This window comes from Daldinia decipiens (genome assembly GCF_022478715.1).
Source record: "Daldinia decipiens strain CBS 113046 unplaced genomic scaffold F4813scaffold_22, whole genome shotgun sequence".
Taxonomy (NCBI): Eukaryota; Fungi; Ascomycota; class Sordariomycetes; order Xylariales; family Hypoxylaceae; genus Daldinia; species Daldinia decipiens.
This window is the reverse complement of record NW_026054565.1, coordinates 27,863-264,907: the sequence shown is the minus strand read 5'-3', so window position 1 is coordinate 264,907 and position 237,045 is coordinate 27,863. Positions and strand designations below refer to the sequence as shown.

The 237,045-nt window shown below is 47.2% G+C and overlaps 63 protein-coding genes across 63 annotated transcripts; 33 read left to right on the top strand and 30 right to left on the bottom strand.

Moving 5' to 3' along the window:
* Positions 1 to 20,189: 20,189 nt before the first annotated feature.
* Positions 20,190 to 22,357, bottom strand: F4813DRAFT_381402 (intermembrane space AAA protease IAP-1; the record flags this gene model as incomplete). The annotated part of the gene is made up of 2 exons (XM_049245671.1): positions 20,190 to 20,669; positions 20,738 to 22,357. 2 exons carry the CDS (start codon positions 22,355 to 22,357, stop codon positions 20,190 to 20,192), a joined length of 2,100 nt encoding a protein of 699 aa, XP_049098500.1.
* Positions 22,358 to 23,154: 797 nt separating this feature from the next.
* On the bottom strand, positions 23,155 to 27,734 carry F4813DRAFT_127953 (glycerophosphodiester phosphodiesterase GDE1). Its single transcript, XM_049238681.1, has 5 exons — positions 27,533 to 27,734; positions 27,282 to 27,466; positions 27,092 to 27,210; positions 23,819 to 27,030; positions 23,155 to 23,757 (listed from the first exon to the last, which is right to left on the bottom strand). The coding sequence occupies exons 2-5, from the start codon at positions 27,296 to 27,298 to the stop codon at positions 23,677 to 23,679; spliced, it is 3,429 nt and encodes a 1,142-aa protein (XP_049098499.1). The 5' UTR covers positions 27,299 to 27,466; positions 27,533 to 27,734; the 3' UTR covers positions 23,155 to 23,676.
* Positions 27,735 to 28,517: 783 nt separating this feature from the next.
* On the bottom strand, positions 28,518 to 32,043 carry F4813DRAFT_363530 (uncharacterized protein). The gene is made up of 2 exons (XM_049243710.1): positions 32,005 to 32,043; positions 28,518 to 31,954 (listed from the first exon to the last, which is right to left on the bottom strand). The coding sequence occupies exon 2, from the start codon at positions 31,803 to 31,805 to the stop codon at positions 29,238 to 29,240; it is 2,568 nt and encodes an 855-aa protein (XP_049098498.1). The 5' UTR covers positions 31,806 to 31,954; positions 32,005 to 32,043; the 3' UTR covers positions 28,518 to 29,237.
* A 301-nt stretch (positions 32,044 to 32,344) lies between these two features.
* F4813DRAFT_363529 (V0/A0 complex, 116-kDa subunit of ATPase) lies at positions 32,345 to 35,556 on the top strand. Its single transcript, XM_049243709.1, has 5 exons — positions 32,345 to 32,650; positions 32,730 to 32,808; positions 32,876 to 34,918; positions 34,975 to 35,195; positions 35,263 to 35,556. Exons 1-5 carry the CDS (start codon positions 32,522 to 32,524, stop codon positions 35,392 to 35,394), a joined length of 2,604 nt encoding a protein of 867 aa, XP_049098497.1. The 5' UTR covers positions 32,345 to 32,521; the 3' UTR covers positions 35,395 to 35,556.
* A 2,995-nt stretch (positions 35,557 to 38,551) lies between these two features.
* On the bottom strand, positions 38,552 to 42,742 carry F4813DRAFT_127887 (Sodium/calcium exchanger protein-domain-containing protein). Its single transcript, XM_049238680.1, has 3 exons — positions 42,478 to 42,742; positions 39,525 to 42,367; positions 38,552 to 39,463 (listed from the first exon to the last, which is right to left on the bottom strand). The coding sequence occupies exons 1-3, from the start codon at positions 42,632 to 42,634 to the stop codon at positions 39,011 to 39,013; spliced, it is 3,453 nt and encodes a 1,150-aa protein (XP_049098496.1). The 5' UTR covers positions 42,635 to 42,742; the 3' UTR covers positions 38,552 to 39,010.
* Positions 42,743 to 43,978: 1,236 nt separating this feature from the next.
* F4813DRAFT_363526 (26S proteasome subunit P45 family protein) lies at positions 43,979 to 45,685 on the top strand. The gene is made up of 2 exons (XM_049243708.1): positions 43,979 to 44,446; positions 44,498 to 45,685. Exons 1-2 carry the CDS (start codon positions 44,212 to 44,214, stop codon positions 45,430 to 45,432), a joined length of 1,170 nt encoding a protein of 389 aa, XP_049098495.1. The 5' UTR covers positions 43,979 to 44,211; the 3' UTR covers positions 45,433 to 45,685.
* Positions 45,686 to 46,424: 739 nt separating this feature from the next.
* F4813DRAFT_381396 (uncharacterized protein) lies at positions 46,425 to 49,285 on the bottom strand (the record flags this gene model as incomplete). The annotated part of the gene is made up of 2 exons (XM_049245670.1): positions 46,425 to 47,423; positions 47,489 to 49,285. 2 exons carry the CDS (start codon positions 49,283 to 49,285, stop codon positions 46,425 to 46,427), a joined length of 2,796 nt encoding a protein of 931 aa, XP_049098494.1.
* Positions 49,286 to 54,813: 5,528 nt separating this feature from the next.
* On the bottom strand, positions 54,814 to 58,748 carry F4813DRAFT_363516 (uncharacterized protein). The gene has a single exon (XM_049243707.1). It carries the CDS (start codon positions 58,500 to 58,502, stop codon positions 55,179 to 55,181), a length of 3,324 nt encoding a protein of 1,107 aa, XP_049098493.1. The 5' UTR covers positions 58,503 to 58,748; the 3' UTR covers positions 54,814 to 55,178.
* A 369-nt stretch (positions 58,749 to 59,117) lies between these two features.
* F4813DRAFT_127771 (uncharacterized protein) lies at positions 59,118 to 65,279 on the top strand. The gene has a single exon (XM_049238678.1). The coding sequence runs from the start codon at positions 59,498 to 59,500 to the stop codon at positions 64,946 to 64,948; it is 5,451 nt and encodes a 1,816-aa protein (XP_049098492.1). The 5' UTR covers positions 59,118 to 59,497; the 3' UTR covers positions 64,949 to 65,279.
* A 727-nt stretch (positions 65,280 to 66,006) lies between these two features.
* Positions 66,007 to 68,065, bottom strand: F4813DRAFT_127817 (uncharacterized protein). The gene has a single exon (XM_049238679.1). It carries the CDS (start codon positions 67,644 to 67,646, stop codon positions 66,186 to 66,188), a length of 1,461 nt encoding a protein of 486 aa, XP_049098491.1. The 5' UTR covers positions 67,647 to 68,065; the 3' UTR covers positions 66,007 to 66,185.
* Positions 68,066 to 71,291: 3,226 nt separating this feature from the next.
* On the top strand, positions 71,292 to 72,261 carry F4813DRAFT_390564 (uncharacterized protein; the record flags this gene model as incomplete). Its single annotated transcript, XM_049247039.1, has 3 exons — positions 71,292 to 71,559; positions 71,619 to 71,689; positions 71,752 to 72,261. The coding sequence occupies 3 exons, from the start codon at positions 71,292 to 71,294 to the stop codon at positions 72,259 to 72,261; spliced, it is 849 nt and encodes a 282-aa protein (XP_049098490.1).
* Positions 72,262 to 73,725: 1,464 nt separating this feature from the next.
* Positions 73,726 to 74,841, bottom strand: F4813DRAFT_397407 (uncharacterized protein). Its single transcript, XM_049247942.1, has 2 exons — positions 74,592 to 74,841; positions 73,726 to 74,495 (listed from the first exon to the last, which is right to left on the bottom strand). Exons 1-2 carry the CDS (start codon positions 74,760 to 74,762, stop codon positions 73,866 to 73,868), a joined length of 801 nt encoding a protein of 266 aa, XP_049098489.1. The 5' UTR covers positions 74,763 to 74,841; the 3' UTR covers positions 73,726 to 73,865.
* A 1,054-nt stretch (positions 74,842 to 75,895) lies between these two features.
* Positions 75,896 to 77,990, bottom strand: F4813DRAFT_127691 (PAPA-1-like conserved region-domain-containing protein). The gene is made up of 4 exons (XM_049238676.1): positions 76,759 to 77,990; positions 76,604 to 76,710; positions 76,151 to 76,525; positions 75,896 to 76,101 (listed from the first exon to the last, which is right to left on the bottom strand). The coding sequence occupies exons 1-3, from the start codon at positions 77,708 to 77,710 to the stop codon at positions 76,283 to 76,285; spliced, it is 1,302 nt and encodes a 433-aa protein (XP_049098488.1). The 5' UTR covers positions 77,711 to 77,990; the 3' UTR covers positions 75,896 to 76,101; positions 76,151 to 76,282.
* Positions 77,991 to 79,437: 1,447 nt separating this feature from the next.
* F4813DRAFT_363500 (peroxisomal membrane anchor protein conserved region-domain-containing protein) lies at positions 79,438 to 81,444 on the top strand. The gene has a single exon (XM_049243706.1). The coding sequence runs from the start codon at positions 79,691 to 79,693 to the stop codon at positions 80,792 to 80,794; it is 1,104 nt and encodes a 367-aa protein (XP_049098487.1). The 5' UTR covers positions 79,438 to 79,690; the 3' UTR covers positions 80,795 to 81,444.
* F4813DRAFT_127732 (uncharacterized protein) lies at positions 81,417 to 81,949 on the bottom strand. Its single transcript, XM_049238677.1, has one exon. It carries the CDS (start codon positions 81,813 to 81,815, stop codon positions 81,543 to 81,545), a length of 273 nt encoding a protein of 90 aa, XP_049098486.1. The 5' UTR covers positions 81,816 to 81,949; the 3' UTR covers positions 81,417 to 81,542.
* Positions 81,933 to 85,052, bottom strand: F4813DRAFT_127645 (uncharacterized protein). Its single transcript, XM_049238675.1, has one exon. It carries the CDS (start codon positions 84,452 to 84,454, stop codon positions 82,049 to 82,051), a length of 2,406 nt encoding a protein of 801 aa, XP_049098485.1. The 5' UTR covers positions 84,455 to 85,052; the 3' UTR covers positions 81,933 to 82,048.
* A 1,791-nt stretch (positions 85,053 to 86,843) lies between these two features.
* Positions 86,844 to 89,619, bottom strand: F4813DRAFT_381390 (uncharacterized protein; the record flags this gene model as incomplete). Its single annotated transcript, XM_049245669.1, has 8 exons — positions 86,844 to 87,900; positions 87,958 to 87,995; positions 88,065 to 88,128; positions 88,162 to 88,349; positions 88,472 to 88,586; positions 88,653 to 89,048; positions 89,100 to 89,475; positions 89,538 to 89,619. 8 exons carry the CDS (start codon positions 89,617 to 89,619, stop codon positions 86,844 to 86,846), a joined length of 2,316 nt encoding a protein of 771 aa, XP_049098484.1.
* Positions 89,620 to 90,879: 1,260 nt separating this feature from the next.
* On the bottom strand, positions 90,880 to 91,818 carry F4813DRAFT_390557 (uncharacterized protein; the record flags this gene model as incomplete). Its single annotated transcript, XM_049247038.1, has 2 exons — positions 90,880 to 91,338; positions 91,393 to 91,818. The coding sequence occupies 2 exons, from the start codon at positions 91,816 to 91,818 to the stop codon at positions 90,880 to 90,882; spliced, it is 885 nt and encodes a 294-aa protein (XP_049098483.1).
* A 489-nt stretch (positions 91,819 to 92,307) lies between these two features.
* On the top strand, positions 92,308 to 94,126 carry F4813DRAFT_397401 (uncharacterized protein). The gene is made up of 2 exons (XM_049247941.1): positions 92,308 to 92,632; positions 92,724 to 94,126. The coding sequence occupies exons 1-2, from the start codon at positions 92,510 to 92,512 to the stop codon at positions 93,864 to 93,866; spliced, it is 1,266 nt and encodes a 421-aa protein (XP_049098482.1). The 5' UTR covers positions 92,308 to 92,509; the 3' UTR covers positions 93,867 to 94,126.
* Positions 94,127 to 94,728: 602 nt separating this feature from the next.
* On the top strand, positions 94,729 to 97,012 carry F4813DRAFT_127434 (eukaryotic type KH-domain (KH-domain type I)). The gene is made up of 4 exons (XM_049238674.1): positions 94,729 to 95,054; positions 95,155 to 96,539; positions 96,596 to 96,770; positions 96,828 to 97,012. The coding sequence occupies exons 1-4, from the start codon at positions 95,006 to 95,008 to the stop codon at positions 96,929 to 96,931; spliced, it is 1,713 nt and encodes a 570-aa protein (XP_049098481.1). The 5' UTR covers positions 94,729 to 95,005; the 3' UTR covers positions 96,932 to 97,012.
* Positions 97,013 to 98,090: 1,078 nt separating this feature from the next.
* On the bottom strand, positions 98,091 to 99,227 carry F4813DRAFT_390554 (UROD/MetE-like protein; the record flags this gene model as incomplete). Its single annotated transcript, XM_049247037.1, has 1 exon — positions 98,091 to 99,227. The coding sequence occupies one exon, from the start codon at positions 99,225 to 99,227 to the stop codon at positions 98,091 to 98,093; it is 1,137 nt and encodes a 378-aa protein (XP_049098480.1).
* A 1,566-nt stretch (positions 99,228 to 100,793) lies between these two features.
* Positions 100,794 to 101,779, top strand: F4813DRAFT_390553 (uncharacterized protein; the record flags this gene model as incomplete). Its single annotated transcript, XM_049247036.1, has 2 exons — positions 100,794 to 100,990; positions 101,095 to 101,779. 2 exons carry the CDS (start codon positions 100,794 to 100,796, stop codon positions 101,777 to 101,779), a joined length of 882 nt encoding a protein of 293 aa, XP_049098479.1.
* Positions 101,780 to 101,812: 33 nt separating this feature from the next.
* Positions 101,813 to 103,326, bottom strand: F4813DRAFT_363489 (uncharacterized protein). The gene is made up of 2 exons (XM_049243705.1): positions 102,795 to 103,326; positions 101,813 to 102,684 (listed from the first exon to the last, which is right to left on the bottom strand). The coding sequence occupies exons 1-2, from the start codon at positions 102,907 to 102,909 to the stop codon at positions 102,455 to 102,457; spliced, it is 345 nt and encodes a 114-aa protein (XP_049098478.1). The 5' UTR covers positions 102,910 to 103,326; the 3' UTR covers positions 101,813 to 102,454.
* A 3,336-nt stretch (positions 103,327 to 106,662) lies between these two features.
* Positions 106,663 to 107,908, bottom strand: F4813DRAFT_127204 (uncharacterized protein). The gene is made up of 2 exons (XM_049238673.1): positions 107,204 to 107,908; positions 106,663 to 107,092 (listed from the first exon to the last, which is right to left on the bottom strand). Exons 1-2 carry the CDS (start codon positions 107,465 to 107,467, stop codon positions 106,793 to 106,795), a joined length of 564 nt encoding a protein of 187 aa, XP_049098477.1. The 5' UTR covers positions 107,468 to 107,908; the 3' UTR covers positions 106,663 to 106,792.
* Positions 107,909 to 112,488: 4,580 nt separating this feature from the next.
* F4813DRAFT_127149 (cyclin-like protein) lies at positions 112,489 to 113,723 on the bottom strand. The gene is made up of 3 exons (XM_049238672.1): positions 113,451 to 113,723; positions 113,180 to 113,389; positions 112,489 to 113,116 (listed from the first exon to the last, which is right to left on the bottom strand). The coding sequence occupies exons 1-3, from the start codon at positions 113,608 to 113,610 to the stop codon at positions 112,557 to 112,559; spliced, it is 930 nt and encodes a 309-aa protein (XP_049098476.1). The 5' UTR covers positions 113,611 to 113,723; the 3' UTR covers positions 112,489 to 112,556.
* Positions 113,724 to 114,328: 605 nt separating this feature from the next.
* On the top strand, positions 114,329 to 116,832 carry F4813DRAFT_381386 (mitochondrial carrier; the record flags this gene model as incomplete). The annotated part of the gene is made up of 8 exons (XM_049245668.1): positions 114,329 to 114,491; positions 114,563 to 114,643; positions 114,716 to 114,923; positions 115,192 to 115,895; positions 115,960 to 116,006; positions 116,060 to 116,178; positions 116,230 to 116,265; positions 116,316 to 116,832. 8 exons carry the CDS (start codon positions 114,329 to 114,331, stop codon positions 116,830 to 116,832), a joined length of 1,875 nt encoding a protein of 624 aa, XP_049098475.1.
* A 1,595-nt stretch (positions 116,833 to 118,427) lies between these two features.
* Positions 118,428 to 120,683, bottom strand: F4813DRAFT_390548 (cysteine proteinase; the record flags this gene model as incomplete). Its single annotated transcript, XM_049247035.1, has 2 exons — positions 118,428 to 120,212; positions 120,318 to 120,683. The coding sequence occupies 2 exons, from the start codon at positions 120,681 to 120,683 to the stop codon at positions 118,428 to 118,430; spliced, it is 2,151 nt and encodes a 716-aa protein (XP_049098474.1).
* Positions 120,684 to 122,452: 1,769 nt separating this feature from the next.
* On the top strand, positions 122,453 to 125,589 carry F4813DRAFT_363439 (FAD binding domain-containing protein). Its single transcript, XM_049243704.1, has 4 exons — positions 122,453 to 123,229; positions 123,277 to 123,899; positions 123,948 to 124,241; positions 124,290 to 125,589. The coding sequence occupies exons 1-4, from the start codon at positions 123,181 to 123,183 to the stop codon at positions 125,244 to 125,246; spliced, it is 1,923 nt and encodes a 640-aa protein (XP_049098473.1). The 5' UTR covers positions 122,453 to 123,180; the 3' UTR covers positions 125,247 to 125,589.
* Positions 125,590 to 125,957: 368 nt separating this feature from the next.
* On the top strand, positions 125,958 to 128,016 carry F4813DRAFT_390546 (uncharacterized protein; the record flags this gene model as incomplete). The annotated part of the gene is made up of 5 exons (XM_049247034.1): positions 125,958 to 126,138; positions 126,191 to 126,264; positions 126,319 to 126,468; positions 126,525 to 127,762; positions 127,815 to 128,016. The coding sequence occupies 5 exons, from the start codon at positions 125,958 to 125,960 to the stop codon at positions 128,014 to 128,016; spliced, it is 1,845 nt and encodes a 614-aa protein (XP_049098472.1).
* A 337-nt stretch (positions 128,017 to 128,353) lies between these two features.
* On the top strand, positions 128,354 to 131,101 carry F4813DRAFT_390545 (uncharacterized protein; the record flags this gene model as incomplete). The annotated part of the gene is made up of 6 exons (XM_049247033.1): positions 128,354 to 128,417; positions 128,485 to 128,595; positions 128,665 to 128,763; positions 128,902 to 129,199; positions 129,272 to 130,292; positions 130,346 to 131,101. 6 exons carry the CDS (start codon positions 128,354 to 128,356, stop codon positions 131,099 to 131,101), a joined length of 2,349 nt encoding a protein of 782 aa, XP_049098471.1.
* A 154-nt stretch (positions 131,102 to 131,255) lies between these two features.
* Positions 131,256 to 131,787, top strand: F4813DRAFT_126977 (uncharacterized protein). Its single transcript, XM_049238671.1, has one exon. It carries the CDS (start codon positions 131,410 to 131,412, stop codon positions 131,686 to 131,688), a length of 279 nt encoding a protein of 92 aa, XP_049098470.1. The 5' UTR covers positions 131,256 to 131,409; the 3' UTR covers positions 131,689 to 131,787.
* A 912-nt stretch (positions 131,788 to 132,699) lies between these two features.
* On the top strand, positions 132,700 to 134,535 carry F4813DRAFT_363433 (uncharacterized protein). Its single transcript, XM_049243703.1, has one exon. The coding sequence runs from the start codon at positions 133,213 to 133,215 to the stop codon at positions 134,098 to 134,100; it is 888 nt and encodes a 295-aa protein (XP_049098469.1). The 5' UTR covers positions 132,700 to 133,212; the 3' UTR covers positions 134,101 to 134,535.
* Positions 134,536 to 134,918: 383 nt separating this feature from the next.
* Positions 134,919 to 139,179, top strand: F4813DRAFT_126967 (uncharacterized protein). The gene is made up of 2 exons (XM_049238670.1): positions 134,919 to 137,056; positions 137,127 to 139,179. Exons 1-2 carry the CDS (start codon positions 135,007 to 135,009, stop codon positions 139,019 to 139,021), a joined length of 3,945 nt encoding a protein of 1,314 aa, XP_049098468.1. The 5' UTR covers positions 134,919 to 135,006; the 3' UTR covers positions 139,022 to 139,179.
* A 353-nt stretch (positions 139,180 to 139,532) lies between these two features.
* Positions 139,533 to 142,060, bottom strand: F4813DRAFT_363430 (uncharacterized protein). The gene is made up of 4 exons (XM_049243702.1): positions 141,131 to 142,060; positions 140,860 to 141,066; positions 140,511 to 140,788; positions 139,533 to 140,452 (listed from the first exon to the last, which is right to left on the bottom strand). Exons 1-4 carry the CDS (start codon positions 141,913 to 141,915, stop codon positions 139,806 to 139,808), a joined length of 1,917 nt encoding a protein of 638 aa, XP_049098467.1. The 5' UTR covers positions 141,916 to 142,060; the 3' UTR covers positions 139,533 to 139,805.
* A 637-nt stretch (positions 142,061 to 142,697) lies between these two features.
* F4813DRAFT_126894 (NAD(P)-binding protein) lies at positions 142,698 to 144,278 on the top strand. Its single transcript, XM_049238669.1, has 2 exons — positions 142,698 to 143,785; positions 143,832 to 144,278. Exons 1-2 carry the CDS (start codon positions 142,939 to 142,941, stop codon positions 143,963 to 143,965), a joined length of 981 nt encoding a protein of 326 aa, XP_049098466.1. The 5' UTR covers positions 142,698 to 142,938; the 3' UTR covers positions 143,966 to 144,278.
* Positions 144,279 to 145,032: 754 nt separating this feature from the next.
* On the top strand, positions 145,033 to 146,171 carry F4813DRAFT_390540 (zinc-binding dehydrogenase; the record flags this gene model as incomplete). The annotated part of the gene is made up of 3 exons (XM_049247032.1): positions 145,033 to 145,402; positions 145,465 to 146,061; positions 146,119 to 146,171. The coding sequence occupies 3 exons, from the start codon at positions 145,033 to 145,035 to the stop codon at positions 146,169 to 146,171; spliced, it is 1,020 nt and encodes a 339-aa protein (XP_049098465.1).
* Positions 146,172 to 146,676: 505 nt separating this feature from the next.
* F4813DRAFT_363423 (ras family protein) lies at positions 146,677 to 148,749 on the top strand. Its single transcript, XM_049243701.1, has 6 exons — positions 146,677 to 147,107; positions 147,156 to 147,407; positions 147,489 to 147,501; positions 147,568 to 147,957; positions 148,015 to 148,095; positions 148,177 to 148,749. The coding sequence occupies exons 2-6, from the start codon at positions 147,387 to 147,389 to the stop codon at positions 148,305 to 148,307; spliced, it is 636 nt and encodes a 211-aa protein (XP_049098464.1). The 5' UTR covers positions 146,677 to 147,107; positions 147,156 to 147,386; the 3' UTR covers positions 148,308 to 148,749.
* On the top strand, positions 148,750 to 150,474 carry F4813DRAFT_363419 (Brix-domain-containing protein). Its single transcript, XM_049243700.1, has 3 exons — positions 148,750 to 149,225; positions 149,293 to 149,525; positions 149,604 to 150,474. Exons 1-3 carry the CDS (start codon positions 149,101 to 149,103, stop codon positions 150,170 to 150,172), a joined length of 927 nt encoding a protein of 308 aa, XP_049098463.1. The 5' UTR covers positions 148,750 to 149,100; the 3' UTR covers positions 150,173 to 150,474.
* Positions 150,475 to 152,055: 1,581 nt separating this feature from the next.
* On the top strand, positions 152,056 to 153,306 carry F4813DRAFT_390537 (uncharacterized protein; the record flags this gene model as incomplete). The annotated part of the gene is made up of 2 exons (XM_049247031.1): positions 152,056 to 152,799; positions 152,857 to 153,306. The coding sequence occupies 2 exons, from the start codon at positions 152,056 to 152,058 to the stop codon at positions 153,304 to 153,306; spliced, it is 1,194 nt and encodes a 397-aa protein (XP_049098462.1).
* A 109-nt stretch (positions 153,307 to 153,415) lies between these two features.
* Positions 153,416 to 153,870, top strand: F4813DRAFT_126803 (uncharacterized protein). The gene has a single exon (XM_049238668.1). It carries the CDS (start codon positions 153,524 to 153,526, stop codon positions 153,767 to 153,769), a length of 246 nt encoding a protein of 81 aa, XP_049098461.1. The 5' UTR covers positions 153,416 to 153,523; the 3' UTR covers positions 153,770 to 153,870.
* A 1,343-nt stretch (positions 153,871 to 155,213) lies between these two features.
* Positions 155,214 to 157,571, top strand: F4813DRAFT_390536 (putative histone deacetylase A; the record flags this gene model as incomplete). The annotated part of the gene is made up of 4 exons (XM_049247030.1): positions 155,214 to 156,772; positions 156,823 to 156,886; positions 156,936 to 157,200; positions 157,258 to 157,571. The coding sequence occupies 4 exons, from the start codon at positions 155,214 to 155,216 to the stop codon at positions 157,569 to 157,571; spliced, it is 2,202 nt and encodes a 733-aa protein (XP_049098460.1).
* Positions 157,572 to 157,864: 293 nt separating this feature from the next.
* F4813DRAFT_126766 (uncharacterized protein) lies at positions 157,865 to 160,778 on the top strand. Its single transcript, XM_049238666.1, has 4 exons — positions 157,865 to 158,174; positions 158,225 to 158,662; positions 158,788 to 159,180; positions 159,244 to 160,778. The coding sequence occupies exons 2-4, from the start codon at positions 158,313 to 158,315 to the stop codon at positions 160,346 to 160,348; spliced, it is 1,848 nt and encodes a 615-aa protein (XP_049098459.1). The 5' UTR covers positions 157,865 to 158,174; positions 158,225 to 158,312; the 3' UTR covers positions 160,349 to 160,778.
* A 157-nt stretch (positions 160,779 to 160,935) lies between these two features.
* Positions 160,936 to 163,417, bottom strand: F4813DRAFT_126762 (uncharacterized protein). Its single transcript, XM_049238665.1, has 2 exons — positions 163,155 to 163,417; positions 160,936 to 163,093 (listed from the first exon to the last, which is right to left on the bottom strand). Exons 1-2 carry the CDS (start codon positions 163,282 to 163,284, stop codon positions 161,016 to 161,018), a joined length of 2,208 nt encoding a protein of 735 aa, XP_049098458.1. The 5' UTR covers positions 163,285 to 163,417; the 3' UTR covers positions 160,936 to 161,015.
* Positions 163,418 to 163,715: 298 nt separating this feature from the next.
* On the top strand, positions 163,716 to 164,812 carry F4813DRAFT_126686 (mitochondrial carrier). The gene has a single exon (XM_049238664.1). The coding sequence runs from the start codon at positions 163,816 to 163,818 to the stop codon at positions 164,692 to 164,694; it is 879 nt and encodes a 292-aa protein (XP_049098457.1). The 5' UTR covers positions 163,716 to 163,815; the 3' UTR covers positions 164,695 to 164,812.
* A 118-nt stretch (positions 164,813 to 164,930) lies between these two features.
* On the bottom strand, positions 164,931 to 168,452 carry F4813DRAFT_381373 (WD40 repeat-like protein; the record flags this gene model as incomplete). The annotated part of the gene is made up of 7 exons (XM_049245667.1): positions 164,931 to 165,122; positions 165,176 to 165,409; positions 165,470 to 166,410; positions 166,460 to 166,670; positions 166,717 to 168,004; positions 168,067 to 168,148; positions 168,419 to 168,452. 7 exons carry the CDS (start codon positions 168,450 to 168,452, stop codon positions 164,931 to 164,933), a joined length of 2,982 nt encoding a protein of 993 aa, XP_049098456.1.
* A 937-nt stretch (positions 168,453 to 169,389) lies between these two features.
* Positions 169,390 to 170,160, bottom strand: F4813DRAFT_126681 (uncharacterized protein). Its single transcript, XM_049238663.1, has 2 exons — positions 169,697 to 170,160; positions 169,390 to 169,611 (listed from the first exon to the last, which is right to left on the bottom strand). Exons 1-2 carry the CDS (start codon positions 169,998 to 170,000, stop codon positions 169,517 to 169,519), a joined length of 399 nt encoding a protein of 132 aa, XP_049098455.1. The 5' UTR covers positions 170,001 to 170,160; the 3' UTR covers positions 169,390 to 169,516.
* Positions 170,161 to 172,103: 1,943 nt separating this feature from the next.
* F4813DRAFT_363399 (uncharacterized protein) lies at positions 172,104 to 175,013 on the bottom strand. Its single transcript, XM_049243699.1, has 2 exons — positions 173,803 to 175,013; positions 172,104 to 173,731 (listed from the first exon to the last, which is right to left on the bottom strand). The coding sequence occupies exons 1-2, from the start codon at positions 174,580 to 174,582 to the stop codon at positions 172,346 to 172,348; spliced, it is 2,166 nt and encodes a 721-aa protein (XP_049098454.1). The 5' UTR covers positions 174,583 to 175,013; the 3' UTR covers positions 172,104 to 172,345.
* An 11,190-nt stretch (positions 175,014 to 186,203) lies between these two features.
* On the top strand, positions 186,204 to 187,088 carry F4813DRAFT_381371 (regulator of G protein signaling superfamily; the record flags this gene model as incomplete). Its single annotated transcript, XM_049245666.1, has 1 exon — positions 186,204 to 187,088. One exon carries the CDS (start codon positions 186,204 to 186,206, stop codon positions 187,086 to 187,088), a length of 885 nt encoding a protein of 294 aa, XP_049098453.1.
* Positions 187,089 to 187,172: 84 nt separating this feature from the next.
* On the top strand, positions 187,173 to 187,975 carry F4813DRAFT_397393 (uncharacterized protein; the record flags this gene model as incomplete). Its single annotated transcript, XM_049247940.1, has 1 exon — positions 187,173 to 187,975. One exon carries the CDS (start codon positions 187,173 to 187,175, stop codon positions 187,887 to 187,889), a length of 717 nt encoding a protein of 238 aa, XP_049098452.1. The 3' UTR covers positions 187,890 to 187,975.
* Positions 187,976 to 189,123: 1,148 nt separating this feature from the next.
* Positions 189,124 to 191,232, bottom strand: F4813DRAFT_390525 (DAO-domain-containing protein; the record flags this gene model as incomplete). The annotated part of the gene is made up of 2 exons (XM_049247029.1): positions 189,124 to 189,272; positions 189,345 to 191,232. 2 exons carry the CDS (start codon positions 191,230 to 191,232, stop codon positions 189,124 to 189,126), a joined length of 2,037 nt encoding a protein of 678 aa, XP_049098451.1.
* Positions 191,233 to 192,637: 1,405 nt separating this feature from the next.
* Positions 192,638 to 195,258, bottom strand: F4813DRAFT_390524 (uncharacterized protein; the record flags this gene model as incomplete). Its single annotated transcript, XM_049247028.1, has 4 exons — positions 192,638 to 193,593; positions 193,739 to 193,949; positions 194,035 to 194,985; positions 195,040 to 195,258. The coding sequence occupies 4 exons, from the start codon at positions 195,256 to 195,258 to the stop codon at positions 192,638 to 192,640; spliced, it is 2,337 nt and encodes a 778-aa protein (XP_049098450.1).
* A 2,443-nt stretch (positions 195,259 to 197,701) lies between these two features.
* F4813DRAFT_126493 (WD40 repeat-like protein) lies at positions 197,702 to 199,351 on the top strand. Its single transcript, XM_049238661.1, has one exon. It carries the CDS (start codon positions 197,812 to 197,814, stop codon positions 199,129 to 199,131), a length of 1,320 nt encoding a protein of 439 aa, XP_049098449.1. The 5' UTR covers positions 197,702 to 197,811; the 3' UTR covers positions 199,132 to 199,351.
* On the bottom strand, positions 199,352 to 201,270 carry F4813DRAFT_126498 (uncharacterized protein). Its single transcript, XM_049238662.1, has one exon. It carries the CDS (start codon positions 200,769 to 200,771, stop codon positions 199,572 to 199,574), a length of 1,200 nt encoding a protein of 399 aa, XP_049098448.1. The 5' UTR covers positions 200,772 to 201,270; the 3' UTR covers positions 199,352 to 199,571.
* A 36-nt stretch (positions 201,271 to 201,306) lies between these two features.
* On the bottom strand, positions 201,307 to 203,863 carry F4813DRAFT_363382 (uncharacterized protein). The gene is made up of 2 exons (XM_049243698.1): positions 203,320 to 203,863; positions 201,307 to 203,265 (listed from the first exon to the last, which is right to left on the bottom strand). Exons 1-2 carry the CDS (start codon positions 203,462 to 203,464, stop codon positions 201,461 to 201,463), a joined length of 1,950 nt encoding a protein of 649 aa, XP_049098447.1. The 5' UTR covers positions 203,465 to 203,863; the 3' UTR covers positions 201,307 to 201,460.
* Positions 203,864 to 204,910: 1,047 nt separating this feature from the next.
* Positions 204,911 to 208,698, top strand: F4813DRAFT_363381 (2-oxoglutarate dehydrogenase-like protein). Its single transcript, XM_049243697.1, has 2 exons — positions 204,911 to 207,754; positions 207,809 to 208,698. The coding sequence occupies exons 1-2, from the start codon at positions 205,177 to 205,179 to the stop codon at positions 208,351 to 208,353; spliced, it is 3,123 nt and encodes a 1,040-aa protein (XP_049098446.1). The 5' UTR covers positions 204,911 to 205,176; the 3' UTR covers positions 208,354 to 208,698.
* Positions 208,427 to 208,952, top strand: F4813DRAFT_126379 (uncharacterized protein). Its single transcript, XM_049238659.1, has one exon. The coding sequence runs from the start codon at positions 208,515 to 208,517 to the stop codon at positions 208,833 to 208,835; it is 321 nt and encodes a 106-aa protein (XP_049098445.1). The 5' UTR covers positions 208,427 to 208,514; the 3' UTR covers positions 208,836 to 208,952.
* F4813DRAFT_126380 (uracil permease) lies at positions 208,953 to 211,174 on the top strand. The gene is made up of 4 exons (XM_049238660.1): positions 208,953 to 209,204; positions 209,319 to 209,485; positions 209,601 to 210,083; positions 210,158 to 211,174. The coding sequence occupies exons 1-4, from the start codon at positions 209,069 to 209,071 to the stop codon at positions 211,052 to 211,054; spliced, it is 1,683 nt and encodes a 560-aa protein (XP_049098444.1). The 5' UTR covers positions 208,953 to 209,068; the 3' UTR covers positions 211,055 to 211,174.
* Positions 210,998 to 211,986, bottom strand: F4813DRAFT_397389 (cytidine deaminase-like protein; the record flags this gene model as incomplete). Its single annotated transcript, XM_049247939.1, has 3 exons — positions 210,998 to 211,707; positions 211,778 to 211,844; positions 211,924 to 211,986. The coding sequence occupies 3 exons, from the start codon at positions 211,984 to 211,986 to the stop codon at positions 211,295 to 211,297; spliced, it is 543 nt and encodes a 180-aa protein (XP_049098443.1). The 3' UTR covers positions 210,998 to 211,294.
* A 211-nt stretch (positions 211,987 to 212,197) lies between these two features.
* On the top strand, positions 212,198 to 213,578 carry F4813DRAFT_381365 (Clavaminate synthase-like protein; the record flags this gene model as incomplete). Its single annotated transcript, XM_049245665.1, has 5 exons — positions 212,198 to 212,270; positions 212,321 to 212,502; positions 212,561 to 212,980; positions 213,044 to 213,164; positions 213,235 to 213,578. 5 exons carry the CDS (start codon positions 212,198 to 212,200, stop codon positions 213,576 to 213,578), a joined length of 1,140 nt encoding a protein of 379 aa, XP_049098442.1.
* Positions 213,579 to 213,903: 325 nt separating this feature from the next.
* Positions 213,904 to 217,405, bottom strand: F4813DRAFT_381364 (LCM-domain-containing protein; the record flags this gene model as incomplete). Its single annotated transcript, XM_049245664.1, has 7 exons — positions 213,904 to 214,026; positions 214,120 to 214,446; positions 214,500 to 214,790; positions 214,842 to 216,577; positions 216,630 to 216,991; positions 217,043 to 217,263; positions 217,322 to 217,405. 7 exons carry the CDS (start codon positions 217,403 to 217,405, stop codon positions 213,904 to 213,906), a joined length of 3,144 nt encoding a protein of 1,047 aa, XP_049098441.1.
* A 545-nt stretch (positions 217,406 to 217,950) lies between these two features.
* F4813DRAFT_363371 (WD40 repeat-like protein) lies at positions 217,951 to 220,449 on the top strand. The gene is made up of 3 exons (XM_049243696.1): positions 217,951 to 218,525; positions 218,611 to 219,850; positions 219,921 to 220,449. The coding sequence occupies exons 1-3, from the start codon at positions 218,465 to 218,467 to the stop codon at positions 219,967 to 219,969; spliced, it is 1,350 nt and encodes a 449-aa protein (XP_049098440.1). The 5' UTR covers positions 217,951 to 218,464; the 3' UTR covers positions 219,970 to 220,449.
* Positions 220,450 to 221,124: 675 nt separating this feature from the next.
* On the bottom strand, positions 221,125 to 224,162 carry F4813DRAFT_126263 (uncharacterized protein). The gene is made up of 2 exons (XM_049238658.1): positions 221,700 to 224,162; positions 221,125 to 221,538 (listed from the first exon to the last, which is right to left on the bottom strand). The coding sequence occupies exons 1-2, from the start codon at positions 223,498 to 223,500 to the stop codon at positions 221,210 to 221,212; spliced, it is 2,130 nt and encodes a 709-aa protein (XP_049098439.1). The 5' UTR covers positions 223,501 to 224,162; the 3' UTR covers positions 221,125 to 221,209.
* Positions 224,163 to 227,383: 3,221 nt separating this feature from the next.
* On the top strand, positions 227,384 to 230,491 carry F4813DRAFT_381361 (DDHD domain-containing protein; the record flags this gene model as incomplete). The annotated part of the gene is made up of 2 exons (XM_049245663.1): positions 227,384 to 228,573; positions 228,625 to 230,491. 2 exons carry the CDS (start codon positions 227,384 to 227,386, stop codon positions 230,489 to 230,491), a joined length of 3,057 nt encoding a protein of 1,018 aa, XP_049098438.1.
* Positions 230,492 to 237,045: the final 6,554 nt, after the last annotated feature.

Here is a 237,045-nt window from a genome sequence, read left to right as displayed (position 1 = left end):
TACAAGTAATATATGGGAAATAAGCTTGGGCGGATAAAATCATAAAACAAACTAAGTGTAAGACTTGGGAAACAAACCAGCAATGTTAGCAAAAGTACTGAGATCAGCTAAGGATGAAGCTAGATATCATCCAACAGGATACCTCGGTATGAAGGAAGAAAGAAAGAAGACTAGGCCGTTGTTTAGGAAATGGAGATCGCTAACTTACGAATGAACCAAGAGCCCCTGTGCGTACACATCTAAGCCTCAGGATTCAGACTTCAGACTTCAAAACGAGGAGAGAATTTAGCGACGAGCGAACTAGATCATCTGTCAGTCCGTGTGACCAAGCAGAACACGCCCCCAACAAAACCAGCTAAGGATTGAATTTGCTAACCAGAGAAGTATTCACTCGGTAGACTAAGTTAAGGTTCAGTTCGTCAAAATCATATTCGGCGTTAGTCGATAGTCTCCTTCAAGATCCGAGCAGTTGAGGCCAAACCCAGCCCTTTGGGAGGCCTTACTGCCACTGTCTCGTTGCCGACGAAAAATGGCCGTGAGCCGTATTACTTTTCTCTCCCAGGACGCGGTCCACTTCGTAGCACGAAGAGTCGGGAACCAGACTGCCTGTTGTTGACGGCGGCCTGAAAATATTCGTCGGAAATCGAGGCTGCTACGGATATAGCGGAAACCAGTTCCAACCCTATTGTCAAGAGATGATAGTAATCAAAACTAACGTGAAGGTAGGTAGGGCTAATCTACAAAAGCTTGGGAGAATGCAGCAATATAGCCCGAGCACCCAGGACCAAAACCTCCAGGGCGGCTGACTATGCTAACCGGGTTATAGCCGAGGGTTTAAGTGAAGTCTATCGTATAAGTAGGCTGGAGAATACTGTCCCCCGTGGACTAAGGTATTATCGAGGTTTGATTACTGCGCCCTGAAGTAATAGGAAAGCTATATGACAATGGGCTGCCTTCCTTTCCTGGTTATGCAGTCCTAGGTGATTATCGCAAAAGGGAAAGGAGAAGGCTCGAGCACATCCCAAATTGGAGCGACAGGTATATGTCATACAAATTGACAAAATCGCAGGGGGAAGAACAGGCCGGCGATCTCTTCAAGCCCGAAAGCTCTAGATTTGGGAATACTCGAAAAAAGCCTAGTGGCAGTATATAATAAGAGGAAGTAAGATGTGAGGGTTGTTGCAGTGATACCTTCAGTACCTGTTTCGTCCGTTACTTGCGAACTGCGCTGTCAGGATAAGTCCGTGTTGATCAAAGTCCGTGGGCAATCGGTATGTACAAGTGTGTGCTGTGCGTATGTGCGGAATCTGCTGGCGTGGGATTCTGAGGACTAGCTAGGCGAGTCTTTCAGGCCAACGACCATAAAACCAGCCTGCTATAATATAAACGTTAGGTCGCGTTAATAAGTTGTCTCGGGTGTCTCTACCGAACAGGCCGACAGTTGCGACGTCAAGTACAGAATAAGAAGTTATGTATCAGAGCGTCGCTTAAAATAGTATTGGGATGTGACTTAATGCCTGGTAGACTAGTAGAAGGCTGTCCCTATTGGAGAATGTATAACAGATGGTGGTGGGAGAAGTTATGTACCCAGTAACATTGATAATAGAGAAAACAATATCGACGGCGAGGATGCTGGATAAGCTTCTCTTTTCGCTTTCAACTTGTTTAGGTACTCACAACCCGCCAGCTTCCCCTGCACATATCGTTAGGAGACCTAGCCTACATGTAGATAGTTACGATAGGCTTGTCATCAACAAGTCCCCGGCTACCGGCCAAGATACCGCTGGCTCCCTAAATGCGCATGCAGCTGGCAGCTACTACACAACCTGACTACATAGGGGGAGGGATACGCCAAAAGAGAACAGACTGGGTTTAGCTTCAGGGATCAGGGATCATGGGTTATACGTATGTAATAGTAGAAGAGAAAGGGCATTGCCAGGTTCCGGGGTTTAAAATAATAATGCATTAGCAGCGTCGCTGACAATTGAGCAACATGGAACTACCTTAGGTAAAGACTTTCGGTAAACATAAAGTTATGAATTAGAATTCATATTTTATCCGAGCTTTAGATTTGTACCTGAGAAGTTATGTAGTCATTTTCCAAATACCTCTAAGGCCTATTAAAATTGATAGGTAAATAGGTATATACACGTACCTGACGGTATGTACCTAACGGTATGTACCTAACCTACCTAAGTACTCAAGGTATTTATTGCATGCATGCCTTTTCAATGTCCATTTATACAGATAACCATAAAATTTTAGTAGGCGCCTAGGTTAGGTACCTATGTATTAACGATACCTTGGAATTGAATCTTTTTAAGTGTATATGAAGATGCGAAAGTTGGGTGGCCGCGGGGAGAAGAGGGGTAAGTATCCTGGACGAGAACCAGCACGACATGGTCTACTTCTACATAGTATGGATCGGTATGATCTAAATGGCGTGGTGTGGTATTACATAGATGGGACAGTGGTGTGTAAACCTCTTAACGTTTCATCACATCTACATAATTACCTAGGTACCTAACTTAAGTCATGAAACCAGAAGACCCTCCTAGCTTAATAGTAGTAGTAGAAATTCTAGCAGCAACAATCTCAACATATGGCAATAAGTCAACCGGTTTTGCAGAGAGATATTTTGCAGAGAGATATTTTGCAACGCCATTATAGAAAGATAATACGTACGCCTAGGTCAAACAATGGATGTTTATTAATAAACCAGTTTTAACGAATTTGGTATGCGTACCTGGTTTAAACACTAGGTTAGAGGTTATACTTAGCGTACCAAATCTTTTAAACGCCAATAAAAGAGCTTAATTGGACTTAAAAGCTTAAACCGGATCGCGGCTTAGGTAAAGTGAAGTTTCAATAAATAAATAAGAATGGTGGCGACAGCGGTGGATAGAAATGTAAACCGGCAAATGTTTCAAACGAGAATTTAACCTTTCGGTGACTATTTTCTTTTACGGGGTTTTAAAAGTAACTTGAAGCTCATTTGGTCTTCTTGGCTTGGCCGTAAACAAATTACAATGAATCATGCTACAGGATAATCGGCGATGACGGTGTATCTATTATATGCATTATATACTTATTGCACGCTGTTAACATGAAGGTCTTGTTTGAAAATGAGACCGATAGTGACGGTGATGGTGATAGATCAACTTAATCTCAATTGATAAATAACAACTCCTCCACGTTTTTTCTACGTGGCAGGCCTCTTAACAGCTTCTTAATATTTGTGTATCGATGTACCGTAGCATCAGATAGTCCCCCAGAAAGGACCGGGACTCTGTTCCGAAGTCGTGGTATCACACGAAGTGACCTCGATCCAGACAGTTTCAGGGGAAATCGTCGAAACTCAACCTCAAATCGCAAGTCTCTTGACGATTTTGAAGTAACAATCAGCCCCATTGTTTCAGATGCCTGGTTCATTTAGACTGGCAACCTTTCCCTATTTACTTGGTAGCCTTGCTGAGGTGAGGGCTAGATCGATAAGTCGATACAAGTAAGGTATCTGAATAATTCTACCAGAGAAAGCCTATCACATTCGTTAAATGATAGCGAAAAGTACCACCACACTCTTAATTGCATGCGTACAACGTACAATACAACCAATATTATCGTTGTTATTATTATTCTGGAGCTATGTAGGAGCTGGCATATTATTATTAAAATTTCTCGAGATGATTATTAAATGCCGGTACCTCGGAGATACCGTACATATGCTCGGCCCAACGGGCCAGTCGATTAATTATACGATTAAATTTAAAAAAAGGAAAAAAAAAAAAATACAAGCAAAGCAATTGCTCAACGTCCGAAAAGCTTCAAGGATTGATACCTCTTAGGGAGCTAGGTAGGTATTGTAAACAGCAGTGATTGTCTTCGCCGCAGCGCAATTTCAAGTACCTAGGTATTGTACCAACCCCATTTCAGCTAGGTTAGGTACCTAAGTACTAGGTAAGTCACGATCCACTGATACAATCAGAAAGGTTTAAGCCTCCTCACCGGTGAGGTGCGTATTCCTTGCCATTATGACACTGATATCTAATAACAGCTTTCCCAGATTTGATCTGCTAGGAGGACCAGGAAAGACAACTGGGACTGGAGAGCTCCCGGGACGATGACCCAATAAACTATCCAATGAACCCCTTTGTTTCGAAACATGTCAACTATACGTCTCAACGGCGACTAATAAGAAAAGCGCATACGCGTTAGCCCGTAGCCCGTAGCCCGTAGTTATGCATGCGAATAGTAGCCCACTAGCACCTGCAGCTTGCAGCTGACTCTGCCGGACGAACACCTGCATTGCAGTACTGCAGCGCAGCTTAAGAGGGACACTTAAGCGTAAATCACACTGCTCCCGCGGTGGGAACTTGCAGGATAAGACAAGCTTGCAGATGCCAGACGATAACAGTTTGCTATTCGCATCATTTCCTATGTAGGTACCTTAGGTAGGTAGCCAAGTTTTTCTGCAGTATATAGTTGATCACACATGTTAAAAGATACACGAAGCGGTAACCGTCTCATATTTGTTTATTGTTATTAACTAATTCTTTATTACTACCTATATACCTATTAGTAGGTACCTAATATGTGTGAGGATTCCCCAAAGAGAACCTTTCCCTAAATAGGATATCGTGGGTCTACGCTAGAAGCCCGGAAACCTTTGGGTGCATGGCCCGTAATCGATTACCTTGCTAGCTCTTCTTTTCAACATAAGCTATGCAGCTACATACGTACATAATGTACCTAACCTAGCAGGTACCCACCTTTCTAGGAGACGTCAAAATTTCGAAATGCAAGCAATCATTTATGTACCTACATACCTACCTTACCTATGTACAAACCTAGCATCATATCCCGTCTTTAGCTTCCAGAGAAACGCATGTCGCGCTTGTCGCTGTCGTGATTATCCCGCGTGGTAGTTAAGGTTGGCGGCAGGGATCTCCTTACCCACCAAACAATTTTGAAGGTATAAGCGCGCTATTCAATTTTTTCTTTTTCTTTCTTCTTCAGCCAGGTGACCGGGCAATATGCAGCTTCCTAATGATTTTACTTGGGTGTCGGTCGTTTTGGCGACGGCAAGTTCCATATTACCATGGTGCAACAACCCAAGCAGCCTAAGGCCAAGAAGTAAGGCTATTAGCGCAGCGAATTCTAGCCATCCGATTAGCTCAATTAGAAATGTTACTAGAAGTGTTACTAGAAATGTCACTAGGGTTTGCACTCCTTCATCAATATATCGCTATCAGCAGCCTTCATCTAGCCAGAACGGTTGTTGCTCCCGAGGCCACAATGTGACCTTCTCTATTCGCAACATGGGATAGGGTTGATAGTGAAAGGAATATTTTGAGCATCAGGAGCTGAGTAACATGCAGCAAGGAAAGAGGTCATCGTACATGCAGCAACATTATTTATTTTCCCCGCAGACAATTGCGGCAAAGGCAAACAGAGTCGAGTCGCCGGTCCGAGAAATCTCCCGGCAGCCGCCGTTCATGTGATGTAAATGTCATGCTGGTAGACGGGTTCCTTGTCATGCTATAAAGTAGGTAAAGGGAAGTTGAGGGGAAACAAGGGAAAACAAGAGAAATCCCACGCTGGTAGCGTCCCTAGATTGTATCTATATTGGATCATAACGGTAAATCTGCCCTATGTTACGAATGCCCTTGCAATAGCCACGTCGAGAACTTGGTGGGTACTAGTAACGGGTTCCAAGACGAGAGAGAAAATAAAACGTAGACCTGGTACTGCTCTTATTTCACCAAGCAGACAGCAGAGAAGGGGGGGGGGTTCATTGTTACAAACCCATAGGGCGGGGCAGCTCTCCGATAAGCTTCCATATACATACCGTTGAATTCGGTGTGGTGAAACACCGGCTTAGTTGAGTTACTAGTTGAGTTACTAATTGAGTTACTGGTTAACTACTCTAGCCACAGGTTGCAACGTCTTCGCGGAGGTAAGTCATACTAAGAAAGTAGATCAATGTCTGTGCGTAGAGATTACCCGTCCACTCCACACGTAAGATCATAGGTAGATTTTGAAATCTACATAGCCACCCGAAACACGAGCGAAAGAGTTTACGATCGGTAAGAGCGTATAGGCAAAGCACAGGGCTCCTCGACAAAATTATAATTTTTCAGTAATTAGCAAGTTTAAAACAACACGCCACTCACGCCACTGAGATGATTCATATTCCTACGTTAGAGTGTTTGAAGTAGTAGAATCCGAGAAGGGAGGGGGCTCCGGCACATATTCCGAACCAATTTCAGATACCTTAGTTTATCATGAGGAGCGATCGCGAGAACTAGGGGCACTTAGGGTGGCTGGGTCTGTATGGTCTGTATTTCCCTCAACTACCATTAAACCAGGTACAGAATCGAAGGGAAATTTGAAGATGGAAATGTTGTAATCCTCAACCAGAGTCTATCAGAGACAGAGACAAATGTATTCCCCGCATTCTCCTAAGGTCCGTGCTCTCCACATTATTCTCCTGCGCCGCTAAGATTAGGAGGGGACCTATGCTCTGTATGACTTAGATGAGTCCCCCTCTTGATATCACTTGCAGATAATACTATAAACTACCGACACTACGACTCTACAGGTACGTATTACGATGCAATACGCATATCCATAACCGGAAAATGCATAACGCGTCGCAAATAGAGTCATTTACATATGTATGCCTCCGGACAGATGATCCGGAGTTTCGCAGGATTCCACGAATGAATGGAGAGAATATGCACGGCACTGACGCCTTGTTCCTTAGCTTAGGATAGAGCCTTCCACATTCGTGACGTTCTGCATACAACAACAGGTTAGCTACTACGCATGTAGAAGAACGGGCCCACGACGGCCCTGAGGAGCCAGTTGAAGATTAGATTGTGTATGTCAGGCTCCCTCTCCACAACTATCATGAACGATGCGACGTCAAGGGAGTAGCTAATGTATGTATATTTGGTACGGAACTCTCCAGTAAGGTGTCTTTGGGTCAGCCAATAGGAGATTTAATAGATACTGGACTAAGGCCATAAGGTGAACTAGGCTCGGTAGTTTAAGATAAAGGGTAGTATTGTATGCCAAAACGAGAATAGACAAATGCAACGGCACTTACCGTGCGAAATTATAGCTTGTAACTTATTTACCTAGTGTACATTAAAATCGTCTCAGATGAGATGTTTGGATGTTCCCGTGATATTTGACGTTGTCAGAAATACAACAACGGGCACCTAGGTAGGTTTCCATTTGGATTAGGTATTTGATGGATGGTCTGAGGCCCCACGTGAACCCTCTCCTAAACGACGATCCCCCACTACAATGGAAATATGTAGTGTATATGTAGTGTATATGGTTACTGACATTAGCTCGATATAGTTGATGCATACAGGTTTTTAGGTGGAGTACCTCGGTGCTGTCACCTCAATGATGATATGTAGGTATGTAGGTATGTAGGTACCTAGGTAGGTAGGATTTTAAACATCTCAGCTATCGCGAGGATTCTACCCAAACAAGGCTATAATACTGTAGTTATTCATAACAAGCACCTCACCTAGTTGTCATAATTACTTAAACTAGGTCCGAAAAAAGCAGACCAAAATGTTCTTGACGGGTTCTAGCTAACCCTCGGAGCTAACCCTCGGAGCTATAAACGGCCTAATATAATAATTTCGGACGTTAATTCGTAGTTCGTTAGTAATACACTTAGTAATACACTTTCGGAGAAATTACCCATCGGGCATCCAACTTCTACATGGCAATATGTACGAAAAACCAGTTTAGGGAAAAGACCGGTTAGCAACGTGTGTCAATCTAGTTTTGACTATTTGTATCCCTTCAATCTTCAATGCAGTCCTTTTAATTCCGGTGTCTCCACCCGATTCGCGTCTAGTGGATCGTATTAATATGATACCGTTCAGACACCCTACATTCTAGGTTAGGGAGCTTTATTGCGATTAAAACTTCGGCACCGTGTGATGCCCGGTTCTTGGCATAAACCGGAAGTCAAAATGCCTCGAGTTCCGGTTGCCGGCAGCTCCGGCCGCATGACTTCGTTTCATGATGCTACTATCTATCGTATGTTAGGTATATTCATGGTGGGTAACGATGTTGATATTGCTATATAGTCGAGGTAGTACAAATTCTTCAGCCGCAACCGTGGTCCCTTCGTTACACTGCAGACTTGTAACCCGCTGCAGCAAAAGTGGGATGAATGGGCCTGTTTAGGTAGTTTTCCTTTACGCCGACAGATAGACCTAGGTTAACAGATGACCATGCATGTTTTTTTTTACTCAAAGTTCGATCTCGCCCAAAGTTGTCTCAATACAGGAAATGTCTACTATGTAGTATTGAAGCCCCACTGTCACTCGCAAGCCTCCACTACCAAATATCAGCTCAAGTATGTAATAATTTCAGACCCATGGGTGGTCTATAACCAAATGTCCAAATGTAGGAATGATGTATGTCTTCGGACGCTTCCCCATCCAATTGATAGCCCCTCCAAAAAAAAACTTCAGCCGCACACCACTACCCTTAACTTATCCTCTCCTCATCCCCGCGATTTTGTCTACCTGCTACTAGCGCTATGTTACACCAATCCAATTAGACAATATCCTCTCGTTGGCGAGAAATGCAAGCCCTAAATCCTAATGGATCTAAATGGGAAGAAAGTACAAGAGTTAGTTCTTCTTAGCCGCATATATGCCAGCGTCTTAATTCTAACCGACAGCCCTAATCCACGTGCTGTTTCACGTTATTAACTATTAAAATCGTATTTCTTATCACTAAGGATGGAGCGTGGCTTTTAGTCTAGAATTCCCACGTTGCAAACCCACACAGACACCTGAGACTAAATACTATTATGGCCATAATTCGTTAGCTAACATTGGTATTAGCAATCTGACCAGCTGAAAGCATTGTAATAGATGCGGGTAGGTTGTGGGACTGCCGCGTAAAATAGCTACTCCTGTAACTTGTCTTAGCTTGTTATTTCCACCCTGAACCTCTCGCAAAGGAACCCGGTTAGAATTTAGAAACCTTATCATGGGAACCCCATACGTGCGCTGCGTGCTGCGCGCTGCGGACCGTCGAGGGAGGGTCCTGGTCTGATCTCAACAACACGGATCGCCAAAGTGTCGAACCACTCAATGACCAATAATGCTATACAATGGTTTTATCAGACTTATGTTGGGAGTATGCCAAGAACATAAAAATATTTGAATGCATAGCCCTTTTACCCTCCATGCTTAGTATACATAGTATACATAGTATACATAGTATACATAGGTAGTATACTGCTCTCTCTACACTATGCCGGTATGTAGAAAGTTGGTTAGGGTCGGTCTTATTTCCAAGTGGAGTGTTAATGAAAGAGCTTAACGAATGTGGCTAACACGACGAAGTTGTTACCTTATCTGTTACGAAATTCCCGCTAATTGCAGGTAACCTACGTACGCCGCTACTGCAACCTGCAACTACTGCAACTACTGCAACTATTGCAACTAAGTTAGGTAAACTCGAGGTACAATACACTAGGCTACCCAAACTGGTGTACTGCAGATGCAAGGGCAGAGAATCCACGCTATTTTAGATGCATGTTAGCAAGGGGCACCCATGGATTGCCAGCAGGGGCTTTTCTTGGGCTGACATGCCAGACATGTCATACCTCCACACTGTACGCTAGGGGACTCCCCCAAAAGAATATTGTAATCTTTTCTAGTTACCTAACCTAGTCTGAGAGGTCCTTTCTTTTCTACATAGTAGTTAGCTAGCTTTTTAGCAGTGCAAGTTTAACAGGCTATTTCTGATAATGTATGGGTGGCTTAAGATATTACCTGTATTACTTGTTCTCGAACTTCTATTTTAACACATTATAGTGTAAATCTTTGCTCGCCAAGGTTCCTAACCAAGCAAATACCTGATAATGGTGAATAGATACTAGAGAAGGATGATCGTATGCTTATTAGAGTCGGCCTTACATTTCGATTATGTATCCTAAAATTGTCGTTATCAAAAGGACCCCGACGTCATGGTCTGTCAGTTTGTAATGTTTACATACTACAAGTATCTACAGAGCAACGCTTATTAGGTAGACCGGGATAGGAATTTGCGACGTGTTTTGCCCTTGTAGTAGATCCATCGATCCACGTGTTCGCCCGCAATGTCATTTTCTCAACCGAAATCATAAGAAAATGAAAAATATAAACCATCAGCATCACTATCATATCATCATCCCCGTTCGGGTTTAAGTTCCCGTCCATAAAATGAAACAATTTTTCTATTCTCTAATATCGTAAGATCGGCCAGCATAGCGTCAGATATACAAGGTCCTGGATCTACGCATGTACCTTGATTATAGCTATGTATGTAGTTTCGCCCGTAGAGGTTTAATCTGCTTCCTGTCTATCCATTTCACGATGTAACGCTAGAGCGGGTGCAATTTACCAGGATAGTGATTGTAGTGTATGGACAGGGCTTATAGCAAGGCTCATGGCAGGGCTCATAGCAGGGCTCGTACACAAGGTATAATATGCAAATACACTGGATACGTAATCTCGCCATATGTATACATAGATAAAGAGACTACCTAGCATACTGCATGTAGCTACCTCATATGTAGTTACTTTATATGTAGTCAGGATAGGATGAGAGAGAAGATATTCGTGCATCAGCTAAACCAGTTGTATTCGAATTTAGGAATTTAGTCAAAACAATTATCCGCCCTTAGGATATCTGAAACATTCCTAAATCAATTTCACTACCTAGTTACAAAGACTAAAGGATTCCGAAGTTTTCGGTTATTTCGGGTTATCCCTGGCATCATTTACCCATTCCCATATCCTGGGGACCGTGTATTTACGCCTCAACTCACCGAATTACACTCCGCAGATCCAAGTACCGCAAGTACCGCAAGTACCGCAAGACAACTTCCGAATTGCGATCTAAGCGAGCCTTCAATATCCGTCTTGCAACGATCTGCCGACCCCAACTTTCTTTGCTGGGCGTTTTCTGTAGGGTTCTGGGTTCTGTAATGTGATGTAGCACCCAACTGCTAATAAATATTACGCTATCACCGATATGTATAGACATGGTCGAAGACCTGCCAAATATGCACGAACTTGTATCATCGCGGCCAACATCCGCCGTGCCGTCGCTAGTTGCACTGCCTGCCAGCCGGGGAAGTGCAGCAGCAGCAGCTTAACTCAACGAGGTTGCTACAAAAACCTTTCGATGAGGGGTTTACAGCTAGTTACAGCTAGTTACAGCAGTCCCCCATGGTGTCAGTAGCAGATTTATCCGTCGATCTACCCCAAATATGGTTCTTATGTGGGTTCTCACCCCATAATGTCGATTGGACAACAAGGTGAGAGAGGCTGATGAGATGGTCCAGACCGTGCTGGACTGATTTATCCTGATATAGGTAAAGATTCTCTCAGCTCCGGTGGCTCTTTACGATTCTACTCCATGCATAGCTTGAAAAGAGCCCACTGAGATGGCAAGTTCATGCAGAGACGCATGAAAGATCAATCACGGGACAGAGTCTAAATGTGCATCTGGATACCTGACGGATACCTGACGGGTTCGTATGTACTATGAGCCGACCCGCTATCTCGGCGATCACGTACATCTCTAACCCATCCCATACGCTACGATAAAACCGACGATAAGAGGTATATGTCGTAAGCACCCGTTGCACGTCAAGCTACTATTAGTGCAGTTACCCAGGGTAACCCTGCATATATTATTATATTTAAATTCCTGTTATTAACTACCTATCAACAAATATAACATCGGTCGTAATCGAGAGCTACCGATATGAAAAAAGGGAAAGGAAAGAAGAAGAAAAGAGTCTAGGTCGACAGGAGAAAGACTACACGTCTCAAATGTACGTAACAAGATAAAAGTATGTTTTTAGATGCATCCTTTGTTGTAGGGGGATGATACATATATATTTTACAATTTAATTGAGTGGGGGACACCTTTTTTTTCCGGGGAGAGGTTCCGAGACGGCGTCCAGGAAACCCCCTTGACTCTTTTTCCTTGAAGCCTTTCCAAGTTCGTCTATCTTAGACTTCCAAGAGTGGGATTTTAAGCCTGTCCAGCCTGTCCAGCCTGTCCAGCCCCTCGGAATCTTTCACCATTTTCAAATACCACCAACCTAACTTAGGATTACCTACGTAGTCTCTTCCTTACGAAGAGGATATAGTATGTAGTCCAGACCTGCGTACCGTCCTTCCCGTGTAATTCGGTGCTTACAAGCTTTGTGATGCAACGCGATCCTTCACGAGCTATAGTGTATATCTAAACGCACCTATCTACGGACCAGCTAATCGGAGTTTTTCTTTATTTTTTCTAGCGAAACGAGACGACATGGAAGATGACAAACCCTTAATAACCATAATAACCATATAATAACCATATAATAACCATATAATAACCATATAATAACTATATAATAATCATATACATATAGCGTACTACTGCAAGGTGAATCGCCTATCCCTTTTCTGTCACCTTTCACCGAAGCAATTTTCCATCCCATCTACCCCTTTCATCGTGAAACGATAAAATCTTTCTGGGCATCGCGAGAGTCAAGATTTTCTCTCCACTATAGTGCATTCGGAGAAATACCATCGCGTGTTCCTGTACATCCCACCGCATTCTGAACTATGACGAAGCACTGTGACGGAGGGCTTTCGTGCAAGAAATTGAAAGCACCTCATGGTCATAAGCTGATCACCAAGTTCACATACGTACAGCCTTTTCCTACTGCCGACTACCGGCAGACTTTCCGTTTGATTTCAATCGGGATATTTCGTTCCAATTGCAACGGTCTAATATCATATTATAGGGAAGGCTTTGCTAATAAATTGCGATTGTCAGCTCAGAACATACAATACCTAACATATCCATTTCTGTTAAGATCTGTTAAGAAAATAGAATATGGAAAAAGAGGTCCGGCTTCGCTCATCTTTCCATGCCACATTACGTAGAAATGGAGAGAGAGGAAAAGCACATGGGGCCCCGGTGAAAACCCGACGTTGGATTGCATTATGCAGGTCCAGACGTATGTAGTCAGGGGAAAATGATATATCGTATCACTCTTTTAAGACTTTCTCCCCACTCTCTACCCAACCTCCAACCTCCAACCTCGGGGGGGCGTCCAAAATCATATGTAAAAATGTGACAAAAAACTTCCGGGCTGCATTGCGCCATCAGAAGGAGTTTAGTCCAGTGACAGTGACGAAAGAGGACTTGCGCCATAGGTAGACTTGGAGTTGAAGTTAGACCCAAGTTCAACGCAACGCAACGCAACGCAACGCAACATAAAACGAATGATAAGAGTCGCTACACGCGGCAAGAAGAAACGAGCTGCATATTGACTGCCGCCGTCGCTGCCGCCGTCGCTATCTTCTTGCAGATGCGCACGCGCGGGTTCCTCAGAATCAACTTGTTTAAACGTCTGATCGCCAACCTATTGCAAAATGTCCAACTTCCGCATTCACTCTGTGCATATGACGCCGCCTAAGCAAGAGTAATGGCGAGTTTCGATTAAACCCTAAACCTACACCGCCCTTTTAAATCGCTGAGATTCAAATTCTGCAGGTCACGTCCGGATATGTAAGTCAACACCCAGGGGTTCCCGCGAACAGACGTCTCTGGGCGGTGACGGGTAGACCTATGAAACAAATCTAGCTACCCACTAGAAAGTTAATAACATTTCATGGTCAATGATGAGCTTTTTGGGAGGAGATTTCTGATATATCTCGAATTAGTTATATATGTATTAGTTATCATGACTTTACTATGTAGGTATGTACATACCAGCCACCGAATTGGCGTAGGGGCTGGGGCAAACGGATGTGCTCGGACGTAGGAGTAAGACGATCTAAATTTTTATCGTCCCTTAAGATTTAGTGCTTCTAGAGTCCTAGGTTAAGTGTTTAAGGTGCCAAAATGTCTTCCTCTCGTCGAATTTACGTGAATGAACAGCGTGATGCGTATATGGCTACGTTCTAACGCAACGGAGAATCAAATCGTAGTTGATGCACCTGAGAAGCTATGAGATCCGTCTATGAATTGCTCCCTACTTTGAGCTCCTCCCAGAAGGGACCGTTCGGATATCTGTCATCATCGGTGTTATAAGTGTGTTAAATGCCATCTCCCGAGTCGCTCACTGAACACGCCAGCTGACCTTGTAGAAACTCAGCAGATGGGGCCACGAAAGTATCCAATGTATTCACGAGGAAGAGGCAGACTTGCTATACCGAACCTCAACGCCAGGAGACGCCCAAGCCCCTTCGACAAACCCTTAGTGTTACCCGGTCGGACCTTGAAGAACGAGCGTACGAAGTAGCCTGCTTATAATCCCATCTGAAGATGCCAACATGTGCTATACAATATAATCATAAGAGAGTCGGGTTGTAGTGACACCCTGATATATATAATATCATATTCTTTCGAGTGCCCCCAAGGCGAGGACCTAGCCACCTCCCCCGTTTTGATGGCATAGAATATTAACATGTAGATAAAATACTAACGTCCCCGACAACCTGTTTATCTTGGTATAACCCTCACCGGCTTTGTTACTTGAAAGTCAACTAGTGACCAAGCACAGGTAACCTACTGACAAAATCATATCATCGAAGACCCTATTTCACCGTTCATGATAGGAGGCTTTCAGGATCCTCGACAGCCACTATACCGTCAACGAACCGCCTTATCTCTCGGGCCCGATATTATTCTATTCTCCATTCACACGACTTTGTTGAATGTAGGACAAGCCACCGGTGAGGCACTTGCTCGAATTATCGTACCATACTCTGTGATCGATCCGACAGCAAGACATAAAACCCCCCACGGGAAGACCATGTACCGAAATGTCGTGTTACTGCCCAGGTGCTGTAAGCAAGCCACATTATGACAGATACCTCTAGTCCGCATACAAGGCTTGGAAGTATGCAGAGGATATCACATACAAATATGATATTCCTTGTCGACTTGAAGTAGTAGCGAGTAGTAGGAAGGCAAACAATGATGATTCCATAGTGATGCTAGGTGACTAGATATTCTCATCTTATTGTTATAAGTCGATATAGTTTCAAAACCCGACAACTCCCTGCCACCGTAACATAAAGTATCCTATCGCTACATAGCATATTAGCTTTACGGATTCCCCACGTGTAGCCTTCTTTAGATGTACATACATATCAGCGCCCTTAAGACACAAAGACACCTGCATACGCGGGTATTTTTTAACATACAACCAATGTACCCAAGTAGTAATATAGAACACAACTCGGAATATTCTATATTGATAGGCTCTCCTTCCGCTATATTGACAAATGTTAATATAGATTGTTTACTAGTATAAACCTTTGGTAACCTTGGGTGTCATACCCCAGCACAAATGTTTATCGAGGCGTATGAACAGAAACGTCACACGATATGCTTAGGTCCTTGAGCCTCTTGACCTATTATTCTGTAGAGATATGCTAGGCACATTAGAAAAGCACGTTGTCCATTGTTTGTCATATCCCATATTCTTACAGGGTACTTAGGTAGGTGTAATATGATAACAATGCGTGTTAAGGTCGGGAAGATAAGTATACTCGTGTGTACATCCACCTTTTTTCGGCATAGCAGCATGCCGGCATCGTGTAAAACTGCTTCGTTTTGTTCTTTTCTTATTTATACCTCGATTCTGGTGGCTAGGTAAGCAGCGGAAGCGTAAAGGACTGGTATTCATCTAGGTTAGGTACTTTTCTGGGTGTTCCCCTTGTTCAACCCGGGAGTCCGGGACTGGGGCCGTCGTATCTAAAACGTGGGAGCTCGGAGCTGACGTTATAAGATGCCCTTGTATCTACGGCTAAGACGGTTGACGACATATCACATACCACGTCCAAGGACTCGGGATACGCGGTAGTAGATAGAACGGATTAAACCGACTATCAGGCATGTAAAGTATGGTACAGGCTAATCTAATATGGTAGGTCTCATTGAATAAGTGGATAGCTGAGGGCCTTCAGCCGCCCTATTTTGTCAAGGTATTTTAAGTTCTTCAACGTCAATAATACTAGAAGCTAGTAGAAATTGCATCTATTATGCACATCCTAGGTCGAGTGGGCCTTTTACAAGGAAGAAGATAGCCTAGTGGATGATATAGTATAGTAGGTAGTTAATAAATCTAGAAGCCTCAGTAGACACACCGCTAAGTCCAAGAGTGTTGCATAGGGCAACGGTACTTCACTAGGTCCAACCCTTATTAGTGTTTAGCAATGCCACATATAGAGGGATAGATCACAATTTTTATGTTTTTATGTACGGTTAGATACCCAGGTAAACATCGTCGTGAGACATGGCATGGTCCACCGTCGGAAAGAACGCTATCCATTTTGACCGCTAGGCTGCCTTTTCGTTTTCATACAATGGCCTTGTGATAGCCAGGTGTCAAATTTCGCACTGACCGTACGCCCAGCATCCTCGGGTGCCCACGTTGAGCACTTGATGCCCGAAATCCGTCCATACATTCCATAGTAGGCCTTGTACACCCTGTTCTCCTCCACCGGTTGAGCGTTTACAGCCGTATAAGCGGCCCAAGCACACTCCTGGAATGTTTTGATATCGCTTACATATTATCTAGGAATACTTCGTAAAATCTCCGCCAAGAGGGGCGCTCGGAATAGGTAAGAGGATGACTACTTTGGGTAGTCAACTAACTGACCGGGGGCACCTTTTCGGTATGAAAGTTCGCATTAAGGTAGACAGAGGAAAAGGAGATAAGTGGAACTTGGGTAAGGCTTGAATATTGTCATTTCCATTCCCCTATGCCACCTACGAATCCAGCCAACCATCCAGGGAAACCTCAAAGGTGAATACGCGGTGAACATAGGAGTCACTCACACTATTCCCCCTCGCACTTACACCTGGCAACTTAACTGAGCCTGCTATGCCGAGTCGGCATATGAGCTACCCCTATCTCCTGACGGCAATGCTCACCTACCTACTTACTCGCGACACGTACATGGACGGGGATCGACTGAATCAAATTGCTTGCTGATATGGCTTTTACCGCAAGGATACGTCTGGGACTTTGAATTGCTGTCCAACTCTCTATCTAACAATACGAAAATACGGTCAGTATCAGACAGATTTGTACTAGAGGCATTAACTACGTTACCTATAGACGAGTGGCTAGCTCTTCTTTGTGTCATATCTCGATTTGGTTTCCATACACAACAATGAGTGTGTCAGGATTCTAGATGAGACATCTAGAACAAAGACCGTGTTCAGTATGTGTAGACACAGATCCTCGTAGATAGATCAGAGCTCCTCGCGGAACAACGAAGTTGTTTCCCTACTGTTTGGTTCCACCTCGTGGCAAAGTGTTGTTGTGACTACCTAGAGATACGGACGGCTCGGTTGGACCGGCTATTTGGTTTGTTCGGTTGGGTGAGAAACGAGGAAGTTGAACCAGTAGCCAAATTACCTAGAGGACGCCTACTTGACGTTGCGTAGGAAATAAATGAAGTCTATTGCACTCTAGGCTCATGACAATGGCGCTCGTGACATTTATATATTATATAGTACATGTATCCCTTTCGATTTAGTAGAGGCCATCTGTGTCTTTAGCAAATATTATATCGAACTCCCATGGATGCTCCCTTTTCCTATATCACGGTCTTTCTATAAATGATACGCATCCTCTGTATTTAGAAACGAAGCCCTTCCGTCTTACTACTGGTAGCCATACTACCACTCGCTCCAGATAAGCTGCGAGACCCTAAAAGTTTGGACTGACGGAAACTTACGTTTCACCCCTAAACGTGCCTCGAATCATAAATACTATCTTATATTAATTTTAATTAGTAAACAGGAGACAAACTGCCATCGATGAATCATAGGTAATATCAACACGAAGCAACTATAGCCATCAGGATATCGGGTAGTTATTCGTGTAGCTATCTAGGTTAGGTACCTAACCTTTCATCACCGTTAAAAGCCCTTTGAACCTACTTGTTGAGACTTCTGTAGAAGTATGCCACTATTAATATATTCATATATATACCTACCTACTCAACCACAGTGGCGGCTAATTACCTCAGACGTGAGCTCGTTTTCATTAACATTACTACATATTGTGCGGAGAAGATATATTTTTCAACATGTTTGTAAAAGACGGGAACAATTACGAATCCTCACCAAATGAATTAATTTTACGTTGCTATATCTACCTGTGTCATCAAGCCATTATTATGTACCACTTGAAGCATGAGGATCTTGGGCTTTCCAGTTTGGTGTCTTCATTGGGTGTTCGCTTCGTACTGGTTACGATTCTGAATAGCTATGAAGAGTACCTACCTCAATAGGGCTTCAACTCAGAATCCTTTGCGTTGCTAGTGTTATACATTCGTAATCATATCTCTTTAAGCACATTGTTCTTACATACGCATTGATCTCGGAGTGTAAGCAGTGTTGTGAGTGACCTACGAATACGGTACTTGAATATTCTCTGAGTCCTACGAGCTCCGGCAACTCCCCATCACCGGCTACGTATCGTCTATTTTGTCACTGAGTTATATAGGCACTTCTGGTTGCCTAGTGCTACGCTGTTGTTGATGTCCCGGCCGAATTTACTGCGAACTTCGGCTGCGAGGACCGCGCATATAGAGGGATTGTCTGAGAGATAGCTTCGGCCTATAGCTCTGGTGTAATATGCCGCCTGTCACTTAACTTTTTTATTAGCCTAGTGAAACCTGGGTGCCAATACGTCGATCTGCATTATTAATGCGTACACAGTAACTATATTACTTCGTTGTGCAGTATGGTGTCGATGCTATAAGGCTGCGAGCAGGATGTGGCTGTTACTCAGATGGTAGTGGACGAACCAATATAAGGCACAGGAATGAACTGCATGCGAGAGACCATTAACGCCAATAGGAACCGAACCTAAACTCACTCAACATGCTCGCCAGTTTGATAACTCTAAATTGAATCAACTAATTTGGTCACTGCAGTAGCGCGTATGATGACATGTCTGGTGTAGCGTAAGGGGCTTCATATAATTATAGGTTTGGGGGAGGAAAATGCTATCCTACTCCTAAAGGCAACTACCTACGTTAGAGCTGTAGAAATGGAAGATAGCAGCAGCGGTGCTCAAGGGCTTTTATCCTAAGAGAAGATAAACCACTCTCGTGTAAGTAGACAGACGGATAGAGATGGACTGACTTACAGATATACGTAGGGCAACCAGGCAAATAATATAAACCCCAGCAGCACAACAAGACGTCACATCACGTACGACCATAAGATCTGGAAAATTCGGGATCCCGTCCGTTCTCCCCCCTAGACAAGCCAGATACTGTCGGATTGGTAGTTGGGTCGGTGATGCCCAGCGAATCCCTGGTGTTGTACGTTTTATACTTTTTTGTTCCTTTTTTTCTCGGCTGTTTTTTCCTTGATATTGGAATAGTTGTATTACATGTTACCTGTTGATGAGGTCGAAACTTCTACCCCTATATTCCCAGTGTAGCAAACAGCCAACCATCTTGATAAATAATCTCGTATGAAGACCACGAACGTGACAATTCGAGGATAATGTATTCATTCACTGACTAGTGCATACTGAATTATCTCAGTGAGCAAGCAATCAAATGCATACAATGTTCCTTCGGCGTAAGGTAATAATTTCCTACGATATTTCTCTCTGGGGAAACAACAAAAACTGAGCCTTCTTCCCTATCAGTTACATTTGTTTACATGTATGATCTTATTTCTATTTTCATGAGGTGACATAATACACATACGCAAGAAAACTATCGACTCAACTGTTAACTGCCTCCTTTGATTATTCACAATAACGGCAGGCAATAATGCAGTGGTGATACCCTATAGGACGCGCTAATACAAACACCCGACCGCCTCTGCGGACCTCAATCATCTTGCATGAATGGGCTATAGGCTATAGCTAACGCTTCAAGTGGTGTTCCCCTTCTTTCTCGCTTCCTCTGCGCTTGTCATCAACCGCGCTGTGCACAGATAGTGCTTACGTGGCAATGCCGCCTAACACAATCCTAAGCTCGGTAAACTCGCCACTATGCATGGCTATAACTAGCTGCCGGTTTCCCCATCTCATCTTCGACGGAAGTTGGGCATCGAGGTATAATAATATAGATAAACCACTAATAGTCACTAGATTAGCTATCCCGTTCCTCGCTTGAACCATCCTGAGGGAGAGTTTTTGGGGCGAGTCCGCCCGGTGCTGGCGGAACTGGCGGCGGGGGTGGGCCGTCATCCCCTCCCGGAGCAGGGGGTGCCAGTTCGCCTGGGGCTGGAGGCTTGGCGGACGACGGGATGGTCATAGGGCCTTTCGGAACGGCTATACGGTTAGGTAACCGTTCACCACGGATAACTTTCTCAACTTCCTCTTTGCTCAGCGTCTCGTACTCGACTAACGCCTTGGCTAGGAGGTCAAGCTCCTTACGATGATCCATTAGAAGTTTCCGGGCTCGCTCATAAGCTTCGTTCAGTGTGCGTTGGACTTCGGACTCGACTTGGGCCCTGGTTTCGCTGCTCAGGGAGTCGTATCGGCTCCTGTACTCCATATTTCCGAGTTTGGCAGACATGCCCAAGCTGGCAACCATATCGAATGCAACAGCGGTTGCTGCTTGGAGATCCTGAGTGTATATTATCAGCTCAAATTCATACTCAAATACGAATAAGTAAGTGCAGGGTGCACTCTTACCGATGATGCGCCACTGGTAACTTGGTTAACTCCGTAGACAATCTCTTCAGCAAGTTTACCTCCTAGACACATCTCTATCCGAGCCAAATAATTGCTTATAGTGTAGGAATATTTGTCCATTTCTGGCAGAGAGGCTGTGTGACCTAGTGAGTGTGCGCGAGGCAGGACGGTGACCTTGTACAAGCTTGAGCCAGAACCCTTGGTCAATAGGTTGACAAGCGCGTGGCCAGCCTCGTGATAAGCTGTCATTTCTTTCTCTTCGGCGCTTATAACCATTGTCTTTCGTTCGGCACCCATGATGACTCTGTCCTTGGCCCAATCAAAATCTTCTTTCCTGACCGAGGCCGCCTTCGCCTTGCTCGCGTGAACGGCGGCTTGATTAACAATATTTTCGAGCTCGGCACCAGAAAGTCCGGAAGTACCTAAAGCGATAGCTTGGAGATCGACATCCTTGGCAGCCTTGATTTTCTGGGCGTGGTACTTAAGGATGGCAAGACGACCACGGACATCAGGCAGGTCAACAACGACGTGACGGTCAAAACGACCTGGTCGCGTAAGGGCCTTGTCGAGTAACTCTGGGAAATTAGTAGCACCGATGATAATAACACCGCTGGTCTGATCGAATCCATCAAGTTCAGTAAGAAGTTGGTTCAGAGTCTGCTTCACGTATGCGGCGTCGCGCGCATTTCGACGACCTCCTATAGCATCAAGCTCGTCAATGAAGACTATAGCAGGCGACTTAGATTTGGCAGCGGCAAAGAGATCCCGGACTCTCTTCGCACCAACGCCGACATAAACCTCATCGAATTCGCTACCAGACATGTAGAAGAACGGGACACCGGCCTCGCCAGCGACAGCTCTTGCGAGAAGCGTTTTTCCAGTACCAGGAGGGCCTACCAGCAGAATACCTTTGGGGAGTTTACCGCCTAGTTGGGAGAACTTGTCGGGGTTGCGCAGAAAGTCGACCATCTCCTGTAATTCCTCCTTGGCTTCGTCAGCACCGTGCACATCTGAGAATCGAGTCTTCTGATGTTCCGCTTTGACCTCACTTTCGACTTTGCCACCAGGTCGCTTGAAAATACTCAAGGCATCGATAAGCATAGTTACAACGACTAAACTGAGATAGGTGAAGAGACAGAACCAGAGAAGAAATTTAACCCAGCGAAAGATACTGCCACCAAGGGTCTCATCGACGACAACGTGAAGCGGGCCATCCTTGCCACCCGTCGCCTGGCCGCCTTTAGAGACTGCTAGGTTGCTACCGCGGGATCGAGCAGCTAGAGCCTGAGTGACAGCTTGGACTTGCGTGGGGGTTAGGTCTCCAGGTAGATTCTTAACAGTTTGGCTGATTTCTTCGTCTTGAATTCCCTGGCCACCATTCGGAGTTAACATGTTCAAGGCTTTATGGTACGCTTCAGTTGCAGCACCGTTCGTTGCAAAGCGTCCAGACTGATATCTCTCAATGATGATAGCGGGCATATTAGCTTTCAAGAGGGCCTGATAGAATGCGTTTTGAGCGGTGGCACTAGTTGGGTTCCTATTGGCAGACTCTTCCATATGGGCAAGCAAGTTCCTAGACAGACCACCGGCCTGAAAAGATCGTCGTTGGGGCAGATTCATCTTCGTTAACTGGTTCGGGAATATACGTGGAGCAGTGGACGTCGACATAGAGCGGACCGATAGATATTGTGGGTATAGACGATGCACCACCGGATTCGCTGCAATGAGCGCGGTACGCTGCATACTCGAAATCGAGGAGCGAATATCGAAGGGAGCCGGAATATTCTTTACAGAGGCGGTGGGCATGAGACGGGCATCGTGTTGGGCATTTCGAAGAAACTCGGGAAGCTCAAACTTGGGAATAACTGGAGAGGGCTTAGGCTGGGCATGCGCCCGTTGATGATTCGATTCGACTTTGAGGGTTCGAGGTAGTTTCGGATTCAAAGGCGGCAGCGTAGGCGCTCGGAATGATACCATCAACGTGTTCAATAGTGAGGGCCATAAATCCGTCGTCGCCGCCGCGATGCTCGGCAGAGCTGACGTTTGAAACGCCATGGCGACTTGGCTCAAGTATCCGCTTAGTCAGTCAGTGTTGGCTATTCGATACTTGCTCGCATTGAAGAATTCGAAGGATAGACGTGATATGCGCAAAGAGTGGCGGCGAGGCAAAAAAAAAAAAAGAAATAAAAAGATGACCAATTCAAAGCGTAAATTCACCTGATTTAGTAGATAGAAATGAATCTAAAGAAAGAGAAGAGCGATCAGCTTCTGATTGGTGATTGGGAAGGAGGCCGCATTCTCCTCGAACGGGAATTGCAAAGCCTTGGTGGTAGTCACTAGAATCAGAAACTCAAGGAAAATTGCGGCGAATCTCTTGCAAGTTTGGTTTGCGTTGGTGATGTGATCACCGGCAGGTTGCTAGGTGCTGTCCTTACCAATACGGCCGGTCTTCGGCGAAAGTTTAGAACCGGGTGCGCTTAAGTGCATATCTTGGTTGAACAATTTTGCTCAGCTGTGGATAGAAGGCTATCGCTATTGCTATGTATTACTCTTATCTGCCCCGGGCTCTTACCTAACCCAACCTAAGGTACCTATGTATGTCTTTGGATGTGTCGTCACAGTTGGATCACCCACGTGGATAACGTCAAAATCAACTTTGCTCCATACTCGCAATTAGCTTCGACGATACATGTAGTGGATACACCACTCATTATATTATTCCACTTATGAATAGCGACTTAACGTACCTAACTCAACGCACCGTGAAAGCTATTGATATCTAGCAGAGTTATCGCTAAACTGCCTGAGATAGGTTAATAGGTACCTAAAGGCTAAATAATTCTAATCTATCTCTCTTAGATTAGGCACTCATTTTTAATAGGTCCAATGAGTCTAGCTCTCTGTCTTTCTCCCCCTTTCCCTTTCTCTATACATAATGCTCAGTCATCATTCGTCAATCCCCGACGAATCGCAAGGACATTATCCACGATCACCGCATCAATACCTTCCTTAACCTGGCGCTATATAGTGAGATGATCGTTAGCCTCTTAACTCGTTTTAATTCTACGTACAGTAACTTACCTGGACCAATATAGGATCATTGTTCTGAACTCCGTAGCTGACGCAGATCAACCCAGTCTGCTTCACTACTTTGACCAGCCGAGGACTGTTCACGAACGACTCCGCGTTACTCACAATCCCCAGCAGATTCCAGCGGCTCGCGAACCGGATAGCCTCCTGAAGACTGCTAGCCCTGATGTCGCTGACCTCTTCGTTCCCCGCATCTGTTAAAAACAAAATCGGAATGCTCGGTTGCTTAAAGCTGAGGCAGAGGCAGATGTCGGGGTTGAAACTGCTGAAGATAATATGACGATTCTTAGTCAAGTCGTACACCTTATTCAAGACAGTGTCGCAGAACGAATTGAGCTCAATCGCATACGTATCCATATCCTCTTTCTCGCTCTCGAGTAGCATGGGGTACTTCATCTCAATATTGAACCCGACATTTTCTGGTACTTTCTTGAAGAGCTCCTCAAGAGTGGCAAACGGCGCCTGAACAAAATTTCCCCGGGTGTTTGCCTTGTAGCCCTTCTTTTTGAAGTTAAGTGTGTATTTCATACGCTCGTCAAGATTGCTCTTCACACCTTTAGCCAAGTCCACAGAAAGAGATCTTTGCCTCGGTCCCGGCTCTTTTACACCGTTTCCATTAGTATTATCTCCTTTTTTCTCGGGAGATTCATTTCCAGGTCTTGGCTGAGACTCATTGTTGATATGGAGAAATTGCTCCAAGGTCAATGTATGAACCGGCGCATCTATACCGGTCTCGCTCACTAAGAAATCGTGATATATGACAGGTACGTGGTCTTTAGTGAGCTGGACGTCGAATTCAACATAGTGAGCCCCCAAGTTAGCCGCAGCGATGAATGACGAAACCGTGTTCTCGCCCAACTGGAGCGATTTGTTCTCGAGGAAATTCTTGCCAAGACCACGATGACCGAAGACCATAGTAGAAGACAACTTCTTCCAGTACGTCTGGTGAGAGTTGATTTCCATGTTTGGATGCGAGAATGGCGTGATGATGAGGAAGTTGAAGTTAACAGCACCAATAACTTCTAAGTTTGCGCCCAGGATTGGTACACATACATCTCCCTGAAGGTTCATTCGCTTCGTCCCAAGTGACGGACGGACAGATGATAGCAACGCTACCGCACGGCCAACCTTGTTTTTCTCATTGCCAGAGTAGGTAGGCACGATGTCGAAGAGTAATCTGACATTTGAGGCATCCGAGGTAGTAAACAAGATCGGCTCGGTAGATATGTTCTCGTGTACTGGCAGATCAATGATAGTTGGCTCCCCCTGCGCCCCCTGAGCTGAAACCACAACGGATAGGGCCGTGTCAAGCTGATTGGTATGCGCTTCCGTTAAAGGAACGCGGTCGAGTTTGACAGCTTCGATATTCTTCCGCATATCCATGGACCCTAAGCTCACCATCACAAGGCTGTTATCTTTTAGGTAACGGTGACCGAAAGATTTGATTGGCTCCGTGATCCGGGTGCTCCCGTCTGACCTTCGGTCTTCAAGAGATAACGTTTCTGGAGGTGAGGACGAAACCAAATGCGGCGCTTGAGTATCCTCCGCGCCATTCGCAGATAATGAGCTAACTTCATGCTCCGCGAGTAGCTTCGCTATGTTCAGATGTCCTCGCAAAGCTGCGTGTTCTTTGGCGGTCCACCCGAAAGAATCCGTTTTCCCAACATCTGCCCCCGCTTCTATTAGTAGTTGCGCCACGGGAAGATGTCCATCAACGGCTGATATGTGTAGAGGAGTCCATGCGAACGATTTCTCCGGCAATTCCAGCTTCACTTTTTGCTCGGGTGACCCCTCAAGCAGGATCTTAGCACACTCGACGTGTCCAAATCTAGCAGCAATATGCAACGCAGTCTCTCCTGTCTCGTCTTGCCAGTTTATATCTATACCGGCCTCCACGAGCATCCGCACAATGTATACGAAATTCGATTTCGTAGCCAATGCCAATACGGCGCTGGATTTAGACACAGATTTCCTAGCAACACCTTCTTTATGAGTTGGGCCCTGCCAGTTCTCTCCCTGCAAAAGACACTTCGTAGTCAATGGGTGACCACCGATGACTGCAAGATGAAGTGGCGCATTGCCTTCTGTATCCTGCCACTCAGGGGCATCAATTCCATCTTCGACATTGAACTGTCCCCATTCCTGCATCTTCGCCATGACAACCTGGCAGAGAACGACAATGCCGAATTGCGCCGCATAATGGAGAGGCATGCGGCCTAACGTGTCTCTAGCCAACAACGCACGGCGCTGCTCTCCTTGAAGGGAGTCGAGAAGATAGCACAGGAGCTGTACTGTTTCATCTTCCTTGCTTAATAGCTGCGTCACAGGGCCGTTTCCATTTGCCGATCGTGTCGCCGTCGAACCATTAGTTTGGGGTGGCGCAACATAGTGACTGTTAAAGTGAGACTTTATTGGAAGAGAAACCGCGTTGGGTTCCAGATCGCCAACTTGTGATGATTTACTCCGTCCAATATGGATGACTAGACGGTGAACGCAATTGCGCTCATTTATGTCTCCCGGTTCGTCTAACGTCTTAATTTGCCCTACCAAATGTGTGATGCAGGCCCTTGACCGAGCGGAAATAGAACGCTGTAGGAGGTTGAGCAGCATCTCCTGCGAAGCCTGTTCGGGTGTCACCAGCTTCTCGCTTTCTAGGATACTCTGTAGTGTTGCAATGTCATCCTTACGAATTGCGACATCAAGCTGGTCTAGAACGGGTTGCGAGACGTTCAACATGACCTTCGCGGTCACTCTTCCAAGAGAACGCACTGAACGCGTAGACTTATCTGACTTGGCATCGTCGAAATTCTGCGCATCTCCAAGCGCGGAGAGCCACTTGTTAATCTCGTTGATCAGCCGTACAACAGTGGTATCCTTGGCGAAAGGCTTAGGGTCGACCTTGGTCGTAATATATCGTTGCTGAGTGGTCGTGTTCGGTACTTTCTTATCCAGCTTCTTTGTGATCTTCACGAAACCTCTGCGATTAATTTCGCCAAACCATTGTAGGTTGCGCAGCTGATTTCGAAGCTCAAGCAGAGCTCCCATAAGCTCTTCGCTCTCCTGGTCATCCAATTCTGCAACGACCTCCGGACTCCTACCATATCTATCCTCGAGTAACTTGATACGGCGATGGGCCTCGGCAAACTTCTTGTTGTAGAAGGAATCGACATCTTCGAGGTTACGGTCCAGAGCGAAGAAAAACTCTGTGTGTATCAGGTTAGGGGGTGCAACGGGTTTCGACGTAGCGTCGAGAAATTAGCCCACCTGCTAGATCAACGTCCTCTCCTGCATTTACAGCATTCGTAGCTGCCTTGATCAACTTCTTTAGACCTTTGTAATCGATGTACGAAGATGCCCACTCGGGGACTTGGTTACGAGGTAAACTATATAAAAAAGGTGTCAGCTCTTGGACGTAGAATTGCGGGATGCTCTCAGATATGTTGGTGATCCTTACTTTCTTCCGAACTTCATCTTGCGCCTGTCTTTTCCTAGTCGGTAGATGGTGTACAATGAAGAAGAAGGTTTAACCCGGTATAATAAAGATGGGAAATCGAGTTAAATAGAAATGGACACTGGCCAAGTAGCGAAAAAGAATATGATTAACTCGGGGTAGTGACTAATGTCAAACAAGGTGCCTATCTAGGTAATCAATTAGCTGGACATTATTCCATCATGGTCAATGCTCCAAAGAAGTGCCTGACTTACACCAACTCGGGATTCCGAGTTAGATAGGTAGACTATGAATAACAGCTGCAAGAAGAATAGCCGCTGGCTACTCGATATCAGACGAATGATGCTGCGTGGCTCGGTTGTTATTATGAATAACCTGTCGACTGAATCTCTTGCTGTCGAAGGCAGGTATTCAGAGCCATTGACGTTTACCAAACTTCAATATTGACAATCGAGAATGATAATTTCTCTTATGTAGGGAAAGTGGCGAACATAGAAACAACAGAAACAAAGATCTAGGTCAAGCACCGGACCTTATGTAGGGAAGTGAAGGCAAGGTAAAGATCAGTGTTACTTAACCTAGTAAACTTTTACACCGCAAAGCGTCCTGACGTTGATGTGTATGCAGTACATGTACCTATTTATGGTAGAGTCTGGGGAGAAGCTTGGAGGTAGGGGGGAAGAAGAGAATACAGCCGGACCCTTAAACCCTTCGAACCTGTCATCTACAATCGACCAACTAAACAGCTTCGTTGTACATCCGTCCTGTCTCTAGTGATGCAGTAAGCTTTAGATCGATCCATTAAAAACTACCAAAGCTCCGCTTTTTTACATTCCCGGGCGGTGAGGCAGTGAGGCAGTGAGGTTAAATGGTTTAAGTTTCGTTTCTTGTTGGCTCGTAGAGTTGTGGGATCTCAAGGGGCCAGTAGACCCTTGCCGTGGAGAGACGTGATGTAGATGGAGATATCTAATTGGCCAACCGGAAAGACTTATAAGGACACCCACCAGTTTACATGTGCGCATCGATACCGTATACTAGTGCTTTTCAGGTACCGTACCTATAAAGTATAGGTAGGTATGTTCGCATTTACAGCCCCCGCTTATACTTGTAAGTACTTGCTAACGGCGCCTTCACGGCACGGTGAATAGGTACATAAGGTACCATGTAGTGTAGTACAGAAGCTCCGCCATATACTTTATTGAATTGATCCGACTCCATCCTTTTTCCTCCATACCTTTTTTTTTTTTTTTTTTTCCATTCGCATCATGATGCAAGCATGTACTATAGTATAAACAGGTACATTATCAATCTTGACCTTACATTTCAGTACCTACCTATGTAGATACCTCCATACAGCTATACGCATCGACCCAAGAAAGACAAACCTATGAATAATAATCCGCAGGGTCTAGGCAATGTAACGCTACCGCACCACTTTTCAACTTATCGTGTAGGACAACCCTTTACACACTTACGGGTATTCGATAAGATGTTTATGCCGCATTCCATATTTCGGTGTTAGTACTTAGGTACCTGGGTTAGATATCTTCTAGAGGATAATCCCTCAGACCTACACACCTTATTTACGCACCTAAGCACAGCATCTATCCCAATCGGTTCTGATGGATAGCAGATACACATATCGCACGACAGGAAGACACGTATGTGCCGAAATCGAGACAAAACTAGACCTCGAATGGTTTACTAATTATTCTTATTTAACATCCGGTATCGGGACCGGGACCGGAACTGTGGCCGTTTCTAGGTACAATATGCCGCAACTCAGCGAGCATAATATCAGTCCACGACTAAATTATACAGACCTAGGTACCTAGGTATAGCTGTTTTATATACGAGGGGATGGGGATAGAGGTTTAGCTCAAGATTCTCTTGACTCTGTGCCAAGCTTCCCCAGTATCCAATTGAACCCTCTCCTTCGCTGGCACTCACCCTCGCCCCTCATCCTAACACGGACAAGGGGAGAGCGGCGTCAGCATCGCACAACTCAGATGAACCCGCCGAGTGAAGCTTTGTGCTAGAGCGGTCTAAATGTAACCCCTCTTCGATGCTTATATGTATATCTCTCGGTATCCCTAATGGCCCCTCGCTGGCTCTGGTTGCCGGTTTTATTTGGTCGGGTGGTTTCATACCGCCGGACTGCTGCTCATCTATGGCAGAGACCTTCTTGAAGATGCTTCTCCGCAATTGGTACTTGTAGAGTTTCTTGAAAGGCATCTTGTAGAAGTCTGGATACTGGAACCTAAGCTTCCTCTGAGTATCGCCGCTGAGGTGAGCGAATAGTATAGCTCTGATCGTGTTTTCAATGTCAACAAATTCTTGCTCGAGCTGGCTTATAAGCCTACTACAAAAGACATCTACATCTTGGTGCTTGTTGGTGTGTGACATGTCTGATGCATAAAAGCTCGTCAGTGCTCTTATGCCTAGGTTCTCTGGATGCCCAGAATTCCCTAGCCTTCTCGACAGAATAGGGTCGGGTAGGCGTCGAAGAAGTTGCGACCTTATATCCTCTATTGTCATCGGACCCAAGCTGATTTGAATGTTTTGCAGAGCATTGACGAGGGAGTCGTGGCGATGCCGCTGGTACCAAAAGAAATACTCTCGCCGATACCAGATCGGAGATTCTTGCTTCGAAGTGAGAATTGCGGATGGGTCAAACTCATATCCCGTCTTGATTTTAAGAATGGTAGCCGTCGTTAAAGCCGTCGTGGATTTGATTCTTGTCTCCAGGTCGCGGCACCTCCTTTCAATAGAAAGGAGTTCTGCCAGCCTACCGAAATGAGCGAGCGACCTTGCAGTCTTTTGCCTGCTGAGCTGAGCTGAGTCAAGCATGGCAAGGGCCTTATCAAGCCGGGTTACCAATGATCCACTCGAAGTCAATTCCTCGAACGTGGCCACGCATAAATTCGCCGTTTCTTCTATCTCTAGTTCGAGCCGGGTAAGATTGATTAGAGATCTGAGCTTCTGCAATGTCTGGATGTAGGATTCGGAGACAGGTGCGAAATTAAAAGGAAGCCGACAAATGTCAACTAGATTTAAGAGGCTCATAATAAGTTGACGCGACGTATTTACTGATTCTTGATGAACAGTACAATCGATCCAAGTCGCAAAGCTGCGTATGTTCTTAGCCAACCCCGTCACCAATCGCCGCGCTGCGGTATAATCAACTGTTGATAGACACGCCGTAAAGAGTTCCTGGAGCGTTTGAATGGTGATCGAACCTCCATAACGCACGCATGTCACAAAGGCCGCGCCGGCATTGCCGAGTTCTCCACAGTATAACCAGCCTTTTATAATACTAGTGAATACAGCATCCGTTCGCCGCATTCGTTCCACATAGGCATACTTGCGCGAGGCGCAGTTCTCGATAGCCCATGCTAACCAGTCTCGCGTATATATAGCTTTCTTGTCGATAATTCGGAAGTGTAAACCATCACCTCTGACACCCCTCATTCGTTGGATGATATCTCGTATGCCTTCTTCCTTATTTATCCCTCGGTAGTGATTGATCAGACATACGGCGGTCTGCTCGGTGGCAGGCCAGGTTGTTCTGTGGATGTAGGAATCGACAACTGTCTGCGCGAGATCGGGACATTGAATCCGGTTGAAACCTGCAATTAACGTATTATAAGTGTGGATACTCGGAGGCACACCGACTGTCAAGAGATTATAACATATCTTGGTTATAATCTCTCTAGTATTTGTGGCGTGATTGAAGATACGCCGTATGGATTCCCCAAGGAGGAACCGAATCCTCGCGGCTTCACCAGGGTCCTCGGTAGGTTGGTTATAACTTGGATAGTGGAAAGTCTGCAATATATCCTTCAGCTCCTTGTAATCGGCACTGTCTAGGCTATTTTCCTGCTCCTTGGCATCTACGTCTTGGCTCCGAGTGCTCTTATAAGTATGACTTTGATATATGAGTTGATTTACCAACTCTACGACTGTCGCCGTTGTCCTTCGCAGTTGCTGAGCAGATTTTGGCTCTCTCAGTAGAGATCCGGAGTCTTGCTCTTCCGCAACGATGGCGGCCTCAACGTGTGCCCATTCTAACTGTGTTTGTATCCATGATAGACGCGATACTGGACGACGAGTAATTTCGTATAGAACTCCTAACTCTTGCAGTAGACTGTTGGCAGCAACCTGTTCCTTTCTTCTAGGCCCATCGTCGGAACTGCGCGAAATAATCACAGTGCCGGAGTCGGGACTGTCGACCCCTTCACTTTGTTGGCTGGACGAGTCGTGGACACCCAAGTTGCCCAATGCGGCTCTGGCCTTCTCTAGTTTCTCGTCGAGTTCCTTCTTCCTCACTTCCTTCCTCCGGGCATCTATAACAGTTGCAGTGCCAAGTATAGTCGTATAACAGGCAGTGAAGAAATCAGCAGCTAGTACTTTTCGCCTGGAGGCTACTTTCGTGAAATGCCGTACAATCGAACTCCCGGAGTGAAGGCAGAGTCGGCACCGACACGAAGACTGCGCCCGGACAGCCCTCGATAACAGCCAATGCATACCTAAGGCATATCGACTGTGTTCATGCGAGCTCAATTGGCGATAGTAGCGGTACAGCGGTACGGTTGGTACTGTCCGCGTTCAAAAAAAAAATTTCGACGATTAATTTGATATCGGGATGGTTCGATGTTGTGAATGGAATTTAGAAACTAATATGTAATAAGCCATCAGGTACATGTAGTTAGAGTAAAATCCATACGGGTGGATAGGTTAGGTACTTAGGTACTTAACCCCACTCTCCGATCTTATTGTTATAGGTACCTAGGTACCTAACTTGGTACATGTGAAGAGGCACCCAAATGACATAAAATAATAAAAATAATAATACATTGCACGATATTGGGTATAGGTGCTCGAAATAGAATATAGAAAATTTGCAAATAATTTAAAAAAATCTTGATATATTTCTTTTCCCCTCCAGCCTAATTACTTGTATAGGATTGCTTCAAGAATTTCCATATTCTTAACAGACATAGTTGAGGATATAATTAAGTTCTACGTCATATGCCCAGGTTCCAAAAGTTCTGGCTAAAGAATGCATACGCCACAAGTACGCCTCGTGACTTCAAGCCACAAACCAACCGGCCTCCTAAATTAGAAGCGCGGTCCCCTGCAAAGGTTACGACGTTTAATTCAAGCTTACCTTCTTGCAGTTCGCATTCCGTCGTTACTATTGAGAACCATCAGCCTGACTTTTGGAGCGCAGTCCATCAACCATGGCTCCTTCAAAGCAGTCCATGTTCCGCTCTGCGGACATGAGCATGGTGCAACTATACATATCCAACGAAATCAGCCGAGAATGTGTTAACGCGTTGGGAGAACTTGGACTGGTCCAATTTCGAGATGTATGCTGCCATCCCCTGCCATCCCCTGCCAATCCCAACGTCAATTCGTACGCATCGAGCAATACTAACAGCCATCTAGCTCAACAGTGATATCAGTGCATTCCAGCGGACCTTTACTCAAGAGATCAGAAGGCTTGACAATGTTGAGCGCCAACTTCGTAAGCCTTGAAAAGCCACGATCGCAGCGAGTCGCGAGTCGCGTTATCCTGTCTAACATACTCCCAGGTTACTTCCATTCCCAAATGGAAAAGGCGAGCATTCCTCTACGAAGGTTAGATCTTGATGTCGAAACGCTCGCTCCTCCCACTACTTCCGAGATCGATGAACTCTCCGAGCGGACTCAAAGCCTTGAGCAGCGCATCTTCCAATTGAACGACAGCTACGAGACACTAAAGAAGCGCGAGGTCGAGCTGACCGAATGGCGATGGGTTCTTCGCGAGGCTGGCGGCTTTTTTGACCGGGCTCATGGAAACGTCGAGGAGATTCGAGCTTCGACCGAGGATGACGATGCTCCTTTACTCCAAGACGTGGAGCAGCACAATGGGAGTGGCGACGTTGAACGTTCCTTCTCTGGTATGAATATTGGCTTCGTCGCTGGTGTTATAAACCGTGACCGGGTAGCTGCTTTCGAGCGCATTCTCTGGAGAACGCTTCGCGGCAACTTGTATATGAACCAATCCGAGATTCCCGAACCCCTTGTTGATCCGAGTAATAACGAGTCTATTAACAAGAATGTCTTCGTTATCTTTGCTCATGGCAAGGAAATCCTGGCCAAGATCCGCAAAATTTCGGAATCTATGGGCGCTGATATCTATAGCGTCGATGAAAACGCAGACCTTCGTCGCGACCAGATGCATGAGGTTAATGCCCGTCTCAACGATGTTCGAAACGTCTTGCACAATACGCAGCAGACTCTCGAAGCCGAGCTCACACAAATTGCTCAGTCTCTTGCAGCTTGGATGATTTTGATCACGAAGGAGAAGGCCACCTACCAAACGCTCAATCTCTTCTTATTCGACCGACAGAGACGGACTCTCATTGCGGAAGGCTGGTGTCCTACGAATGATTTGCCTCTCATTCGTACCACGCTTCAAGATGTGACCAACCGAGCAGGCCTGTCTGTTCCGTCCATTATCAATGAGATCAAGACAAACAAGACCCCTCCGACTTACTTGAAGACCAACAAATTCACTGAAGCATTCCAGACTATCATTAATGCATACGGTACGGCGACCTACCAAGAGGTCAACCCTGCCCTACCTGCTATCGTTACCTTCCCTTTCCTGTTTGCCGTCATGTTCGGAGATTTCGGTCACGCCACCATCATGTTTTCTGCTTCCTTAGCTATGATATATTGGGAGAAGCCCCTGAAGAAAGTCACATTCGAACTCTTCGCTATGATTTACTACGGTCGATACATTGCCTTGGTCATGGCTGTGTTCTCCTTATTCACAGGTCTCATCTATAACGATGTGTTTTCCAAGACTTTCACTTTCTTCGACAGCGCCTGGGAATGGGACGTTCCTGAGGGATGGCAAGAGGGCCAGCCTCTTGTGGCTAAGCTCAAGGGCGACTACCGATATCCGTTTGGTCTCGACTGGTTTTGGCATGGTACCGAGAATGACTTGTTGTTTAGCAACAGTTACAAGATGAAGATGTCTATCATTCTTGGATGGGCGCACATGACATACTCCCTCTGCCTATCCTACTTCAATGCGAGACACTTCAAGAGGCCAATTGACATCTGGGGTAACTTTTTACCGGGGATGATCTTCTTCCAAGCCATCTTCGGTTACCTCGTCATTTGCATTGTTTACAAGTGGTCTGTGGACTGGCTCGCGATCGGAGAACAGCCCCCCGGACTTCTGAACATGCTGATTTACATGTTCCTGCAGCCCGGCACATTGGATATTCAACTATATCCAGGACAAAAGGGTGTACAAGTTACGCTGTTACTCCTTGCCTTTGCCCAGGTTCCTATCCTGTTGCTCCTGAAGCCACTATACTTGCGATGGGAGCACAACCGTGCTCGTGCCCAGGGCTATCGTGGCATAGGCGAACCCTCTAGAGTCTCGGCGCTTGATGAGGACGAAAGCGATGGGCACTTCCAGGTCAACGGCAACGGCAACGGCAACGGCAACGGCCGTCCCAGTATGGACACCGATGATGGTGAGGGCGTTGCTATGATCGCGCACGGTGACGACGACGAGGGCCATGAAGAGTTTGAATTCAGTGAGATCATGATCCATCAGGTCATCCACACAATTGGTAAGTTATAATTACTAGGATCGATGTCGCAAGCACTTACTAATTTATACGTATAGAATTCTGCCTTAACTGTGTTTCTCACACTGCTTCTTACCTGCGTCTCTGGGCGTTGTCACTCGCTCACCAGCAGCTAAGTGTTGTGCTTTGGGACATGACTCTCGGCCCATCACTCTCCAAGCCGGGCATCCTTGGTGTTTTCATGATCGTTGTTGCTTTCTATTTGTGGTTTTTCCTTTCTTGTGCCATTCTCATTTGTATGGAAGGTTGTAGCGCTATGGTAAGTTTCTCCCCCTGGCTACTTTTTACATGGTACAAATCAAATGTCGACTAACTTTATCCTTTAGTTGCACTCTCTCCGTCTGCAATGGGTTGAGGCGCAATCGAAATACGCTGAGTTCGCGGGTCACATGTTCACTCCCTTTTCTTTTATAACGTTATTGGAGGAGGACGACGGGTTAGTTGAATTCAGAGGTTAATCAGCATAGGGGTCGAAAGTGTGAGAGTGGTTGGGGTGTATGAGTAAACTTGTATTATGCGAATCCGTAGCTGTAGATCTATTAACAATCGATACTATTGTAGCCTTTACACAGGTATAAATTTTGGCAGCGTATTATTATAATGCTCTATTCTATAAAAAGTGACCAAGTTAATATCATGCGTTGGGGTTTTCACATAGAATAGATGGTGTCCTTCTCGAATAGAACGTGGGCTATTGGCTTCCTCTGAACTTCATCTATTAGGAGAGCCAGTGGAACGTCATTTTAGCCTTGCATAGAAATTTATACGATTATTTTAGCTAAACATTGGAGTGAATATGTACTCATTCTGCTACCATAGCTATCTAATTGCGCTACTTGTGAAAGCCGTAGTGTTTCCAATATATCTATTATCAACCGAGCAATACTAAGCCGTTCGCTTTACGAATTCAAGAATTAGGGATTGCTAAAATGTCGTAAATGCCCTAACCTATGCTGACACCAAGTTGTAAACAGTCGGGGATACAGCGTCTACTAAGCCTCTGGGTGTTCGCAAAGGATGTTGGACAAGATTATGTAGCAATCATGTAGATAGCTATCGTCCGTACGGCCCCGATAGCAGGCATCAAAGCATTGTTTATAATTACATAATTCAACCACACTTCTTAAATTCAGATATCCGGTGGGAAACGGCTAGGTCCACTACTTCTAAGACGTGCGGGATAGAATAATACTATAAGGACAAAATACCAGATACAAAAAGATATTAGGATGCAAATTCATATTACCAAATTCGGGTTCTTCCTCACATCCTCAGGCAAGCCAAGGGATGTAATGAAAAAAAAAAAAACGAATGTTCGCGTCACCTGAAGGCAGTGTAATACCAGGGACACAGTGAGTGCGATCATGGGCAAGCCCAGAGGATACGCTCCCTCGGAACAAAAATAAGAATAATCACGATTGAGTCCAAGTAGGACTCTTTCAGAGATTAAACTGAAAAGAACAGATACTACACTTGATCTAAGCCAAAAGGCAAAGAGAGCTAAAGAAGAAAAGGAAAAGAAGTGTTCTAGAATTGGGGGAGAGGAGCCAGATATTTATATTTCTGGAGCGGGCGGTGAGGCTGGGCATAATCAGCAACCGCACCTGGCAGAAAACCTAACTATTCCCAAAAAGGTCGCGCAATGCAACACCACGTCGGAGTTTAATTGGCTAGATTAGATTTGACAAACAAGGCAACCCCACTCCACCTAAGCAATGTTCAGACATGGCAATCACTGCCTTTGAACCTCGCTGAAAGGTACATACCTACATACTGTTCTATGTCAATTTGATTCAGGAATTTACCTAAAAACAATGCATAGCAATGACTTTGAACGATTTTTCTATTGGATGCAGACAATGTAATTTTTCCTTACAATCACAGTAATTCATGCACATGTAAAATTTGCAAGATACCATTTTATACGTACCTTGCCTAAGCAACCTAAAGTTGCTTAGCATCAATTCCATGCAGGCAGCTACAAGTTATTTCATTACATTTTGGTGACTCACTATGTACATGTATACTGTACTAATAAAATTTTCTGCCTAGGTAGGTAGGTACCTACCTAAGTTTCTCTTTTAGCCAATAATATTGATTCTAGCGTAGAAAACTTTTTTTCCTGGTGGTTGGGACTCAGGTACATAGTCACGTAGCAGTTGCTGTGGGGTTTAATGATTGGTTAATATGGCAGTAGCTTCTTACATCTGTGGGTACGTATCGGCAAGTGCGTTAGATCTGCCCCACCGAAAAAAAACCTGCAGGCAACAGCTGATTGTGCCGACCGGTGAACCTGCTCCCAATGCATATAAATATCTGGCCACCCTCCCCTCCCTTCGATTTTTTTTTTCCCTTTCTTCTTCATGTCGACAAGTCAGTCTCACCCCTCCCCCCATATTACCAACCTGAGCAATTGAACTAACCTGTCTTCCAATGCAGTACTTCAGAGAATCATTTCTATAGTATTCGTCCTTCTCTGTGTTCCCTACAGGAGCCACAGATCCCACCCTGGTTGATGAATGATATCCCCGTTGCCCTAGAGTGAAAATCTTTTTACGGGAGCACCAAGGCCTTGTGTCTTCTTGCTCCTTACTTTCGATCTACCCGCAAGGGTGGCGGCCTTCGCAAGAGGTGCTGTATAGAGAGTGGTAATGATCTCAACCCCGATTTGTCACGGTCTTGCCTTCGGGCGCGTGGCCGGGGTGGGCGATGGCGGACGTCTGACAGGCTTATTTTTCATTGCTTTCATGCGCTTGTCGCGTGTAGTGGAGAAGAATCAATATTTTAGTCCTATGTGACGAAAACCATGTTTTATTGTATGCCGTGCTACACGTTTGGTTCGAACAGAACATTTTAGCGCATTGTCCCTCGGATCTGTAGTATGTTCAATGTTTATTGGGCCGTTTCAATCAAAATTTTATTCCTAGTGTCGGAATCGCTTTTTTATTTATTTATTTATTTATTTAATGCGGTTCATCGCCATATCGTAATATTGATGAGAGATAATCGCCCTTTTCGTGAATCGGTACGCATTACTAGAGTTAGCAATGGCTCTAGAGTTGTTATCCTAGTGTTTCTTATGGCATCATTGAGAGCATTGCTAGATGTTCACATGTCTATGATCTCTAAACCTCTGTACATATACGGGGCACTTAGCGGAACAGACCTCGTGCTTTTCAATTGGGGCTTGAAACAGGTCAGTTATATAACTAATGAGGATCTCATTAATAATTGGTAAAGTATTAAATTCGTCTGGAATAGTACCGTCAAAATTCTCGGGCGTATTGTATGAGCAGTTCTCAGTTGTAGGCTTCTTTTAATGGCCCCAGGCTAGTTTCTAGACTTTCATCTTCGAGCACCAATACCTGCTTCTAGCCTTACATTTTATATTGGTCTTGTCGTCTCGGTCGATTCTTCCTGGTCGATATAATCTGTTATCCTCGGCAATGGAGGGAAATTCTATTCTGATACTCCAAAGTCTTTTAGTATTCCTAACGACTTGGCAGGCTTCCTTTACCCGTAAATACTACGAAGGATATATCATGCTCTGCTATGGCATAGGGTATAATGCCATTGCACTGAAGTAACGACACGCTGATATCGCTACCGACGTCTCAAAATGTCCCCTAGGAACGGTTGGATGTATTACCCCCTAAACCAATGAATATAATTTATAAGTTACTTGTTTTCGCACCTTCATGCTTTAATTCGCATCCGCATTACACACACAAACACCCATCCACGCAAATATCTAAGGAATCTAATAAAGTCTTCATATAGGTTCTATTAAGGATGTCTGTGTAATCCGCATCGTCATGCCTTAGTGCCCAGGAAACAATTGAAACGCACTCCCCCCAATGGAAAGTTTATAAGATCTGTCCGAGTCTAAAGGCTAGCAATAGTAGCCATATTCCAACAATGACCTGACCATGCACCATCGCCAATCGTACAGAGGGAAGGAAAGAAAAGTAGTAGGGATATCATAATTAATCAGCAGCCGCAGGCGTCATTCGACATTTGAACATGATAAAGAACACTTCATCAGCCCAAGCGTGACGCGTATATGCTGAATTCTCAAAAATCAACTCCCGCCTCATATGCCCGTCCACCGGTCCCCCGTCCAATCGTCTTATAGCTCTGCCAAACGCCATCCGAACTAAGAGTGTCAAATCGGCTCGCGCCCATATGGCCCATCTGACTATCCACAAACCCGGAGAAGTAGAATCCGATCACAACCACCAAATACGTCAGGATCAAGATGCTGCCCTTGAAGTAGTTGCTCTTGCCCTCGCCGTACATGTAACTCAAAAGGAACACGCACAGAATGACCGTCACCATATCCCACTGTGGGAACAGAAGACTGAATGTCCAGTGCGTAGGATCTTGGTTGCCGGCCGGTTGGAGCGGGTAAACCGCAGAAAATAAAACTAGGGCAGGGATTTGAAGAAGGCAGACCTGTAGGGCGTACGCAGAACCGATTTCCATGGATAACGCAATATTTCCATTCATAGCGAATGAAATGGCATTCTAAACGAAACAGTACCGGTCAGCTTAAAACATGTAACGGACTCGAAGGGGTAGTACTCACCAAAAATTCAGTGGTATTAGGTACCAGAGCGAATAGAGTGATACCTAGAAATTTTGGATCGATCGCGTAGTTATCTAACACCACGTCTACCGTGTCGACTAGAATCTCGGCAACGATTGCATAGAGAACAGTGGCACCCATTAGGATAACTGCACTTTTTGTCCGGCTCCAGTTCGGAGCATCGTGACCTCCATGGGAAGCCTGGGCATTCTCACCAGCCTCATCGGGTTCAGCAAAGGTAGCGGAGCGAATGGGTGTAGGACGTGTTGCCGGGGTACTAGCTCCAGCATTTGACGGTTGTGCAGAAAGACGACGTGGCCCCCGAGCGTCACGGGCTGCGATAGCAGCTGCTGTTGCCGCTACTTCTGTGACACTGCGGACTAGATCGCTGTTCTCTGCATCAGAAAAGCCGGGAATGTGGACATTCGAACGGATGCTATCCATGACATCATTACTGCCTCTTGGTGGGACCATATGCGGTGTCTGGACACCTCCATTGAGCGGGAATCCCTCTGATGTGTGACGCAAATGGCGGCCATCTTCTCCGCTTGACAAACCGACTTGCTTCAACGACTGGCCTAGGATACGCTTATACAGGTTGCTGTCTCGGATATCTGCGCCAGTTAAATCGGCGATATGACGTGCTTCAGAGAGACGAGCTGCGTGTTGCTGAAGTTCTTCATGCTTCTTCTCGTCGATTTCGCTATTCCAAATGACGGCGGCATGAGTCCTAAGAGTGAACCAGAGACCGATGACATACGCTAAGAAAAGACATATGGCGGCCAAGTAGCAAAAGGGACGCACAGCTTCGATATAAAACCGGTCATCAAGCGCTGGCACTTGTGAGTAGTAGCACCGACGGCAATCGCGTTCTTTGGACCCTATAAAATCAGTGCAGCTCTGGCATCGGAGTTCGTGCGTGCCGTAGATTTGGTAAAAGAGGGTTGGCCCAAATGCAGCAACGGTAGCAAAAATTAGCATAGTAGATGTGACACCGGCAGACCTGGCATTGAATCGTTGGGTCTTACGCTTGATAGCACCGAAGCACATCGACAACCCGGGCAAAAAGAGAATGCCGGCAAATATACTCCCAATGATGCTACCCTCGACTAACTGGCCTTTGCCATCCTTAAGCGCGACGCAGTAGAGGAAGACTTCCACAATTGTTGAAAAGAAGGCATTGATTGCAGCACCAAGGCCCATAGAAGATTGAGCTGAGATGGACGCAACAGCCTGGCCTATGAAGTATGCTAGAGGGATGATGGAGAACAAGCCGGCTACGAATAAAAAGCCCGGAGATGTCAGGAAATTGTCAATATGAAGGATTGTATCTAATACGAGCCAGTCGAAGATGACAAAAATGACAACCGCCATGAGGTTGATAAGAAATATGTTGGTGCCATCGACGGTGTATTTCCAATACTTCGAACCTACAACTCGATACGTGCAAAGCAGGATGGAGGAGTGCGGGCCATCAGACGTCCTGGCGGTACTGATATCGGACTCGAAAGATAGAGCCAGCGGATGTCTTCTAAGGTGGTCGAAGAGAAGGTTTGTAACTTTACCCATCGGAATCCAGAAGACCAGAAACCAACAGATGGCAGAGACAATAAGCAGAGAAGGCGTGATGAGACCCCAAAAGAAAATGAAGAAGATGACACGGCCGATATTCCATTGTCCACGGCCGAATAACCGCCTCTTCAGTCGCCGTCCCGGGTCACTCGAATGATCGTGGTGCCCCGAGCGAGGAAGGAGGCTATCTGTCTCGCTAGGTTCAGAGTCGATGCTCCTTCTTGACCGACCTATGATAGAGCGATTTCGTTCAGGACCAAAGAACAACCGACCATATTCCAGGTCGCCACTTTGCCATTGCTCATATTCGCTGATGCTTCGACCCTCACCTTCGTCTTCATCTAGATATGCTTCGTCCTGTTCGAGTCGCACGAATTTCCCAAAGGGATAGAAAAGATAGCCGGCCAGACCCCATAGCACGCGGCCATATTCCCTGCCGCTAGGAGCTGCCGCAAAAATAAAACAGGCTATAGCGCCCAGCGCAGAAAACAGAGCCATCCACCAGCCGAAGGCCAAGGTCCAGATGAGGTTGAAGAACAGTAACCAAGTACTGACCCGACCGCCAGGAGAAGAATGAATGTCACCCTCGGCAGTCTTTTGCACTGATCGATCTTTCTTGTATAATGCAGGCTTCCAAATCCTGATACCGAAAGGATGTGTCTCGTTGATAGCCTGTTGGCGGTCCTTCAATGTGAAGCTTTCAGCATCACTGAGGTCGTCGTCATCGTCATCGTCGTCGTCGTCGTCGTTGTTGTTGCCGCCGCCGTCGTCATTAAGAACGCCCGAATCCGGAGGCGCATCTTGCAATACACTCTCCTCGCGTGGTTGCGACGTCAAGTGCTCCTCCTCGTCTTCTTCTTCTAACAGTTCATCAATTCCTTCCTCTTCAGGACCGGCGCTGCGACTCGAGTGTACTCGGGAAAGGGTCGGTGGGGCCATACTCCGTCGCCGCAGTGTAGATGGCCTTGCCTGTTCATTATTATAAGCCGGAAGAGGGGAGAAAGTCTGCTGTCGCCCAACAGCGTCGTTCTCCACCTCGTTGACGTCATCATCCGTAGAGAAGACCTCGCCGCGATGGGGAGCTAATGTGTTGGAAGAGGCCCTGCGAGGCATAGCAGGCTTTCTAGGACGCTGCCGGCCACGGTCTGAGCCAAGTAAGGGTGAACGAGGTTGCTGAGGTGCAGCTCTCGAGTGTGCTCGTTCGTGGGCAGTGGATTCTCCCAAAAATTGTGTACCACCGCTCGTAGGCGGCGGCGGTGTTTGAACCGTACCTAGATCAGGAAGTCGGGTCAGCTTAGTTTATTTACGATGTAGAATTGACGGGACAGGCGAGGAACACCCCGCTAGATTCAGAATTAAGTAGAGGTAGGCTACGACATACCATAAGATTGGTCTATTCTCCTTCGCACGGTTTCGGTGGACTGATAACCTTCGGGGTGCGTAGTCTCTCTGGCATCGCGTCGAACGGACTGCTGTCGCGAATCTGTAGGCGAGGGCGGAGCAGCAGAGCTACTGTCGTCCTGCGAATGGGGATCCATCGCGGATAGATAGTATTCGAGATCTTCGCCGCCAACGAAGAGGGCTCTTTATTAAACTACCTAGCTAATGAGCATATAGGATAATTCTCAAGGCTCCAAGACAAAAATAGCTGGGGTTAGGGAGGAAATAGTATGCGAGCTATTAGTTTTAATTTGACAAGAGGCCAAGGATGAGGAACGGTAGGACCCGAATAATATCTGTGGAACCCGGAGGGAATGTATTGTATGTATCGTATGTATTGTATGACTTTGGCTTGCAGGTCTAGCGTGCTGTATGTTGCTGCAGCATGTCTTGCGGACGAATCCAAGATGCGGAGATGTTCAAGTGATAAACAACAAGTTGGATTAGATGAAACGCTTGAAGCGGCTTTAGGATAATTCTAGGATACTAACCTAGGTTAAAAGAGACAAAGGAATAAAATAGAAGACGTAGGTAAGATGAAATTGAAAGGCAGCTTACGACTACTCAGTCCTCGCAATTGTTAGTCAGACCTTGTGCGACACATAAAGCATAGCTATCTGGCTATCGCGAACATAGCACATGGCTGAAAGGTAGTGGATGTGCAATAGGATGGAGCGAAGTCCAATCCAGTCGCAAGTCATGATTGTGCCTCGTGATTATTTACAGTGTGAGTGGACAATGTTTAGCGTACCCTTGTCGAAGTCGTCCCGCCTGGAAGGTGTTGATTACCTTAGGTACATGCCTGTATAGTACAGACGACATAGTGCAGTAGGAGTTATGGCCCGATGTATGCACAAGGTACCTAAGAAAGTTTACATGATCCTTGTTTTGTACCTAGTGTATGGTACATACCTACCAATGTACCTACCTTCTCGATAACAGATCTTGGCAGCCGCGCCTGCAGGACACATCACATCCATACAATTTACCATTGCTTTATCAACAGCCCACTGGATGCCACCAAGAAAATGATAAGTCTTGAATTCTCAAACATACGGAAAATAGTTCAACGCTCAGTACCTAAAGGAGAGCAATAGTTGCTATATTACAAGATCACTTAGGTATAATGCCTTGAAATGATTATGATCTAATACATACATAGGTCCTGTGTAAATGCCTGCCGTGAAAAGGTTCTGGAAGATCTTCGAAGTACATCTACGTAATTGATGCATGTGAACCTGCCAGGCTTCGAAAATCAATGCATATATGCTTTGCACCTGCTACATTACACAGGTGTGCCGTATCCGAACTCATTTACGTTATGTAATTAGATAGTTAAGTAGAAGGTACATGTAATAAGTTGCCCGTTGCAACGTCCGGATTTTAGATTCGCCGTAGTTCCGGAACGCGTTGCTGCAACTGCCTGCTTAGGTCGGATCTAAGCTTTAGGTACTTGACCCTGGTCCAGGCCATCATTGGTAGCCGCCTTAGCCTCACTATTCCAACTCTATCGCTACATTCGACTTTATCATCATCATCAACATCAACATCTTCACCACCACACACTAATCTTCCTCAGGCAGCGCAACTTACTGTACAAACGTTCTATAATCTCCTTAGAACTTGACCTACGACACACAAGACTTTAGTTCTCCTCGAAGGAGCCCTAGCAATCATGGCGCTCGACAATTACTACCACAACAAGATCGAGGCGATGAAGCTTGAGATTCTTAAGGGCCAAGCTGTTCTTCGACGTCTCGAAGCCCAGCGAAACGATTATAACTCGAGAGTGCGATTACTAAGAGAAGAACTGGGTCTTCTGCAGCAGCCCGGGTCGTACGTTGGCGAAGTGGTCAAGGTGATGGGAACGAAGAAAGTATTAGTCAAGGTGCACCCAGAAGGCAAATATGGTATGGAATACAAGCTTGTTTGAGCTATGTGCTATAGCTAACAATTTGTAGTCGTCGACGTTGCCGATTCTGTAGATGTTGCGAAGCTCACAGTGGGCAAGCGAGTAACGCTATTATCCGATTCCTACAAGCTCGAGAAGATCCTCCCGTCCTCCGTTGACCCTCTCGTCTCTCTCATGATGGTGGAGAAGGTGCCCGACAGCACGTACGATATGATTGGTGGCCTAGACCAACAAATCAAAGAAATCAAGGAAGTCATTGAGCTGGGTTTAAAGCATCCCGAACTGTTCGAATCCCTCGGTATCGCACAACCGAAGGGGGTGCTTCTATATGGACCTCCTGGTACGGGAAAGACGCTGTTAGCTCGAGCTGTTGCGCACCACACAGACTGCAAATTCATTCGAGTCTCCGGTTCGGAACTCGTGCAAAAGTACATTGGTGAGGGTTCTCGTATGGTTCGTGAACTATTCGTAATGGCCCGAGAGCACGCACCCTCGATTATATTCATGGACGAAATCGACTCTATCGGTTCGTCACGAGTCGAGGGTTCATCGGGCGGTGACTCGGAAGTGCAACGAACCATGTTGGAACTTCTCAACCAGCTAGACGGTTTCGAGCCGACCAAAAATATCAAAGTCATCATGGCGACAAACCGACTGGACATTCTAGACCCTGCTCTACTTCGTCCCGGTCGTATTGACCGCAAGATTGAGTTCCCACCGCCATCAGTCGAGGCTCGAGCCGATATTCTGCGCATCCACAGCCGCAAGATGAACCTAACGAGAGGCATTAACTTAACCAAGATCGCTGAGAAGATGAACGGCTGTTCTGGCGCCGAGTTGAAGGGTGTCTGTACGGAAGCCGGCATGTACGCTCTGCGTGAACGAAGAGTTCACGTCACGCAGGAGGATTTCGAACTGGCCACAGCCAAGATTCTCAACAAGCACGACGACAAGGAGGTTTCACTTCAGAAATTCTGGAAATAAGCTCGGCATGTCTGCTGCACGGTGTCCTTATGCGAACTTGCTACGAACCTTGGTATGGCACTGGGGATGAAACCGACGATGACTTGGGCGGAGTCAAAGATACTACTTTTGTAAAGTGTACAATAATCCTAGAGACAAAGCAAGATAGGCGAGACCCGTCCATTGGGGCCTCGCTATTTCAAGATGATATGCAGGCGTTACGTAGTTGCAACTGCTCTCCGTGCTTAGTGAATCTAGTTTACTCTCGACCCCGTATATCCTAATCTAATTGTGTAAATATGTAAAAGCATAGTACTCAGAAGACCAATCACACACCCAGCCTAATAATGTACCAAGAGCTTCAGGTATCCCATCCCCCTAGGTCAATGTTATGTCGAGCAAACACAGAGGCACGATGCCGCAGGGTTAGTAGGAATCACTTATCACGTAAAGGAGGTATAGAGAAACTTCTGCTGCAGAGTATCGATGTATTTCTATCTGTTCTGCTTCATATTACCAAGTATGTGTACGTGGCTATATACTCGCTACTATAAGTTGCGGTATCGTCTAGAACCAGGGCCATCGTCGTCACCACCTCCTCCGTATATCCCCATTCTTATTGTACAAATCCCATCGTCGACGTAGCTGCTGGTGATAGGAACTCCTGTAAGTCCTTCTGCCTCTTTATTTCTTGACTGCTTGTTTTCTTTCTTCCTGGTCCCTGCTGCAGGTCCCGCATGTGCAATGCTTTCATCTCGCTAGTAAATAAATAAAAACAAGTTTAATATGCCATGCCGTAGACCTGGAAACGCCTATAGAAGCACTAAATCCTTCCCTGAACTCCGTATACCCCTTGCCTGGCTAAACCATCTAGCCGATGGTATGTACCTCCCGACCGTATTAGAATGCCGTAGTGATGCAAATGCGAACTTATGCAATATATCTTGGGCCTACCCCTATTCCCTGTCAATTTTATAACTCTTGTCGAGACATGCTCCAATTTGCCGGTCTCTTCATCTTCTAGCATCCATAGTCTCACTCCGTGGCCGACCCCTACCGCCAGCCATACTATTGCTCTTTTCATGAACTCTCGAGACCCATTCTACCACAGTCTCATAGCAGAGGACAAACTGCCGTAAGCTTTGAACCATGCTCAGTCGTTGCCTTCGGAAATCTTCCACTGTAGCTTCAACCAGATCAAGGCTTGGATCTTCAAGCCAACTGGTTTCCAGCTCTTTATTGCCATTCGCCATTGGTCTAGGCTTAAGGCCATTGGTGGTTGAAGTCCGACGATGGATAGGTGAGCTTTCGTTCATGTTCACGTCTCCATCTCCGTCTACGCGGTTGGTTATGGCTTGACGTTGCCGCTTTAACATATCGATGACGGTATCAACAGTACAGAAGGTTCCAGTGCGACCACAGCCGGCAGAGCAGTGCACAAGCATTGGCCTAGCATTCGCATCAGATTCCGGTTCGTCGAGCCGGGCCATGGCTACCGGAGTCTCGGTAGGGACTGACGCCGCAATTGAACTTGCGTCCACGGGCAACGCTGCACGCTGCATCATGTTGGCCAATTCAACAACAGCTAGTAGATGGGACGGCTGCGCTGGGGCACCAAAGTCAGGCCATAAGAGATATTGAAGTTGGGTAATTTCGCGTATGGGAGAAAACGGATGAGCAGCGTGTGACAACGCGAATTTTCGAACAATAACGTAGGGGGTCTCGGGTTGTGTCTGGGCGGGCTGCGTGTTCTGGGCGGATTCAAACACCGTCGTAGTGGCAGCACGGCGTCGTCCATAGTCTGACGCGCTGCTTGTGGACGTGGTCCCAGAATTTGACCGATGCTTATCCATATCAAGCGATACTTTCTTCTCGGATATCGACTTGAGTTTAATAGGTCCAAATTCCTTATCATGCCAATACGGATGACATTTAAGTTGACCCCCTTCCGATTCTGCGGTTAACATGACGATAACACGAACATCCTGGTCCCATATCACGGACCAAAAATCCTAGAAAAAAATTAGCTGCGAGTTTCAAAGATTACCAGTTGGAATATTACAATAGATAGACTTACATCAAAGGTGGCTGGCAGGGGGCCCTGAGAAGCAATATAACGCTTATAACTACGCGAGGCTTGAACATGGCTAGCATTAATATAATCACAAGCACCTTGGGCTCGATCGGCCAAACGGACGCGAGCGTGCTCGAAAGGAAGTATGTCCTTGTAACGGTTTTTAACACCCTGCTCTACTCCCGAAAGGCAGATTCGTCCAGAATTTTGACTTGGAGGCGCAGACGCATTGAAAGATGCATAGGCTTCCTTCATACGAGATTGCTCACTGCGCTCGATATTCAGGAATCTCTCAGACGCTTTCTTGCCATGATCTGATGATCGAGTTATATCTTGAAGCCAAGGAGGGAGTGTATTCGAATCCAAATTAGATGGCACAGAGATATCCATCTGTCCGACACCATCTGCTAGATCCATATTTTGCCGAATGTTGCTAAAGAATGGATTAGGATTATTAGCATTTGATGGGAGCATCACACCGCCGATAACAGGCGCGAAGCTCGGTCGTTTGCCCTCCAGTGAAGTAACTGCAGTGCCCGCCCGTTCTGAAGCTGATTGATGATCAATGAGCGCAGGATATTCAGTAGAAAAGCCATGAAACCCCCCTCTCAAAAGATATGAATTCCCGGAAAAGCCCTCATTCGAAAACTTCTTGAACATATTCATAGCTGAGGTTGCATCCCGTTTTTCTGTTGAAGAGGCATCGTATACAATGAGATACTTAGCATTGGACCACAGTGCAAACTTCTGCTGATCTTCTTCGGTCTGGAGGGTCTGCTGTAGCTTATGCAAATTGAATGTAGCGCGCTTCAGAAGAGTCGTTGGTATGCAAAGATTCAGAGCACCGCGAATGCGCGACTGAGCGTAATGTGTAGATACACGGACATCCAGCAAAAGATACTCATTTTCGGGCATATTCGAAAGCATATCTTTAAGTTGCCTTGGCAGAATGAGCCCGGGTCCATTTTCAAGCGTCGTCGGTAGCGTCTCAGCACGAGCTTTTATGGGTTCCATTGTCTGTTCTAATTTCTCAATAGACAACGATAGTCGCGGGTGCCGATCTTCAGGTTTAGGCAACGCCATTCTACGTAAGGGCTCAAAAGGAGAGTCAGCACGAGCGGGCGACTCAAACCGAGGCATGTTGCTAAATGAAGGAGGATTCAGCGACACCTCCGAATTCCTCTTCGAATCTGATGATACATACGCAGAGTCGTGTAGACTGTCCGTATCAACATCCATTCGGCCGCCAACACCATCGACAACCTTGCTGTTTAAAGATCGGGTACTAGACATATCCGAGGCGGCATCGCTGTGATTGGTTGATAAACGCGGAGGCCTAGGTCTTACGAACTTAGGTGACGGGGATGGCGCAAAATAAGTGTTCCCTAGATTGAATCCCCTGGAACGATTCGCATCGACTTGACGTCTGAAAGCCTCAAACTCCGGGTTGGCATCAAGAGGAACTTGTTTCGGTATCGCGGCACCAAACGACTTGACAGACGAGCTCGGGGGACTCCAGTGATCGGGAGGAGCAACATCCGAGTTACCAACGTTAGTAGCCGAATGGTCAACGTTGAGACCGAAATAATTGGGACTTGGCGGCCGGACATCTGTAACAATAGGGGGTAATTTGGCACTAGGCGGATAGGGTTGGCCGACGGAATGAGGCATGCGAGGCGACGCCAGGGGAGTCGTAGACTTATTAGCGCGGAAGGATTGCAGATTGGTTTGAGGATGGCGGGAGTGGTGAGAGTGATGAGAGTGAGACGAGGCAAGAGATGGTCTCGTAGAGGTCTTCATGGTGTAATGATGAGTGGTTGCGGTAGTAATGCTAGCTGCTAAACGGTCGTTGCTTTTCGTCGAGTCTGGGGCCATCTTCGTTCTCATCTTACGTATGACGTCGTGTCTCTGAGCGGACCAGCCTCTTCTTCTTCCCATTTCAGTATTTGTAATGTCTTATAATTTGGACATGACGAGCGACAGCTTGTTCAAAAATGCATATACGGTTTCTTTTTTTTCCCTTTCTCCAGTGATTCTGGATTTGTAGAATAATGTTGTTGTTCTAGCGGCACGTATAGCTCTCGCTTTCTCCTTACGTCGTGGCTGAAACGTGGGAAAAGGAAGCTGGGTTAAGAGTGAGACAAGCAAAGAATATGTTCGAAGACAATAGTAACAGCCTCAACCACAAGCGTAGCATGCACAGATAATACGAGGAGACGATGGACAGAAGAGAGTCCAGCTCTTTCGAATGTGACGATAGTAATAGAAACACCGAAAGATGGTGGGTGGGGGGAGAAGACGGTTAGAAAAAGAGTCCTTTCTTGCCCACTCTTTCAGGCTTTAGGAACTCTTTTGCTTTTTTAATGTGTGGCCCAGTCGATACGGTGGTGGTGGTGTGCGCGTGTGTGTGTGGAATGGACAATGAGGCCTGGACCACGGCGATCTCTACTTGGTCGCACGGGAAATAGAACGAGAGTCTGCCCTGACTTGATAGATGTACGTAGATGGGGGCGGTCTCGGGTTGCCTGACTGGAGCGAGGCGACTGACCTGGGTTATTTAGTTGGTGTCTCGTGCAGGTACTTAAGAAGAACCAAGGTACAGACTGGTAAGACTGCCCGGTAAGACTGGTAAACTTGGGTGTTATAGAGGGTCGACACTACGGGAGTTTCTGGATCCTATTAGGGCAAGAGAATATGTCGCCTGAGGTAATGATCTGCGATTCAATGGCGCTACTTTGCGACGGCGGCAAGGGTCGAAGGGGTAAGAGACACGGCGCCTCGAAAGCGTGGAGACGGACAATAGACACTACCTTATTAGGTAGGCAATCCATAAGCCGCTTGTTCCTATTCTATTTTTTCAGGGACTAGGTATGTATTGGAATGCCCGTTCCCACTTATTCAATGCTAGACAAGAATCTAAATGGGACTCATTTTCCTGTTCTCGTTCAAGTTAGAGGGTTGAAGGGTTTGTTACGCATGAATGCTTTCTAGTCAAATAACAATAAAGTGTATTATGAGTATATTATGAGGTAAGGAAGCAATCTTATTCAGAATACCTACAGATTCGATTGACACGTAACATAAGATTGGAGAAAAAGTGAATAAAATGAAAAGAAAGGTACATACCTGTTAAAAAACAATAAAAAAAAAGGGTTCCCGCCTCGATGACGAAATGGCAAAAGTTGACGGGGGGGTGAAAGAACAAGCAGGAGGACCCTTGAAATCGACGACTCGGTAAAACCTTGCTCTTTTTTCTTCTTTCTTTCTTTTGACATAATACCTATCATGATATGACATGAGACAAGTGTCATAAAGTACCTAACTTAGTGTAAATAGATAAGAGAGCTCTTTCCTTCCCTTCCATTCTTCACCCCTACCTTTTCCACTCGCAATACTTGAAATACTTTACACAAGCTATCAGACTCTCATCTCACATCTGATGTTTGCAAGGTTGTTTGGTTCAACCGCGCTTAAGGCAGATTTGGTAGGTACCTATGAGAATACATACCTACCTACCTACATCCGAAATGGCATCGTACAATTAGGTACATAAAAATAGACCATACCTAGGGTGGTACAGGACTTGCGCGGTACTAATAAAGTACATACATGTGTACATACATGTGTACCTTCATATGCACATTGACGCGGACCCGAGGTGGCGCATCATGAAGACGTCATAGTTAGTACCTAGATACAACGTACCTACCTGTAGGACAAGCATGAGCACAGGCCACGTGCGACCCCCTTTTCTGGAAATGATGACATGCCAGCCGCTAGTCCTTTCGCAGACAAGTTATAGAACAAGCTGCTGCTTGTGTTCTGGACCCTTTTCCCCTCATCCAGAATCGACAAAGATCATCCCACTTCACTCCGTACCACCGCGAAAATCGCATTTGGTAAATGTCCTTCGTCGATCTTTTAATTGCTCGAAGATTCTGGACCGGTCACCCGGTGCGTAATCTGCTTATTGAGTCCATTAGCCGGCCAAAGGGGCCGTATGCGTATGCGTCTGCGCCCGCCGTTGCATTTCAAAACGCAGTGAGGCTGAGATTGGTGTTCGATGGTTTCGAGTCTCTCAAGGGTTTATCCCAGTAGGTTCTTGCTCGGATAATCAAACATGCGATTCGGCATATCCATTTCCGTCAAGGCATACATATCCATATCCTGCCAACAAACCCGTCTGCATACCTCAGAGGTACCTAAGTACAATTAGGTGTGATGTAGTTGTATGAGGTATGTATGTAATACCTAAGGTAAGTGAATGTCTATTTTCTGAGAAATATGCATGCAGTACTTTCATTTTCCGAGTACGAATATCTCGACTTCGCGGACAATCATGGCCGAAATCAGGAAATATGTTTAGTTTATCGACCATGGTTTCTTGACAAATTCCTACCCTCCGACCTAACATCTCTAGGTTATGTACATACACTACCTACATAGCGATACCACAGCTACCTATGTATGCGTGCTAGCCCCTGGCAGGGCCCACGCGACTTTATGTATGTATATACAATACATAGCTGTATGTAGGGTACCTATTACCTACATAGTTCACCAGATCGGTATTAAACAACTATCTACATATCTGCGATGTTCAAAGATCATCGTCTGCCCAAGCCCATGGGTCTAGGTGATAGTACGATGCCGAATATAGAATAGCAATACCTAGTGTACATATCCTACGGCTATTTCAACAAGTTCGTACATACCTAGAATCACCTAGAAGCCGTACACGGTGGGAGGGTTGCGATAGCCCACACTAAAAATGACATAAGATCGTCCAGCTGCCAACATATCTACCTATGTAAGGCGCATTAGCTGGGTTACAGGACCGACCTACAGGCTACAGGCTACAGGCTACAAGCTATGATGTATGTACAGGCCACAGGTGTTTTCGACCGGGCCGCTTTTTTCCAGATACTCTTCGCTTCGCGTCAAAGTCGGCAATGTTATAATGACATGTGTCTAATTTTGACAACTCAGACCATAAGTCTCCTGATCTTGTCATTCAGTGGTGACAGGCACACGACGTATACTTCAACTGTCGCGTCGCAACGGTGCAGTAAAGGGTGTCGTTTAAGTCTATGTATATCGAAGCTGCGTCCCTTGGCACTCTTTATAATTCCTTTTATCACACCATTTCTACGTCATTATGCTTTGCCATATGTCGTCCTACATACCGAGTTCCCATGAGATCCAAGTCGTCTGCTCGAATGACTATACATTCTGGTGTCATTTTCTATAATTGTGTTTCTCGTTAAACTTTTACGGAGCGAATTCCTTCAACAACGGCTTTGTTAATTCAATGTAACTTCACAGGCGGGAGTTAAAATGTCGCGATACAATGTATCCGGGCAAGCCAAGGTAGATCCGTACATAGTATACGTGCCCTAGTGCCGTGGAATGCAGATCAGCATTGCACCACCTCTCCGCATCAAAATTAGAGCTGCACCTCGAGGGCCTGGAACCTGGGGACAAAGGGGGAGAGTGTATCAGGACGAATAGCGTTGAGGCTACTAGAAACCTGCCTGCCTGTTTCAGCACTTCCTAGCTGATATCCTAGATATCCCAGTTTTCCAAATCCGACTCTGGCGGCCGATCCCAAGCTCTAGACATGGGGGGTAATGCGGTATCCCATATTGCGTTATCATCCCGTTCCGCTTACTTTGATTTCTCACCGCCGTTGTACGGTGTACATACAATACAGTACAATACAATACAATCCTACAGGATCATGGTAAAAGTCACCATGTATGTACATACATATTGATTAGTGGGGGATTTTCTCCGTCCTAGATTTGCTATGTATGTATGTATGTATGTATGTATGTATGTATGTGTGTCCAACGAAGCACCACTGCGCCGATCAGACCATCAATCTTCCGTAGGGCTTTACATATGTATATAACTAGCTGTTTAGTGACATCTATGTATTAAGACGCGCACCCTTTCTGCCAGGCCCGAGCCTAGCAATAGCCGCGCCACGTGTAGTCAGTTAACTTTGTTAAGACCTCGGAGGCAAATGTCGTGTCTAAATACACTACCGCTATAGCACCGCCTATAGTGTAGAAGACGGAGTCATGCTAGCGGGTTAGACAGTCCGTCAGGACGATAGTACGAGGTACCCAATTGCTATTTATCCATAAGCCCCGGCCGAGAGCCTACGGGCCAAGACAACCACGCCGCACCAATAAACTAGTGTATTTACTCGCTTCAGGAAAGAATCTAGGTTAGGCCAGTGGCAGGCCGGCACTAGTAGATAAATGGGATATAGGTACATAATGACATACTATGTAATGACATAAGCACGGTGTGAGGATACCAGATACCGAATACCAGATACCGGATACCGGACAATTATGAGTTAACTTATTCGCCGACGCAGCTTGCATGCAGGAGGCAAAAGTTGGGCAATTGCTTTTTGGAATCGGATCATGAGAGAATACATAGACTCGCATAAGTCTATGAGACAAAAATTGCGGATCCTGTTTTACAATTTGCATTGTTGTTCATGATTGTTTCGGAGGATTTGCAAATAGCTATATGAAATATATCGAGTTTGTTAACAACTGCATACTTTAGTTAGGTACTTTCTTAAAAAGCAAAACTCCATCCAATGCTGGCTGGGCTGGCTAATCATTATCCCCTATCGCCGCTCCTATATCTAATGTAGGGAGATTCGCCTTGAATTCCGTCCCCGTGCATATGCCGTCGGCGGATCGGTGAAAATTGAGGGAGACGCGGATGGATGAATACACTCCCTGGTAACCATGCTCCTTTCCCTTCTTGCCTTCAAGACTCTTATATATTGGAACCCTCTTACGCAAGCCTTCATAACGTAGCTGTATCCATGCTACATACTCAATACCTTAACAGCCTTTCCTATTCCTCCTCAATAGTCTTTGAGTTCTACGATATAAGTTCGTGGCAGCCTAATACTTCTTGAAGAACGGCATAAAACATTGTACGCGTGAGACAAGTATATTATATAAGAGAGGTTAGGTAGGTAGTCTGCAAAGTATAAACTTGTGTATATATCTAGCATGGAATCAGCTTACGTGAAGTTTACTGTTCAGAGAGTTCTTGTTAGTGAGGATAAGTAATAGAGCTATACTGTACTATAATAAATGAAGAAAAAAAAGCTTTAATACACAGGCCCCATGGATTGCCACTAGCTTGGAAATTGACTACCAGCCACCATTTCATAAGCATACTATGGATAGGACTGATAACCCCGAGCTAACTGTATTTTGTATCTATAGTTAAAGAAGGGGGCTAGGCCCTTACCAAAGTAAGGTGAGATGCCAATGATAGGTACTGCTGTAGCTATATCTTAAGTCATCTTATCGAAAAGCCCTTAAACGTGACCAAGCTGCTTACAATGTAATAAGTATTAGTGTCTCCTGTATTAGCGATGCTTATAGTTAAATGAAATCCTAGGAGACACTAGACATAAACTTAGTCTTATATTATGAATGGACATTGTATTGCCCTTGTAAGGTAAGCAAAGCCTCACGACAAAATGCAGCCCTCAATTACTCCAAAACCATGCTATTTGTCATATCGTGACTGACCAAACTCCTAGCCATACTGGACAGCAACGTGCACCTGAGGGTGTCAACATGATTTCCTTGCACTTAATCCCATGTTATCATTATACATCCATGTCATGCAGCCATATCTGTCCTCACCAGAAGGCTTCCCCATCCAGGCTGTCTCTGCCCCTCTCCTGTCTCGCCTTCTGAAGTTCGACGTTCACGTCCCAAGCATTGATAAATTCATCCAGGTTCTCCATAACGTCTGCAACGTGATCTATACCCTGGCTCTCTTTTCGCCATGGTGATTGCTCTATATCAGCCATATCCTCAACTATATTCTCAGCAACATCTTCAGTACAGCCCTCCTCGTTCTTTACTAAATCCTCACGTGCATAGGCTGAGTATGCGTCTGCCTCCCGAAAGGCTTCGGCCATCGCGCCAATATGTGGGCTCGTAAGCTTTTGCTGGGAGGGGCTCGGGAGTAGCCGTGACTGCAGTCGAAGTCGGACATTCCTATCATTGGCGCGTCGCTTCATGGCATCAAAATGTCCCTGGAATTGGTTATCTATATCCTCGTCTCCAGTATTGACGGGTATCTGTGGCGGGGGTGATGTGGCTCTCGTGGTGTTGAATACTGGCGGAGTGTCGGCATTATCTTCGTCTGGTAACAGAGCGAATGACACTCGCCGCGTCGACTTCTCGCTACTCCGTGGGTTTAAATGTGTGGCATTTAATAGAATCCCAACGGTACGGTTGGTAGATGAATATTGCTTAGAGTTTCGCCGTTGGCGCTTCGGCGATGGGGTATTGAATAAGGAGAATGGCTTGATCGACCTTTCAAGGTCAGGGGTACGCATGTGAAGCACAGACATTCGAGGAGGTGTAGTAGGAGGACTAGCTCTATGTTCTGAGAACCGAATGTCTGATTCATGAGTTACTATGGGGGATTGAGGGGGTGGAAATAATGAATCTTTATCAGAAGTTGCCGGTGTAGGCGAAATAGGTGGGCATTCAGAACGGGGCACCATGTCTAATTCTGTTGTAGGTGAGGGACTCCGACGTTTCTTAGATGTTGTTGTACTAAGTAATGCGTTTGCGTGTGTCGTCTCTCCAACCGTAGTAGAATACCAGTCTCGCCTATCTGGTTTTGCGGATTCCAAGATCTCATTTTCCCAGGGGCTCTGTTGTGATGGCCCAATCTTAGGTACTTCATGACCGCCTGTTTGGGAACCTGGCAACATTGTCTGGGACAGATAAGGACAACGTGAGGATTCATATTCAATAGGCTCCAACTTTATGTGCTCGGTTGTTAGATTCGCCCCTGGAAGATAATCAGAGACCCATGGACTTTCTCGTGTAAAAGATTCTGGAGGATCTAATAGAGAGGCCTTGGTCAAGGTGTCCTCAGGAGCCTCTTCATCGTTGGCAACTACGATCTTCAGTTTATCTTCGCCAATGTCCCATTCTAATTGTGACAATGGTACTATGACTGGATCGGATTCGGTATCCGATTCTAGCTCTCGTGTTATTCTTACTAAATTTCTTATTGGATCGTGTGCTTCGGCCTTTATATCTGCGTTGTTAGATACGTGGTTAAGTGTAAGCAAACCATTGGCCTCAATTGGCGAGGCCCGATTAAAATTCATTGGATCACCGATCAAGGTAGACCCCTCATCTACTAATAGTCCGAATTTGGTTGGATGTGTTTCGAGCGTCGCGGGGCCTTCTAGGGTATTGGTGTTTCTCGTTGTTTCAACATTAAGTACTATATGCGATATCTGCGAGTTGTTGGTTACCACGTCTGGAATGTCGTTCTCCGTAGCCCTATTCTCTGTGTGAAGGGCGTTGGCAGTCTCCGCCAAAATTGAAATGCCAGTTGTATCGACTTGTGCTGGATAAGGGTTCTCATTATATGTTTTTTGATTACTAGAAAGCCCAGTTTCTATTACGGTTGTACAACCAATGGTCTCGTTGCACTTGTATTGTTCATCGCTATTACCGTTGATTATCCGGTCTTCATTTAGTGCTGACGGTGCTGGCTGGCACATACCGCTTTGAATGTCATCATTTTTCCCTCGGCTACACATGGATTCTAGTAGATCCACGGATGCTTGAGCTATAGCTACTGATTCCATGTTGACATACTGTTCTAACATTGTAATATTCTCCAGAGGGCACCGATTCTCGGGGATGGCGGTAGCTACTGCATCTTCGCCGCCCGGAGACTCAGGCATTCCAGTCTGAGTCAGCTTAGAATGAACGCTCATAGCTGAGACATTCGGTCCAGTTACGGGGGAGGCCTGGATCGGGAGCCGCGCTCGATAGTGAAAGCTTTGGTCGATATAACTCTCGAAGGCTGGTTCCTCTTCTGCTTCTTGGCCCACCTGAGCCTCTTGACTGATCGGACTTTTAAAGGACTCGTTTGAATGGTTACCTCTTTCGGGATCCAAAACTGGTTTGCATTCTTTGTTCTCTAAGAGGAACTGATCGTGTGTGGAGTTAACTGCTGTGCTCGTAGGCCACACTATCGTGTCCTTGACATCTAGTTGAATGCCATTGGATAATTCGTCTGGTGATGGCATCATCTTACCCTGCGTGGGAACTTTAACCTCTCTTTCGTACTTAACTTCCCGATGGCTCGGGCTAAGAGTAGACGATGGAGTAGCGAATTCGAAGCTCTGGCTGACCTTAAGCTTTGTGTAACCCGACTTTTCGAGATAGCGTGCATTTATAGGCACCGATGTACTTCGGACTGGTGGTTGTGTCGGCAGTAGCGGCGTGGGAGTAGACCCTCTGTGTGTGCTTTGTGGACTGCTCAGTCTTTTCCGCTTTGATGTTTTCTTTAACCATTCTTTCCCTGCAGGTCGCTTCTTTCTAGGCTCATCATTGTCTTCGTGGAGTACTTCGGGTGCCCAGAAAGCATCTCTCTCTAATATGGCACCTTTTGATACCTCCTTTGCCCAAGCCTGTATTCGACTATGCTTCTCTGTCTCCGACGTATTGCTAGAGAATTGTAACTCTCGGTTACTTTCAGGACTGGGTAAATGGCAACGCGCAGAGCTGGCGGTGCCAGGCGTACTACCATATTGCTGCCCTAATCGTTGGGAAACTTTGTGGATGTGATCCCTGAACGGCGGGATGGGTTTGGTCGGATATTGGGATGATTTGAGAACGGATTTCTTGGTTGTGGGTTGTTTCGGGAGCCAAGGATTCTTCCAGCCTGAGGCTTTGTCGAAGGGTCCATGTAGAGATGCGGATAGGACTCGCACCGGCTTACCCTGTAGATATCGCAGTGCCTGTGCCTCATATCTTAGCCTCCTTGCAAGCTTTTCGTCGTCATCGAGTTCTTCGTCTGAACCTAGGCAGATAATGTCGTCCGGGGTCAACGGAGTCGGTGCGGCGCAGTAAATCGGTTCGTCTCCGAGGCGAGTTTGCCTCCACGGCTCGACACCGTTAGTAGTACCTTTATCCATCGCTTCAATACCGGGTACGATGGGTTGTTAATCTGACATCATGTTCTGAATTCCAAGTAGAATTAATAGAGCAATTTCAACTTAAACTCAGATGAGGGTTTGGAAATAGATTGTCATAGGTAGAAAGCAGGCGGGGCTTAGTTTTAGACATGGATTTTAAAAGTTTGATAATTCGGCCTGTGTTAGTCAAGTGTACCTAACCTAAGAATGTTACAACTCCCTTTGTGGTTGCTACATGTATGTGCTTTAGATAACTTTATTAGGAGGTAACTACATAATTTAATGTAACTACCTACTTTAGTAACTTCCTAACCTACCTAGTAGGGGGACCTAAGGGATCGCGAAAGACGCGACTAAGCGCGTTAATTGAAATTAGTGGATGTGGCTAGAAACGGTTAGACGATTAGATAATTAGGTATGTACTTCGTAGATGGGGCTGAATAAATGAGGCGCCGTTGCTACAGAAACCGGTAAATGCAAGGCCAGTTGTCGTCGGGTGCTTTGACCAACAAACGGTAAAATCGGGTAAGGAATGAGAAGAGTGACGGTATGAACGGTATGTATACCGGTACACCGCCTGCACAACACGCCCGCCACTTATTACGTATGTTGCTATCTACATACCTTAGAACCTAACCTTCGCGCCTTACGAACCTAATTTAGATGCGATAACGGACTGGGAGTTGTTCTTCTGATGAAATACCCTGGTAAATGTTGCGATAATTAAACTCAATTCCTCTCGACACATTTCTTATCGCAATCATATTTCCAGACGCGCCTACACTTAGGTTAGGTACTTTTACACGCATCATTGTCAACACAACACATACACATACACCACTTATACAGTCACAAATCATACGTTAGGTAGATACGCGACTATTATTAAAAAGCTTCAAACCAGCACCGGAACTTGATATAGCTACTTCATGGACAATCGCCAGTGTTGCTGATCACTACTCGTCGCGTCAATACCCTGACCATATTTGCCCGCCATGGCCCAGGCCTGGCTCGACTCACTTTCCGAGGACTGGGTATCTCAGCCTAGGTCCGATACTTCGCAGGCGCAATTACCCAGTTTTTCGAGCTCCAGGGCCAGCACGAGTCGCAGAAGTTTACACGAACCCGCTAGTCGCATACCGAGATTCAACCCTGCAAATGCTACAGGAAGAAAGTCGCAACAATCGGCGCACGATAGTAGCGCTTTTAATATACTAAGTGAACGAAGCATAAACGGTGTTAATAGCCGAGGAGCGCAACATACCCCTTCAAAGCCTCCTCAAGCAGTTGAGACTTCCCGAGGGGGACGCTATCTTCGTCGGTCGACATCCGCTTCTAGTGCTGCGTCTGTCGTTCATAATACCGTTCAGCATAACAAGTCACAGAGTTCTTCCCCGTCTAAATCTAAGGATAATGTGCCCGAATGGAGAAGACGACTGGTTTATGGGGAGTTAAATTACGGAGAGTCGAAGGACCTTTTTAGTTCCGCCGGGACAGGATTGGAAAACATCTTTCGACCACCTGTGGCCCAGGAATCCACAGGGGACGAATCCGCCGGGAACGAAGAAGATACCGCTAATGAATCGACCCTACCTTCGAGTCCTCCGCCCTATTCGAGACATCAGACTTGTGACGAGCGAAGCTTCGAACAATTCGCTAACGAATCTCTGGTCCGGCAACCTCGTCCACACCGCAAGCAGATAAAATTTCGAATGACGGAAGAGATGGTTGGCGAACCGAGCGGAGATGATGTAACAGACGACGAGCACCATGGCAGCCAAGAGGGAAGAAGCGAACGTAGGGAGCAACCTAACATCTCTTACAGTCTTAACGACGACTGTGATGCATCACGTAAGGTTAGCGGGCAAAGTGTTATTAGAAATGAGGATCTAAGCCCGATTTTATTATCACGCCATGACTCTGGAGACGGACAGGTGAACTTCGCTCCCGTGGAACTTCCGGCAGAACAGCTACGTAAGCGCCTCGACAAACTCAGGAGAAACCAAATGTTATTAGACTTCGAGCCTGATGGTCACTCAGAACAGAGACCGGCCCCTGTTGCTGACGACACCCAGAAGATTGACACAACTGACGATTTTATAAAAAATGGAGGCTTTTTGAATGTTCAGCGAGGTGGGCGCTCGAAAGACGGATCTTTCCGTCAACGCCCTCTTAGCCCGCCACTAAATCTTGATACTTCGGAAATGCTTCCAGAATCGTCACTCCAGGCCAGTACACCAAAGCAGTTTCCAACTGTTAGAATAGATCGCGTTGCGTCGGATGAACGAAAAGACGAACTGAAGTTTGCCCTTAGTCCTATCTTACCTCCCGTGCCGTACCCAAGTCCCGAGAAACGATCTCAACCGTCTTCGGGCCAGAGCGGTAGTCCCCTGAAGCTATTTGGTCCATATGATACCTTCACGAATCAGACTCTTCTCCGACGCATAAGCCAGTTTGAGGACCAAATGATAGAGCCTATCTCACGCACAATGGCGAACGAGACTGATGCTCTGTCGATGCAAGAATCACCCTCAAGAATTAGCGGAAGTAAGGGGTTCAGGACTGAGTCTGGCCCGAGAAGGGCTCCACAGGCTAGCTTTGACTATCACGAAAATCTGGACGTTAGCACTTTTGGAGCTGGAGAGCTAGATGGCTACGAATTCACCGAAGACATCACTCAGAATTCGATTGATTACTCACAATTGACAAACAAAGAGAATATGGCACCTGCAGACGACTCGCTCCCGCCAAGTCAATTTTTGAAGTTTCAATTTCCCCAGGACTTGTCTTTAAGTGGAAGATCCCTCGCCATACAGCGCCGGCGCCATAGACCACTTAGCAGTTCCTTCTCTCCCCGACGCAGCATCACTATGTCTAGGATTGCCAATTATTTAAAGCCACAAAGCTCTTCATATCCGCCTGGGCCCTTTGGAGGTATTCACGCAACGCCGCAGAGGGATAGTTCGGATGGAAAGAGGCCACGGACTTCACCATCTAAAGATCCCACCCCGAAAAGGAGGAGAACACTTCACCGATCGGACATTGCGTACGGGCTAGAAGACCAACACACGGCGGTAGGGTCTGTGCAATCTTCACATAGAACCATGCAATCGATTATGGAGGGGAGGAGACAACATTCTGGCCAAAGTGCACCACAGCAATCTGATAGTCCAACCCGTTTACCGATGTACCAGATGTTCCGACCAAGGTCACCAACTCCTGGGCAACGACCGTCAACATCACATGGGCGACAACCACTTGCCAGTCTTACCTTCAACCCGGATCATCAGAATGATGTACCAGATGTATCGATCCAGGATTTTGCTGTTAATGGATCCGCAAGGACGTCTATGAAAACCCAAGATTTTTTCGATGCTGCAGAGGAGATAATGGCAATGATCCGAAATAAGGCTCGACCGAAGAACGACCTTAGTAGCGTGGAGGAATCTGAGGCTGAGATTACTGAACAGCACGACGTAACTGTTGCGGCTGGGGATGAGAGTTCAGTACAGGAATCCACGCAGGAACCGTTTTTGCGACCCCCGAGCCGAGAAGGACCTCCTCTAACCAGAGTGCCAACCCATCAAGAGGATCCGACGCTTGCTGATCGGCTGAAGCAATACGAGGAAGCCAGTGATTTGGGAGAAATCATAACGAATTCAATGCATTCGATGGGCCGAATCAGAGAAGCTATTAATGAAGCTAATAGCCTTAGCGAGTCTATTAGACAAAGCTTTATCTCTGAAAATGGATGGGATAGTCCACCTGACGATCAAGATGGAATCGGCGACCTTTCCAACATCAGGATTTCGCGTAACCCAGATTTCCCGGAACCTAGTGAGAACACCATCGAGTTCCCTACGAACGGGACACGATCTTCTGGTGCTTCCACTGGGCGCTCCATCCATACCAATTCCTCACACGCATCAGATTCAAAGAGACTCATTGCGCCAGATGTCGTCACACCCCTCATCGGTAACCAAGTGGGCAATATGGTATTTGATAAAGAAAGGAACGTATGGTATAAAGTCAAACAGCCACGTCCTAGTTTGGATGGTAGAAATATTCTTCCGTCCGAAGACAGCGAGGATCCTTTCGCTAGTATCCCGGATCTTTCAGTCGATACAATTAAGGAGACGGAGCATCTCGAATCACCCACAGAACATAATCCAGAAGGCAATGACCTATCCCTACAAGAAGAGTCTTCTATGATGCCTTCCCCTGATAAGTCGTCTATCGTAATACCCGACTCCTTTAATGACGAAAGTATTTTGAGCCATACAAACGAGGTGTTCACGGGAATGAAACAACCGTTAGTAGAGACAGCAGTCGAAGACGATAAGGAGATTGAACACGAGATAACAATACACGAAGACCGGATGCAAAGATCGAGTTCGTCGCGACGAAGAAATCTCACAATTTCGTTTTCATCACCAATTGCTTCCATCATACAAGATGTCGCCCATCTTTCTGATGATGACAATGCGGGTCAGGAATTGGGTCTTTTAGACGATCTACCTGAATACGTGGCAATTAATTCACTTAAACGCGGAGGTCGTTCCAAGGCACCTAAACCCGTCAGTAGTTCGACTACCGGGTCGAGGTCACGAAGTCGTTCTGCAAGGAATTTGTCGGTTAAAGGGCGGGAATTCGTCCCACGACCCGTTTCACGAATTGACGAGCGGGACGAAGATGCGAGCGGAGAGCAAACAGAATCCGATGAGCGTCAGATCAGTATTCGCGAAGACGATAGTATTGCTTATCCAGAAAATAACCATCAGGGGAACACTAGTGTAAGCGTCGTGGTAACGCCAGCTCCAAAAACTTCGCAGGGCTCTGCGACGCCAATCATCGGGCAGTATGTCGGCACTTTCTCACTGAGTCCTCTGTCCGATTTCACTATGCACCAGGCGGATCAGTCCTGCGGATTAGAAGTCAGCTATGTTGTAGGAGACCGTTATCTTGCTACTGGAGATGGCTCCAAGAAGATCATGTCCAAAGCCATCCAAAACCTGGTCGAGAAGATCACCGAGGTCGAACCATTCGAGCCTGATTGGGAGTCTATGCACGAGTTGGATATCAATAACAAACAATTGAAGACACTTCACATGCTGGACGAATTTTGCACCAACGTTGTCACCCTTAACGCATCAAACAACGCCATCGAGCACCTAGACGGCATGCCTGCAAGCGTTCGAAACTTGCGCATCACCCATAATCATCTTTCCGAGTTGACGGCATGGGGCCACTTAATGAACTTACAGTATGTGGATGTGTCGAACAATCAGATCAGCAGTCTACATGCTTTTAGGGATCTTGTCCACTTGCGAAACCTTCGCGCCGACAACAACCAGATCACTGATCTGGATGGTATCAAGATGCATGATAGCTTGCAAATCCTCCGAGCTAGAGGCAATCTTCTCAGCGAGGTAAACTTGGATGGCACAAGGCTGCAGCGCTTAACCGAGCTCGACTTGGAGAACAACCAGATCAGCTCGATTCAGGGCATCGAACAGCTCACGAGTCTCGCTTCTATCAACTTACAGTACAACAACCTATCGTCCTTTGGCCCGAGCACGGATGTCTCAGTTCCCAATCTCAAATACGTAACCCTCTCTAATAACGACCTTACGGCTCTCGACTTGGCACCATTCTCTTCGCTGCGTCTCCTACACGCAGACCGGAACCAACTGACCACCATTACGGGCTTCTCCCGATGCCGTCGTCTCGACAGCCTTTCTCTCCGTGAGCAACAAGGCGATGTGCCTTTGGACGCATCATCTCTAAACGCTGCCTACGAAATCCGCAAACTCTTTCTCTCCGGCAACTTTCTCACGTCGTTCAACCCATCCGTAGACTTCCTCAACCTACAGTACCTCGAGCTAGCAAACTGCGGTCTCCAACGCCTGCCGCCGGATCTCGGACAGTTAATGCCGAACCTGCGGGTGCTCAACCTCAACATGAACGCGATCGAAGACCTCATGCCCCTGCGCTTCATCCCACGGCTAAAGAAACTCCTCGTCGCGGGGAACAGGCTCGTAGACCCCGCGCAAGTCGCCGACGTGCTAGCTGGATTCCCACATCTATCGCGTCTAGACCTTCGGAACAATCCCGCGACACTTGGCTTCTACGGCCCGATCCAGGCCCTCGTGCCTGCGGAAGGGCCCAAGGGCTTCGATCCGTTTACGCTGCCGGACGCGGACGTGGCGAGAGACGAGAAGTTTGCGAGCCGCTCGGATATGGGCACGCGCATGCGGCGAAGGCTGTACGAATTGGTCGTGCTGGATCGGTGTCGTCGGCTTAGGATGTTAGATGGCTTGCCGGTCGACGCGTCGGCTGCGGGGCTCAAAAAGAGGAAGAGCGATAAGGTGTGGGATGCGTTGGTGCGCAGCGGTGTCGTGCAGGATGATAGGGTTACAGATGAGTCTATGTCTGTCCTGAAGTAGGGCTGCGAGGACAGCTTTGGTTGATTCTGCTCTTGTCATATCATATTGGATCGGAGCAAAGCTTGTGTCAGGAGTTTTTCAGTTCTTGCCGCGGGCAACGTGTGTTATTCCTACCTACATTTACCCTAGGGTTTCTTCGACGGCTTTTTCTGGTTTTTATTAACAGGCGGGCGCGCAGGCTACTTACTTAGGGATAAGGTGGCTCCTTTTCGGTCGGGTCCAATGTCGATGGGGCGGGTCATCGTCTTTGAGAAATAATTTAGGCCGGGGAAATGGATAGGGGGAAGGGAAGAGCTGGGGAAAAGGCAACTATCAACTGGCGTTTTTTTGGAGATGAACCATTTTTTATTTTTATTTTTTATTTATCTTCTTTTCTCGCCTTGGTGTGTGGTGTGTAGGATTAGAAAAGCCTACGCGGATGGGCATCACATGGTTACGCTAGTAATGAGAGATGAAAGTCTAAGTCTTCCGGTTACGGTTATAGTTACAGTTTCGGCGTTTGACGTGTTGTGTGCTTAAGACAGGTACCTAACTTAACCTACCTAATATATGTTAGGCTCGAGTCTTTGTAACGAAGGTTGACTTATGCTTACCGAACATCAGCGTCTTGTAAGTTGAGAGAGAAACCGGGTTCCGGCCTATAGCCCAGCAAACTGGCAAAGATGACCGTTGCAGTTTATTTATCCTTCGAACTAATACACATATATCCTGTGCATCCGAGTACGAAGCTAAATAGGCCGTCTTTGATAGTCACTTTCAAGTTGAGGTTAATTCGTAATTTACCTTACCTACAATTATGGTTCTCTATTACCTATGTTCATTACCACTCATTAATTGCATGGCGTTTCGTTCTCCGGCTCAAAGACAAGATAGTATAACCTTCTCATAGCCGCTATCCAAGCCACACTGCCGATTTCCATAGAACAATGCACAAGAGAACCGTGATCGACGTACGTAGTGGTAAGAGAAAACCGGCGAATGCCTGCTACTTTCATTCTGGAATGAGCATATCAAGGTATCAAAAGTGCTATGTGTACGCCAAAAGGGCGGAGTGTTGAAGTAAAATAAGTAAACGCCGAAAGCGATGCTGGGTATATTGCCAAGATGCCGAGAACGCGTTTCCTCCTAACAGCCCTAGCGGATATGTCGCCATTGTCCAATACTCCTTTGTCCCTCCCCTAACCTTCTGCGACATCGACTTCTTGGGTATTAATTCGTTCCCATTAATCCACGTCCATCACATAGCAATACCCGCTTGATTACCCGTGCTGCCCAACGTTCCCCCGTGTCCAAGGCCTAACACGCGCTGTAACCCTTTCCTAAAAACCTTGCCAGTTGTATGGCTAGCATCTTCTTTCTCTGGATGCGATGTACTTTCTGCTAGGTTGTTTTGGTCCCCACCTACGCTCTGTCTTCGCCCTAGAAAACTAAAGCTCATCCTCTTAGACGCGTTGCTTTTCGGTGCGTTATTTCTGCCTCCCGCGCTGCTGTCCTTCTTCCTACGAATTGCTACGACGGGTGGAGGATCGGTACCTCGAGGGGGCCACTCGCCATCTCGTTTCCAACCGGCCACGCAGGAACGTACTACGTCTCCTAGGTTAACAGGACACGAGGGTGTTGCAGATTGAACTACGATCTTATCGTAAATAGTAGGATACGCAGCCACGGTGATAGAGGCACGCATAGGAGTGGCAGGAGGCAAAAGAGGTTGGGGTATGGGAACCAGGGTCTCTACCGGATAAGTAGATGAGTCACATCTGGTCCTTGTCTCTCTGAATTCCGCATCCGACGAGGACACCGCAGTAGTGTCGCCAGATGTACGCGTCGCACTAGGGCTAAGCGTTGTGCCGGCACCAATCGATTCCGTAGGCGACGAGGGCGACGGTGAAGTCGAGATATGCCACCAAGAAAGACGCTTTGCGGTAGGGGAGCTAACCGCTGGGGAAGTCGCCTTTGGACGGATTCGAGCTGCTTTTGCACCCGTCCAAGCGTCTCGCCGAGCATTGAAGCAAGCAAGCCCATCATTCCATTCCATTTCAGAACGCACGGCCCTCCTCCGCCTGGCGCTCTTAGCGAGGGCTGCTACCTTCACCGAAGTGCCAACCGCATCTGGAGTATCAAAACGATATGCGGATGGTGATACAGGGATGTCGTCGTCGTCGTCATCGGGCATATCCGATAGCCACTCAGACCTAGGGCGAAAATGAGTAAGATCCTCCGAAACGGTGCTATACACCGAAGCAGTATCGTCTCCCGAATCGATATCTTCTACGACAATACCGTCATCGTGCCCGTCAGGTGCCGTTTCTGTTTCAGCATGTCCCGGGTCTGGATTGACAGCTGCAGGCGGCCATTCGAAGTGCCAATCATTACGTATCTTAGCCGCGAGGACGCGCTTAATAGCTTCTTTTTGCTTGGCTTTATCTCGACTCACGAGATCGGGATCATAATCCAGAGCCGCAGGGGCCGGATGTGAGTGATGCCGTAACCTCGAGAGGGGGGATTTAGTCGACTTATACAAATCTGAGAACAACATCTTGGGTGAAGAGGCAGAGAGTCTTCTAACTGGGCCGGCCCCAGTTGATGATATAGTCTGGTCAATCTGAGTTTCCGCTTGTGTGGGGTGCGGGGAATGAGGGTGGGAGTCAAGGTGACTGGTGGTGCCATGAAAGATTGGCACATTCGCTAAGAACCGCATCAGTCAAACCATGCCCATTAAGTAACAGTAACCCCTTAGACCGTGTGGTGCCGCGTGTATTGGCTTCTTAAGAGCTTGGCCGAAAATACATGTGAATGCGGGATTGTGCGATGGCAAATTGATAAATAGATGATGTTTAATATGTCTTAAGTGGCTTGACTAAGTTCCTTGACACGAGGGTAGGACTAGGGAAGTGAATACAATACTATGTAGAAGGATACGTCCGATCATTGCCATCTCGAGAACCACCGACGGTTGTCCGAAGGAAGGCAAATCTCCCGTAATATCATGGTGATATCATGGTAATATCATGGTAATATCATGATAAACAGGATTGGGAGAGAGTAGAAGAAAAGTATAGAATGGAAGATGGGAAAATGGGAAAATAGAAAAGTCAAATTGACTTACACTTGCATTTGCATTCATTATTGGAAGTATTGATAGAACCCGAGGGCTGACTGTCAGGGCCAGGATCAGGGCCAAGACTAGGCCCAGTTGGGATATGGGCGTCGACTGACGGGGAGTCCGCCGGTGCTGACGGATTTCCTTCTGAGACCTGCATCCTGAAGGAAGAATGGAAGAAGAAGAAGAACAGAAAGAAACAAAAAAGCCTCGTCTGATTACAGCTGATCAGAGGCTTTGAAGATAGTAGGTTCGGGGACTAAGCGGCCAACCTGTAATCTTAATCTAAATTCATGAACCTAAGTTTATGCATCAGACGACCTAGGTACCTATACACAATTCGCTGTTGTTGTGTCAGCCGAGGATCGTGGTGTTGTGCGTGTCGTGTGACCAAATGTGCAAAATACTGTAAATAGTGTAGGTATGATATGCTGTTATGTTGTTATGTTGTTATGTTGTATGCAGAATATGCACCAAATCTCGCTATCGTTCCTGTTTTTTTTACATAGTTACTTTTTTAGGGTTCCACCAAACTTATCGAGTCCATCGCGCAGAGTCCCGAAGGTCAGTAGTGATACAATGCATCTCGTGTATGCCGGTAGTAGGCGATATATGTAGTATTGAAGAAGAGAGAAGGTTTTTTTTTCTGGTCAACTGCCTAGGTTAGGTTACTAGGTAATTAACAAGTATTATGTATTCCATATTATTAACATTACCTAAGGTTAGGTAGGTAGCTGATGCGCTATCGAAGGCTAGCTGCAGGTCTAAGATGCAGTTCGACCGGGGGGATCCACGATGAAGTTTCGCTGAGGAAATCAGGGAAACAGCCAAGGTCGTTACTTACCTATGTACATACCTTAGGTACCTACCTACATATGCCGAAAGAATGTAAGACCTAACCAACCACCTTGCCAATTACCGCGAAACTTTGGATAATACCTAATAGCAAAGACAGAGCAAAGACATGGTAAAGTAATAACATGCGTCATCGATAAAAGTTATTAAATTCCAAGGTTACATTGGCATCATGATGAGATAGTTTTGCTGTCAAGCACCGTCAGACCGTTAAGAATACCCAGTCAAAGTAATCAGTTAATACATAAGAAGCCAAAGGTATCACAGATCTTCAGCGGTTTCTTGCCGTTTCTTCCTCCACCAGTCCACTAACCTAAAAATAAAAAGCTCTCTGTCGATCACCGCCCGCGGCACCTGACCCTGTTAGTTCCCCGCATCCATTGGCTCGCTTACTTGGACGAAAAGGGCATGTAAACTTTGGTACCCACCCGTAAGTCTGGAGTGCAGGGAATCGTGGCCAAGATTGGCCTGTGCTTGCGTGGCCACTTGGGGCTAATCTATGGTTATTCAGGTACGACGGATACATATGTACAGTTGAAAATTGTCTCATCTCAATACTAAACACTAGTCACTAGTGTACATGACTGCAAATGACTAAGTAGATTGATTTATGTCTCTTCTAATAAAACAGTCACCAAGAATATATCGACAAGTTGAAAATGAAAAGATATTGATTCAAGAAAAAAGAAAAAGAAAAAGAAAAAGCCTGAAACCTGAAACCTGAAACCTATCTGGATCCTACACATATCCGGTATAACGAGCAGTGGCTCATTCTCGTAATACCCGAAGTAAGAAATAGTGGCCGTAGGAATATCCGATACAGAAGTAAGTTGGACAAGTAGGATGAGGCTTAGTTGATGACCCGACAGTGTTATGAGCTCATCGACTCTAATGAGTACCCAGTTATAATGTAAGCACGATTTGCATAGAGTCCAGTATCGCGCATTTATATACCTCAAGAGTGGAAAATATTGAGGGAAGTTCGCAGTGGGGATCGCGTAGAGGCAACCAAGTGCGAGGAATGATTCCAAGATAAACGCGGTCACTTAGGAACTGAGAATCGTCGGTATCCAGAAGAGCGAGCGGTGCGGAAACAATTATGCTAGTGAGGTGATATAATATCGGAAGCAATTGACATTATGAAGTGACTTGGATGGGGTGTAGGATAGTTGATTGATATAACATCATCTATAACACTAGGTTAAGCTACTTGTTATGTTACAAGTTATAAGTTATAAGTTGAAAATTCAGTTGTTTTTTAGTATTGGTAATATATTAGCTGGAAGAGAATGATACACCGCAAAGTAACGTTATAATCATGAGGATCATTAAATCGGGTATCATTTAATATATGATCAGTCAACTAGATAACTATCTAACCCAACCACGAGAGTCTACGTCTATATATAATACCTCTGAACATATTCTTTGTTCTAGATTCTGACGTTATATATATATATATATATTGATAGGCCAGGGACAGCATAGAGTAATATTATACGTCTCGATCAAGTGTACAGCAGACAAATGTTCTCCCGGCCTAGCACACAGCAAGCCCCTTAAGTTCCTAACACTTTTCTTAAAGATAGAGCGAGGGCCTAATGATATGCCTGTAGCCTGGGAAGGTATTTATATCACGCTTAGCAAGGAAGACCTAAGCTTTGAACATAGTGGCGCCTGGCAGTACGAAGCAGCCGGCGGAGAAATGTCGAGTGCGGATAATGGAAAGACTTGGAACTTCACCACCATTTATATACCTGATACACCAATTACGGGTTAATGGAATGCTTACCCTCGTGGGTTAGGGTGAAGCTGGGATTAGGCCCGAGGCATCGACAGGTTCGGGCTTCATTCCCAAACTAAATCTAATGTGTTGGCACTTTTAGGAATCTTATATCCTGTTAGGTACTCAGCGATGATATCTTTTCTGACATTACCCTGCGTGGTTTTGCTTTATGCTAAGCTTTCAATTTCGCCAAGGATTGTCTACGTGGGTAGGATAGGGGTTTTCGAAGTCGATCGCCGTATAGATTTAATGTAGCAATAACTTCTGTTCTCTAACTTTATATACTTGGCTCGCAATGTCAACCTTACTAAATGATCTAGTTCAGGCCTTTCTCGTTGTTTAATACATGTAACCTTGTTAGCAATGATGGCAAATGTTTAAAATAAGATTCCTTTCAAGACCGTCAGAACTTCAAATCTAATATCGTTGAGCTATAATAAATGAAATTCAGAAACGAACTTTAGATAACAACATATTATAATTTAACCCTAATATTTTGGGGCTCAGTATTATAAAAGGACATTTGTGCCCTTAGCTACTCGTGTTAACAGACATAACCTGACCATCTTCCTAGACTATTTCATTATTACACCGAGTGAAAAATGGCAAAACTACCAACTATGACGAAGTCAGCAGCGATATTATTCTTAACCCTATACGCCAATCATGCAGCGGCATTGCCTATTCCAGGGACACACCAGATAGCCTCTCGGGATATCGTTAAGCCTCTCCCTGAAAGGGCGACAGAAGACGACAAGAAATGGCAACCTGTTGCAGATTTTGATACGGACAGCTGTTATAACACGGCGGTCATTAGTCCCAATGGACAGATCAACCCCGGGATGGATCATAACTATTCAGGACCCTCAGGTATGTAGATAAGTTCGTACATGTGCGCATTATACTCTCAGACTAACCCGTTTTCGCAGAACATTGCCGTGATTCTGCGCGTCTTGATAACAATAACGTCTATTCGCGTAAGCGTTGTAACAACGGATGGGTAACAGACTTCCAGAGATATCTAATTACGACCACGATGACAACTAATCATGTTATTTCTAGTGCGCCTTTATTTACGACTACTACTTCGAGAAGGACGTCGCGGTCCCTTATGTTGCCGACGTCGGTGGTCATCGCAACGAGTGGGAGCATGTCATCGTCTTCGTCAAAGATGGAAAAGCAGAATACGTGGCAGCCGGGAGTCACGGAGATTTCGACACGCGGAAGGCGGAAGATGTCAGATGGGAAGACGAAACCCACCCGAAGGTTGTGTACCACAAGCAAGGAGGGAGCACCCATGGGTGGCGCTTTGCCAGGGAAGACGACGATAGAATCGAGAACGAGAGGGGAGTTTGGTTCAAAGGCCCCCTGGTTTCTTATAACGGCTTCCCCAGCAAGGAACTTCGCGACAAGTTAATGAGCCACGACTTTGACAGAGAGAGGTCTACGGCTAAGCCACGTATGGCTATTAGCGACCGCTATTTCAAAAGAAATTTGGACTTGGCAAGGGACAACGTAATACCGGGATTTGATTCCGGAGTTGACGATGCCCAGTCGCCCGGAATCCCATGATCTTGGGGGAATTGGTAGGGATCACGTAGCTGAGAGGATTACCATGCAGAAATGTGCAGTAGAAGGTCTACGCGCTGACTACTCAAGTTAATTACTATTATAGCTATATTTTCTAGCATATGCTTGATAGAAAGTCTAGAGTATACGTGGCCGATTCCACGGCACTCTATATGTTAACTACTTCATAAATAGTCTATGTGGCGAGTCTAGGGTGCCCGTGAGCCGAAGTTACAAAAGCGCATCAAGCCAGCCACCATACGTTGTATACAGTTGAAAAAGATTAGTAGGTCTATAAAACCAAAAATAAAATAAAAAAATCCTTAAGAGCTTATTGAATAGTTTTGCCGCTTTGAAACACGAATCAAAACGAGGCAAAACTTCTTTAAGTTGAATTTAGTACATAGCGTAAAGGGATCAAACCCCCAAACTAAAAAAATCCTCTGAGATATAACTACGCTTATTTATCTTATTAACCTAGTTGTATTTACCCGTGCTATATAGGTAAATAGAGTTAAAGGTATAACATTACATAGAGGTATACTGTCCAACTCTAATACACAATAACCCCATCTCGCAATAACCCCTATTTTACCTCCTTTTCAAGCGAAGCATAGGAGCAGCCTCCCCCGCAGAGGCCACCAGAACCATAAAAAAGAAAGACTACCAAACGATTATTACATTATGCTCTAAATCTAAAACCCAAACTATCTGCTTTGGTTCTTGGTGAATTTAATTGCGAAGTTTCGCTATGGCAGATGTATAATATGTGAGACACGATAGACTTGGTTTAAGCGATTCTATCGTACATTATAGACTTAACTACTTGTCATGGGTAGCTAGTAAACGATTATCCTCTCGTGCGCATTGAAGTTTAGATGGATAACACGGTTGGCCCTGGGACTTGGCTTGGTAGAGTTAGGATACACGGGAAACTTTAGGTGGTTATGCATCGGTAGGAGCGCGTCAGGGAATATGTGGATTAGGGGTAGATTCAGGGGTATATTTATTAGGATTAGGTATATGAGAGGCCTGTAGCGCCCTCGGAAGACGATAGAGGGGCCATGTATTAATAGTTCAATATGACATCAATCAAGGGTTCTTTCTGATAGAGCGGCAACTTTTTTATAAAGATGGAAGACTACGAATACCTCAATACCTACAAATTCGCCACTGCTTTGACGACTGCACCAACATATCACTAAATTCAAAATTTCACTTGTAACCAATTTCATGTTAAGTTTATTTTGTATTTATAGGTGATTATATAGCTTGACGACCAACTCACGCGCATCAATACGCAGGAGGCAGACATTTCCCCTCTCGCATCAGCCGCCAAAAGCCTACAACCAATCTCAACGCAAACATGCGTATATTATATCCTTCCGACGCATAATCCAGTCTGAGTCGCATGTAGTAGTAATACCAAGACCCAAGGTTCTTAAAAAAACAAATAATGGGTATCTTCGATGATGTAATGAAATGCAATCTATGCCCTTGAATGTAAAGTCTTGTCTCTTCGTCACTGGCCTGTGCCTTACTGGCTCGTGCTTGTTTTCCGATGCTGTGAATGGGATGAACGTCAAAGTGGGAAACGGAAATGCCTCCTAATAGGCAAATTGGTAGATGTAGTCTAGCATGGCGAACAGCTCTTCTCGCTCTTGAGCTTCCGCCACGGCGGGGTCTTCCTCGGGTTCCTGGACAACAGGCTTCTGCTTAGGCTTCTTCTGCACCGGTTTCTTCGCCGGTTTCTTCTGTTTCTGCTGTTCAGGCTTCTCCTCATTGTCCGTCTTGGGTGGAGTCGGGAGGGCTGGCTTCTTCGAGTCTGTGATGTTTTTGGTAGGCGTATCCTCTTTAGACGGGATGTTGACAGGGCTAGGTTCTCTGGAGGAAATAACGATAGGGGACTCCGAGGAGCCGCTACCAGACCTAGACTTGAGCATCTGGTCCTCGGCCAATTCCTTCTCCATAGCTGCCACTATCTCGTCGGACTCTTCGTCGTCAGCCAGTGCCTTTTCCATTTCCGCCAGCTCTTCGTCGAAGTCCTCGGGTGCGTCTCCAGACGCGTTCTCAATGCTCGGCTGTATAGGGCCGTCATTGGCAACTGTAGGAGGGGCAGTGGTGTAGGCAGTGGTGTATGACTCGGGGCTTCCCGGGCAGTCCGCAAGCCCTTTTTCTTCTTCTTTTCCCTTAGTCTTGTAGACGGGAGGTTCAGGCTTCTGAAGAGTACCGGTCTCCTGTAGGAACTAGTCAGCACTACGCAACCTTGAAGATAACATATTGCTATAACTAGACTTGATAGAGATTTTGCAAAAGATTGGGAACGATCTTACCCGGTTCATCCAGGTGTATTTCTTCCCAACGCTGGCTTTGCTCAACGCCATGTTGATAGCCTTATTTATTTTGTCGTCGCTCGCGTCAGGGGCCGATTTGGTGCGAGTGCGAATGCGTTTGTGGCCAGCGCGGTCTCCCTCTTCGGAAGAGAATGCTCGCTTTTTAGCCATCGTGACGGTTTGCTTGTTGAAGCGTAGTGTAGAGAGGAGAGAAATGATAGAATCCAAGTGATGATGGGTAGAAAGCGGCCGGTTGTACCTTGGGAAGTAGATGAAAAGTGTTGAGGTGATTGATAAATTTGGTTTAACTTGAGACTCTTGTGTATAATTTCCGGGAGAAGCAGACTGGTAAAAGTCGAGAGAGGGAATTGGATAATGGGGTGTAAGGTTGAGAATGAAGACGTCCAAGGTTCAAATCCAGCAGCCCAAGAATCGAGTTATTCAATAAACATCTATTCACAAGCGAATGGTTTGTGGCTTGAGGTAGGCCAACTTAGTGGTATGACTACCACCTATGACCGCCTATGTATGTGTAAGGTGACGATATTCGGTGCTGTTTGTGGTTCCTGCGAATATCGTACAGCTGGCAGGTAGTGAGTCAAGCATGAAGCACCAGCTGTAGAATTTGTTGACAAGAGGTGGAACAAGTTTTAATTCGAATGATCTAAACTCCCACAAAATAATTGAGGCCCTTGGAAGGAACAGACCGCGGGGAATAAATGCACCTAATCTAAGTTACTACGCGAGAGACGGCAAGTGGGCGCTTTTTTCGAGGACACGGACACAGACACAGACACAGACACAGACACACCTGGCAGGTTGTGACTTCAGTCTCTTGATAATATTTTTAGCCACTCACTACGCCGAAATTTTCACGAGGGCACGTTTAAATACTCTCAGGTCATCGGCCCTAGGAGGGAAGTACAATGGCAGTGTGCGCGGCAAATGTACGAGGATACAATACATTGTTTAAAAAGGTAGTCTTTGTGAAAGCTGATAGGCGCTGTCCACGTGGACTAATGCTAATGAAGTTGTATTAAATTCGAGGCCAGGTAGATACAGTATCGTGCGTATGAGCAAGCAAGCATTACTTAAAACTATCGTATCGACTTTAACTAGAGAGTGTGCCGATACGGGTGTAGGTATACGTTTAAGTACAGTCCAATGCTATATACATACTTTTAATATTCTAAACTAAGCGCCTGACTTTACAAAGAACATGTTCACCAACAAATAGTTGATACGGAGTCCCATGTTTTAATACCTTAGTCAGTAGGTATTCTCTAATATTTGTGACTGATACATATCAATCTAATAGAATAATTCTATTAAGTTGGGCACCTAACCCGGGCAGGTATAAAAAACAGAGATAATCTACTAGTAACTATATAGGGAAAATGAGGTCCGAGACACAATACTGCCGTCAAAGCACCGTTCTATTAAATCACCGCCGTTGCTATTTTTTAAGCTCTTAATAAGCTCTAACCCTGATACAATATAACATGCCGCCCTAATTTCCTTAGTACTGAAGAAATATGACGAGCCTATAATACACACACTCATTAATGTAATCTAGGAGATATTATCGACGAAGCATTTATGACGTCTGTCGATTTGGAGGAAATAACCGGAAACCCGAGAATAGTTATTTCGGTCCGGGATTAAGAATCAAGATCGTGATCCTCTTCGTTCTACGAGACTTCCTCTACCATCTTCCCACGTCCAAGGCCACCTGGAACGAAAACTCTACCGGATGATCCAGAAAGCATCTCACCAGGAACACCGACTCGAATACCATCTTTGCTGCTAACCCATCTGACAAACACCGGATTAGGCTTCCGAGACTCGTCATCAGGAGTCAGCTCTCCAGCAAGCTGAGACTTGCGGTTAGTCTTGGGGGCCTGCTTTTTAAGCAGTTTGTTTATAGTCTCCATCTATAGTTCGATTTATTAGCTGACATACTCTCATGGCCTTAATATACTTTTTTTTGTTGAAAAGCACCACTGGCTTACCTTGACTTCCTCGTTTCGCTTTTCACTCAAATTACGACGTCGACGAGCCATCTCGGCACGGCGCATAGAGAGTTCCTCGGCTGTGAAATGCTTCTTTGCTTGTACCTCTGTAATTGTGTTAGTATAGACCCCGGCGATGAATGTGGGTTACTTGCCGTCAGAGAGCTTCATCAGTGAATCTCCATTTTCCTCAAAGCGGGCACGCTGCCGTTTGGTCATTCGTGTGAGATCGGGAGTTTCGGCGCCGCCGTCACTATCAGCGTCGTCGTCTTCGTCATCCTCGGCGATATTAGTTGCCTCAATTTCCTCATCCTCCCCTTCGGCATCTTCTTCGTCACCACCTCCGACTTTAACAGTATCCTGAATTTCGTCGGCATCGCTTTCAAGTTCGCTAAGTTCCTCATCTTCGTCGCTGTCCTTCGCTTGAGAAGTGGCAGCCTTCAAATTAGATTTACCAGGGGCCTTTGACTTGCCGGTAGGGGTGCTCTTAGCTTGGGGCTTTGAGACTTTGATTACAGGTGCTGGAGGGGGGATGGAGTCTACATCCATGTCGTCGTCTTCGCCCTCGGCATCTTCTTCGCCGAGATCATCGTCGTCTCCTTCGGCATCGATGTCCATAGTGTCGTCGACAACGATTTCGCCTTCGGCGTCTTCATCCGCCATGTCGTCATCTTCTCCCTCAGCATCGTCGTCGTCGTCGTCATCGTCATCGTCATCGTCGTCATCCTCTTCAACTTGAACTTCGTCTTCTGCCTCGTCTTCGTCTTCTTCATCACTAGAATCGACAACGTAGCTCTTCTTCTGAGAACGATTCCGCTTTCCATCCCCGGCTCTAGGGGTTGATGGCTGCTGGCGGCTAGAAGTGGCCTGGCGAAGCTTGCTTGCTGGAAGCTTAACTGTAAAATGGATATGCTGGTTAGAATCTGAGGGATCGGAAGGAGGACCGCGCAAGTCAGATGCTACGGCACTCTTACCCTCAGATCGGCGAGAAGTCCTGGAGGACATTGTTCTGCCCGTACGACTATTGATATGGTTGTCGCTATCGACCATGTCAGTTATAGCCGTGTTTGCCCTCTGGGCCGCTGCACGACGTGGACGAGATGTCATTTTTGGGGTAAGTGATCGGAGCTGATAGGTTGGGGTATGTTTTAAGGATAGGTAAGGGAGGAGATGAGATGTTATTTTAAGTAAGGGTGAATGAGGGGGAATAAGTGAAGTTTTATGATTGAATGACGAATGACGAAATTGGTGTTTGAAATGAAAGAAGGTCAAGTAGGTTTTTATTTTATTTTTTGGGGGAGTGGCGCGTAAAGGCGTAAAGGCGCAAAGGCGTAAGGGGCCGTTTCTCTTTTTATTTTTGGTTTTGTCGAGGTTGAAATAAGCTTGGGGCGTCAGATGCCGTGACACAGCTGTTGCCTGATGGTGGCCTTTGGTGCATTTGGTGCCTTTGGTGCCTTTGGTGCCTGCGGTACGCAAACAAGTCCGCGTTGGGTACGTGTAGAAAAAGCAGGTTGCCGCCGCTTGGATACTTTGGATCGGAGGATATGTGATTGCGATTGGTCATTGGTCATTGGCCATTGGATCGAAGCTTCAACCAGTTGAATTTGTTCAACGAAATATTTGAGGCAACACACCAAGACCCTTTCCCCTTCTTTTCCATGTAGTCGATGCAGGATGCAGCATTTAGATCAATGCAGCCAACCCCCGGCAACAAAGATTTTCTTTTATACCTCGTACACGTCCCAGGAAAACCAAGCCTTAGACCTGCGTTATGCATCGCATCGGCATCGAGTTGCATCATTCCCATCATTCCCATCACTCCCATCACTCCCATCATCTTCATTCCCCTCTTTAATCCATCTTCTCCTACTTCTCCTATCATCACCTATTCGCTTGAACATCCGTATGTCATTTCCCATCACGCGGACAATTCACGATATACTTCCCCTCATACCTACCCCCCTTTACTCCTAATAGACATTGGTAGAGGCATTGATGAATTCGGGACAGGGAAGTTGACATATGCTGACGAGAGAAAGAAGGGCTCATTATTAGGATTTGCATCTAAGACTTACATGATGAATTGAGAACCCCAAGGATCCTCGTATATCTCCAGCCGTGGCTGACAGACTAGGCTAATGATAGGCGACTCTCTTCAATTGGATACCTTTCGATTTCCAGCTGGGCACCTCGTCAAAGCTTGGCGACTTTTTGGACGACTGGCTTGCGGTTCGGGAAGTCTTCTGGTTTTTAATCTTCCAAGTAACCGAGCTTCGAGGTGTGACAACCAAGGGGGGGCGACGCTCGACAGCAAAGGGAAGCGCTCACTTCCACTGAAATCGAATAGGGAATCGAATGGCCTTTTCTCTTGATCGTCGGTAGTGATGCGGGTGGGTACCAATGTTTTCAACCTGTGATAATGAGATGGAGGCACGTCTCGGAGTATTCAATATATACGACCCGAAGAATGATTAAAAGGTGGCGATATGAGATGGAGCAAAATAGGGAGTCTTAAACAAGTGAAATCGAAATCTTGCCTGGGATTGAGATGATCCTCGCCGCTGAATCTTCTATCCCTTCTCCAACCGAAAGAATCGTATTGACGATGAAATGATTCGAGTTGAAGGGCGCGATTGAGGATTGTGTCACGTGTAGAACTCGCGCATGTACATAAGATATGTACGTGAGGTATGCACATACACGTAAGTAAGGTCGGTACGGAATAAAGGCTTAAGTGATGGGTTGTTCAAGTTGTTCAAGTTATAAATTGTTAGACAACCCTGCTAAATTCATTTGTGGTCCTATCTTTCCCCATCAACACGTACCTAAGTACTCCCTAGTTAGCTAAAAGCTACCTAGGTATGTACCTACCTAGGTCGGTTCCAACTTAGCGCTCGGAGAATGTACCGAGGCTGACAAAGATAAGATTGGTACCCGTGGACCTCGCGTTGCCGTGTCCATGTTTCCATGTTATTACTAAGTTACCTGGTTACCAAACTGCTACCAAACCCAATCGTTTCCCGCTTGATATTTTAATTAGTTATAGTTTATATACTTCACTAGGTTACATAGGTAGAAGAGTGCGATATGGCCGATCCCAAACTGTCAAAGATACCGGCCTGGCAGCATGCACAGTACGAGAAGGAAAAGAGTGCGCCGGAAAATAGCAACTCTCAGGATGTCGATACGGCAGAAGTCACCCTCGACCAAGCCCGAAAGTTTCTGAAGGACGAGACGGTTCAGAACTCAAGCATAGACAAGAAAAGGGAATTCCTCAAGGGCAAGGGACTTGACGACGCTCAAATCCAACAATTGCTAGATGAAGTTGAGCAGGAGGCACAGGCTCCGAGTCCACCCACGACTAACGAATCCAACGCCGAGGCAAATGGGAAACAGGCCGCGGAGGAAAGTAGAGATGTCGAGAAGTTTACCCAGGCAGCTTCATCGTCAACGAGCAACCTAACACCAATCATAACCTATCCCGAATTCCTAACCACCGCGCCTAAACCCGAACCTCTCATCACACCCTCTCGTCTCGCCAACATCCTCACCGTCTCCGGCAGCATATGGGCGCTACTCTACGGCACCGCACGCTTCGCCATCAACCCCATGATCGGCAACCTGAACGATGCGCGGGCCGACTACTACGCGCACGTAAGCGAGAAGCTAGGGCAGCTGGTGGAGAAGCTCGAGGACACCGTCAGCGAAGTCCCGTACCACAACGGCAAGCTGTTGAAGTCGAGGCTGGACGAGGGCACATACGCAGACGACGAGAGCACCTTCAGCGACCCCACCGAGCTCTTCCACCGCGACATCGGCACGCAGACGTCGCCGGTCATGATGAACCGGGAGTTCGGGTCCAGCACCAACAGCCTCGCCGACAAGCCCATCGACTCCCAGGCCCGCCGCCTGACCGCCCTCCGCGCCTCTCTGCGCGAGATAAGCGACATGCACGTGCGCCACGCCGAAGGCGCCGCCGACCTCAACTCCCTCCTGCGCGAAGTCCGCGACGAAGTCGACAAGATAGGCCTTCCGCCCATGATGGACTTCTCCTCGATCCACGGCGGCCTGGGCTACGGCCGCAGCACGGAGCCCCCCGACGAGGTGAAGAAGACCAAGGATGCGATCCGCAGCGTCAAGGGCATGTTCCTGAGCTCGAGAAGCTTCCCTACCACCACCTCGACGCGATAGGAGAAGAGAGCCGCCGTCTTAGATTTGTGCGATGGTCTGGCTGCGCTCAAGCTGTATCTCTCAAAGTAGATACTCGCAGCCGGACTCTGCTACAAGATATCAAAACCCTAGAAGTTGGTGATGACGATGATGAGGTACGCGTCCGGATTGTCGGCGCCAGTTGCCGTGCCTCCGAGTGAAACGCATCATAGTAGAATCATATTCCTCGAACACTGCTCAAGTAGCCCCTATTTAGAGCTGGGGCTATGGGCACACGGTACTAGAGGAACGAAATGCCATGTCTAGTTCGGCGAGGTCGTGGTCGTGACCTTGGCGGATTGCGATGGCGATATAATATATAATGAGAATGTGGAGTCAATTGTTATGATGGTGAACTTACTTTGGGGATTGGTGTTGAATACCGTTAGGGTATGGTTGCATGGGAATGGTTCTCTACTTCTTGGCCTGTATGCAGTATGGATAGGGAGTAGAGTGCCTTAGTTCTATTAAAAATAAGTAATGAATTACCAATCTATGCCCCCAGTGCTATTTCGATATCACGCTACCTGTCAGTGAAAAAAGGGGCTACGTCTTCACTTGCTAGTAGTACTCTTCGTGGGTTTGGCAAAGCATACACAATAATATCAATAGGGGAGAAGCATTTATAGAAGTTAATATAAAAATATTCATTTTTGGTCGCTATTGCTGAACTGATATGCAATCAACCATCCAGTATTATCGTACAGTCCTCCCTTTCCAGACCGTCGAATTACCTCGCGTAACGCCGTAGATGCAATGTCCAACGGCCAATCCCTAATAAACCATGAGTCCACTCCAGGGACGCGGGACCTCTGACTAAAAAAATAAGACAAAGAATAATTATGCTAGTGGCGTAAGCCGAGATACCGGATCTCTCTTTTCTCTCCCTTCCTTTTTCTCTGGCTCGTCTGATGAGTATGACAAATGAATGAATGACGCTGATGCAATACCGTGCTGTGCTATGCCGTGCCGTACCAATGCCGATGCAGGAGTGATGCCTCATCTATCCATTCCGCGTCCAAGTACCCTAGAGATATCCGCAAGGAGATGCAGGATGCGTTGATATTAATGAGAGAAAGGGTGTGTGTGTGTGTGTGTATGTGTGTGTGTTTGGGTATATGTATGTATGCACGCTGTAAAAATAATCGCTGATGAATAAAAGACAATAACTGAGAAGAGTGCCTATGCTGACTGCGCATGGTTACCCGAGTAATAAAAGAAATCTAACAATGCTGATTAACCGTGCTTCGGGTCTCGAAAGGGGTCCTCAGTTAGAGCTCGTCCACCATTGTAATTGGGCGGCAACGGATCGTGTTCCATGCGCTTTGTGTCGCCGTACTGGACGTAGCTGCTATGGCGGGTGTAAGGGGGAGCCTCCTCGGTCGTGACGGGCCCGCCGTGCACGGTTCCGCGACTGAAGGCATCGTCCCGGGCAAATGGCGAGGTTTGATGATCGGGGTGAGCACTAGCATCTCCAGCGCCGCTAAACTGCGGCATCTGCATAGGTGGGTTGCCTCCTGCCGGCTGGGAAGGATCAAAGTTTTGTATTCGCCTCCTGCGAGCATCTCCTTCGACGTCGCTGTGACCGACGAGAGTACGAACGACGCCTATAAGGATGATGATCACGTAAACTAAGAGCAGACCAGTCGCAACCAACGCATCCTGGATGATGTTGCTACGCAGCCAATCCGTGACGTGGATGACTGAAGCAGTTATCTCGTCGGTCGTGCCGCTGCTAGGAGAGGCTAGGAAAGACGTAAGGTCCGAATCACCAGAGATAGATTTAGCTGCGCCAACAGAGAAGACGTCGTTGGGGAACATGGGGAAGTTGATATGAGCATGATCATGCACCCAAGTGAGACCCTTTTGGACCGATTCGACCTTCAGCCCGATTAGGCATCGGACCGTGTTCGCAGCAAGGTCCTTAAACATTGTATGACCAAAGACTGTGTTTAAGCCCTTGTCAATCTCCGACATGAAGGTGTTAAGGGTATCGTTGATGGCAGCAGTACCATTCGTCACCTTTCCAAGGATGTCGTCGTTGATCTCAGTGCTGAAGGATGTAATGACACCATTTGCATCGTCCGCCCACTTCTGTGAGACGCCGTCCAGAGTACCCACTACCTGGTTGGCGAAGTCTCCGACTTGGTTTGAAAGCTCTGGAATCTCCTTCTGGATTGTGTTCAAGAGGATCCACTGACAGAAGCAGGAGAAAAAGCCGGCCAACGCGAGGGAAAGGACGAAGAGGGCCGGGAGGGATGTAGCATATGCGATACACCATCGTACCAGAACCCTTCGCTTCTCGCCGAACTTCGAAGCAATCCAGTAACCAACCCGAGCCGTGGAAGGACGCGAGGACATATATACGAGATCCATGTCGTCGTAAGCATCCGAAGCACTGATCTGAGAACGGCGCCATCGGCGTATCTCTATGTAGGCCATCGGAATACAGGCGGCAAGCGCAAGGATAATCAATACCACGATTGCTACAATCTTTGCGATATGGGCGATCTCGTACAATCCGTCGAAGAAGTCGTTGATGGCCGTGTTGTCGGAGCAGAAGGAAAGAGCCTCTTTCTTAGCTACGGGGAATACACTGTCATTAAACTCCCAGTTGCCGTAGGCTTTGGTGAGCTGCTCTCGGATAAGATTGAACGGGAATGATACGGCCATAGCGGTGAGGTTCTTGATATCATCAAAATCCGGGAGCTCTTGGTTGAGGGCATCCAGATCTGACACGAAACCGGTGGTATTGATATTGACGTTCGAGAGCTTGGCGGCAATTGCTTTGATGTCACCTGCAACCTCTGGCTTGGGTGGAAGGTCAACACGTTTGAAGATAGCACCAGTGATCTCCGGTGGAGGTGGAATATTAGCACGCTTGTTGAAGATATCGCCGATGCCACCAATAGCAGTCTCGATAGCACCTCCAACCGCTGCTGTCGCTGTGTCAACAGCTCCTCCAATAGCGCTTGTAGCTTGTTCGCCTGCGTTGAGTGCACCATTTACGATCGAGTACATGGCATCCACGGGCTTTTGGAGGTCGTCGGCTGTGCCGTTGATTGCCTTGGCAACTCCATCGATAGCGTCATTCATGGCCTCAGTGGTCTTAGTAATAGCAAGCGATGATGCATTCAGTCCTCCGTGGACCACCATGGTAATCAGGCAGACGTAGGTGTCTGTCATCATACCGATAACGAAGAGGATCAGCTGCTCAATACCAGTAAGGATCATGTCGAGGATGGTCATCAAGGCGTGTACGGATTCCGTGATACCGGATGCAGTGAAGCGGTTGACTCCGACGGATAAGTAGTGAGGCATCGAAGCCATAGCACTACCAACATCCTCAACTTTTGTACACGCTGATAGGGCCTTCGCCTTGGCATCGTCGAGGTTTCCATTCAGAGAACCTATAGTTAAAAGGAAGTTGACCAGGACCAGGAGTAGTAGGACAGTCCATCGGTTGAACCAGATCTGAGAGAGTCGCGAACCGAGTCCCAGGTAGGGAGTAGCACCTTTGGCCGAGCTCTGAGATAGCAGCTCGCGAATCTTCATGTTTCGTACGTCCTTGGTTTCGTATGCATCGTGTCTTAGTGAAGGAGGTACTTGAGGGAATCCCTCCTGTTCGCGGAATATAGCCATAGGTTTGAGTTTCTTGAGTTTATCCAGGTGCTTTGGATGCTTTGGCTGTCGTAAATAGGTATAACTGAAATATCGAAGAAAAGAAAAGAAAAAAAAAAAGAAGAAAAAACAGGATTGAATTTCCTGATGGGGTGTTTCGTCTTCCCAGAAGCCGTACCAGATGGGCTTGTCGAGAGGTTTTTGTGCGATGTAATATTGGTAAGATGGAACAAAAGGGTATGGCCAAAGAAATTATAAATAAAGAGAAGTGCGGCGGAAGGATAACAGAAATGAAAAGGAAATATCGTGATTCATTCAACGATGTATTGTGATCCGTAACTGCATTAACGTCAGAAGGTGACAGAGAATTGAAAAAAGAAATTGGTTGTAATCGACAAGTAAGAAGTGATTGTAGTCGGACAATGAATGGAGGGGGAAACTGTTGAATGATAAAGAAGTCGTGTAATGTCAAACCGAGCTCAACCCACTTTGCCGGCCACGACGACGACCTGATGACCAGTCAAGAGCAACTCAAGGGCCGAATGATCAAGATGGGTCTTGTTTCAGAATAAAATGTATAGATATCTTTGTTTCGCTTATCCGCCACGCTTAATTAGAATCTTCTTTGTCAGTTCGGTTTGTTCGTGAAGGTTACGCGCGGTGTAGAAAGGTGGTTAAGCGCCAGCGATCATTCTCAGCCAGTCGATTTCCTTGTCCGCGCGCCCTCACTAGCCGATTTCCTTGGCTCATCTACCTGACTAGGATGCCCATCTCAAGGTCAAATTCGAATCAGGTGCCAGTAATAATTGGGCTCACTACTTATTGCCGGAGTTTTATACCGTGATTCTTGCATCCAGTTATGCCTCTTTCCATTACACCGAGGTCCGAATGTACACTCGTATCAGGTGAATATGTACTGATGCAGACATATGTACTCGATTATCTGACAAGCGTCTACCAAATTCTCGCAGGCATATAAGGTCCATCTGTTCTCCTATATTCTAAGCATTGCGAGGCGAGCATTTGGACTGAGTGGTATCCTATTCACCGTCACCAATCTTGCTGTGACGATGTACGGTGAGCTACGTAATCTGAAGTTAAGGGTCAAGTTTGAATTGCTAGATAGCTAAGGTTAGGTGACATTAGACAGAGCAGACTGCATATAACAAATTAAGCTCCCGTTGCAGAGTCGTATAAGACATACCTACGCCTCTTGTATGCAGGAATTTTGTATGCAGGAAGGGTTCCTGCCGACAAGTTGCGTCATGAGGCGCACGAAATGGCCGATACAGCAAATATGTGCCATTTGGATAGAGGAAGCAGACCCCAAGAAATACGTGTATTCAAGAGTTATGTACGTGTCTAAGATAGTTTGTTTAATTTACTCGAGAACAATGACTGAATATCCTAGGTTAGAGGAGTTGTTAGAGGAAAGAATCGGAGAAAACTGGGTTGAATAACTTTATCAGGTACACAGATCTGATGAGTAAGATATTTCAGCCAATCAAGTACGTATGTCATATAGCTGCCCCACGTTATTGTTGTTAGGTGGGGAAGCTTTATTGCGCTTTCAATCAATCCACTAGGTTAGGTTAGAAAGGAAGATAACTGCATGCAAGATAACAATCCTGAAATTAATATACGTAGGGTTAGTGCAAGAACAACTGCCAGAGCGCCTTTATATTAAGGTCGTCGAGAATCGGGGTGTTAACAAGAGAAAGAAAAACTATGTCATATTATTACAAATATTGGTCTCTTTCTTCTGTCCTCGAGTTATGGAAATTTGCAGTACCCAGCTTGCCACCTCCCGCCATAGGCTAAAACGCAATCTCAGATCAGCGGCAGCGGTGTAAGACGATTGGTAGAAAAGTCGCGGGCGGCTGCATCAGACTAAGCTAGCCGAGCCCCTTGTCTGGTCGGAAAACCATAGGTACACTGCATACGTTTAGAGCCTCAGACAAACAGAACCGTGCCACTCATGTGCGGCGGGAAGGAAAATGGCAGACCAGGTCTCTCTAGCTACAAATTGGGAATACCGAGTATCTTTTGCATCTTGACCCCGTAGCTGATCTCCGTACAACAAACAAGATTTCGGGATATACGGTGGGCCGGTATTAAGCGCCGGGCACCACCAGCCAATAAAGCAGTGGGCGCTAATAACACCCCAGACACCTCGGATAGAACTACATCATATCTTAAATAGACCTCAGCCACGCCCACATCAGCGGGTCTTCTTTTCTGGAGGTCTCCTACCAGCATCTGACAGCATATGTCTTTCGTGGGTTGGTTCGTATGGCTGCTGGTCGAGAAGTATGAAAACATGCTCACTTGATTGTTCCTATGTAATGGAACCGTGATCCTATCGTCAACCCAATAGGGTCAATACAGTAAACCAACTCCGCACACGACATCACGCAACTACACAGTCCCTCCAAGATCTCTTTTTCCAGAGAACTTCCCTCACAGGATAGCCCGGTGTATGATGTTCCCATGAATCAGTCCTCCCGATGAAAACGTCCCAGTCTTCTTTGCACATCAAGTCCATCACGTCGCTCCTCAGCCAGAAGGTAGCCGTGGCAGTAGCTGTGACATATTTGATTGTGCTCACGATGTTGACCCCATCTGCCCTAATCTCCCGAGCTGAAGCCGTCATATCTCCTCTTTCGTCGTCAAGAAGTAGCTTGTATAGATCCCGCTCTAACAAGTCATATTCTCGACAGAAGATCAATATGAATTCAGGACGTTCAAATGGTGTATCCGGAGTATGTGGGATCTTGACCGAATACTCGAAGATGGTCTCTGGTGGAGGTAGGATCCCGCTTGGTACCACGATGGTAAACGGGAGGAGTCCTCGCCATTGAGCTACAATCGTAGTGAATTCTGCCGACCAAGGCTTAACACAAATAGTGCGAGATGGATATACTTTATCCACATCAGTAGTGTCGAGGATCTTGTCCCGAGGTGCCCGTGCTGTGGTGGTGATTGTACCACAACTAAGAGATGTGATAATATGTGATAGCCAATGGCCGGGATAGCCTAGCTCACTCATCTGAACAAGGAGTCTTAGAAATGCCGTCATGTTGAGAGGGGCAATGAAACCGAGTATATCTGGGTTGCGGGGGAATGGTATGCATATCTTGAGGTAGTGAGCAAATAACCATTTCGAGAAGCTTGCTCGCGGCATCAGCCGTTCCAAAGAGAGCCGCTTGCTCTCGCATCTCTCCCAGCGATGATAGAATTGCATCACGGGTGTTTCCGATCTTGAAGGTTCCTTAGAAAGCTTGACTTGGAAATGCTCCTCGATCAATCTTCGATCATGCATTAATAAGTACTCCGAGTTAACATGATTGATGCTATTCCACGAGTGCGTATGTCGCAGGCAACATGAGGTTAAGCCTGTGCCAACCCCTGTCTTTAGTACCGGGGGTCCGTAGAGAAAGCTCGTCAAAGGCCCTCCCACATAATCTCTAATGATTCATCAGCTTTCAAAGTGGTATTCCTAGTTAAATGAAAGATTGACTTACGGAATGTTGTTCATATGAATTAGATGGTATTTCAAAGGCTAGTCGATAGTTGTGCCTTCCCCTTATTCGGGACGATCCAAGATGCCGTAACGAATCCTCTCCAATACTTCGGCCATATCCCCAGCAATCGCTTCCATTATCAGCCTACCACGTAACTTAAGGAAACCTAGGCTTACCTTTTCAAAAAAAAAATCCATCATATACTTCAAGCAACATATCGATTCATCACGTGCCCGCAGTCCAGACAGCTGCGTCACCGTTGATGCAATCATGCTGAATGGGTGGTTCTCCATTACAGATAAAACATATTCTCCATGTCTTATATGCATGATCGGATCGAGAAGTGTGACATTTACTTTCCAGTGTCGATCTAGATAGTCAGAAACACGCTTCTAGGCTCCCTGCTTTCTCGCCTGGTAATCTGTATAGAGAGTGGATAATTCCGGCTCGAGGATCGGCAGCATAATTTGGGGGGGATCAGGATAGAGAAGTCATCGAAAGCCCGTCGGTCTACTTTGAACTCGGAGAACATAAACATCACCTCCGGTATTACCCTGGTAGGACTTTCAGCCACACGGCGACGTACTGAGGTAGAGGTTTCATACACCGCCGCAAGCCACTTCCAACTCCTTAAGAAGCGCATGACCATGACCATCTGTTGGGTCCGAAGATACACAAATTCGAGAGGTTGTTACTTCTTCTCGAGTCTATTCAGTAGCCTATTTATGGTCTCTTGCAGGTTAGCCCACGCGAATGGTGGGATGATTTGAGCGCAGTACACGTAACTCAGATTCAGCAGCGTCGCGTCTTTTGACTCTTGGCTAACAGCCGCTTCATGTAGCATGCTGGCAAATACCAAAATGCGAGCCAGAACAATTGGCTTGTGATCCACCATTGTGATGTGCAACTTCTGGGGTCCCTTTTTCTTTGAAGAGTACTCCGAAACGGTGTGGAAGACGTGACGAGCGTCCGAAACGCCACAGAACATAATGGACAAGACCGGATCCTTGCCAGCAGATTTCTCGAGCTCAGCCGTATATTGCGATTCAGCTGTATCGTCACCGAAACCGTAATAATGCGGTTCGTGCTGACTTCGAAATATTAACCCAATAATTCATTTCCGACGCTTTCATGCAACTCACATGTTTGGTTTCAGTCGTGGTAGTTGTACTGATCTCTCACGTAGTAATCCTTGCTGCGGGGAGAACTTCTCAAATGTTCTTAACTTGCCAATCGAATCACGGATATCATTAACCTCCTCTCCTGGCTTCAGTTGATTTGAAACCTCTTCGGCCTTGTTCGGACTTGAGAGCTGAAGATAGGCTTTGGCTTGCCTGGCTAGCAATTTCTGCTTCAGAGTGTCATCTCCTGGGTTAGTCATGAGAAGGCTCAAGGCCTTTTCCGCGAAGTCAACGCATTCTGCGTATTTGCCAGTTTCAAAGCTGACAGCCGAAAGGTTTGACAATGGAGAGGGATCTGAAGGGGCCAGAGTAGCAGCCTTCTGATATTCCTTTGACGCTATATCATACTTGTGAGCATATAATCTGGATAAACACCTATATATCATAGGTAATTCTCACCTTCACTGAACCGGCCTTTCCGGTACAAGACGTTACCTTGCTCCCGAGCTTTTGCATAATTTCGGGTGCTCTTGGTAGCCATCGTGGACAGCACTGATGGGGTTCTGGCTATCGGCGTTTTCGAGATTTTATAGAATGAGATTAAGGTAGGGTGGGAAGATAAATTTAACGGGTATTGGGGTTATTTTGGCGAGGACGTTTTTTCTGAGTGCTCCGTTTGAACGTTTGCAACAAACGCTGAAAAAATAACTCCGAAGCAGCGGATAGGTACCTTTAAGTGTCCTTCATTTATTAGCGGTTTTATTTCTGACCAGTCACACTTTGGTAATTTGGAAGCCTTCTTAATAGCAGGCACTGACACGGTGAAAACCTCAGGTAATGACCTTGTGTCACTTACAATAGTTATGGTCGCCACGTCCGTAGCAACTGTTAGAAGGTTGTCAGCACGATATTGAGGTCCTGAGCTAGCAATTCCCTCAGGAATCACAGACTGTCGCTACACCGATAAGGCTTTTGGATCACTATCATAGATTTCACGCTTTGCACGGGGTAGCCGTTTCCTTTGGTCTCCAACTCAGAATAAATCAATACACATACTTACTAGTACAACATTGCCTTGACTAAAGTGATCGGAACGTCGAAATAACCTGGAATAAATGAAAAGACAATAAGAGGTAATACCTTATTTGAAACAGGGCGCAGCTAATATGCACCATCCCGAAATACCCTTCATTCCGAGAGTGAATTATATATTAGGTACTTACCCACCTACGTACCTATTTCTATAAAATTTATCAAGATTTTAGACGAGACATCTAGAAAAAATGTTATTTTCAGTGTGTATAGCCATAAGCTCCCGTAGTTACCTACTTAGCAGCGGGGGAGGAGGGGGGGTGCATCAGGGTTATAGAATATTGTTATCGACGCTTTAAGAGGGCATAGTTGTCGGGAGATGAAAACTTAATCAGAATATCTATTTGGAATACCGGACTATGCTATGAACGAGGACAGATTGCCAAGTTCCTTGTTATGAACGTAGTTTATACAGACCTTCCCCCTTTTCTAAGCAAACTTCATGTACCCTTAAACTCCCTAGTTTACTAAGGACTATATGGCGGCGTTATGAAAGCAGCCTATAATTTTGGTAGGATTGAAGAGGACTATATTAACCTAAAGTCTGTCAGACTCTTATTATAACGACATATCCGTGTAACTTACCAGCTGATCCACAATCCAAACTCGATATCTGCGATGGAAGAGAAAAGAATGACAAGGTTAACCCGAGAATCTTCCTTACTGCGAAGTCTTGTTTCTGGAGCGAGGGCTCGGTCCGAGATTTAGACTAAGAGCTAGACTGGAGGCGAGCACGAAGCTCGGCGTTTTCTTGGATCGCCAGGTCGAGCTCCTGGCGTAGTTCATTAGTTACGCGAACTTGATGGTGGAGGAGTTCGAAGCAGAAGTCAATGGTGTTATCAATGTAAAGCCTCTCTTCGGGTTGAAGCTCATCCAGAGACTGACTATGGGTTGCAACAGGAATTGTTACCGAGTTGCGGGCTGTGCGTCGCCTGCGCTCTTCGTTTGCTTTCATAGACTGTAGGATCTTATCACCACCTGGGATGTTGACGACGCTCTGTTTGAATGAATTCTCGAGGCAGGTATATTGCTGCACCAAGCTGGAGAATTCTCTCTTCAATGCCTCGAATTTGGCAAGTGTCTCGACGTTGCGCTGTCCGACAAATTCAACAGTGTGTCTCAGAACATCAACCTCCTCGGTGAGAGTTCTCACAGTGGCATGATTACCCTATACAACTAGATCAGGAAGTTGACTTATTTATTGAGATGGTTCGAGACTTACATCGGTGAGGGTCTGACTGCTAGATCCGGGACTGGGTTGGGAACTAGACTCATGACTAGATTCGTGGTTTAAGTGCTGAACTGGCTGCTGAATCGGCTGTTGAACCGGCTGCTGGATCGGCTGCTGGATCGGCTGCTGGATCGGCTGCTGGATCGGCTGCTGGAATGACGGATATTCCTGGTAGTAATCCTGATGGTAATCTTGATGGTGGTCTTGCTGGTGGTCTTGCTGGAGAGTTGGTTGATTGCCTTGTTGATTGCCTTGCTGATTACCTTTCCGGGGAGCTTGCTGATTGTCTTGCTGATTGTCTTGCTGGCGGCCTTGCTTACGACCTTGTTGCGAGGAATCTGGTTTCTTTCGCCAGGATCCCGAGCCTTGGTGTCGACCGCGACGACCATCACGCTTTTGAGATCCTTTACCATCCATTTTGATGTTTAGGCAAATGCTTGGCGATCATGGATTTGACAGTATTTGTTGATAGTAAGACTCAAGGGTGATAATATAAAAAGTTGAACGGAAGTTTTTAATAAGCAGATGAATTTGCTACGGCTGGTTTAGCCTAGGTACTGCGTGACTAAGTGTTGACTTTAAGTGTTGTTATAAACAACAGTGGGGACAACAGCGTGGATGACGATGCATCACCATGGAGATACAAGACTACATACCTACGCATACGTTGTTAGACTTGTTGCTAGTGGTAGGCGGCCACCTGTATTTTGCATCTGTATCCTGTATCTTAGGTACACGAGGTGTAACCTTATCTCTAAGGTGCGGAAGGTACAGGTCGTTGGATAGATACTGGGTACCTACGTATCTTTACCCCTGACTGAAGGCAGCAACGAAATGTTCTTTCCTTAGGTAGGTACATACATGTATTTACCTTTGACTCTATCTACACATGTTCCTTCCATCTCAAGTTTTCAGCTTTTATCTAGTTTAGGTAGGTACCTAAGGTATTTATGTGTAAGGTAGGTATATCTACGCTTCACCTTATCCTGTATATTCTCATCCGCATTCGCCTCCGCTCCCCTCGTGTCTAACCTGCTTTGATCATCCCCATAACTATCTTATTCCTACTTGAAAGACACACTGAATTTACCTCCTATTCAACTTAGAGATGACTCTGAAAGTGACAAGCGCTGAGCGATCTTGGCAAGTTCTTCGGGCCGGCGCTCGTAATCTCCCAAAGCGTCCTAACATCGGACAACCAGAACACTACGATTCTCACGGAAATATTCAGGTACGATAAAAGGGTTTCTTCTCTAGGCTAAATGGCCTTCATTTTGCTAGTCAATATCTCTTTAGATACTATGTTCCTAATACAATACTAGTCCGCTGAGCTTGGATCTACTTCGTCGATGGAGGTGGGCGAATCCCGACTATCTGCACCTCGGACCTCACCGCGCTCTATCGCGGGTTCGACTGCTTGGGTTCCTCTCCCAGTCGGATTACCGGGTCTTCAGTATGCAGACCGTGCTGACAACCTGGGTGCATTCCTTCCGCTCAAAGCAGAGAGCCGGACTTTAGAACCCAGCGAGATGTTAGCACTGCAACAGGCGACTACGAGCACAGATCGCTCAACAGAACAAACCGAGGATACTGCCCTCAGACTAGGTACAATGGAGCAAGATGCTGCTATCTCCGGTTCTAAGATGAAAAATAAACCGAAAGCCAGTCTACAATCGCTACCGGGATCCCTTTATCGGACCGCCGAAATCGCCAAGCAAAAATGGAAGCCTACCAAGATGAACGCAACCAGAAGAGACGCAGCAGAGTCAGCCTTGGGGATCATCCCATGTGGAAACCGCGAAGGGTCTAGAGGTGCTCCCCTATTAGATGGGATTCGAGGTCTTTCCAACAGTACGGCACATGGGAAAATTGAGAATGACGAGAATTCGAAAGGTCACATGGCAGAGCAGCAACCGGAGTCCAAAGATAAGAAGTCAGGAAATCATACTGGGTTATCCAACAAGCATATGTCAAACATGAAATCCGGCTCAAGCATCCCATCGATCCCGTTTGCCTCGCTAACGAAAGAGCAACTCGAGTCGCAGTGCTTGGAACTCCGCGTTGAGGTCTTAGGGCTTAAAATGCAGCTGCTTGAAAAGGCTGAGATGGAACTTGCGAGCCATAATGCTGTATCAGAGGCTCATGTGAGCGAGCTCGGAAAGAATCTTCAAACTCAGGATTGGATGATAAAGGGAAAACGGAGAAAGCACAAGATGGTCCACGACGCCGCTGAGCAACACCAAGCAAAGTTAGATGATGTGCGTTATCGACCTCTTCGAGAGAGCAAGATAAAACAGGCCAAGAAGGCGAAAGAAGAGAAAAGCAGCAAGAAGCATCAGAAGGAAACCATCACCATTACGGGTAAAGACACTGCCTTGAGAATGTTTTTCTACACAGTGGTATTCATGGCTATGGGCATCATCATGTTTCCGATCGTCATGCTGCTCATGCTCTTTACAAACTGACCATATGCCTGTACATAGCAAACCAAAGATAGCTTCATACCAAATGTGAATTTCTACATAAGCAACTGCTCAGGCAAGTTCATCTGACTTAAAACCGTGATGTGGATGTTTAATGCTGCCAACAAATGTAATGACCTACAATAAATATAGGTAGCAATCACTAATTAGGTACGTATAAAGCAGTACGTACTGTACATGTGATCATATTATTGACAAAGTCTAAATGACTAAGGCTAGTGGGGCCGTCCCGAGCCAGTCAAAGAACAATAACCGAGAACAAACAGCTGTCTCGAAGCCACCGAAAATGGTTAGCGCCTTCCCAAGAAAACAGTTTGTATTAGGCTACATGTACGTACCCAGTACCGCACTTAAGGTACCATACCATGTACCTTATGGATTTTGTTAGCACATATTTTGATTTCTTAGGTACATCCATCCATCCATCCACCTTCCCATCAGCATTTAACATTTGTCCCGTCCTCTCTTCCCTATAAAAAATCCTCCTCCTTCAAACACACCAGACCTTTTGTCCAAAGGATCTCTTTCTCCTTTCTTCTTTCATTCAATCATCTAGTGGATCGGTAAGGAAGACACACTCTCACCATTTAAGATAGGGAAACATTCCAATACACATTCACATTCAGTGAATCAATCCGGATCACATTCTCACCCTCTTCGTCTCCATATTCCATACTCAACCCCCTTACCTGCACACCTCCACAGTACTTCCCCTACTGTATCACACCTAGGTCAGACGCAGATTGACAGAACAAAATTCAACTATTGATTCGACTTACTTTTTGATCGGACTTTGCACTTTGCATCTCACCATCGACATAATTGATCTGACCAAGCCAACTTCTAGTCAACTTTTAGTCAACTTCTAGTCGAGGGATCATCTGAAGCATTGATTGATTGATTGACTGAACGTATACATTGAACACTTGTCTGTCGTCACAAAAGTGCATTTGCATTTGCATGCCTCGCGCCTCGCGACTCGCCACTTCGTCTTTTGGGCCAAAGATTTATCGCCGACCTTGATACTTAGACTTCTGTTCTTTGATCTTGCTATAAAAACTTGTCATCTAAGACATTTCTACTACAAGTGGAATCGCCAACTAGACTGCATTGTCAGCGCAATGGCAGAAGCACAGCCGAATGTTCAGGCGATCCTCGCCGCTCTAGCAGGTACGAGTTTTGACCATGTTTTCTTTTCCTTTTTCTCAGGCCGAAGCCTTTTTCTGATAAACCCTCATGAACCAAATCTGACCATGCTTTCGTACTACAGCGGCGCAAACTGGAACTCCCACTCAAGGTCAAACACCCTATGTCATGCCGAGTTACCAACAAGGACCACCTCCTAATGCGTATGCGACATTGCCACCCACCACCCAGCCTTCACCGTATGCAACCGGGGCGTATCCTCCCGTACAACAGTCCTCAGCACCTGGAGGCTTTGATTTAAGTGCCATTAGACCAATTACGTCGGGTACTGTCAATCTTGGTGACGCGATTGCCAAAGCTAAAAATTATGCAACTGAACAGGGCTTGACCCCGTATGAACGACCGACTGTTGGTGCTTATCAGGGGCATGATGCTCGTACTGTGGATGCAAGACACTATAGATCGAGATCTCGTTCTCCGCCTACGCGTCGTGAAAATTTTCGTGATAACGTCAACCCGTACCGGGATGAACGACGTAATGATCGTGGTGGTGCTCTTACTCGTGATTACGGTCGTGGTCGTGACCGTTCTCTATCGCCTGGCCCTAGTCGTGGTCGCGTTTCTAGCGGACTATTCTCGCCTAGAGATGATGATGATTCGGAAGTAATCAGCATTGAGTCGAGCCTAGTGGGCCTCATCATTGGAAGACAAGGAGAGAATCTTCGGCGAGTTGAGTCGGAAACATCATGCAGAGTGCAATTTTTGTCGCCCACTGGTGAACCTGGCCCGTACCGCCAGTGTAAGATCACGGGTCCTCGTGCTAATCGTGCGGAAGCCAAGGCGTCAATCAATAGAATCATTGAAGATAGTGGCATGGGTGCCCTTGCACGAGCCGGCCTTGATAAGCCTCAACATGCTCGTCGCGATAACACTACCCCTGGCCCAGCTACATTGAGAGATGGTGAAGACTGCATGCAGATTATGGTCCCAGATCGCACGGTTGGCCTCATTATTGGCCGTGGTGGTGAAACTATTAGGGATTTGCAAGAGCGAAGTGGCTGTCACATTAACATTGTCGGCGAGGACCAGAGTGTAGACGGTCTGCGCCCTGTGAACCTCATTGGCCCCCCTAATGCTGCTAGCCAAGCCAAGGAACTGATTCTCGAGATTGTTGCAAGTGATAGCCGCAACGTCAACAACAACAATAACGCCAGCAACGCCAGCAACGATGCTAGTAAGGGACGCCCCCAAAGAACTGACCAAGTTCGTGATAACAGCCAAGGTGCTGGTGATAAGATCAATGACTCTATCTTCGTGCCTGGTGATGCTGTTGGTATGATCATAGGCAGAGGTGGCGAGACCATTCGAGAGATGCAGAACACTACCGGATGTAAGATTAACGTTACTGCATCTGTTCCTGGTCAATCCGAGCGTGAGATCGGCCTAATTGGATCTCACGACGCCATCAACCGAGCCAAGCGTGCTATCGAAGACAAAGTTGATGCAGTAGTAAGTCCTTATCATTTCATGATGCCAACTTAGACATATTACTTACATTTTCCCAGCGCCAGAAGAATAATGGTGCCAGCCAAAGTCGCCCTCCTCGCAACCAACACCGCCGAGATTGGGACAATCCTAATCCTAATCCCAACCCCAATCCCAACTATGGTCAGCAGCAACAGAGCAGCCAGGCAGCAGAGCCTGCAGGTGCTAACCCTGCTAGCGACCCGTATGCTGCGTGTAAGTCCAGAACAATATCACCCTCTGTTTTATGAACCGTGCTAATTTTGAGTGAAGATGGTGGATACCAGCAATACCTTGCGCTCTGGTACCAAGCTTATGCCCAGCAGCAACCTGGCAGCCAGCCCCAGGGTGAGGCCCCTCCCCCTCCCGGAGCTTAAACGTCGATTTTCTTCTCGCTCTCTTATTGCGAAGAGTTTTATCTTGATCAGACCAGCTGTTCGGACGGATTAATACGGATTTTCTTTCTTATGACATCTCCGGCTTTTTAATCCCCGTCGCTCGGTGGCAACAGAAATGTATTCGGCGTTTCGGGTCAGAAAATGCCTCGACTTTTTTCGATGTGCTGGTCTCTTGGAACAAACGTCGTCGTTCAGGAGGCCAATTACGAGATTCTCAATATTCTCAGCCTCTATGAGATGAGCTCAGCTTTGATTTGTCTTGATTGGCGCAATTTCTATGCATTTCCGAATGAGCTTATGCCTTTGTTCTCATGTTCTCATGTTTTCATGTCTTCATGTCTCTTTTATATTATACGCCCAGTACCCCCTGGCCCAGAGGCGGAAAATTCCCCCAGAGAGCCGCGAGCGAACAAGAAGGAGAAGGAGAACGTATCTTGCCTGTGTTTATAGAGGATTTGGCAGGTAGGCTTGGAAGGATAGCGGCTGCAGACTAAAGGGTTACAAGAGCATCTCTTGGGGGAAAGGATTAAACTAATACTACAATACTACACAGAGGGGTGGTGATAGGTGGGTGGTATATTACTGTTTGATTGGCAACTCTGGCGCAAGAAAATCATAAACTCCCCGGTGTGCATTAGGGAAGAGGGCGGGCAAAGGGGGAGGCGGGGGTCTGCTATACTGTACAAATAAGATTTCTCCTGGAGTTTACAGGGTTTTTCGTTAGATATGCCATGTTAATATGCTGGCGTCGTTGTTTTCCTATTTACATTACAGCAGTGTTCTGTCTTACAATATGTGCTATGGATGGCTTCTGGGTACACAGTTATAGTGCGTATGACAACTACTGCTGGCAGTATTATATTTTCTAACTTTCCTATTTTAGAGTACAACTAATGCGGGCTTCGTACTTTGTGCTATGTTGAATCACACCTACCACTCTTAACGCCAACGCAAACACACCTGTTTGTCGGCTTTCCAACTCCGTTGCCACTGAAAATGCATACACCAGCTTCATTGCCATGTGGCCATACGTATACCTACCCACGTGGCGCGTACGAAACTTTGGACTATACTCCAGAGCCCCCTGAGACCATGTCACGTAACCTAAGGTAATAATACCCCTATTGTACGTATCTGTTTAGATGGACAGATCATCCCCCCAAACTTCCTTAGCAATCTCCACCTCTAGCTTGACCTTGGCCCATTGTTCTTCCTCGGTGAGGTCATTACCTTCAGACGTCGAGCTAAAGCCGCACTGGTGGCTGAGGCAGAGTTGCTTTAGGCCCTTGGGGCAAAACGAAGCAGCTTCTTTAAGGCGCTTAATGATCTCGGCCTTGTCTTCGAGAGCGGCTTTTTTGCTTGTCATAACACCAAGGACGACGATCTTGTTCTCGGGTAGGTGGCGGAGCGGCGAAAAATCGCCCGATCGCGCGTCGTCGTACTCGAGGAAGTAGGCATCCACGTTCAGGTCCTTAAATAGAACTTCGGCTACGGGTTCGTATCCGCCCTGCGCGAACCATTGCGAGCGGTGGTTACCGCGGCATAAATGTATTCCAATAGTCAAATCGGCGGGACGCTTCGAGATAGCCGCATTAATAAGCGCGGCGTATTGACGAGCAAGAAGGTTGGCATCGCCATGTCGCTCCTCGGCCTCAGCACGCATCTTAGGATCGCAAAGATAGGCTAAGTTGGTGTCGTCGAGCTGTACGAAGCGAGCACCGGCTTTATAGAGGTCATCCAACTCTTCCTGATATACACGCGCGAGATCCTCGAAGAAGGGCTCCAGCGTCGGGTAAGCCTTCTCATCAATAGTCTCGCGGCTATTGCGGAAGTGAATCATGGTCGGCGACGGGATGCAGACCTTCGGTGTGGCCTTGGCACCAGCTGCCGCGATCCGAGACTCGAGGTACCTATAATCGTCGACTTGAATTGGCTTCGGATGGCCGATCTTGTCAACAACGACGAGTCGTGGAGGCATGGTACCTCCTACGCTAACATTGGTAGACTGTAGAGCACCACGAAACTCTACGCCGCTAAGATTTTTCAAGAAATCAACGTGAAACCATTGTCGTCTGAACTCTCCATCTGTGATGGCCCGTAGTCCAGCAGTAAGCTGTTTGTCGACGACATCGGCCACGTATTTGTCTTCTAGCTCTCTCAGCTGTTCGACCTTCAGCTTGCCGTCAGCAGCCTGTTCGCGTGCCTCGAGAAGCGCTTTTGGTCGCAGAAAAGAGCCGACCTGATCGGCGCGGTACACGCCATTAGGGAGAGACATGATGTCGTGCAACGTGGGATTCGGTTACGACAGATGGGTATAAGAAGCTGAACTATGAGAGATGGACAAGTAGTTGTAGTGAGAAGACCTAGTTCCGCCAACCAAGTACACTAAACTACCTAAGACAGAGGTAACAATGGTAACAATAAGTAGAAGACGAGAAAAGATTCACTAGAAATCTAAAATGAAATAAAATAAGATAAAATAAAATAGCATATCATATAACTACGGAAAAAACTTCAACCTAACTTTAAACAACCAAGATGATAGTCGAACTTGTATCAGTGAGGGGCAAGACCATTACTATCTCGTTTAGTGTCATAATAGGACCCTTGAAATGATATCGTAGCGCGACTAGTAGTAACAGGTAACCCCACACGATTTACTTGCCGGATTGTTGCCAAGCGGCGTAAAGGTGCGGGCAGTTCGGGCCAAAGTTATCTCATCCTAGTAACAAGTCCGTAACTAACCAAATAGGAGAAGGTAGTAGGGCTCCGGTGGATTGTACATTTTCGGGAGACGTCGTACCTTAGGCTAGGAAATGGCATAAATCCTACCTCAGCTGCTCATCGGACACCGGTTTCGAAGGTCCCCCAAAGATTGCCTCATCGTGGAACCCATCTCGGACCCCACGACGGTGGACGAGTCAGAGCTCCTTCAGTCGCAGATGTGAGGCACATAAGCCAGCACATAAGCAATAGGATTTAGGTCAGCACCTCGGTAGTTGAAGAGCTTGTTCAAACTGGGACGTAAGGTCAGCAGAGAGCTCGGTCATTAGATGCTCAAATACCTCAATCTTCAAATGGAAGACATGAGTAAGAGGTAGGAGGTAAGAGGGGATAAGCTCGGCAAAGCAGAACAGAACAAGACTAGACCAACAGCCAGCCCCTAGTCCGTGGTCTGATTCGTTACCAGCATTCCGTACCGTAGCCGGTCATCTTAAGTTACCTAACCTAGGTATGTAACTTGAGTTGACTGGTGGGTTCGTTTATACCGACGCCGGCCGGAGAGAACGACTACACAGTATGGGGATATGGTAATGCGGATCATAGTTGGAGGATGTTAAAGAAACAAAAGAAGATTGAGAGAAGAAAAGAAAGTGGTCATGATTACATAAGGTTAAGGTTAGGCGGGTAGGCGGTTAGGCGGTTAGGTACCTCCTAAAGTAACGAATCGAGATGCGGAGAATGGAAATATATGGTTCCCGATTATGCATATATGCACATATGCACAATGTATGTAATAAATGTTAAGGCTAGGTGATTGATAGGTCTTATTCGCATGTCGCATCTGCGTGTAATGTAGATTACTGTACAATACAATATGTACTCTTACCGTACTACTGGTACCTACATGTATTATTAGCTATCTCCTGCTACAAAGTTACAACTTACAGCCATCGAGAACCACCCAACTGACAATTGACAATTTGGCCTCAGACACATTAGGACACACACATTCAACACATCTGCTATTCCGCATCCCCCGGTTGGTTCGGCTCGTCACGCTACATATCTTTCCCCATCCCAGATTCCCAGGCGCTAGTCTGACGAACGACGGGTCGCCATGTCGAACCCGAACCAACTATACCTCCTGGCCGACCATATCAAGCTTTCCCTGCTGGAACGGCAGCGGGCGCAGAGCCTCAATCTCGATGGCGATTCGAAGGACGGACACATATCTAGATCTCTAGAGCAGTTCAAGGATGGATTAGAAGCGCTAGGGAAGGAGCAGAAAAGGCTCGAGGAAGCTGGCGATGAAGAGTATGCGATGGCATCTTAGGCGATCGGGTTTACGATATACCATCTATACCTACCTGAGAACTATCATCTTTAATATATCCCTTATTATACTAACACATCTACAGTGGCTCCCTCACCATCTCCGATGTCCTTCCCAGCCTACAGAAGCAATACGACGACTTGACATCCCAATTCCACGGCTTTTCCTCTCCATCCAGCGAATCCACCCTCACACATCCGAACGACCCGACCCTGCGCTCGGACTTCGAACACGCCACCACCTCGCCCCGCAACAGCGTCTCCAACCCTCCCCAAGCCTCCTCGTCCTCGAATCTCCGGCCCAAAGGCACCCGCACCGCCTCCAAAACCGTGCGCTTCACCGACAACCCCGCGAGCCCCTCCGCGACCACAGACCCGGACCTAGAGGCGCAGCTGTTCGGGGCGAGCCGGTACCGCGACAACCCCGGCGACGACAGCCTGGGGTACCGGGACGAGGCGGCGGGCATGGACAACGTGCAGATCCACGCGTACCACCAGCGGATTCTAGACCAGCAGGACGAGCAGCTGGACGCGTTGGGCGCTAGCATCGCGCGCCAGCGGGAGCTCAGCATGCAGATCGGCGACGAGCTCGACGAGCACGTGGCCATGCTGGATGATGTCGATAGCGCGGTAGACCGGCACCAGGGGCGGCTGGATCGCGCGAAGCGCCAGGTCGGCAAGATTACGAGGGCGGCGGGGGATAGTAAGCAGATGATCGCTATAATCATCTTGATTATCGTGTTGGTGTTGCTTATTGCGATTCTGAAATAAAGGGGGGGGAGAAGAAAAAAGAGCACGAGGGAGGGGGGGCTGGCTAGGCACCTAAGGGGGGATTAGAAAAGAGGCGGGATGTGGTAATTGCGCAGGACAGGGCTGGATTGGACTGATATACTCGAGTCCTCGTTGCATTTTGCATGGCGTCGGCATGGCGTTTAACAGGGAGACTTACATTGATTATATATATATCATTGTTTATATTATACACTCATACGTGGACGGGCGCCACGGACTTACACATCGTATATTCTCTCGTTGGGTATTTGATATAAATCGACTTGCGAACCATAAACGGTCCAAGTTCACTTACTGGAAGAATAATGCATACATAGGTACCTAGTTATAATAATTGAGCCATGAATATATCTCAGCCGTAGAAGAAGATTTATAGACTACACGTTAGCGAGGAACGATAGTCGAGCATGTAGATGTAGATAGATACTCCAGTTAGCCATTAGATCCCGAGTCCATTGTCATTTCCTACTCGTACAATACATATTGAGTAAACCCGCAACGAAACCGCCTACCATAACGTCCGAACAACGCCCATCATTTTCATCTTGATCCATCCCTGTCCATCAAGTCGACTCTGAAATAGCCAGTCAGCCCAACGTCTGTATAGTTGCTTATAATAATAATAATAATAATAACTAATAAAACGTCCTGACCTTACAACCCATCACGCATGCTAGTGCCGGCTTTGCTGGTCTCTTCGGCAGCCCGCTTGGTGCGCTCCTGCAGAGCCGCGATGTCCTCCTTGCCGTCGCCGCCGTGCCGGTCTGCCTTGATGGCTTCCTCGCTATCGGATGCCAGCTCGGGCTTCCAGTGGCCCTTGCCTTCCTTGTGCTTCGCTAGCAGGTCCTGCTTGTGCTTCTCCGGGTCGTGTGTTTCGGATCCGTCTGCGTGGGAGGCTTTATGTTAGCCAATGGGTGGTTCTTCTTTTAATTATGTTTTCTTGGTTTACATAGATGCGTATAATCCTTCTCTTGGGGGAAGCGGTGTCACTTACGGTTGCTCTCCTTGTAGGATAGGTTTGCGGAGCTGGTGGTGAAGGTCCGTTGTGCCGCTGCTTGTCTGCCTGTAGCAATGGTAGCAGCTGATCTGAATAGCATTCTGGAGGCCATTATGTTTATGTGTGTTTGATATAGTTCTCGAGATGGTATATAAGATCTCTAGGTAAACGGCAGTAGTCGTAGCTGTAGTTGTAGTTGTATAAGTGAGTATGTAGGTAGTATGTTGTAGACAGTGGGTAGCTTGAAGCTTAGAAAAATTGCATATAAACAATGTATTCGAGTCGGGGTAAGCTTATTAGTTCAATTGAACTTATCCCAAAGAGCTTTGAGGTAATTGTCTCGTAGTCATGGAACATGGCGCTGCTCTCAATGGCCGGAGACCAAGGAATTTACTTAATATTATGACGTCAAGAGCTTGTAAGAGGGAACCTTGGGTGGGTTATGCAAATCTGATGAGAAATGAGAGAAATGATTGGTCAGTAATAACTAGCGCACGGTTCATTCCACGGCTTAGTCCGCTTTCTTTCTTCGGAGACGACATCACTTCTCCACCTAACCGTTGCACCTTATTATTAACTTAATCTTTCTTTTCTGAATAACTACCTATCAAATACGACCAATGTGACATTCACCTAAAGAAATACACTGTGTCCAAACCTCAGATCTCACTATAGAAATTAGTAGCACGCCATCTTTAATAACGCCTCGGAAAGTATCGTGAACTGTCCCGATAGTTATTCAAAACCGCTAAGCCAGTAACTTATTCCCTAATATCCCGACACCATATCCGAATGATAGACGTCAGAGTTAGTAAGCAGAAGCCAAAGGTAAATAGATACGTATTCATGCATGTAATAACTCCTATTCCGGTGTAAGGTCACAACCGGTGGTCTTCTTTATTCGAGTCGGTTTAGGTAGTTTGCAGGTAAGCGCATGTAGGGAGTTTTAATATACTTTATCACGTTGCGGGTTCCTGTAGTTTATCTCGAAGTAACTATATGTATATTGGTATGAAAGGCTTCGTGCCATAATGATAAGTCTACCTTTAGAGTCATGGGTCAAGTAGACTTAAGCCATTTCCCTAGGCAAAAGTGACATCTGTTTCCTGCCATATCAACTCTATTCTTTATTCTTTGTGGTCAACACTAAGGGGGACTTCGTGGTATAAGTAAAGAGCTATATCTAACCTGTAGCAACCGTGGCTTATATTTGACTTGTATACCCACGGTACACTTAGATTAGACATCTCTTTAAGTTAGCTGTAGATATTATATGCGAGGCTGCCATTACACGGCCTTATACCTAGAACATATCAAGCCTCTGTAGTTTTGACCTTATATATATAATTCCATCAAATAAGAAGCTGACATTTTAAATCTCAACATCATAAGCCAAGCATGAAATATAATATTGTTGGGAACAAGCACCAATATCAAACCCTCTAACTAACCTCAAGCAGTTCCGTCCGTCCGTATTACGCCCTCCAGCGCTCAATGGAGTTCCATCAAATGGACAGCCACATTTTAACAATCTGATATCTGACAGTACTGCATTTACCCGCATGAAGTCTCGAGCAACACATACATGGTAGATATTACTCGCAGCGGCCTCCGTCTCACCTCATGCCGGATCTATCTAATTGGCCTGGGCTTCGACAAGACTCCGTTATCGACCGCTCGTGAAACCGATCCAATTCGCCAATGACAGAAGCGCGCGAATATGTCTCAGAATCACAACATGGTAACAGAGGGTGAATATCTCGCCGTCATGCATTTTGGGAGTTAGTTACACGCCTAACTACCTAACCTAACTTACGAAATAAACTTACTTAGTTATATCTTCTAACTATTAGCTATAGCTACAACTACATATTCGTACTAACAACAATCTTACATTAGTCTCCCGCCTCGCCCACCAAGCACGCAACACAACACAACACAACACCGCATCTCCTACCCATCACCTGACCGGGCCGACGAACGGACAACCTGCAGCCGAGTCAGGAACACAACATACATACACCCAGACACAGTCAAGTCAATCAGCAGATCTCCTTCCTTCCCTGCCTCCCTTACCTTACCTTACCTTACCTTACCTTACCTACCTCAAGTACCTCCTATCTTTGCCTACACAGTACATACCTAACTAGGTATGTACCCAACCCGTCCCATCTGCCCATAATACTAGAAGCTGGTACGAGGTGCGGGGCGTCCGCATATGCAGCAGAGCAGACCCGACGGACCACTAACTCAAACGAGCAAGACAGGCCTTTGTCATGCAGCAAGCCCGACGGGGAGACCACGGGGAAAGGGGCGGCGCGCATACATGATATGCCTACCTACCTATACATAGGTATGTATGAGGTATGTGTGTATGTATGTACAGCCCGATATAAAATATATAATATATAATATATAATATATAATATATAATATATAATATAATATGCATACGCGATACACACATGCACAGGTAGGCGTAGCAAATAACATTAGTTAGTTGCCCAGCCGGCTAGTCGACCGAGAAACAATATATACCCAAAGATAGATCTCTGCATAGCGTACACAGCGTTTATCGGATGATAGTCCGACCTGCACGACTCGTCTTTAGACTGTCATAACCGCCGCTAGACCGATCCGAAGATGGACGAGACGGCAACAGTTGGGATACCAAACCTCAGTCTGACTTCCATATCCCTCAATAAGCATACCAATAGTTACAGCATCGCTACGATCGCTAGTCACACCATCACAAATGCAGGAACACAGTAGAGGTTTAGAAGTGAGAGGCACATATTTCGCCCATTTCAATTGAACACATCGAATGTACGGTAGAAGACACCCAACAAGAGGCGTTCTCTTTTATCTTCACACACAAACACCAAAATAGGTAAACGCCACACAGCCGTTAGGGAACCAGTTGGCGTGTACCCATTTCTGCGCCGCCTGCGCTTGTCCGCCCGAATATGATTTCCTATACACAAAGATTCCATCCTCCCCCAAATCGCCCCGAGAGAAGAAACCTGGTGATGCACTTGACCCAATTGGTAGAACCTTTGCCCGGGGGAATAATACGAAAGAAACGGACTGGTATCCTCTCATCCTTAGACCGTAATACAAGGACAGTAAAAATAAAAAGGGAAACAAAAGACAATGATGATGATGACATGAATATGAGCCCTGTATTTGCAGCCCCAAAGCACCGCGCAACCAACTCCCATCTCGTGCCGTGAGCTTAGAAAAATAAAAATCAAGACACCCCGAGTGCCTACCCAATCCCGTTACTTTGTGTTGAGATTCTCTTTGACCCGGATATTTCCCATGTAAAAAAGACCTTGCCGAGTAGCACAACTCCGCCCCGATGGAAGAACCACCTGCCTGCTTAAACAAAATAGAAACCAACCCCTCGTCGCCAAACACTTGTTCTATATGTGTAGTGGTATTCTTTTTTTGCTCAAAATGTCATAACCCGTGATGACGCTTTATCGTGCCGCTCCCAGATTGAACCCGATGACTCCGTTGTGTCGTGAACACCGATGCAATTACGAAATGCAAAACCGCCGTAACTTAAAACGCCCATTTGCGAACCCAAACAGCCCCCATCTTTCGAGGTCAGAACACCGGGATTATCGGGATTTTCCCTTTTTCTCAAACCAAACAAAAATCAGGTGGTATCGATTATCTTCAATGCCAATTCGCGCCCATCGTGAAGATCCGGAGAAAGTTTTACGATGAACACTAGTTATATGTCGAATAAGGATGTTTTATACAGGGAGAAAGTGGAGTAGAGGTGGAGTCCGCAGTCGAGCCCTAAAATGACCTGAAGATGTGTCGTTGATGCCTGATGTCCGTGCCGGTGCCCGCCAAGATGAACAGCTGCTATTGGAGCAAATGTCTTCTAAACGGAAAGTAGAAGATGTTCAGAACAACTGCAAACGAGTGGTTAGATGATGAGTCATCTCAACATCTAAAGAGGAAGCGAGGCGACAGGCCATCTACCATCGTCTGCCGATGTGCTGCATTCGGGCAGGCGAAACGGACTGCGGCGGGCTGGACATCGTTAGGCCATTGGCGGGGTTGATGATAGGGATGGCATTGCGCGCCCGGGTGGCAGCGGGTGCATGCAACTTTAGACTCGACTGCTGAGTTTGGAAACTAGGAGGAATAAAAGCTGGAGAGGTAGAGTTGAGAGAGAAACTAGAAGCAACTTGTTGCGGGTGCTGCGTGGGTGAAGCATTAGGCGAGTTGCTGGACAGTGAAGATCGGTCGGAAGAAGCACTGCTAATCGACACCAGCTATAGACGAACAGGTTAGTACTATGTTGGTACATGAACGAGTTATCGATACGACCATGTAGAATAGGCGACGTATTAGACAACAATATCATCAGTGTTGGCCTGACTCACATCAATCTCCGTCAACAGCTTGGGGCAAAACTCCATATCATCCTCGAGATCGAAAGAACGGCTCGCTTCGAATTGTGATCGGAAAGCATTCACGGAAACAGATTCACTTAGCTCCTTCATGCTCCTCACACCACGAAACTGCTTCTGAGAGTTTTGAGATACAGAGAGCCTCGGTGCTCTTCGGTTTCGACCGCCATGGTGGTTGTGCGAAACCGAAGGAGCGGGTGCTGTTGGTTGATGATGGTTATAGCTGTAATAAGACATTATGATATTGTTCTTCCCTTAGGGTCATGCGTAAAAAAGTATGCTTTTTCTTTTTCAAAGTAGCTGTCGTAGATTACAGAAAGTGGTTGGACAGAGGAGAGACGTTGGGTGGCGGTGTGTGTGTGTGTGTGTGTGTGTGTGTGCGGGCGGTCCTGTGCGTTGTTGGATTGGGTTGGGGGTGCTTTAAAGTTGCCGACCGTTGCGCTATTAAAATTTGGCTAGGATAGACAACAATGAGAAACTCGTCTAGGCAATTTGAGAGAAGAGAGAATAAGCTTTTCGAAAGTTTGTTGTTAAGAGGTGGTAAAATTGGTTATAGATTTTGGTTATAGATTTTGGTTATGTGCGTTTCTGGGGTAAGGCTTGGAAAGTTTAAGGGACGGGTGAGTGTGGTAGGATCGATAAGAGTAAGAGAAAAGAAGGCGGGAGAGGAGAAGGGCAAGCTGTGATTCGGAGAAGGCGAAGGATTTTGTTGGATGGACAAGAAGCAGCAGAACAGCAGAAGGCGGCAAAGAAGGGTGGGTCAAGGCCGGGGGGGAACTCGTAGGACGCTTGGGTCGCTTGCTGGCTCAAGACCTGGAGCTAGTCTATACAAGGCCTAGTGGGAGGACAACATTGAATAGCGGAAGCTGCAAAGACATGTAAGATCTGCAAGAACCTGCAAGGCCTGCGCAACGCACTGTTCTTATGGACCCACAAGCCTCAAGGGTTTCCTTCATTGATGGCGGGTGGGGAATTGAGCTGGCGAATGAAACTGGAGTCGCCACCTGAGATCATTGGATAGCATATCCTAATATCCTAACGCTAAGACAAACGAGGACTAGCTCTGGAGCCCGGTTCGATGGGCGCTGTTGTTCCTTATGTTGTTCCTATGTACCTAACATTAGTTGTTTCCCCATTGCTCGCAGGAATACCACAGTGCCAGTCGGCTTGTTCTGCAAAACGCCTCTCTTTGGCCGCCTGTTCCCCCTAACAAACCATATACATTGCAATGCTTGCAATGCTTGTAATGCTTGTAATGCTGGCCGTCCCTTGACCAGTCACCCATCACCAGATGTCCGCTGCAATGCGATCGCTAGCGGGTAGCTTGCCGACTTAATTTACCGTAGCGAGTCCGCGTGCTGTGGTCTGGGACAAAGGAATAATAGCCTGCAAGCTGCGCCATCTGGTTACTGGACGAGGCTGGTCAAGAGTACCAGCCGGCACCAGTCGAGGGGGGAAGCCAATTTGGTTCCCTTTGGAAGCCCTATCCAATCCAACCTATCTCATTTGCATATTACAATGTACATATTGTACATAGTAGCAACTAGCAACTATTATGTTAGGTACACTATACTAGTCAGCGCATATCAGGAGACTCGACGAAGGCGTTATGTATGTATTGACTGGGTGGGCTGGTGGGTCGATTGAGGGAGGGTTGAACATGGCTTCAATCTACCAAATCGGTGAATCGTTCGACATCGTCTTAATGCGAATAGCTTCATCTCGATGATCGTTCCTAATTTTTATCGCCACTCGACGTTGATGAACCCACCATCGTCAGATCAATTAGATAGGTACGTAACCCCCCAACATTTTCAACAACGCATTCCCGAGCCTCGCATGGATGATCGTTTCTCCATTTTGCGACTATACATACCTACGTAACCTAGTAGGATGCTTTCTCTACATAACCTTCGACGGTCCAGCCTTGTTACCTACCTATATACGTAGTTAACGTAACCTAGGTAAATTGATAACCTGAATAACTTCCCCTACCTGCTTTGCCTTGCGTTCAGGGGCAACTCCTGCATAGACGGGTTTGTCCCTAAAGGGGAACTCGCTAGACTTTAAATGGGGTTAATTGGTAATTGTCTAATCCAATTTTTAAATTCGCTTTTACCCATAGCGTAATGAATATAATGACACATCTACCAAGAGTTTAAAGGGATGACGGTCTATATTCGATTGATCTCATGGTTCACATCCCGACTTTGTCGAAACTGACGAGTAACTATGGTATTTAGTCCTTAAGGTAATTCCCAGTATCCCTTTGACAACAACGTAGTAAATACAACACCTGCCTTGCAGCGGCGGCTTGGCCTATGTAGGTAATTTCTTGCGTCGGTACCAATTAGGCCAATTAGAGGCAGTTCGGTCCTTTGGCTTGCGTGGGATTGCAGCCTTGCCAGTCGCTCTGTCACTGTGACCACTCACACATACTGTGATATAGTATTCCGGGTCTGGGCGTTAGAAACCCTTGTTGCGCGGTGGAGCAGATGATGGGTGTTGAACTGGAGCTTTACCCTAAACGTATAATCGTTAGGATTGCACATACCAGTCCTGCAAGCCACCATACCGGTGCAAGTGGGTACGGACCAGGTCTCGTGCAGCATGAGACTGCTTGGGGTTTGGGACGACGGGGGTAATGCTGGTCTATTCCCTTTTATTAGGCAGCTTAGCAGACGACTTGTACCGTAGGGAAGATGGCAAGAGAGAAGGTTCTGACCGCCCACAACCGCCTCGACGAGGTAAGAAGGTACTTTGCAAGGGAACGGGTGAATTTCCCGCGCTCCTAAGAGCTGACAGCATTCCTGCCTTTGTCCTGCAGTTTCATTTCTCGAACTCGACCACTCGATATGCTTGCTGGAATATGTGTGAGAAAGTTATGATTCAGGCGCTTGCTCACCTGAAGTTAAACGTAATATGCGCTGCTGATCTATATTCTATTCAAATCTGTACGGTTGTGAGACCAAAACACCGATCAGTTAACCAACCTATCACGACCTGTGATGGGTTGGCATCTGGTTGCTTGTCTGCACCTGTGTAAGATAAGAGCATGGGTCGTCGGAGGCAAATTCGCGATTGAGTGGCTAGTGACCGCCCAACGGAAGACGCAAGTTGCCGCCATGTGTAATGAAATTTGCCTCTGGTCCCTGGAACTTTGGAGCCTAGAACTCATAGACCCTGAATGGTGTAGACCTACATATTGTATGTACGTATGTATGTACACTAGTAGGAGAGAGGCTTGCACGATTTTGCCCGATAATGCATTCGAAGAGTTCCCTCGCAGTTGTAGAAAAGTCTTCTGCGAGTGATGAAGAGTTGAATTGCGCCGACTGGGACGTTGACGATTGTGGCCCTGCTACCCGCTTTGTTCGATTACAACAGTCTTACTTACATACCTACAGCCGCTTGTGACGAAAGCGGCAAATTGAACCCCATACGTACTACCCGTATACATAGATGTGTAGGTTAGTTAGATACGAATGGGTAATCATTCACCCCAATCCTTTATGGCCGTTTACCTGTTCATTGATCTTGCTATGGCCAAATTGGGTTATGTACGTATGCGGATCTTTTCCCACAACTCGTTTTAGTCCAGCGATGGCCTTGTTCTCGAAGGTCTTTGGGTGGCATCCATCTAATATTCCTAGACCGAAGTCAGGCAGTCGGTCAGGGCAGCGATTGCTACTATTTTAGTGCCCCGGCTCGGGGAGAACAATCGAGAAATTCTGGGTAATGAATTCCGAATGTGGTAGATCTACCGATATAGGAGAATCCCGGTTCTAGTTCCGATCAAATATGCGGCTTGTTGTATCAGGTGCTTGTTAGCTTCCATTTGCTGTTTCTCTTTTGGGGGATCGAGAAAGAGGCTTAATTTTTAGGCTTTCCATTAGTATCTCATGATGAAAGGTAGTGTATGTAGTATGAGGTTCTTAGTGGGTATACTCATCCATACATCTTGTGCTGGAACATACTCCTGTTAGAAGTTGACAATATGTGGATGTTGTGGATGTGGTGGTTGTAGATGTGGTGGTTGTACACTACATATGTACTATGTACCTAGAGAGCGAGTCTGACTAAGGGCTAGGCAAGTCTTTCCAAGCCGTGTTACCCAACGTTACCCAATGCACTTGCTGTAAGCTTAGGTACATGCACACGCCAAGGTGGAGAAGTACCGAGCTCGGACCATATACGAATGTAAGTTTAGCTAAGGCGGAGGCTGAGCGGCACAGCCGTTTCTTGTAACTGACCGTTTTTAAACAAGACCATTGCTCCATTGGCCTTCCGTTTTACACCAGTTTCACTTAATATTGAATGTTATGTACTATGTACATTAGGTATATTCATTTACTTATAGGTACCTATACTGTCTATATATGAGACACACACGTTCTCGAGGATCTCAACAATACATATGACGAATTATTATCTTATATAAAAATCTGTATGGCATTTGACTTCATGGAGCTTGCCGGCCGGTTACATAGAATTGCTTCGCTTACGGCGGCACCGACCAACTGTTCGACGTAACGTGTAACATCTTGACGTGATTTATTATATCGGATTCGATCCCGTCTTGCGGGGAACCTTACATGGTATTACATGGTATGGTACGTTCTTATCATCAGCGTAACCCTTTCCACCCTTCCACCCTTCTACCCTTCCACACTTTCTGCATGTGAAGGTTTATGGGTCTTGGACAATGCCTAGATGAGATTATGATTTCGTATCGAGCACCCTTCGATCTGCATTCTGCATACACTAGGTTAAAGCCTCGAAGTCCCCAACTTCTAAAGAGTTAAAAGCCTAACCACGTGCATTGAAAAAATTGGCTCCCGAAACAGCGGAAGTGTTCCAATATTCCAATAATAAATATTACCTGCCTTAGCTAGGAAACACACACAGCATTCCCGTAATTGGTATATTCACTCCAGATGGGTATCATGCCTTACACAAACTCCAACCTCTCGGTCCCCCGCATGTTGATATCATCACATAATATTCACTATGTATATGCATACGGGGGGGTCGGAATTTATCCCTGTAGCAACTCGTCAATACCTCCGTTCTAATTCAATATCTCTTAGTCGGAGCGCGTGTGATTTGAAAGTTGGATACGTGGATTCCGGGTCAAACCTCATATTTTACCATTTCGTAGATATATTAGGTAGTATCAATCGCTGTTGACATGTAGTCATCTTGTTATATGAACATTTTGCGACGTCTCTCAAACATCCCAGTGCCTTTTACGAGCACCAAAGACCGCCACCCACCTCTCTTTCGGTTCATGTAACACGCCATCTAACCTTTGGTGACGACGAATCTAGTGCTTGTCTAATCCTCTGGCCTTGACGAATCTGTTAACTTGCTCGCGCATTATCTTATCATTATACTGCTCGTGGCATTCGTAGAACGAAATCAGTTCTTGTGTGCAGTCTATCATACCCTCAATATCCACGGTGCTCTCAGCAAGGAAAGCAGCGAAACGCTGTATCTTGCCCATTCGCACATCTTGTTGCTTATCTTTCTCGGTGGCTCCAGGTGTATTTTGGCCGGTACCGGTGCTAGATCGACTTTGTTGGGCTTGCGTCAACGCCGCCGTTACTGCAGCCATATTGGCATTATTATTCGGACGGGGAATTAGGGAAAGAAGAATGGCCGTGAGCGCAATGATGTGTGGCGCATATAAGAGCGGTAGGTCTGTCATGTAGTGATCGTTAATTACCGATAGTGCTAGGTTGATCTCGTCTGGAGTAAGGAAAAAATCGGATTGAAGGCTCGTTAACGTTCGGTAAGGTTGGTGGACTATTAGTTGGGAGTTCATCTCGGATATAAGGAAGAACTCGCATTCGCCAACGCGCGAAACGTCAGCATGAAGTAAGTCTAGGAATATACTCTAGTTAGCTGAAAAGCCTAGTTTAACGCCAGAGTATAGATTGAACGCACCTGGCCATAGAGATCGTGCCTCCGTCACAAACATTCTGATATGTTGCGGGCATTCCTCCATCTTGCAAGCCAGATATAGTGCCGTGGTGAGAACGAGATAGGGGTTCGTCCGACGAATTTCGACCTTGCAATAGAATCGCTTTATATATAGCTGAGCCGTAGCAACGGCTTGTTGTTTGATGTTGAGTCTCTTCCCTAAACGACCGATTTCTAGCCAACAACTAGCATTAGCACGCGGCCTTGCATTATGAGATAAGATCTGCCATCTTACGTTGATTAAAGTATATATTTAGATGCGTTCTCCGTGGCAAGGGGAACATTTGTACCAGGGCCTGGTCGCTTTTCTCTAGCTCGTCGCGCATCTGAGCAAGTTCATCTTTCGAGAACTGCCAGAAGCGCCTCTGGGTTGACTCCCAGTAATTGGCCGCCATTAGTCTATAGGATGACGCTGCCTAGGGTATTTACCCAGGTAGTCGAAGAAAATACAAGATAAGTAAGCTTAGATAAACCCAGCATTGGGGAACATGATGGGGGTTGATGGGGGTTTTGGAAACCCCAGCCCTGTGAGGCTGAAAGGAGATGGCTTAGACAAGCCAAGGCTGAGAAAGATGAAGATTGGACAGACGAGCAGCAGAACAAGTTGCGTATTATTAAGATCTAGGTTAGGTACATAGCTGGAGATATCGGACAAAGTGGGGTGGGGGGAGTTGCATTGACTAGCGCATTGATTAGCATATGTCTGTATGACATAATTTGCACTGTGGTTGCTCCCTTTATTTGATAGGTCGCACACAGTCCATTCCCCTTAGTCCGCACGGGAGCATCGTCATCCGGTAGGTTGATCCAGTAGGCATTATTCCTTATCGGCTTATCGGGGCTGTCAAATTGGGTTCGACATGGATTCCTTGTTCCCCGAGGTTCCTTTTGCGGGACGGTCGTCATTTTCGCGCGCCCCGTTCAAGTCTTGGAACTTGTCGACAAAACAACCGACTTTCAACTATCGACTTGTTTGAGGGAATGATCTCAGACAAGTCGCGACAACGACCCCCGACATAGCGTCCAATGATGCCCTATCCGTAGCATTCAATGGTCAGCTTTGCGATAGCCTCTTCCTCGTTCTTTCCGTTGCGCCTGTCATGATCGCCGAGTATGGACATTCCCAAGTTGATCACTAAGTTGGAGATGGAGATGGAGGAGTCGCAGAACCAGCGCGACGTACGCGTTGAGCAGCTTTGGAGAAAACTGGACTACCAAGGCACAGGCGAGCTGGATTGGAAGGGGTTGCAAAAAGGCCTCAAGAGGATTGATCATCGTTAGCAACTAATCCCCTCTGCCTTAGTCGTCTTAGACCTTGGAGATTTTGTTGCTGACTTGGTACGGTAGCAATGAAAAATGCCGATGACTTGCTGAAGACTATAATAAAAGTAGTGGATTCGAACGGCGACGGCAAGATTCAATACGAGGGTCTGTAGAGCCTGCTTTAGATTTCCACCATGCTGTCGTCTGTCCAACTAATCATGATTGGAATGGATATAGAATTTCGAGTCTTCGTCGAAGCTGCTGAGCGTCAGCTCTACGTTCTTTTTAAATCTATCGATCGAGACCAGAATGGGAAGCTTGATAAGGAAGAGCTTCACCATGCTGTGCAACGTGCTGGTCTTGCGGTCCCCCTACGCCGGTTGGATGCATTTTTCGAGCATATCGATCACAATCGTGATGGGTTTATTACTTATGAAGAATGGCGGTTAGTTTGCCTTCCATTTCGTATTGCGTATTGCGTATTGCGTATTTCGTATCTCCCCCGCCTCTCGTGATTCCGAGGGATTAAACCCGGGTGGACATAAAGTCGTTTGTGGTTGTATTGTAATGTTAGCACAGGTCTATACTTGCATGGTAATTGCATGGTAATTGTTTGGATGAGAGTTAAGAAGTTAAAGGCTTGTGGGACAGCGCATCTACACGCGTCACCGTGTTCAATTTTGTAAAACAATACTGACATCTGACAACCCTAGAAATTTCCTCCTCTTCATGCCTAACACTGATTCTACCACCACACTGCGGGCAGTCTTCACCTTCTACTCAGACATCCTCACTCTCAATTCCGAAGGTGACTCGGTAGTCAGCGAGGAAACTCTTCATGGCTTAGGTACGAATATTCTCTCCACCCTTTTTGGTTCAATCTTCAGAATCGCCTGCCCACCGGATGAGGAGTATATTCCTCCATCTTCGAATTCAAACGAGGAGGAACGCGAACAAAGAACAACAGTGACACATAATTCTCCAACAGCCAACGGTACGACCAACATGACCATGGCTGCAGCACAGCCATATGTTGACGATACCTCCGATACCACTACTTCTACCGATGATCTCTTCGGCACTAAGCAGGAGAAGCTTCCCGCAGCAGAAGGCACTGTGATTGAACCGGGATTGAGTGAAACAAGCAAAAGATCTATGCTGATTAAATACCTCCCCGATCCAGGCTATTTCATTGCTGGTGCTGTGGCGGGAGGCATCTCTCGTACTGCTACTGCCCCGCTCGATCGATTGAAGGTCTACCTTCTCGTGAAAACAACCGCAACCGCAACCGCCAATGCCGCCGTCGACGCCGCCAAGAAGGGCCAAGCCATCCGTGCCTTGAAACATGCGGGCGGGCCCTTGGTCACAGCTATCACCGACATATACAAAGTTGGAGGTGTTCGTGGATTCTTTGCTGGTAATTATCTCCCTTGGACAAGACTACTCCAAATCACCTCGAAGCTCACCCTTTCATCAACCAGGCAATGGACTCAATGTGGTTAAGATCATGCCAGAGACAGCAATTAGGGTACATCTTTCAAGGTGTTGTGTCTGATTAAAATCATGCTGACCGCATACCAGTTTGGAGCATATGAAGCTGCTAAGAAGACCCTTGCAAGCCTCGAAGGGCATAATGATATGCATCAGATCAACCCGTATTCTAGATTTGTAGCAGGCGGTGTAGCAGGCATGACTGCACAGTATGTCTACCTATTCGTCCTTTTATATGGTGGTAGTTAATGAGTATATAGGTTTTGTGTCTATCCCCTGGATACCCTCAAGTTCCGGTAAGCCTCACATTGCATTTGCATATAGCTTTGACTTATACAATTGTTAGCTTGCAGTCGGAATACGTTTCTGGCGGCCCACGTGGCAATGCCCTTCTCTTGCAAACTGCCCAGAAGATGTGGGCAGAAGGCGGCGTCCGGGCTACCTACAGGGGTGTGACTATGGGCCTTATCGGCATGTTTCCGTATTCCGCCATCGATATGGGTACATTCGAGCTACTCAAGACGAGCTACATATCATACAAAGCCAAGGCTGACGGTATTCACGAGGAGGACGCCCACCCAAGCACTTTCGTGACGGGAATCATGGGAGCGACATCAGGTGCTTTTGGCGCCTCGGTAGTCTACCCTCTGAATGTGCTCCGCACGAGGCTACAGACTCAGGGCACTATAATGCACCCTGCCCACTATACCGGCATATGGGATGTAGCGCAAAAGACCATTCGGAACGAAGGAGTCAGGGGTCTGTACAAGGGCCTGATGCCGAATCTGCTCAAGGTTGCTCCTGCGCTTAGCATTACGTGGATGGTTTACGAAAATACGAAGAGACTCCTTCACTTGAACTAGACTATTCCTAGGCGAGAGTTTATATCAAAGCTAGAATAGAAGTTTCCAACTAGGTAGGGGCATAATCTATCACCGAAAGCCCACGATAGGGCCATACAGCAAGAGGATAAACAAGCCATAAGAAACAACATGGCCACATTTCAGACGACTCGAAGGTGTCCATTCAGGTTGAGTTAGTCCCTCGAGCGAAGTTCCAACAAGAGGAAAATATCCAGGTGCGCAGGCGGCCGACGAAAAAAAACAGAATGGGAGGATTTTAGATGGATGGATAGATCTCGAAGAGGGCGGAGGGAGAGAGGCGATATATCCAACTTGCATTAGCAGGCGTTCAATAAGAGGGGCGGGTAGGGTTGTTTCGAGGCGTAGGACGTCGTGTGCGTTGGAGATCAATCAATCAACAATTTCGGGGTATTCTTGCCCCTATGTGCCTGGGTAGATAGCGAGCGAGCAAGCTTGCTTCGTCTTTCTGGTTGCAGACAGGTTATGTGTATGTTAGTTAATCTACTGCAGCTAGGTCTTCCCGTAATTTAAACCCGCGAGGATACCAATTTACTCTGGCATTGCTCGCTGTCTTAGTTTATTGTTCGTCCAGTTGCGTAGTACATACCCCTTGAGATAATAATGTTATTTAGCGGACCCCTGACTACTTCACTGAGATCCTAACTTAGTAGTTCCTAAGAAAATGATATTTTAATGTTTTAGTCAACTCCATTTAAGAAGCGTGATTGTATGTAAGAATAACAAGCTTTACTTCATGATACATATAAGAAACACTTTTGAGAGTGACATACAACCTTAACTTCTTAACACAATACTATGTGAGAGGAATCCCCCTAATTAGGACAATCTACAATATTTTCTACGCACCAGAAGTCTGAAGAGAATTTATGATGAGAGGTAGTTACTTTGATCGTTCTCGTCGATTTCTATTCTATCGACACTGTATTTACCCACGACAGGGTCTTACATCACAGCTCTGGGAATTACCCTCCAGAGCGCCAAATCGCATCTATCTATCCAATGATGCTCCTTTTCCAAACATTCCAAAAAACAAACACCTAAACTCCCCGCTCCTTTCGGCGGCCTTCCGCTTGAAGGAGCCGCCAGTCGCGTCCTTCAATAGACTTTTCACTCAACTCCGTTCCTGTCATGCTTCGAGGATATCTTAAAAATGCCAACCAGAGCTCAACACGACAAAATTCGAGTCGCATAGGACATGCCGCCTGCTTGCCCTTCCTTTCCAAACATGATATGCTATGCAGTTTAAACTGCGTACAAAGTTGTTACCACCAACTCCAATAAACACCGGCTCAATGCAATCCCGGTCCATACAGGACATTATATAATAGTAACGTGTTGACGTACGTTGTTATGTATTTTTGCGAGTTTAATGGGTAATGAAGTAGTGGTGTAAGGATATAAAGGTATAGAGGAGTTACGATAATGTAGAGGTATCGTGGTGTAATGGTATAGTAGTGTAGAGTATTTGTGTAGTATTTATTTCGAGGTGATTATTATTAGTAGGTTAGGCGGAATTAAGGGTAGGTAGAGTTGAGGGTTAGGTTAGGTAGTTGCGGTTAGGTATAATTATTTAATTAGAGGTGTGATAAGTCGAACGGGCCGGTAAACCCCCCGTTCAGGAGCATCGCGGCGATTCTCCGTCTCTGGAGAGGCATTTCGCCCTCCGAGTAGCCGCTGGGGTCTATACCCAGCGACAGGTAAATAGAGTTTGTAATTACAAACATACCGCAGTCGTATCCATTCGTCTGCGTGGGCACACTGTAATACTCTGTGCGCCACTCATCGGCAACATATTTGTCGCCCAGAAAGTATCTCATCCAGGTATGGACGTCATGTATGTGATCTGCCCCCGCTGTTTGGAACGAGTCAACATAAGAGACTGTCCGACGTGATGGTCGGACGACAAGGACGGTCCAGTGGTTATTCTTATTGACTGGGATGAGCACCGTATTAATATCGAGGAAGTTGGTTGGTTTCATGCCCCAATTTCGGTCCAACCCTCGGGCGTAGACATTATTTTTAGGTTCGCGTAAGAAATTAGACCAGTATTGAGAAGAAAGCGCGACACATTTTGGCGTGGTTTGCTTAGGAATAATGCCAGCTGCATCATTGACGTAAGTGGCGAGATGGACTAAAGTTGATTGGATGGCGTTATCATTTAACCATGATCCTGTGGGCACTAGCTTCGCGAAGTCTCGTGGCGAGAGTTCTACGCCGTCTCGATGGCGTGCACCTCTCCATTTGTTCTGTTCTGCCTTGCCGTTATCCGGCGCATCTCTAGCTTTCTGGTCCCACTCGTCGCTGAGAGGAGTAATGAGAGGTGCCTTCGGTCTCCGTAACCCGAGCGGGCGCAGTGCCTCATTTAAGCGTTCTTCTTCGATACGAAGTTGTTCCTGACGTTCTTTCTCAGCATTCTCCTTCTCAATGCGCAGTCGATCTTCGCGCTGTGAATCTAATTCATATATCTTGGTATCATTCGGCGTGAGCCGCAAGCGTTCTAAGCCAGGCAGGCATATCTCGTCATCGTGTGCAAAGAACTCCTGGATGCTCGCATATTTTGGAGGAGGCAAAGGTCCCCAAGTCCGTTCGGGTACTTCCTCTTGTTGGACTGGCTTCTTTTCTCGACGCGAAGGTGGTGGAGTTACCACATTAGTCTGGTCACTGGGTGAGCCATTCGGTGAGTCACTCGATAAGCCGAGGCTCTTTCTATAAGGAAATAGTCGCGTAGCTCTTCTAGCAGAGGCTATAGCGGCTGCAGAGTTCGGCGAAATTATGGGAGAGATAGATGGTGATGTTTCTAGTTCGCTCGTCGATGAACCGGTGGGTACGGTAGCAACAGGATGATCGATGTCCATGCGATCATCTACAAATTCAGTAGGGGTAAATGGACCATTCTCTTCGCGGTCAAGTCGACGGCGCTTTGGAGTCCGTCTACCATCTTCGGAAGGAGCTGGTGTCGGAATTGAGGGGCTTTGATGCGGGCGGAAGATTCTGTTGCTCAAGGTTGTGTAGAGACTACGAGATGAGTCTCGCAGATAAGTAAAGGCATTGCGAACATTGGTCGCGAATGGGGCGGGAGTAGGTGTCGTAGGTAGGGTCATGTTATGATATACTGGCACTTCCGCACTGTCTATCTCGACCAGCTCGGATGGCCAAGCTCCAGGCATTACACGCTTGGGAGCAGCGACGCGGAATCTTGCGCGCACATTCACAGCGGAACTAGGCCGTTGTAGGTATCTTCGAGTCTCGGGACTCAGTGGTGGAATTTGTCGGGGAGAGTGGAAGGGGGGGGGTTCGGTCCTTGTTGAAGGGTATTGTTGTTCAGTAGCTAAGCCTTGCGAAGTATGTCGGGCAGGTTCCTAACGAGGCCGAGATCTTGGGCTCTTGATTAAATTAATGTTAGCGCCAAATCATAGTGACAAGCCTGCTTAGGCTGAAAGTATATTGACAAGGTATAAACTCACTACTTGTGATGCGACTGGCCGAGCTGCTGACGCTTCAAGTTCACTAGGCTCTCCCCAACGAGGGCGGATTCGCTTTCTCGATCTGGGAAGGGTCGATTTGTCGTCAGGCGCAACAGGGTATTCTAGGTTCGGAAGTTGGATAGTCACGGATAGCTTTGATCGTGGAATCTTAATAACTCGAGCTCGATGTAGAGGTGCGGGACGTGGCGAGTTACCGACTTCCCGGGCGTGGACTTGTGCATTCAGGTGCGCCTGGTCATGGGCTTCTCGGTTGATAGTTGCGCGAATTTCGCGGCAGTGAGAGCAAAAAATGCAATGGACGGGAATGCGCCAGTCGTGCAGCGGTGAGTGCTGTGATGAGTCCATGGTCAATAATGGTTGCTACCCGTAAAGGTTGTATGTGGAAGTGTGGATGGAGATGTGGAAATGAGGAAGTTAAGGCTACAGAGGTATATCCTTGCTGTAGGTGCGATAGGTCAAGTTCAGATAAACTGAATTTAGAAAGTGATTGGATGTTGGAAAAAGGTAGGCAATGTATGATCAGATGAAGTGTGCAGGAACTGTCAACAGGCTGCTGTTGTATTGTTGTAATCGTTGCGAAGTGGAGTGTGAGTTAGGAAGAAAGGAAAGTTGGATGGGAGTGGAAGTGCGAAAATTTAAGGCAATCGAATCTGCTGTCCGGGAAACCAGGTATCGAAAATAAGGTTTATGTTTACGAGCTATCATACGTACATGCAGGTGCGCATCGAAGTTTGCAACTGATTTGGGCAGTGACGTTCTGCGATTAGGTTCGATGTAGGAAGGAAGGTGCATCTAGATAGATAAAAAAGTTGAGGTTGCGCAGTTCCATAGGGAAAGAACGAAAGCGCGTTAGTAATGCACAGACCACATATTATCATATCTATCTTCGCCGCATCCAGCCTTGTCGATCACCTACACCCCTGTAATTACAAGCCACTAAACCGTATAAGGGCCATTTGACATCATGTAGGTCCCTACCTAGGTACGAAGTACATTATGTACGCACTGACCACAGCATATTGGAAAGACCTGATAATACATATGATAATAGTTCTTTCCATTTATGTAGCTGCTTTACAGCTTCCTCGTTATGACTGCTTATTGCAGATTAGATAAGTACATATGTATCTGTCTAACCTAAGGAGGTACTTACACGTAACTTTAGTTGAATTGATTTTTTTAGGCACATAAGCTTCTATAATATTGCTAATTCGTTATCGGATGGTTCTTCTTCAGATGTGGGACGTATGCTAATTCAAATGCAGCGTTTGACTTTAGAGTTGATCCGATGTCTAAAAATAATACACCAGGTACCTAAATCATCAAATTCAAAGCTGAGAGGTACCTGGTAGAACAATCCCTGATTTAGGTCTTGGTTCAGCCTCACCTGCAAGATCCCGATATGTTGCAATGTCCAACCCCAATATAAAGTAGGTTTGTAGGTATTATTCACCAATCAGCATTTGTAGTATACATATTGAATTATGACATACCATCGCCGGGGCGGGGGGGGTCAACAGAGAAAGGTGCTTAATTTCTTCTTTTTTCTCCGACGTGCAAATTCTCATCTTAAACAACGACTCTTAAGGAAAATCTCTACTTAACCACGAGCTTTAAATATTGTAAGTTGGCCTTTTACACCTCATACCTCAACATCTTATGTAGCATCTTACTCTGGTTTATATGCGAGGGAAGGGGAATGATTGAACATATCAATTGATATACATATATATGATTAAGCGCCGTGTAGGTAGGCCGTAAGTAGGCCAAATTTTTCATATTCGACCTATTAACCTAGCCCTTTTCATGCTTCATGCATATCTAGGTAGAAAGTAGTTCCATGTCTTAAAAGCTTGCATAAGGCGTCTAGTAGAAAACTGCTCAAAGAAAGTCTCTAGAGAAATAGAGCATCTTTTGAAAGTCCACCATTAAGTGTATGTGGGACTAAGAACTTAATATTTAAGGTTCAATATTTCCGAAAGCTTAATAATAGCTGACGCCGACGGAAGTTAAGGAAGTTAGGAAGTTAGGAAGTTAAATGGAACTTACTTGTAGAGATGAGCTAAAAGGTATGTATACCTCCCCTGTTCCACTAAGGGAACCTCGGCAGGCTCGGTCGTCTCATTTTCATTCCCGCTCCCTTCAGCCGCGACTAACCCCCCCCCACTACGGCCCCACCTTTTATTGCCGTGTTGACATCCCGGGTTACTTATGATACAAGGCGAGCCAGCAGCCATATTTCGCTGATCGTGGCCGACGGAAGCGGACCCGAGGGGGGGCTCTCCTCATCTTATTGATGAGACGAGGCAACCAAGGATCAGTATTGTCTAAGTCACCTACCCTGGGGCCTGCCCTGTACTCATGCTATTCTGGTCCCTCAATCTGATTTCTATCGGCGTCCACCGATCTTTCAAAGCCAATGACAAGCCAAGAGGTTGCCCACTCTCTAGCCTCTGCGCCTTTAAGGGAAATGTAAATGATGACAGCTTTAATAAAGTTGCACTTCCCGATGTTCCTGCCGTTGGATGCTACTAGCGCGGCCCTGGTGTCTTACTGTTCCAGCTATCTCTCCCTCGGTATTATTATATATATTCTAAACGAGTTAAATTAATACTTAATACCCAACCTACTTAGCACTGGACACGAACATTCCCTTATTCTAGCCTCACGTATCACCCATGTTTGAGAAAGTTTACCTATCAACACATATGTAAATACTCGGGTTGTGACACTAATTTTAATCGTTGACTCTTATTCAATACGGCGTTAGTTGTTTCTACTATCTATACATCATCGATTTTCACTTCCTTCTATCTGGATCTTCAGTCGATTATCAGGAGCGATGGATAATCAGACTTCAAAGAAGTCTACTTCGCCGCATTATGATATTGGTAAGTGAGTTGGCATCGATCGCCGTATAACACTAACGTATATTCAGTGATTATTGGGGCTGGTCCCGTAGGGCTCATGCTTTCGACGTGCCTCGCGAGATGGGGTTATAAAATCAAACACATTGACAATCGAGCCGAGCCTACACCCACGGGTCGCGCAGATGGCATCCAGCCTCGATCCCTAGACCTCCTTCGCAATATGGGCCTAAAGTCTGCCATCATGGCTCATAAGCCCGCGCGCGTTTTTGAAGTAGCCTTTTGGGACCCACCCAAAAACGGCAAAGGCATCGTTAGAACAGGCACTTGGGCCAGCTGTCCTAGTTTTATTGATGCGAGATATCCTTTCACCACACTGGTACATCAGGGTCGAATAGAACGTGTATTCATCTCAGATCTAGAAAAGAACGGCGTTCAGATCCAAAGGCCATGGACTATTAAGGGGTTTAAGTCGGATGGCAAAGTAGATCCGGAGTATCCCGTTGAAGTACATTTGGAACATGTCGACGGACATCATCGAGAATCGGTTCGAGCTAAATACTTGTTTAGCGGCGAAGGCGCTAGATCATTTGTCAGAGACCAATTGGGAATCAAGATCACGCATAAGGATCCCATTACGCATGTTTGGGGTGTTATTGATGGCGTTGTTAAGACCGATTTCCCAGACATCAAGGTAAGTCCCATTGTATAACTTCGGCTGGCTTCAAACTGACGATTTTAGATGAAATGTACTATACACTCCGGACATGGCTCGATAATGGTTATTCCTCGCGAAGATAACATGGTCCGGCTATACATACAGATCGCATCATCTACGGATGCAGACTGGAGTCCGCGTAAGACAGCTACTGCGGAACAAGTTCAGGCCTCCGCGAAGAAGATTCTCCATCCATACCTCATCGAATGGGAACATGTGGAATGGTACTCGGTATATCCTATCGGACAAGGCATTTCAGATAAATACACAATTGATCACCGTGTGTTCCTGGGCGGCGATGCTTGTCATACTCATAGTGTAAGTCTCATACATCATTCTTAGACAGCGTTATTGACTCCTCGGTAGCCAAAAGCTGGTCAAGGAATGAACACAGCATTTCTCGATGCCCTCAATCTCGCCTGGAAAATCCACGCCGTCGAAGCTGGATTCGCTGATCGAGCCATCTTAACAACGTACGAAACTGAACGCAAGGACGTTGCAGAAACTCTGCTCTCATTTGACAACAAATATGCCAAACTATTCTCGCAACGGCCGCCTGCTGCAAAAGAGGTACAGGCCGCCTCGGAGCAGACGGATGCGCAGGCCGAAGATAATGCCTTCGTTAGGACCTTCAAGGAGTCTTGCGAATTTACTAGTGGATATGGTGTGGCCTACAAACCCAATGCGCTAAACTGGTCTCCAGATCACACAGCCAAGTCCTCTTTAATCAATCCTCGAGGAAGCAAACTACGAACGGGTCGGATTATGATCAACGCCAACGTCACGAGGGTTGTCGACGCAAATGTTGTGCATTTAGAACAAGAAGTTCCTCTCAACGGCGCGTTCCGTATCTACATCTTCGCCGGGGAGCCTGCGGTAACCTCTAGGGCATTGGAGGACTTTGCCCTTCGCCTCAGCAACAAGGGTTCATTTTACAGTTCCTATCTTCGACCGGACATTGACTCGGTCTCGCACCACGAGACGCACAACCCTCACAGCCTCTTCTTTACTATATGTACCGTTTTTGCTGCCCAACGGAGTCAGATCGAGATCACACGGGACGTACCGAACCTCCTTTCTCGTTACCGCGACCACATATATGCTGATGACAGATGGGACCGCCGCGTACCTGATGCAAAGGCCACCGCCCACGCCAAGATGGGATTTGACGAGAAAAGAGGCGGGGTCGTCGTCGTTCGACCCGATGGCTACGTGGGTATCGTAACGAGCTTAGTTGAAGGCTCTGGGACCGTGGACGCATTAAACGAGTATTTCGGTACTTTTTGCACAAACAAGTTGGGTGAGAAGATGGCCCAGCTATAAAACATTGTGTTACCCCTTCAGTAGAGGTCTCGGCATTTCGATATAAGCCTATAAGTGCAAAGATGGTTCTTTATTACCCTTATATATTTTAGACATACATTAGGTACCCAAGCATGTATGTAGGTATTAGCAATACCCCGTAAGATTGCTAAATAGTTATGAATTTATACTACACTGATTTACAGAAATACCACAGAGCATCATTTACAGAGTCAATGCATGGCCCAGGGGGCTACATGTAAACATCCTCATATAATGTCAATCGGATGGAAGGAGCACGTATGTATCCTTCAAAAGCTGGGGAGAGCATTAGGCATCTATGGGGTACATAGGTATATAGGTATTACCCAAATAGACTTTGATTCTAATTGGCGTCGTTGCATTATGTACCTACATGTATGTTACATATCGGTACTTATATGCTCGTCTCATAAAGGGAAAGAACATAGCAATACTGAGGGCACGTGTGGGAACAACTATGTAAGCTTTCACCGTTGTGTCAGGAAGTCTCGATCACAACGTTCCTTTTCCCCCTTTCCTACGTGAAATGTTTAACTTCAGGGTCACTAACAAATCTATAGCCTTAATAATAATTTACAGCGCCAGTCCTGTCGAACCCCTTAGCCTAAATGCATCTCGTTCTGGTATCTAGCCAAAACACTTGCTTGCTCCGTTGCATATAATTATATGGCCTCTCTGATCAATTGCACTATGATATCGAGGACGTCGCATCGCCATACAGGGCTTAAGACTTCCGCAGAGGAAGACAGCAGTGTCACCGGGGATATTATACAAATTATCGAGGACGAAGATAACCCTGACTCCAATATAAGCCACAGCTTCAAGCGGTCTGGAACTCATAATCTAGACCGAATCGGTTATCATGAAGAGAGTAAGTATATGGTTAAGATCCCCTTATATTATCGTAACTTACAATTATCTAGAATGTCGCAACGTGCTTGTAAGATACTGCGCACACATCCCAAGGAACTACCAATACAAAGACGGAATTCCACAGGTTCGTATGCCATGTCTTTGAATGTCTGCACGTCTTCTAACACATTCAACTTAGATATTTTTAGTTTTACGAGAACATCTTGGTGATGAGAATCTCGACTTGGCGGGTGGTGTGCTTTATGAACTGATTGAAGTTGACTGTGAGCATACGGATGATCCAGGGGCCGCATTTCAAAGGTGGAAACATGATCACCTACGCAGATATGTTAGAAGTTCACAGACTTCCTCCCTAGGTAGTCAAGAGCTGACAGTATCCCCTAGGCTGACCTCGAACTCCCTCACGTCCCACATATGACTACTATTACTTCCTCAATCATCCCAACAAAGAAGCTCGCAAAATGGCGATCGGAACACCCAGACAGATACCCATTCGTATTGTCCGATTCATCTCCTTCGACTGAGAGGGCATCTATTGATCCTAGCTGCATACGCAACCGAAAGGCATGGCTTATTGATCACACACTATACATCTCTTCCCGAAACGACGGTACTCGCCCACTTAATAGCCCGAACCCCAAGAAGTTCCATGAGATGCAATGGAGCCACGAGTGTGGCGCGCAAGGGAAATTCATCGAAGAGCGAGATGTGCCGATTGCCTCCCCGGATCGTCCAAGCGCGACATCACCCCCAGATACAGCGGATACTCTCCTTCTCGATAACCCAAAACCTTGCAAAGGACTTCGTGGTTATTCATCTAGATCCAGTCTCTTTAGTAAACTATCAGATAAGATGCATATGCATAAACATAAGCCCGAGCTAGACCAACGACGATGCAGTTGGATCCCGGGTGCGCTCACGTTCGAGACAGCCTCGTCCCCATCATTCCGAACTAAACGAGCCTGCCCGGATGTTGCAACCGTGCCTCTACCCAGCGGCTGCCAGATACCTAATGCAATATTTGCCAGGAAATACTTGCTCGTTGGGACTGGTGACTCGCTGCCTCCGTGCCTACCTCTAAGACAGATGCCTACCGCCGAATCAAAGGCCACTGACACCATTGTGAAGGCTGCCTCGACCGGATTATTAGAGAGAGCGCGACAATGGTCGTTCCGCGGGCCCTTTACACCACAACTAAACTTTGATGGAGGACTAGACTACCAATGGAGTCCCGAGGATCCCACGGTAACTTGCAGAAGATTTGACTTAAATGATTCAATTGAGGGTACAAGCACCTTAGAGCTTGGTGATCGATTCGAAGAAAGTAACTTGGAGGGAACCGAGCAGTGTGCTGATTACCAACGGATATCGACCAAGAGACAAGGGATTGTCTTTAATCTGGAAGAAATAGTAGATGGTGACAGGGATACCACACAGCTACTGGCAAACTATACCACCTCGAACCGATCTGCGCTCAATAGCCTGGGTGAAACTATACCGCGAGGCTTTGATAGGACCACATGGAGGCAATTACAGTCTGATGAACCTTCGACGCTAAGTAATCAAGGCCTCTCGACACTCTTGGATTCTAATCATGTCCAGCTATCGTCTATCCAAGAAAGGTGCGTATTGGGTACCGTGGTTCATGTTGACTGTAGCTGATGAATTATCTAGAAGTAGACATGGCTTACGACGTTGTGATACTCTACTTTTCAAAAACGTGGAATTCACGACGCCAGCAGAAGCCTCGGGTACCCATACCTCGACACCAAATCGTAAGACTACCATAATTGAGCTGTCGCCGAGTCTTAGTCCACCTGGATTTAATGAGGAAGATGCCCACAAAAGTGTGGTGACGGAAGAAGGGTGTTCTTGAAGGGCAAGTGTGACACAATAGGCTATCGCGGTGCTTGATCAATCAGCTATGTGCAATATAGAATTTAGTAGCTCACGTCTTTGTGCTGTGTTTAAGGGGCGACAATTGAAAGATTTTCATATGCCTACCTAAGGTACCTAATATTACAAGAGATGCGTGGAAAGTATCAAGACAGTCACAAAAAAACCTGAAGAAAAAAGGCGGTCAGTTGTTCTGTTGCCGGGTGGTGAATTAATCTGTACTTAGAATATCGAACCGCCGGCATCCTTTAACAAAAGTTTCTTCAACATTACATAAAATTAACCATCTTCAACTAATTGTCTTCTCGTCCGACAACATGGCGGATGAAGAAGCTGCAAGTGATTTCGCCCAGGCGACTCGCGTTAATGGGCTGTTTCAAGGTATATTATGATGTTTATATCTATGTTGCATTTATGTACATTGCATTCGATTAACACATATTCATAGCTGGGTTGCCTAGCCCTATAGCAGTCTTGACTGTTGAGAGATATCACTCATCTAACCCGGTATTCAATGATGATGCTAGAAGCGTTCGTTGGGTATGGGGGGCCAGCTTTGGTACGTCTTGTCAACTGGTAACCGTCAACTGGTAACGACTGGTGGGCTGTATTCTAACCTATCGCCTAGGCGACAACAAGGTGACAGAGAAGAAACAGAAACTTCCTAAGGATGTAGCACTTTCACCAACATCAACAATCACATCCATAAGCACGACCTTTGATAAGGGTAGGTAGAGAAAACTTTTTTTTTTCTTTTTTTGTCAATTTTATTTATTATCCAGTCCCTGCAACCCCCTTCCTAATTCTTATGCCCCTATCTCGAGATTCCTTGTTTGCTGGGATGCTAAATTTGTATTTGGTCTAGAAGAGCAGGAAAAAGTCAAACATTGGCTTAGCAGCGCATCTGGAAGCATCCAGGATCCGGAACTGCTCAGTCCCTTCACGGATTTCACGTCGCGTACGGATAGTTGTTCCCTTCATACCACTGCACTCCAGCACGCAACAGACGCATCGGCATCAGCGCAAAGCAGTTTTTCAACCTCGTGTCATTCGCGTGACAACCCTGCTATTCTCCAGAGAACATTCCTTCGTAGGCTGTCGTCTCCGCTACCTATCACTCGGTCTGAAGTTGAACGCGTTTTTTTCAACAACTTTTCTAAGATGTAAGTACAAGCACTTCCCTTTAAATGTATTTCCTTACCTAGGAAATAATTACCTCTTTCTAACAATAATAGGTATTCGACTCCCCAAGGAGGCCGCAGCGCCGTAGAGCTAGAATTGGGTGTGGCTCGAGCTCGGGTGCTTAGCAGAGAACCTTTCCATTCGCGATCGGGATCACGCTCTTACCGGGACGAGCCCAGTGATGCTCCTCCGTACTACACCCGCAGCAGAGGGAACAGCGCTTCATCTATCACATACCAGCAACTAGGCAATGCCACCTCCCCGGAACGTGGACGCTCGCTGCAGAACAGATATGAATTCCAGTCAAGTGATGCTGATGACCTCCTTTCTCCTGTGCCTGAGAATGCCGGGGGCAACTTTCCCAGCCATGTCACGACAGTATCTGATCTCATCAATATGCGCGATGAAGAACCGCTTCAGAGATCTCGAGACATGTCCCGACACAAATTTCCTCCGAAACCAGCTGTGTCTACTCCTGCTCGACAGAAAGAGAAACGTCGGCCTGAGCCGCTTGATCTCAAGGAGGCTCATAGGTATGGTGCGACGAACGGGAGGCACGCGAACATCGAGGCCGTCCACAATCCCATCCCTTCATCAGAGAGAGGCCAGAGTTCCGACGACGATAGCCCCTCAGTATACGGAGCTACTACACCATTTCACTTCTACGAAGAGCCCTCGGGTGACCCCTACAAAGCTGGATTGGGAAGGGGTAGCATCCTAAAGGGCTACTCCAATTGGATGGAGAAGCAACCTACCGAGGAGCACAACCACCCGGTCACTCCTATTTCAGATGACCCGGTATCTCAAGCTGTTTCTCGAGACCACTCACCCAAGAAAGGTAGCCCAGGTCTACCTAAGTCTCTCACCGTCAATGACGTTACTAAGGAATACGGCGCGCCGCCTTTTACACCGCTGACGCCGTGGCTTACCAATGACAAGGTGAAGAAGGTGAAGAAGAATCTGTTCGGCGATAAAGGATGGCTCGAAGACACCGCCGCGCAAAAGAAACCCGAGCGCCCGAAGACCACGAATGCGCGTTTCTTTGATGGCATGAAGAAGACGGCTCGAAAGATCGTATGTTTTCATTAATTCCCTCTTTTCCAACTGCTGAAGCTGACATATTGCAGGCTGGGATGGCGGACTTTAGAGTTGGCGCATCCAGAGTGAGTATTGCTCGTGAACTCAATATCACACTTGATCCCCGTGAGCAGAGTCTGCTTTACTGTGAGCTGGAGTTCATCCTGAGCAACACCCTGAGCGGATACATCAACGGCCAACTACACCTCGGACGCATGAACCCGCACATTCATGCTAAGATAGCCGACTCCTGGGCACAGATGGGTCGTCCAAAGGTGATTGGGTTCCGCTACGACCTTGAGACCCAAATCGACATGATATACGCACACATCGGAAACTTCCGATTCCATGGTCCGCACTATGCAGACGGCCATATTGTCAAGGGCCTCCTGTACGGCATGAAGATGAACGCGCGCAACATGCGGATCCGCACACACTGCCAGCCGGACTCGGTCATCGCGAAGCACATTTTGGACTCCCAGGCACTCATGCAGCTGCTCAACAGCCCTCCCGAGTTACAGACTTCGCTGGCGGAAGTGTGCCAGTTCTTCCGGACTATTATCGAGGTCCGCCAGGAGAAGCAAGAGAAAGAAGAGGTGGCGAAGTCGTTCGTGGAGTACGCGCCTAACTCTGGCTTCAAACATCGAAGCCACGATGATCTGTCCCCTCCCAAGGGCAAACATCCCGGCGAATACCGCATCAAAAACCAGATCAATGTCCCCCCGAGACAGCGGGACTTCAGTGGCCCGATTCTTGAGCCTAAGGTGTATAACCCCTCGGAACAGCCGCATGCTTTGACGAAGTAAGATAGGCGGCAATAGGACGTGACCTTTGTAGGCGGTTCGTCCCTTGATGATATCCCATATCAGAAGGTCATGCATGGCCTTTGCAGTATTTGACGCTTTTACGATTTGTTCAGGATGGACCTTTCAGGGGCTTTCAGGGGGTTTTCGATGTTCTGATACCCGATTTCCTTGTTTGAGATGACATTTTCCGGCTCTGACTCTGAGAGAGAATTTTCAACAAATTCCTCAAATTTTCTCTAGCATCGCGTCTATGAGATAAAAACCGGTTAGATACTGTCTCACAGTTATGATACCACAATCGTCGCCAGATGGACGATAGTTGTTTTGTCTTGCTTTTTTTGCTTCGTCTTGTGACGACCCTTTTTGGGGAGATTCAACTCTCTTCTTTGCACACACCGCAACAGGCAACAAGCTTGTTCGCCTCACTATGTCAAGATCGCATAGACTGTGTCTTTCGATCAAGACATGGCCCTCGAATTCGACTAAGAATTCAATGGGGGCTTCAACCTCGACCTCATCCTACCGGTGGGGGACGTCGTTGTGTACTATTTCTTCTATTACTGCGACACAAAAATGTTTCCGTGTGATGATCACATCTGATCTGGACAATCGACTATTCTCACGCCTTTCATGTCAATTCGTCGGAATCCCCCCGCGTTACGGCAAATGAACCATGGAAGATGATGATGGCAGATGATGATACTTGAACGATATTTCTTGGCTTGCCTTCTTGCAGCTTGGTCTGACAGCCTTGTGCCTTTTCGTCGGTATACCTATTTCGACATACTGACAGAAGATTGTACATTAGTAAGGTTGATAGAACTCGCAACGTAATAATAACTGTCTGGTTTGCAAACCTACCTATGTTTCGTATATAGACCCCTTTACTATTGCTGTTGTATAGTGTACTGAGGAAGTGTGATTTGAAGTCAGACTAACAAGGCTGAACATCTCGATGAAGGTACTAATATGCCTACTAACGAGGTCATATTAAAGACTATACTGTGGCTATACCAGAGGCTAAGCATTTACATGATATCGGTAAACCCTCTGTGCCTAGCGCTGTTGCAGATGCTACCTCCTTTTTCTACCATCATTTAAATCAGGCTGCGCGAGGATAGATATGCGGCAGTTGTCACTATATACGCTAGTTCGGTAGGCTGGCTATTCGGTTGGCTGATCAAAGGGAGAGCCTCGTGTCGTCGTTCGGGTACCTTGCATATTCTTTCACCTTCGGTGAGATCCTATTGCTACCTAGGTACCTAATGGCGAAGCTAAGATGGAATGTAAAGTATACATAGTATAAAAATGTAGATACGCCCGTCTAAAAGCCGGTAGTTATCGTTGTTCGACCGGGCGAATAAACCATCGTCGTTCCAAAAAGAATAGGAGGCAGTTGATGTTCCCTCTGCAAAACTCGAAAAGTTATGTACTTATTACCGAAAATGGTTCTTGGCACCTATGTACCTAAGTACCTTATTGCTTGGAGTGACTTGAGCACATGCAGGTAATCGAGTGCGTGACATCATCTGCTTATGGCCCCACCAATGGTCATCCGCCATCCCGCCGTAGTCCGCAGCAGGAGGCATCGAGCATGATCCAAGCCCAACAGAGCCGAGAAACTCATCCTTCGGTTCTCCAAGAATTCACCCGAGCATTCTACTCACTGCAACTATTCCAGCGTATCACGTCTTGCATGAGATGCACGACAGAATGGCGTGGGATCAGAAGGCACTGCCGTAAAAGCATTGACTAATACTTAATACTCATGGGTTTGCCTTGACTCCTACCATCTATTTCCGTACATATATTGCATGTATGTATTTACCTGTTATGCCTTTCAGCCTGGGCAGAATATACCTCGGCGAGATAATAATACGAAAGTCTACCTATCCACCAACTACTACCTGAGCAACTCTGCTTGTCTCGGATTTGATTCGGCTTGAGGGTTTTAATACTCATCTATCTTGCTAAATAGAATCTCACTATTACGTCCTGCATATTTTGTTTTACACCGGTTTCTGTTTCGAAACTCCAACTACCGTTAGATATTGGCATCTTACTGCGGCAATTAGTATACATTTTGTGAAGCTTGCCTACCAACCATAAAGATGTCGCATTACCATGACAGCCGTTCTCGCGAGCGGTCGAGCCACCATCGGGACCGTTCTCCCGGCTACACATACTCGGGAGGAGACTACCCAATATCCTATGAGGAAAGCCGACAACTTGCAAACACGACAAACCCTACGTATGATGAGTCGCCGCCTCCAAAACAGTTAACCTATGAACCGCACCCGTCTCAGTCGTCATCGAGCTTGCAAATACCCGAATCGCGCTCGCGACCTAGATCTCTCCCCTCAGGTGAATATCGTAGATCAAGTCGCGGAAGGAGAAAGGAAAGAAGTCACGATAGAGACAGCGATAGCGAATACTCCGATGACAGCCGGACGCGGACTCCGATCGACAAGGCACGGAACTTTGTCGATACCAACTTTTCCAACTCCACTGCGGGCCTTGGAATTGGCGTACTTGGCGCATTAGTAGGTGGCTTAGCGGCTAGGGAAGCAGTCGATGCCACGCACAAGAACAATGGTCACCATCATCACGAAACCCCTGACCAGAAGCGCAAGCAACTCATCGGCACGGTGGTCGGTGCAGCCGTAGGTGCGCTCGGCGCAAATGCCGTCGAGAAGCGGTTTGAGGTACGGCGTGAAAGGGACAGATTTGAGCAAGAGGAATGGGAGCGCAAATTCAGGCCGGACCGCGACGTCATTGAGAAGCGCGAGGTTATCGTTCGCCCACGCGATAGCAGCGGCTCCAGCTGGAGGAGGGATTGGGATGAACGCGACTATGGTCGTTCTCGAAGCCGCGCCCTCGAGCGCGAGGTCGACCCGGAGGCCCGCAGCTGGAAAAATGTCGAGGATTGGCTGAACGACGAGCGGGACGATAATAGGTCGAACGGACGCAGAAGCGCGGACGGCGAGTACCGTTACTGATAAGATACCTAAGATACATATATATCCGCGTCAAAGCGCGTGTGGCGCTACTTTTATATCTCCCCTTTTTGATAGAACTACACTGCTTGATGTAGATCTTCTCCTTTGTTACATACATATGTAAAATGGAGCCCCACAAATTTAAATGTCGAGATGAGACTTCTTAGCGTACGAGTAAACGGTATTCATATTTTGGGGGGGGCTCTTTTTGGTTTTTATTATATAGACGATGAGGGTCGTAGCGACAATAGAAATATCTCTAAACTACCTATTATTATATAATTACTTATATAACTACATATCTATGTTGATTTGAACAATAGTTATTCAAAATGCGAGAGTGAGCTTCCCAACCTCCATCAATAGGTACATGCAAACAAAAACTCAACTCGACATAAAATAGATAGGTGCATTATCTATCTAGCCCAATACTCGGCTAGAGGCACAAGCTTACCTGTACCTACCTCACTGTTACACAGTCTACATCATAGAGGTCAAACAGAACGGGCAGGTACGCTTTCTGGTTGCTGTTTCCCGGCTTCAGTTATCTAATTGGCCAGTGCGTTCTAGTCCAAATGCCCAAAATCTTCTGGGCACCAAGGTAACTGAGGTAACTGCCCGTATCAAAACTCGACAACTAACAACTACATTACCTGTACCTACCAACACAAATTTCAATCTCACAATTCCCATGCACATAAACATATACATCTTGAGAGCGTTCTCGTAGATCATTTCAAATAATCTCTACTGTTCGAATCAATTCGTTATAACGAAGTTACCTGTAAGAGAACGCTATTTGCGTACCTTTACCCCAGGTACCAGGTACCTCATATCATAATCACCATCCGATTTCTACCCTCTTCTCCTTGTTGGTGTCGAATACGCCCTTTTTAATGTTTTAAGATGGCGTTTTCTCCAACTCGTCTATCAGTTCCTGTCGGGCCCAGTGTTACTGATGATATAGATAATATTTCCCTGGCTTCCACTGATTACGGAGTCAATAGTGAAGATCAGGATAAAGAATGGACTGTTGCAGACCTCTACGCCGATCGGGCTCACCCGGAAAGACCGGGTGAGAGACAGTACCTAATCAAGTGGGAGGGGTTTCCGATGGATCAGTGTACGTGGGAGCCAGTGGAAAACCTAGGACCGGGTCTTCTTGCGCAATGGGATGAGATCCAGGAGGAGATTGCAACCGGACAGCGCCAACCTTTTGACGTTGAAATATATAACACTGCATGTAGAGAAAAGGCGGAAAGACACGAGAGACGGAATGCAAAACGGAAGAGATTGGGGCTACCGCTCACCGCACCTCTGCCTCTTGAAGGTCCTACTGAGGATTCTTCAACAATGATTGCCTCTGGAAATGAAATGGACCTCGATAGCGGACTGAAAGAAACGAGTAACGTTGATCCGGACCATCCAACACCTAAGATAAAACCCCAGAAAATCATCAAGCAGAAGATGTTTAATGGAATCCCAACCCCTACAGAGGCGGGCTCGGTTCAAAACAAGAGTAAGAATAAGCGGGCACCAACGCACCCAATACCGTCTAAACCGGCTCAGCAGCCTCTAAAGCCAACACGAGCGTCTTCGGGCGATGGGGGAATAGGCACTACCATGACCGGGTACCAAGGCACCGCAAGAAAGCCCAGCACAGACACGAAGAAAGCATCAAATCAAACGACGACAAATTCAACGTCGAAGGCTCCTTCGTCGCTCCCGCCGAAGATGTCGTCTAGCCTAGCAAACAAATTTTCTGGGAAGCGGCATACCGCGACTCGCACTCAACCTCAACCAGCCGCCTTACCTGCACGAAAAACTAACGTCTTCGTTGGAGGTAAAGAGCGGAAGAAGCGGGCGAGTCTTGGCGATGTCATGGATGACCCGTCAAAGACACCAAAGGCCTTCAATTCAATGCGTGTCATGAATATCGCAAAAAAAAGGGGTATCGAAAGAATGGATGGAGCGCACCTTGATATCTCATCTATCCCGGCTAGTTTCATCGTAACAAACGCGAGGTCTCCAGTTACGCCCATAGCAAACGCTCCAATTGTACAAAGTCCTACGGCAATATCGCCGAGCGGCATGAACATAACTACACCGACACTAAAGGCGAAGAAGTCTGTTCGCTTTACTGGAGCGCAGAATGACGCATCGGAGGATACGCCCATGGGCGGAGCCACAGATGACGGAGTCGGTCTTGTTGTTGATAGTCCAATGGACATCGATCATCCCCCAGAAACTCCGGACTCGCTTAAAGTTCATCCATCAAGGAAATTATCCTTGACCAATTACCAGGAACGAGGGCAGACTCAGGTCGTTCTAAGGACAGCCGTATTCGGAAAGGGTGGATCTGAGCCGATCCAAGTCCTATTTTGCGGCATCACTCGCCAACTTCAGCCCTGGCTGTCGGCTTTTATGGCACAAGAGACATTACATTTTGATTCCATCTGTTCTTCGTATGATTTCGTCTCCCGCAAAAATGAGTTGATAATGGGGGAAACTCTCTCTGACGGTACGGTAGAGGCCAAATCCAAGGAGCTTTCGTCAACCTTGAGTAATGTGGCGGAACACCTTCGACGAGGCTCATATGGTAGTCACCTAATCACGGAACAATTTTCAATTCTTGTCTATCCTTCAAAATGCGATGGCTGGAATGGACTCGGCGTCGATACAAGCAAGCTCAACCCAGAGTCTCATTTGCGATATATAATCTATAAATCGCGTAACGATACGAAACTCTACCCCCCAGCGTCCGTTCCTCGTGCTCCAATCCGACTGAGCCACGTGGAACAAGGATCGCACTGCCGAGTACTTATCAAGGACTTACTTGGGTTGGATTTCTCTTTGTTTTTGCCTCAGACCCCTAAAGAGAAGGATAATCAGGTGTTCATGTTGCTTTTCCCCGAAGGAGAAAAACAAGTATGCAATATGATCAAGCTTTGGCTCCGTGAGTGATATCCAGAACACGTTGTTTTCATTATGATGGAAGGTATAGTTACTAATTGTAATATTTGTAGGTTCATGTCAACCAGCCTGCCAAATATTCACCAACGAAATCAAGGACAGCTGGGCACACTTCCACGAGACCGTGCAAACAGGCAAAGCAGGTACTATTATCTTACATGAAGATGTTAGTACATCTATCCGGAAATTGCCCCGGATATTCCAAATGATTGACAATAAATGCTGTTATACATTTTGGGATCTTGCTACGGGCCAGTATAATCCGCCGAGGTTCCCTTCGGACATATGCGCGTCTATTGAACCCGGCACACTCCAACTCACACGATTATTTCCCCAGGGCCGAGCCTTTTTTATCACGCCTAGTTTTGCACTGTCAGATCCGGTCCGTCTTCACAAGTTTCTGGAATGGTTTAAAAATTACTGCTGTAACCCTCATTATCTGATTATGGCCTGCGCAAATTTTCCGGACTACCTTAAAGTAGTCACGTTGGAGAAAGAAGCGGAACGAAAGAGGATGTGTTTAGCACATAAAAACAACCCTCATCTTGAGGAGCTCTTAGCAGAATCCGGTTTAGGGAAGCAAGAGCTCGAAGCAAGATTCCGAGCGTGGGAGGCCCTGAAGGGGATCATAACCGATTTTGGAGACGAAGAAACGAGTGAAGAGATCCGAAAAGTGGAATGGGTCACGGATTTTATCGATCCAAACGACGAGCAGAGTTTGGTAAATTATTTTTGTTGGTGGTCTAGCTTGAAGTGTGATCGATATCGCAAATTTACCGTGCTTGGCTCGAATAACAACAAAAACAGAGCCGCTTACAGGAACATCGAGATTCCTGTCTATACAGAAGAAACGGTCAACAACCCCGACATAGCTTCGGCGCGTGAGAAATCAAGATATTTTGCTCATGACGCCTCCGTAGCCCCTGGTAGCGCGAGCAGCGCGTCTGCTCCACATGCATTCCATCCTCGTTCGTCCCTTAGCGGCAGCAGCGCTACTGAGCTCAGCCTATGGATCACCAATCTTCCCAACCGCCTTATGAGAAAAAGAAATTGGGCTAAGCTACACTACAAGCCCGTTTCGTGGCTGCATGTGCCGATGGCTGACCACTTTGGTGATTCGAGATGCGAGTACGATACCTTCAAGAACTGGTTGGGTAATGCCCACAGGTTCGCAAATATTAACACTTGGTATGGTCTATTCTATACCATAGACGACGAGTGGAACTCCCGGTTGCCTCCCAGCTCATATAGGCGCCACCCTTGGATTGCAGTGCTTAGGCCTAAGAATCCCCATTTCCACATTGCTACATATGCCGAAGTAGAACTGTTTATCTGGGATATATCCGCCCATGACCGAGAATCCGGACGCGGGAAAGCTGTACTACTTAACATGCAGCGGCATCTAATCGATCTTGTTAGAAGGGAAATATCACTGAAGGATTCAAACTACTACCTTGGTGATGTCTATATGAGCAGTAAAACCGACTTGAAGTATAACCCAGAGGATAGGCAATTAGATATCACAAAGCGAATGATAGAAAAAATGATGGCAGACGGCAAGCAATGGTTACCTCACTTAGAATCTCTTTTGCCAGATAAGGGCTGGATACGTATTCCAAGATATGAGTGGGAAGAAGGAGTGAGACACCCAAAGCCACAAAAGCAGAAGCCAATACCCAAACACGAGGGCAATGAGAATAAGCTCCCGAGGTCTATATGGCATGCACCGCGTCCTGGAACCAAATTAGAGAAGTCAACATGCGTCAACGATCTTTATGAGGCTGCTTTTAGCGCTCGGGCGAAGGACCCATCATGTCAGAGGATGAGATACCAGTATAGATCGACTCTGGACTGGTATCACGACATGAAGGCGGAAGGTCGTGATTCGAGTCACGTCCAAGTCGACAGTGCGGATAGAATTTTGACCAAGCTATTTCAGAAGAAATAGAGTTCTGATGGGAAACTTGGTTCTCACTTCACGTCTAAAAAGCCTAAGGAAGATTCTAATGGGGAACGTAAAAAGAATTGATTTGGAAAGCGTTGGATTGATGCGAGGTATAGGAGGGTTGGGGCAGAAGATACCTACCTATCTATACACCCTGTGCGCTGTGTTTGCCACAATTCAAAAATTTAGGCCTGTCTGCCTCTTGATTCAGCTAGCCAAGTTTACAGACCTTGAGTATACTATGGAGCTGAGAGATATTTGTACATGCGTTTTGTCGATCAGATGAAAGGACTTTGAGTTCAAGTCTAGGAGCAAATCTTATAAGGAAGTACTGAGGAAGTATGCTGAGAGCGTAAGGGTTATTATGGTAAATTTTAGGTACTTACCGCGTTGTACACAATGAAATATACCGATGCCCGAATTGAGATGACTCGGATAAATGTTTTATCATCGAATTGTAGTAGTAAATGCCGACGTGGTATAAAGGAGAGTGTTTATTTGAGTTTGTCTGACGTGAAGTATGTAATCTCCCTAGATTACTCATAGGGACGTTAACATTAAGAGATAGTCTATCAGTCTATAAGATCTCTCCAGCCTAAGGATTTTACCACTAGAGCTAGAAAAAAAAATAGGGGTACGGTGCTTAGAATCTATAATGTGGTATAAGTAAGGGGTAAGATGACAAGAAGAGTGTTGGGGTTGGCATTTAAAAGCCCAGTACGCGAATTATTCCCATGAATACTTCGTAGTATTGCAATACGAGCATAGCCCATATATTGGTATCAGTCTAGGAAGCAAAAGGCATATAAGAACTATCCGGTCTAAAATCCCATATATGCGCCAAAATATCATCCTGTACCGTATTCAAATAAATTTCATCCGCGAGGCACATGTCATCCCCATACCCAGCGGCGGTATTAATACCATCCCCCGTAGCCATATTATCCGCGGCGGGGAAAGCAGGATTTATCTGCGTGTTCTGCGGCATCTCTGCCAGGAAAAGCGACCTTACCTCCCGGAGCAGACGGGGCATTTTGAAGAAGAATCCGCTCCGCGAACCCTTGGCGTCTACCATGCCTAGCGACACCGGAACGCGATCGAGGTCTATGCAGGCTTGGTCTATAATACCGAAGACGTCGGCCCTCCGCCTTACTTCGTCCTGGTCCCAGCCGGGTTCGTCAAGAGTTTGGAGCCTGAACAGTACTACGAAGTACTGCGTAAACTGGGTGAAGAGATCGGCAGTGAAGCCGTGCCACTCGGGATGGGGCAGGGAATTTAAAATGGATATCCATCGCTCCGCGATGCTTAAAACTAGATCTAGGTCTTGTAGTCGTTGGAACTGCGAAGCACCTGTCTGGTCTATGATCCTAGGTCTGTAAAGTACTGTTTCTCGAATTTTTATTTCCGCAAAGCATAAGTAGAACTGCGTTGCTTCTAAAGATACTTGTTAGACTTTAATGGACTACCGAAGGATAGGGCGGGGTCTCCTAACTATTTGATTCAAACTCGGCTGGCAAGTTTCGTCGAATATTACCGAGTTCTCTTAGCAGGGCTGTAACTAGAGTAGCCGGTACTGCTTTAGGGTTTTCTGCTCCCGCTGGCTGGTTTCCGAGAGAACAGGTTAGTTGATTCGAAATGATCTGACACCTAACCTGTGTGGTCAAAAGGATATCGGTATATGCCTCTTTTTCCTCTTCGAGGATACGGAGGCAGTCATCCAAGTACGACGTCCAACGGAGGGGTTCTGTTTGCCTGTATGTTAACCATGTACTAGTGTGTTTAGGTTAGTATTGCAGGTAGAAAGCCTTATTCTCAGGTATACCTAGAGAGACAACGCTTACGAAGATGTAAGATGAAAGACAGCTAGCATGGTCCGACGCTCTTCTATAGTTCGAGGGCGCTGATCTACGGGCCGTTGAGCTGGGAATCTATTACGCCGCAGCGGCCGCGTCGGCGTATCATGATGTATACTCAATTCGAGGGCAAGCGATACGGCTAACTGAGAAAGCATACACATAAATGGTTTATCCTCCTTGACGTGATGAGACCTTTCAAGTTAGTTAGTTTGACTTATTAGTTCAGTCATTTGAAATGAGACTGCGGGACACAGACCAGGTAGCGAAGCAGACGATGCCGAGGAGCAGATCTAGATCAACAATATGTTGCAAAACTACTCTATGCGATATAATGCGCCACACTGTATCTGCCATTGCAAACTGCTGCGAGATTATCTTGGAAGTCAAGGTCATAATGACAAGCCATAAAAAAGGCCGCTCACGGCGCAGCTCAGCAGAGTTCGTTGATATAGGGATATGAACAACAGGGCACATGGGAATAAAGGCATTGCGAAAACTGTCTAAGAGTTCTTCTGCGGTCGTTTCTGGTATTTTATGGACGGACACATCATTGAATATAGGGGACGGTGATGTAGGAGTAGAGGGGCGCAAGAGATGTACGATAGTAGCAGTGGTGTCTATGGCGATATCCGGATGCTCACGTACAGGTATAGATATAGGTGTTGGAGACATGGAATCAGTATAACCAGCGAGTGCCCCTCCGGGTAGTGATTCTGGAGTATGCTGTTGGGCTTGTTTCTCAGCTGCTTGAGAACGTAACAGGCTTACAAGCTCATCCAATTTCTCCTCAAGTCGAGTGCTACCGATTGGAGGCGGATGCTGCACGGGTGATTGTGGGGGAGGTGGCGTACGGGCTTTCCGTTTGCGAGTAGTTAAGGCTGATTCACAAGTTTTTCCAAGACGATGGCACCTCTCACATGAAGATCCATCAGCCCGATAGAAACACTTGCATTTGGCACGGGAGCAGGCAACGCAAGCCTGGCCGTAAGGCGCCGGGCTGCATGACGTCGCTGAAGGACCTGCTATTGGACCGGGCGGCATTTGGTCTTAGGTTCAGGATTCTTCCTAAGAGCCAACCTTCCTAAGAGCCAACGGATATCGGACTTGAGCAAGACCAGAGCATGAAACCCCGGAATGGCAGTTTGGTCGTAACGCGAGACAATAAGGTGTAAGTTGTCGAGGGCCGCGGGTTTGGCGACTAGGGATGGTACGTCTTACATAAGGCTCTTGCACAATCCCGCGGGTTTCATCTACATAGGTACCTATGCATGTGCAACTGCTGCCTTACATAACGTGAAGGTAATGATGTAATCATCCGGTATTGGGAAAGTACATAGGTACATAGCAACTAGTTCTCCGCGATTATCTTAGTGCCAATAGTGAATCTTGAATCTGCAATAACTTGAATCTGCAATAAAACCAGAATAGCGTTAAAAAAGATGCCCCATCCTTATTGAAGCAAAATAATATACCCCCTTTCAACCATGTTTTCTCAGCGAAAACGACAAGAACGAAAATGATAAAACCTTCCCTTATTGAATTCAATATGTTTATTTTTTTTAATTTAATAAATACTTCATGAATTCCTATGGAGAATTGGCGAAGCTATTGATATTATAGTATCAGGTACTCTTGTTATATGATCAGAATTGGGGGGGGGGGCATCTCGTTGACGCGATTTTGACGATTAATATGGGTTCTGGAATTAGACATCGGCAATATGCTCCCTCTCAATTGCACCCCATGTACCTCGAAGAGAAGGGTGGAAACACTCTCGCACATAAAAAGCCAATACCGAAAACACCTTCTCTTGCTAATAAATCTTTCTAGCCTAAGTCGTTAAACCCCGCGGGATTATCCCAGCGTAGGATTAGTGGCATGATATTAGTTCTTGTATATATGTCCATCGTATTTGAGAACTCGTGAGCTGAAATACTACAGCTTCATCTACAGCCAACACGATATAACCTCATCTAGCCTCATCTCATCGCATAGTTACATCTAATATTCACTAATACAATCAAACTCATCATTGCAAGGACAGAAGAAAAGGAGTAACCCATAATGACCGACTTATCTTCTGTTATCAAACAGGCCTTCTTCTCTGGAAAGCCAACCTTCACTGAGAAGGATGTCCCGGATCTGACTAACAAGGTCACCATCGTCACGGGATCTAACACTGGCATCGGCAAGGAGATCGCTCGAATTCTCTACTCCAAGAATGCTAAGGTTTACCTAATGGCACGATCCGAAGAGAAGACGAATAATGCCATCGACAGCATCAAGGCCGCTACTCCCGGGTCTAAAGGCGAATTGGCATACATCCGCCTCGACCTAGCTGATATCCCGAGCATCAAGACGACGGTTGAGGAGTTCCTTAGCAGAGAGCAAAAGCTCGATATCCTTTTCAACAACGCCGGTGTCGCCTACCCGGAGAAGGGAGCCAAGACGAAGCAGGGCTACGAACTCCAGCTCGGCGTGAACTGTCTCGGCACATTTGCCCTGACACAACTCCTGACGCCGATCCTAGTATCAACAGCCAAGGTAGCGCCTCCCAACAGCGTTCGCGCAATCTGGCTATCGTCCTCAGCCGCCCTGAGCATAGACCCCAAGGTCTTCCTAAAGGGCGTGCACAGCATCGATAAGCAAGGAGAGATGGACAAGTACTTCATCAGCAAGCTCGGGAACTACTTGCACGCGGCCGAGTACGCAAAGCGCCACAAGGCAGATGGTGTACTAACCGCCTCGTTGAATCCCGGAAACCTCGACTCGGACTTGTGGCGCACTCAGGGGTCTATCACAACTTTCTTCCTTCGGAAGCTGGTTTTCTACCCCGTTGTTTATGGCGCGTACACGGCTCTTTATGCCGGGCTCTCGCCTCATATCACCTCTGACAACTCTGGCGCCTTCGGTAAGTACTACTAGCCACTTATAGAAGCCAAGCTGACCGCAATTAGTTGCCCCGTGGGGAAGGATCTGGAATATCTCGAAAGGGATGTCTGACGCATCGAAGAGGAAGTCTGAAGGCGGTAGTGGAATCGGGGAGGAATTCTGGCAGTGGAGCGAAGAGCAGGTTAACAAGTATCTCTGATTGATGTTTAAGGGTCTGCGCTTGGGTTAATTTGGCATTGGGCATTGGGAAAGGAGATGTAAGGGATATTGGGATGCGTTCTAGGTTTCTCTTGTGCTTGGACTGCTATAGTTTTATTCCTAGTTTATATGGATTATACCTTTTGTCGATAGTCATTTCATTATGTTGAAGGATAGCCTTAGCGGGTACTTACTCCCATCAAATCCGAACTTAGCCCTCGAAATTCCCAAGACTTCGGCTCCGTAGCCTCGAAGGTAGAGGACTCCATCTTTACGGCTGAATACGTAGAATCTTATACCCCCCTATCTCCAACCTAATGCTATGGTGTGTTTAAGTCCAGTGGTAGGTGCCAACCTATGGGTGTATGGGCCATGCCAACATACGGACATAAGCTATCATAGTAAATACAACAAGTCCTATCATCTAGTATCGCCATTAAAGGAATTCACATCATACAGGGGTCTAAACCACGTGGAACTACCTATCCTGGTAAAGTAGATGATTAAGGCTTACCTTTTCGTCTCTATAGCAAGGGCCTGAACAATCATAACAGGTCAACTTTATCAGCGTACACCAACGTGCATATCAAACTCCTTAGCTGAAAGTTGGAAAGACCAAAAGTAGTCTAAGCAGTACTACACTATATTGACTCATCATGAGGCTAACCACGACACGCAATGTTTCTATCTACTTCGGTACCGAAGCGAGGTGCGACATTATCCTAGAGTATAGATAAGTATATTCATGTTACTACGGAAGGACCAACAGTCACAATAAGTTCAGATAAGGCTAAGTTCTGGACAAACTTCGTTGTCATTGCCAACCTTCGAGTCGCTTCGTTTGGGATTAAGGGCTTAATTCCGGGCTATAGCTTAGTATCGTGCTGTGCCTTACCGTAAATCCGTTAGCCCCCTATACCATCCAATATCATGAGTATAAGAACATTAAAGAGAGCGACAGTGACAATGAAGCCAAATGCGACTGATCCGCCTACTGGTTTTTCTGATTCTTCATATGATCGTAATTTTTGCCCCTTTACCTCTAAGTTTCACACTTGACGCTTGACCATGGGTCTGCCGGCATCATATAAACAAGCCGCTTTCAAGGCTTCAGGAGAGAACATAGTTCTCGAAGAGGTGCCTCTAAGGTTACCTGGTAATGGTGAGATACTCGTCAAAGTCGAAGCTTGTGGATCTTGCCACACAGACTCGCACGCCCAACATAACACTTTCGGCGGCGGCTTTCCTATTGTCCCAGGTCATGAGATCATCGGGACAGTGGCCGTCGTCGGCGACGATGTGAAGGGTTGGAAAGTTGGTGACCGCATTGGAGGTGGTTATCACGGCGGCCACGATGAGACGTGTGATATGTGCTCGCAGAACTGGCCTCAGATGTGCGATAGCCCTATCGCAAATGGCATAAACTGGAACGGAGGATGTAAGCGCCCCCGCCATCTAGTTTGGCTCCGATACGAAAACAAGAGCTAATGCCTCTCTTAGATGCTGAGTACACTATTCTTCGAGCACAAGCTGCTGTGCGCGTTCCCGCAGACGTTGACGCTGTACAAGCTGCCCCTTTGCTATGTGCAGGCTCAACTGTTTTCAACGCACTACGGCTGGCTGGCATTAAGCCTGGCGAGACCGTCGCGATCCAGGGGCTCGGCGGCCTCGGTCACCTTGCCATCCAGTACGCAAACCGCATGGGCTACCGCGTGATAGCCGTCTCGCGGGGCACTGAGAAGGAGAAAGCAGCACGAGAGCTCGGCGCCCACGAATACATCGACTCGTCCAAGGGTAACGCCGGCGCAGCTCTCAAGGTCCTAGGCGGCGCCCAAGCAGTATTTACGACAGCGCTGACTGCCGAGTCTTTTACGCCACTGATCCGGGGCCTCAACGTCATGGGTAAACTGGTGGTCCTCAGCCTTCCCGGGGACATGACGCTCAGCCATATCGATATGGTCCAACGGGGCATCTCGGTACAGGCGTGGCCCGTGGGGAATAACTGCGACTCAGAGAAGGCTATTGAGTTTGCTTATCGCCATGGCGTACGATGCGCTGTTGAGACGTTCTCGTTGGACCAGGCTCAGGAAGCCTATGGTATGTATATGCTCCCCGTATAATAATAATATTGCTGTATCATGCTAACTTTCCTAGATGCAATGATGAGTGGCCGACCTCGGTTCCGAGCTGTTCTCAAGATGGAGTAAGTTGAGTGATCAGTTGCGGAGTGCTGGAGTTAAGGGGCTAGGAACATGGAGTTGAGATGTGGGTAAATGGGAAGTCAAGGTGGAAGGGCGCGGCGTTTCATACACATTCTTCTGAGAGGTGGTGATGAAATATGATTATAGGGGTAACTAGATGGGTTTATTATTCTGTTCTTTATGAGAGGCAGTTATATAACTTTCTATTAGTAAGGAGCATCTGTTTTGAACACTTGTTTGAACTTGTTAAATTTGTAGCAGGAGGAGACTGAAGTTGTAGACTTTGAAGTTTGTAGATGTCGTGAACGCATTGCCTTATTGTGTCCGTTAGTTTCTGATCGACTAACTAGATGTGTGACAAACACCAATGATGTTCATTAATAATCCTTTATCTCTAGTACCGTAACTATAAGATCGTGGCAGTTTGACAAAGAGACTATGCTTATGTGTGCCCATTGAGTGAAATGTGTATATATCCTGGGATGGGCGAGTCGAAATGGATAACTGAAGTAGACGCATGAAATTATACAAATCCACAGAGACAAGATAAAAGGTACATACTTCAAGTGACCTAACCTAGTGGAGTAGATCTAGTCACGTGTCGAATAGTTTAACTTGCCTTTTGCACCGCCTCCTATTGTGATACATACCCCACCCGCACCAGAGGTTTGATCCGCTTAGACTCCTGACACCGTGCAACAATCCCCGACCGTAGGTGACCTTTAGGTACCGACTGTAACCTAGCATACTTCCTAGCGCACTTTCGAGCCCTGCCAACAGCTGGATAACACCTGCCTTACCTAAGGCAGCAAGGTACCTGCTTACACCGTAGGCCGCAGTTTATTACACTTCGACAGTTTTAGCAGCAATCCGACCGCCCGCCTTAACGATTGCCTTAACAATTGTACCTAATTCCCCCCCATTTACAACTCCACCACTCAGGTATATTCGATTGCCTGCATCTACAAGACACATCTAAAACCTTTCCAGACAGCCAGCCGAAACTGTGATAACGGACGAGATTTGGGAACTGTCCGTAGAGATTTTTTCAACATTCGACTCTGGACTCTGGACATAGCGCCGACCTCGACTTTTTGTTATAGTTGCGTCACATATAGGCCCCACGGTCTAGCTCCTTTTTATCTATCACCGCCGCTACAGTGCCTCCTGTTCTCTTTGACAGTCCTTTACCTTACCTCGACCGCAAGTTTATCGCCCAACATGGCCAACGACGAATATGATGTAAGTCTTACCTATTGTTCCTCTCTACCTTGAATTATTAGACTGTCTTTAGAAGATCTAGCTAATCAATACCTACTATAGTTCCTCTTCAAAGGTGCGAGCCTCCCTGCTGATTACTCGAGCTTCTTAAGAAATAGTTACTAATGAGATGGAATTATAGTGGTGTTGATTGGAGACTCCGGCGTCGGAAAGTCCAACCTACTTAGTCGATTCACCCGTAACGAGTTCAATCTAGACTCCAAGTCCACGATTGGCGTCGAATTTGCGACTCGATCCATCCAAGTCGATTCTAAGACGATCAAGGCGCAGATCTGGGATACTGCAGGCCAGGAACGATATCGCGCTATTACTTCTGCGTACTACCGAGGTGCAGTCGGTGCGCTCCTTGTCTACGACATCAGCAAGCACCAGACCTACGAGAATGTCACAAGATGGTTGAAGGAGCTCCGAGACCACGCCGATGCCAACATTGTCATCATGCTGGTCGGTAACAAGAGCGATTTGCGGCACCTCCGAGCGGTACCTACGGAGGAGGCCAAGGCGTTTGCTAGTATGTCTACAATTCAATTTCTTGAAGATACCTAAATTGCTAACACGAGACCTCCAGGCGAGAACCATCTCTCTTTCATAGAAACTTCTGCTCTCGATGCCAGCAACGTTGAGCTTGCCTTCCAGAACATCCTTACCGGTAAGCATCCCTTTTGCCATATTTGGCTTACCCAGGCGCCGTTTAAGGCAACGGCATACTAATAGCGTATTTTATTTTTAGAAATCTACCGCATCGTTTCGAGCAAGGCGTTGGATAGCGGCGAGGGTGCCCAAGCCCCGATGGCAGGCACCAACATCTCGTTGAGCAAGTCTCCTGACGATGCCGCGAAACAGGGTGGGAAGTGCTGTTAGTTCGATACTCGCGACGAGATGATACGACGGTTATACGGTTGATATGACATTACGTATATGGCGTCACGTATGGCCCGGAACGAATACATTTGTGACAGGGTGATGCGTCATGGGGTTCGGGATATTGACCTTACACAGGACATGGCTCTCTTATTTTGTTTTCCTGCTTTTACTGATGTTCGTGGCCGTAGCCTAAGATTTTGACAACTAGGGGTCACGGACGATGTCTAATCTAACACACCCGACGTAGTTACTAAATTCCATCTTTCTCTTGCCCCTACTAATATATGACTGCCTATTTGCTGTGCATGTTTGTTTGTTTTTTTGTTTTTTTTTTGTTTACTAACTAACGTCCAGCCGTAGCCTCATTAATCAACGTGGCTTTTTCATCTTACCGATGGGTTGGATTGAGGATCACATGTCTCGGAAGAAAAGTTGTAAGTAAGCCGTCTATATCTTTTCAATTCGGTAACAGCTCGACCTCGAACGAATTCATCATACCTAATATGAAACTTATTTAGATAATCCTTGTTGGCCGCTTGGCGATCGTGAATGGATACGGTTACCGGCATGGTTTCGTACATGTAATCGGGCAGTCGGCCATTGAAGTTACGTAGACAAGGTACATCATCATAGGTACAACACAAGCCACGCCCACGCGCCTTAGCCCCAGCCCCGCTATCATCTATCGATAAGCCTAGCAGAAAAAAAGTTCCCGTTCGAATCGCGGATTGAATTGAGTTGAAGACATTATCCAGCGACTATTTTAAGCATCACAAATCTTGACCGAGCAATGGCAGCCGTATACAAGTCGTTGTCCAAGGGGACCAGTAGCCAGAAGGCCGAAGCGCCTGCCAATGGAGTCCGAAAGAATAAGCAAAGAGTTTTAATATTATCTTCCAGAGGTGTCACATACAGGTATTTTCGCAACCCGCAGGTTCGTGACCTCTTGCACAGAGAAATATCTAACAGCTTTTGTTTGCAGGCATCGACATTTACTTAATGACCTTGCGTCCATGCTCCCTCATGGCCGGAAGGACGCAAAACTAGACACGAAGTCGAAGCTTTACCAGCTCAACGAGCTTGCGGAACTATACAACTGCAACAATGTGATGTTCTTCGAGGCGCGCAAGGGCAAGGATTTGTACGTGTGGTTGAGCAAGGTTCCTAATGGCCCAACGGTCAAGATGCACCTCCAGAACTTACATACAATGGAAGGTTGGTAGACTCTGTTTATGTCCTCTTCAACCCTCTTCTCGAGTGGGGATGTCTCATTGCTAACTCTTTTTCTTATAGAGCTGCACTTCACGGGTAACTGCTTGAAGGGCTCAAGACCAATTCTCTCCTTTGATGCCGCCTTCGATAAGGAACCTTACTTACAAGTCATCAAGGAGCTTTTCCTCCACACATTCGGTGTACCGCAAGGCGCGAGGAAATCCAAGCCCTTCGTAGATCGCGTTATGGGGTTCACATTCGCAGATGGAAAGATATGGGTGCGCAACTACGAAGTAAAGGAGTCAGAGGCGCCGAAGGTGCCAGACGGGGAGACGGAGGTAGGATCTAAGCCTACTAAAGGCCGCAACAAGGAGCTCGATATCAGCATGGTGGAAATTGGCCCGCGATTCGTGCTCACCCCTATCGTCATCCAGGAAGGTTCCTTCGGCGGGCCGATCATCTACGAGAACAAGGAGTTCGTCTCGCCGAACCAGGTCAGAGCCGACTTGCGGAGGGGACAGGCTACGAAGCATAACAGTCGCACGGAGCAGCACGTGGAGAGGCTCGCGAAGAAGAGTGATCTGGGACTGCGGACGAATGGCAAGCAGGCTCCGGTGGATGCGCTGGATACGAAGGAACTGTTCGCTTAGATGTTGTAACTTACTAATGGCGTTCTGGCGTTCCTATGACACCCAGGTATCTTCAGATATTCTCTAGCAAAAGATGCTAATTTTGAGCTGAAATAAAATACCCTGCAATAGCTGGCCTCTATCATGAGGAAGTGAATATCTACTAGGTACTCTCTAACTATATGATATTGTTGCTGAAACTCATACTTGCATTCTTATTCTAGCATCAGTTAAGGTAAGTCACCTTAATAGTTTCCATCATTATTTATTACGTTACTATCCAAAAACAACAGTGTCTAAAAACAATAATGACTATAATCAACACCACTTACCTGTAAATGTCTTAAGTTCGTAAATATATTAAATCTATAACCTAACCTAGCACTTTATATAGATCTTTCTCCATGCTATAAGACGCTCGGACCACTGTACAGTTACCTAAACGAGTATTAAACAGAGTTCGCGCTAGGCAAAACCTCGGCCCGAAACCAATATCCATGGAAGCTCTACCTTGTACTTGAAGTAAAGACAGGGGGGATACATCAGGCAGGTACATATATGAAGTCGTGTTGGTCTCGCGTAATTCACTTCTTCCTTTTTGTTTTTGATCAAGCAACAATATGGAACTACCACGCTATGAGTCTGCCTTTATGGCGTACCCAATTCAGCGGCATGCGGTTCAGCTGCTCATTATTCTCATTCAGTATGGCCCCAAAGGAGGGGTTGTTGCGGATTGAGTTGAATAGCTCTCTGCTCCCGTGTTGACCAAGAGGTATTAGGTGCTGACAGGTAGAGAGAGATCTGTCGAGGCCCTAGTATCAGGTTGGCTAAGGAGCCAAATAATCTCAACTCCTAGGTGTGAGGAGAGAACGATATATTGTTAGGAGATTGCGTCTCGTGAGGACATCAGACGTGAATTCCTTCTCACTAGTCGGACAAACGCCTTTAAGTGGAGGGAAGCATTAAGCACACAAACGGTGTTGCTAATAAGGAGAGACTGCATTGCCGTCGATCTCCCTGAGAATAATACCTCAGACAGCTCAGTTTAGAGTAAGTCCCAATCACTTTCGAATCACTTATAGGCACTAACTGGTTCATAGCTAGTAGAGATTGCCCAGCATTTTAACAGCTCGTTCTATAAAAGGGCCTCGTCTATGTCAATCTGTATCTAAGTAGTTGATACTAAATCGTCTTGACTACCTCTAAAGCTACCTGGATATTTTCGACTGTCAGGCCCGCAAATCGGCCTGGAAACTTGTCATCGCCAGGGAGTATCCGCAAAATAGTTCTATTACAGAATCTCCTACTGCTACTTTCCCAGATTTAATGCTTTTCTTACTGCCACCTCTTTTATTTGTTTATCCCTACTGATTTTACACCTGCCTTCGCACCGCCCACTCTACTACTTCAGTATTGTCTCTCTATTCTCCTACTCATTACAGTGGCATCATATAGAGCTTGGAGGCCTTTTGAATGCTTGGCCTGTTTAGTTTGAGAACGCATAGATCTCTTAGGAGATCCTACAGTCGCCAAAACTCGACTCTGGTTGCACCCCAAGGCATCTAGGTCATTCGCGGAACCAGTATCAACGAATCATAGCCTTCTCGGTTTGATACATATTGCACATTGCTGGCTTCTTATTACTCAAGGAACCTCAATCGGAATTCCCCCATTGGACTTTGTGCAGCTTTCACTAAGGATATCAGCAAAATCATTACAACCTTTTCGCCTATCCTGGTTTCGCATTGCAAAAGTGGTACTTCGGTCGCATCTAGAGGTGTCCAAGAGGTTCCTGCTATTTCGTTACAGCTCAATCAGAAGCCTAGTACATCATCCACTGAGGTTGGTCATTAATTCCATCCACATATTAAAACTCAAATCTGCGAATAAGTCCATACTTCAACATGCCATCCACCAATGTTACCCTCCAGCCTTCCGGCGAACCCCTGCTGTATAGCATGCCTAATGAATTGATACTCGAAACCATGGAGCTCCTATCTCCCTCGGATGCTTCAAATTTTGCTCTTTCGAGCCGACGGCTATTCCTTGTATTCAAAAGAAACAAGGAGTCCATTCTGATCACTGTCCTCCAACGTCTGCCCGAGATCAACATCCTTCTTCATATTTACACCGCTCGCAAAGACGAGTCCCATATGGACCTTATGCTCTGTCCCCGTATAATCGACTATTCTCGCGAGGATTTCACTATAAGCCTCATGGAACTCGGTAGCGCCTCTCAAGAGTTTCCAAGCAGGCGGCCCTTGAAGGTCCCAAAGTTTACACTCGCGATCCAGGATATAGAGCAAATTTGGAACATGGCGAAGGTGATTGACTGGTGGGTTGAAAAATACCCCAGACTTCATTGGAGGGACAATTCGGACGATCGTCGCTGTCTACGAGGTAGCGAGGTAGTCCGGGTGAGAAAGGCTGTTGCTCGCTGGTGGTTATACGCGAAATATCACCACGGAAACGCATTTACCAGATTCAGCGCTTTTCAGCCGAGTACGTGGACAGTTGATACTCGACTCCACCATATTCGGCTTATGCCGACAAGCGAAATCAACGAGCTTTGGCGTCTCTGGCGTTTGGTAAAAGAGACAGTGAGCAAGGACCTCTGTTCATCTCCCGAGAAAGTTTGCCACTGTAAGGTAAGTCTTCGTCCCAGATTAGATGCTACCGAAATATACTTACTAACTGATCTATAGCAAGGATATAGCGTCGAGCTCGTTCCTTGGGGAGCTGGCGAAGGCCGTCGCCACGCGAAAATTGTCAAGACTTATATGAAGCTTGATCCCGAGCAGCTTCGTTATTATCTTAGCCACTACGCGAACTGGAAGAGGTCCGTTACCATCAGTTCACTGTCCGACATAGAACCGAACTTTGCTCGCGATTCCGAGACCTTGTCTATTTCACTGAGTAAAGTTCTCGGGGAACGCAAGATCTTCAGGGGTGTGCAGTCCTGGGCAGATATGCCGCAATTTGGAATTTTGGACGAGGATCGACGAAGCGACTTACATAAGTCCAAATGGCTTGACGACGCCTGGCCGGATGGACGGGTACCACCGCTCCCAGACCATGTTCTCACTTTCCCATTCGATTCATCATCGATTGTCGCCCGAGGAGACGATGGCACGGAGACGCTTTTTCCATTCTAGGGTCATGATCAGCGTCGTCGGTGCCGCCGATGCAAGAAGACCATTGTCGAATTGCAAATGGCTCCTACCCCCTCCCAAGTCCTACCACCGAACTCTCCTTTTGCCACGGAGTAGCTCAGAATAGGATAATTACCACACAGCCTATACAGGAGATAACTGAAGGGCAGTGGTTGTAATACTGCTCAAGCCTACTACTTCTGAACCGCTGCGAAGAACTATGGGGGTTGTTACATGTGCATTGCACGAGGCGTCTCCTCTCTCGGCCTGTATATTATACAGGGTCTTTTGCTTTTTCTTTCTTATGATTAATTTCCTTCTCTGGGTTTTCTGCTCTTCACACCCTGTAGTATCGACGGTCTCAGGGCACGAGATGAGGATTTCGGGTCTATATGAGTTACGCTACCCGATATCACAGCATCCTACGAAAGAAGAGTGTAGTCAGTTTGAGACGAATGCGTATTAGTCTCACATTATTTGATTTTCCCTTTACACGTTTAGAGGTATAAGTATCTGGTCACCTGGATACTGTGCTGTCTCAAACGATTTCTACGAAGGTACCTATTCTATTCAGATCTTCGGAAGCATGAAAGCAAGCATAGGGAGCTAGCCAAGACTTTCCTGTACTGTAGTTAAACAGACGAGTTCGATGTAATTTTCACTAGTACTAATTGCTATTATACATTGCGTTTTCGTAATTCCAGGTCTTTTCATCCTGCCTTAATATCTTATCTGTGTAGGTACCTACTTCATTATAGGTCAAATAAATTGGTGTAGTTACTGGAAAGTGCATGTGTAAATAAAGGTATCTATCTTATGTATCGTACCTACATAAATTGAATTCCTGATATACATATATGAGGTAGGCAAGTAGCACCTATGGAGGTACCTAAATACAGGTGTCTGTGTTAAAAACGGGGTTATCTGGATCCGATACGCCGCGCCCCAACTTTGGAACTTACCAAAAAGATTAACCTACTGACCTGACCTAGGCAAGTTTACTTACCATAGCATATCAATAAATCAATAACATACTAAATAACATCTAATGGTACCACCTACCAGCCACACCAAGCATACCTAAATCACTACGAGAGGTCACCAGAACTCATCGGAAACCTTTTAATTAACGGTTTCGGAGGGTTTTCATCGTTGCGGAAGTCTATCCCTCGTTGCGGAGACGCTGAGGTGCATCGTCTCATACTCCCGTCAAGTAAAGTAGTACGTGAGCTGTTCAAGCAAGCAAGCAAGCAAGCAAGCAAGCAACGTTCGTCCAGCGTAAGTAAGTACACCATCACTCCGCTCTATATTTTCTATGTTTACTGTATTATCCTTAAAATAGAGCTATTTTCTCGTGTAGTAAGAATATTTAATACGCAAGAAGGACACGAAGACCCGAATTAAGAAACTATTCTTTGGATCGATCCATCGAAGCTCCCTTTAGAATCATCAAGTAAATCTTAACTTATGCTTTGCCGTATAAGTCCTGTATCAAGAGCATCTAACCTAGCTAATTCCATCACATTGCTATTTTTCTTACTTCATCTCAACTCTCCTGATTCTTGACAACATTTTCGTGCATCGAGATATACATTCTCAGCTGACAAATTAACAGATCATTGTCAACATTCATTATCTTTGGCAATAACCTCACAACTTATTATGGACATGTGAATCATCCACTCCTTCAAGGAATCTATACCAGATCTCGCTTGCCAGGCTTAGACCTATCCACGCCAACTACCGTGGTACTGTCCTGAGTTCTCACGGCTGGGCGGTGCTGTTGGTAAAGCTCAACAATCTGTTGACTTAAGCCGGCAGTCGTGTTTTTTTCTCTAGTCTGGCAAACACTACTTGAGATTTGCCGGGTGGAGGGCCGCGCCTTCGACTCGGCTAGGCTTAACGCCGACATGGAAGGTGAGGACCAGTCTATGACTGATGCGCCTAATGACTTTGACGAGTCCCACGTCGTCGCTGTGACAAGGCAGGAAGACGGCGACGTTCCTACTACGAACGGTATGAACCTGGACATAGACGAGAATGAAGAATTCAGTGAAACCGACGAAACAATAAAATCTATGCGTCGGTTAGGTATGCTGCCCACGGGATGCTGTTACGATGACAGAATGAAGCTCCATGCAAATGCCGATTTTGGACCCTCACCACACCATCCAGAAGACCCGAGGAGAATCGAGGAGATCATGAAGATGTTTAAGAAAGCTGGCCTCGTTTTCACGGGTCCCGATTCCGATCTTCTTGACATCCTAAGAGAAGCTCCAACCAAATATATGTGGAGGATTCCAGCTCGTCCAGCTACGAAGCAGGAAATCTGCACGGTACATACCCCAAGGCACTATGACTGGGTTCAAAATCTCTCCCAGATGTCGACTAGAGAGTTACGATCATTGAGCCATAAGTTGGATCAAGGGAGGGCCTCTCTATACGTAGGTGGTATGTCTTATGAAGCAGCACTACTTGCAGCGGGAGGTTGTGTGGAGACTTGTAAGAATGTTGCTTCTGGGCAAGTGAAGAACGCATTCGCTATTATTCGGCCACCAGGTCATCATGCCGAGTGTGATGTACCTATGGGGTTTTGCCTCTTTAACAACGTCCCTATCGGTGCCAGAGTCTGTCAAGACGAGTACCCAGACACTTGCCGCAAGATACTCATCCTGGATTGGGATGTTCATCACGGAAATGGCGTTCAGAACATTTTCTACGAAGACCCGAATGTCTTATATATATCCCTCCACGTCTACGAAGATGGTAACTTTTACCCAGGAAAACCAGATAACGATATGATACCCGACGGAGATATAGACAAAGTCGGCGAAGGTCCAGGCAAAGGCAAGAACGTGAACATTGGCTGGCCATCTCAAGGCATGGGCGATGGCGAATACCTCGCCGCTTTCCAAAAGATCGTAATGCCCATTGCTCGCGAATTCGACCCGGACATGGTAATTATCTCTGCCGGCTTTGATGCGGCCGATGGTGACGAGCTGGGTGGATGTTTTGTCACACCACCATGCTACGCACATATGACGCACATGCTAATGTCCCTTGCCGGCGGAAAGGTAGCTGTATGCCTCGAAGGAGGCTATAACTTGAAGGCAATTTCCAATTCAGCTTTAGCCGTCGCCCGGACACTCATGGGAGAACCGCCACCAAAGATGGGCGTACCTCCCCTCAACAAGGATGCAGCAAGACTCTTAGCAAAGGTTCAAGCTGTCCAAGCTCCCTACTGGGAATGTATGAGACCTGGAATAATCGAAGTCCGAGAATTGGGAGATAACACTTCCCGTTTACACGACGTTATTCGAGGTTATCAGCGGCAGATACTGTCAGATAAGTATGCCATGGTTCCCCTCTTCATTCAAAGGGAAGTCCTCTACAAGTCGTTTGAGAACCAGGTTCTTGTCACGCCGGGATTGCAAGCCAGGAAAAAAATCGTATTCGTCGTTCACGATCCGTAAGTATTATGCCCAAAACTTCCGTTATCTCCGCTGACAGACTACTCAGTCCCGAGTTGAAGGCAATGCCGGATATTATCGACAACACAGTTGATCCCCATAATGGCTTCATCGTAAGTGGGCTTTGTTCAAATTACGAGAGCAAACGCTAATATGTGGTAGTTGGATGGTGTTATGTCTTATATCGAGTGGGCTCACAAGAACGACTTTGGTATTATGGACGCCAATATTCCCCATTACATTACTCATTCCGAGGACATCGACGCGTTTACTCCCCGTGCAGACGAGAAGACTTTGCAACGGCAGATCCAGGAACTAGTATGCTACATATGGGATAACTATCTTCAGCTCTACGATGTGGAAGACTTGTTCATCGTAGGCGTAGGCAATGCATACCTAGGGGTTAAGGTCCTCCTGACAAATAGAGGTAATTACAGAGACTAGAGTCATTATAAAGGGACTTTTGGTACTGACAAGGCTGCAGATTGCAAAAATCGAATCGCGGGGGTGATTAATTTCGTAACGGGTAACCTGCGGCCAGTGAAATCGGAAACTGACCCAGAGCTATCGAGCTGGTATAAACAGAACTCGCTAGTCTATGTCACAAACGATCATGCCTGTTGGAAGGACACCGATCTGGCAAAGAAGGTTCTAAAGAAACGCTTCGGGGGGGTACACAGGAGCCCGGAAGTTGGGCTCAACCAGATGATGGAAGCACACGCGAAAGAGGTGTATCAATTCATCGGCGAGAGGTGTAGTCAAGATGGAAGTGGCAATACCACCGAGGACGAGAAATAGGTTCCCGAAGTTCAGAATAATTGTAGCTGTCTAGTGTAGCTCGTTGTATATATCAAACCGAAGAGTGCGAAGGTGCGAAGGTGCGAAGAGGAAGTACTTGTTTACTAAAGAGGTGGTTGCGGACTACATGTAGGCAACGATTCCGTACATGTAGCTTTCATTTTTCTACGTAGGGGATTATGAGATTAAGAGGCTACAAATGCATTGGCTGTCCTTATCAGTATCAGGGTTTCAAAAGTACCTAACTAACCTGAACTACCTAAGGTTGTTTCCGCTACGCAACGGCAAGAAAGCCTCAGTAGCATATTGGCTGTTGCATATGTTGTGAGCAATACCACAACGTACCTGCCTGCCTTAGGTAGGTACATTTCCCTCTTAGGTTGCAGCTACCAAAGTCGCAAAAGTTCTCTTTTAAACAGCTTTCATTTTTTTTCTCTCCTTTCCATTTGAAAGCTTCCACTTAACCCACTTGCAAAACCACCAGCCAATTACATCTACTTATCAGTATACTTGCAACTTCTTTACGTGCATCTCGTCCATTCGATTCTTCGCTTTCACTAATGCCATTCGCATTTTACTCAATCGACCCAGGGGTTAGCTTAGGTTAGATCCGTTAAGGTTGCCCCTTACCTGCCTAACCTAATCTGCTATAGTACAATACCTAGCTCTTAGGCTTCCGGTGAGTACAGGCGGCGATAGGCAGATTAAAGCTCCGGTATCAAGGTGTTACTATTGGTCAACATGGATCGAAATCAACGTTTTCGTAAAGATGCCCCTGCAAGGCCTACAAGACGCCGAAGAATTCCAGTACAGAACAATTGGCACCAGTCACTACCCTCCCATTCTATCCAACAGAACCTCCCGCCTAATCCTCAACCCGCCCAGGGCTCCCAACAAGGCCCAAACCAGGAATTCGAAACTAGGACTTCTCTGCAAGATACATCTCATACAAACAATCCCTCCGAAGCAGTTGAACTCTTTCCATCTGTGGCTTCTTCTCGAGGAGATATCTTATTCGCACCACGGTCTGACCCACGCGATTACGGCGCGTTTGCTCATCGGGGGATGGATCGCGATTCACGAAGTAGAAGGTAGGATTGATCTTTATTCGGATTATATCGTTATCATTCCTACTGTGAGATCGTAAAGCTCAACCGTCGTGACCTGCTTCGGAAATGGCTAGAGACATAGGGTGCTAATTAAATTATCCCTATAGGTACGATGACGGGGAAGTCACTAGATATGGCGCTGGTGAATCGTACCGCCCGTTCAATTCCAACCGGTCTCCGCGCCGGGCTAGAAGCCCTCCAAGAGGCCGTAGCCCACCACTTCTAGATAGTGATCGTTATGTGCCCGGTCGATCCCCACGACGTCGCTCACGAAGCGCTGATCGCTACCGCCGAGACCTTTCCAGAGACCGACGAGATACTAGAGATATGGGCGACAGCTGGAGACGACGCGATAGGAGCCGTAGTCTTCGCCGAAGCCCTCCACGACGGTCTCCCCCCCGACGTAGTCCGCCTCGAAGAAGTCCGCCACCACGCAGGTTCTCACCAAGACGGGATGATAGAGATCGTTTGCGATCTCCGCGAAGGGGCTATGACGCAAGGTTCCAACCACCACCCCAGATTAACAATCCTAATCTTATACCCCTAACAAGTCTTCCATACAGACGGAGATCGAGATCTCCCTTCGACAGAGACCGCGTCCGAGATAGGTCGCCTCTCCGACGTTCACCCCCGCCCATCCCGAGGGCTAGTACCTACAGAGCCCGCACCCGCAGCCCGGATCGACGAGACGATCGCTACGGTCCTTCGCATAGCAGACGTCCTTCCCCGCCACGCGACTCTGCAATCTCTTCAGCAATTCCGTCTCGGGACACATCCCGTAGATCTTCGCCCCACCCTCTTCCTCCTCGTCGCGATGATCGATCACATCCGCAGTCTCCCATACCCTCCAGACCTTTGTCTAGATCTTCTCATAATGTACCACTTAGAGATCGAAGTCCACAGGGAACTCCGAAAGAATCTAGTGCTCCACCTAGATCCCCTCCGCGTGGTCCTGCCGCTCTCCGAGCACCTCCCACCGGCCCCAGAGATACTCGCGCTTACGGGAGCCAGTCCGTCGGGGCTATAGGCCCGCCCCCCAGACCAGTTCCAGCCGCGCCCGCAGTAGCAAGTCGACCTGATATCAGCCCTAGTGCCCCGCCGGCAGGTCCTAGAGGCTACGTCGCCACACGAGGAGGCGGCTATGGTCGAGGTGGTCGAGGAGGACTCGGCTGGGGTAGTACGATTCAAAGCCGTAATCTACCACCAGCCACAGGTCCCATTCCTGCCTCAGCGACAACAATCTCTAATACCATCCCCACCGGCCCGCGAGCAGGCCCATCTTCGCAATCCGTTCCCACAACCCCCGTTAACCAAGCCAAACCCTTCAACCCACCTAAGGGCCCAGCCGCTGAGAGTACCCGTCCTAGCCTAGCGCAGCAACTTCTTGCGACTCTACCACCTATCGTTCCCGGAGGTAAGATGGACCCTCATTACCTCGCCATGACAACAGGCGTGATGCCCGAGCTCCAGGCCCACACGCTGCAGCTGAAGGAGGAAGAAGAGAAGTTGCGTGCGGAAAAGTATGTTAAGGAGGAGAAGTTGAGAAAGAGCTTGGCATTATGGGATAAGTTTGAAAGGGAGGCTAAGGTCTTGGAACTGAGAATAGAGCTCAGTGAGAACAGCGTGAAGAAGTTTGCGGGCGAGGGGGTTGGAGGTGCGGCGTTTTAGTAGAATGACGGAACCGGAGGTTGGAAGAGAATGGAAGAGTAGGGTCTTCTGAGGTGTCCCAATTATTGGTGTGTATTAGGCGGAAGAAAGAGTTCTAGCATGGACGAAACGGGCGGGATGCATATGCAGAGATGGGATAAGACGAGACTCTTTAAGTGTACTTCTACTGATGAGTTACATTGTCTTGTCTGTCTATCTGTCTATGGACCCCCAGCCGTGATGATGTAAGTGGATTACCAAGGGGAACCGCATCAATATAGACAGGCGTCTGGGAAGGGCGTGGAATTCACTTCGCTGGTATTGCCGTGTACCATATGACTAGGTAGGTACTACAGAAAGGTAGGAAGATACCTTGTATGTGTATGTCTCGCTGTATAGAGGCTAGCTAGCTGTGCATTGCATGATACCAAATCGATTTTTTAATAATGCATTAGTCATTGAGTCTTGATATTCTTTAGGGGTTGCGTTTTGGTGAGTATAATAATAGGAGTGTGGTGTGTCTACATAGGTAAGTTGAGGCATTGATCGGGGAATAGATCTACGTAAAACTCGCCGTGCAAAGAGACAACGAAAATCGCAATTATAGATGATGTGAAGTATAGTACGTGTATTTATATAATATTTTCATACATTTATATACTATCTTAGACGCGAGATACAAGCCGGTTCAGCTTCCACCTCTATCTCGTCGTCTATTCAAACATCTACGCGCCTTCATCTCTGACCCCTTCTTCGGCCATCGCAAAGTGCTCGCTCGCGGCCCTGCAAACGAGCCCCTATGAAACGTCCCCGCCGTCCGCAATGTTTGGCGATCTATCTTCCTATACCGTGTCTCATACGCCATCCAGTTGTCGAGCGCTGGGAGCTGGATCCTCAGCGTGGGAAGAGCAAGCAGCTTTATCTTCGAAGTATCTAGGATCGTGGGATGCATAGAATATGGCTCTTGCTTTTTGTTGCTCTCGCTCTCGCTCTCGTTCTCGGTCCCGCCTTCATTATCCCTGCTGTTACTATCCGTACTCACCACTTTCCATGGGAGCATTGGGTATCCGGGCCGCGGGGTGGTGTTCTCCATGTCGAGGAGGCCGAGAGGCTCTTCGAGGTAGAAAGCCGGGATAGTGTATCTGACCTTACCCGGGGCGTAGCGCTTGAGGAGTGTAGCTAGCCGCTTCTGGTCTTCAGGCGGGAGTTGCTCGCGAAAGGCTTTGGCGTGTTCTTTTAAGAATGGCAAGACGAGCACGCGATAGGGAAATCGGTGCTTGATATGGAACCAATACCGACCGTCCCATAGCACCCAATCTATCCAACTAGACATCAGCCATCGCCCCTTTTTGTTGCGCTTAATAGCCCAGTACGGCGTGCGGAAGCTTGGAAGCGGTTGTATTGAGGGGTATGGCGCGCGCGAAAGATACCAGCTTAGTTGTCGATTTGCTGCCCCCGTGGAGGCTGGTCCGCTAGGGCTAGATTCAACGGGTACGAGATAAACGCCGGAAATGCTAAATGCCTTTGGAGGTGTCGCCACGGGTAGCTCTTCGGGGAGAGCAAGTGACGGGAAGAGGCGCGTAACGTGATTTTCGAGGGTCGAGAGAAGCGATGGTTGTGATTCTGGGTTGACTAGCAAGATAATCTTGCGTATAAGGATAGCGACAATCTGCCTTTTCTTCAGCAATTGTGCTCGGTGTCGCAAGTACGAGCGGGAATCTCTCCTCGCTAGACGAAACTCCAATTTCGGAAATTGGACCGTCACAGTTCCGGCAAGCAGCTCAAGATCGTGAATAATGGTCCGTCTCAGCAGTCTGTTCGCCTCAGCCTCTTGAGCCTGGACTCTCCGCTCACACCTCTTGGAGAAATTAAGGATCGCTGGTTTTTGTAGAGCCTTAGGAAGGGTATAGCCTTTGTATAGGTGCCTGATAGCATTCCTCATCGTAAGTGAAGGATCCGTATTGGTGGCATCTTCCCACCAAGGAACCTTGTTCTCTAAGCAAGTTGCGATCAGACGGTCCTTGCTGAATTCCAGCAGGGGTCGGTAGACGGTAACTCCACCATCTTCGACGGCAAGGTCTTTAGGTGCAAATACTGGAATGTCCTTCGTTTGGTAGAATTCCTTCATATCAAAGTCAGTCGAGGCCCAGTCATCCGTTTCCTCCTCAGCCATGAGGTTACTAATAGCATTCTTAAATTCTCGTCGCATATGCTTCCGCTCTCTTCTAGTAGGGTTCAGGTTATAAAAAGGAAAGCTGCGAGCTTGATCATCCACATAACCACTCTTATCAGCACCGAAAAGGCCATGACACTCGGGAATGTCGCAGGCTGCCCTTATACCGCGTAGGCCACGAATGCCATGTCCCTGTAACAGGCGCATGAGGACGGTCTCATACTGGTCATCCTCGTGGTGCGCTAGAAGAAGACTACCGATGTTTCGAAAGGCGCATACGGCTCCAATCTTCCTGTACCGTTGAGTGCGCGCGACGCTCTCAAAGTTGGGCAAGTCCTTTGGAAGCTGAGAATCGCCAAGTATCTTGGTCCAATTAATGGTAACCAATTCATCAACCAAACCCATGTCCTTGAGAACCTTAAGGACAGCGAGACCCTCTTCTCTAGACCCCTGGCGGAGGCCATGGTTGACGACGATGCTCCGAAATCCAGATACAGGATTATCAGAGATCTTGAAGTCGGGGTCTATCTTGCGTACTTGAGAACAGAGAAATGCAAGGGCCATAGAATCGACGCCCCCACTCACAGCTATGGCTATTAAGGCTGTTAGGATTGCCGGTACCATTAAGAGTATAGTTATGATTTTAAAACTCACCAACTCGCCTATGGCTCGTCCCTCTGGCATAGGGGAACCGAGGAGTACAAGTGGCGCGCACGGCGTCCATGAACTCGGGGACGGTAATCGCCCTCGTGCTTGTATGCAGAACATGGTGGAGCGTGCCCATTCCATTCTACACTTACATGTTATATTCCCTTCCCAGCTACGACGATGAAGTTGTTGGAGTAAAAACCTAACAAGAAAGGGGGGGGGAAAGGTAAACTCATTAACTAATCGACAAAACTATTATTAGGTTAACATAACTCGGGAGCTACTGCATAATATCTGTATATTTATCGATAGCTTTATCGATAATCTCTAGACAGGGTCCTAACCCACTATCAATAAGCTTAACTAACCTAGGTACATACGCCGATAAGTTTTCTTCGCTATCCCACCTTCCGACTTACATCCTTACATCCTTACATCCTTACATCAAACAATGGACGCTACACTAGCTCTCTGCCGGCTTCGGCCTTAATATTTCTATACATCCCTAGGTTACCTACATACATACCTACGTAACAGTTTGCAGTTAGGTAGTCAAGAGACTCAGTATTGCACCTACCTACCTACCTAAACCAAACCAAACCTCCCCTTCTCACTCTTCCAACTTCGCCACATATCACCAATACCACCAATACCACCACCACCACCAATGTCGTCCCAACCCCCCTTCGCCACGGCCCTCCTCGCCGGCGGCATAGCCGGCACCACCGTCGACCTCTCTCTCTTCCCCCTCGACACCCTGAAGACCCGCCTGCAGTCGCGCGACGGCTTCTTCCCCTCCGGCGGCTTCCGGGGCATATACCGGGGCGTCGGGAGCGCCCTGGTCGGCAGCGCGCCCGGCGCCGCCTTTTTCTTCTGCACCTACGAGGGCGTCAAGGGCGTGCTTGCCGACAGGCGCCGCGGGCCGACCGGCAACAGCGATCCTATACGCCGGAACACCTGGGAAGCCCCCCTGGAGCACATGCTCGCGGCGAGCCTGGGCGAGGTCGCGGCTTGCGCCGTCCGTGTGCCGACCGAGGTGGTGAAGCAGCGCGCGCAGGCCGGTTTGCACGGGGGCTCGAGCGCCGCGGCCTTGGGCGCGATATTATCACAGCGTCGGGACATAGGGTTGGCGGGGGTATGGCGGGAATTATACCGGGGGTGGGGCATCACCGTGATGCGCGAGGTGCCGTTTACCGTGATCCAGTTCCCATTGTGGGAGGCGCTGAAGGGCTGGGGCCGGCGGCGGAAAGGTCTAGGTAGTGGAAATGTGGAGGTGGGCGCGGGCGAGAGCGCGCTGTATGGCAGTGTATCTGGTGCTGTAGCGGCGGGTGTCACGACGCCGCTGGATGTTCTTAAGACCCGGATTATGCTATCTAAGGAACGCGAGAGCGTCTTTGTCGTGCTGAAAGATTTACTATCCAGTCATGGGATACGACCTTTCTTCGCCGGCATAGGGCCTAGGGTTATGTGGATTAGCGCCGGCGGCGCCATATTCCTCGGGAGTTACCAATGGGCTGTAAATGCCCTACAAGGAAACGTCTTATAACAGTCATAATATCCACGTGACGACCGCAATTAGATGAACAAATGCAGGAGATCGAGACTGAACAGGACAGTCCTCGCTGTATATAACTCGTGGGGGGTATATACCAGTAGCCGCGTTCCAAGACAGCGGTACGGGAGAGAGTATGTACAACAGACGATAGAGAATACCCCATTTTTAGATTTACCGGACATAGACACAATGGATGATACCCTCCCTCCTGTCAAATTCCAAATTCATCAACTTACGGTAGCTATGGGTGGCATTTGTTGCCCTCCAGGATCGGATACCGCGGGGTCATCAAGTGTCGGTTGTGGGAGCTCTTTCGGAATCTCCTTGCGGCCATTCGCCTTATAATACAAAACTACGTCGTTACCTCCCTTCCATATGTGGGCTCGCAGTGTTGCAAGGCTCATGGTGTTTGGTAGTAGCTAAGTTTGTGGGTCAGCATCTTAGCTTCACACACACTCATGTTGGCACATACCTGATCGTTGCAATACAATTCCAAGTATTCCTCAGGTTTGAGGGCGTCGGGCTCGAGCTCTTCGGGCTGCGGGTCGATCCTCTCAGCCACATAGGCCAGGATTTTCTTTACCCTTAACATTCTATTCGCATTGAGACGGTTGTTTCCATCCGTGGTCGCAATACTAGGTAACGAATCCTTCCAAGGGTGCAGTACGAACGAGACCTTAACCGGCTCTTTCTGCGGAATCGTGTTCTGTCTGGGTCAGTTGGGATTCTATAACAATTCTATAACAATAAGGAAAACGGCACGTACTGTAAGTAGGACTTCGCCCAACCACATCGGAGCTTTCTCTTCGATGATATCTGCGTCAACGCCGACACTCATCACCGTGCCCCTATACAAGTTGGCACTACCGCCTGATGTCTCTTCTTGGATGATAACCTTTGTACCAGGCGGGAGCTTAAGTACCGGTGCATCAATGGGGAGAGCCGGCGTTATCTTGGTCTCGATCGGGCTATTCGGGGTCTCTAACAGCTGCTTCTCATAGTCGTTGTGGATCTTTTGGACAACACCGCGGAGATTATCGTCAATCTCTTTTTCGTGGTTTGAGGATGATTCCGACTTATTCTCTTCTGTCTTATCTTCCGTAACGGTAGGTTTCTCGATGTTAGTAGATGCTGATCTTCCCAGTTTCTTACTCCCGAAAGACATGCCCATTCGGAATTTCTTGCTGAAGGGCGTACTGGGAGATTTAACATCCTTCTCCTTATCTTTAGTCTCTACCGGAGACCTTGATGTTTCTTCTTTAGCAGGTGCCTGCTCCGCCGCGCCCGGGGTCGTCACCGCTTTTGCAGGGGCGTCTGCTGAGCTGATGCCGCTAGAGAAGTAGTCTTCACTAGACGATCGGTTCACCTGCTGAGATGGCTTTTCAAGAGGACTGGCAGGTACAGCTGTATTCTCGAAACCCCCTACCGCCAAGTTGGTAGCCGGAGTAGCTACGCCAATTGCCAACCCAGGGCTTAATGGGTGACTAATTCCGTTCGCTCTTGGGGTTGTCGCTGGAGAATCGCTGGGTTGCCACCCTTGCGTGTTCGAGGTAGGTATAGTTATTGATATCGGCGGGTTTAGCCGAGAAGCTGTCTGACGTTTCTCCACGCCCTCATTGAGTTGCAATCTATAGATCTCATCTCGCTTGATTTCCTCGTCGATTAACTTCGCAAACAAATATCGAAGAATCCACCTCCCAAGGTTTACTTCAAAGCGTTAGCATTTGCCTTATAATGAAACTCTCGTGAATCATACTTCTCTGATCCTCTCGGAATTCGACGGGCTCTATCAAAATAAGCTCATCGGCATACATTTCAGCATCAAAACAATTAAAAGGCTCCAGTATGACAGTCAAGTTGCCAGAACTTGTCTCGATTGAACACCAAGGAGCAACAGCTTCCAAAGTATTTACTTCAGGTTCAACATCCTCAAGATGTTTCTTTCCGAATCTTTGAATAACTTCGCACTACTTCTAATTAGCTAGACTCCTATATCACGCAAAGAGAGCCTACCTTAATCAGATCCCACAGCAATACATCACCAGCAGTGTCAAGAGTCAATACTCGTCGTCGGTCGTTAAGGAGTCTATGTTTCACCAATCCATTTTGCCCTTCGATGGTTTCTTCCGGTAAGTGATGTATAGGCTCAATTTCAGGGACAACGGTGTCATCATGAACCTCCGAGCCTTTTTTAGACGCCGCGCTAGTCATCAAATTGGGCTCAGAAGTATCGTTGAGTTCCGGCGGGAAAGCTGCAGTGTTGGATATTCGTAAGACCGCCTTAGCCGGAATTTCGTTTTTTCCTTGTCCGTCTGCAGATGCCGCAGAAGACTTTCTCGATCTCGAAACTGTATTAATAGCCCGCAAGTGTCTGAACGCCTCTGGGAGCAGAGCATCGATGCCGGTATCAACATTCGTCCACCTATTAATAGAAGAGCTCGAGGTAGCCGACCATATGTAGTCCTCACAAGCCACTAGTTTGTTGACCCCATCGTGTTCCTGAGCTACGGCCACTGATAGGCCTTCGTCCATCTCCACGGTCCCTCTAGTGTCCGTCTTGACAATAAGGCCAGACCGGTCGCTACTGTAGAAAACAGCCAGCTCGGGATCTTCAGAAAATAGCGACCAGACACTATCGTTGTGCATAGTAAGCGTATACATGCACCTGCCGGCGGTGACGCTCCACACTTTGACGGTCTGGTCGGAGCTAGCGGTCATGACGGTGTCGCCGGCCTCGTTCATTAATATAGCACGGATATTATCGGTATGGCCAACCAGCTTGGTGATCCTCTTCCCCGACTTGGGGTCCCATAACCGTACTATTGACTCCGGGCCCCCGCTGGCTAGAATATTCTGGCTGACGCACATAGCATATACGGAAGCCTTTTCGCTGACATCTTCGCCTCTAACGTCGATTTCCAGGGACTTCCCCTTGCCATTGAGGTCCCAGAGATATATCTTTCTATCAAGGCCACCAGATGCGACCCAGTCTGCGGAACTTGGTGTCGCAACACACTTGACGTAGTCTGCATGTTGGCCGATGGTGTGGGGTTCGGTATCCCCAAGTTCGGGTCGCCATACTTTTACAGTCAGATCGGAAGATGCAGAGACGAGGGCGGAATTGTTGGAAGCGAGAACGATGTCATTGACCCAGTGTGTGTGAGCTTGGGTCGATGCGCGGAATTTGGTAGTCTGTTGGTGTTTTGCATTTTGGCTAGACGCACGCCCTCGATCCGAATAACCGTTTAGATCAAGGTTCAGATCCCAGGCGCAGATAACTCCATCTCTGCCTCCCGAGTAGCTATGCGATAAAGTTAATGGACGGGACGGGACGTGATCGCATGACAGCAGCCGGAAGCTTACAGGATAGCGTTGTCTCGGTCTACTGCAAGGCCGTTTACACCGAGTCTATGGCCGCCGGATGACGAATGGTCAAGTTCAAGAACTGAGATGCGATATAGTTGTTAGGATAAAGTCAGATAGGATAGAGTCAAAAAAGTGTCTCCCTATTTTAACCCATTTCACTTAACCGTATAGCAAGACGTGACGATAAAGTTGGAGTGGATAATAAGATGGTGACCATTCAACTATGCGGGGGCGGGCAAAGATCAACGGGTAGAGGAGACTAAGAGGAAGGAGGAGGGAGGAGAGAGGGAACTTAGAAGTGTAAGGTAGGTCAATTAAAGAGAAGACGGGATTAATAGAAATAACGAACCATAGCTTATCCTCTGACGCGCCTTTTTGGCCATGGCAAGTGGGAAAATGAAGAGATTAACATGCGAGGAGGTATTGTCGAAGAAATATTCGATAGAATATTCGATAGGATACTACCTCGGATGGGCGCAATAGCATTGATTATTGATTAACAGACATCGAGAGCTACCAAGGTTATGGGGGGGAGAAGCCGGGCAGGGGAAAATAGCTTAAGATATTGGCTTTGATAGGGGACATGGGACGTATGTTACATAGGTACATAGGTACCTAATGTAGGTATGTAGATGTAGGTACGCCAAAGCATCCTGGGCATTTAGCATTGGTGCTTCCCCAAGATTCAGGCACTACTGTGCTGTAACTCACCCCGTCCCACGCGAACACCACGCAGCAAGCGCAGTTGGACTTAGACTTACATATTCGGAAATCCCACTTCCAGTCCCACTCTTTTATTGAACCGATTTAAGATCTCAACCTCTCAGAGTCGATTCCTTCGTACCCACATCTTCCCGCTATGGTACCTTTTCTGCCCTATTGCATCACCCCCTGGGTTTGGAGGATGCGCGAGATGCGCGAGATGCGCAAACCGCAAACCAGAACTCCAACTTCGGACGACAAGTTACAGACCGTATATACTAATCAATCCGTTCGATACACCTAAGGATATGTCTACAAGCTATTGGGATATATCCATTTATGTATCAAGAATATGGATCATCAATGGCTATGCCATTCATCAACCTAACTTATTTATTAGCCCCCTTTATCGTGAATTACCACTACATAGACCTGGACGAACACACTTCTGTACTAAGACGAAGCACTCGAGCCTGCACGATAAATCATAATTTCACACCGATGTTTCTTGGGTATTAATAATAACATATTTCCAGACGTAGAGCTAGCTCCCTACGATGTGGTCTTGCTTTTACGCATGCATATATACACAGGGAAGCCAAGGTTTGGCCAAGAGAACAGCAAACGCGCCTCCTACTCCTCCATAGTCGTCCGAACGTGATACCATCTATCCTCAACACCGTCCCAGAACTAACGAATAATAACAACGGTTACCCCCAGAATCCAGAGCACGCATATAATTCTTTCAATACGGCTTCCGGAACTGTTCCAGGAGCATCAGCGAGTGTCGCACTCTCTCGGCAGCTTTTGCTTCTGGCGACGGGCTGGCCAGCCTTTGTTCTATCCCCAGTGTAAGTCTTTTGTCTTTATCCGAACGCCCCGTCCACGTGCTCTACGATGGTCTCGAGGACCTGAGCACTCTTACCTGGTGGCGGGGACGGAGTCCCTCCCGCAAGACTGGTTGTGGTGGCCTTGCCGTTGGCGGCGGCAGCCCGCCGTTGCTCCCTAGCGCACTCCGGGCACGGGGTATCTTTTGGTCTCAGAGCGACGCGGCGTTCGCATTGCAGCATCCCGGGGGGTAGCTTGGGTTGTTTATCTGGCAAGAACTTGGTCTTGTCCAGAACCATGTCATCTTTGGGACCGCATCGCCTGGCAACGTGGCAGGGGGATGTGTTCTGGTATAAGCGGTGGCTGCATCCCCGGAAGGTGTTCCAGATCTCGATGCACATGGTCCCTAGGTGTAACTCTGGTGCAGGAAATGACTGGCGGTAGTGGTACGACGCTTGGCTGCAGGAAGTATTACGAGATGTCGACGATGCGATGGACGAGTACGCGGTCGGAAGTGGAGGGGGTTTGGTTGTCTAAACTGTTTGGATGACATCGGCGAAGCGAAAAATTTAAATAAGGCAATCAATGCCGATTTGTGTCGGTGGAAAACTGTACTGTGGGCAAAATAGTGAAGGCGGCGACGTGAGTTGAATACGATTTGTGTGCACAGCTCGCAAATTTTAGGCAAGTCTCTCGAGTTGGTCGCGTCGTCTACTTCGTCATCATTGTAACCAGATGGTACCCATTGTGCGCAATTCACGGTGAATGGGATAAGGAAAGTCCCCCAAGTAGAGTACAAAGACTTTTCCACATTGTCTAGAGGGCGAGTTGGCTATTCTAGGCTTTTTTGTACTACAGCAGTCTGTAGTGAAAGGATGAGACGTCGTATATAAAGAAATGAGATAGAAGGCTATTGATAGTAGCATCACAAAGGTATTGCTCCTTTGATGCTCTAATATTAGATGTTTTAAACTAGACAAGCCATGCAAACAGTTACTTGAAACCACGAGGCAGTGACTATCACGCGAGGTTGTTCGTGAGTTGTTTGCTCTAATGTGAAGCCGCTCGTGGTCAAGATTAGTTGTATCTGTTACCCGATATCACGTTGCAAGAGTTATATTCCATAATAAACAGTAACAACTCATATTTCAGCTAGTGACTAGGTGGTATAGGTGGTATAGGCAGTTATTAATGGGATTCTTTTGGAGCCCTTTGTTGCTGAAATCTCTCGACCCATCTCACGAACTCCTCCCCCTTTCCCTTCCTATAGGACATTTTCTCAATAATAAGAATTACATTTTAAATGCTTTGCTCGTTGCTTATAATCATACGTATATGGAAAGCTTGTTATGTTAGAGCCTAGAACTATTCGAAAGTTTCCGTATCATACCTTTTGATCTTCTAAAAGATCTATATGGCTACCTGAACGCTGGGAAGGTATACAACACAACGACTGAACCATATACTAGAACACGCTTCAAAGCAATACCCTGAATCACAGACCACGCTATCCCAGTATATACTGATGAACACCATATAAAAATGGTACTGATTCCATAGCCCCCGGCGAGCCTCCATGTTCCTAAATAGATACGGATGTTGAAACCCCCTTACGTGAGGCGGGTTGATACCAAGAAAAGGGGTGCGTTCTTGATTCATATCTCCCGGAGGAGCCATACCCCAACCTGCCGGTAAACCCCTATCATTATATTGACGTCACTTAAGTCTTCACTTTCTTGCAAGTTCGCTTGGTTTGCCGATGCATTATTACCGTGGTTTTCTCCATGGCTCTGGGGCCCGTCCGGCGGACGTATGACTTGGCCGTTTGCCTGTGGTGTATGGCCGTTTGCCTGTGTCGGGTGGCCATTTGCCTGTGGTGGGTGGCCATTTGCCTGTGATGGAGGATTCATTCCTGTGGTGCAAATGATGCATTGGCGTGGTTCCGACCTGTTGAGGACGAGCCGTATTTCTTCACAGAGGTCACGCGCGAGGCAATACTCGACCCTATCGTTGCTCATCGTAATGCTTCCGCAGGTTGGGCAAGGTGTACGGGTTCTGTGTATCCGGCACATCTTGCTGTGTTCAATTAAAAGCGAGTGGTGTGTTGGTAAAATCGTTGGGATTGGATATTGATATGACTATGCTAACATTCCTTATTGTATATCTAACGACTAACGAGGAAGAACTGTGCTTTATAGAATGCTGACATCTCCTATAAGAGAAATAGGCAGTTCGTAAAAGTCGGGATGGTTGAAAAAATAGAACTCATAAGGGGCACTGCTTTAGATACCTTACATATTACACAACTGCACTTGCCTCCCAGCTTAAGAAGGTATAGACAAGTTACAGAAGCTTCGTAGGTTCTTACTATATCCTTAGTCTATATGCTATTTTAGATATAGATATTGGCAAGTGCTCTTCCCAAGCCAGACCAACCTTGTAACTTATAGCTTACCAAGAAGAATTCATACGGAAGGTGAGCTAAAAGACAATAATACATGTAGTACAATCAGAGATATTATATTTATATTTATGGTTACCATTGAAGACTAACCTAGGCATCGAACCTATACTCGAAACCCATAACGCCGTTCACCTATCCCAAACACAGCCCTGAGATAATTAACGAATGCGAGGGTATCTTTATCTCCTACGTAAAACTAGGCAGAATGCCTCAATCCATGATCCATTCAACTCCCTCTTCCTAGACGCACGCATCATATCCACACACACGCCCATCTGTTCATTATTCCCTGCCGATAACGGTGTCCATATTACCCATAAGAGCGTGGACCTGGACGGTCGAACCGGGACCACCCGCGCCCTTCTGGGCTTCCAGCTGAGATCCCGGCCAACCTCCGATAGACCTGATGACCTTGACATCCCTTCCCTTGACCTTTAGCCTGCCACTCGTCGTCTCGGCGCGTAAGTACCCCTCCCATGCTTGGGGATATCGCAGTCCGATGTCCCCGCTGGTGGACTTGTGAAGCGCCTGTAGGCAGTCGAGCGGCCTGCCGCTAACCAGTCCCCTGTCTCCGTACCAAATCGGCTCAAGCACGCGGATGGCTGTAGTACCGCTCGTCGTTGCTGTCTCCAGCTGAGCGGGTCGATCCGGCGACACCCTGCCCTCGTGCATCACGGGAAGCAAGTCAAGGGCGATGTCGCTAGCAGTACTCTTGAGTTCGATGCCGGCGCCAAATGCGAAGGCGCCATGGATACCACCCGAAGTCGACTTGATATCGACAAGATAGTCGCGAAGCGGGATTTGCTCTCTCAAGTGCACCGGCTCCGTGGCATAGACAGTGCCGGATATCGAGCTCAAGGACAGCACAGCAGCCTTCGGGTCCGTTTCGAGTTCTTCCTTGGGCGTGATCGACACTGTGATGTGGCCGGAGGTCGTGTGCAACCCTAGCATGTCGTAAAGAGGCCAGTTGCCTTCGATCTTACCCGACGTGGTCGTGATCTCGGTAATACGAGAGTCGAGCACGTACGAATCTTTAGCAGGGATGAAGGTGTACTCCGGAGCCGACAGCGTGAAGCCAGTGTTGTTGTACGAGGTAGGGCGGTCCGAGCCGGACGTGATATCTCCTACGATGGAAGAGGCCCTAGTGTAACCCGCCACGTGGAGGGACAAGTCGTCTAAAAATAACATGTCAAGATGGATTGAGCCCAGTGACAGCACTCCTATCTCGGCGTTTTCGGGCACCCAGATGGTCGCTCGCATTTCGACGCAAGGCCAGATGTTCGGGTCTAGGGAGTTGTACTTCTTAGGTACGCTCACCTTCAAGGCCTGGGCTTCTTCGTCCATGAAGACGTCGAGCAGGATATCCTTGTCGTTAGTGACGATCTCCAGTACCAAGCGCGGACTACCTCCGGCATCAAGCCTTCGCACATTGACTTGACCAGCAACGCGCACCTGGATATTTCCGGGGTGCGCGTGCTGGTCCTCTATAAAAGTAATATTGTGGTTCCTATCAAAGTTGAGGCCTAAGATCTGATCCTCGAAGCGATGCACTGCGTTGTCGCAATACGTTGGCGGGAAAGGGCCGGCGACCCCAGGCGCGTCGGGTCCGGGTCCAGCTACGGGCTCCTTTACGGACTCGGGCGGCGGCTGCGCCCCAATAGTTTTCCTCTGGGTAACCATATTAGCGACAGGTTCCGACGGATGCCAAGAGAAAGGTGAAGTTAGATAGTCCGGCTTACATGATCATCTTCTTTTATAATCCGCAAAGAATTCGCTAGAAATCCTATCGAGACAACCAGTACAATCAGGCCAAGCACCAGGGTCCTCCAGCCGAGCCACGTAGGCAGCCGTCTCCTGACTCGTCGAGTCCAGTGCGGTGTGTTAGTGTTACCAAGTTCTTCGTCAATCGGTTGGCCGATGCTCTCGGGACCTCTGGCTAGCAGCCGCTCGTTCTCGATGGTTTCCTGTACACCCATGGTAGGGGTAAATGTGCTGTAGCTTCTAGATTGGGTTTGTTGGTTGGTGGGCGAGAGAGGGGAGATGGGCGATGGTGAATACGCCGGTGGTGCGTCCGAATATACGGAAGGAGTCCGCCCTCGTGTTGGATAGGTTCTGAGATGAGTATATGACGATGACGAGGGCGAATACGTATGTGTAGACGCGGAATTGGACTGCTGTTGACGTGGTGCGGTCGAACTAGTAGCGTGCTGCTCCGACGGACTAGGATGTTCGGTAGGGCCTGATCTTGTAGCAGTGTGGTTATAGTTATGATAAGAGTCTTCTGGCCTCTGAGTATTTGATGACGACCTTTCCTCCTCTGCCTCTCTTGCTTTTGATTCAGCGCCAGACTCAGATGTCTGGTGGAGCGTGGGGTCGGGGACTAAGACGTTTGGTACGTTTGGAACGGCATGGGACGAGGATGATGAGGCGAAGTAACCGTCCGAAGGCGATAATTGATCTGCGTAGTCGTCGCCATCTGATTCATCACCCATAGAATACAAGTTATCGGCGTAAGACATGGTTTCTTCGGTTCGTTGAAACAGGCTTGGCAGGAATTGAAACTATCGCCAAGCTATTTTGTTACACTCGAAACGTTCGTATGTGTCTTACCGCACCGGCAAAAGTAAGACGTAACAAGCTAAGCTAGTGGATAATGGATAATTACAGAGAATGATAATAGGATTAGTTTATTTCCTTTAGTTAGCATAAGATGTAAAGTGATTCCATCTCGCATGGGGTGATGTTGAGGAATATCACAGAACGTGGTGGTTTTGATTACGGCACGGTAAGGCTGTGACTAACACCATGATAACTGTTGAGACTATACTATATGCGATCCTCGGCACCTCACTTACCTAGGATGGACTCCGATTGCTACTGACAACATACCTCTGGCCCAATTGCAGTCAAGAAGGTAGCTATCCAGGTATAATACTACGCCATGCCGCATACCGCAATACTAGCAAATACCCCGCTGCTATGCTTCTTTCTCCCCCTGCCCTTTGAAAGTCCTACATGAGATCCCCCGCTTCCCGTGGCCTACATAGTGATACGTCAGCTGCTAGCTTTCAACTTATACGTAGTCCCATAAGCCGAATTGCGAATTCAATATATCGCTATGCTCTTGATTGGCTGTCGGGATCCGAATAGCTGGAGCCTGGAGGAGCTGACGAGTTATTCTATACCCTCTTCGTATACTTATACCTTATGATGACGACACTGCCCTAGCCGGTTGAGATAGGCGATAGTCTTAACCTAGTATGTTCGGTCGACCCCGGACCTTGTCAGCCCTAGCTATCTAGTCCGATCCGAAGCCCGCGGCTCCCCGATTGAGTTCCGGCTCGCGTTCGCGTTGAAGATCCGCCACGTGAGCAGGGTTCGGCGTCTGATCCGGATTACCGGGCCATACGCTACGGAATGCCGAACTACGTACATAACCGTTCATCGGCATCGGGATGTCGTAGTTCGAGCATAGATATAACCAGCGGCGACGTTTTTAGATGGGATATAGCTCCCTGGCCTGTAGATAGATACATACAAGGCTCATAAAGCTCCTTGCTAATGTGACAAGAACTTTCATTCCTAGACTAAGCTTATCTGTGGAATTACTCGTATGCTGAGGCTTTGAAACTTCGACAGGTCCGGAGTGGATTTAAGCTGTGCCTGTTGTCTCTAGTCGAGCGGAATGCAGGTATAATCTCATTGTGACGATTAACTTCTGGCTAGATAATGAGCCTAGGCTAAGGTCATACTGTAAAGCCAGCCTATCTAATCATCAAGATCTATATATGATTATCTATCAATTGCCCCTTGAATCATGTGTAATATTCCCGATGTTTTGTGAACGAGACATTGTGTGAGTCCTCGGTGAGATTTGGCCCTTCTCCCCTAGCGCCAAATCTCAGTAGTATTCTCAGTTGACCACGAGTGAACTCAAGATCATGTACAGTAACATAGTATCTATCTCTTATTTGTATCTTACTTCTCTGAACATTCACTTCGGTTGAGTGACCCTATTTGAGTAAGGATTTAAATTGTTGATTAGTGAGTGATGGGATGAACCCAGAGTGCCTAACTCATGGCAAGGGATAATAGGGGTTACATACAATTGGATTACTGTAGTATTGCCATCTTTCCTTTGAGCTTGTTTCCCCCCCCCGATGCCACGATGCGGCAACAAGTCAATGCTGACTCTATTGAATAGTGTCGATATTTGGAATATGGATATTACAGCAGTTGAATGTCCTCGGAGATGAAAGCATCATCCATCGTCCAAGGCTGCCAGAGGGACATTGCCACACGGAAGTGAATGTCTCTAGAGCATTGAACAACTTGGAGTCGCGAACATAGTTAATAAGAGAAGGTATATGCGAACTAGAGTAGTTCAACGTAGCTATATTGCCTGTGCTTAGTGTATACATACATGCCTACACACATATATGTCGTATATTTAATCGTGGATGTAAGGAGTATTCGTGATTCGAGCTCGTACGGCCCCTATTGCTGGCTGACTTGGGGTGGTACTCATTCTGGGGCTTTAGAGCTCATATTCATCTCGATATGAGTAGACATATGTAATGAATCGACCTGGCTGGGCATCAAGAAGGAAATCACACCTTCCGTCGGGAGTTAGCATCTCGAGGTTTGTCTTGGCCGTGTTACCTTTTTATATCGCTTCCGAGTGAGTAGAAGTTAAGGTCCGTGTAAATAGGTATGATGGGGGTTTAATTAACCTTGGATAACTACCTAAAGGTGTTCTAATCTACGATGGAGAGACCCTAAGATATCCCCACTAGGGGGCTACTGTAGGCCTTCCGTTGTGATGCCAATCTACTTTCCCCCATAAGAATTGCCATCTATTCGCTGGTCACACATGTCGTTTCACAAGTGTGACTCGGATAGTCACGATGGTATTTAGGCATAACCAAATGTGTCTGTGTTACGCCCGACATTTGTGCTCGTCGTGTTACCCTTCTAGAAAAGGGGTAACCTGACTGTTCTAGACATTACCTTAGGTACCTATTCAGCCCGTTGCTCCCGACAAGTCAAATTTCGAAGAGAAAATATGAGCATCCACGATTGGGGTTCTTGGTATTAAATTCCCCGGTATTTAATGAGGATTGACCTTCAGATTTCGCCCAGAATCGTGTCGTGGGGTGTCATCGAGAATCAATATAAGCCCCCCGCCGGCAGATGGCATATCTACCATCCCTAACGAGGTTAAAACATGCCATTCGTATTCCGGTCGCCGCCTTTAGCGAGATTATATGGCGTTCGTCGTAGCAAAATATCACGCCGTGGAGAGTAATCCGTAGTCGTCTTCCCTCGACCATCAACCTATCCTTACCTTCCGGACTATCGTGAAAGGCTCGGGGTTTTCGGTATCCTAGTGCTACCGCACTTTGCACGAGGATTAGTACAGATACTCTAAAAACGGGTCGTGGTTGGGCCTAGTCCGGGCCCAGGCCATGGGCATCGCTGTTCTCGTAGTGCAGCGGAAGTTTTCTAGAGCACTCGTTGGGCCATAATCAACCACTAACCTCCCGTAGCGTACACCATAGTCGTAGCGGACATTCGTGGCTTACTATTAGCATCGATCTAAGCTCGAAGTCGGTTCCGCCACTCGAGCTGAACAATTAACAAACATCCCATGGTACGTTTTTGCCGTGAATTCCGATATAATATCTCCAAGAGGGTTTCCGGAAGCAGTCCACAGATCGCCAGCGGGTAGCGTATGGAAAGCTGCGAAACAACTCTATGAGCTAGGCAGCTCTACGAGCGAGTAACTGGATACCTGCTAGTAAGTAAATTGTGGTTCATTGAACCCTTCTGTGGCGGTTATGTGGCCCGACAATAATTTCCGGAAAGGGGCCATGCAGCTACGAGTAACACAGCAGAATCTGTCACGTCGTTCTAGAAACACATTTTTTCCCAAATAATGCCAGCTAGGTCAAATTTGCGTGTCCTTTCCGTGCCGTCTCATCCCGATACAGAATCATCGTAGAGGCTAGGGTAGCTGCTAGTGGCGCGTCTAGAAGTCTGCGGCTACGTTGACGACAAACGGATGACCGCTGGTAGTGTAATGATAATCTGCAGTACGCTTCTAATGCGGTGATAAAATAAGAGTCGGCGAGTAGCATCGAATTCTTTACAATGGGATATTTGTGAGAACGGCCCCCTATCTCCTTCCGAATGGTGTACAGTTTGCAAGCGGTGTTGATCACCAAGTAACTGATCTCAGCACTCACGGACAAGGAGTTGGAGTTTACACCTTAGACCGCAGTTGGCTTATTATATACGGTGTTCCGGACGTTCCATCTCATTACAGATCTCTATGCACTTGATATAAAACACCGCTATACTACTGGTAACACGACATTTTGTCATTTTGTCATTTTGTCAGCTGTGATGTCGGTAGCCAGTGAGTAACTTAGAAGCTCCCGGGCTTATTATACGCCATCCCAACAACTCGTGCTCACTTAAGGATTACAAACCTTCCTAATAGAAGATGTAAATAATATTTGCCAAGGTCAATGTGTAAATAATATGTAACATGTCGCGCAAAGATATTCATCGGGGATTATAGTATCGCCATATATTCATTCTAAGGGATAACTCATCCAACTGTAAATAGAACGGAGATGTATTGTTTCTATAATTCATATGTGGCAATACTGTATCTTTCCTATTTTAGAGAGCGCTAATTACAGTAGCTAAGAAAGATATTAGATCATATGGTGTAAAAGGATTACTGATTTTGCTACCTTACGATTTCTCACAGCTTGGCTACCTACCAGTCTACCTACTTCAGGTAGGTTGGGGTAAAACACACTTAGGTACGGATCCGTACCAATCAATACCTATACCACATCTAGCCGAATATGTTGTCTCGCAGTTTAAAGAAATCGTTTAAATCCCAACTAAATTAGTCGGCCTAAGCGTATATTTAATGAGAAGCTTTGCATGTTATGGTCCAATAGTCGTCTCATCGTTACACACGATAGTCCCCTAGGGGCAAACTAGGTGAACTTGCAGGTCAACAATGTTTGATTTTTTCACGCTTGGCAGCCGATTTGCTGGCAGCGCGAACATGCATATGGGTGGGTACAACGAAGCGAGGGAGCCACGATACTCACCAGATTTAGAGTCCAGGTCGGGTAGTGTGCCGGATTTTCCGAGCTTGGAGTTTGCCTTGTGGCCTTGTGACTTGCCATTCTGGTGGGTTTAAACCGTCTAGCAGGAGACTAGTGGAGATTGAGGCTCTGACAAGACCTTTCAACGACATCCAACTTACGCTGTGTAGTTGCAACTAGCCTTGCTTGGACACATAGCTAATCGTAATCCATACATCTGATCTGGATCCGAGTAACATTGATGAGCGCATTGATGAGCGCCAAGCTGGGGGTTGCTGAGGTTGGACGGCATATGCGTACATAGTAGTCTTCTCTTGCCTCTTTAGGCAGTTACCAATGTCTTCGCCTGCGCCAGCATATACGAATAGTATACATAGGTGAGAGGGTTATACCGTTAGCCTGAGGCTGTGCTAAGGGGTCGTTTATAGTTCTGTCCTTGACGATTTCTTCTATGTGAGTACATGTCTTGGACGTGATGTTGCCTTGCCACTAAAAATATTGGCTAAAGTTTGCGATGGAAGGACCTCGGTTCTTCATATTGGGGAGAAATGAAGGTGATTGGAGGATAGAGACGTTGTATATTATCCAATGATATTGTCGAAACTCACAACGTACTCCTTCCTAAGACACAGCCGCTGTGAGGGTGTCAAGGCTTGTTTGACTTGTCATATCCCTAGAGGGCCTCGAGAAAACAAATGTGGTGCTAAAGGGCGCGGATGGTGCATCTTGGACGGCTAAATTACCCGACCTCTTTCGTACTTTCGACCATGCTGTTTGGCTCGTGGGGACGGGAACAACGCACAAGGGCTGATCGCTTCGTGAGCTGTTTAACCGCAAATGTCCTTGACGTCTCTGCCACCTAAAGCGATAATCACGCCGAGGTGTCAAGAAATATCCTCGCTAGATGGTTGAGCGCAGGCAGTGTAACGTTCAAGTAAGGTGCGGGATACTGCATGTTGCGCCGCTTGGAATCTCGGTAGCTTAGGTACCTTAGGTAGCCTTGATGCTCGAGAGTGCTGATATATTGAAATGGTCGCTTCTTGCATACAGGAATGGAAGGTTCAGTTCGTCATATAGAAATATCGACACATATAACCGGCACTTGAGATACGACGTTACTAATAAGGCTGGAAGGATGAGTCGAAGATCCGACCTAGCGTCAGACGTGTGCGCATTGACCACGTCTCGAGTCCCTAAGCGGCTAACAAGTGAACGGCGATCTGGATTTCTAAAATCTGACTGGACAAGGAGTTGAGATACATAGGTATGTAACACGATAAGACCGGGACCAGGATGAAAATTTTCATCCCGTACCGGAGTGTTAGAAGAAAAGGTAGAAGACGCCTTTGGAAGTTCTCGACCTCCTTCTAGATGGATCTTATGGCATCGTGACCAACGGTGTGCAGTAAGGCGTATGGTCATTACCGAGGAACGGGGCTCACGGGACAGGAGCTGAGAAAGCAAAAAAAGCATTCAGCTTCTTGTTATTACCTGGCGGCCTTACCTTAGCCGCGGTACAAAAATTCTGATAGCCTTTCTGATACCGCTAGAGCGCTCCAGCTGTCGGTAGGCGCGCCAGATCCTTGAGCCAACGACGAAATCAATTAGGATTGTGAAGTAGTTACCTGATTAGTTCAAGCGTTGGTTGGTTAGGATTGAAAGGCTTCGAGGTCTAATGGCCAATCAGTTGTCGAACGCGGGCGCAGGATCCAAGATTCCTGGTAATCAATCTAGATAAAGGCGGCAAGTTTTATCGGTCAAACTTCTCTTATGTAGACGGTGAAATAGACGCAAAACCGTTGTGACAAGCTTGGCAAGGATGACAGCAGATACGCGGTAGACACGCACAACGTCTTCGTCACGAGGTATTGCGTAGGTAACCTAGGTACCTAAGGTATGTAGGTTCAAATGTTGCTGAAGAGTTACCAAGGAAGGAGTTGAGATTCGTGGATCGACCCAATGGATTGGACAAACGGAAATGCCCATTGGGTCTCAATGCTCAATGATACTCATCGGGACCGGGACGACCGCCGGGCTCTGCACTAAAAGAACCGGTCAGCTAAGCCTTAGACGGAAATGCTCTAGAATGTTTCGAGAAAGAAGCTTCATTGCGCAACGAATAGCTTTGATTTCTCCACCTTCCCTGCCCGAGTGGGTCTTTAATCGGCGCTACGTAATGCTTACCCAAAGTACATTCATCAATAAGTCCATGTATATACTTGTACGAAACCGACAAACTGCGGAGTACATTAGGTACCTAATTCTTAGTTACCTCCAATCCATGTAGGTACTTTACATAGCATCCTTCCATATTACATACATGTACCTATGTACGGCTATTGTAAATATTCTAGGTATTCTTCTTCTACGGAGACCTCGGAGGTTAAAATCTTAGCTCGGAGCTATTATCTAACCCTTTCCCGATCAAGTATTGTTTTGAGAGACGTAGCGATTCTCTTCCCGACACTTCTTCCTACAACTCACTGTGTAGATCTGATGAGGTGGCATCCTTTGTGGGGTCATAATTTGGTCTCTTCGCATGGCCGAGCCCCTTGAATGCGGTTCCGGTCGGCATAGGTACTGTAGTCGCATGTTATTGCGTTCCCGCGCATGCGCTTGTCCTGGAAGGGGCAACAATATTTTCCGGTTTTTTTATGGACTTCTACCCTTTTTCATGAAGGGAGAACTTGCGGTGAATCGTGAATACGTACGTCGGCAGAGCGCGAGCAAATAGTTTACTTACTCAGATGGGGGTTATGGGACTTTGAACTCAGCCCTCAGCCTGTCTTTGTAAATGATGATTTTCTAACCTCAGCGTGTGAAGGTATAGTATATGCAGGTAGGTATAGGTAGGTATGCATGGCCATTGATGTGGTAGGCGAATAAAGTCTTGATGCCACCTACATGGTACTCGCGATTTCGTTCCGGCAAGGCTGCCCCCCTCCTTGTTAGAGGAGTCATCAAGTTCCGGTATTGCAACCAAATACAGCATTGCTGACGATCATAACCGTGATGTCACGCCCAACTGACAGGCTATTAGCCTCACTGCGAATGGCAGCGTAAGCAGCCGATCTCACACCTTGTGTCTTTTTAAGATTTCTGTTCCTTGCCTTTATCGGCGGAGATGAGGCTGTTTCGAGAACGGACATGTGCTATGCCTGTGTCCTGCATGGCTGATCTTGACCTGATTCATACCCCCCTGGCGCTTCCAACGACGGGTTCGAGCTGTCCAATGATGCAAACTGGTATCTTCTCTCATTCCCGCGTCTATATTGCGTTTCGAACTTGGTTGGCGGAGAAGAGCGAGACACCAATGCTACCGCATATGCTCACCAACTGCCGACGATTCTTCTTCCAACTGGCAGAGAGAGAGAGAGACATGGAGGTGAGGGAGAGATCTATACCCCATGAGAACCGCACTGTACTTACGCGGCCTGCGCGTCTATTAGTGATCCAATCTCCCTATCAAGACTTGATGGAGATAGGCAAATGGCTCTCTGCCCCCGATAGTAATTAATCGATCAGCAAACTGGACGTTTCCTATGTATCAAGCGGTGATTTTTTGACTGCTACTCCAAGTCTGGTAACATAATATAAATAGTGTCTGCCGAGGAAAGCTTGGCCCCAACAGTCGCGTGCGTCCAATTATGATTTGGGGGGGCGATGATACTGTAATCATCTATGTAGGATAATGTCGGGCGGAGCCAGTCACATTGCGCGACAATCACGAGATGCTGTAGCGCGAGAGGTTGCTGGGAGGGGCAACATGAGATTGCTGATATGGATGAATACATACATAAGAGCGGTACGTTCTAATAAGGTATGCATTGTATGTATGTATTATATGTTAGGTATGTACAGTAGCATCTCTTGCAGGACCTGGGATACCAGTAGGTACCAGTGAAAGGTTCATGCATATGGTTGATTCGAAACCGTTCGCCAACATCGACTGTTGCAGGTGTCTTCCTGCCGTGATAGTCGAGTGATGGGAGAGTATGTTTCTTTGTGCGACATTGCGCATCTGCAAGTCATACATAATATATGCAGTACGATAATGCTAAAGGGGGCTATTCAACGAAGGGTTGAGACAGACCTTAGGGGGTCTGTGGACTAAGTCGGCATGAGGAAATTAAGGATGGGAGTGCCAGGTTGAGAACAGACAGAAAAAAAGAGCCAAGATTTAGTGATTCACTGAGATGATGCCATCGTCATCCTCTTTTGTTCACTGTAAAAGAGACTAAATGGCGTCTCAACTTTAACTCTATTACACCTTAGGCTAGGTTAGGTACAGTATTACACTAGCTTCGTTGGTCATTCAGCGCATCGAAGTGGCAATCGGGCTGGTGCTATTGCTTATTGCACTGGCTTTGCGTTCCCTTCTAGAATGGCATTGGCTGTAGCATGTACTATGTACTACTGGCTGATACCAGGTAGGTACCCCACCATGAATAATTAGGTGTAGTCGCTGATTGGCTTTGTTCGTATCATCAGGTGCTTCTAGCATTCTTCCATCATTCCTCGCCGCTTTATACTGTACGGCTAAAGAGGACAGGGGCGTCGACGGACTATTCCGCATGGGTACAAGACCCCTCTTACGCGATTGGAACAAGCTCATGTGATTGGATATCTTAGCTTGATTCTGCTTCTTCTAGCGCCATTCTAGCGTCGCGCCACTTTTTCAATACGTAGCACAGTACGTAGTGTATGTCACCTCACCTGGCTGAAGTGACCGGGGCGGCCAACTGGAAAGAAGTGGACGCTGTGGTGGACGCTCTATGTATCGTTGATGGTGAAAGATGACGGCGATACAATAGCAGTCAGGCAGATAGGGTAAGGCTTCGAAACCTAACCTTATCATGTATTGTTCAGCATTACAACAAAGCGACACTAGGACTAGTAGAGAATATTGTGTGCGCCATAGCCTTATTATTGGTCTCGTTGGTCTCGTTGGCCTCGTTGGCCTCGTTGGCCTCGTTGGCCTCGTAGGGTCTCATAGGTGCGCACGTAGACTGGTAGATAGGATAGATAAGTCAGGTATATGTACGTAAGAGCAGTGAACGAAGAGGTAATTGAACGCTGGCCGAACCCTTGGAGGGCTTCGCCCAGCCCGATTTGCTTCCTCTTCCCACCTGTCCTGCCTTGTCCAGACCCCCCCCCCCCCCTTCCCCCCAGTCTTCCGGTTTTGGGGATACTACGTAGCAGGGTCAAACGCGATCGTCAATGCTTGTGTCATATTCTAATATTCTAGAAGAATACCGTAGAATGCCGTCCACCTATAAACCGTGATAATCATGACAATCATGAAGAATCGTGGTGTTTCTAGATAAATGAAAGCAGTTGCGATAGGTTAAAAGGTTAAGATGGGTACCTACCTAGGTACTTATGTACATAGTCTACCTATGTACCTACCTAATGTACCTATAGTACTGTACAGTGTACCTGTAGAGGATTTTCTTAGTCAAGAGTTCCACCATGAGGTTAAAGGGGCCACCCATCGAAAGATCCCAGTCATTCGCCATACATCAGGTACCTTGATCACCCCCAAGGGTGGGTACCAGTACTTGTCTCCCTTTTCCCTTTAATCTTCCTTCTGTCTCCCACCCGCCTTCTGTTTCTAGTTTCTAAGTGTTCCATCCTATTTTGTCTACTATCTTCCCAGTTCCCAGTCAGTCTACTTACCCTTCATCAACCGTTGAAGATCCTCCATCCGAAAGCTTTCATTCACCCTTGGCATTTTTGCAACTTTTGCACCATCATCGAAAATTCGCCTCGACTTCATTCATCCTTCTCATTCGCATCGGCATCTCCTATAGGAGAATACTATAGGAATAGGAAACAGCCTCAATTGCTAATACTATTATATTTATACGACTAATTCCCATCGATACCGGCTCGGCGCCTCTAGTTTTGACTATATCAACCCCATCAACGCCTCTCTTTCAACGCTTATTTTTGCTGTCGCTGTTACGCCTAGTGGATCTAACTGTTGTGTTTTGGTCCCTCGTTGCGAATCATCTGCGGTCTTCCAGCTCGTCCTTCATTCCACACGGCCTGCCGTACTAGTTCGCTGTAAAACCAAACGAACGACATTTGCTTGTTGGATTTGTTGCACCATCTTGCTCTAGAATATCGCTAGAAACTCGGGAACTTGTCGACCTCGCCGGATCTACGAATTTGCCCTCGTCTAGGAGTACCGACTTGAGCATAGAGGAGGCGTGCCATTCGCCATGCCCATCGGGATTTGCTAATTTTAAATACGCAATAGACCATTGCTTCACCTTACGACTGTATTAATTTGTCGCTGTGGAATCGGAACTCTCTAATAGGAGTGGAGATTACCATATTTTTATCACAACCGCCTCAGACTGCTGAGCCTTTTATATTCAAACGTGGTTTTCAACTTAGGTCTAGTGAGATCTGACCTGTTTGTTAGACATCGCCTGAGATTGTGTCGGAGAACAACTTTCTCCTCACTTGAAATATTACCGCCTTCTCATTACGTTATCCGTTCCTTGATTCGCCAATTTGGCTAGAATAAGACGGTATTCTGGTTAGCCGACTTGACTTTGGGCATCTTGAAAGTTGCTCGATATCTGCTGTTATCCGTGTAGTGCCTGAACGGGAGCCTACTGATTGGTTAGAAATAATTGATCTTGAGGAATACACGGGCTGCCTGCAGATGATGAGGGCCGCTTGAAGATAAGCTAGAGCAAGTATTTCGTACGTTTTCCATAATCTCGTTACGAAACAATCTTGTAAGACAGGAAGCTTGCCGATTTGCATGGCGTCAGAGCTCGTTTTGGGTTAAATTCGCTGCAAGAGCTTCTGTTTGCTCAGGGTTGCACAGCCAGGCGGATTACCCGATACTTGTTATTCCTTTTGCCAGCTTCAAAGGAATAATGGGAAAACCTAGATTACGAGGAAGCTCGCCAGTCTACTTGAACCAATCTCAAACGGAGTTATCACGACCACCGTCAGTCTTCGAGGATTGGGACCAAGAAACTGCAATGGAAACATCACGCCCTACGAGCCTGGCCATACCACGCACAGGTTCGCCCTTCACTAACCCACCAACGTTGTCCGAAATTCTCTCTAATACAGCACCACCGCCATGGACACTGAGTTCTTTCATGGCCTTCTTATCCCAAAACCACTGCTTAGAGACTCTCGAGTTTATAATGGATGCTGAACGGTACATGATCATGTATCACCAGATCGCGCAGGGTCAAGCACCTAATGGACCGGCAACAATATGTTCGCTATGGCGGAAAGTCATCGATGCGTACATAATGCCATGTGCACCTCGGGAAGTCAACCTTCCAGCGGATGTCCGCGACCGCCTTCTTCAGCTTCCCTGCTGTAAGGCGAACCCGCCCAATCCCTCTGAACTCGACGAAGCAGTTCAAATTGTACGGGAACTAATAAACGATTCTGTTCTCGTGCCTTTTCTTGAGTCTGTCGTATCGGCTGCGGTTGAATCGCGGATCGAGGAAGAGTCTCAGGAATATAGACAAGGGCGTTCGCGCCTTCGAATACCAAGGGACATCGGACATGACGACGAAGCAAGCCAGTCGCCTAGATCATCCTATCTCCCGCACTTTATCATGGGACGTGGTGGGGCTGGTAATCGGTCTACCTCTGCCTCGGTAGAAACAGTGTTTGATTTGGTGACTGATGATAGCAGTCCAAATTCGACTCCTGCAACCGAGCCAATGACACCACCTACAACACCACCCACCTCAGATCTTACATTTAATACTTCACCTAGTACTCTACAAAAAGCTATTTCGGGAAATAGTTGGAAGAAGATGGGTGCAAAGTTAGGATTGACAAGGAAGAGCAAGTCCGTCCGTCGCACAGGCTCAACATCAGCCAACCAGCCCCCATTATGAGGGTTACAGGCCGCGCCATCACCTGATCTCTCCATCGCTGTCAGTAGTAACAGCTCGATACCTACTCTACGAGAGACTGCCAGCATGAATACGCTGTGGGAGGATCCCCACCCCGGCGAGAAATTGGAGATTCCACTCGGGATGTCTGCTGGATTATACAGTCATCCACAGACCGGCAGTGGAGATGTCACGGGTGGCGTGGCCGTGAAAGCGCATAGCGCATATGAAAATGATGAATCATGTACGGTTGGGCGCAACGTTCGATGTCGTCAACGTAGCACTAAGCCCAAACCGATTAAGATTCCTGCGAGGGTCGTTGAAGAGCCGGAGGCAAAAGGCGGACCAGTAATTATGCCTCAGCCGCACGAGTTCGTGAAACGACCACTTCACCTTCTACGTTCCCCCGATTCCTTCCATAGCTTTAATTATGAAACGGATACCGAGACGGAGGTCAGTGCCGAGACTGGAACAATCGTCAGTGATGCGGAAACTGATAGAACCGAAGTCACTATCGGCCAGACATCCTTCAGCGACTTCTCAAATTGCCTAGGCATATCGCAAGGGGAGAGCGATTCGGCACTCACCGTTTTCGACTCTGATGCCTATACGCGAGCCAGCACTGTTGACGACACGTACGGCTGGGAAGCAGAACTTCAGCGCAAGATGAAGTGCAGAGTTAGCACGGATTCTGTGTGTCCTTATCGTCATCATAATCAATATCGGAATTCTGATGGCGGTATGCGAAACCTCTTCCAGCGCGTCTTTTCTGTATCCGGGAGGAGAGTCAATTCCGGTTTTTAGAATTACGTTATACCACTAAGTTGGTGTTATTGAATCATGTGAGACGGATTAATGAGTTGATCTACTTTGTCGTTTCGAGCAGGGCGATTTACAAAAATTTCTTACCATGTTCATCATCGGCGGTTTGAAATGCATCTGGTTTTATCATTTTCGGCGTTATCATCCGGACGGCCAGGCAACTGGGTCCTACGGCGGCAAGCATTAAAATAAATCGGGTTAAATATGGCATAGAATGGGAAATTAACAGGGTTTGGCGAGGCGTTCAAATGGGGTTTGGAATATCACGACTTTTGCTAGATGTAACGAATTTCCGCTCAACGTTATTGTGTTTTCTTTTGGATTGGTTGAAGGCAAGCAAGCAAAGCAAGCAGCGTCGTCTGCAAAAAGATATTGGCTCTAACTTTACACAACACCTGCATTGTATAGAGCGGGGAATTATTGGGCAAGACAAGACAAGCAAGAGACAAACGAGAGAGTTTGTGTGCTGATATATCTTCGTGTCGATATATCGTAATCCTCGGGTTGTTACTAGTAGAGGAGCCGAATGAATATAGTATGGTATGAAAGTCCATGTATATGAAACCGGCCACAAATTGTTATTTTGTGATCTTGTGCTGCTTATGTTACCGTTACGCATGAATTTAGATAACTTCATATAACTATGCCCTTGCGGTTCTAGATTCATGTGTTTCGACTGCGTCTCATTTTCTTAGCTTTGATTTAATGTTCATCCAATGGAGGGTTATTATCTAAAGGGATTGGCCATTCAAACCTGTCAATTGAAGCTAGTCCTTTCTACCTCATCTAACGTATCAGATTGTAGCACTTGATGAGTTCTTGATGAGTTCTTGTTAACAGATCTAACAAGTTGTCTTCCAACTAATGACCAACTTGATTAACCAAGCTAAACCGTTAAAAGTCAACATGTCATGACATATAGCATTAATAATTAATACCTTTAAAAATCACGGTTCATAGTCTTTCCTATTTGCTATCGACTATCAAATCCATTACAGCTACAGGTCGATAGAGATTACATCGCCTTCAGCAGCGACGCTCTTGGACACATGACGAGATGCTCCTCCTTAACCCAAGGGAAAAACAAAACACACGCCAGAATTGCTCCATCCAGCCGTCTATATCTCGAATTACGGGTTCCCTTATATAAACCCATTCCCTATCTCTTTTAGGTCGCCAAGCAAGTCTCCCTTTATTTTGCTCTAATCTGTCTTAATTACTCTTCTACAACGGGGGGCTTGTTGTGCCTCGAGTACATCTTGTACTCGAGCGAGGAGCTGAAGTCGAGCTTGCCCTTCTCAACCTGGGCCCTGGTTACGGTGAGCATCGGCTCGGGCAAGCCCATTGATTGCAGGAATTCTACGGCTAAAGTGAGATATTAATTAGTACTTTTTTATTGTAAAAAAGGGAAATAAGTTGTGTAGGTAGGTTACTCACTGTCTTTCCATTCTTGCTCCTGTCTCTTTCGGTCCCACTTCAATTCTTGGCTCATGATATCGATGATCTTGGGCAAACACTCAAGCGCAGCCTGGGCGTTCAGGAAGGCCAATCTCGTTCTTCGTGCGAGGATGTCAACGGCAGTCTGCGCATACTCGTTGGTGATGGCATATCTAATTTCGCCATCCACAAAGGGGTAGAGACGAGATATCCGCTCTCCTCTTGCGGGGAATCGGAGGTCTGTCGGCTTGCACATAGCTGCAACAGTCCACGCTCTGTCACCGTAGCTCTCAGTCAAGTGCTTAGCAACCTCGGTCTCGACGCCGAAGTGCTGAATTAAATTGATGAACAAGGTCTTACTGAAACCATGCGCACCGACTAGCCGGACGTTGTGAGTCTGGCATGATCCGTCTAGAATTGCACCGTCGTCTATAGCTTCGGTGCCGCTCACTCGTGGGGCATTAGGGAAGGGCTTGGTAGGAAGATTAAATTCCTTGATTGCTGCATCCACACAATCCTCAGCCATTTGTCGGTAGGTTGTCCACTTTCCACCTGCACATGTCACGAGGCCAGAGCTGGAAATATCAACAAGGTGGTTGCGTACTAGCGACTGCGTGTTTTGGGCCTTGGGGTCTTTGACTAGAGGACGGATGCCAGACCAAGCTGCAAGCACATCGCCACGGCGAACATGAATATCCGGAGAAAGATAATGGCTAACTTCGTTCAAAATCCACTGAATCGACTTCTCATCGGGGAGGGGATTCGGAGAAATAGAGGTAGGCTCATCAGTCGTACCCGCAATGGTATTTCCTTGCCACGGGAGGAAGAAGATAACTCGGCCGTCTGATGTTGATGGATCGATCAATCCCATGTTTGAAGGGCTATAGTAACCGGGTAAGATGACGTGGACGCCCGAAGCGGGCGCAACGATTTCTGCACAATTCTGGTCGTCAAGTTTCCGGATAGAGTCGGTAAAAGGGCCGGTACAGTTGACGATACATTTAGCCTTGACGATAAATGGATCAGACTTCTTACCATTACGCTCATTGATCACGTCCTTCACTAGAGCACCGTTTAGCTTGCCGTTCGCATTTTTCGTCAGCCCAGTCACCTCAGCATGGTTCAACACAGTAGCTCCGTATACCGCTGCGGTCATGGCAATAGAGACGTTCATTCTCGAGTCGTTGTGCGCGCCGTCGTAGTATACCAAAGCACCAACAAGATCGGTCTGCTTCAGCATGGGAAATGCATCCAGAGCCTTACTCCTGGTCAAGAAGTAAGAACTCTCGATACCTTCGCTACCAGCAAGGAAATCGTAGAACTTAGTACCAGCCCAGTAATATGGTGCCTTCCACCACTTGTCCAAAGGAAGCATAATAGGTAGCCACGAACTCAGATGAGGAGCTGTCTGCAAGAAATACTTGCGTTCCTTGAGGGCTTCCTTGACTAATTGGTACTGACTGTAATCCAAATTCCATACAGCTTTTTCCAGATATCTCACACCACCATGCACAAGCTTGGTACTTTTACTACTAGTGCCACTGCTGAAATCGTCTCTCTCGACAACTGCTACTTTGAGGCCTCTAGTGACAGCATCCAGTGCAACACCTGCCCCGGTAGCTCCGCCGCCAATGACAAGCATATCATACTCCTCCTCTTCTCCGGCGCTCTTTTTGAGGTCGGCTATCTGCTCCTCGCGGGATTTCACTTTCGGAAACCGAGGGAGCTTAAATGTGCCATCGGCGCCGTAGATGGGAGGAGGGACCGCAGGACCTTCGAAGCCTGGAATATTCCGGGGTCGATATGAGTACAGAAGCGCACCACCACCAACCACAGCGATAGTGGTAGGAAGCGCAATGCGCTTCAACCCTCTGGCGAATCTGGACATGATGAAAGAGTTTGACTGATATTAGGAGATAGGTGTATTCTGTTTAGTTGCACTGCCAGCAGGACCTTTCTAGCAATACTGACCGTGCCTAATTGAAGACACGGAACTGCGTTCAAGCGTAAAACTCGAACACAGTAGCTAGGCAAACAAGCCGAATTCTCCTAGCCCGAGTGTGATGCAAGGGATAATATAAAGCTGGACAGAAGACGGGTCTCTTAATCAGCGACCGGCTGGCGGCAAAATTGACGCCAAGTCAGGTCAAATTGCCTTGGAGACTCGAATCACTCAGGCTAGATGTTGTAAAGAAGAACAATTAGAGAAATTTCCCTCACTCTGAAGTGACGAAGTTGAATGGTGTTGGTACAAACGTGGGGGTGACCACGCGGTCAGGCACTTCTCCTTTCGGTTTCGGTGGAGAAGTAAATGGAGAAGTAAATGGAGAAGTAAATGGAGAAGTAAATGGAGAAGTAAATGGAGAAGTAAATGGAGAAGTAAATGGAGAAGAATGGGGACATCTACGTGTAGAAGTTGATATCAACATTGTTTTCGTACCTGATACAAAGTTACGCCGAGAGAAAATACAATGAGAAAGGGCTTGCTTTTAGTTCGTGGTATTAGCTTGTGATGGGTTGGCTGAGAATTGGGTCTGCAGCTCCCTTCCCGGAGTGAAAAAAGTGAGCAGTAAGCCCCATACTTTCTCCCATAAAGGTTCCATTTTCATACCCCACATGCCCCATAATTAGGGATGCGGCAACGGGAACACGGTTGGGCTCGGTACAAATGTGAATGTAAAAGGCTCACTAAAGATATTCACTGTGTTGCACAACATTGAAGGTTAACGCAAGATTATGCGCCTATCGAGATGGTTCAATTGAGCAGGGGAGAAACAAGGGGAGAGTTTCCTAAGATTCCTTTACATTATTATGTAGATAACTGTACCTCCTAGGGCCGGCAATAGATGTTCCATTAATTATGTACGAATCATAGATCTGTAGTATCACCTTTGTAAATTCCATTACACAAAGAAGACCTTTGTCTCGGAACTCGTACTTGGATGATATCAACTAGAAATTATATTATTTATTCCTCCTCAGTAATTGCATATTTACAACTACCTAGGTAAATAGGGGTGATCCATACGAGGCAGCTTCTTTTCTCCACGTGCGCGCGTCTTGTCATATTTGACTGACGTATGTATTCGAGGTAGCAATATCCTTCCAAGTTATGTACCTAATGCAACCAAATGCAACCAATCCAACAAATCGCTAGCTTCTTTCTTATCGTCATTGCGGTCTCGGGGTAATAGTACCGACTACATACCTTGGGGTCGGACTAAAATATTTAGAACATGTGATTAATTTCTATTTCTATTTAGTAGGTACCTAACCCAACGATGTTAACGATGTTAGCAACTATTATTGTTACATATACAAATGAGAAAAGAACAAAGTCCATCAACACAAATAGCGAACAGCTCGTCAACAAATGTAATCGCTGCGTTGATTTTCTCGCGCTCAGCCACAGCATATGTGTCTTCTTCTACTCCAGATAGAGACGTCCTAAAGTCAGAGCCTGCTCCGGCTTTGACCATCGTCACGCTCTCTGCGCTGACGGGAGATTTGGACGGGGCAAACGCACCGCCACCACTAACATCGTCGATCTGTATTATATCTACCTGGATCTCCTGTGACACCATAATGCCTCCGAAAGAGGAGGATTGCTGCACCACCGCTTTGTCAGATATCGTATCTTTCCACGACTTCTGGCGACCGGGGAAATCCTGACTGCATCGCTTCACCGCAGAACTGCAAATATCTGATTCATAGTTAAAAGAGCCATCTCCAACCATGACATAGTCATTGGTTTTCGACCGTCCAAAGCGACGCAATGAACTCAAGCGATTCCGCCAGAATATGGCTCGCCCGGCTCGTTGGTATGTTGCAGGTGGCTTATTGATCGACACTGCATTTACCGTCGGGGACAGTTCCCGATGCACGTACCGTGTAAATGCGGCGAGATGAGGTGAATTCTCATATACCATCTGATGAATCTTAAAGAAATTTAAGGGTATGAATTCGCACCTAGGGTTACTGGCGCTGGCGTGAATCGGCATCATGATGCACAGAGCAATCATTGTGCAAGATTCCGAGCTTAACCCAGCTCGAGCTCTGCAGGGTACTTGGACCACCCTAGAAGTCAGTACGGCTTCGTCAAAAACGGGATCATCTACCCAAGCGCGAAGAGATTGGAGAGCGCCAGACAGCTGCGAAGCAAACAATACCTCTCGAGGAGAGAGCTTCTTCAGCGCATTGAGATTTTGGAATAGGACAGGGACATCCATTCTGTTAAGCCGACGAATAACTATACATCAGAGTCAGTTGTGAAATTGCGTGTACCGGGGCAATGAAACAAAACAATAAGCATTAGACATTGAGCTTTCGAATAGGGGCTGAGTCGACGATTGACTCCAAGACTCTTGACATAGAGAGGTGTTTAATATACGTACCATCCATCTGCCATGACTCCAGACGTTCAAGCGGTACTGGCATAGTAGGGAGCAAGTTCCGAGCGCCCTTCTTCACAACGACGTCGAAACCAAAACTTCCTACGCGAGCCCTGACGCCGAAGAAGCCGATATGTACGCCACGGTCCAACACAGCGCTGCATTCGGCCAATATCGCCATGTGCCCTGCTACATGCGCCATAGCCGCCCTTTTCTAGCATATTGGCAACGCTGTAGTTGAGTTTATGAGGTAGCTCGTCAACCCCGGTGGCTAGGATTCCATCCCATAAGATACCCACATCAACAAGCTTCTCTTTTAACTTGTTTGCTAAATTCATGGCTGCGACGCAGAACAGTTCACGAAATATGGTGTCATAATTCTCGATTAGTTTGCCTTCATCGTCAATGAGACGGATCTTGGTATCGCGAGGACCCTTGGGCAAACGCGCCAGGTGTTTAGCTATGCCATCAACCATACCGACCACGCTGTTCCAATCTCGAGAGACCTGGAACATCCAATGGAAAAGAGGATGAGAAATACCGAATGCGTCGTCTTGGGTCTTTTCCACATACGCATCTGTAATCTTCTCGCTGGGTAGCAAGCCGTCTGGGCTCACTAATATCCTCCCCAATTTGTCGAACACTGCGGCCGCTAAGATAATCTGTTGGGCCTTGCTCGCATTTCGTTTCGTGACGCGTGTTGCGTAAATGATGGATCCTGCCATGAAGAAGACTGCGGGGATTAACAGGCATATGACGATTATGATGGCCTGACTCTGAGAAAGTTGAAGGTCGCCATTCGTATGTTTCAAGCGATAATTTGTACCGACAGCCGCAACCCAATGCATTCCAGACACGGCACCAGCCAACAAATGTGCAGATAACACTCTTTTCCGCCACGTATTCTTCCAGGACGCTCTACAGACGAAGAACAGTGATAGGGCCAAGATACTGTCAACTACAGCGATGACTGCTGCTCCCGCAATGAAGACCTTGTCATATATGCAGTCGTAATTGGTGATAGAAGCGTTACCCAAGTAATGCATCCCGCACATACTACCACCAGCAAGCACGCTTCCGCAGCATATTCGCCACCCGGAAACCTTGCAGTTCGCGCCAATGGCTACGAAAGCCACCAGGAGTACGATTACTGACAAGAAGAAGGAGAGTGCGGAGTAGCGGCTAGAATAATTGATACGGAGTTCAGGCTCGCCCTCGCCTAGTATTACCGCATGATTTCCGACAAAATGCTACGGCTAGTTAGGCGTCCAAGAATATTTTGAGAGTGAGCTGTAAAGTCTTACCATGCACCATATTGATATCCCACCCATAGCTATTGCAGCACTGACAAGTATGAGATGGTTGAATAAGCCATTCCGGGAAGTTCGACGATTGAGCAGCTCGAGTGTCAGGGCTGCTCCAATGCAAGAGACAAGATAGCTTAGAAACACGAAGCCTCCCCGGAACGATCGAGGGATAATTTCATTTTCATATTGCAGAAGCAATTCCTCGCCTTTCGACATGATAGAAATTTTTCTTCGTCTAAGCCGGATCGAGGACCACGGGAGTGACTAGCTATGAGGCGACTAGAGGCATTGACGATAGTTTACGCTGGAGGGGACGGCGTGAGGTTGGTGCTCGTGGTCCATATTCATAGAGCGGTATTGATTGCCGCGGATGGATACCGATATAAAAGACCTCAGTGTCTAATCGCAAACATCAATACGCCTTGCACGTGGGCAGGAATCGAGGAATTGAGGAATCGTTTTGGAAAACAGCCCGCTTAACAGGTACAATCAGAGACTTTGAACGTTAATATGGAGAACGCCGCGCGAGTGTAGAGGCGTTCGGACCCAATAGAACGAAGAAAACGAACTCGACCAGATAGTGCGCCCGCCCCCATGACATTACCATTCCGATTAGAGGCAAGTTTGGCGTCGAACACATTGTAGAACCCTGGGGACATTAGTGCAGCAACCCTGTCAATGTGTTCAGAGAACAGTTATAGTAACAGGGCGCTACTTGGCAACTACCAAGATGTCAATTTCAAAAGGGGCCGGAGCTTTACAGGAAGTCTCACCATTAGGACAGAGCTTGCTTTTTTTCGAATAATGTAGTGGAAGCAAGCGCAGAACCGTAGGCATTGATGGTAATCCCGGTACGACGACACCTAGAAGAATGCCACAACTTGGCATACACGGCACAATACCACAATATAGGAGTTACCAGATATTCCATAAGCAAGCTCTTATCTTATGTTCAGAGGTAGCAATTCAAGATGCAGCAGCCTCAAGCTAGCCTGTTCTACTAAGTTCACCGATTGTTAGCACTTGAGGACTAGACGATGCCTGAGAAAGCGCAGCTCGTATCCTACGTTCCACGTATATCATGGTCTACGAGGCGAGATCCATTGTCTACGACGACGAACACCCCAACCTAGGTACATACACAGACCTTGAAGCATCGGGAGCTGCAGGTTCCTTACGTACGTCGTGCTACGATATCCCTCTGATATTTCGCTACCAGGTGTTCGGTAATTTAGCATCTTATCGCTAAGCACCTACTTCTTCTACTCATTTATTGCTTTCTAATAGTTAAACCCATACAGTCAGCCCCAGGTCACACGGCTTTCCTTGTCGCACGTTAGCACTTCGCCTTAGCTAGTCATTTTTTTTAGTTCATCTCGAAAAGAAAAAGATGGGCACGCCACAGATGCCGGCGTCCACATTCGGTCGATGCCATTAAGCCATATTTTCCCTGTGCTGTTCAGCCGTAACATGAGCCAATAGACGGAAGCTGCTCTTGGCTTTATCGACGTTATCTAATTTGATCCTATGATTATCCATACAGCTACCCTCGGGAGTATATGCTCAAGTCAGGCCCTGAATCAGTAATATTTGTACTACTTACAAACGGAGACCGGCAACGAGTGGCTTGTCGATCATCTCACTTGGCGGTTTAACCTTAGGGTAGGAAGTTCGTACTACGCCTCGGATTTATGGACATGGAAGAAAAAGAAGGCAATTCTATTACTAAATAAGCCATACTTATGATAGTAATATTCCAGACCCTGTCTGTCTTGCATTTGCTAATTCTACACTAACTTGATCGGATTAGGGGACCTCATGACTAGCCTAGCCCCTTATTGATTTCCTTATAGTCGATTAGCTCAGGAGGCCTACGAGTATCACCTATAGTAAACCCTCTGATGGTAGTTTAGCTCTTGGGGGGGGCGCCTTCCTGTGACATTACGCCACATTCACATTCTAAAATCAGGATTCCAAAGGCACTTGAGACTAAAGAATACACAGCCCTTGCCGTTGAGAGAATATTCTCTTCGAGATATCTCTAATAATGTGGATATTTCTATTGTACGAATATGATTCAAACTAGTCTCCAGCTGAACACTATTCTGTCATTCGATGTCTTATTTTGCGACAGGTCATCAAAATCGAGCTAAACGGGTTCAACATTAAACAAGGTGTCTATATTGAATACGTAGCTTCGGCTAACGGCACCGTTTCTAGAACAAGGCTTGAATACTTTGATTTTTGCTTTTGTTGAGATACACCATATATACATAGTAGCACCAAGATAGGGAGAATTTGTTGCAACGATCGGGTGTAATACAACATATTCAGGAACTTGTTATGTAAGCAGACCAAAACTTACCGTCAAATGCCAATACAATACTCTCATTTATTAGAAACTGTATTTGCAATAACTCACGTGTAATTTCATGTAATTGTATACCTAATTGTAGTTGTTTGGTTATGTACCAAGGTAATTTTTGCGTAGGTAAGCACAAGAATGCATGTGTTACATATGGTAAAGCTTAACCCCACGTTGCCCCGCATACGTCAGTCTTTGCGATGCCGCCCTGATACTCGATTAGCACCGAGAATAATTATTCGTCCAATTTTCAACATCGTCCCTACTTTTCGTGAATCCACATCGCCATTTGCTTTCATATGCCCATTACAAAATCTACAATATTAGATTACTATCAATCGGAAAAGGCCATCGCAGACATCGACGTTTGGAATATACTACCTCGGCGCGATTAATAGCGAAAAATGGCGCCTCCAGAATCCGCCAATCTGCTGGTGGCCCTGCCCCCCTTCAAACCCGACCTATACCAGCGCGCCTGGCAATCGATACCGCATCCCACGCTCCCACTCCTAGCCACCGCGCACCAGAAGTCCGTCACCGTCTTCTCACTCTCAACGCTCTCCGCCCACAGCGCTTTAACCAACGGCCACGACCGCTCCGTGCGCTCCACAACCTGGAAGCCTAACCTACCGCCTCACAAACTGTGCTTGGTGACTGGAAGCTTCGATTCCACAGCGGGACTATGGCGCTGGAACGACGAGGCGAAGGGCGACTTAGAGGTCGATGTCGCAGAGGAGGATAGTGGTGATGAAAAGAAGGAGAAAGAATGGGACTTGATTGTTATCCTAGACGGCCAGGACTCGGAAGTCAAATCTGTCTCGTTTTCGCCTACGGGACAGTTCCTCGCGACGTGTAGCCGGGACAAATCCGTCTGGATATGGGAGGATGTAGGCACGAACGAGGAAGACGACGAGTGGGAGACAGTCGCTGTTCTCAGCGAGCACGAAGGCGATGTCAAAGCCGTCGCGTGGTGCCCGGAAACCAATAGAAGTGGGCGTGGGCGGTATAGCAGCGACGTGCTAGCGAGCGCGAGTTACGACAACACGGTGCGGATATGGCGGGAGGAGTCTGAGCAGGAGTGGGTGTGTGTTGCAGTGCTTGAGGGCCACGAGGGAACTGTCTGGGGCGTCCAGTGGGAACCGAAGCCGAGAGGGGAGAAGTTCCCACGGATTCTGACGTGGAGCGCTGATCGTACGGTGAGGATATGGACGCTTAAGGAAGAGGAGGACGAGGAGGAGGCGCCGCAGCATGCGTGGGGGAGTCTAGGAGGAATACCGAATACTATGCGAAGGGCGTTGAAGGAAGAGTGGGTGTGTACTGCCGTGCTCCCTACGGCGCATACGCGAGATATATACTCAGCGTCATGGAGCCCTGGGGCAGGTATGGTTGCCAGCACAGGTAGTGATGGCATAATTGCCATTTACCGCGAGGACGAGGTGGGGTCCACGAACGGGGTCCACGCTACGGATGATGAGGCGGCAGCTGAGTTAGATGGAGATGTCCAAATGACGAACGGCCATGCGGAAAGCAGTAAGCCCCAGGAATCTCGAAGATGGAAGCTAATATCGACGACCCCTAACGCCCACGGCGCATACGAGGTCAACCACATCACCTGGTGCAAGCGTTACGATCAAGGGTGCGCACCCGAGAGAAGAGGGATCGAAGAGATGCTAGTTTCGACTGGAGACGACGGCATCGTTCGACCGTGGCAGATACTACAATAATTAACCCAGAGGGTCTTATTATAATACATCACTCAAACTGTATATAACGTCCGGGGAATTTTGGTCCTGAAAGCCGAACTTCGTGCTATATAGAACGAGCCGCCGTATCGCTGTCCGTCGCTCGATTTACTTAGGTTAGGGTACATAGACAGGGGACAAGGAAGCCCAATGCGACGAGCAATCTGCCAGAAATCGAAACACGGTAATGATTAGCCATTACTCTCTCAGGAGAATGCGATGAACTTACAAAAACCGTACAATGATTATTCAAGGGGAAAAAATAAAGAGAAAAAATTAGGCCTTGGAGCAGACGCCGTCTAAGTTCCGTTCTAATACCCCCAGTCTAATGCCTCCGTAACTCCTTATTTTCCCTGCGTCAACGCCTCGTGATCCTCGAGGGGACATATAGACAAACAGACAAGCCTGCGTATTACATCGCCTCATATAAATGTGCCCGGGTACACGTTCAAGTGGTACTCGCAGCAGCACAGAATATACCCAACCTTCCGCCACGCACACCTCGAGCACCACTCTGACCCGCGCCGCTGGCCTCGCCCAAGGCCAGTTACCGTTGAGAAAAGACTCCAATGCTGGTCCGCCGGTCGCCTGCAAGCCTTGCAGACCCAGGGCGTGGGGCGTCTGGAATGAGGGCGGGCCTGTGACGGTCGTAGGGCTGGGCGCGCGCCTAAGTTGTCCTGGGCGTTCCTGTCGGCAAATGCAAACTCCATCGCCGCGTACTCCTGCTCCTGCTCTGCTGTCAGGGGTATCTCGCTATAGTGTTTTGGGCCTGGGACATTGTGCGGCGGGTATCCGGGTCTCTGTGGGTATGCGTGGACGTCGACGGTTTCGACGACTGGGGGCGAGTGCCGTTTGCTGGTGTTGCGGAGGCGAGGGATTCTAACGCCGCTTTCGCTGCTGCTACTGGTACCGGCACTGACGGCGGCAGGTTCGGGATTTTCACCGCTCTTGCTGCTACTACCGGGCTGGCCGTCACTACTGGTGTTAGTTGTAGCAGGAGTAGTGTATAGATGAGGCAGATCGTTAAAGCTAAACGAGGGCTGCCGGCGTAGTTGGCGCCTCGGTGGCGACTCAGTACGACTTCTACGGCTCCTGAGAGTGCTCGCGCCGGATTCTTTGTGCTTTAACAGGGACGAGATATCTGACGTTGACACGGTACTAGCTCCACCGCCATTACTGCGCAACGTCGCTCTGCTGCGCTGCTCGGCAATAGGTGCAAGCTCGGTGCCGTGGCCATACAGGAACGGTGTCTCGAAGGCCGCGATCTGCGAGAGCGGAGACTCCGAGTTGGGGTCTATAGGCGTGGGGCACGGCGCCGGCGGAGTGATGGGCCTAGCTACTACCGGAGACGCCGCGCTTGAAGACGGGGTTGAGATTTGGCGAGGAGACTTCGTACTGCCGCTTGATTCCGATACCCAGGTTGCATCGTGGATTGAAGTCTGGGAACTGGGAATGCCCTCAGAAGAGTCCTTGTGGTCCCATTTAGGATCAAGAGGGCGCTGTTCCGGAGTGACTTTGGCAGTGAGGTTTGATCTATTGGAGAGGGGGATCCGGGATTTAGTAGATAAGTGACGTCTTTTGAAGAGGGTACGTTTGGGAGTGGTGGTACTGGTATTGTCCATGTTATTTGTTATTTGCTATGTGTTATATGCTAGTGTTAGTGTTGATACTTTTGCAATGATTAGTATCGAGATGATGATGGGTGCAAGTAAAATCTACGCCGACTTTCTGAGGGCTAGAGCAGAGCAGAGCACTTCTGAATGATGAGATGCTGTGATAGGAAGATGTAGATGTAGTTGGATCGATTCTAAGATTGCATGTATCTTTTGCTCACGCGACATCAATCGGTTACTTTTGTAGGTAGGTAGGTATGTACTTGAAGTCATCTGCTGTATCTTTTAAGGTTGCGCTTGCTGTTCCTCGTTATGTCGTCGTGGTTACCATCACTGCTTTACCCGCTTGGGGGAAGGCGTATAAACTTTAATAAGAGATAGTTAGCCATCAAAGGGAAGCCCCTTCTACATAATCTAGGTCTCGGTCTACATCTTAGCAGGGCAGTTAAAACCGGTCAATTACTTAAAGTACCTACCTACTTTCACCGACTATAAAAAAAAAAAAAAAGAAGTCAGATTGCATACTTTTATGGAACCGCCTTAATTATAAAGAACATGTTATTAATCGTCGTTTGAAAGACTGGTTGGTATCATACTATAGGTAATTACGGAGGCTAGCCCGTTACGAGAACATGTTTCATGCAATCCCTTTTCCCCATCTAACCCAAATTGAACGCCCCAATGCCTATGCAATTCCCTCACCGCTCCGTGCTGACCTGGATGCCCTCGGCAGCCAGTGCTCTCTGATAATCGGCTATGGCCTTATCTAGAGATTGTATCGTCGGCTCCATGAGCTTAAGAACCGCTTCCTTACCGCCACGAACAGACTTGGAATTGAACTTGATCTTTCTCTTGGTCTGTTCGTAAATTCGTATAATCTCATCCTTTCTCTTCTTGATTTGCGCTTCTCGCGCCGCCTCGGCCTCTGCCGCAACCGCAGCTATCCTGTCTTTAGATCGCTTAAGAGCTTCGGCTAAATATCCAAGCTCGATAGCCCGATCCGGGTCACCAGATAGGAACGTCGACCAGAATTGGTGCAGGAACTCTATGGTAGTAGCGTGGGTTAAACTGCAAGAATGTGCGATGTCCGCGGGCAATCCCATGGGTGAAGCTTCATCCGAGTCGTGACCGAATAATTGAGAGCGCCTCTGCCCCATACTCTCGAGGATTTGTTTTTGCGCACTCTTTCGCGATGCTCGTGACCCTACATGAGGAATCCTCCCACCCTCGTCTTCGCTGTCACTGTCGTCGTTGATACCTAATGAAGCGTGAAGATCGACCCCCCCAGCACTATACGTGTTCAGGCTTCTCACATCGCCTTGTATATCCTTGAGCACTTCCGATGGGTTTTGCTTCGCATACACCGCTGTCGTTTCGGAGATGGTGCCGGTCTCGTTCGAGGAAAAGAACCTGCTTTGTTCTTTGATATTTAGAATTATGCGGTTCTCTTCAACATCTCCCCGCAGATCGCGTAGGGCGAGTTCTCGATAACTGTCGTCATCTAACTCTGCCTGCTGGGTAGAGTCATGTTCGAACGATACAACAGTACTCAGCAGCTTTTCGCTGATGCTGTTTAATGTTTGAATGATGGGAACATCTTTTCTTCCCCTTGGTCGCATCTCGACATCCTTCCGGTTGCCGCTCCTAAAACCACCCTGGTTCTCTTCGTTGCCTTCTATATCAATGATGTGAGGCACATGCTGCGCTAGGAACTTGCTGTTGAAGGCTTTGATGTCGTCATATTCATCATATTTGTCGAATATTTTATCAGGTGGCTCTAAATCTGTGACGCGTTCTCCCCTTAGTTTTTTCGATAACTTGCTGAGGAAGAACCTCATCCAAAACTTATCCTGCTCTAGGGGCGGCACGTTCTCATTGTATATGCGTTTAACGAGAGGGTGCTGGCTAAAAATCATCTGCATCTGCTCGACACTGAACTTCAGTTTTAATTCACTGGGTTTGTCTGGATCTGTGCTCTGCTGTACGGTAGGCCGCACTTGGGCCAAGACATTGTAGGGTCCTTTCTTCTGGCTATTCTCAATAGCATAGGCTCGGAGCAGATTGATCCTCGCGGTCCAGAATTGTGTGTTAAATGTAGCATCTGATATGGAGTCGGGCTTCATCTTGCGACCTTCCATGTACATCTGAGAGAGGTTGCGATCCGCCTTCATAAGCGATTGCTGTAGCGCAATATCGCTCTTTAAAGCATCGTCGTCGAACAAACGCGCTGCTGCTGACTTGGATACAGCAGTATTAGCAAATGTCATAGACGCCGAGCCACTGCCCCCAGTAGATGTCGTAGCTGCTCGCGGGATACTAGGGTCGTTATTCTTAGCCTCAGCGAGAATTTTGGATAAGAGATCTCTGATAACATTGGCTTCTGCTCTTGGATCTGAGGGAGAGTTGAAATGGAAGAGGTAGGCCACCGGCTCAGCATTCTCCGAAGGTTTATCAAATATCTTGAGCATGACCTTGGCAGCGGTATCTGGTGTTTGCTGTAGATCTAGGCAAGAAATGATAAGTCATTAAGAATTATGATTTTTAAGAGAACACTTACTGGTGATATTTGATATCTTTAGAGATATCGTCGGTGCGCCATCTGGTGCAGAGTTCGGGGTCCAGATGACGTTTTTCCGGTCCGGGGTGAGGGTGAGTATGCCGTCTTTTTTCTTGTAGGCAGCAGCACCTGTCGGGATTGCCATCGTATAGGTATGACGAGATAATGAGGACGACAAAGGAGGACTGTTGTCTCGAGATGAAAAAACGGTCAACCGTAGGATATAGTTGTCTTTAAAGACGCTAACTAGATCTTCACCCGACCTTTTAAATGCGTCGGTATTGTGTTGTAGTATTTATGGTATTCCTTTTTAGAATTAATTACTTGATGGATACCGAATGAGAAATGATATAATCAAGAGGTGCCCAAAAATCGGGATGGTAATACTACAATGCATCCATACGGCAAGGCTCCTGCACTAGGCGCTCGTTCTTAGGCTAACCCTGAGATTTCTTGAGTATGTATATTACGTCTTTGTTGTTAAAGTAGTAGGTGAGTTGAGATTCCGACGCGGTTGACCTTGGGATGAAGAGTTCAAGTGCTTGCCATACATACCTGACAAAACGGACTTGTTCCAATGAAGGGCTGTCTACATGTACTTTTGTACCTAATACTCACAATTTGAGGCTGAGGACCCCACATGATAGCAAAAGCCACATTGAGCCTGGCTCAGCATTTGTGATGGGAGATAGGTATGTACCTACCTACGTTGTACTTAAATATCCCGGTATGAATAAGCATTTCAATTGGACATAATATTTCAAGATGTATGTATGTACAGCTCAGTAACCAATATGACAAGGGTTGCTAGCTTCTATGACGGCGTGCCGAAACGACTTCAACTAAATAAATATCTGTAGTATGAGCGGTGTCTTTACCGCATCTTTATGACTCCTACAAGTTTTACGGGTCAACGGGATCTACTATGTAGTGTTAAGTGTAGTGTTCAGTTATTTGGATAGTTTCATATCTCCTAAGCACGAACTCCACTATCAACGTAGAATGCGCTCATGCGCTCATGAGCTACCTAGTACATACTGTAACAACCTCCAAGCCTTAGCTGAGCCAACTGCCGTCTCGTCCTGTGACACACATTGCGTGGATTAATTAGCGCCTTGATAGCAAGCCTCGCGGATGGAATGTATGCTGTGTGATTGTTCTATGTATAAAAAATGTGTGATATCGTATAAGTGCAAACCAAGCTATTTGAGCGATTAAAAATGCCTCGATTGTAGAATCTATGTTAAGTGTTGTTTAAGAGAAAAAAGTCTAGGTTACCAAAGCCTCGGTGGTTTTTAGGATTTTTTTACGGCAAGAATCGGGCCTTTCTACCGAATTAAAACGTCAGGATTGAAGCCGCCGCCCTAAACCAGCCTAACCCAACTGTGTTCCAGAAGCCGAATTTAGCCTATAAATTCAAGTTTAACGTTTAACTGCATACAGCGACAGCCGAACAATACGGGCTATAAACATATATAGTACTGTTTAATCGTATAGTCGGCATTACCGGGTCTTCTTGGCTCCTAGATCTGCGACCGGGTGACGACAGGGGCAGGGGCAGTCGCAGTTCGCTACGTTTTTCATTTTCTCCATCCGAACTTGGGGAGCATGACCATTCCCAGTCTATCCCAGTTTCTTTCCTCCAGCACCTCAACTCACTAAAGGTACTGTTCAAACCTAGACTTACTCCGCCGCTCCTTAATCTCTTCTCGAGATAATAGAATCTCGTCCTTTGGTAGGAGTTTAATAAAGTCGTTTGCTGGGGTTTTTACATGCCCGAGTAGACAGCAAGTTTGTCATTTTTCCCTATACGATCCTAATACATTTCTATAGCTGTCGAAGCATCAGCCTGGCGCCATGCTGAGTAGCACCCTCCGATCTTCGAGCAGCCAGCTTCTTAGAGCCAGCTGCCGTACCTCGAAATGTATTTCCCAATCTTCGAGATGTTTCTCCCTTAGCGCCGCTCGTCGTCCTCTCGCCATCGCAGCCCAGAAGAGGTATTCCTCTACCACGACCTCGGCACCCTCTCCTAATGATAACTTCCTATCCGGTAACACTGCCAACTACATCGATGAGATGTATCTGCAGTGGAAAGAGGATCCGGGGAGCGTCCATGTGTCATGGCAGGTCTACTTTAAAAACATGGAGAGTGGCGACATGCCCATCCAGCAAGCTTTCACTCCTCCTCCCACTCTCGTTCCCAATGCGACTGGTGGTGTTGGACCAGCCGTGGGCGTAGGAGTCGGTCACGGCTCTGACGTCACGAATCATCTGAAAGTACAGTTACTAGTTCGCGCGTATCAGGCTCGTGGCCACCACAAGGCCGATATCGACCCTCTTGGCATTCGCAACGAGCCAAGAGGTTCTTCGAATACTAAGATTAAGGAGTTATCCCTCGACCACTACCAGTTTACCGAAAAGGATCTTGATAAGGAGTTCACCCTAGGCCCAGGTATCCTCCCGCGCTTCAAGCGAGAAGGTCGAGACAAGATGACTCTCCGCGAGATCATTGCCGCTTGCGAGAATATCTACTGCGGGTCCTACGGTGTCGAGTTTATTCATATCCCTGATAGGGCTAAATGCGACTGGCTGAGGGAGCGCGTCGAAGTCCCCCAACCCTTTAAGTATTCGATTGACGAGAAGCGCCGAATTCTCGACCGTTTAATCTGGAGTTCCAGCTTCGAATCTTTCTTGGCTACCAAATATCCCAACGATAAGCGATTCGGTCTGGAGGGTTGCGAAACCCTCGTGCCCGGAATGAAGGCGCTTATCGACCGAAGTGTCGACTACGGCGTTAAAGATATTGTCATTGGAATGCCTCACCGTGGTCGTCTTAATGTGCTCAGCAACGTCGTCCGCAAGCCGAATGAGTCCATCTTCAGCGAATTTGCAGGTACCGCTGGTGCTGAAGATGAAGGGTCAGGAGATGTCAAATACCATTTGGGTATGAACTTCGAGCGTCCTACACCCTCTGGCAAGCGAGTTCAGCTTTCTCTCGTGGCCAACCCTTCTCATCTTGAAGCCGAAGACCCAGTCGTTCTGGGAAAGACCAGAGCTATCCAGCACTACAACAATGATGAGACGACGCATCGAACTGCCATGGGCGTATTGCTACACGGTGACGCCGCTTTCGCTGCTCAGGGTATCGTATATGAATGTCTTGGTTTCCACTCCCTCCCGGCCTTCTCAACCGGTGGAACAATCCACTTGGTCGTCAACAACCAGATTGGTTTCACCACTGACCCTCGATTCGCTCGTTCGACCGCGTATTGTACGGATATCGCCAAGGCTATCGATGCGCCTGTCTTCCACGTGAACGCTGACGACGTTGAGGCCGTGAACTTCGTCTGTCAATTGGCCGCGGATTGGCGCGCCGAGTTTCAATCTGATGTCGTTATCGATCTCATCTGCTACCGCAAGCATGGTCACAATGAGACGGACCAACCCTCCTTCACTCAACCCCTGATGTATAAGCGCATCAGTGCCAAGGACCCTCAAATCAACATTTACGTAGAGAAGTTGCTCCAGGACGGTACTTTCACGAAAGAGGACGTTGAAGAGCACAAGCGATGGGTCTGGGGTATGCTGGAAGAAAGCTTTGCCAAGTCTAAAGATTATCAGCCAACATCCAAGGAGTGGACTACATCTGCCTGGAACGGCTTCAAGTCCCCCAAGGAATTGGCGACTGAGGTTCTACCGCACATGTCGACCAGTGTCGATCAGAAGACTCTGGAGCACATTGGGGAGGTCATTGGTTCTACTCCTGAAGACTTCCAGGTTCATCGCAACCTAAAGCGTATCCTGCAAAACCGCACCAAGTCGGTACTCGAGGGTAAGAACATTGACTGGTCGACCGCCGAAGCTCTCGCCTTCGGTTCGCTCGTCACCGAGGGCAATCACGTTCGTATTTCCGGCCAAGACGTAGAGAGAGGTACATTCTCGCAACGGCATTCCGTCTTCCACGACCAAGAAACTGAGAACACATACACACCCCTACAACACGTCAGCAAAGACCAAGGCAAGTTCGTTATCTCTAACTCATCCTTGAGTGAGTATGGTGCTTTAGGGTTCGAGTATGGTTACTCGTTGTCGTCGCCAAATGCGTTGGTTATGTGGGAGGCTCAATTCGGTGACTTTGCCAACAACGCGCAATGTATCATCGACCAGTTTATCGCCTCTGGCGAAGTGAAGTGGATGCAGCGAACCGGTCTAGTCATGTCTCTCCCCCACGGTTATGACGGACAAGGCCCCGAGCATTCTTCTGGCCGTATGGAACGATATTTGCAACTCTGCAACGAGGACCCGCGCGTATACCCGTCCCCGGAAAAGCTCGAGCGCCAGCATCAGGATTGTAACATGCAGATCGCGTACATGACTACGCCTGCTAACCTGTTCCATATTCTTCGCCGACAGATGCACCGACAATTCAGAAAGCGTGAGTTATTCATACGAGATTTACTATGGTGTATATGATTGCTAACTGTTATAGCCCTAATCATCTTCTTCTCCAAGTCGCTACTACGACACCCTCTAGCCCGTTCCAACATCGAGGAATTCACTGGCCCTGATGCTCATTTCAAATGGATTATTCCCGACCCGGAGCACGAAGCTGGTAACATCAAGTCTCCCGAGGAAATCGAACGAGTCATCCTCTGTACCGGTCAGGTGTGGGCAGCGCTTCACAAATACCGCGCCGACAAGAAGATCGACAATGTTGCACTCACTCGAATTGAGCAGCTAAACCCCTTCCCGTGGGAGCAACTCAAGGAGAACCTAGACACCTATAAGAATGCCAAGACCATTGTCTGGGCTCAAGAAGAGCCCCTCAATGCTGGTGCATGGAGCTTTACTCAGCCGCGTATCGAAACACTCCTGAACGAAACTCAATACCACGACCGCAAGCATGTTATGTACGCCGGCCGAAACCCTTCAGCATCGGTTGCCACTGGTCTAAAGGCTGCTCACAAGAAGGAAGAAGAGGAGTTGCTAGAGATGGCGTTCACAGTGACACAGGATAAACTAAAGGGCGAGTAGATGGAAAGGAAACCAAAAAGTAGAGCATTGTCATGAGGACGGGGCGAGCATTGTTATTTTCATGTTTTTGTATTTTATCTTGTGTATAAGGCGGCCTCGGGGACCACAATCGAGGCTACATAGACGGACGGTTGCTAATGGGTTTCCAAGTACCGTAATGGATGATTTTGAACCTTCAAGCCATGTGTATGCTGTGTATGCTGTGTGATTCTTATCCGACGCCGAGCGTAGCAACTGCATATGCACACCATGTATTCCCCGTGCGGAGAATGGGCATCTATCGGACCGGGATGTTCGAGAGAGGTCATTGCTTTGCCGAGTATGATACTATGTACCTACCCAAAGAGAGCTGGGGTAATGATAAGCACCTTGTTTCTCAACCCCGATTTGCCAATGACGGCAACTTGCTTTATCTTGGATATCACACATGTCAGCCCTGTGACGAAATTCCGTTACCTAGCACCAACAAAAAAAAACTGTAATGATACCAGCCACCATGTCTCGGAACGAGATTCGGATGGTTGCTTTTGTAAGATTCAAATATATGAAGAGGTCTCCGCCAACGTAGATGGTCTCACAAGCAGTCTTTAAAGTAAGGCTTGAAGACAAAAGCCGTCTACTTCATATACGTCACCATAGGGTCTAATGGGATAGTATCAATTGGAGCAGCCCGACCATTACGCCAGAGCAAATCCCTCTCAGTGCGATCGTAAGGATGGACTCGTTCACCTTTCGACAGCGAGGCTATGCCATTAAGGAGAAGGCTCGAGCTCGACTGACGGACGGGCATAGCTGGAAATTGCCCAAGCAGACTAGCAGCATTGCCCCGGCTCATATATGGACAAATGCTGGTATGTCTATCTTCATTCCATACTACGTGTATTATTGACAATATATAATATTTATATATTTATATATTCGTATATTTATCTTTATATTTATGTAGCCACTAACCCGCGTAATAGACCAAGATCCCGTCCCAGAGGAGAAGCAGACGTGGACCAAGTGGGCGTTCATCGGCTACTGGTACTCTGACTTGGTGACTATATCGACATGGACTGCTGCCAGTGCTATAATGACGACTGGCTTGACGGCTACTGATGCTGTTCTTATCGTTCTTGTTGCGGCTATAGTATGTATTGCATCTCTTGCTTTATTTAGGAGTCCAGGCTCTCAGAAGAGCCATGTACTCACTCAACACCACGCTGATGTATATCGTGCTTGTAAATATTAATTAACTACCGTAGTGCAACGCGATCCCGACAGTCCTCAACGGTGCCATCGGCGCTGACTTGCACATCCCGTTCCCTATTGCCTGTCGAGCTAGCTACGGTTACTGGCTAAGTTACTTCTGCGTCGTGACGAGAGCCATCCTGGCGCTGTTCTGGTTCGGCGTCCAGAGTGCCAACGGAGGAACCTGTGTGACTGCTATCATCACCGCCATCTGGCCGAGTTACGCGAGACTCCCTAACACACTACCCAAGTCGGCGGGTACCACGAGCCAGGGGCTGCTGAGCTACTTCATATACTGGTGTATCCAGTTTCCCCTGCTCATGATCCCGTCGCATAGGCTGCAATATCTGTTCTGGGCCAAGACGGTGTTAGTCACGCCAATGGCGCTGGCGATGGTCATCTGGATCACGGTGGTGGCCGGTGGTCAGGGGGATTTCTTCTACGCGCCGGCTACGGTGTCTGGGTCTACCAGAGCATGGCTATGGCTATCGAATCTAGTACGTACCTACCTAAGACAAGACAGCCTCAAACATTCATCATATATCTATCCCATCCCACTAACCACCCCCAGACCAGCGTAACAGGCGGCTACTCCACCCTAGCCGTAAACATCCCCGACTTCTCGCGCTTCAGCAAGACGCGCGGCGCCCAGCTCTGGCAACTTCCCTTCATCCCCATCTTCAAGACCGTCGTCGGCGTCTTCGGCATCGTCTCCGCCAGCGCCTCGAAAAAGGTGTACGGCACCGTGTACTGGTCCCCGCTGGAAATCATCGGCCAGTGGCAGGGCTCGCCCGGCGGGAGGGCAGCGGCCTTCTTCGCCGCGGCCATCTGGCTGCTCGCGCAGATCTCGGTGAACATCAGCGCGAACGCCATCTCCTTCGCCAACGACGCCACGTCCCTCGCGCCCAAGTGGCTCAACATCCGCCGCGGCGTGGTGCTGGTGGCGCTGCTGGGCGGCTGGGCTTTGTGTCCGTGGATCATCATCTCGTCGGCCGCGGCGTTTCTGAACTTCATGAGCGCGTATGCCATCTTCATGGCGCCCATTGCGGGCGTTTTGATCTGCGATTACTGGCTTGTCAAGAAGCGCCGGTACGACGTCCCGGCCCTGTATGATCCCGATGGGATTTATCGGTACAGATGGGGCGTGAACTGGCGCGCTCTGGTCCCGACGCTGCTTGTTATCATGCCGCTTCTCCCGGCTTTGGCGAAGAAGGTCACGCCGCAGAATGTGGATATTAGTCAGGGGCTCGTGAACCTGTTTACGTTTAACTGGTTGTATGGGTTTTTCGTGTCGGTTGTTATGTATTACGCTCTGAATTACTTCTTCCCGGACGAGACTACGTTAATACCGAATATGGTTCCTGGAGTTGTTCCGGTTCTACGCGCAGTTAATGCGGATGTGGATGTGGAAAGCGGTTCGGCTCGGGATGAGAAGATGAGGGGGGAGGTGAAAGCAGAGCAGGATTAGGTCTGCTTCAGTTGAGAGTTAATGAATGACATTATAATGTGTGCGTATTGCCTCGTCTATGCTATGGATATAGGGGATATCTATAAAGAAAATAGTTGTATATATCCCAGGAAATATAGGAGCGAACTCGTGTAACCTAGTTGTTTTCATATCCTCCTAATAATACCAACCCAGTAGTAGTTAAATTACGCCAAATATCCAGATCTCCCTACCATAGCCAATAGAGAACCACGATGCAATCTAACCACTATAGCAGTCTACTTCGCGACGTCCGCCTCCTACCCGCGAGCATCCCCGAGGACACGGATACTTAGGGTCATTCTGCCACGCGAACAGCGGATCCGTCTCGTTCGTGAGGACATCAGCAATCAGAGCGCTTGAACTCGGTAGGCCCGACGACCGCCGGAACACCTCCGCGGACGGGATCTGGATCTGGTCCCAGCCACGCTCCACAAGCGTGTCGATCGACGTGCCGTACACATACTCCCTAAACCCGGCGAATCGCACCGCAGACGCGCACATCGGGCAGCTCTCGGCGTTGGTATATAGCGATAAGTCTGCGAAGGCGGCGAGTGCCTCTTTGGGTGAGAGTTTGTACGGCCCCGAAGGGTCTGTTAGGATCTGCGTGCAGTTGTTGATAGCTGCAATTTCTCCTGTAGTCGTGGTTGTGAGTCTTTTTACAGCAAGAAAGAATATATTCGTAATTTGTATATAGGTACGTACCATGAAGCGTCGGGTTTCCGGTTGCGCTCCTGTTGTTGGCGCCTGTACAGACGAGCTTACCGACTATCTATATCCTAGTAATGACGATGTACTAAAGAAGAGAAGATGTCGTTATTGTTCCCTGTTACAAGACATTACACGTTGACCTCCGTTGGAGACCCTCGGCCCGTCTCTTGATACCGTATGCGGTGACTCGTATCAACGGCCATTTCCGATAGATAGCCCATGCATGTTGGACCCTTGGTGATAGAGCGTATCAACGCCGACAACAGACTATATCAATCATTGTCTCCCCCCCTGGACGATTATGTCTCTTATGAATAAATACATGTCATAATATAAGGTAGTTAAATAAATAAAAAATACTTCATAATGTCGCCAAGCGCTACTATTCCAGAGGCGACCTTCACGGTCACGCCGATGAAGAAATCTCCCGACGATAAACATGACTATGGTGCAATCGTCAGTGATATAGACCTGAATGATATCAATGGTAAGCACCACCCCCACCAAGCCATGGCTCGGGTATTCAACATCAGTCAGATATCGACGTCCGCCACCTGGCAGACGCTATCTGGACCCATAAAGTAGTCGTGGTCAAGGGGCAGAAGAACCTCGCGCCGATAAAGCATTGGGAGCTGGTAACGCGCTTCGATCCCAATGCGCCACAAGTTCACTCCCACGGCGATTTGAAGACTTTCAACAGCAAGGGAGGTTTGCTTTCTGTAAGTGACATCGAAGCCCTCTGATATGAGCAAAAGGAAATCCTGAAAGTAAGACAAGAAAACCCTCGAAGTAGTAGGTATACCGGGCGCCGAGAACGTCCGCCTAATCGGAAAGGGCTTCCAAGGCGAAGACCACTATGGCATCAAGAACAAGAACATTACTAGACCGCTCTCCGACGACTGGCATGACAAAGAACTTCCGCAAGAGGAGTTCGAGCAGGGGAACACCCGCTTTCAGCGCTGGCACATGGACGCGCCTCTCTACGGGAGAGATCCGGCGTGGTTTACGACCCTGCGCTGCGTGAAGCGGCCTACCGTGCCTCAAGTCAACATTCGATGGGACGACGGGTCCGGCCTCAGCATGAAGGCTGATCCCGGGCTTACGGCGTTTATTAGTAACGTTCAGATGTACGAGATGATGACGGAGGATGAGAAGAAGATGGCAGATCACAGCTGGGTCGAATATGCACCTCATCCGGTAAGTGATTTATTCTGTAGTTATGAATATTTGGACGGCTAGTAATCGTTGACAATAAAATAGTATATGTGGATCGGCGACTGCAAAGGGAATTCCAACGGGCTTGGTGTTGTCAGCCAGGGCAAAGAAAAGCAGCTCGAGGATCTAGGTGGCTTCGACCCGAAGGATGTAAAAACATATCCCCGTACGTATCAAGGACATGTCGAACCCCCAAACTCCCGCTTTCAGAATGAAATTATTAATTCTCGGTACAGTGGTCTGGGTCAACCCCGTAACAGGCGAGAAAGCCTTCCAAGTCCACGGAATCTGCGCAAGGAAGCTCTTCATCCGCTCGTCTCCTACGGAAGAACCCAGGGTAATCGAAGATCTCGTAGAAATCAGGAAGTTACTAAAGACTATCCAAGAGAGAGTATTGAAGCCGGAGTATATCTTGATTCCGAGTTTAGAAGAAGGGGATATTGTCATGTGGGCCAACTATCAGATGTTTCATACGGCAATCGACTATCCCGACTGGTTTGGTCCACGGACTATGCACCAAGCCAATATTGCCTCATCGGTTGGTCCGGTAGGCCCAATACCGATTCCGGTCCGGACTTGAGGTTTAATATTCAGACGCTGGTAGCGACCCGCTTGGATGTTTTATCTGGGAGCCTCAAGATATCCTATATCTACCTATGTAGCTGGGTATCTATTTCATATACAATGACTCGCCGCTAGATTAATAGGGCTGTTTCGTTGAAGGTGATTATTCAACCTATACTATTAACCTTACGAGTATCATGGTACTCAAGTTTACCACCTTCATTCCTTTTTTATACCTATCGTCGAGTAACCTGAGTTAGGAGTCTCTTCGACATTTCCCATAGTCTTTTAGGTAGCGTTTCAAATGGGCACGTAAACCAATTATAAGATTAGCCGATTCCTCAATCGAGTGCTTTCTGGGCGAGTTCGTCTGCTAAACGCTTGATATAAAAGTCTCGCATATCAGACGGTAGCTTACCGAAGCTGTTTGCGATACGTGCAATATCTTGACGACCCTTTTCGTACTGTAGTGCCTATAGTCAGTTGTGATTACGTGTAAAATAGCTTGACTGATAGAAATGGATAGTAGTATAAATGTATAATAGTTTAGAACTTACAGCTGCAAGGTCCCGGTTTCCGTATACATCCCTTCCGCTTGAGTAACCATTTTCAAGGTTACGGAAGAAGACGTTAACAGCGACCCCTAAGTTGCTCAATGGAGTGGCAGTATGTAGCCAAAGAGGCGGGAGGAAAAGTATATCGCTAGGTTTCAGTACAGCCTCTTGAGGGTGTGTCTCGGCAAGAGAAGGCGACTCAAGTTCGGAAAATACATCAATGCTCGAGCTAGATAAACCTGGTGCAAATGACAGCTTGGTAACATCCGACGGCGGGAATAAGATGAATCTTTTAGAGCCCACGATTTGGCAATATACGTTTGCCATGACCTGGTATAATGTCAGCCAGTTATACTAAACGCCAGACTCGCGATTCCGCTTACGTCGTAATGAAGCCACATATTAACTGGCCCAGTGACCCGCAATACGGAACTGAATTCGTTATATTTTACAAATGAGAGCGCATCGGGTAGTTGGAAATCCTCGGTCAGTTGCGGGAAGTCGGTCTTGATATTAGCCGGCTGATCAGATGGGTGATCTCCTGAAAGGGCACGCAGATATAGCTTTTGGCCATTTGAGATCCCTTGCATAATATCTCCAAATTTCTTCGTGACGTATGCAAAATTCTTGCTGTTAAAATCCATCTTCTGACTATCGGCTTCATGAACAACGACCTAGTGACATGATTAGGTTAGATCATATATGGAACCTGGAATAATCATTACCTCTTTATCAGGGCCAAGCTGTTTTACGATATAGTCTGATGTCCAGGTCTGGGTACAACTTCCTAATTGGCTTGCCTCGAAAACGACAGGTTTTCCAGCCTTTAAAACTGCTGAAAATTCGTCTGCTGTATTGATCTGAAGCCTAGGTATCTCAACCTTCTTTATTGCCTCCCTGTTCAAAGAAGTAGAGGCATGATTCCGTTCTGTCTCTTCCGTAAGTTCGACAATTCTTGAGTGCTTCCATATTCCCCTGTTGCTGTGTGATGTCGGTACCCCGGTAGTAAAGGCCTTAGGGGTGTACCTTAGTGTATAACAGCCCGGATTCCAGAATGTTCCCATGGAGAAGCATGTAGCACCTCCACCCATTACAACCAATTGACCATCGTTGGCTTGCTCGATTGAAACCCCTATAAGTAATGGCCTAGGAGTGACTGCAATTTGACAAGCGGAGACAATTTTATAATGTAGACCGGAGATATCTATAATCAGTACATCAAGATCTCGCGTGACCATGTCGTTTGCGAGGATGCCCCCAATTATAGTCAGATATCCTTCCGGAGAGATAAAGCCAGAGGCACCGTAGCGGTTGATTAGGCCGTCGGGATGGTTGAATTTATGCATCTCCCGTGCTGACGAATTAGGAGGATTTGAAGTCGATAAAGTTGTAAATGAAATTGTAGGCTTGCCATTTTCTGGAAGTACCAAAGCCCATCGCAAAATCTGCTTAGCGATAACACCATCTCGAGAGATGCCACCTACCATGATACCATCAAATTCAATACCATCGTTTGCCGCGGAATTGATTGGTCCTCCAAGACTAGCTAACAGGCTGCCAAAGGCTGGCTCATATTCTGACCCCTGAATCTCGCACTCAATCCAACCCAAGCCTGGTCGATAGAGGAGACACCCATTGAAAATAGTTGATGCGTCAGATTTACCTCCGACTAAAAGAGCGAGGTCCGAATTGCCGAGTCTTGCTATTCCATGCCGGTATAGTGGCATTGGGAGGTCATCCACCCGTTGCCATTTATTGCTTCCTTTATGGAGGAGCCAGCAATCTCGCAGAGCGCTTGCCGGAGAAGTTCTGCCTCCCACCAGGAGGTTTCCATACTCGCCTAAGTTCGTAATAGTATGGCACATGCGACTACTTGGGCCAGTATGATGCGTCTTGACATCTTGTAGAGTTGACTCGCTAACATAGAGGTCATATGACCTTAATCGACTATTCGTCCCAAGTCCGAACGTATTAGATAAGAACTCTTCCCCTAGGTGGTTCTTTAACTTCATCGCAGCGCCAAATCGGCGTTGTCCGCGAGTACCAGAATATTCTCTGAAGTCGGCGTCTAGGGACAATACAGGAGCCTCGGGTCTCTTAAGATCCCTGGAGATGCTGGTAGCCGCTTGGGTTGTTACCGGGTTTGTCTTGGCGATAACCACGCAGTAATGGGCAGCGAAAATTGCAAACTCTTCCCATTCGTCAAAGGGCTCAATCTCGTCGAGCTTTCTCCTCTCGTCTGCCGAAATCCACTGGTCATCAGCCCATATTTGCCAGAGAGTGCTAACGTCGACCTGTGGCCAGCCCCTTTTGACGAAACGATCCCGCTGGGCATTGATATCCGGGTAGGTGAAAACAGATTTTAGAGGAGTTTTCAACTTCTCAAAATGCGCCAGCATCGTCTTTGCAAATGGATGGTCTTCGCCATCTGGAATAATTTGCTCGAGTAGACAGAATTCGGCTAATCTTTTTCAGTCCCTAGTAGTTATGATTGATATATTAGAATAACATACCTTGTCCAAGAGTGCTAGCCCATTGAATGACTGAATTTGCGCCTTCAGTCTCCATATATGTAATAGAGACCTCTGCTACGAACATGAACTCGCAGTGAGCTATATCAACAACAATTGAAAGCGCCCGTTCTATATCGGAGAGATTGCGCAAGTCGCAACCGATCTCGACATACTGGTCGCTCTGCAGTACTACATGGTTTCCCACATTCGTTTTCAGCCCAGTTAACGGGGACCTGAGCTCAGGAGTATCCTGGACGACCCGGCTTTTCTTTTCTATCAAGTCAGGAAAATCAATGTCCACGAATTTGGCATTTTGGCATTTGTTAGGGTATCTAGTCATACACTGCCATGGGAGCACGTCACTACTAAAGATTAGGGACCATATCGAATATAACGGCGAGATATAAACCTACCTTCCACAGCCTAGATTTATGACTACCTTCTTCTTCTCTGAAGGCCTTTCGAGGAATCGACGAACAGCAACATCAATCACATGTAGTCGAATATGATAGCCTCGATTGATCAACGGAGCTCGCCGCTGGAATTTCTTTACGAAGAAACGAAAGAAGTGAGGTTCGTTTGGATAGTAGATACGTTCTACGCTCCTTTTAGATACGATACTGCTGCTGTTTGTCTTGAGGGGCAGATTAGAAAATTAAGATATGTGTATGGAAGGTAGAAACAAGACGCACAGCCATAACCAGATCGTCTAGGGCTCGTTGCTTTGTTGAACGGCCCGGGCCTTGCTGGCCCTTGACTTTGGTGGTAGTAGCCATCATAATCAAAGGAGACACGTGTGAGAGTAATGCTGTAGGTGTGGTTTTGTAAGAGTATGAGTAACGATAGGCCAGTTGAGAGTAAGATAATTATTAAGTGAGCAAATCTTATCAAGTTTGCCTGTAGTTAATCTATCTTTGGATAAGACCGAGATGTATTTTCCCTTTACGTGCATTTAATATACTATTCTTGAATTCGAGGTTCATTTTTAAAAACTCGTCTTTCAAAATATATATCTTAGGTAGGTTAGTTAATAAGAGTTGTCGCATTACTTAATTCAAGAAAGAAAAAGAAAAAAAAAAAGAAAATTGTGCTAACTTTTTAACCCTTAAGTCTGTCGTAGTTGAGACTCGTCTTGTTCGAGCAGTGACGCACCTACATAGTACCTAAGCTACACAACCTTAGGGAAGGTACTATAAAATGTACCTAGGTACGTGGCTTAGCATGCGGTACCTAGTGATCAACGCATGGGTTCATCAGCAGGCACGAGTCTAAAAGACCTAAGCTAAGATCCACAGCTACAAGCTACAGCGCAATAGCGTGCTATTAACGGTTTTAAAAGGTGCGTGTAACGATACGTAACCTGGTGGTTCCCCGCCTGACAATAGCATCTGATTGATGATTTCAGTCTTTCTCCCCCACCCAAAATCTAAATTCCAACCTCCTCGGATTTTTAGCATATCCAGCTTTCCCCGAGTATTGACAGTATTGACGAATCTAGGAAGCTTAGGAAGTTACAGCACAGCTTTCCCAGCAGCTCGACGTCTCAGCTCTTCCCCTTACGCCGTCCTAACGAATGAAGCTGCTACTGTAGCCTAACTTGTTGATTTCCCTTTGTCATGACGGGGAAAGAGATACTCGACTGAGACGGCTTTGACGCAGAGACCGCCTTTAAATTGGAGTCGGACTTACAGGCAAAGCTTCATACATACCTAGGTATTCACCATATTATAACTTTGAGGCGTTATAATCGAGTACATCTTACACCCAGCTATTTAATATAGAGCTGCAATAGTTATTCCTATTTTCAGTCCCGAATCACCCGTTCTACTTCAGCCATGTCGAACCCGGCTCTCAATTTCGTCACTTTCAATCAAGATCACAGCTGCCTAGCTGTCGGTATGTCAATTCTTGTCTTAGCTCTGTCTCCATCCCGGTAGTATACCGTAGGGGTAATAAGTCCTTAAGAAGCTAACGACGATAGGTACCTCGAGGGGATTTCGTATCTACCACACCGAACCGTTCTCCAAGATCTTCAGTAGCGATGATGGCAACATCGCTATTGTCGAGATGCTTTTTTCAACTTCGCTCGTCGCTTTCGTCCTCTCCCCTCGCCATCTAATAGTCCAAAATACGAAGCGCGCCTCCGTTATATGCGAACTTACCTTCCCATCTGCAATCCTTGCCGTCCGCCTAAATCGCAAGCGATTGGCTGTTGTGCTCGAGGACGAGATCTACCTCTATGATATAACTACTATGTCACTCCTTACTAATATCGCGACCTCTCCGAATCCTGCCGCTGTGTGCGCATTGTCGCCTTCCCACGAACACTCGTACCTCGCTTACCCTTTGCCGAAACCCCGCGAAGATACACAGGATAAGCGACCTTCGCATGCGCCGCCAGCTTCGCTCTACGCCCCCGTAACGTCCGGAGACGTCCTTATATACGATACATTGACTATGCGGGCCGTTAACGTAGTCGAGGCACATCGCTCTCCCTTGTCCTGCATTGCGCTCAACAGCGAAGGGACCCTGCTAGCAACAGCTAGTGAGACGGGGACAATCATCAGAGTATTCTCAGTGCCCCGCGGGGAGAAGCTTTTCCAATTCCGACGTGGAACATATCCCAGCACGATCTATAGCATGTCCTTCAATATGGCGAGCTCGCTTCTCTGCGTATCTTCCACTTCAGATACCGTACACATATTCCGACTCCAGCAGCCAGGGCCCAACGGTAACAACCCTGAGGCGCAGACTCCTGCCTCTCCTCGGAAAGATCGTTGGTCTCGTAGTCGTAGCTATGATAGTGGTAACGACTCGTCTAATAGCGCACAGGGCTCTCCACGAAGTGAGGCGGCTGACGTTCCAACATCGCCAAAGAATCACCCCGTGGCGAGTAGGAGGCAAAGCGGGTCGTTTAGCAGCATGCTACGCCGATCGTCGCAGATAATGGGTCGCAGCGTAGCTGGCGTCGTCGGTAATTATCTACCACAGACTGTGACGGAGATGTGGGAGCCCCTGCGCGATTTCGCGTACATCAAGATACCAAAGAGCACGTCCACAGCACCACGCCCAGGCGCAGCGGGCAACCAACAATTACGCAGCGTAGTGGCGATGAGTAGTAGCAGCCCACAAGTTATGGTTGTTACCAACGACGGCGGGTTTTACGTATTTAACATTGATATGGACCAAGGTGGAGAGGGCTACCTTGTGAAACAGTTCTCGTTCGTGCTACCGCCTTCTTGTCTCTCTTCTTTGTTCGAGTCCTAGCCCAACTAACCATTATCCTTCTAGTGTCCTCGATAGCGACGATAAGCTCGATGCCTCTAATTATGGACCGTAGAGCAGTCATACCGGCACGGGCAATCCTTCAGACAATCTAGACAGAATAATTGAAGAACAAATAAAGGTAGGAGAGGAGGAAGATGACGATGATGATGGGGACCTCGGGGGTGACAATTGGCAGCACGTCACAATAGGGAATTAGCATCCGGACGGCGTTAACGGTTATGTAGTCGGGAGCATGGTGTTCTGTTCTCCCTCCTTTTCTTAATTCCACAGCTAATCTCTGTACCACGGCGAAAGCCCTACTGTCTGAGAACTATCATACACCAGAGAAGGAGGATTGTTTGTATTTTGTGTGAAGGAGAGCGTCGTGTTTTTGCATTAAGCGTCTGGCGTCCAAGCGGCCTGGGTTAATAGTTACGAAGTTACCGAGTATCATCATCTACTTCCCAATACAGATTAATAATATTCACCGTCGAAGATAACAAAATGTTATTAGTAGTGGCAATTTGTTAAACACACGTCAGCATCGAGGCGGAATCCAGTCTGGAGTGGTATTTGTCCACTGTGGCACAGTCCTAATCCCCTTGACAGTCTTATTATTTGAAGATGATATCCAGTTTCCGTAATCCCTAAACCCTTCGAATTTCCTTCCAATCCAATCCAACCATCCATCCTTCACATACATGTACGTATGTAGGTACGTACTACTTGCTACAACAGTGCTACAATAAACGATTCAAACGTAAGTTAATGCTTGACCCCAATCCAACCTGTCCTCTCATCCGTGAACGATCGAAATGAAAAACTGTCTCTTCAAACCCCACGACGCCGCGGCGCCAGTAGATGAACTGATGATGCAACAGGGCCCGGAAGTAGGTATGCGGTGGCCCCCTGGTTTTCAGCCCCCTATTCACCCCCTTTCTCCGGATTTGAGAAATGCAAAAATGGTCGTGTCATGCCGTCGTTAGAGGTGAAAATCATGTGGTGCTTCCGCCTGGTCCGCCAACTCCGAAACGAAGCACAATCGTAAGTCGAGAAATAGAAATGTATGGGTACTGCTGTACACTTCGAGAGTCTAATTAGTCGGTGTGGGCACAAATGGTGATGATAAGCCAAACTCGTCATCACTCTCGACTCTCTCGCTGATCCTTAATGCGGGCCACCCTAGAATCCAGCACGGCGGCCTAGAATCTGATACCCCTGCTCTCAGTGCAAAGCTTATGGGTTCCGAAGCATTGCCTGCACACCCAATGCTTCGAAATACAATATTTCGATCAGAGCCGGCTCTAAACATCTTATCTCGCATAGGGGCGATTCATCGACGCGATCTCCCGCGCGATCTCTCCCCACTCGAGTTCCCTTCGGATACCTCGCCCGGCATCATGGACATTCTCAGCCCATTGACGTCTGAGCTGCAGCATCTCCTCCCACTTAAGCAGCTCGTACACGAATCTCAGATGAGGCTGGATGATAACATTGAGTCGTCGAGCACGCACAAAGCAGTACGCCCGCGGGAATGAGAGGTTAAGAGACCGCATCACCTCCGCGATGCAGATGGTCGCGCTGCGGGAAACGCCGACGCGGCAGTGGACCAGGGTGGCGGTGCCGTTCCGTCGGCCGCGTTCTGTGTTGCGGTTAGCGAGCGGGTCTTGGACGGGGGGAGTCCTAGATAATAACGTGGAAATTAAGAAGAAGAAGAAGAATAATAATAATAATAATAAGGACGAGCTATGTATATATGTAATACGCCAGGGCTAAGGGAAAGTGGATAAACAAACAACGTACCGATAAATTCCAAGCACTTCTCGAACTCCTTGGTTAGAGGGTCGATGCCGTTGTCCTGAACCTTCTCGACTGCGAGCACGTTATCCGCGCCCCAGGACTCGAGGTCACCGTCCCGCCACATAGCCGTCTCGCCTACGCTGAGGATCTGGTTGATGCCCATGGCTTTCAGCAGGTCCGGGTTGTTGGCGTGTCCGAGGTTGCCCAGGTACATGTAGTCGAGGATGCGGCTGGGGAACGAGCCGTCGAGGGAGGCGAGCCACTTAGGCTCGTTGCGCACGAGGTTCGTAATTTCCAGCAGGCTCTTGTCACTACAGACGGGGGATTCGTGGAGAAGACGGGGCGCGATCGTGGTTAGTAGGGATACGTCGGTCGGATAGGCGAAGAAGTTTCGCTTCATCTTTGTGTGCAGGTCCATCCAGGCTTCGTGGATCGGTCGGCCGGTGCTGTAGCTGAAGTATGCGATGCCGAGCATGGTAGACTCGGTATACCCATCAGCACAATGTATTAGAATCCTCCGCGAGGGACGCATCTCGACCTCGGTAGCAGAGGATGTATCAGACATGTTCGAATCACCGTCTACATCAGTATCCGACTTCATAGGCAAAGTTCCGTGCGAGAGGTGCCAGAGCCATTTGCACGTATCCAAGATACCATCAGCTTCGGCGTGAGACCAGGTCGGCGGAAGAATACTTCCGGATGAAGGGAAGTCGAGGTAAGGCTGTTTTACCTCGTCGTTGGTGCTCTCAGCAATTGCTTGCAGCGCACCAGGGTTCAGTCGACCAAGATCACTGCATTCGATGAGGATGTCATAAGACTGTTCCTCATCTCCCGAAAGTTCGGGCGTTGGGCCCATCCACACATTACGCGATATCTCGGTTGCTTTCGTCATTGAGTACATCTCCAACCGCTCCTGGTGGAAGAAGTCAACCACAGCACCTGTTAAGAGGCCCTCCGAATTAACGGCAACGATCTCGCCATGCTTGTTTTCAAATTCTCTGAACGGACTAACACAAATAAATGTGCTATATTTCGGGATAGACTCGTATTTCTTCCTCCATTTAGCTTGCGCCGACGCGATTTCCCACGCCCACTTACGGACCAGACCGGCATCTTCACCATACACTATGATATCAGAGGTTACGGCCGTCTTGGCAGCCTGGATCTGAAAGTTGCGAACGGAGAACCCCTCTCTGGGATCAACTTCGACGAACTCTCCATCGGAGCCCGATTGCATAAACTCGTTAGGTGCAAGTGCCCCTTTTAGGCGTGCGTGGGAGAGGTCACCATCAGCTTTTACCAACGTGATCCCACGTAAACAATTAGGTATCTGCCGCACAGTCTTGCTCCTCGAAGCAAAGAATGTCTGCTGGATATGATTGCTCGGATGCAATCCATGAAACCAAGGGAAGACTAGAGCGGGGTCTGGTAGAGGCTGTCTGGAGAGATAGTCCACGGCGGCTGCTACGTCAGCAGGGTGGATCTTGTAGAGGCATAGCGAACCCGATTCCAGTCGTTCGAACTTGTCAGGTGGATACAGTAAAGATGAGCGGCGCCGTTCATTATGTCGCTCAGTCTCGCGGCCTGGTGACGGTGGAGGCGTGTTAGGCTCACGAGCGGGTGCTGGGCCGGTGGGACAAACTGGTATGTGTTTGTTAGGGATGGGCGCGGGCGCTGCGCTAGAAACCTGTTGGGCATTGATAGCCTCGAGCGCTATTGGGCCAGATAAGGTAACGATGCCAGATGATGAGCGATGTGGAGGAATTGGTCTGGGGAGAGCGACAGTCGTCATTGTCCTACTCATAGCAATGCCTGTTTTTTATTATTTCTATGTTGTTTACGATGTAAGTTGATAAGTCTCGGTGGTGGCCGCGTGCCTCATATCAGAATCAGAATCAGATACACTACCCCTAACGCTCGAGCACCGGGGGTCCAGTGGTGTACCAAGGTGCAAGTAATTGCGGGGGAGGAGACGGGGGTGGTGAGATGCACTAGATTGGAGGGGAAGGATGAGGTAGATGGCGGGGGGGGAGGGGGGGGTTAAAGTTGATGATGGAGTCGGATATTAATTGGCGATGGGTACGATGTTACGATGAGCAGCTAATACGGACGGGCCTCTGTAAGTCCAAAGCTAAACTGCAAACCGTATGTTGTCTGAAGTATGTTAGCAGCTTGCGTGTAAGTCGTTAGGTGCCTAGGTTAGTTTATTGTAATGTAGGTAGGTAGTTATAAAATATAAGTTTTAAAAGTTGGGTAGGTATGTGTGTGTATAATTCCTTTCATTGGTGTTGAATGGGGTGATATTGTCGTGTGTTCCCAGGTATCATTATTGCTTAACAATAATAATAGGTGGGAGAAAGAGAGGGGAGATGGGAAATAGCATAGCAACGGGAACAGGAATAATGAGACGAAGAGGTGGGAAGAGGATGAGGGAACACAATAATACTTACATACCGTTACCTAGAAACCACTTGGAAATGAGGATCTAGAAAAAGGGATCTAGAAAAAGGGAGAATGAGCCAAAAGGGTATTGTAATGGATTAAAAGTGTAGAAATTGACAATGTGAGGAGAAAAGATGTAGATGTAACTACCTAGGTTAGATATAATGGCCAAAGGTGTGGTTAAAGGTTGGTTCAAGGTTGGTCGTAGGGCCGTAGGGTCGTAGGGTATAATCAAAGTCGTTTCACGCGTCCGACGACGTTGATTGGAGTTATAGCCTTATCGCACATCCCTGATGATGCATAACAGTGCCGTGCAGTATTCCAACGAGTGAAGCAGCACCAGCGGTAGATAAGACGACTTGATTGCTGGATAGGTGAATGGTGCGAGATTGGATCAGATGGGATCATGGGTGTAGTTTATCCCCCCTACCTTTACATCATTAACCTACCTTTTTACCTCTTACCTCTTACCTCTTACCTCTTACCTCTTACCTCTTACCTCTTACCTCTTACCTCTTACCTCTTTAACTACCACTTTTAATCTTCTTTATAAAACAGATCTACCTCCCACTCATTCGATAATTCCCCCTCTCCAATTTATGTATATACACATGCATATAACTTATTCATTCACTCGTTCTCTATCCATTGTACCCCTCCTAGTTCTACCGGTGCAGCGGGACATAATATTAACAAATTACATCGTTTCGTTTGCTCACAGTTGCCAAGACAGGACAGCATTATTACTATTAGCCTTGGCCTACACTACTCTATCTACCCTGTCTACCCTGTCTACCTTGTCTACCTTGTCTAGTGCTGTCCTTTGAGGCGAGGCCTTCCCCCCCAAAAAGGAACCCAATGTTGATCAATGCCGGGGCGAACTGCATATGTATATAACACCCCTGCTCTTACAGATCACGTTCAGACATCCTAACCCAGAAGGCCGCAGAAAAGTGGATAAAGGTTTGAAAATGTGATACACTATATGAACTCGACAAAGAAGAGATCTATCTCTTTTTAGATTGTCTCTAGAAGAAATCTGATACTGGCCCCCTTCGGATTTCCTTTCCCTATATGTAGGTCGATAGCCATATACAAACAGGTATCAGCTTTTCATAGGCTAGCCCGTATCTAGAGCACATGTATGTGGCTGATGCTTGTTACTTTACAAGCCCTTAGAAACGACAGTATGCGCTTCTTCATAGGCTGTCTTGCCACCTCGGCGGACATGATGAGTTTCGAGAAAAGTAATAGGGCCACGACGACGTACATATAACGGCAGCGTAGTACCAAACATATATGTATGTGAGCTGCAAAATTGCATGTCTATCAGTGAAACGAGGGGCAATCCCAACGTCGTCGAAACTGCAACAGCATCAGACACTAAAGGCTTTCGTCAGCCAATGAAGGAGAATGAAGAGGACGAGACCCCGCCCCAATGCGGCACACTGTTCTCTATCAGCAAATGTGAGTTGCCATATTCGCGGCTAGGGTTCCATTGACCTCGACCCAATCGTCAGGGACTTGAACAAAGCAACCACTAAGATGGATGACTTGGTCGTACTGGTTCTGCAATACACACCAGGGCCGTCACCACACTCGCCACCACCCTTCGCCTTCTCCGTTGTCAAGAACTCCAAATAACATCTCAAAATTCAACACTAATGCATACAATTAAGCATGCAGTACATTAGTGCCTACATGCCTACATACATAGGTATATCCGGTGAACCTCCAATTCGGCCCATGTCCCTTGCTTCTGCTCGCGTCTACATAATCTATCGATGCTCTTACTAAGAGAGCAAACATATGTTGGAACATGTCGATGGCGCTGACTACTGGAGCTACTATAGTAGTATGCATATTTGTCGGGAATTAGCTTGTGAAACGGCGCCTAATGACAACGGTGTATCGAGTTAATTTGATTAGCATTGCGCGTACGAATGAGTATAATTGGATTTCAAACTCCCTAACCTAAGCTCAACTCTATCTTCACTTCTTTCTGTTAAACTAGCTTATATTTGCAGATTATCCATTATGAACATCAAAGCAGCTCGGTACCTGTATATGACAGATCTTGCGCGTACGTATACCAAAGGCGAGAACATCTGAGTTTTGACAGACATGCATATATTTCATGTATGCCAAGGACAACTTGCGGCTGCAATGCAGAGGTCCGTCCGGATTTGGCCCGTCCACGGAGCTTATTTATATACCTCTTATGCTATGAGGCAACGCCAATGCTGCAGCTTTTCGGATCGTATACGTATTCGAATTCGAAGCAGGCTAGAGATAGAGGAGGTGAGGCACTTAATTATATAGTAGGTGAAATCTAAAAGATAGGAAAAAGGAGTGAAGGATGTTTTAAATTTATCATCTAGGTAAACTGTATTTATAGTCCGACCCTGATTACATACTTCGAAACCCACGATGAATAATAATAAATAAGGTCGACGGGTCGTTAAATGGATCTAATGAGATCTTGGAAACCTAAGCCAAGCTAGAGATTCAAAGCGTGGCTCGGGTTTGCGGGGGGTGACAGCCACAGCGGGGTGAAGCACCTAACTGAGGAAGTAGCTGGATGCCTACAGCAGGTACCTACAGCAGGTACCTACAGCAGGTACCTACAGCTTACAGAGGGTACCTACAGAAGGTGCATGTACCTGTCCCAGCCAACCTTGGAAGTCCCTGCTGTCCTTGCATCATTTCATTCCGTCCCATTCCATTTTATTAATCTATCTTCAGCATCCACGTCAACCACGTCACCGCCGCATACATACAAAGCTCATGCATGTGCATGTGGCCATTTGGTACCCTACTCAGCCAGTAGAGTCTTCGAGGTACCTTAGACCTTAGCGCTTCTCACCTTACTTCGACCTTCGATTTCGATGTTCTACGCAGATTCTTGTCTGTCGTCAGCTCCAGTCAGCTCTAGCAAATTTCCGAGAGTGCTCAAGGTCTTATTTGATTCCAGCTTCTAGCCCTCGTTTACCATGATGTTTACTTTTTCTATCTGCGAGTAGCCGTCTCTCCCAGTTGAGCAACCAACCAACTAAGCGGTCAGCCGAAAATAGAACTATAGGCACCTACATTATTCAAAGCATGCCTTCGTTAATACAATTGTTTCCCGCTAGTCCTTTGTACGCGATAATTTTTCACAGTTTGCAGGTGTCAGGGAGATAGAAGCTTGAGACTTGAAGTCTTGAGAAGTAGACCGGGTAGATAAAATCTAATACGAATCGATAATGCCTTCAACCACCATCAACACCTACTTCGGAGAAGTTCCGAAAGTACATAACCTTGGATCGAAATGCCGGTTTGCCCCGATATCCCATCCCCCTTGTTCTTCCGACATCGATGAAATTCCGCCGGTAAACGCCCATTACTTTTACGCGTCTTCCGCTCCTATCGATGAGCCTCTTTCCACTGCTCCTATTACTGTTGCCGCCGCCGATCCTAAATACATCAGGAGTAGCCTCCGTCCATTCTCGCCAGGGGATAACAACGCGATAGAGAAAGCTTGGTTGAGTCTCGCTTCGGATGCTTACCGCCAGAACCACTCCAATGCCCGCCAGAACCGACCACCTAGTCCTTTGCTTGCCAAAGCAAATGGAGAGAAGCTACGTAGTATCGTACGCCAACTCGCTGTGGAACATGCTGAAAAGCATGCACGCGAAGGCCCCTCGCGGGAAAAGGTCCAACCTTTCACTGAAGCTCTACCAGAGCCAGAAACTGCCGCGCTCTTATGCTGCAAAGAGCTTCTTGTTGATGTCGGTGTTGCTCTACGAACATCCTTCTGTGCTGTCGCTAGGCGAAAGCAGCAGGAGCTTAACCGAGATATGGTTGCTCAAGTTGTTATGAGCGAGATGAATACGTTGCATACCGATTCAACGGCTTCTGTCACAGAACGCAGCGCGCCGTCTGATAACATGCCTTCAAGCCAGTCGCCAATCGACTCTGTGATGAGATCAAATCAGCTTAACGAACGGCCCAATAGCCAGCCTTCAAGTATAACATCACAGTCCCCAACGACAGCTCAGTATCCCTCAATCGATAGAAGCTCCAATGTGCCAGTCCCTATGAAATCTTCGTTAGTGGACGACGGTATCTCAGGTAGACCATTTGTCCGTGTAGGCACGCCGGAAACTCCGATTAATTCTCCACCGGCGTCAATTCCGAAGGCGAATATTTTTCAACCTAGCAGACTTGGCGAGGAGACGAGGATTGAAGAAACCAGGCCGCCTCGTCCTACGCCAGTAGAGAACCCCTCCCCCTCTCCTAAGCCCGCGGGAGCTTCAAAGGTGATTTCGCGCGAAGTGACGGTTGGTGTCTCCAGGCTACACGAAGTATCTCTCCCTGCTTTACAGATGAAGCCTATATACTGGTCTCCTGTTAATGATATTGCTACCGTTCTTCGAGCTACTTGGTTCTACAGGTATTACATCAATGTTTCCACTGGTAGAGAACATTCACTAATTCAAAATAGAGATGATATGAGGCCAATTGATCCCACTGTAGCTAATCAGCTAGAAGCTGGATATCGAGAACTCAAGCCCCACACTGAGACGTGGAACGATGAGCTCAGGTGTGCTGTAGAAGTTGGCCCTCTAGGCGAGGAAAAAGTCTCGCATCCCTTATGGCCAAAGGCACTAGGCAAGTCCCCTAAAAAGGTCGACGATTTGATGGAGCCACCCATATCTAGCAATCCATTTTGTGCAGCTCGTTGTTTCCATGGAGAAGCAGCAGCTGAGGGTAGTCTGATACCCTCTCCAAACGAAGACAGCTCTTCTCCCATGCCAACCCAAAAGAAGTTTGAACAGTACCATGTAATATACAAAGATCAGACAACGGCGTATTTACTAAAGCCGAGCTTGAAGCCTTCGGCATATTACGGCCGTCGCCCAGTAGCAAAGATAATGAGAGGCTTTACGGTTGGCATCCCGGTAGTGAGAGGCTTTAACTATGAGACATGGATGAGAAAGCACAAGAAGCAGGAGCAACAATATCAACAAGCCCTATCAGGTTTCAATAGCTCACAAGAAAATAATAGGAACGATGCCTGCCCAGCCTGTAAGGCTGACGAAGAGCGTGCGCAAGTCACAGATCTGGTTCTAGTCGTTCACGGCATTGGCCAAAAGCTGGCAGAGCGAGTAGAGAACTATCACTTTACCCACGCCATAACTGCCTTTCGTCGAGCGGTTAATACCGAGCTTCATAGTGACGCGGTAAAAGGAGCATTGAGACGAGGTCAAAACTCTATCATGATTCTTCCAGTGAATTGGAGGCAGAACCTATCGTTCGAGGATGGCGGGCCAATGAAGGAGGAAGATAAAGAGCAGTATACACCCGGCAACTTCACTTTAAAGGATATCGAGCCCAAGACGATTCCTGCCGTCCGGAGCATGATATCAGATGTCATGTTCGACATTCCCTTTTATATGTCGCATCACAAACCCAAGATGGTAGCAGCTATGGTCAGCGAAGCGAATCGCGTTTACAGACTCTGGTGTCGAAACAACCCCGACTTTGCGGAGAAAGGGCGGGTTCATCTGATCGGCCATTCACTCGGCAGCGTCATGTGCATTGAAGTATTATCGAGACAGCCGACTACTCCACCAGTCCTACAGCTTACGGCGCCACTCCAGTTAAATCACTTCGAATTTGATACCAAGAATTTATTTCTTCTCGGTAGTCCTGTCGCCTTCTTCTTATTATTAGAAAGGGGCGCGTTACTACCAAGGAGAGGGCGCCGGAAACCAGGGGCAGACCCTAACGATATTATGTCGAAAGACGTCGTTGGGGATGCCGGATTGTTCGGATGTATCGCCGTGGATAACATCTATAACATTATGGCTAGGGAAGATGCTGTTGCGTATCTACTCAACGGCACCTTAGATCCGATGTACGCGGCCGGCTTGAAAACAGCATACGTGCCGAGTACATCGACGTCTTTCCTGCAGTCTGTAGGGCACGCGATGATGAGTATCGTCCCTGGGTCCGGGTCTTCCACGGCAGCTAATGGCGTGAATGCGCCGATTCCAAGGCCTCCGACAATGCGTCTCCCCTCGCAACTCGAACTCGAAGTCCACGATTTCTCACGTGAGGAAATTGCCGAGAAGAAAGCTTTCCTTCTTAACGACAACGGTCAGATCGATTATTTCCTGCGGTCAGGTGGCGGCCCGCTCGAGCTACAGTATCTAAACATGCTAAGCGCACACACGAGTTACTGGGTAAACCACGATCTTATTCGTATGCTATGCATGGAGATCGGACGGAACCCCGGAAAGGCGAATACGCTACCGGCGATGAGGGCGGTTAAGGCTACGAAACGAGTTATTCCTTCGGCTGTCTGAATAAAATATTCATGTCTTATTTACGATTTGCATTTGTATTTATGGCCTGGTGTTACGGCTTGTTTATGGGATTAGACTCTGGATGATGATATAGAGACGGACAGACGTCGGATACCCTATCAATTTGCACGAAAGTCATAGTTGTAATACATAGTGTAGCAATGCATCTTATATCCTACCTTTTTACATTGTTTGCAGATATGTGCTGCCCACTGTCGCTGGTAATTACATATATATATATTCCCAGGCCCCTAAGAACTAAAGGTGTCGTGTAATTGTCTCGAGAGAACATACTATGGTGGTAGTATTAGTATATATCTATAACGTATTTCCAACTGCTCTTATTCTTTGCGAGAAAGGGGTTCAATTCGAACCGGCCTCTTGAATCTTGGTATAGAGCTTGGATATTGGATATCTACTTCTGTTTCGCTCATGGTCGTAGACAACTAGGTATTCAGGCCATCCAAGTCTCGAATACGTCGATGCGAATAGGCTATTCCGCACTGACGCCATACGTGACGGATTCCTTCAGCAACGAACCAACAACGCGTCTGTACACTCCTAAGCGGGACTACGTATTTCTATCTGGACAGCTTACGCAATATTCGACCGGCCAATTGCTTTTGACGCACGTCGATCGTTACAAAACTACTTGCTCCTTCTGGCGGAAAGGTCGGAGGCGTGGGGGTGAAGTATCAGAGTGTCTATAGATTAGGTGGTCGGTTGTGAGATAGCACAACGCACTAACTACCTAGGTAGGCATGTATATACCAGTCGTACAATGGTGGTGGTATGGGTGTTGATATGCTTGTGCTATTGCCCCTTTTGCTGATATGCTCTGTACCTAACGTGTATAACTCCTAGACCCCCTATTGCCACTGGCGGTGTTGGCATAGCCGCCTTGTGCTCAGGGGTTCATCTGTTGTATCGCGTACGACATCAGAGTTCTCCTTTGTTTCTATGTTGTTTATCTAGCCCCATGAATTGTCTTGAGATGTTGTAGTATAGCCTGGTTGTGGCAATCTACTTTGCTGGGTTAGGCCTGGCCCTGTTTTGGGGTTGGTCAGGATGGATCGAGGGAATATTTAGGCTACTAGAATCTATATCGAGGTACAGCAAGTACTGGAAACTCTGTTGGGATTCGTTCCAGGCGTGATGATCATGCTTCTCTATCGGGAAGTGAAGTGACTACTTGTGAGCCTTGGTGACAGACTTTGAGACACCATCAGGAAGTGAGCCGACGAAATCCTTTAGTATCCCCTTAGATCTTGGTATCAAGAAATGTGCATGACCAACCGTATTTATGGGCCGGTCCTATCGAGATGAAAGGCTGTTGATGAAGGCCTAGACGTTTCCCGAGGCGGCACGCCTAGGCCCTATCTAAGTCCTACATCTGTGTATAGGTGCCACTGCATGCGTATTCAGGGCACATCCATCGACACCAACGGATCTACTGGCCCCCCTCGCTATCTAACAATCAGTAATTAGATGAAATAGGGCTGACCGTGCCACAAGACCACGATAATGATAGGCTGGTCACGAACCAACACACGTTAGCGAATAATTACCAGATGTCTGGATCCGTCGCACAAAGACAGACTCGAGAGAGTATCTCGAGGGATGAGACAGCAAATATGTAGCATATGCCAACGGGGTGAGTATTCATGCGTCGAGTTGGTGTATTACGTAGAAAGGCTTCTGCTTCCCGCGCTGCCGCGTTACTGCTCCAATAACATCGTACGCATACCTACCTCATGGGTAGGCATGCACTCCTATTCGCGTAGCTAACCGCATAACCCAGAAAGCGATCTACACCTACAGCGTCTCGACTGCTGTGTCAGGAGACACCAACGCTGCCTTCGGGAGAGGTGGTTACTTGAGAGGGGGGCTTCGCCACGCTCAGCCTTAAGGAATCAAATCCTTCAGACTTTTACATACATACATAACACTATCTCAACGCTCGCCGACCTCAATTACCTAACTTGAAGATCTTGAGATTAACCCACGGGGACTGGCTAATTAGCATTTTAATGCGGTAGTGTATAGATAGGTACCTGCTACATCCCATACCATACTCCCATACCATGCCATACCATCCCACACACCATCCAAGTTCGATCCACGAGCATATAGAATCCGGCTCATCCCTTCGGGCTCCCACCAGAATGAATGGCTGTCGTAACTCGGTCGCGAGGGGGCCATAATCATCCCACGGGGCTAGAACTTACCTTCCCTCCCCCTCCCCCTCCCCCTCCCCCCCCTTATCTTCCTTTCCACTCTTTTGCCCTTACATATTTACAGGCATAGCGTGATTCGCCCCATCCTCGCTCGCCCAGGGGCCTCGAGAAATACCCGTCCCTAACCTTCGTAGTGTACCTATGTATGTATGTATGTATGTAGGAACGCCACTGTGGATATCCATGGCCTGGGATCCGTGTCGACCGATACAATTGCCGAAGAGCGTCTTCCTTGGTTCGCGCTCATCCCCGTACAATCTCTAGATACGCGTCGTCCTCTTCCCTCCTTCAGATGTTGGAGCCAAGACATACGATCCGAGAATAGTGCATACATACGTACAGCATCATTTCCATCCGGGGCGGTGAAATACATGACGTATATACGTACATAGGGAGAGAGTACCGCTTGTTTCGCAGCCGAGCTTTGGCGCGATTAGATTGGGTTTCCCTACGATCATCTTCGTCTTGCGCCCTCCTCGTGCGCGGTTACGCGCCTCTTTCTTAACCCAGCCGATGATGAATCGAATCCCTACATACAGAGAGCAGAGCAGTCCGTATGTACGAGGCACGTTGTTGTAGAACTAAGTGCTGACAGCCTAGATCGCCAACAAGGATGGCGACGGAAGGCCGCTCGATCCATAGATGATAACCTTTGGCGTACGCACGGGGGGGGGGGAGGCTGTATATCGCTTTGCCGCTGACGGACATCGGCCGCCGGACATTTGTGCTGCTTGCATAAATTCCGAAGCGTTAAGCAACGGCATCTCATCTGGGAGACGTGACGAAACCTCGGCCAAGCGAGCCTACGATTCGTTCGTCGTGGATCCTCGGATTCCAAATATTGTGGACCAGGGTGCTGGAGAAGTTAGACCTGAAGCCGAACTCATGATTTCTCTCCCCCCCATCCCCTTGTTTCTTTTTCCTTCTTTTACTCAGAATTTGATGTTGTTTTCCTCCCCTTCTCTCCTGAGTCCTGACCCTCTTAGTCTCAGTCTCTAGTTTGCCCCCTCGAAGCCCACTTACTCGTATCATGAGTAAACGGGATCCTATGGTTCTGATTATCACCACCATGGATTTAAGATTGCCAAGAGGATAAACTGGGGCCGTAGCGACTGGGGATGTCTCGCAACGAGTTGCATCTTTTCTACAACCCTAGGCCGGGGTAGTCCTGTCTTGTCTCTGTATGTATGTAACCTAGGTATGTATGTAGGTAGTTATGCTGAAGATTTTCTGTAGCGTTATGTATTGTACCTACATAAACATCCACATCCACAGCTACATACCGCAACTACATAGTATGTATGAAGCCCCCCCTGTATCCATGAGCTGAAAGGCAGGGGGATCCACCATCAGAGAGGAAGGAGGACGGTGAATTTATTATTAACCTAGGGTCAACAGGGCCGGCCATCCATCTGTAGCTAGAGGAAAGCGTACGTCGGCCAACCAATCCTGTTGGCAAGGCTGGTTTTCTGCTTTTGGATGAAGGATTTGCTTGATACCCCCTTTGACCTGCGATTTTCGGTCTCGCTTTGCGACGCGATCCTTCGCGCAGACATAAACGCTCAGCTGCCGCATCGGACCCAGAAGAATTGTTCTAGAAGGCAACCCAATATAAACTGCTTAACGGGCCAGCTGAGGAGAAAATGTAACGGCAGCATTTGCCGTCATTTCGCTCTCGCATGCTCGTCTTTTTGGCATTATCAATGCGAGCGCTTGATAAATTACCATCGATCGCTTAGCGCCAAACTCCTCGGCTAGGATGTGGTGTAAGTGCATTGACGTTTATTATATGAGCTGATGGGTTACTGGGAGACAAAATATAAGAGTTCCATCGTAACGGGTACGAAGATGAAGGATTTTCACCCACTGACATGGGCATTATCGGCCGGTCGAGTTGAAGGTGCGCATGACGGCTCAAGCACCAGATACGTTTTCGCTCAAGCGGCTTAAGGCGGTTAGACAGGTAAGAACGGAACGGTCCCGATGAGCCAGGTCTACTTGTGATCCTATGTATTGAGTATGCCCTTGCAAGATAATATACAGGCGTAGGTAGCAACGTCTTCAGCATTATACCTATGTATGTACCTACATACGTCATGCCTTTGTGCTTCCAATATCCATAAGCACTGGGTCCTATCTTCATGTCACAAGTGCTATAGCAAGTGCTATAGAACAGATACTGGCATCGGTATAAACATGTATCAGCTGAATTATGAATTGGGGGCGTAAGGGCTTCGACGAAATCTAAGGCTACACCGGGTAGGGCAAAGCAGAGCGAGGTAGGGCTCACGATCCTCTAGCCTAGTCACTTACATATGTAAAGCAAGTAATCAATATCAGGAGCGAAACCTGGGCTTCTGTATGGCCTTGGAACTCCTCGAACGTGGCGTGATATATGCTAGTTGCCACGCAATGTGGTTGCATTGCATGGCAGCGTCAGACTTGTAGCTTGTGAAATTCCCGTAGTGTCGGGCCCGGGCCGGAACATGTCCGGATATGACCGAGTTCTACATACATCACAGGGACCTCCTAAGCGGGAGTTGTTACGGTTAGGAGATAGTGTAGTGCTCCTCGTGCATGTGAGGTAGACAGATTTGTTCGAGCGGTTGGGGTCCCCTAATTCGGTGCATGATTAATCTGACATAGGCTCATGTGAGCTTCTAGCTCCCTCAATTTAGAAGACGACAGCGCTTGTTGGAGTGGTGGGTCGTATTCAACCTGAACTTGGTATCATATGAAAATACAACCATGTTATTAGGATCTTGTAGGCTATAGGCTACAGGCTACTATTATCGGTTTGAGCATTGAGGTTGGTCTCATGTTGGTGATAACCTTCCACCTTAGATAAAAGGCAAGTAGGCTGTCGATCATGTGGATTAGATAGGCAGATGCGGTTCGGTTACAAAGGTGGAATGTTATAGGTCGAGTTAATATTGCGACCTACATAAAGTTGGAAAGCATCTCTCATATCGCGGGGATAGAGCCCCATGGTAAACAGATGAATCTCGGTAGAGATGTGGTCGTCATCGGCGTCAGGGGGTGCGGATCTACACATGACAAGGAACGTAGATATATGCTGCCTGCCTATTCGATGCTAGAATATTGGTACCGTGGTTTAGTTGTGTTAGTACCAGTAAACTCGCTCTTTGGCATGAGATTGGCTCCCAATTTACCAACGGTGTATGCACTGCGACAGAGCTGTAGGAAGTAGCTCATAACAATAAAAATATCAGGTTTTAGCTTCGCGATATTTTATCTCGTCACACCGGTTGGTCGCCTTGCCTTGCCTTAGGTATCTAACGTAAGCAAGAAGACATGTCGTTGTCGTTGTTGTTGCAACCCTCGGGGCCGTTTCAGATGATTGAAACCAGAGAAGTTGTCGACAGTTGCATATAACGTACATGGCACCGGTAAACTCCAACCAACGGGGGAAATTCCAGTAGTTCTGCTAGGTACACCGCAAGAACGACAGAGTCGCATGGGTGTGGATACACAACGGCGGGCTGCAGGTGGTGATCTCCACGTCTAACAGGGGTAATGAGTGGCCGTTGTGGTGCTGTAGGTTCAGCGGACGTCCTGGAGAGGGGCCAGGGACGGCGCTTAATACCAGCAAGACCCGAAAGTCATAGGCTGACCGCCACTCCTATTCCAGACTGTCGGTTGTTAGTTAATATGGAGTAACTAGGTAAATACGTTATAGTAGTAAGTGTGTGTGTGTCTTGTGAGTAGCATCGCGCGTGTGTATCGGGTAAGAACTTGCGAGCTGATCGGGAAACTAAAAAAAAAAAAAAAATTTGAGTTGGATGAGATCGTGCTGAAGAAATTCGATTTAGATATGGTAGCAGCCAGATAATAACGATGATGTCGATGACGAGATAGCGAGGTGACTCTTCATGAAAAAGACACGATCTGGGATGCGTAACTACACGTAGTAAAAGAACTGATTAAAGTACCTAGAACTGGTAAATGTAAGCACTTAACTGCACGTATGCCAGTCATGCCGTTTTCCACAGAACAGCGACTTTCAGGTTATCGTAAGGCTGAGGGCCCCTCTCTCCTTGGGGTTACTTGCTTGGGGTTAAACCCGTCAGCACTCTCTCGCTCCCATTTCCCAATCCCAATCAAGCCGATCTAGAAAGAAAGGTCCTCGTGTGAAAAGCGCCGACATTCGACCGACGAGGCTTCTAGAAAGTAAGCACCTTCTTTCCGGTCTTACAGTTCCCGCGCCACGGTGGTCGGCTTGTGACAGGCTAGATATTACTACCTAGTTAAGGTTTCTGTAGTTTCTGTACGGGTCGTTTGTTTACATACCTAATA

What these genes read in the sequence shown, in the direction of transcription:
- F4813DRAFT_126766 (XM_049238666.1), top strand. Translation starts at nt 158,313, where the DNA reads ATGGATCGAAATCAACGTTTTCGTAAAGATGCCCCTGCAAGGCCTACA. An exon ending in CGCGATTCACGAAGTAGAAG is followed by an intron (nt 158,663 to 158,787) that starts GTAGGATTGATC and finishes TTATCCCTATAG; the next exon opens with GTACGATGACGGGGAAGTCA. An exon ending in CGAAGGGGCTATGACGCAAG is followed by an intron (nt 159,181 to 159,243) that starts GTTCCAACCACC and finishes TCTTCCATACAG; the next exon opens with ACGGAGATCGAGATCTCCCT.
- F4813DRAFT_127953 (XM_049238681.1), bottom strand. An exon ending in AGAGGACGTTGATCTAGCAG is followed by an intron (nt 27,031 to 27,091) that starts GTGGGCTAATTT and finishes TGATACACACAG; the next exon opens with AGTTTTTCTTCGCTCTGGAC. An exon ending in ATGATCCTATATTGGTCCAG is followed by an intron (nt 23,758 to 23,818) that starts GTAAGTTACTGT and finishes CTCACTATATAG; the next exon opens with CGCCAGGTTAAGGAAGGTAT.
- F4813DRAFT_126263 (XM_049238658.1), bottom strand. Translation starts at nt 223,500, where the DNA reads ATGAGTAGGACAATGACGACTGTCGCTCTCCCCAGACCAATTCCTCCA. An exon ending in GAAGTGCTTGGAATTTATCG is followed by an intron (nt 221,539 to 221,699) that starts GTACGTTGTTTG and finishes ACCGCAACACAG; the next exon opens with AACGCGGCCGACGGAACGGC.
- F4813DRAFT_127149 (XM_049238672.1), bottom strand. Translation starts at nt 113,610, where the DNA reads ATGGCGGCCAATTACTGGGAGTCAACCCAGAGGCGCTTCTGGCAGTTC. An exon ending in AAATATATACTTTAATCAAC is followed by an intron (nt 113,390 to 113,450) that starts GTAAGATGGCAG and finishes GTTGTTGGCTAG; the next exon opens with AAATCGGTCGTTTAGGGAAG. An exon ending in GGCACGATCTCTATGGCCAG is followed by an intron (nt 113,117 to 113,179) that starts GTGCGTTCAATC and finishes GTATATTCCTAG; the next exon opens with ACTTACTTCATGCTGACGTT.
- F4813DRAFT_363439 (XM_049243704.1), top strand. Translation starts at nt 123,181, where the DNA reads ATGGATAATCAGACTTCAAAGAAGTCTACTTCGCCGCATTATGATATT. An exon ending in TTCGCCGCATTATGATATTG is followed by an intron (nt 123,230 to 123,276) that starts GTAAGTGAGTTG and finishes ACGTATATTCAG; the next exon opens with TGATTATTGGGGCTGGTCCC. An exon ending in CCGATTTCCCAGACATCAAG is followed by an intron (nt 123,900 to 123,947) that starts GTAAGTCCCATT and finishes TGACGATTTTAG; the next exon opens with ATGAAATGTACTATACACTC.
- F4813DRAFT_126762 (XM_049238665.1), bottom strand. Translation starts at nt 163,284, where the DNA reads ATGGGCACGCTCCACCATGTTCTGCATACAAGCACGAGGGCGATTACC. An exon ending in GACGAGCCATAGGCGAGTTG is followed by an intron (nt 163,094 to 163,154) that starts GTGAGTTTTAAA and finishes CAGCCTTAATAG; the next exon opens with CCATAGCTGTGAGTGGGGGC.
- F4813DRAFT_127817 (XM_049238679.1), bottom strand. Translation starts at nt 67,646, where the DNA reads ATGCGGTTCTTAGCGAATGTGCCAATCTTTCATGGCACCACCAGTCAC.
- F4813DRAFT_127645 (XM_049238675.1), bottom strand. Translation starts at nt 84,454, where the DNA reads ATGGCTATATTCCGCGAACAGGAGGGATTCCCTCAAGTACCTCCTTCA.
- F4813DRAFT_126380 (XM_049238660.1), top strand. Translation starts at nt 209,069, where the DNA reads ATGGACTCGTTCACCTTTCGACAGCGAGGCTATGCCATTAAGGAGAAG. An exon ending in TCATATATGGACAAATGCTG is followed by an intron (nt 209,205 to 209,318) that starts GTATGTCTATCT and finishes CCCGCGTAATAG; the next exon opens with ACCAAGATCCCGTCCCAGAG. An exon ending in TCGTTCTTGTTGCGGCTATA is followed by an intron (nt 209,486 to 209,600) that starts GTATGTATTGCA and finishes TAACTACCGTAG; the next exon opens with TGCAACGCGATCCCGACAGT.
- F4813DRAFT_126894 (XM_049238669.1), top strand. Translation starts at nt 142,939, where the DNA reads ATGACCGACTTATCTTCTGTTATCAAACAGGCCTTCTTCTCTGGAAAG. An exon ending in TGACAACTCTGGCGCCTTCG is followed by an intron (nt 143,786 to 143,831) that starts GTAAGTACTACT and finishes GACCGCAATTAG; the next exon opens with TTGCCCCGTGGGGAAGGATC.
- F4813DRAFT_126681 (XM_049238663.1), bottom strand. Translation starts at nt 170,000, where the DNA reads ATGTGCATCGAGATCTGGAACACCTTCCGGGGATGCAGCCACCGCTTA. An exon ending in GACTCCGTCCCCGCCACCAG is followed by an intron (nt 169,612 to 169,696) that starts GTAAGAGTGCTC and finishes CACTGGGGATAG; the next exon opens with AACAAAGGCTGGCCAGCCCG.
- F4813DRAFT_363423 (XM_049243701.1), top strand. Translation starts at nt 147,387, where the DNA reads ATGGCCAACGACGAATATGAT. An exon ending in GGAGGCCAAGGCGTTTGCTA is followed by an intron (nt 147,958 to 148,014) that starts GTATGTCTACAA and finishes CGAGACCTCCAG; the next exon opens with GCGAGAACCATCTCTCTTTC. An exon ending in CTTCCAGAACATCCTTACCG is followed by an intron (nt 148,096 to 148,176) that starts GTAAGCATCCCT and finishes TTTTATTTTTAG; the next exon opens with AAATCTACCGCATCGTTTCG.
- F4813DRAFT_126686 (XM_049238664.1), top strand. Translation starts at nt 163,816, where the DNA reads ATGTCGTCCCAACCCCCCTTCGCCACGGCCCTCCTCGCCGGCGGCATA.
- F4813DRAFT_126967 (XM_049238670.1), top strand. Translation starts at nt 135,007, where the DNA reads ATGGCGTTTTCTCCAACTCGTCTATCAGTTCCTGTCGGGCCCAGTGTT. An exon ending in TATGATCAAGCTTTGGCTCC is followed by an intron (nt 137,057 to 137,126) that starts GTGAGTGATATC and finishes TAATATTTGTAG; the next exon opens with GTTCATGTCAACCAGCCTGC.
- F4813DRAFT_363419 (XM_049243700.1), top strand. Translation starts at nt 149,101, where the DNA reads ATGGCAGCCGTATACAAGTCGTTGTCCAAGGGGACCAGTAGCCAGAAG. An exon ending in TCCAGAGGTGTCACATACAG is followed by an intron (nt 149,226 to 149,292) that starts GTATTTTCGCAA and finishes TTTTGTTTGCAG; the next exon opens with GCATCGACATTTACTTAATG. An exon ending in GAACTTACATACAATGGAAG is followed by an intron (nt 149,526 to 149,603) that starts GTTGGTAGACTC and finishes TTTTTCTTATAG; the next exon opens with AGCTGCACTTCACGGGTAAC.
- F4813DRAFT_363530 (XM_049243710.1), bottom strand. Translation starts at nt 31,805, where the DNA reads ATGCATTGGCTGTTATCGAGGGCTGTCCGGGCGCAGTCTTCGTGTCGG.
- F4813DRAFT_126493 (XM_049238661.1), top strand. Translation starts at nt 197,812, where the DNA reads ATGGCGCCTCCAGAATCCGCCAATCTGCTGGTGGCCCTGCCCCCCTTC.
- F4813DRAFT_363382 (XM_049243698.1), bottom strand. Translation starts at nt 203,464, where the DNA reads ATGGCAATCCCGACAGGTGCTGCTGCCTACAAGAAAAAAGACGGCATA. An exon ending in AAAGATATCAAATATCACCA is followed by an intron (nt 203,266 to 203,319) that starts GTAAGTGTTCTC and finishes TTTCTTGCCTAG; the next exon opens with ATCTACAGCAAACACCAGAT.
- F4813DRAFT_397407 (XM_049247942.1), bottom strand. Translation starts at nt 74,762, where the DNA reads ATGGCTAAAAAGCGAGCATTCTCTTCCGAAGAGGGAGACCGCGCTGGC. An exon ending in AATACACCTGGATGAACCGG is followed by an intron (nt 74,496 to 74,591) that starts GTAAGATCGTTC and finishes TAGTTCCTACAG; the next exon opens with GAGACCGGTACTCTTCAGAA.
- F4813DRAFT_363371 (XM_049243696.1), top strand. Translation starts at nt 218,465, where the DNA reads ATGTCGAACCCGGCTCTCAATTTCGTCACTTTCAATCAAGATCACAGC. An exon ending in TCACAGCTGCCTAGCTGTCG is followed by an intron (nt 218,526 to 218,610) that starts GTATGTCAATTC and finishes TAACGACGATAG; the next exon opens with GTACCTCGAGGGGATTTCGT. An exon ending in TACCTTGTGAAACAGTTCTC is followed by an intron (nt 219,851 to 219,920) that starts GTTCGTGCTACC and finishes TTATCCTTCTAG; the next exon opens with TGTCCTCGATAGCGACGATA.
- F4813DRAFT_126803 (XM_049238668.1), top strand. Translation starts at nt 153,524, where the DNA reads ATGGGGGTTGTTACATGTGCATTGCACGAGGCGTCTCCTCTCTCGGCC.
- F4813DRAFT_363433 (XM_049243703.1), top strand. Translation starts at nt 133,213, where the DNA reads ATGTCGCATTACCATGACAGCCGTTCTCGCGAGCGGTCGAGCCACCAT.
- F4813DRAFT_127887 (XM_049238680.1), bottom strand. Translation starts at nt 42,634, where the DNA reads ATGGATCCCCATTCGCAGGACGACAGTAGCTCTGCTGCTCCGCCCTCG. An exon ending in GAGAATAGACCAATCTTATG is followed by an intron (nt 42,368 to 42,477) that starts GTATGTCGTAGC and finishes TTCCTGATCTAG; the next exon opens with GTACGGTTCAAACACCGCCG. An exon ending in CTAATACCACTGAATTTTTG is followed by an intron (nt 39,464 to 39,524) that starts GTGAGTACTACC and finishes TGTTTCGTTTAG; the next exon opens with AATGCCATTTCATTCGCTAT.
- F4813DRAFT_363500 (XM_049243706.1), top strand. Translation starts at nt 79,691, where the DNA reads ATGGCCGATCCCAAACTGTCAAAGATACCGGCCTGGCAGCATGCACAG.
- F4813DRAFT_363526 (XM_049243708.1), top strand. Translation starts at nt 44,212, where the DNA reads ATGGCGCTCGACAATTACTACCACAACAAGATCGAGGCGATGAAGCTT. An exon ending in GCACCCAGAAGGCAAATATG is followed by an intron (nt 44,447 to 44,497) that starts GTATGGAATACA and finishes AACAATTTGTAG; the next exon opens with TCGTCGACGTTGCCGATTCT.
- F4813DRAFT_127691 (XM_049238676.1), bottom strand. Translation starts at nt 77,710, where the DNA reads ATGACATCTCGTCCACGTCGTGCAGCGGCCCAGAGGGCAAACACGGCT. An exon ending in ACTGATGAAGCTCTCTGACG is followed by an intron (nt 76,711 to 76,758) that starts GCAAGTAACCCA and finishes ACACAATTACAG; the next exon opens with AGGTACAAGCAAAGAAGCAT. An exon ending in AGCGAAACGAGGAAGTCAAG is followed by an intron (nt 76,526 to 76,603) that starts GTAAGCCAGTGG and finishes ATCGAACTATAG; the next exon opens with ATGGAGACTATAAACAAACT.
- F4813DRAFT_126379 (XM_049238659.1), top strand. Translation starts at nt 208,515, where the DNA reads ATGATTTTGAACCTTCAAGCCATGTGTATGCTGTGTATGCTGTGTGAT.
- F4813DRAFT_363516 (XM_049243707.1), bottom strand. Translation starts at nt 58,502, where the DNA reads ATGGATAAAGGTACTACTAACGGTGTCGAGCCGTGGAGGCAAACTCGC.
- F4813DRAFT_363430 (XM_049243702.1), bottom strand. Translation starts at nt 141,915, where the DNA reads ATGCCGCCCGGTCCAATAGCAGGTCCTTCAGCGACGTCATGCAGCCCG. An exon ending in ATCGTCTGCTTCGCTACCTG is followed by an intron (nt 141,067 to 141,130) that starts GTCTGTGTCCCG and finishes CTAACTTGAAAG; the next exon opens with GTCTCATCACGTCAAGGAGG. An exon ending in AGCCGAGTTTGAATCAAATA is followed by an intron (nt 140,453 to 140,510) that starts GTTAGGAGACCC and finishes AAGTATCTTTAG; the next exon opens with AAGCAACGCAGTTCTACTTA.
- F4813DRAFT_397401 (XM_049247941.1), top strand. Translation starts at nt 92,510, where the DNA reads ATGACTCTGAAAGTGACAAGCGCTGAGCGATCTTGGCAAGTTCTTCGG. An exon ending in ATTCTCACGGAAATATTCAG is followed by an intron (nt 92,633 to 92,723) that starts GTACGATAAAAG and finishes ATACAATACTAG; the next exon opens with TCCGCTGAGCTTGGATCTAC.
- F4813DRAFT_127434 (XM_049238674.1), top strand. Translation starts at nt 95,006, where the DNA reads ATGGCAGAAGCACAGCCGAATGTTCAGGCGATCCTCGCCGCTCTAGCA. An exon ending in GATCCTCGCCGCTCTAGCAG is followed by an intron (nt 95,055 to 95,154) that starts GTACGAGTTTTG and finishes TTCGTACTACAG; the next exon opens with CGGCGCAAACTGGAACTCCC. An exon ending in AAGACAAAGTTGATGCAGTA is followed by an intron (nt 96,540 to 96,595) that starts GTAAGTCCTTAT and finishes ACATTTTCCCAG; the next exon opens with CGCCAGAAGAATAATGGTGC.
- F4813DRAFT_126498 (XM_049238662.1), bottom strand. Translation starts at nt 200,771, where the DNA reads ATGGACAATACCAGTACCACCACTCCCAAACGTACCCTCTTCAAAAGA.
- F4813DRAFT_127204 (XM_049238673.1), bottom strand. Translation starts at nt 107,467, where the DNA reads ATGTCTTATTACAGCTATAACCATCATCAACCAACAGCACCCGCTCCT. An exon ending in AGCTGTTGACGGAGATTGAT is followed by an intron (nt 107,093 to 107,203) that starts GTGAGTCAGGCC and finishes GTTCGTCTATAG; the next exon opens with CTGGTGTCGATTAGCAGTGC.
- F4813DRAFT_363381 (XM_049243697.1), top strand. Translation starts at nt 205,177, where the DNA reads ATGCTGAGTAGCACCCTCCGATCTTCGAGCAGCCAGCTTCTTAGAGCC. An exon ending in GCACCGACAATTCAGAAAGC is followed by an intron (nt 207,755 to 207,808) that starts GTGAGTTATTCA and finishes TAACTGTTATAG; the next exon opens with CCCTAATCATCTTCTTCTCC.
- F4813DRAFT_127732 (XM_049238677.1), bottom strand. Translation starts at nt 81,815, where the DNA reads ATGAGGCATCACTCCTGCATCGGCATTGGTACGGCACGGCATAGCACA.
- F4813DRAFT_127771 (XM_049238678.1), top strand. Translation starts at nt 59,498, where the DNA reads ATGGCCCAGGCCTGGCTCGACTCACTTTCCGAGGACTGGGTATCTCAG.
- F4813DRAFT_363399 (XM_049243699.1), bottom strand. Translation starts at nt 174,582, where the DNA reads ATGTCTTACGCCGATAACTTGTATTCTATGGGTGATGAATCAGATGGC. An exon ending in TTATAAAAGAAGATGATCAT is followed by an intron (nt 173,732 to 173,802) that starts GTAAGCCGGACT and finishes ATGGTTACCCAG; the next exon opens with AGGAAAACTATTGGGGCGCA.
- F4813DRAFT_363529 (XM_049243709.1), top strand. Translation starts at nt 32,522, where the DNA reads ATGGCTCCTTCAAAGCAGTCCATGTTCCGCTCTGCGGACATGAGCATG. An exon ending in TCAGGTCATCCACACAATTG is followed by an intron (nt 34,919 to 34,974) that starts GTAAGTTATAAT and finishes TTATACGTATAG; the next exon opens with AATTCTGCCTTAACTGTGTT. An exon ending in TGGAAGGTTGTAGCGCTATG is followed by an intron (nt 35,196 to 35,262) that starts GTAAGTTTCTCC and finishes TTTATCCTTTAG; the next exon opens with TTGCACTCTCTCCGTCTGCA.
- F4813DRAFT_126977 (XM_049238671.1), top strand. Translation starts at nt 131,410, where the DNA reads ATGGACGATAGTTGTTTTGTCTTGCTTTTTTTGCTTCGTCTTGTGACG.
- F4813DRAFT_363489 (XM_049243705.1), bottom strand. Translation starts at nt 102,909, where the DNA reads ATGGCCTCCAGAATGCTATTCAGATCAGCTGCTACCATTGCTACAGGC. An exon ending in ATCCTACAAGGAGAGCAACC is followed by an intron (nt 102,685 to 102,794) that starts GTAAGTGACACC and finishes CCTCCCACGCAG; the next exon opens with ACGGATCCGAAACACACGAC.